We start from the raw sequence: 270,756 nt of genomic DNA, 5'->3' as shown, positions 1-270,756 counted from the left end.
CCCCCTTCCTTTCCCACTTCTCCCTTCCTCGACATCAGGGCTAGGTCAAAATGATGCACAGCAAGAGTCTCACAAGGGCCAGGGCGGGAGGCTGGAGCAGCCATGGAGAACGCGCAGACCGCCCTTACCGACAAGGGAGGAGCGTGCAGCTCACCGCCACCTTTGGAGGACCCCCGGGCCCCTCGCGCCAACAGGCTGGGGGCAGTCAGGGAGCCAGGATGCCCACCCCCCACTCTCAGCTGGAGGGCAGGGGGTGTGTGAGGGGATAATGGGCAAACCCCACCGCCCGCCTCAGCTTTGGATATCCTCTTGATTCTCTCACACTGCTCAGCTCTTAATATACCTTGGTATTTATTCCCTGAAAAGTAGGGGACTGTGGCTCTCTTGCCCCTTTAAGCTCTCCACTTCAGGCTTTGCTCCATCTGGGTTTATGGCTCGGCTAGTCAGCTAAAATGTGCATGCAGAAGATAATCTGAAAAATTGTTGTACGCCATCCAGAACCTCTGGATAGGGTGGCATAGAAATGTGATAAATAAAATCAAGAGGGTGACATGAATAGATTTCATCAAAATGATGTACTGCAAGAGTCTCAAAAGCACATTCTCGCTGCTCTTCATTTGTCCTACACTCTAGCAAATAGATATATTTGAAAAGGAATTATTGCTTGCAATGTGCATGTACTTAAATGGGAAGGAAGACTGCAAAATGCTTTCTTTAAGTATTTCACAATGGAAGTATGGGCTCCGTGAAAAATGAGAGGTAGAGGCTGATTCTTTTCCTTATATTCTTGTTTTCTCAAGATCTTGATTGTTAGGGTGCATGAGATACAGGTGATCTATGTCACAGGAGTAATTGAGAGCATACAAGAAAATTATTAATCGTGCTACTACATAATTGAGCTCTGGAGTGCACCTGAAATGAGTAGGAATATTCACACTCCTATTTTTATGAGTGTAAATGTATCTGGATTTATGTAGCTTAGTATGAAACATTGGGAATTATGAGTGTTTAAAAATCTTGCAGTATCTTATACTCTTAAGTATGCCCCTGATCAGCCATATTAATATGTTTGGTTTTTTAATTGTAAGCTTTGTCTCTTTTATAAATGGAGTAAAAAATAATTAAAATGTTCATCTTTATCAAGCCCCATGTGTAGTGTCACAAAACCCACCTGTGCTCAGTCAAGAAGCTCTCCTATTTGCTAAAACAAACATCTCCTATCAAGCAAGGCTGCTTCTCCCTCCTCTCATTTAATAGGACTACTTTTGGTTTCCTCAGGGTGATATTTAAGAAAGAGGAGCTCCCTCATGTTTCAGACCATGTACAACTAACCTCTGCATTTTCAAAAAGGAGTGATGTACATTGATTGTATTGCTATGGTTGTTACACAATGCAAAAACACATGATATGCTTTTATCATGCATGGGATTTGTGCAGTCTAATGTTTAATATGTCTGAGAGCAGGCTTCTACCTTGCTGAGAATCTCTTTGCCTTCCATACTCAAATCCTGAAAGGATATCCCTGTTTTTACTTGAAACATGGTAAGATTCTTGTACTCTGATTATATCTAGAAACTATCCAAGCTGTAGGCTGCTACCAGTGGTGTAATTCTGCAGGAATGGGCAGGGACACGGTCCCAGTTCTTTCCCCCCTACAGGGTCTCAGCAGGGGCACAAAGCCTTTGGCTCTCTACATGGAAATAATGTGCTGCTCTTGCTATTCCGCCCGTTTTATTACCATTCTTCCTATCTTAGAAACATGGGAAGCTGCATTATACTGAGTCAGACGCTTGATCCATCTAGCTCAGTCTAGCCTACAATGACTGGCAGCAGCTTTCTATGGTTTCAGGCAGGAGTCTTTACCAGCCCTTCCTGGAGATACTCACTCCCTTCCCCCTCCTCTTCTCTCCTCATGGGCATTGCAACTGAAGTGAGCATGGGCCAACTCGATGTTATGATACCATCTATTTTCTTAACCTGTAGAAATTCAAAAGAAATTTTCTTTGACAAACCCATCAAAGAGCATCGTACGAAAGGCAGACCATCTAAAGAGATCTTTCCTGAAGAAACTGAGTCAGACAGGGCCTCACTCTTTCGATGTAGAAGATCCTATTATTATGGGCGTAGGGGGCAAACCAACTGTTGTGAGGTTTCATGCCTTCTTTTTAACTTCTTTTTCTAGTAACTTTTCCACAGATTGGGTAGGGGAGTTGATCAGGTGATTCTGAGCATAAAAATGCCCCTTCCAGCACAAAGAGTGCAAAGAGAAAGCTTTGGGAAACTACAGAAGGCTGGGGGGCAGGGATTGAATGAAAAAAACCTGAGAGTACTGCTTTACCTCTCCACCCATAATACACAAGCACTCCAATGTATAATAGATATAATAAATTGAAGAATTTTGAAGAATATGCAGTATTAGCTGACCTGGTGTAGAGCATCTGCGCACCTAATCTTCCCCCGGTGGCCGACCATTCACTGGGCCACTGCTTCTCCCCACCTGGCAGCGAGCCACTGCTTCTCTCTCCCCCAGCAGCTGGCCATTTGCCGGGCCGCCGCTTCTCTCTCCCTCCCCCCGGTGGCCGGCCATTTGCCAGGCTGCCATGTCTCTTCCCCCGGCAGCCAGCCGTTTGCCGGGCCACCACTTCTCTCCCTTCCCTGGCGGCCGGCTGTTTGCTGAGCCACCACTTCTCTGCCCCCGCCCCCATGGATGGCCATTCATTGGGCAGCTGCTTCTCCTCCCTTGGCTGGCCGTCCCCGTCGCTAATCATCAGCTCGCTTGCAAACTCTCACGAGAGCTGCCATGCGTGGGATTAGCGACGGGTATGTCTAGGAGAATTAAATCTATAGAAGATTCTCACTCTGATCCTCTCAATCCAGGAATTGACTGTTTTCTTCCTTTTTCTCAGTCCAGTGCTTTCCTCAGAAAAACTCTACCCTCAGATCCATACTACGGTAGCCCCCAAAGGTTTTTAAAAAAACAAACCCACCCCTGTCTGTCCTTGTGCTCCAACAGGGGGCTACACTCATTAGATTACACATAGATATACCAAAATTTTTTTGAACCTTTCCCAAGCATATTCTGATGTAAAAGGCAGTGCATTCAGCTAATTTCAGTGGTGGGACTGTTCATGCAAGATTTGGTATCTGTAAGTAATCGGGAAGTATGATATTCAGAATTTCTTCTAAAAAATCCCCCCCCCCATTTATTATTTATTTATTTATTTGTTACATTTATATCCCGCTCTTCCTCCAAGGAGCCCAGAGCGGCATACTACATACTTGAGTTTCTTCTCACAAAAACCCTGTGAAGTAGGTTAGGCAGAGAGAGAAGTGACTGGCCCAGAGTCACCCAGCTAGTATCAAGGCTGAATGGGGATTTGAACTCGGGTTTCCCCGGTCCTAGTCCAGCACTAGGACTGGTGTAGTGGTGTGCTTCTCACCAAGCATATTCTGGTGTAAAAAGTGTAAATTCTGCATATTCTGGTGTAAAATGTAGTGCATTCAGCTAATTTTAATAGCTGGATTGTGTATGCAGAATTTGGTACCTCTAGGTCATCAGGAAGTATGAATATCCAACTAAATTGTTGGACTCTTAAGGGTTTTCACTGTGTATGGGCTAGGGATTTATTTTAAACTATGTATTTGTTCGAATCATTATCATTTCTTCCCCTGTCCCTTTTGTTGAATATGTCGGGGTTTTATGATTATTTCCCTTTTCCCTTTGGGGAAAGTACAAAGTATTGTAGCAGAGTGCCAAGGAAAGCTCCCACTCCAGTTACAGATTGGAGCTATAGAAGACCTTCCATGAGAACCCCAGCAACAAGAAGGTATGCAGCAGCAAGAAGGTACTCAGCCGCCCTGCGTCAGTGCTTTTAGCAGCAGCACGGGCAGGGGAAACACGCAACAAGGGGAGTATGGAGACCCTCCCCATGCCTTAAAGCAACCACCTCCCAGGAGCGCATGAAACTGGTTCCGTGTACATCCCTAGAGGACCGGCTCAACTCGGGAAATACCTGAGGAGTCAAGGCAGGGGTCATAGAGTAGAGCAAGAAGGGACAGGTAAGGAGACCCTCACTAACTACCTCTACTCCCAATGCCCCCAGTGGTCATTAGGATAGTCGGTGACGTGTGCTGCCTCAACAGCATCATGGGTTTATTATGCATGCAAGTAGCAAGCCAGGTTAATATTGTTAGATTTCTTTTTGGTCTATGTAACTCTAGAAGAATGACTTAGTCTACATTATTAGATGAACTAGAAGCCATGTTGATCATGTAAACAGAGAACAGCTAGTAAAGCCGATGTAGAATCAATGTATAGGGAACAGCTTAGCAGGGCTGTGTCAGTCTGAGAGCCAATGAAAGCACTGGCTCCTATTTTGCTTTTGTCTTTTGCCTTCTTGCTGATCCTCCTGGCAGTGGGCAAAATGCTCTCTCTGGGAAAGAGACCTTTAATCCTCACCTCAACCTGGCTGAAAACAATGGTCTTTTCATCTAATGGGTTTACTGTCCAAGCATCATCTACCTGAATGATCCCACCAACAAACTGAAGAAACAGCATCTATTATATGTGAGTTATCCTTTTGCATGTTAGACAATAAAAATCATTTAACCTCCTTTGGTTTTAATTATTTATTTATTCTATCATATTTTAATACTGCCTGATATGTACATCTTTAGGCAGTGTACAAAATTTAAAATATTTAAAAATCACAGATTAAAATACATGACACGATAAAAATAGAATAAAAGAGTTATTAAAATACATTATTAATTCTAATTAAAAGCCTGTGAAAATAGGAGAGTCTTGAGGGTCTTCCTGAAAACAAACAGAGAAGGAGATGCTCTTATTTCAGCAGGGAGCATATCCCAAAGCCCCCGGGGCAGCCACAGAGAAAGCCCATTTGAGTAATACTGCATACTATCTTATTTGAGCATGAAATTGTCTGATATTCAGAACAGTAAAAAGACCAATTAAGAGGCCATGAAAGTTAAAGTAGAAACTTTAGAAAAGTTTAAAGTAGCTAGTCTCTCTGCAACAAAGACAAATGCAGCCTCATGGAATCGGCTCAGACACAAAGAGCTCAGATTACATCAAATTTGTAGTCTCCATTGTTAAGCTTCCAGGCATTCTACAACTTCCATCTGCAAAGCCTGCCTATCTCTCTGATTTGCAGCATCTGTGTTCCTATGGTAACTAGGCTTCAATAAGATGAAGCTAGGGACTCATATGAATCAAATGTAGCCAAAAAAAACTGGAGTAGCAAGGATCTTGTACATGTTGAAAGTACAGGAAGACCCTCTGTTACTCCAAGAGCACAGGTGCTCCAGGCTACCTTTATTTTGGGGGAAAACCTGAGAAATCTTCCCAAAAAAGCCTTTGAGACTGACCCATTGTTCTGTGCTGACCACTAGCATTTAACTTACTAGCACATGGATAAGTTACTTGGGGTGACCAGAGCAAGTCTCAAGGGAAGTCAATCAAACCAGCTAACAATGCAGTGTCGCCCTGCATCACCCTCTAGTGGTTGACCCTGCATTACAATCAAAAGTTATCTTTTTCCTTGCATCCCAATGGCAGAATTGAACGCAAGTAGACTACAGCAGGCTGAAAAAACCTGTAGAGACGGAGACTCCGCAAATGATAACATTAACTGGAAAAGGAGCAGAGTCTTTCGAAGCAGAAAAAGCCAAGTGGCTTAAGGGGAGTCTGGACAAGGCAGAAAAGGAGATGGAATGAGAACTGCTTGAGCTTGATGCCTACACCTCCAATGAAGAGAAGCGGCTTGCTCAAGAGCAATTGTGCCTCTGTGCCCAGAAGTATGAAAGAATATATCAAGCCTATTACAACTTTCTAAACCATCACTGCTCACATAAAGCTGTAAGCACAATGGATGACCTGGATGAAAGGAAATGCCTCTTGGAGGGTAGGCTGGAAGCATTGCCTGATGAGGCCAAAGCAGCAGGCTGGTCACCGTTTTGAGACAAGGTGCAAGCAACCACAATGGATGAACTGCCACTCAACGCGATGGGGCATGAAGACTACCCAATGCGAGAAGTATTCAGCTTACGTAGAACAAGATAACCAAGGCCTAAGAAGATCCCTGGGCTCACTGACCTTACAGTCTCCTGCTTCAGCTCAAGCAGCTCCACAGGCTGCCACTCCAGCACCCTTGCAGCTTGCCTCTCCAACCACAGTGCCCATGCAACTCACCACTCCTGCCGCAGCACCCTCGCTTTCTGCTGCTCCAGTCACAGTGCCCTCACAGATCCAGCCACAGAACCTTCGTGGCTCACTGCTCCAGCTGTAGCACCCTCACAGTCTGCTACGCCAGCCGCATGGCCCTCGCACCTCGCCGCACCAACCGCATGGCCCTCGCACCACGCTGCTTTAGCACCATGGTAGCTTCCTGCCATTCCAGCCACAGTGCCCTCACAGCTCACCACTCCAGCCACAGTGCGCTCGCCGCTCCATCCATTGTGAAGGGACTGAAGGGAAAGGCATAGGAACATAGGAAACTGCCATATACTGAGACAGACCATTGGTCTATCTAGCTCAGTATTGTCTTCACAGACTGGCAGTGGCTTCACCAAGGTTGCAGGCAGGAATCTCTCTCAGCCCTATCTTGGAGAAGCCAGGGAGGGAACTTGGAACCTTCTGCTCTTCCCAGAGCGGCTTCATCCCCTGAGGGGAAGATCTTGCAGTGCTCACACATCAAGTCTCTCATTCATATGCAGCCAGGGCAGGCCCTGCTTAGCTATGGGGACAAGTCATGCTTGCTACCACAAGACCAGCTCTCCTCCCTCAAGGCCTGTTGGGTTTGATTGAAATTCTACCAGGCTCATCAACTAGCAGTCTGCCCACCTCATTTTAGGGGGTAGCCCACAAAAACTGTGGCACACGAGAGAGTGCCTCCGGTTGGCCACCCGGAGTTCCTTCTTGTTCCATGTCTGTAGCTAGTGCCATAATGAGCTGGGGCCTGAATCTGTGGGAATATCCACATAAGCCCCATCCAGGGTACAACAGATAGCAGGCCTAAGTTTGCACTACAGGTCTTTTCCCAAAAGATTTACAAAGGAGGTGTCACTTTTTTAAAAAGCATGATCACATGTTAAAGGCCTCACCTGTACTGAAGTAGGTTGTGAGACAGGGTGAGGTTTGATATTTTCCCCCACACCCATAGCATGTACAATTTGCCCTGTTGGAGGCAGGAAGGTGGACCTGGTTAGGGTGGACCTGGAAGCACCTGTGTCCACCAGGAGAGGTACCTCTTGACCAGCAATTTCACAGGATACAAAAGGACCAGATTGGTCAACAGAAAGCAGCTCTGCAGAAAGAATAGGAAGAGAGTTAGAAACAAGTTGAGTCTCACAAACAGTAGAGGCAGGGCCCATGCACCATCATTGTTCAAACATCCCTGGCTCATAATAACATACAGGATCATAGAACTCTGATCCCTGACAGCCACGGCCACTGCTTGTTGCTCCCATGATAGGGAGGAGTAGGCGCTGGGGACCTGTAGCTTTGGCGCTGGGGATGGCATAGGCGCTGGGGACCTGCAGCTTTGCTGTTGGCGGGGCAGGACGGTTGGTGTACTCTGCTGTCCAATGTCCCAATTGATTATAATGATGGCAGGCTCCGATGCCCCCTAGTGGTCGGGAAGGACCCTGTTGGTAATTGCCTTGCGGATAAGCACCATGTCCTCTTCTGCGGCCATGCCCCATGGGCTGGCAGAGTTGTTGCACTTGCAATACCATGAGTTTAGTCTTTGTGTTTTTAGACTTCTCCTTTTCTGCTTCTCTCTCTGCTAAAACTCTGTCCCATATCTGAGTGCATGCTTCGAGGATCTCATGCATCTCCTTTACTTTCCAGCCAAGTATAGCATTCTCCAAGTGAGTTTTTATAACCGGGAGGAGACCCTTTACAAGGGCTCCCACCACCAGCCATCGAGTAGCCACTGCCATTGGGTCAATGCCAGAGTGCTTGCACAAAGCTGTAAAAAAAAGGAGCCTGATAATTGGCTGGATGCTTCTCCTCCCTCTGTCGGGTCTGCAGCACTTCATTTCAATCATGTTGTGGCTGTGCCATTTCAAGAATGGCTACTAACAGAGAGATGGTTAGCAGCCATTCTTGAAATGGCACAGCCTCAACATGATTGGAATTCAGGACATACAATTCAGTTTGGACATACAATTCAGTTCGTTGTGCAGGAGTCACATGTCCCAGGTCAGCCCAAGGCCCTGCTGTCTGAGCCGTGCCTGGGGCTATAGCAGTTTGAGCTGTAAGGGCATTCTTTTGCTCTGGAGACAGAACACCATTTAAAGGCATTTCCACATCCCCTCAAGTAGGCTAATAAACTGCAAGTTCATATTATTTATGGTAAACCATTTTCGCTCCCCTGCCTGGTAATATCTTGCGAGAGCTTGCTGTCTGGATATTGTCGAGTCTAGTTTTAGAACTGCCAGATCTCTTTGAGATGAAACACAGTCTGCAAATTTGCTCAATAGTTAGAATCTTCTACCATTTCCTCTTTGCTAGCACTGGAACTATCAGACGTGTCCTATTACTGCAGCAAGTTAGACGCAGGGGGAGAGTCAAGGGGCCGTGGGTTAACCCCGTGATTCTGTCCCGGCGGCACTTGATGTGTGTGGGGGGGGAGGACTGAGGAGGCGGCGGCAACAGCAGGTGCCATCCATCCAGAAGATGTCCAGGAGTCAGGGGTAAACTTTAGTAGCTTGCTCCCAAACTGGCAATGAACCCAGAACAGAAGGAAATAAAGATTCTGGCATGTAAGGAGAGGCCGAGGGAGGGAGAAACACTGCTCAGGATGATTAAAATGGTTAACCTCTAGATTCTGCCTGAGGTGCGATAGCCCCACAATATCAAAGCTTTCTGTAACTGGGAACTGAAGACCTGACTGATTATTCCTGAGATCTCATGTGGATTCCACTTATCCACATACCTGGTAGACCGAGGGCCATATTTCTGGCACATAAACCTGGTCAGAGTGTCCTTCCCTGGACACTTTAACTGACCTGAGCCACCCATTATTTCTGTCACTCACCTGACTTACCTGAGACAGACAAAAAAGAAAGGGGAACAGCTACTGCCAGTAGCCTAGGCTTTGGTGAGGAGTCCCTCACCCCCAAGAGACAAGGAAAGGGTAGGCAACCGGGGATGGCTTACTGACCTGATCTGATTCCTGGAGTCCGGATTCTACCAGGCTTGATTTGGATCCTCCATGGATGGTGCTACAGCGCTTACCGCTCGCGCTGTCTCACGAGAGTTCCATTATCCTACTTCTGACACCAAACTGACGTGGAAATCCCACTCTGGAAGCCATTTTAGTAAGTGGAGGTGACACCATCCAGCAGGTTCAAAGATTTATTAATTAATGACCAGACTGGTGAATTCTTAGTAATAGAAGGCACACACTGGCTTATGGTCAGCCAGTTTTATATTAACATGACGTTATACATGACATTTCTATAACTCACCTTATTGCAGTAGTTTTAGAGCAAATCACAAAGCATTACCCTTTTATGGCTTGTTTTTGGCTTTCTGTCTCTTTTGCAAACATTCAGCTCTGCAAACAGTGCAAATATCAGTGCAAACATCCCTTCCACATTCCTTTCTATGTTCAGTCAAACTGAACTACAACTTGCCTGATCTGTTTTCTCCTTCACCTCGCTGTGCAGCGGCACTTTAAAAATGTTTTTTAGAAAAAGATTTGACTTGCCTGGTGGGCGTGGGGCAGTGGCAGGGCTCTGGAGAGCTCCCTGCCCAACATTTGGAGGCCCCCCAGAAGACAGGAGGCCACGGATCAAATCCCCATGGTCCATGGTTAAGTGTGCCTCTGAGAATCAGAGATAGAGTGAGATTATAGATGGCATCCAAACTGACCAGGAGTTCCCTCTGATTGAATCTGTGCTAGATAGCCTGTAGATATTAGGGACTGTTGAAGTCAGGAGTTCATTTAAACAGATTCCAGCATGTATGATTACTGCTTTAGTGGAATGTAGTGTGGATGTTACAGCAGCAAAACTACCTCCTAAAATTGAAGAGCCTTCTAATGGACAGAATTGAATGGGCTGTAATTTACCTCAGGCAACCAAACGGTTCCTCAGAGCAAGTAAGCACAGTCTCCTCTTTTGAAGGTTTTTCTAGCAATCTTTATGCTTTCCAAACACAGGAAGGCAAGAATGTTCAAGATGTTATGTATGTGATGAATATTCCCCTACACCCCCCTCACCCCCACCCCCGAAGATGACTGATAACAGAGTTAGAGGCCTCCAAATTTAAGTTGAACATTTCGGCTTATGCCTTCATCAGCAACAGATAAAATTTTAAAATAAATGAACACACATGCAGTTTGCAAGGTAGCAGTTGAGAATGCTGTGTTAGCAGAGTTCCAAGACAGGTGACAAGAAAATAAAGATCAACAGTGCATATGGATTTTATGTGTTATCCTCCAAGTTCAGTCCATGAGGTGTGAGGGTCTTGAGTCTATATACACAATTTTTTTTTCTTTGTCCAGCATCTCATGATATGAATGTTGCTCAGTAGGAAATATTTCCATACCTGTGAGGCTATGGTTTCCTGAGTTGAATTGTCTCGGCACAAGTTAATCCAATTTCTTTAAGATGGCAGATTTGTGGTTCCTGAAATGTGTCCTCAGGTCTGTGGATGTTTTGCCTAAATATTGCATGTGGCAGTCTGGACATTTGCATTGTATAACATAAACCTCATTGGTGGAAGTACAGGTGAGGCTATGATTGATGTGATAGACTCTCTTGGTAATGATACTGCTAAAAGCGATGGTATCCCTTGGAAAAGTACAAGTAATGCAGTGGTTGGATTGACAGCGGTGTGATCCAGGATTGGTGATCAGTGGTTTTAGGACAGCTCTCACTAATAGCCTGAATCAATTAGGTGGTTGACAGAAAGCAGTACATGGAGGCTTGCTGATAGCTTTTCTCTGTAGAGAAGAGAGTCTCTTGATATGGCTGATGTCCTATTGATATTGGAATCTATAGCATGAGGCGGGTATCCATGTTTTAAAGGGTGTTCTTTCAGTTCCCTAATTCTTGAGGAAATTTTGATCATGATTGCAGATGCATTTAATTTAGACTATCTATGATATTTCTCTTGATATACTTAGGGTGGCAGGATTTATAGTTCAAGTATAGATGAGTGATGGTTGGTTCGCTGTATAGATCTGTTGCTTTCTTATGCTTTATCATAAGGAGAACATCAAGAAAGTGGATTTCTGGGATTTTCAGTTGTGGTGTTGTTGGTAAATTTGATTGGGGGTCAATACTGTTGATATAGTTAGTAAGGTAAGATAATATAATCAGTGTAATGCCACCATACCAGAGGTTTATGTAAAGCATGATTAAGGACAGTTTGTTCAAGTTTGCCCATAAATAGATCAGCATAGGATGGAGCTATACAGGTACCAGTAGCCATACCTTATATTTGTGATTAGTGTTTCTCATTAAAGGTGAAGTTGGACCTTTGTATGTATGGACCGTCCCATGTAAGGACTAGTAATGCAAGTGTGGTCAGCATCTTTGTAGATGAATCCTTAGAGACTCTGTTGTCTAGAAATTCTGTTAGAGCATTAACACCATTTTTATGTGGTATATTGGTGTACAGAGAGTTTATATCAAATGCAGCTAGAATGGTATAATTGTCAAACTTGTGCTGTTTGTTAAGGGATTCTCTCTTAATTAAAAAATCATTTGTGTCTTTTAATATATGATGGGAGTTTGTGTACTAGATGTTGTAAATGTGAATCTGTGTAAAGAGATATTCTTTCTGTAACTGTGTTGTTTGATGACACTATGGGACATCCAGGGTTGTTGCCTTTTTGGATTTTTGGTAGCATGTAGAACCTGCCAACAGTGGACTAGGGTTAGGGATGTGCCCGAACCGTGGTTTGAGCACTTTGAGGGAAATTTAAAAGGGAACTTTAAGAAAATGGAGAGCAGGTGCATACCTGCTCTCCACTCCCATTCCAGCTTCCAGCTTGTCCCAGAAAGCCCTGTGCGCTGCCATTTTCAGTGTCAGCATGGTGTTGCTGACCACGCAAATAGCACCCACACATGCACGAACACCATGTCCATGCTGGCGTCATGCAAGGGGTTATTGAAATGCCCACCACCCCAGCAGAAAGCTGTCCTTTTTCTTAAAGTTCCCTGTACAATTTCCCTAAAAGTGCTTGAACAGTGCTTTGAACCACGGTTTGGGCACATTCCTAATTAAAGTCAGCAATTTCACTGTTTACATTGGTATTTTTTAATCCTACCGTTTTCTGATCTGACAGTTAAGGTCACACGTGATTAAGTCCTTCTCTTAGAGGCTTGTAAGTTTTACCATCATTAAGTTGTTCAGACCTTCAGTGATGTTATCTTCCACATTAAGTACCACAACTGAGCTGCCTTTGTCTGCTGGTTTGTGACAGTGTCTTTTCTCATTTGAAGATTTTTCAGGGATGTTCTCTCATTGATTGATAGGTTGTCAAAGGTAGGTGGTGGTGTATGACAATTTATAATTTTGTTGATCAAGAGTAAGGAAGTTTCTAAGACTGGAATCTTGTTTGGTTTGGAAGTCCAAATTTTCTTGGGGGCAAGAACTGAGAAAGTGGATTTTCATAGAGTGGCTCGGTGTTTTCATCAGAGTTACTATAGGTACCCATATGTGTATATATTTAGTGACTGAGCGTATCCTTTAGGGATGTGCCCAAACACATCCATTTGAAGTGCGGTTCAAGCACTTTTAGGGAAATTAGAAAGGGAACTTTAAGAGAAAGGAGAGCAGGTGTTTACCTGCTCTCTTCCACCCTGCCAGTTCCTTCTAGGGAGGTGTGCATCCCCAAAAGCTCACCATTTGTGTGGTCAGCAACACCATGCTGACCATGCAAATGGTGCCTGCACATGCATCCCTTCCTAATTTCCTTAAAAGTGCTTGAACTGTGCACGGTTCGGGCAAAAGTGCTTGAACCACGGTTTGGGCACATCCATCGTATCATTCCAGGATCCAGAGTCTTCTGACAAGCCTGGATCAACTTTATCTTGTGTATATATACATGTGTGTGTAGATATAGTTGATTAACAAACAGAAATATAATGTGCAAGACATTTTAGTTTCCACCTTCTTCAGTTGCTCTGATGTTATATGACAGTACAGCAGCTGCAGTAGCATTTATAGAATGTCCATTATAGAGTGTTCAGCTGCTGCAGACATGTCATGTGCTGCCTTTGAGGTGGGGACCTCCTGGGGCTAGTAGTCTACGCGCATGGATCCAAAAGTTCTCTCTTGATCCCAATTTCACTACGTCAGATGGCATCTCTATTGCAGTGATAAAATCAGATAGTGTGTGTTCACCAGCAGTCTTCTCTCTAATTCTTTTCATCTGTGTGTGGAATAAGTTTTGTTCTGGGCGGCAGTATCAAGGCAGTGTGTGCGCACCTGCATTCAGAGTGAGGCCTTCCTGATTCCATCTGAGTGGGATCTAAAATTAACTGGACATAAAAAATGTGTGAGTGCGCGCACATGCACATGCCCTAGAGGGAACACTGCTCACCAGTGTTAAAATGTTTTGCTACTGGTTGGTCTAATTTTTTTGTTATAACTGTCTTTATGGAAGCATGTACGTATTTGTTGTCTTACCCTCATAGTTGTTGGAAATTCTCTGTGGTGAGAGAATCCCTTTCTCAATATAACAGAGTGCACAGAGGCACAACACAGCAGTAGATTAGTTAGGCATGCGTGTGTGCTGAGAGTAAAGTAACTTGGAGTCAATTCATGGGAAGAGAGCTGGTCTTGTGGTAGCAAGCATGACTTGTCCCCTTAAGCTAAGCAGGATCTGCCCTGGTTGCATATGAAAGGGAGACTCAAAGTGTGAGCACTGTAAGATATGCCGCTCTGGGAAGAGCATCTAGGCTCCAAGTTCCCTCCCTGGCATCTCCAAGATAGGGCTGAGAGAGATTCCTGCCTGCAACCTTGGAGAAGCCTCTGCCAGTCTGTGTAGACAATACTGAGCGAGATGGACCTATGGTCTGACTCAGTATATGGGCAGCTTCCTATGTTCCTATGTTCATAGTTTCAAATCAATATAAAAGGCATTTATTAAGGAACTCCATTCTAGATAGGAAAGTGAGGATTTAGGATCTCTAATCTATCTATCTATCTGGATGCAGATGGATTCTGCATCCTCTCTGCACATTTGGTGCAAGGAGAGGAACTTGCCATGTTGCAAGGTAGGCGGGCAGGTAGCGAGAGAGAGAGAGAGAAGGAGGAAGGAAGTTTGAATCCCCTGAGATTAGCAATCTACACATCAAAGGGATAGCATAAGAGCAGTGGAGAAGGGATGACAAATCTCTTGACCCTCTGGCCCTCTGACTCACTAGTCTGTCCTCCACTGTCTGAGGCAAAGAGACAGCGCAAAGTCCTTTAACTTTCCAACAATAGTGAATACGGCATCCTGGTTGTTTGCACTCAGTCAGATTGATCACATTACAGGATCCACAGTTGATGTTCAGTTTGGTTTCATATGTTCTTCTAGTCCTAGTACTCTTGAAAATAGATGTGTCTCATAGACAGATACAGGCGACACATCATTTTGAATCACTATGGTGTGATCCTGGATTCCTGACTGGTGGCTTAAATACAGCTCTCACTAGCAATCTATGCAGATTTTGTGGCTGATGAAATGCTACAATAGGTGGTTTGATGATTGCTCTAGAAAGATGTTCAATGATACTGTTAAATGTGAATTTGATTGTTGGATGGGTAGAGTTCATGTAATATTAGGAACCAAATAACTTAAGACATCTTTTAAAAGACGCCTTTTAACTAGACAACAAGAGAGAACCTTTGGACCCATGCACGGGGACACTAGCCCCAGAAGGTCTTAGCCTCAAAGGCAGCACATGATGTGTCCAATCCTAGGCTGCTGAACGCTCCATCACGGACATTCGATAACTGCAACTGCTCTACTTTTTATATAACATCAGAGCAACTGAAAAAGACTGAAGCCAAAACATCTTGCACATTATATTCGTTTGTTAATCAACAATAAATTTATAACATTCTTTTTTATTAACAGTATCCTTCTGGAATCCAGAAAATGCTTGTATAGAGTTTTGTTTGCAGCTTTAAAAATACACACACACATCCATGTATATGTTTGTGTTGTTATTTGAGGACATTTCTTATGTGATAGAAACAGGAAGACAGGTCTAAACCATTTCATTGACTTTTCTAATTGATTCTGTAATTTTGATTTTGGTTGAAAATGTAAGCAACAGACATATGTTACATTAGAGTCATGTACTAACATTAATTGTGTTCAACAGTGTTAATGGTATTGATGCTCTTCATTTTGTGTGTGTGTGTGTGTGTGTGTGTGTGTAAACCACTTTGGGAACTTTTGTTGGAAAATGGTATATAAATATTCATTGTTGTTGTTTTACCTTGGGATAATGAACAATTATTAAATTTAAGAAGTGAATCAAAAGCTGAATGTTTGGAAGTGGGGGGGGGGGCTAAACCCGGCCTCTGTGTGTCATTCCTGGTGCTGTTTTCAGAGAGGGACTTGGAGAGAATATTGCTATGTACTTGTGGTCTAACTCAGGGATGGGTGGTCTGTAGGTTGCATCTTATCCTATTTGTCCAGTCTAGTCGATAAGAACTGGAGGTTCTGGGCAGCAACATGTGGGCTCAATAATGGGAAAGCATCTATTGTGGACAACCTCTTTTCCAGGTTTCTGTACTAATAACCTCCATTTCTCACCTGGGTCCTCAGCTGTCTGCAAGGGCACAGTCCAGATCCTCCTCATCATCATCATCATCTGCAAAAAATACAAGCTACCTGTGGCCAAAGATTGGTGGGACCATAAAATTGAAAAAGTTGTAGAACATGAAGATGCAAAAATATTATGGGACTTCTGACTACAAACAGACAAACATCTGCCACACAATACACCAGATATAACTGTAGTCGAGAAGAAAGAAAAACAAGTCAAAATCATCGACATAGCAATACCAGGGGATAGCAGAATAGAAGAAAAAGAAATAGAAAAAAATCACAAAATACAAAGATCTACAAATCGAAATTGAAAGGCTGTGGCAGAAGAAGACCAAAATAATCCCAGTGGTAATTGGCGCCCTAGGTGCAATTCCAAAAGACCTTGAAGAGCACCTCAACACAGAAATCACCATCAGCCAATTACAAAAAGCAACTTTACTGGGAACAGCCTATATTCTGCGACAATATCTATAATAACAGCAGCAACATTGATAATAAAATTCAGCTATCCCAGGTCCTTGGGAAGGACTCGATGTCTGGATAAAACAGACCAGTCAATAACAACTGTCTGGCTGTGTAAACAAGAAATAATAATAAGTAATTATTAATAAAACTAAACTTTATTTGATAGCTGCCCCATTACAAATGGTTCTCGTAGTACTGTACAACAGTTTTCCTGTGGTGTGTGCAAATACCTTTCCTGTCTTTGGAGCAGCAAAGGTGTAGACAGCTTTTTCAGGCTTTAGAATTTAGATTTCTCTGAGCTATTCACTCACTGTGTTGGGCTGAGCAGAAGTTTCCCAGCAGGTCAGACTAAATAGTAGTTGTGGGGTAGGAGGTGGGGGAAAGGTTGCCTCATTTGCTTGACCTCTCTGGAGTTAGCAAGGCTCTTGGGGTGTGTGGTTTGTTTCCTCCTGTTATCTGCTTGTAGCTCTGTGGCCTGGATTATGTGGTTTAAGTGGGCTGAGAGGAACTATTGATGTTCCACTTTGAGGCAAGAACTAGACTTCATGGCGTTTTGGCCAAATTTGAAACCAAGCAACCAATGACTAATTTATTGAAGACTTGATTGGTAAGAACAGTAGCGTTTGCTTTATAAGACAGCAAACTGTAAACCTCAAGCAGCTTTGCATTCTACTGATGGCACAAGAACCCTCGTTTCCATGGGAACCAAGGAGCTTCAGTTCTGAACAGTCTGGCTTTTGACAGCATTTAGTTAAAGGCTGAACTTGAAAAATATGGAACACTTGCAATTCTCCAAAGCCTTCAAGAAGAGGCTTCAGGTCTGCAGCACTTTTGAACTCCTAAGGCATACTTTTACAACACGATGTTTTCCACGGATGGTTGTATTATTTGCTTTCCCTAGATTTTTTGCCTGTGTCATTTTCTGTAGGTAGGGTCCAGGTGGGTGGAGGGAGACAATGACCACAATTTGCTGTCTGTGGGGCAACTGTTCTTGCAGTCTGGGAAAATCTACAGACAGTTTTCTTTCTCTTGAAATAGCATGCCCACAAAGAGATTGCCCTTTTGATTTCTACTCGCAATAGGAGCTTTTCAAGGCATTGGCTCACAATAATCGGTCTAGTTATGATTTACATCTAAGCCGAACAGCACCTCTGTTGTCTTCATATTATCAGTTCCATCCATGTAAATCACCTCAAATAGTCAAAATAGGCCCTGTGAACATTCTGGAGGCACCTATAACTTTTGGCAGTAGTAAAGTTGTGGAGACATGAATCTCATTAGTTTCTGCATAGAGGACCATTAGGAGCCTGCATAAGTTGTTCTGAGCTTTTTAAAGAAAAAGTGAGAGCCAAATGATCATATAATTTTCAGCTTCTATGTACTTACACATATATCTCAGAGTTCAGTTTATTTCATTTACCCCTTTTGCATTGTAGTTAAATTTTAGGTGAAGCATGAAAAATTGATACAAGGAACAAAGACCTGAAGACAGACATAGTAGAATCTACCTTGAACATCACACCAGGGGCATAGCAAGGTTGGACTGGGCCCAGAGACAAGATTTTAAAATGGGCACCCCCCTCACTGATGTAATTTAATGGTACTAGAGAAAGACATGCTGTTCGGGTAGCTGCAGGTCTTAACACTCACATCAGTTTCGGAGGATCAATATAACTGAAGGAAGCCCAGGCGGGTGCGTGGCTGGGGGAGTCAGTCATGTGACTTGCCTCTGGAGGGCCCCCTCCCCATGCCCTATTATAATTACGCCCCTGCATCACACACACTGAAGACTTCCTAGTCCATATGAATGCATGCAAAGCTCATTGAGTTAGTCTATTCCTTCTGCAAAAATCACAAGATGAAACCTTGGTCTTTAAGTCATTTCCAATACTGGGCCACCATACCATCTGCTTAGCATGCTCATGGCATTTGGTTAAGCCCTGATGGCCTTGATGAATAAGGCCTGGGATTTCGTTCCTTATTGTTCACGGCACAACAATATGATTTCCTTTTGTTATTAGTCAAGTGTCATTTATATATTCAGGCCACCCATTTCTGATATACTGTAAGACCTCTTGAAGTTCTGGAGCCTGATGAGTAGCTGTTCTGATCTGAAGAAGCCGCTTGTCAGATATTTCTGTGAAGATGTGTACTGCATTAACATAAGTTTGTACTTCCTCCTCTAGGTCATAGGGATTTTCCTGCTTTATAGAACTATGTGATAAGGTGTTCTCAAGTACCAGCTTTTTCCCTGGAACATATTCAGCAATTGGGTTGAACCTCATCATTCTTATCAAAAAGACGTTAGCATCATAGTGGTGCTTGATCCAAATCTTTCCCCTTGATTAGGGTCCCCAAGGGTTTGTGGTCAGTGAGAAGTCTGAAGGGTGGTAGACCACACAAATAACTGTAGAAGGCTTCGCATGCCCAAACAGTGGCTAGGCATTCTTTCTCTATCTGTGCACAATGTTCTGTTTCTGTAAGAGTCCTAGAGCAGAATGTGACTGGCATCCACTCTGACTGGTGTAATTGGAGTAGAACACCACCCGCTTGTATCAGCACTAACTGCTTGCATCAGCACTAACCATTGTAGGCTTGTTAGGATCATAGAGGTGAAAAACTGGGGCATTTGAGATCATGTCCTTTATTTTCATAAAGGACACCTCTTTATCCGACCCCCAGCTCCAGGATGTATCAGATTGCAGTAGCAGGTTTAGTGGCTGTGCTGCTGTAGAGAGGTCATGTAGGTATTAACTGAGATAAGTCACTATTCCTAGGAAGCGTCTCAGTTCAGTGACATTTGTAGGTGCCTTTAAGTTTCTAAAGGCCTTTGCTTTCTCGGGGCATGGTTTCACACCCTGTTCTGTAATCACTTGTCCTAAGAACTCTATTTCAGTTTGGCGGAAAATGCATTTTTTTTTTTGTTTAGTTTAAGCCCAGACTCCTGGATCAGATTTAGGACAATGGTTAGAGTTCTATCATGCTCTTCTAGTGATGTACCATTTACTAAAATGTCGTCTGTGAAAACAATGACCCCTTTTATGCCCCTAAGGAGTTAGGTTACCTTTTTCTGGAAGTTCTTGGGAGTGCTGGTGATCCTGAAGGGCAAGCGCTGGAAACAGAATCTTCCAAAGGGTGTTATAAATGTTGTTAGTTTGGCACTCTGAGCTGTCAGAGGTATTTGCCAGAAGCCACTTGAAGCATACAATTTGGAAAATACTTTGGCTCCAGTCACTCTTGAAAGTAGATCTTCCAGTGATGGGAGTACGTATTTTTATCTAACAACTGCTTCATTGAGCCTTTTCAGATCTACACATATACAGATTTTCCCATTTTTCTTTGTGACCGAGACCATTGGAGCACACCATGGTGTAGGCTCTGTGATTTATTTAATTATGCCACGTACCTTCATCCTTTCCAGCTCTATTCCCACTTTGTGGAGTAAGGGAATGGGAATCCTGTGGGGAGCATGGACGCTATATGGCTTAGCATCCTGGCTTAAGACAATGTCCATAGTAGGCAAATTTCCTTAGTGCAGTGAAAGAAACCATGAGCATGATGAATTGCTTCAGGGAAGTGTTTAACTTACTGCACAGATTCTTTTCTGCTGTGTTTTACAAACCTAATTTTCTTCAGTGCATGTAAGAGCAAAATAAATTTTCAAATTTGTCTATGAGCAGAAGACTGCTCTGTTTTGAAGTAATAGAATATTAACACTTCTGCTTTGATCTTAATTGTGCACACTTTATTTGGATTTCTGTACACTTAAATAAGTGAATGGTTCATAGCGTTCATTTCAAGTGTGCAGATTAATCCTGGCAGCTCCTGTGGGATGTGGGGAGGATATATAATGATGCATAGATCTTGTGTAAGAGCTGTATATTCTATATAGACATAACTAGAGTGTTTATTTAGAGCAATTTCTAACGGGTTTCGAGATACTAGCAAATGGAATATCCAAGTCCAGGCTCCTTTTCTGTAACCTAGACCTTCTGACTAAAAGGGTGTTATATAACTCACTTCTCACATGACTGAGCTGAATGTCCTGGACAGAACTGATATGTGGGGCAGGAATCAAACATCCATAAAATCCCTATTGCTATTTGATGATGTTTAGATTTTTGGAAGATCATTCTAATCTGTGTGCTGCATCAGTCAATAGTACAGTGTTGTCTTGGGACAGTGATCTCACACAGGTAAAACTGAAAACCCCCAACTGAAACTGAAGTTGATCTCTAGGAATGAAAATACGTCCCCAGTCCTGCAAACTTTAAGTGTCAAGCCAGTCTCATCTCTAGATTATGTTGATAAAATTAGAAGTTTATTCAAGCATTGCTCAAGTCTCTCATTGTACTGCATAGTGTTAAACTTCTAGTGGGTGGGTTACTGAAGACATAAGGGGAATGTAATGAATTGTAGAGTTTGGATGTGGGAAATACTAAAACACTCCTTGCTCTCTTGCAGCCCACAGCACAATTATGTATGAAGTTGCAACATACAAAAATGTCCATTTCTGTACATACTTTCTCCTTGTCTGGCAATGCACCAACGATGCAGAAATTATCATCATTAATAATTCTGTTCCAGCAAAATTAGTGGATCCCTAGGTGAATATTATTTTGCAATATTCTCTTGAGGTGTTTTGTGGTGGCATTGGGAAAAGTCTTAAAAGATTTTACCATACAATGCAGCAATTGATAGAGTTTATTATTCTTTCCTTAGCAATGCTGTCAGAGATTTATTAGCTTCATTTTGCCCTAAGGATTTAGCATTCATACATATCTCGAGGGTGTGATTTTCCATTAGTATAAGAACTGTAGGCAACAGACGTGAGATGCAAGATTTTTCATGTGAACATTTCTTACTACCTAATTAACTGATTATTTAGCTGTTTGTTGCTGCTGCTATTCAAATGCCTGCACTGCATTATGGTCATAAAAGGAAAGGGATTTTGCAGAATAGTACTGAATTTCTGGTTTTAGCAAAACTGGCCAAACTTATGATGATGTAATCATTCAGACTGTGGTTTTGCCTTTTAAAGATAATAGGGGTTGATTTCTCAAAAGCTGGTGATACCTTGATGCAGCTCCTCAAAAGAAGTAAATGTAATACTCAACAAGAGACAGTATTTTGTCATTTGTAATTGCCCTACTCTGGATTAGTTTTTAGCATACTTTCCTTGAGGAAAGTAAGCTTATGAGATCGCCCAGCATTCTCTGTGTGTGTCCATGTGTGTGTCCACGCCCCCCATCAACTTTGCAATGCCTAGACCATTATGAACCAAATCCAGGTACAGTTGTAGGGACACATAGGGGCCGCCTCAATGGTGTAGTCTGTGATGATGTCATCCACCAGTGGTGTACATTGTGATGATTCAAGATAGCATACATGTAAACATTAGAACATAAGAACAGCCCTGCTGGATCAGGCCCAAGGCCTATCTAGTCCAGCATACTGTTTTACACAGTGGCCCACCAGATGCTGCTGGAAGCCTACAGACAGGAGTTGAGGGCATGCCCTCTCTCCAGCTGTCACTCCCCTGCAACTGGTATTCAGAAGCATCCTGCCTCTGAGGCTAGAGGTGGTCTATAGCCTTCAGACTAGTAGCCGTTGATAGACCTCTTCATCATGAAGTTATGCAAATCCCTCCTAAAGCCATCCAGGTTGTTGGCTGTCACCACATCTTGTGGCAGAGAATTCCACAAGGTAATTATGAACCCCTGCTAACTGGGCAAAGAGGCACCTTTTACCATGGTGATTCTCTTTATTTAGTAGGGGGAGAGTAACTGGCCCTATCCACCCCCAGCACAGTACTTCCAGTGACCATTGCTGGTGTCTATCTTTATGTTTCTTTTTAGAATGTGAGCCCTTTGGGGACAGGGATCCATCTTATTTGTTTGTTATTTCTCTGTGTAAACCGCCCTGAGCCATTTTTGGAAGGGCGGTATAGAAATTGAATTATTATTATTATTATTATTATTATTATTATTAATCAGCTGTTGTGAAAAGATCGCACAGACTGACTACAAACAAAGGCATGACAAGGTAGCAGGGATGATACACTGGAACATCTGCAAAAAATACAAGCTACCTGTAGCCAAAAATTGGTGGGGCCATAAAATTGAAAAAGTGGTAGAAAATGAAGATGCAAAAACATTATGGGACTTCCAACTACAAACAGACAAACATCTGCCACACAATACACCAGATATAACTGTAGTCAAGAAAAAAGAAAAACAAGTCAAAATAATCGACATAGCAATACCAGGGGATAGCAGAATAGAAGAAAAAGAAATAGAAAAAACCACAAAATACAAAGATCTACAAATTGAAATTGAAAGGCTGTGGCAGAAAAAGACCAAAATAATCCCAGTGGTAACTGGCGCCCTAGGTGCAATTCCAAAACAACTTGATCAGCACCTCTGCACCATAGGGGCCACAAAAATCACCATCAGCCAATTACAAAAAGCAACTTTACTGGGAACAGCCTATACTCTACGACAATATCTAAAATAACAACAAGAACAATATTGATAACAGAATTCTGACATCCCAGGTCCTTGGAAAGGACTCGATGTCTGAATAAAACAAACCAGTCAATAACACCTGCCTGACTGTGTAAACAAGAAATAATAATAAATAATAATATAATATAATAAGTGTTGTGTGAAAAAGTACTTCAGTTTGCTGGTCCTAAATTTCCTGGCAATCAGTTTCATGGGATGACCCCTGGTTCTAGTGTTATGTGAGAGGGAAAATAACTTCTCTCTATCCACTTCCTGCACACCATGCATGATTTTATAAACCTCTATTATATCACCCTGCAGTCATCTTTTTTTCTAAACTAAATAGCCCCAGGTGTTGTATCCTTGCCTTATAAGAAAGGTGTTCTATGCCCCTGATCATCTTGGTTGCCCTCTTCTGCACCTTTTCCAGTTCTACAATGTCCTTCTTTAGATGTGGTATCCTGGAATTGTACACAGTACTCCAGGTGTGCCTGCATCATAGTTTTGTATAAGGGCATTATAATATTAGCAGTTTTATTTCCAACACCCTTCCTAATGATCCCTAGCATGGAATTGACCATTTTCACAGCTGCCACACATTGAGTCAACATTTTCAATGAGCTGTCCACCACGACCCCAAGATCTCCCTCCTGGTCAGTCACCGACAGCTCAGATCCCATCAGCGTATACTTGAAGTTGGTGTTTTTCATCCCAATATGCATCATTGTATATTTGCCAACATTGAATGGTATTTGCCATTTTATCGCCCACCCACCCAGTTTGGAGAGATCCTTTTGGAGCTCCTCACAATCTGTTTTGGATTTCACTACCGTAAATAGTTTGGTGTCATCTGCAAAGTTGGCCACCTCGCTGCTTACCCCAATGTCTAGATCATTTATGAATAAATTAGAAAGCACCGGTCCCAGTACAGATCACTGGGGTACCTCACTTCTTACTTACTTACATTGTGAAAACTCTCCATTTATACCTACCCTCTGTTTCCTGTCCTTCAACCAGTTACCAATCTACATATGTACTTGTCCTCTTATCCCACAACTACCAAGGTCCTCAAGAGTCTTTGATGAGGAACTTTGTTGAAAGCTTTTTGGAAGTCCAGGCATACTATATCAACTGGATCACCTTTATCCATACACCTGTTGGCTCCCGCCAAGAGCTCTAAAAGGTTAGTGAGGCAAGATTTACCTTTGCAGAACCCATGTTGGTTTCCCCCCAGCAGGGCTTAACAATTTTATCCTTGAGAATGCTTTCCATCAATTTGCCTGGAACAGACATTAAGCTAACCAGCCTGTAATTACCTGGATCACCCCTGGATCCCTTTTTGAAAATTGGTATTACATTGGCTACTTTCCAGTCCTCCGGTACAGAGCCTGATTGTAAAGATGTTGTATATTTTTGCAAGGAGGTCAGCAATTTCACATTTGAGTTCTTTAAGGACTCTTGGATGGATGCCATTTGGCCCTGGTGATTTGTTAGTTTTTATCCCCCCCCCCCCCCCGCCGACAGTTTAGAACATAATCTCTTGTCAGTTCTATTTGACTCAGTTATTTAGCCTCTGCTCAGGAAATGCCTGGTTCAGGAAAAGGTATATGCTCAGTATCCTCTGCTGTCAGGAAAGATGCAAAGAAGAGGGCCCCATTAGAATGGTCTGCCCAAGAAGGTTATTGGATCCAGTAGGGTTCCAAGAAGCTTTGGAGGGATTTAGTGTTGGCTCTGCAGGTGATCCTGTTGATGCCCTGGTGGAGAATTGGAACAGCAAACCCACCATGGCAGTAGACACGATCGCTCCTAAGCTTCCTGTCAGACCTGCTTCAAAATTGGCCCCTTGGTATACAGGAGAACTATGGGGGCTGAAGCGGCGAGGAAGATGACTGGAGTGGCAAGGTAGACGACTGGAGCGCAAGTGGAGGAAGACTTGACTCGAATCCGAAATATTACAACATAGAGCACGTTTGAAGATCTATGCTCTGGCAATATGGGCGGCAAAGAAGAGATTTTTTTCAGCCTGTATTTGTCTGCAAGTTTACATCCAGCAGAGTTGTTCAGTGTTGTGAGAGGGCTGATAAATGCCCCTTCTCCCTTGAATCAGAACTTGGAACAATCTATTACCCATTGTGACATGTTTAATGAGTTTTTTGTGGATAAAATCTCTCGTATTCGGACCAACTTGGATTTAGACCATGCAATTACTGCAGTATCGTAATCAGAGGTGGTCCAGCGACTCCTCTTATGTGGTCAGGCTAGATCAGTTCCAGTTTGTGACTCATGAGGATGTGGACAAGCTGCTTGGAGCAGTGCAGCCTACCACCTGTATTCTTGACCCTTGCCCGACATGGCTTATACTATCTGGCAGGGAACTTGTTGTAGAGGGCCTATTAGAGATCATAAATGCTTCTCTGAGGAGGGCAGGATGCCTTCTTGTCTTAAGGAGGCAATCATTAGACCTCTTTTGAAGAAGCCTGCGTCAGATACCTCAGAGTTAAGCAGCTATAGGCCTGTCTCCAACTTTGCATGGTTGAGCAAGGTAATTGGGAGGGTGGTGGCCTCCCAGGTCCAGGCAGTCTTGGATGACACTGATTATCTAGACCTGCTTCAGACTGGCTTTCAGGTGGGCTATGGGGTGGAGACTGCCTTGGTCCGCCTGATGGATGATATCCAATTGGGAATTGACAGAGGAAGTGTGACTCTGTTGGTCCTTTTGGACCTCTTGGTGGCTTTCAATACTATTGATCATAGTATTCTCCTGGAGCATCTGAGGAGGTTGGGGGTGGGAAGCACTGCTTTGCAGTAGTTCCACTCCTACCTCACGGGCAAATTCCAGATGGTGTCCCTCAGGACTCTGTATTGTCTCCAATGTTGTTTAACATCTACATGAAACCGCTGGGAGAGATCATCAGGAGATTTGGTGCAGGATGTTATCATTATGCTGATGATACCCAGAGCTTTTTATTCATGTCAACATCATCAGGAGAAGGCATAACTTCCCTAAATACCTGCCTGGAGGCAGTGATGGGCTGGATGAGAAAGAACAAACTGAGACTGAATCCAAATAAGATGGAGGTACTTATTGTGAGGGGTTGGAACTCAGGAGATGATTTTGATCTGCCAGTTCTGGAAGGGGTCACACTTCCCCAGAAGGAAAAGGTACACAGTCTGGAGGTGCTTCTGGCCACAAACCTCTCCAGAGGTGTCCCAGGTTGAGGCAGTGTCCAGAGGTGCCTTTTATCAGCTTCAGCTGATACTCTAGCTGCATCTGTTTCTTGAGATAAATGACCTCAGAGCAGTAGTGCATCTGCTGGTCACCTCCATTCTTGATTACTGCAATGCACTCTATATTGGGTTGCCTTTGTACATAGTCCAGAAACTGCATTTGGTCCAGAATGCAGCAGCCAGGTTGGTCTCTGGGTCATCTCGGAGAGACCATTTCACTCCCATCTTAAAAGATCTACACTGGTTCCCAATCAGTTTCCAGGCAAAATGCAAGTTCTTGGTTATAAGCTATAAATCCCTAAACAGCTTGGGCCCTGGGTATTTAAGAGAATGTCTTCTTCGCTATGAACCACACCACCCATTTAGATTATCAGGAGAGTTTCATCTGCAGTTGCCACCGGCTCTTCTGGTGGCTACTCAGGGATGGGCCTTCTCCGTTGCTGCCCCTGGGCTTTGGGACATGCTCCCTGCTGAAATAAGAGCTTCCCCATCTCTTACAACTTTTAAAAAGGCAGTCAAGACACGTTTGTTCACCCAGGCTTTTAATTAGATGCTGTTTTAATAGTTTGATGGTTTTTAATCATTTTAACGTTTTAAATTTTAAATTGTTGTAATGTATTAATCTTTTTATTTGTTGTTTTTATTGAATTGTAAACTGCCCAGAGACTTGCGTTTTGGCTAGTATATAAATATGTTAAATGAAAAATAAATAAATACATACATACATAAATAATAATAATTAATAATAGAATTCATTTAGCTACTCTGCAACCTCCATATCCTCCTCAATAATCCCTTTTGTCCCCTCATTGTCTAACGGTCCAACCACCTCCCTGGCAGGTTTCCTGCTTCTCATGTATTTAAATAATTTTTTTGTTATTCCCCTTGATGCTTTTAGCTAAATGTTTCTCAAACTCTCTTTCCTCCCACCCCCTTATTGTCACCTTGCATTTCTTTTGCCAGAGTTTGTGTTCCTTTCTGTTCTCTTCATTTGGACAGGCCTTCCAATTTCGGAAGGAATTCTTCTTCCCTTTTATGGCTTCTTTGACGGTACCTGTTAGCCATGCTGGCATCCTCCCGGTCTTGGTGGTACCTTTCCTCCTTTTGGTATACATTCTAACTGGGCTTCTAGTATTGTGGTTTTAAGTAAACTCCATGCATTCTGTAGCAAAGTGACTCTCTTGATTTTCCCTTTAGTTTTCTTTTCACCAAAGTCCTCATTTTGGAGAAGTTTGCTCTTCTGAAATTCAAAGTGTCTGTGTTAGACTTCCTTGGTGATTCTCTCCCTGCATGTATGCTGAATTTAATCGCATTGTGGTCACTGTTCCGTAAAGGTTCAAAGACACTGACATCACACACCAGGTCCTGGATGCCACTCAGAATTAAGTCCAAGGTCATCTTCTCTCTGGTTGGTTCCATGACCTACTGTTCTAGGGCACAGTCATTCAGCGTATCTAGAAATTTCACCTCTTTGTCATTACCTGACTGTGAATTTACCCAGTCTATGTGTGGGTTATTAAAGCCACCCATTATTACTGCCCTGCCTCTCTTTGATGCCTCCCTGATTTCCTTCTGTAACTCCCAGTCACTGGCAGCATTTTGATCCAGCTGGCAATAGTGCATCCCCAGTAGCACCTTTCCTTTCAGGCCTTGTATTGTCACCCACAGGGTTTCTGTGGAGGACTCTGGTCCTCCTAGGTTTTCTAGCTTGTTAGATTCTATCCCTTTTTTAACATATAGTGCTACACCGCCTCCAAGGTGCCCCTCCCTGTCCTTTCTATAGAGTTTATATCCAGGGATAACAGTGTCCCACTGGTTCTCACTGTTCCACCATGTTTCTTTTATGCCCATTATATCTATTTCTGCATTAGCAACCAAGCACTCCAGCTCGCCTATCTTGGCTTGGAAGCTTCTGGCATTGGCATATAAGCATCTATATGCTTAATCTCTTACCTGGTTATGCTATTTTTCTTCTGGCTCTTTGATCTCTTTGAGCAGCTAGCACAGCCTTCTGTCTGCTCTTTATGTGGTTCTACTCTGTCCCTTTCTGTTTTATCTGAGTCTTTTACACTCTTGCACCTTAAGGGATGTCATTTGCCGAACCAGATTCTGCCTAGCTCCTGCCGGCTTGTATTAAACTTTTGAGGAACAAGTGGGCTAATTTGTGATCCACCTAACCAATCTGAACCAAACTTCCTACAGCTGTAGGGACACATAGGGACATTTCAATGGTATAGTTTGTGATGATATCATCCACCCCAATTCAAGATGGTAGACACGTTAATGTTTGAAGCACAAGTGGGTTTACTTGTGGACTGTCTAACTGATTTGAACCAAATTTGCTACAGTTGTGACATATAGGGAGGGATACCTCAATGGCATAGTTTGTGATTATATCATCCACCTCAATTCAAGATGGCGGATGTGTCAACATTTGAGGTACAGGTAGAATAACTATATAATAACTATACAGGTAGAATAACCTAACTGATTGGAAACATTTGCTTTGGCTGTAGGGACACATAGGAACACCTCAATGGCATTGTTTGTGATGATGTCATCCACCCCGATTCAAGATGGTGAACAAGCGAATGTTTGAGGTGCAAGCGGACTAACCTGTGGACTGTCTAACTGATTTGAAACAAATTTGTTGAGTATGGATCATATAGCCGTTTGTATCTTCAGTTCTTAATTCTTGTCTATAGGACATTAGGCTGGGTCTAAGCATGTTCAAAGCTGCCTGTTCACCAGAACAGCTATTTATTAATACAAGCTATTTATTAATACAAGTTGTCAAAGGAACACAGACCTAGTCAGACCATTGGTCTTTCTAGCTTGGCATTGTCTACACCAGGGTTTCTTAACCTTGGGCCCCCAGATGTTGTTGGATTACAACTCCCATCATCCCCAGACATGACCTTTGTGGCTGAGGATGTTGGGAGTTGTAGTCCAACAACATCTGGGGGCCAAAGGTTAAGAAACCCTGGTCTACACTGACTACCAGCAGCTCTCCAGGGTTTTAGATGGCCTTTCTCAGTTCTATTTAGATTGAATCTGGGACCATCTGCATGCAAAGCAGGTGTTCTACCAAGTTTTTATTCAACATAGGAAGCTTTCAAAATAATGAGCATTGCTTAAGGTCCAGAATCTGATAAATGATATTATGCTTAATTATCTGCCATTAAAATGAATGGGACTTACAATTTTGGTAGAATACCATTTTGGTAGAATCATGCTCAGTCATTGTAATTGCTTATAACAGCCTTTGTGAAATCTCGAAGACCAATGACTAAAAGTAATGATAAAAGCAGTGCAGCCTATGAATATTCTGTGATATAAAAACAATTAGTGCTGAAGAGTGAATTTCATTAACTTCCTAAAAATTATCATTCTAATACTCTGCAGCAGTAAAAAAAACCCTGAGAACCTGAGATAATTAGCATTCATCTATATTGGTTCTTTTAATGAAGTTTTTGTTTTATTAGCCAACTTTTCATTTTTAGGATTGTCAGAAAAGAGAAATATCAGTGTCATCTTGCTGCTGCTGCAGACCTGGAAGCAGTGGCAGCACTGTAATGTTCTAGTGGTAGCACTACCAGTGTCACCTTATTCATTCTGATTGTTGTGAAAGGGGGAAAGTGCAGTAATGCAAATAGTGCTACTTCTGGTTTTCTACAGCTGTTCCACCTGATTTCGAGTCTGCAGCAGTGGTGCCACAAGTTCTAATGTCTCCATTAGAATCGTGCATCATGTTGGCCACAGGCAAAAGGGCCAGTCTTGAGAGAAGGAGAGGGATGCTGCCCATACTTGTTGGGAGGCTATTTGGACACAGACATCCCCTATAAAAAGTTCATTTGAAAAATCCAGAGGGCAGGAAGGGAAACCTTTTGAGCCTGGTGGGAAACCCTGGCACGTGAATTGTTTTAAGCATGACCATACAGTTCCTGGGCCTGTTTCCAATATATGTGCCACAACAGTAGTGCCACTGCTTGTTTCTTAAAAGGGGGAAAGATGGACAGCTTATTTGGGGGAAGAGAGAGATTCTGAGCTGCCATCCTTCTCTGTTTGCTTGTGCCTGAACTGCCTGGCCTTAGTGCTGCTGTTTGGCTCAAGCCACACTCCAATCCTGCCAGCTTGTTCTGGAAAGGAGGGAATTTGGGAGCTGCCATCCCTATCTCCATTGTATCTGCACTTCAAATCCAGGCCTTGGTACCACTGCAAGTGATCTCCTGCGGTTCAGTGGTGCCTTTGGTCTCATTCCACAAGCCAACCCTGTGCCTCATAAGGAGAAGGGGGGACTTGCTTGCTCAGGAGTTGGCAAGGAGACTGGAGGCACCACTCCTCTCTGTTGCTTGTCCCTGAATTGCTAGGTCCCAGGACTGATGTGTGAATCGTACAACCCTCCATCTCATAACTGGAAAGGGGAGCTGCTTGCTTAGAAGAGCAGGGAGAATAAAAGCTGCCATCTTCCTCCAAAGTGTCTGCCTCTGCAAAACACTGAGGGGGGAAATCAGATGAGAGCCACCATACTGCTAGTAACAGAGTGGAGAGATTTAAATAGTGTAAAACAAGAAGCGGTATCATGGAACCCTTTTGGAATATTACGTACACCACCTTGTGGCTGCTGAAGAGAAGCAGAAGTGGATGAATCAGGAGCCATGTTCCCTCTAACAGGGAATCCCAGATGTTGTGGACAACAACTCCCATAATTCCCAGCCAAAGGCCATTGTAGCTGGGAGTCCTGGGAGTTGTAGTCAACATCTGGAATTCCCTGTTAGAGGGAATGCTGATCAGGAGTGGAGTGCAGTGCTGTTCCCTGAATTGTGATTGAGACACACAATTGCCATTATTCATTACATTCAACATGGCACCCACTTGTGGTAACATGCTACGGGATGTCCCAGACTGTTGCCTTTCTGCAGGTGTTAGCCTACCCCTCTCGTTGAGACCCCTGCCTTACAGTCTGATTAAGCGATGCAAAGGACAGTTTTGCTGTGGCCAAGCAGCTGCTAAGATGATGTGGGGCAAAGAGGAGTAGCCTTGTGATCTTTCATCCTGCACAATGATGAATTTCAACTTTTCAACCTCCTGTTTTTTATTCCTATCCTCTCTAGTAATTCTCAAACCAATACTGAATGGCTGCAAGTTCAGAAAATCAATACTTTCCCCCTGCACTATTTTCTCACTATTATTTAAATTTGGTTTTATTTGAAATATATTGAATCAATTAACTTTTTACCTTTATATCATTGGTTGAGGATCTTTTGGTTGAGGTGGCGGGGGGAAGGGGGGAGTCCAATTGCTATTGTCTTGTTTCCATATTCCATATTACATTTCTGTAATATGGAATTGCATTATCTTTAATTATACGTATCTTGTGTTTTTCCTGAACGTTCAAGAGTTGAAAAGGAAACCTAAGGTCACATGTGTCCACATCCAAACAAACATTTCCTGTGTTGCCACCTCAGAACTGCAGTGAAGGACAATTGGATAGGTTGGGAGGCATTCAGAGGGCAGAAAATCCTTGAGAAATCTCTCATTATGGTAATGTGGGGCAGATTTACTATGTGAGAGCCAAACCTTTCCCACAAGACAAACATAACTATGTGTGAGAATCTCAAAATCTAAAATGACTCTTTTAAACATCCAAGAGTATACTTACACACTGAGCTGATGTAGGATCTATACAAAATCAGTATAGCGGAGACTATGTGGGGAAAGTATTTTTTAGGGACACAAAGCAAAGGTTTTTTGCACGTTGCTTATTTTGTCATTTCAGTACAACTAAAACAGTTCTGACCAAAAATAGCACACTGGTTCAAAGTAGTTAGGAAGGCAAAATAGAAGCCATTGTCTTGATAGGTTTTTTTAAAACAGTTTTATTAATTTGTTTTGTCAGGCAGATAATTGAATCTGAAACTGATTCAATAAAAATTTGAGAAGTGAATGCCACCCCCATTTGACACACAAAAATGTCATGGAGACAGCATGTACCATTGGGTTATGGCAACGTTTCAAAACAACATTTTTTTTATGCAACAATGTAAACTTCAAAAATAGTAAACTATAACCTTTATCTATTTTTGTACATATCACATGGTCTATCACAGATAGAAATTTAATGGCAAACCTAAATTGTAGAAGTAAACAACTTGGTGTTTACAAGTTTTGTAAGAAGTGTTAAATTTGATGTAAATATCTTGCATGTTCTTTAAAAAAACACACACCTCACAGCAATGGAATAAAAGCAAGTGGCAATTCACCTCAGTCCTCTATATTTTCCGTAGTCTACACATCATAAATTGTGTTCCTCTGTAAGTGGCTCTTAGCTTCAAAGTTAGTTTTGAAGCAAGGTTCTGTGTACAAGGCTCAATTCTCTCCTCCCTCGCACAAACACAGATCAGGAGAGTCCACACCTCAAGTCCTGTGTGAATGAGAAGTGAATCTGGCTATAGTACAAGACCTGGTAGCCCTCTGGTGTTCAGGACTCCCAATAATCAGTGGCTTGAAGCAGGCACTCATTGATTTCTTTGGGAGTTTCAAGATTACTGTATCTGCAGAACAAACTCTTCATGTTGTAAGACCAACACAAGCAACTTGCAGTGTGACCTACTTCTACACAAAGGACTAGAATTCTGTAGAAGGCACTGTATTTTCCTTTGCATGAGATTAAGTGTGGATTGCAGTCATGCACAGTAAAGACAATTTGGTGCACAATCTCCTGAGAACCTTTCTTGTTTGCTCTCTACTGAAATGAATGAGAGGTGTGCAAAGGCACCATGCTGGAAGACGCCTCCCAGGCTCTTGTACAGCGGTCATTCATTTCAATTGGGCTTTCACAAGAGAAAGTCCTAGCCGATGGTGCCCTGGTACTCTTGACTGCGTCCCCCCTCATACTTTAGTGCAAAACATAACATTTTATCTCTCCTCCTGCTCTGGCACAAAGTGCACTTATCTCCACAAAGCAATCTCCCTCCCTCCCTCCCTCCCTCCCCTTTTTCTATCCCCATGATTTTGGTTTATTTTAAAATGCTTAGAATACAGTTCTGGTAAAAAATAAGCTTATGACATAGCTCTCTCTCTATATATTTATATATATTTATATATCACAGTGTGCGATGTGTCATTCAGTACCTAATATTCAAAACATATGCCCTGCTTCTCATGATGATTGGTCATTAAAACAATATATGTAAAGATAATTTATCTATACATTACATTCATTTAAAAAGAGTTCTGTTTTTGTCTTTTCAAAGAAGTTCTCCCAAGTGAAAGGTCTGCTGTGAAACAGTGCAAGCAATTTAGACATGCTGAAACATGATGCCTCGAATTCTATTATATCAAAACTGTACATCTATGTACACTGTATTGAACAGATGTGCTTTGCAAGAAAAGACTTGTGAATTATAGCACACAATGTTAACAGTTTCCATAAAAATAACAGCATTAATGTGTGAATGACGACATGGATGGGCGCGTTCTCCTGGTTTTATATTGTAGTCCTGAAACAATGTCTCCATTCCCCTCTGGAATCTCTTCCTTCTTCCGTACTTTGAGGCGAGTGAGGAGCTTTATTAACCATTCATCCCACTCCTCTGGTAAAAGCAACAGGAGGAAGCCCAGGCCAATGATGACAATGGCAATTACACGGACACTGTTGAAGACAATGTCACTCGAGTAGTGATCAACAACTGCATGAAACATTGAACTGAGATCATTAAGCAGTAGGAAGCATAAGTGAAGCACCACATAGACAGTATAGAATATCACATGCCCACCAGTTAAAAGTCTATATTTCAGTTCATTCTCAGAACCCAAGGCCCTAGATCTCTCATTGCTGAGAATTAGCTGGAATTAGGTTTTTCCTGATGAGCAGTTTTCTATAATACAAAACATGCTTATACTAAAATCTATTTGTATCTGATAAATAGTTACGAATAAAAGATTTTACTACTTTAAAGCACCGCTTTCACTCCCTGCACAGGGCCTAATCCACTGAGAAATACTCTTGTGCAGACTGCATTGAAATAAATACTGGTTTGTAAGAATCCAATACTGTGCCCATAGACAATAAGGGGGCAGTGCTTGCAACCACTTAAAAAAACCCAACCCAAAAACTTTCATTTTATGTTGTATTAGTTTAAGGACTAAGGCCATAAAATGAAATTAATCATATACAGGCAGAGAACATGGATGAATATATTCCTACAACAAAACTCTCTTTGTAATTTGGAATACAAACATGTTTTCAATCATTTATTATTATGTGGCATTTTGAATATAAATCATGTATGTTTTGATGTCAGATTATGTGTTCTTCAGGTTGTACATACAGTCTATGCAAAAAATAATGTGAATAAAAAAATTAAAATAATTCTTACCGGCATTTACAGGTACACTTAGTACAATTCCAAGAGATATCAAGGTAGGATATGTAATAGCAATCCCAAAATTTAATAAAATATTGAATGCTGAAATAATAAATAAAACTGTTTCATTTTAGAGTTTAGCACTGTTGGAAAACTAATCCTGTTTACTCATGCAGGTTTAACCACCTCACTGTAAGTAATCCTATTTAAATGTGTTTGAATACTAGCTAGCTAGGGAGAAGCATCAAGTACCTAGGGGTGCATTACCTTGGTCCCACTGGAAGTCCCATTAAAATTCTCTATTGCACCCATGTCCCCTTATGTAGAGGCTCCTTATGTGCCTTTGTGGTGTGCATCGAGAACGCTTGCGTATGTAAGAGGCACCCCATTCTCTTCAATTAATGATACAGCTCCACACATGCACTGTTCTGCAGGAAGACCTGCCCCCTTCCTTTGAGTGAATGGGAAAGTAGCTCATGTGGCAGCTCTCATACAGCTCTGAATTCACCACTTAGAATATAAGTCATCATTATTCCACCCTGAGCCTTGTGGAAGGGTGGTATAATTTTTATAAATAAATAAATAAATAAGGTTTATAAAGATCTTCAACCTTCATTGTGGCTGGATTGCTGCATCCAGATAGGACTCGGTGGATATGAATGACAAAGATATTAACCCACCCACCCACCCCTGCCGCCCTTCCCATTTAATAGTCCTTACCTACATAGAATAACACCTCAGAACATTCCTTGAGGCTATTCACATGGTAGTAGAAAATCAGGCTAGCCTCCAGTGGTTCTTAAAATCAAGCTAGCTGCGAGCCCAGTGGTTCTTAAGTGGGTCACCCACTTAAGTAGCCCGGTGCTTAAACTGGGTTTGCAGAGCGCGGCAACTCACATGTAGACCCCCAACCAGGAGTCTCAAAAGCAGCCTCCTGGCTCAGGGTACTCTCCAGCATGCCCTGCACGCTCGTGCAGGGCATGCTGAAGCTTCCGGGGGCCATGTGGCCCCTGAACTCCCCAGCTCCTGCCGGCTTCGTGACAGAGCTGGAGGTCATGTGGGCAGCCACTGCGGCTGCCCGGAGCAGACTGACTACTTGTCTGTGGGGAGAGCGGGCTAAGCCTGCTCTCCCCACAAACCCTCCCCAGGCGGTTCCCACTGATTGTGGGACTGCCTCCTTGTTTGTTACTGCTTTCCCTTTTATGGACTTTCACCCAGATAAACATCGCTTCAGTTATCTAGACAGTGGCTGACGTTGCCTAAAATGTCCTTTTAATTCCAGTGGGACAACTTTGAGTAATTTTCCTTTTGTCAGCTAGGCATGTGCACAGAACCAGTTCTGTGCACTCCCGGGAGGATGTGAGGGTTTACTGTAAGGGAAGGTGCCTCCTACCTGCCCATCCCTGACCCACTGTCTCCCCCCACTGCCCGCCGCCGGTCCACTCCACCAAAGCGTGGGCATGGGGCTGCAGCATTCCTCCTTGCAGCCTCGTTCAGTGCTGCCACACAAATGGCCGACATGCGTGCCAAGTATGGGTCCCAGAGCATGGTCTAGGGGCACAAATCCATCACCTTGCTGAAGCTAAGCAGCAGGTCTTGGTGTGCTCAGTGCCTGGATGGGAGACCCCACCTATGGGGCCATAGCTCTGTGGCAGTGCATCTGTGTTGCATTACAGAAGGCTCCAGATTCAACCCCTGGCATCCCCAGACAGGGCTAGGAAAGACTCCTGCCTGCAACCTTGGAGAAGCCACTGCCAGCCCATGTAGCCAATACTGAGCTGGATGGGCCAATGGTCAGGCAGTTTCCTATGTAAGGTTATGTATAGACAGTGCTGTGTTCAGTTCTGTGCTGGGCTACAGGTTTTGCTTGATTCCTGCTATACCTGATGTGGCACCGGTGACCCTTATTGGCACAGAAGCAACAATACACACAGCTGTACCAGTGTAACGCTCTGAGATGCCTGGAAATGCTAGCTCAGTGGCAGAGATTTTGGCATCGTAGAGGATTCAGCTGTGGTTGTGTCCAGTCCTACATGCTTATTTGCTGGACAAACTTATAAAGCATCTCCAAATAAACATTTGGCACAAGCAGTAATATTTTTGGGCAAATTTGATGTTTTGAGCTCCCTTGATAAAGGGATTACTTTATCAAGGATGATCAAGATGACTAGCTGTATAAGTATAAGAGAGGAATGACTAGCTGCCCATGGAAAGAAAGCTATAGCAAATCTGTTAGTTGAATAGGCACAAACTCCAAAAACCTTGAAGTTTCTCTTACATTACAAAGACGAAGTGTTTGGTGTCAGACAGGACCAAAGCCTTTGACTGAATTATATTTCTAAAAAAGAAATTACTGCACAGAGATATGCCCTGGAGGCACCTTGCTATATCACGCCCGCGAGCCCAGTGGCTCCCACGATCGACGGAAAGTGGGCTAAGCTCCCTTAGCCCGCTTTCCAGTGATTGTGGGAATAGCCCCATAGTGTGTGAATGGCATCCATTCTACAGAGTGACACTTTCTACTGAACTAAATTCCTTTTATAATGTCTCTGATGGTAAATACTAGATCCTGTTAAGGTTGCTGTACATTTTACTGATTTCTTAGGGATTAATTAGGACATACCATATAGAATAAACTGTATTATGATTTTTAGTCTTGAAAAAGATTATCCAACATAGTTGTCTAGGACAGCTGGAGGAACTTTGACTATTGCTGGGAGGTGCTTGAAATGGGTAGCATTTACTTACTCAATAATAGGACTGAAAATCCACAAATGCTTCCCCAAGGAATGGCATCAAAAGAACTCCAGTATTCAACTTTGGTAAAGTAAAGGATGACAGGAATAAAGGTAACAAAAAGGATATTGAAGACAGCTAACACTGACAAAAATAAGGCAGCTTCTCCAAATTTAGCACTGCCCAGAAGAAGCTTAAACAAAGCCTGTAACACAAAAAGAGAAACAGATTGAAAAACCAGGTGTTTCCATTTATAAGACTCGCATACAGTGCAGCGCGCTGCTCATGGAAAGGCTGGGTGGGCACATGCACTATCTCTGTACATCCCCAAATTGTGTCCTCACATCTAGTGAACTTGCAGACCCTCCATGGCTCCTAAGAATTCTGCAGTTGCTACAGTGCAAATGAGCCTCCCATTATTCCCAACAAGAAGCTTGTCACTGCAGTGATTCCACAATTCTTAGGAGCCCTGGAGGGCCTGCAAGTTTGCTAGATGTTGGGGGAGGAGAGCTGGTCTTGTGGTGGCAAGCATTACTTGTCCCCATAGCTAAGCAGGGTCTACCCTGGTTGCATATGAATGAGACAATGTGTGAGCACTGTAAGATATTCCCCTTAGGGGATGGAGCCGCTCTGGGAAGAGCAGAAGGTTAGAACATAAGAACACCCCTGCTAGATCAGGCCTAAGGCCCATCTAGCCCAGCACCCTGTTTCACAAAGTGGCCCACCAGATAGCAATAGCAATAGCACTTACATTTATATACCACTCTATAGCCAGAGCTCTCTAAGCGGTTTACAATGATTTAGCATATTGCCCCCAACATTCTGGGTACTCATTTTACCGACCTCGGAAGGATGGAAGGCTGAGTCAACCTTGAGCCCCTGGTCAGGATTGAACTTGTAACCTTCTGGTTACAGGGTGGCAGTTTTACCACTGCACCACCAGGGGCTCTGGGGATGCCTCTGGGGAGCTCACAGACAAGAGGTATGTACATGCCCTCTCTCCTACTGTTGCTACCCTGCAACTGGTATTGAGAGGCATTGTGCCTCTGAGGCTGGAGATGGCCCACAGCCATCAGAATAGTAGCCATTGATAGACCTGTCCTTCATAAATCTGTCTAAGCCCCTTTTAAAGTCATCCAGGCTGGTGGCCATCACCACATCCCATGGCAAAGAATTCCATAGATTAATTATGTGCCATGTGAAAAAGAACTTCCACGTGTCGGTCCTAAATTTCCCAACCTTCAGTTTCATGGGGTGACCCCTGGTTCTATTTTTGTGAGAGAGGGAGAAAAATGGTTCCAATTTCCCTCCCTGGCATCTCCAAGATAGGGCTGAGAGAGATTCCTGCCTGCAACCTTGGAGAAACCACTGCCAGTCTGTGTAGACAATACTGAGCTAGATGGACCTATGATCTAACTCAGTATATGGCTGCTTCCTATGTTCTTATGAGGACACAATTTGGGGATGATCTGAGACTGCATGTGCCCAGCCCTTCCATCGGCAGCATGCTGCACTGTATGTGAGTCTACATGCTTTAAAAAAAACAAAAAACCTTTAAAACAAATTTCAGGCATCTAATTTCCAATTAGTTATCTATGTTATACAAAGGTCCCAATGCAAAGAGTAAATCTGGCTTGTGCTATTACAGAGGCAGATTAGCACCTCCTTTATGCTGCACAACAGCATGACATGACCAAAGAAATACTCACTGGGAAATGGCATGATTAAGTCAGGCCTTTTATGCTTTAAAAATATTTCTTTACAATCATACAAATGAACAAAAATAACCTGAGAGTAGAAGAAATGCACTGTGTTGAACTCCTTCATCTGGGTATCTTGTTGCACGAAGAGGCACAATTCTGCATTCCCATTTTGAACCTCAAAGATTATTTCAATTACATCTTTAAGCAACACAGAACTTATTTGGAAACATTAATTATTCAAGCTCTAAGGCCATTTTAACAGGGTTTCTGGCAAGCAATTTAACCTTTTACATTACATAGACAGTATATCCCCTGCCATGTTATTCCATTTGAGTTTCTTATTCAAACGTGCAAAACATGAAGGTTACAAGCTGTAGCATAATTACTTTGAAGTAACTCCTTTTTTAATGGTATTTACTTCAGAGTCGATGTGGGAATGGAGCCACAGATCAATGGGAGAGCATGCAGAAGGGCCTAGGAATCTGCTTTGCATGCAGAAGCTCCCAGGTTCAATCCCTGGCAGCCACTCTAGGGAGTGCTGGAAAAAACTCCTGCCTGAAACCTTGGAGAGCGGTTGCTAGTCTGTGTAGACAATACGGAGCTAATGATCAATAATTGGTCAATGCGGTCCAAAGATCTGACTCAGTTGCTATGGAAGGGAGCAGAAGAGAATAGATAAAATGTAGTGTACAGGTATGTGTATGGAGGGGAGCTAGTCTTGTGGTAGCAAGTATGACTTGTCCCCTTAGCTAAGCAGGATCAACCCTAGTTGCATATGAAAGGGAGACTAGAAGTCTGAGCACTGCAAGATATTCCCCTCAGGGGATGGAGCCACCCTGGGAAGAGCAGAAGGTTCCAAGTTCCCTCCCTGGCATCTCCAATATAGGGCTGAGAGAGATTCCTGCCTGCAACCTTGGAGAAGCAGTCTGTGAAGACTACACTCAGCTAGATAGACCAATGGTCTGACTCAGTGTATGGCAGCTTCCTATGTTCCTATGTACTTATCTATAAAGCATTGCTTATCTCCTCTCTGAGGGTGGGACCATAGCTCAGTGGGAAAGTATCTGCATACTTGCATGCAGAAGTTCCCAAGTTCATTCCCTGACATCTCCAGGTAGGGCTGGGAAAGACCACTGCCTGAAAATGTTGAGAGCTTTTGCCAGTCTGTATAGACCATACTGAGCTAGATGGACCAATGGTCTGACTTGGTATAAGGCAATTTCCTATGTGATTTAAGACGGGTATATACCCACATTTAGGGTTATACATGACAGTACTAAATCTGGAAACTAATGTCACATTTAGTACTGTAATGCATAACCTTAAATGCAGGCCTAGGTTTTTCAAGGAAATCGCACCAATGAACACAAGGGATATTGTGCTACTGTCCCTGTTCCAGAGTGTGCCACTCATACTGATCCTTACCATCCCAGGTCTGCGGTTGGAACTAGCAGGGATCAGCACAAATCTTGTGTGGTTGTGAGTGACAGATGTGCTGAATCAGTGCTTGACACTTGAGAAACCCTCCATCAGGAAACTGCTGAGCTAGCACTGATGGGCAGTCCATAGCATTATACTAGTGCAGCTGTGTGTACAATGCTGCTTGCGCTGCCCTTGTGAGACATACAGTGATGTAGTGGCAAATTCAGAAGTGCAGGCACTCTCCACGACAGCCCCCATGGGCTGGCATGCCCACCCCAGCAGCCAGAGAAGCTGCGAAGTACCAGCGATCTATCCCTGCGTGCCCCGCCCCCACTACACCGCGTGAAGACACATGCTTCCAGTGTCACACAAAATGGCACAGGACACTGTATAGCTGAGGGTTATGCCTGAGCACCTTCCACCAGGATGTTACTGAAACCATTCCGATCTAAATGACATGTTTTGATAACAGCCAGAGATTGCTTCCCTCCACATCCACAACTGTTGGTGCTTCTCATTTAATTCTATACTCCTGCTGACTTCTCAGATGATTTGTTCCAGGGTGTGATAGAAGGCCTGTAGAATTCCTATGAATGTACTGCTCCCTTGCTATGAAGCATGGTGTGTGTGGCTGCTTGCAGAGGTGCTCTTACCCCTGGACTTTGGGGCTGAAGTCCAGGGCCTCCATAGCCCCTGCCCCCCCCATCCTCTTCATTCTGTCCTGGGTGGTGTGGTTGCCCAGTGGAGCATAATGATGCTTAATTTTCAGGTGAGCGGGGGCACCCTCCAAAAGCCTTTAGGTCCAGGCTCCAAAGTTAGCTAAATGCACTTCTGGCTGCTTAGTCTCGGAGAGGCTGTTGATGGGCTTGTCCCTGTCCAGTCTGTTGACTCTTATCATACTATGTTGCTAGTTTTATCCAATCAATATCAGTTGGACTTCCCTCCCTCTCTCATTTGATTCTCCTAACAGATTTCTGGTTTAACACAAAGGAATGTCACAGGCAGAACCACCACCACCACAGAGGCCTCTTTGCAGACATAACTGGCCATTACATTTTTATTTTATGCTCATAGTGTTGACTGTTATGAGCCAGAAGGTTTTTAATTACTCTGAATTTCAGTTGCACTTTTCCTAACACCCACAGGCAACCTGTCTGGTTGTTGTTTCACTGATAGAAGATAGGCAAGGGAAACAAGCGTAATAGAAAGAAAGCATGTCTGTAAAATGCAGAAGGGGCTAAAGCAAATAATTCAAAGCACCAGTTGGTGGCAGACATTTCTTTCCCCTGACACAGATGTAAAGGCCTGGTGTACATGATATATTTAAGTCTGCCTTTGACCATCTAATGGCACAGTGGAGAAGTAACTTGCCTGGAGCAAGAGGTTGCTGGTTCAAATCTCCGCTGGTAGGATTCCCAAACCTATATCGGGCAGCAGTGATAGAGGAAGATGCTGAAAGGCATCTTCTCATACTGTGCGGGAGATGGCAAAGGTAAACCCTGCAGGACAAAGACAAACCACAGGGCTCTGTGGTCTCCAGGAGTCGACACCAACTTGATGGCACAACTTTACCTTTTTACCTTTGACTATAAACAAAGTGGGAAAATATTGTCCAAACCAGGACTGAGTAGATTTTCAGTTGTGACTATACCTGCTATTTCAATATTATTAATCATTTTGAATATGACTTGCATAATGCACTCTGTTCTGAGAGAAGCTAATTAAATTATTTGAAGCATAAGCAAATATAGCCCAGCAAATTAGTGTTATCATCGTATTACAGATGTCATAAACACTCTTGTGTCAGGGAGGTGTAAAATCGGAAGGGAATCAATTAATTGACTTCCCTCCATTACAAGGCTATGAGGTAGAAACAATATCATTTTAAATGTCTCCTATTGTCTTTTCAGTTTTTAAAACTTAGTATATCTACTCTTTATGGTTGAGAAGTGTTTAAAAAGATGATTGCAGCAAGTGTCCCAGAAGGTAACAAGAGTCCCAAACACTGACTGACATCCTGACTACTGAAGCATGTGCATAAATAGCACCTCCGACCATTCAGTGGGACCTTCCCCACAGCTCTGGCCATCCCCTTCCACGTGCATTTCTGCACAAAGAAGCCAGTGGGTACTTCTTTTGGCGCACCTTCCTGTGCTCCCAAAGCTCTCTGTCGTAGCAGAAACATGTCGCTGAGTTTGTGCTGCAACAAGGGCTTCGAGAGAGCTCCAGGAGAAGTGTCCGCCGGCTCCTTTGTGCAAAAATCACACAAGCTGCAGGGGCAGCCCTGCTGCATGTTTGGAAGCGCTCTTTACATGCACTCTTCGGTAAACAGCATGTCAGCGACTAATACTTTTTGATAAACCCTACATAGTGGATGGGCTGATTTTTGAACAGTACTAATGTCCAGTCATCCTAGCTGAATCGAAATTAAGAAGCAAAACCCTTCTTATCCATCCCTTATTACCGCACTCCTACCTCAGAGGAGACAGGGCAATAAGACTTTCGGGATCCTCAGCAATGAGCCTGCAAAGTCCCTTCTTTACTCACCTTTCATCTTCTCCATCACCAAACAGGGTAGGGGATTTATCTGTTCCCAACACTGATCATGAGCTGGTGAAGAGGGAGCTTTCCCTAGCTTTATTTTAGGGTCCCTGCTTAGGCAAAATGGTAAACTGTGTTCTCTCAAAGAGCAAAAAGCACCATACTGATACAAGATCAGCCCCCCAGAACTGTGCACCTCCATCAGCTCTTCCCCTTGTAGTAACTCCACTGCAGTGATATGTGGGGTATGAACAGCTTTGCACTGAAGACTTTCTTTAGGGGCAGAATATCAGATGTAATTACTCCGGCATGAAAGAGTGGTCTTCCTGTGTAAACCAGGTCAAAGCAAACAGCTTTGGAATTTGTGCTGGTGGAATGGGTTTGAAGGTGGGACTTGAACACTCTGTAGTCCAGTACCATGGGAAGAACAATTATGTCAGCATACAAGGCTGGCACCTAAAGCCTGAGGAAACTTGAGTACAGTTACCTTGTAGAGAGCTGACATTGAGGCAGATCCCACAACAAGTGCTATTCCAATAACTGAATGACTGTGGAATCCATCAGCATAAGTCATCATGACTATCCCTGCAATAGCAAGTATAGCAGCCACAATCTGTTTGGATAAATGGAAGGAAAGTGTTAGTGTGGTCTGAAGCTCAAGAGAAAGGCTTTAACACAGAATGGACCATCCCACTTGTGCCTCCTGTAAGACTGTAACTGGTCTTAAGAAACTTTATACAGTATAACTGGAGTTAAGAACCATGTTCAGAGCTACTTTTTTTAAAAAAAGAAAAACCTGCCAATGAAGATCCGTAAGAATAAAAGGAAGGCCTTGCAGAATCAAGTCCAACATTCTTTTTCCTACAGTGGCCTACCAGGTGAATCTGGGAAGCACAGAAGTGGGATATGTAGGCAAATAGCCATCTCCCATTGTTGTTTCCCAGCAACGGGTATTCAGAGGAGGCAGCATCTGTAACAACTGTCATAAAAAGTAACTGCATCAAATCCCAGTATAGCACACTACAATATTATCTTTCCATACATGCCTGTGGGAAATTTTATGGTGACTAGCAATATTGTAGCGGAAGTTCCATGCTACATGATAAAGAAACTATAGGGAACTGCAGCCATTGGTACTGCTGCAGGTATAAACATCTAAATTATGTGATTAATTACTGCAGAAATCATATTGAAAGATTACACTCTGAATTTTTGTGTTTGCAGCATTGCTCTCTCAGAGAGGCATCCCTCAGTTTGTCTAAGAAAGAAAAGTGAAAATGTGGAAGATTTGCTATAGGATTGTTATAAATTTAAATCTATGCTCTGTATGTATACTATGGTATGCATGAATTGGATAGCCTTGAAATTAATGGTTCTTTTAAACAAAATACAGTCAGAAAAATAAGAAAACACCTTTGTACATACTTGCTTGTTGCTGTGTTGGAAAACAGTGAAACATATACTTCTGGAGGGATATTCTTATTTTAATAACTCAAATATATTGGGGGGCAGGAACTGAAAAATGTTGCGTTTGAAATAAGATCTGGATTAGACAGAAGATATGTTATTCCAGATGATCATTGTTGCTACACCCATACCTGAAAATGTGTGTCATCCCTGGTTAACTGTAACTAGGAAATGTGAATCAAGTTTTTTGAGATGATGATGGTGATGATGATGATGATGATGAATTCGATTTCTATACCGCCCTTCCAAAAATGGCTCAGGGAGGTTTACACAGAGAAATAATAAATAAATAAGATGGCTCCCTGTCCCCAAAGGGCTCACATTCTAAAAAAAACCACAAGATAGACACCAGCAACAGTCACTGGTGGTACTGTGCTGGGGGTGGATAGAGCCAGTTACTCTCCCCTGCTAAATAAAGAGAATCACCACGCTAAAAGGTGCCTCTTATAGTTCACCATCTTTTGCAGTGGTATTTTATATTGTGGCTCAATCCCAATGCATATTTGTTCAACAATAATTTCAGGAAGAATAATGAAAAACAATATTCTTGTAACATCTGTTTTATCCTTGAACTGTTATATTGGAGAGAAGGATGTAGCTCAGTAGCAGAGCCCATTCTTAGCATGCAGAATATCCCAGGTTCAAACCCTAGTATGTCCTGTTAAAATTTTATTTGTAAACTACCTTGACATTTTTATTAGGTTGTATATAAATGTGATAAATGAAATAAATAAAAATAAATTAGGTATCAGGATTGGGATAAATACTCAACCTGAGAACCTGCAAAGCTGGTGCCGGTGAACTGCAAAGCTGGTGAACAAAAAATGCTGGGCTTGCTAGACCAATGGTCCATTGGCTGTCTTCCTGACTAATGAAGCACTGGTGCAAGTGTTTCACCAGTGTAAGTGCTCTTACAAATAAGAGAAGCACTGGTGCTTCTGAAAAGTTCAACTAACTCTGCTCTACTGCTGGGTCAGTGGTAGGGACCAATTTTGACAATCTCCCCTTCCCCAGGAAGTGCTCTGCCACCCAAAAATATGTCTCTGAGGGACATATTTTCACAGAAGGTTTCTAGGTTAAGAGGAGGTATTTGAAATCCCCATCACACATGCACACGCATACTAGCACCGAAGCTGGGTTAGTCTGGAACTCTTCAGAAGTACGGGCGCTACACCAGGTTTTTTAGGATATCAGCAGTTGAGTATAAGGTAGCTTTGTATCCTCATATGTCAAAATGCCACTTTATTTTATTTTATTTTATTATTTATTTATTTATTTATTACATCCATATACCTCCCAAAACTTGTGTTTCTGGGCGGTTTACAATTAAAATAATTTAAATATTAAAATCATTATCATTAAAATCATTTAAAACCCAACATTAAACATATTAAAATTATAATCTAATTAAAAGCCCGGGTGAATAAATATGTCTTCAGTACCTTTTAAAAAGTTACTAGAGATAGGGAGACTCTTATCTCAACAGGTAATTATCTCAATTGTAATGTAATTACTAATTGTCAGTTATATTACCCAAAATATTATCTGTGTGTTGCTTGAATTTTGAGAGTGCATTTTAATCTGAGGAGAAAAGTCTTACCTCTGTACTCACTAACATTAGTGCAAGTTTTACCAATGACTCAGGGAAGGCTAAACCAAGACTTGTTTTGCAGGAGAAGGAAGTAAAATGAATAAAGTTTGACAATGAAGTTTATAGCTCTCAATCAATTGCCTTTGGCACCATGATCCCTGCTGAAGTGTGTGAATCACAGCTAAAATATCCCTGAAAGAAGCGGTGCTTCCTTTTACCCAAGCATTTTGCCAGCTAAGGAAAAGAGAAAGTGCCTCTCTGCTTTCATTCAGCACGTAAAGACAGACAGTTCCTCAGGAGACAGCTTGACCTAAGTCTGTGGTTGGTGTCCATCATGATTATGTATGACTGAACTCTCAATAGAGCAGAGAGCATCCCCATGAAATGTGACCTTATTTGCCAACCTGCTTCTTTCCTCTGGAACCATAAGCTGTCAATGGCAGACAGACAAGACTTGACACTCATTGATTTTTAAGGTATAGTGTTGAGCTGTTTTTTCCTTACAGAGGACTATTTGAGAACTGTTTGCACCACTGATTTTTGACAAGTCAGTTTCTGCCTTGTGAGCATTAGTAGAACTTAAGTAGGAAAAGTACAGACTAAAATTCCTGGATTCATCCACATCTTAACTTCCTCAGACCACTGGCTGAACAGGAAAAATATGCTCAAAGTGGCCCATAACTCAGCATTACATGGACATTCTTGGTTGGCCTGCCTGCATCTAAGTAAACATTGGCAGTCTTGTACAAGAGTACAAATGTGCAAATAATTAAAGCAGAGGGCACACCACTTCAGGAGTACTACTTACCTTTTCCCCAATGTATGTAGTGCTCAATGTATGTGTGAAAGCCTAAAAAAATAAGTCCCCCCACAAAATAATTTAAAAAGGGAGGGAGACCTGTTTTCCCCCAGTCTTCACATCTCTAAGTGCTCCTGAAGGGCAGACAAATAGCTCTAAGTATTTGTGCACTTGCACAAGAGTGCCAACACTTTCTTCAATGCCCATAACAGCACGGGCCAATTGGAAATATCTGCCTAATGCTGTGTAGTATGTGGACCAGAGTTTTTGGTACCATGGTTTGAGAACTACTTTCACACAGGGGGTATAGGAAGTCAATAACTGTACTAACCTTAGGCTCTCTGCAATTCCTGCAGTTAATTTTCAAGATATATTCTAAAGTTCAGACCTGAACTGAATTTTCACATCTTGCCAGTTTAAGGGTTTTATAACTTTCACCCTTCTCCTCTAATTTGGGTCTGAGGACTTTCAATGACTGGAAGAGATATTGAAATTGTGGATTTTGTTTTTGTTTTAACAAATGTTTTACTTTCTGTTTTTATTTTGTTGTAAACCACCCAGACACGTACATTTTGGGCGGTATAAAAATATGTTAGATAGATAGATAGATAGATGGCATCATGGAAAAAATGTAGTCTCGACAGTGCAAAGCAGCATATAAGATGTTGTGGGGAGGGGAGATTGTCTCTCAGATTTTGATTTTGCTTATCGTTGCATATTTGGCCCATCTACTGGACATTATACATCCCTATTTCACCTGCTATTAGGTACTGTGCAGTGATCAGTCATATTTCTACTGGCATAATGTTTCTTGGGCAAACTGACTGACTAACCAAAGCTAAAACCTACTCCTTAAAACTATTAGATGTCACATTCCTCACTGATTTACTGCCCCCAACCCCCGGCACCACTCCAGAAACAGAAAAGGCATTTTTCCAGAGTGTGGGTCACATCTACAGAACCTACTTGCAAAGGCCCATGTGTCAAAAGATCCCCTAAAGTGTGGCCCTCAGACATAGTGAGGGGATGGCCTGACCCTGACCATGTACATTTGCAATGCAAAGACCATCAACACGGGGCTTTCATGCAGGCCGGGGCAGAAATGTACACTTAACAGGAAGTATATAACCATGGAGTCTATTAAAATATGCACACTGATAGCAAGGCCTGACAGTCTGAAAGCTTAAACTTTGGCTCTAGCAGGCTTCACCTTATGAGAAACAGCTGTATTTTTGTGTTGAATATAAACATAAATAGACTGTCAGTTAGCATAAACAGTTATCTCCCCTCCCAAGGCTGGCCCAAGGGTTTTTGACATCCTAGGTGAAGCATGACTTTGGTGACTCTCACCGCCCTGCTCCCCACCCCGGGGTTGGGGAAGGCAGAAAACCCTTTTTGTTATGGTTTGGAGTTGGGTGTCATTTTCCTTCCCACCTGTCTTCCTCATCCCCAGTCGGGAAAGTGCGCGCACCTTCTCCTGCTCCTCCTCCAGCCCAGCACTCCAGGTTAGTTGTGACACTGAGAATGGCCACTTACAGGCTGGTGAGGGGCTTCATCCTCCTCTTTGCCATGGCTGTGGAGAAACAGCAACAGAAAGTGGGCCAGGCCAGCAGAGATGCCTCTGAGCCCCTACTGGTGGGACCAAACTCATCGGTGCCTCTGGCAGGCCCATCTTTGCTGGGGCTGCTGCTGTCTTTGCAGGCTGCTTTGACCTGAGGGGCTGAGGCACTAAACTGAGGAGGGCGGGCAGGCACACGGCCATCTGGAAGAAGGAATCTATGGAATTATGCCCTCTCACGGCATTACTCAGCCTGATAGGCAGGGAAGCCAGCGCCCTCCTTGGTCTGCATGAAGCATGGACCAAGATTTCTCCACATGCTGAAGGCAAGTAGGAGGGACAGTTCTGAGGCAACTGGGATAGGGTGTGTGCAAGAACCCCCATCCTAGAGGAGCAAGCCAATGATCCTCAGTTGGGAAGGAAGGGCTATTCACTTTGGTGTGGTGACCCTTCAAGCTTGGTACTGTGTCACTTACAGCTTAGCTCTCTAGGTGACTACCTAGTTCGGCTCTTTGGCCCTGTATAAATGAGGAGATTGGCATCTTTTAGGCAATGATAAATTAACTAATTTTCAAAGAAAGAATGGTTAGGAAAAACCACGATGACAGTATCCAGGAGTAATTTTGTTTTGGAATGGGCATTCAATATCCTTGGAAAGAAGACTGGAAGAGATACTTTGATACATAAAAGCCTGCCACAGTGACATGTTTCCAATAGGGAAACTGATTAAACTATTAAAACAAAAGATGGAGGGTAGAGAAAAAAAGATCATTAATCACTTACCCTCACGCCCATGAACCTGTCCCTGAGAACGATCCACGAAAGCAAGAACACAAAAGCTTTGTTGCAGCAGAACAACACGGAGACATCCGTAGTGTTTATTTTCTTTATTGCATGTAAGTACAGGTAGTTTGTGAGTGTCCAAAGAACACCAAAGGGTGCTGCCTTGGTAAAAAATGCCTTCAAAGTTAAGCCATTGTCTCCAAAAAACTGACAGCACTCCCTAAAACAAGAGAATACAATAATCAAAACCCATCACAAACATATTGTTACAGGCTGCTGCTCAGTGACCATTTCTTAGCACACAAAGGCTGGCTTGGGGAGGAAAGGTCGGGCTTGGGGGTGGGGGGAGGGGGAACTGGGAAAGATGTTTGTAAAATACATAATGTCAAAAATCATTAAGAGAGAGAGAGAGAGATGGTTGCTGTTTCCTTGTAGTACCAGCTAGTGGTTGCTTTCCCACTTGCAGTCTGACGTGGAATTGCAGAGATACTTCTGCTCACTGGGCACCCAGCAGTAGCTACAGCGTGTATCTGACCCTCCTGTTCCTCCTGTTTCTGTTGTGGTCTCTTGTATCTGAGCATACAGTTCTCAAAAAAAAAAAAAAAAAAAGAGAGAGAGAGAGAGAGAGAGAGAACAGGACTGCACTAACAGTCCACAAATGGGGTCATTGAGCTGCTGCCCCATTGTTCTTAAAAAGTTAGGTGTTCTGTATTAATAAAAGGGATGATTTTGTTGGGAGTAGTTTGTCCAATTGGGAGCTGACCCCAAAACCCCTCAATCAAGGCCCGTGTCAATTCCAAGCTTATTGGGAAGAGATAAACCACTCCTGTATTTTACCAAGAATACAGTCGGGTGCAAACCACATGGCTCTGGGGTTGCCAGGAGTTAACACTGACTCAACCGCACCTTTTCTTTCCTACTTTGATCAGAAAAATGTTGTTAGCAAGGTGAACCAGTATGTAGGATAAAGGGAGCAGCTAAGCTCTTCTTTAGCTAACTGCTAAGTGGCCTTGAATGTTGTTTTTGCACTTTCTGGCCAAAGTTTTGTTATTCAAGTGTACTGCTGAGAGCACTAATTGTTATTTGCCTGTCTGGGAGCAGTCTGAATTATACAATGCTTGAAGGAAATTTGCCAAGATAATATGTAATCCAAAATAGAGAAAATGTACTGATTTTTTAGACTAATTGTGACCATGAATCCTTCTATGCTCCTCACCTATCCCGACTTTGTCTGTGATATCCCTCCTATTCTGACCCAGACTGAAGTTGCTTACACATGTTATATGTTTTCTGAGAGACTGATATGAGTCCTATATACGTAAAGATCAAGTTGACTGAAGAGTGCATGCATTGGGTCTAGAGAAGATGTTTACTTTGCAGGGATGAACAGGCGTGGATAATTCCACCAGAGAGGGCAAATCCATGAATCAAACCCTATAAGAAGTGGGCCACAGGCGTGGAAAAAGCAAGCAAGTTCTGTTCCACCTGATAGACTGCTTTGCTCCTGAGCCTTGTGCAGAGATCGGTTACATGGGAGATGCTTGCTAATGAATGCTACTGCATAGTCTAGCATACAAAATAAGATATCTATGGCACCTTGATCGGAATGGGATCCAAAATGACTGTTTGCTAGCCAGCTTCATAGGCCTGCCAACAAGGAGGTTTCGTGCTTGGAAGTTTATGTGTTTGTTTTTTCTATGTAAACCGCTTGGAGAACTTTGGTTGAAGAGCAGTATATAAATATCCGTAGCATTAGTGCCTGCCTCCATGCACCTAGACAGGGTAATTATGCATTCTTTTGTCTTCTGGAGTCCCGCTCTGGCCTTGCTGACTTCTTCCCCTACCCCCATTCCTCCCACTTCCATTCCTTCAGATTTTGGTTTGTCCATTTTAATTAGCTGTTGACTTAAGGATTTAAAGGTTTGTTAGGCTAGAAAACAACTCACAGACATGCAACACTAGATTAGAATGATTTTGCCTAGTATTGCTATTACCCAGACACTCCTGTTTCAATTGTGTTTTCCTTTTAATAAAGCATATAGTTATCTACAGCCTTGAAGGCTGACTCTTTTTTACTCTGGTCTGTTCATGGCCCATGGTTCAGAGCTCATGCAGAGAATGTGTTATAACCCAGATTGTCTTCTCCATTCTGGTGCATAGACTTTGAGCCTACCTAGAGAGGGTCGAGCCCCCAGGGGTGTCTAACAACAATTTGAGTGCAGGGGAAATACAAGTGGACAAGGGATGGATGATAACATTGTAGTGATCCCCATAAAGACTGAGTGAACAAAATGTGACCATTCTAAACTAAACATCCTGTCTGGAAATTTGTGCTTCAAATGAGAAAACCATCAGAGCTTGGTGAGGATGATGACACACCCCGCCCTCAGTTAAGGAAAGGGGGATGATGAAAAGTATGTGGGGCAGCCTGGAACAGAGGCAGGGAGAGTGAGCAGGAGGTTTTACAGACACGGCTCCCCCCCCACTCCAGAATCCAATCCTGATTGGAGTGTGCCAGTCCACATATTCGCTGGATTTAATCTGACCTCCCTGCAGGCTATCAGGGACCAGGACAGACAGGACATTGATTCTCCTCAAATGGTGACTGCAAATTCTGGCTTAACTTGAGTTATGTCCAGGGTAAAAAAAATCCTCTATTTCCAGCAGCTTTTGGAATAAAGTCTGGGGCTTCTGCTTTCTCCAAAGGTGTTGATGGAGGTGCTGATGGCTATGCGAATGGTCCATTTAATCCCTCAAATTAAAATGTCTTGTATCTGCTGTGAACCAGATTCACTCTTCAGATACCCCAGCAAAAAGCCATGTATGAAAAACGTCCAGGAGTTGGTTGAAGATATTTTGTGGTGGAGGGCCTTTCTCTGGGGATCGGATGCAAAGTAGCTGCCTGGTAGGGGCCCATAAGAACATCCCTGCTGGATCAGGAACAAGGCCCATCTAGTCCAGCATCCTGTTTCACACAGTGGCCCACAAGATGCCTCTGGGGAACCCACAGGCATGAGGTATGTACATGCCTTCTCTCCTGCTGTTGCTCCCCTACAACTGGTATTGAGAGGCATCGTGCCTCTGAGGCTGGAGATGGCTCACAGCCATCAGAATAGTAGCCAGTGATAGACCTGTCCTCCATGAATCTGTCTAAGCCCCTTTTAAAGCCACCCAAGCTGGTGGCCATCACCACATCCCATGGCAAAGAATTCCATAGATTAATTATGCACTGTGTGAAAAAGTACTTCTGCTTGTTGGTCCTAAATTTCCCAACCTTCAGTTTCATGGGGTGACCCCTGGTTCTAGTGTTGTGAGAGAGGGAGAAATTATTATTATTGTTGTTGTTATTATTATTAAAACTTTTATACCGCCCTTCCAAAAGGCTCAGGGCGGTTTACATTAAAACACCTTAAAATCAGTTAATAATTAAAATAAAAATTATAAAACATAACAATGATTAACAATTAAAAACATCATAAAACTACAATTAAACAATCAAAACAATTTAAAAACAAATTTTAAAAAGCTGAGAAAGCCTGGCTGAAGAGATGTGTTTTCAGGTGTTTTCTGAAAATTGCCATGTTTCTCTCTGTCTACCCTCTCCACTCCAGGCATAATTTTATACACTTCGATCATGTCTCCCCTTAGTCACCTCGTTTCCAAGGTAAAGAGCCCCAGATGCTGTAGCCTAGCCTCATAGGGAAGGTGCTCCAGGCCTGTGATCATTTTGGTTGCCCTCTTCTGTACTAGGGTTGTGCACGGAACCGTGGTCCGGCGGTCCGGCACTTGTGTGTGGGGCTCTTTAAGGGCGGGGGAGGGTGTACTTATCCCCCTCGCCACGTTTCCCCCGCTGGCGCGTTCGTTTAGTAAAGCTTTGGGGGCAGCAGGATACCTCCCTGCCGCCCCTTCCCTCAGTCGTCGGCAAAAGGCTTCACAAAGCCTTTTGCGACGCACGTCACGTCTCCGTGTCACGTGCGCACGCGCAAAAGGCTTTGTGAAGCCTTTTGCCGACGACTGGGGGAAGGGGCATCAGGGAGGTATCCTGCTGCCCCCAAAGCTTTACTAAACGAACGCGCTGGTGGGGGAAACGCGGCGGGGGGGGGGTAAGTACACCCTCCCCTGCCCTTAACGAGCCCCCCACACAAGTGCCGGACCTCTGGACTCCCCTCATGTCTGGACCAGTTTGGAGGCCTTCAAAATGGCCTCCGGACCGGTCCGGGCTCATCCCTATTCTGCACCTTTTCCAGTTCAACAATATCCTTCTTAAGATACCCAGTACTCCAGATGTGGCCACACCACAGATTTGTATAAGAGCATTATAATATTAGCCATTTTATTTTCAACCCCCTTTCTAGTGATCCCTAGCATTGAACTGGCCTTTTTCATAGCTGCCGTGCATGAGACAACACTTTCAATGAGCTGTCCACCACGACCCCAAGATCTCTCTCCTGGTCAGTCACCGACAGCTCAGATCCCATCAGCGTATATGCGATGTTGGTGTTTTTTGCTCCAATGTGCATCACTTTACACTTGCTTACATTGTACCACATTTGCCATTTTGTCACCTAGTCCCCCAGTTTGGAGAGATCTTTGTGGAGTCCCTCACAATCCATTGTGGATTTCATTACCCTGTCGTCTGCAGATTTGGCCACTTCTCTGGTCACCCCAACTTCTAGATTGTTTATGAACAAGTTAAAGAGCACTGGTCCCAGTGCCGATCCCTAGGAGACCTCACTTCCTACCTACCTCCATTGTGAAAACTGTCAATTTATTCCTACTCTCTGTTTCCTGTCCTTCAATCAGTTACCAATCCACACATGAACCTGTCCCCTTATATTATGTCAACTGGATCACCATTATCCACATGCCTGTTGACACTCTCAAAGAACTCCAAAAGGTTAGTGAGGCAAGACTTAACCTTGCAGAAGCCATGCTGGTTCTCCTTCAACAAGGCCTATTCTTCTATATTCTTAATATGCCCATGCTGATATAAGCTATATCCTTATATGCCCATGCTGATTGCCTTTATTTATGTTCTGCTTACAAATACAGCACAGATTACCAAAGCGGTATAAGTCTCAGTGCTCTCTCCTCTAAAGAAAACCAAGTAGAGCTCACACTGCCACTGCCACCTCTCACCACTTGGGGGACTGGGGAGCAATGGTCTTATTTATATTCCATATCAGCTGCACTGCTTTTCAAACAGGAACTCCAAGACTGCTCCAAGCCATGATTGTTTCTCAAATCTACAGAGAATTCACATTTTTATTTGTAAGTTTTTGCAGAAGCTAAATTGGAACTGAACAATAAAACATTTAGGTTACTGGATCAGAAGGCAGGAATTAAAGCTGATATTATGTCCTTCCAAATACCCAATTCTGCCAGCTTCATAGCAGAAACATCAGAAATGCATTGAATATATCTGGGAAATTATAGGATTTTTGGGATATAAAGCAGCAATTTAAAAAATGTTAAAACCCCAAGATGCAAAAAGAATTTAAATAAATGAAAAAGAGACTTAACTTTCCTTTACCCACCCCTGTGTAGGCTGTAAATGTCATTAGGTGTCTTCATTTGAATTCAATCAAATTAGATTTGTGTGCTTAAGACAAAGGAAGACTCCTTGGAATGTAAATTACACTTACTATCATGCTTCATTGCAAAGTGGGTTCAAAAGAAATGCAGGATAATTAATTCTATAACTGAACAGAACAAGTAAAATCACTGCTTAAATTCTTGCATGAACAGATGACCCCAGAGTTCCAACACTACATAGCACATGTCAGATACGGTTAGTGATGAAGTTCTTAAATATATATCTAAATCACCAAACATAGGAGGCCTACTCATTTCTACACTTTTATTACACCATATTTCATGTATTCTCTGAAACATATGTTTAGTGTTTTGAAACAGTGCCAAATAATGTTGCATTAGTATTAAAATATAGCTGCAAACAAAAACAAAAAGTGAACTCAATGCTCAGATGCAGTATAAACTCCTGACAAAGTTGCATAGCTGGAGCGAAACACAAGGGGTCTCATTACTCAGTAATGAGGGCTTTGTACTGTAAGGTCCAAGTGCAAAGCTTGATATAAGACAAAAGTGATGGAGAACACTCTGATGCTAGCATTGTGTGAGATGGGATTCCTTATATAACAAATAAATAATTATCCATATCAGAATGCCAGTGTGTGCCTCAGGGGATCACGAGGAAAGCTGTCAAAGAGTTCCAAAGGGAAAGAGAAAAAGCAAAGTCCTTAACTGAGAAGTATGAGGAATTTACTGCAGTGCAGGCATGATGCCAACACCATAGTAAGATGCAGTAACAGTTCCAGTCATTCAGAGAGCAGAACATCCACCCACTAAGTATCTTTTCAAAGAGCACCTTTCCTTTGAAAGACCTTAAGATCTTCCCAGAAAAGGTGTTTTTTTTTAAATAAAAAAACAAACCACCTAGATTTTCCCCTTGCCATACTTGCCAACTCAAATGACAGCATCTGGGGATGAAGTGGGGAGATTACCATGCTGCAGGGAGAATAGCCTTGCTACAAGTACACCCCTACTTGCTATATTTCTTTTCCTTTTTACATCAAGGGAAAGACATACTGAATGTCTGGAGAGGGTTACAGAAAACAAGAAAGCCAAAGACATCATGAAATGGCGAAAAACCCATGCATGAGGAAGGGGCAGCCTTGCTAGTGTTGAGAATTACTGTAGTTCCCTGAACCCAGTTCTAGGGGTTTTTTCCCCAGGTTATTTGATGTTGGAAATCAGGAGGTTGTCTTAAATTCAGAGTCCTCTTCCTTTCAGGTAAATACAGGTATAATCTGTATTTAACATCTATTTCTTAAGAGGCTTGTCTAAAATTTGGGGTCATCTACTATTCAGGTAAATAACCAATTTCACGTAACATTCCCTATTACAACTGCTGCACTAGGGCACTTTCCTGATTAACCCCTACAACTACAGTGTCACAAGGTATCTGCTAAGTGTGCTTCCGTACTCCCTAGACTGTCAGCAGGGTGCCATTCATACTTTGGATGCCTTGTTTTGGATTTAATCGCTGTGATTAAGTGCTATAACATTGCATGTATGTTGCAAAAAAGTAGCTGTATTTCCTCGTTGTAGGGAAATTTCCCTGTTGTAGATTCTGGGGATTGTTTTCAATTCAATCCTGCCAAGTCAAAGCATTTCACCACAGTTGTAGCGGGTAATCTGGAAAGCACCTAGCAGTGGGAGGAGGAACTGCATTTTCCAAGCAACACAATATGGTCTGAATACCACAACGGAAGCATGATCTGAAAGATTTATGGTCCCACAGAACAACTCAGTGACAACTGTGCAATTACTGGACAAAAAATATTGTCTTAAATGCTGAAAATCACCCACAAATGAATATACCCTAATAAAAAATGAGCTTCCTAGTTTTTCAAGCCTTTCCTGACTTGTATTGCAATTATATAGCGTGAGAAAGTCAACTTGACTACTACACAGCAGCCAGAGAACCTAAAATTAAACAATTATATTTCCCTGTTGCTTTGACTGAGAATAATGCAAGGACCAAATCTGTGACCAGCTGTGTTCTGGCCGAGGTATTACCGGCTCACCCCATAACCTACTCCAATTCAAATCTAAGATTGCCAACCATGTACTGACCCTGCCTCTGCTCCTTTAGCAGCAGCCTCACACACAGGAAATAAGTAAGGGAAACATTCTCTATGCTTTATCAGAATGCCAGGAAAAGCTTCACTGGCTTTATTGGTGTGTATCGGGCTGTTGTCACAGGCACAGTAGCAGGGTTAGAGAAAGCTGGCTACCGTATACATACACAAAATCCCATGACTGATCAGGGATTGCTACAGTCGCAACAAGAAGGTAGTTCAGAAACAATCTGTCCACCATCACACGTGCCTTTGGTTGTATCTCAGTTAGGCCATTGCAATGTGCTCTACATAGGGCAGGCTTTGAGGAGTGCTCGGAAACTGCAGCTGATGCCATATACGTTTGCCAGGCTGATATTGGGCTAGTTATTCAGAGCATGATACAACTCCACTGCTGCTCTCTCTACACTGGTTCCCAACACCCCTGCCACCATCACCACTCCCGAGACTAATTCAAAGTGTCACTACCTTTAAAGCCCTAAATGGTTTGGGGGAAAGGTATCTATAGGACTGTCTCCTTCTGATATTGTCCATCCTCTGACCAGCTGGGGAGGTCCTGCTCTGTGTTGCTCCCCTATTTGACATCTGACTGGTGGTATGCAGGGCAGGGCTTTCTCAGCTGTGGCACCTCAGCTTTAGAACTCCCTCCTTCAGGAGTCTCCTCCTTTGTGTTATATCTAGACCTAACATCATCTGCATATTCGTACGGCACCAAGCTATGATGTGCCACATAAATTTAAGGATACAGAGAATGTGAATACAGCCCTGGAGGACCATGCAAGGCATTCTGGCCATCGCAGACATATGTATGTAGGCATGGGTGTAGCAAGGTTGGAGTGGGCCCTGGGACAAGAGGTGAAGTTGAGCCCTAGCCCCCCTTCTCCCCCACCCTGTGTCTTTGCGGCAGAACAAGTGTAAGGATATAGTTAAAAATCCAAAATTTTCTTGACCTGTCCTCTCCCTCCCACTCCTATGCAAATAATATCACACACTCCCCAAACACTTGCACATCTGCATTCCCTTGGCTCAGAATTTATATATTTTATATATATATATACACACACAAACACACACACCTACTACCTGCTGTACATATACTAGAGAGTGCTCCTCTGATCAGGTGCCAACACTGTGGAGTCAGAGAGGTGGGAAGGGGGGAGCAAGTTGTCACCAAGCCAGTGGGGCCCTCGCCTCAGGCACCTGGGGCAGTTGTCCCCCCTTGTTCAATTGTAGATACACCCCTGTATGTAGGCAGATAACTATATAGCAGCAGGGATTTGGAATTGACACACAGCACAGTAGATAGGCTTGTTACTTTGTGATAGTATGAAAATGCTGACTCACTATACTCAGGGCTTCAGTGAGAAAAAGAATAAAGTATACTAAGCTGCATACTTTGCACAAATCTTGGGAAAATTAAACTAAAATGCTCCAAGATTTCCTTTCTATATATCATTATTAATCCAAGGCTATTAGCATACATTGAAAGAAGTCATAGTTGTAGGGCTAAACTACACAGATCTCCCAATGTATTTTTCATCTTGTGCCTGTATGTTTTAAATTCCATAGCTAATAGCAGTGTTGTGAGTGCCAGATAGTTTGATTTGGAGCTGTAGCATGAGGGAGTTAACCTCCCCTCCCCTCCCTAATCTAAATCTGCAGGAGGTTTTTCACAACTGGCTTTTAGTTTGCATCTCCACTGGAATGGAGGGGATGCATGAACATATTGGCAAAATTTACCCCCAAATCCTTATGAGCCATCAGGGAGCACTTCACACACAATTCGGGTTTTTTAAATTGTGCATTAGAGTGTAGCCCAATCTATATCTGGGGTAAAAAAATCAACTTTTTGCATCATTGGGGGGGGGGGGGAACGGGGACTTCGAACTCACAGTAAAGCCTCTCAGTAAACCCTGTTGTCTGGGAAAGCTCCTGCTGTTTTTAAGAACAGAAAAATATATTGCCAGATACAATAAGCAGTCTCGCATGTAGTAGTGTATGATTTGGCCATTAAACTGGCAGGACAGATTCCCTGGAGTGCCTTATGTTATCATTCCACTGAAGAAAAACTGCTGCTGGGCAAAGGATAAAAACATTGCACAAACACACATCTAATTACCCGGGACTCTTTGAAAATAGTCTCTTCTTCCCCTGAGCAACATTTAATCCCTTTGCCACTATAGTCACCTTTTCAATATCCTATCACCTGAGCCACAGCAGAAGCTGCTTATTTCCCTTTCCACTCAGATAATTCAAGAGATGATGCTGAATAGTTCCCTAGAAAGTTCAACAGAGATGGTGACAGTCAGCCTTAGAGCATGGCACCCTAATGCTATTGGCTGTCCCATATTCTGTGCCTTGCAGCATTCCACAGTGGCAAAGCAATGCTTCACCTTACTCTCCAGGAGAAATTATTTATATTTTCATGAGAAGCAGCCATAGCCCTGTGGTAGAGCACATGCTTTGCATGCAGAAGGTCCCAGGTTCAGTCCTTGGCATCTCGGGTTAGGCCTGGGAAAGACTCATGCCTGAAACCCTGGAGAGCCACTGCCCATCACTGAGCACACTAGATTGACTAATGATATGATTCAGTATAAACTTAGCTTTGTTCAAGCTGCAAGAGCAACTTTGGGCAGGTGACAAACAATTGCCAATTTCTCAAGTGTCCCCAATATTTTTTTCAACATCGTAACAGCAGATATTAAGAAGACAGTCCATGTATTCAAATGTCTTAACCTGCAAGATGATAGGGTTTGTTAGCAAGGAAGTGATCATTTTAATAGCATCTTTAAAATAATACTGACATTTCAGTCTAGGTATGGCCATCACCATGGGTGATCTCAACACAAAGTTCCACACGCAGTGCATATGCTGCAAATGCATGCATGGGGCATATATCAGAATCACAAGCAAACTCACAGAAAGAAAACAGAGGGAAGGTTCACTTCCTAATCTGGAATAAAGCAGATTATTTCATCTCCATGTGCAGAGACTTTTACACACATGGCTTTTAGCTCACATCCCCTCCGGAATGGAGGGTGAGAGTCCACATATTAGCTGGATTTACCCCGGTGTTCTGCGAGCTTTCAGAGACAGGTAGCTGATTCTGCTTTCCCCTGAATTACTGCTGCACATTCTAGTTAAACTTGTGAACCGCTTAACCGATTTGAACCAAATTTGTTACAGCTGCAGGGACACATAGGGATGCCCAAATGGCCTGGTGTGTGTTGATGTCATCAACTCCAAGTCAAGATGGCGGCCGCGTGAACATCTGAGGTGCAAGCAGGATAATTTGTGGACTGTCTAACCGATTTAAACCAAATTAGGTACAGTTGCAGTGAGTGACACAGGGACATCTCAATGGTGTAGTTATCCACCCCGACCCAAGAAGGTGGATGCATGAACATTTGAGGCACAAGTGGAGTAACTTGTGAACCACTTAAATGATTTGAATCAAATTTGCTACAGCTATAGGGACACATAGGGACACCTCAATGGCGCAGATTGTGACAATGTCATCCAACCCAATTCAAGATGGTGGACAGTTAACCCTTTAAGGCACAAGTGTACTAACAGGCATTTGCCCTTTAACCAAACTCTCTCTCTCTCTCTCTCTCTCTCTCTCACATCTCGGATGGTGTTCTTGCCTTGCACACTGCCTTGAGTCTGTGGATTGGGCGGTATATTAAATCTTTCAATAAATAAATAAATAAATAAATACTTGTGGACAGTCTAACTGATTTGCTACAGCTATATGGACACATAAAGATGTCCCAATGGTTTCTGTGATAATGTCATCCACCACGATCCAAGAAGGAGGACATGTGAGCTTTTGAGGTGCAAGTGCACTAACTTGAGGATTGTCTAACTGATTTGAACCAAATTTGATACAGTTGTAGTGATACACAGGGACACCTCAGTGGTGTAGTTTGTAATAATGCTATCCACCCCAATCCAAGATGATGGATGCATGAACATTTGAGGTGCAAGAGATATAACTTGTGAACCTCTACTTGAACCAAATTTAGTCCAGTTGTAGAGACAGTGGATGGAAAGTAGGCTGATTAGTTCTTACTAGAACAGCGTATTCATTTTGGAACTGTAGACCCATGTAGCAATTCTATATGTATGTGTATTTTTTATTTTGAGTATTTGTATTTATATTAACACTTCCACAAGTTTGATAAAGTATTGAAACAAGTTATCTGGAAAGCTTGTCATATATATATATATTTGGTGTGTATCTATATATGTAATTCTCTTAGGTGTACCTGTTGCTAATCCCATGTGTGGCCGCTCTCGCGAGAGAGCTACCAATTAGCAACAGGGACCGTCCGGGTGGTGGTGGGAAGCAGCAGCCCGAGAAGCGGTGGTGAACGGCCAATCACAGGGTGGGGGGTGGGAAGAAGCAATTGTTTTGTTTTAATGTAAACCACCTTGAGCAATTTTGGAAGGGCCATGTAGACATTGAATAAATAAATAAATAAAATAAAATAATAAATAAATAAATAGCTGTAGAGCACCCTTCCCCAAGTGGTTAGTACCTCTAAGTTGAGATACTTCCCTTCCATATTAGGAAAACTAGAATATAGCACTACACTTGCAAAAGGAAACTGCCACCTTGAGTATTTTTCTATCTTTAGTTTGTGGACTGATGTTAATAAGCAGCAATTAAAACCAAAGATAGCATACTGTAGTATAGTAAGACGTCTGTCCTATAAACTTTGAAAAATTAAGCCAGCATCTATTTTAAGCAACAAAAGGCTCATTCTAAAGTTGGCACTTAAGTCCAAAATATGTAGTGTGCCTATTATTAACTTATTTCCTAGTAAGCGTGCTCAGGATCACAGCCCTAATGTGTTTATAGATCACTATAAATCTCTTTGGTGACTTTGGACCACATTGATTCTGTTTTGTGCCTCATCCATGCAGCAGAATTACCAGGCTTTTTTTTTTTTTAAGAATCAGTTACACCTTCTCCCTCCCTCTCTCTCTCTTTAATTTTTAATTTTTTAATTTTGAATGTCATTGTAAGAAACACATGGATGCCAGCAGGACTTGACATACAGGTTGTGACATCACATCATATTTCATATAGTTCAACCCCATAGGTTATCAGATTGTGATAATTTTAGTGTGATCCGATTGTATAACTGAAAGCAAAAATACACAGTCAAGATATGGGTTTATCATAAAAAGGATTGTTTTATCCAATACCCTTCTCATTTTTTGATGTTGACTCTTTTAAAAAAATATTGTTTTTCAGTAAACATTTGTGTAATGTGCTGCTAGGAAAAATAATTTTAGAGAGCTCGCTGACAGACAGATCAGCTTAATTTTGTAAAATTATTGCTTGCTGCACATTCTTAGTTCACTTTGACGTCTAAAACAGTATAGAGAATAAAGCAACACTGAAATTACTTGCTTACTTGCTGGGCTAGGTGCCTCCAGTTTGTCGCCTGTTGCCGCAGCCCCTCCGTCGCCATTTTCTTGCCCGCCTACCCATTGCCGCCTCCTTCTTCCCCCTGCCCCCCATTGCCACCTTCTTCCTTCCCCCACCTGCTCATTGCTGCCTCCTTCCCCCTGCCCCCCGTTGCCATCTTATTCCACCCCCCACCTGCCCGTTGCTGCCTCCTTCCACCCATCGCCCATCTGTCCCCGTTGCCACTTCCACCTATTGCTGCCACCATTGCCGTTTTGGGTGCCATTCCCCTCCCTCCTCCACCGGCAAGCTGGCCAGCTGCTGCTGTAGCCACCACCATTTTCTTTCCTCCCACCCGTGGCTATCCAGTAGCTCTCTCAACTCTCATGGGAGTTGCCACATGTGGGATTAACCACGGGTATGTCTTAGATAAATATCTATAAAGAAGATTGTCTTGAAGAGATCTATCACATTGCTACCTAATGGATAAGAACAGCCCTGCTGGATCAGGCCCAAGGCCCATCTAGTCCAGCATCCTGTTTCACACAGTGGCCCACCAGATGCCGCTGGAAGCCTACAGGCAGGAGTTGAGGGCATGCCCTCTCTCCTGCTGTTACTCCTGGTACTCAGAGGCATCCTGCCTTTGAGGCTGGAGATGGTCTATAGCCCTCTGACTAATAGCTGTTTATCAACAGCTACAGTACTAGTCAGCTCTCCTCCATGAAGTTATCCAAACCCCTCTTAAAGCCATCCAGGGAGTTGGCTGTCACCACATCTTGTGGCAGAGAATTCCAGAAGTTGATTATGTGTTGTGTAAAAACTACTTCATTTGTTGGTCCTAAATTTCTTGGCAATCAATTTCAAGAGATGACCCCTGGTTCTAGTGTTATGTGAGAGGAAGAAAAATTTCTCTTTTTCCACTTTCTCCACACAATGCATGAATTTATAGACCACTATCATGTCTCCCCACAGTCATATTAGCAGTTTTATTTTCAATCCCCTTCCTAATGATCCATAGCATGGAATTGGCCAGTTTCACAGCTGCTGCACATAGAGTCGCCACTTTCAACACGCTGTCCAGTGTCCACCACAACCCCAAGATCCTCTCCTGGTCAGTCACCAACAGCTCAGATCTCATCAATGTATACGTGAAGTTGGGCTTTTTCGTCAACACTTGCCAGCATTGAACCACATTTGCCATTTTGTCGCCAACTCAACCAGTTTGGAGAGATCCTTTTGGATCTCCTCACAGTCTGTTTTGGATTTCATTACCCGAAAGAGTTTGGTGTCATCTGCAAATTTGGCCACCTCGCTGCTTACCCCAACGTCTAGATCATTTAAGAATAAATTAGAAAGCACCAGACCCAGTACAGATCACTGGGGGACCCCCACTTCTTAATTACATTGTGAAAACTCTCCATTTATACCTACCCTCTGTTTCCTGTCCTTCAACCTGTTACCAATTCACATATGTACTTGTCCCCTTATCCCACAACTACCAAGGTCCTCAAGAGTCTTTGTTGAGGAACTTTGTTGAAAGCTTTTTGGAAGTCCAGGCATACTGTATCAACTGGATCACCTTTATCCACACACCTGTTGACTCTCTCAAAGATCTCCAAAAGGTTAGTGAGGCAAAATTTACCTTTGCAGAAGCCATGTTGGTTCTCCACCAGCAGGGCCTATTCTTTTATGTGCTTAACAATTTTATCCTTGAGAATGCTTTCCATCAATTTGCCTGGAACAGACATTAAGCTAACTGGCCTGTAATTTCCCTTTTTGGGAATCCCTTTTTGGATCCCTTTTTGAAAATCTGTGTTACATTTGCTATTTTCCAGTCCTCCGGCACAGAGCCTGATTGTAGAGATAAATTATATATTCTTGCAAGGAGGGCGGCAATTTCACATTTGAGTTTTTTAAGGACTCTTTGATGGATGCCCTCTGGCCCTGGCGATTTGCTAGTTGTTTTTTCCCTCCAGACAGTTTAGAAGAACATAATCTCTTACCACTTCTATCTGACTCAGTTCTTTAGCCTCCATCCCCGAAAAGCCTAGATCAGGAAAACATATATGCTCGGTATCCTCTGCTGTGAAGACAGATGCAAAGAACTCATTCAGCTTATCTGCAACCTCCATATCCTCCTTAATAATCCCTTTCACTTCTTCATTGTCTTAACATTCCAGCCACCTCCCTGGCAGGTTTCCTGCTTCTGATGTATTTAAATAAGTTTTTTGTTATTCCGCTTGATACTTTTAGCTAATTGTTCCGCAAACTGACTGTTCGCCTCCCTTATTGTCACCTTGCATTTCTTTTGCCAGAGTTTGTGTTCCTTTCTGTTTTCTTCATTTGGGCGGTCCTTCCAAATTCTGAAGGATGTCTTCTTCCCCTTTTATAGTTTGACTTTACCTGTTAGCCATGCTGGAATCCTTCTGTACTTAGTGATACCTTTCCTCCTTTTTTGGTATACATTCTAACTGGGCTTCTAGTATTCTGATTTTGAGTAAACTCCATGCATTCTGGAGTGAAGTGACCCTCCTGATTTTCCCTTTCAGTTTTCTTTTCACCATACTCCTCATTTTGGGGAAGTTTCCTCTTCTGAAATTCAAAGTGTCTGTGTTAGACTTCCTTGGTGATTCTCCCCCCGCATGTATGCTGAATTTGATTGCACTCTCATCACTGTTCCCTAAAGGGTCGATGACACTGACATCATGCACCAGGTCCTGGGTGCCACTCAGGATTAAGTCCAAGGTTGCCTTCTCTCTGGTTGGTTCCATGACCAACTACTCTAGGGCAATTCATTTTCTCAATATGTATTGGAAGACAGGCTAAATTGTATATATTGAAATCAATTTTCTAAACAGAACACCCCATCAATGGCGGTAACATTATCAGTAGAAATCCCAGTGAACCATGCCCCAAGAAAGGGTAATGATGATGTTTGAAAATGAATGGCAGAGGAGGGGTTTGTTTTTTTAAAGAGCAATCACTGTATTTGATCAAAAAAACTATGAAAGGAAAATATGTGCTAGCACCATTCTTCCAGGCCTGACCCAAATCCTTCCAGTGCCTGAGGTGACATGGTGAGCCACCACACAGCAATTCTTCCCACATCCATGCTCAGTCTCCCAGTCCTTCCTGTAATGTGCAAAGCTCACTACACACTGATTTCCCCTGACCTTCTTAGAAATGCACAATAACATAAACAGAAACTAGTAGTTAATTCCCAATTCACATCAGTGAAGTCCCTAGAACTGGAGAGGTTTGAAGGATGGGAAGCCTAAAAAGTATCCCAGCAGCCTGTGTCTTAAAGATACATGAAAAGTTAAAAATTTCAGATCCTTTTCAGAATGCAGGATATAGTTTTTCATTTGTCACATCGCCACTCTAAAGGTTGCTTCAGATATTAACATCTATCTTTGTAATGGGTCTTCTCTGTCCTGAGAAACGTATTCTGATGGAGAACTTAACTGTGATTCACCCTTCCATAGATACAGTGGTGGCCTCCCAGAAAGGCTATTGGACAAAATAGTTAAACTTCTGATCCAGCTCTGGCCAATTTCTAAAATATCTTTCATGGTCACTCATCTATGTCCCCATGACTCATCACAAGTCATTTTAAGATGTCACTGAACTTCTCTCTCTCTGAAAAATTCAATAGTAAATATATCATGCCTACCCTACAACTTGCCTTCTGTCTCTATATTTCAATGTATCTCTGCTGAACTGCAGAACGTCCTTCTGCTGACTTCTAGGTGTAATACCACTGCAAGATCACAGTGGGATATAACAAAGAAGCCACATTAGCTATAATGTATAAAATAAACCTAATTTAGTTCTTATGCATTTAAATTCAATAAATATAAGCCAAAAAATGAAAAGCAGGTATGCACTGGACTGTTCCATGTCATTCCAAATTATGGCAGCAGGGATTTTAGTCATCTGGCTAAGCTCCTTTCTGGGTAAGATGGAGATGATGCTGGTAGACAAGATAAAAACTAAAACTTGGCAAGTTGCATGCCTCTAACACTGAAAGGACAGCATATATGGTTGGGCTGGGATTTAGACAAATCAGGTAAAAAAATACATTAATTGATTAAGTGCCATCAAGTCAGTCTAACCAGATAACGTTTCAATACATTTGCTCCCTTTGCAGATCTTGTTCCCTCCATATTGCACTGGTCTTCTTTCTTATTAGTTCAATTTTATTCCACTTCACAATGGACCATTCTTGACTGTGGAAGTCTGGCACTGGGGACTCTGGCAGAGACAATGTTTTAGAAAGGTTTTCTGAAAGCTCAGGTTTTAAAAAGTAAATGACTGACTGTGACAAATATTAGTTTTGGGGAAACAAGACTATGGTTACCTTTTAGCACTTTGTCAGCCAATGGGCTCTGAGTGCAATAGTGAATGACTGAGCTGTTATGATATCACAGAGGGCTTGAGGAGACAGAGGTGTCATGGTTTCTCTGGCTGCCATTGGTTTAGCTGCTCTGAAGTAATAGAGGGGCTGGGAAGCCTTGAGCCAGGCAGTGAGTACTAACAAAGGTTTGGGAGACCTTAATACAATATTTGAATTCTAATGTAGCAATTAATTTCATTACATTAAGCCATAGGCTTTGAATAACATCTTCTGAATGCAAATCAATTGAATGGTTTCAAGATTTTAAATTAACACACACACAAGAATTGCTGATAACATACATGATAAGAACATAAGAACAGCCCTGCTGGATCAGGCCCAAGGTCCATCTAGTCCAGCATCCTGTTTCACACAGTGGCCCACCAGATGCCACCGGAAGCCACAGGCAGAAGTTGAGGGCGTGCCCTCTCTCCTGCTGTTACTCCCCCACAACTGGTACTCAGAGGCATCCTGCCTTTGAGGCTGGAGGTGGCCTGTAGCCCTCCGACTAGTAGCCATTGATAGACCTCTCCTCCATGAAGTTATCCAAACCCCTCTTAAAGCCATCCAGGTTGTTGGCTGTCACCACATCCTGTGGCAGAGAGTTCCACAAGTGGCTCATGCGTTGTGTGAAACAATACTTCCGTTTGTTGGTCCTAGACCTCCTGGCAATCAATTTCATGGAGTGACCCCTGGTTCTAGTGTTGTGTGAGAGGGAAAAGAATTTCTCTCTCTCCACTTTCTCCACACCATGCATGATTTTATAGACCTCTATCATGTCTCCCCGCAGTCATCTTTTTTCTAAACTAAAAAGCCCCAGGTATTGTAGTCTTGCCGCATAAGAAAGGTGCTCTAGGCCAGTGTTTCTCAAACTTTTTGGAGTCAAGGACCGCTAAATTCTTTGTGCAGAGTTTCAAGGACCGCTACATTCTTCATGCGCAGTTTCCCGGACCAGCAGTTAGTAAAGGGGTTTCAAGTCTGTCTATCTATCTGTCTGTCTGTCTATCTATCAGACTTCTATACTGCCCAAAACTTGCATCTCTGGGCAGTTTAGAATGAAAATAATATAAGCATTAAAATAATTAAATTTGGAATCTTTTGCAAACATTGAATATTAGGGGTTCTTAACCTTGGGTCCCTCAGTTAAACTCCCATAACCCCCAACAACAATGGCATTTGGCCATTATGGCTGGGGATTATGGGAGTAGAAGTCCACCAACGTCTGGGTACCCAAGGTTGAGAACCCCTGAATCTAAAAGCCTGGGTGAACAAATTTGTCTCCAGTATGTCTGGAGTAGAGGTGCTTGTGATTACTCAATGGAGAGGGGATGTTGGGCCATTAGAAAAATTCAAAAGCTACACGGGGCCAATGAAAACAACATACAAGCAAGCCCCACTGATGCAAGAGGGAAACAGTGTTCCCTCTCAAGGCGCCTCGACCACAACAGGCAGCTGGGTTTCAATCAACCAACCTTTGGCTGCAAACAATGAGCATGCAAGAACCAGCAGCCCTTCAAGTGGCGCCCACTGCCATACTTTTTCCTCCATGCCCCCGCATCGCATACAGTTTGAAGCTGTAAAGATAGGGAATAAGATAGCTGTAGGAAGATCTCAGCAGCACGTGGAGGCAAGGCACAAGAAGGGTCCCATGCCTCCGTGATACTCTTCCTCTTCTGTGCCATGTGCAAAATTGAGGAAGTGAGTGCCTTGATTTCAGTTGGGGGGGGGTTGACTCCCAGTCAGGGACCGGCACTCAACCCTTCGGGGACCGGCAGCGGTCCAGGGACCGGTGGTTGAGAAACACTGCTCTAGGCCCCCTGATCATCTTGGTTGCCCTCTTCTGTACCTTTTCCAGTTCTACAATGTCTTTTTAAGATATGGTGACCAGAATTATACATAGTACTCCAAGTATGGCCGCACCATAGTTTTGTATAAGGGCATTATAATATTAGCCGTTTTATTTTCTATCCCCTTCCTAATGATCCCTAGCATGGAATTGGCCTTTTTCACAGCTGCCGCACATCGAGTCGACACTTTGAACGAGCTGTCCACCACGACCCCAAGATCCCTCTCCTGGTTAGTCACCAACAGCTCAGATCCCATCAGCATATACTTGAAGTTGGGGTTTTTTGTCCCAATGTGTATCACTTTACACTTGCTAACATTGAACCGCATTTGCCATTTTGTCGCCCACTCCCCCAGTCTGGAGATCCTTTTGGAGCTCCTCACAATCCGTTTTGGATTTCACTACCCAGAAGAATTTGGTGTCATCTGCAAATTTGGCCACCTCGCTGCTTACCTCTGCTTCTAGATCATTTATGAATAAATTAAAAAGCACGGGTCCCAGTACGGATCCCTGGGCGACCCCACTTCTTACTTCCCTCCATTGTGAAAACTCTCCATTTATACCTACCCTCTGTTTCCTGTCTTCCAAACAGTTAGCAATCCACACATGTACTTGTCCGCTTATCCCATGACCGCTAAGTTTCTTCAGGAGTCTTTGATGAGGAACTTTGACAAAAGCTTGACATGATAATTAGCAAAACATCACCCTTCCAAAATGCCCATTTTCTTCATGACACAGTATCAAAGTTTTGGTCAGCAAAGATGCAATTAACTCTGAATGAATTATCTAATGAATTCAGCATTTCAGGACCATTTGATCTCTTTTTAAAATTTTTATTATATTACACACACATACTCATGCAGAAGTGTATTATTTACACACACACACACACACACACACACACACACACACACACACACACACACACTCCAGCTGAGGCTATCGCTACCTTATGCTATCTCAGAGTAAATATTAATGTTACAATCCCTTTTGTTAAACAGAAGGGATCTGGGACCAAGGAGAGCTCCCTGTCCACATGCCAACTATAATGACATCTCAGCTTGTAACATAGATCATTGACTGTCGGCAACATATAAAGAGATAGTTTGAAATACAGAGCAGCATAAAGGGGCATTGAACAACAGACTACCAAGCTTGGGGGTAGGAACCTTATGCAATTCTGCATAAATGCAATTCTGCCTTTATGGGGTCACCCACTCTTACTCCTCAAGGAGGAGTGAGAGATGTAGCTGCTGTCTGCCTGCTCACTGGTGGTCTTCCTCTACTACAGAGTGCGTGCTATGGGTGAGTGAGTAAGCAGGCGGCAGCAACTGCTCCTTGCAATTTTTGCTCTCTCATGAGACTGTGCACAGTTAAAAGAGGGACAACAATAGCACACGCCAACTATGACTACATCCCAGAAGAGGATGGTGACTAACCACCACAAGTATTTTATATACTGCTTTTCAACTGAAGTTCTCAAAGCAGTTTATATAGAAAAATGTATAATCAAGATGGTTCCCCGTCCCCAAAGGGCTTACAAGCTCAAAAGAAACACTAGCTTGCTCACCTGCCCTCTCCAGAGCCAGTGAGTAGGCAGGATGGCAATGGCTGCTGCTCCTCTCCCTCCTCACCCATGTTGCCCTCACTTGCTCACCTGCAGCTCTCCCTTTAGGCGGGGGGGGGGGGGCAAGCCAGCAGAGATAGCAAGGAGAAAGGGCAGGATCCAGAGAGTTTAGACGGTTGGCTTTCTGCTGGGTGGTGGGTCTCAGCATTAGCCGGTGGTAGGGAATGGTGACAGGAAACATGTTTGCTGACCTGATCAACAGAAAATACTGCAATACAACAAATACTTTCTGGTGGTATGCTGGCTCTGGACCGCTTGCAGCAGATTGGTAGCAGTTCATTCTGTTTAGCTATTTCATATTAGCATGAATCTATGGATTTAAAAATTGAATCTTAAAACCACAGAATTGAATCTTTAAAACGGCAAGAAAGCAAGATGAAACAACAGAATGAATAATCTCCTTTAAACAGGTGACATCATTTGTCATCTTGTACAAAGTGCAGTATTGACCCACAAAGGTACAACATGGTGTGGAGCTGCTTAGATGGGTGATGAAACACTTAAGAGAAGACATTCATTAGCTTAATTTAAACTATGCAAGGAAAAAGTACTACAGGCTATTTGGAGAACTGAGTCATTGTGGGAGCAAAAAACAAGACACAGGGATATTTTAACGAGATATAACACCTGCTATGCATCATATATTAACTTTATATGGTAAAATGAAGATTTCTGTGGCTGAGCTGAGTAGACACCCATTGTGCTTTATGCTCTATAATGTCTGAATTTTAAAAAAGATTGATTTTTGATGCTAACTCCCCAACTTCTCCTTCCTCCAAGACCTTTGAAAACAGTCATTAAAATGTTTACAAAATTAATGTTTAAGAAAAATTCCATGAGATCTAGGAGGTAGGGATGTGCACAAAGCGCTTTGTGTACGCCGGGAGTGGGGTGAGTGGGCACTTTAAATGGAGGAAGCAGGTCTTACCTGCCCCTCCGTCACACGCCACCACCGCAGCACAGCACTATCCAATGTTACCATCCCCGCCACCCCATTCTTAGCAGAGGCGCCATGTGGGAGCTTCCTGTCTGGTTCCCTGCATCCCACCAGCAGCATCATCATGTGAACGGCACATGCACAGACACCATCTTGAGTGTTCAGAAATGCTCAGCTCAGAAAAAACAAGAAGTTCCCACATAGCGTCGCTGCTAAGAACAAGGCGGTGGGGATGGTTGGCATTGGACAGCACTGCAAAGCGGCGGTGCAACAGAGGGGCAGATAAGATTGGCTTCCTCCTTTTAAAGTGCCAGCTCCCTCCCCCCACCCAAACATTTCAGCCAGGGGAATTTGGATTATTTTGGCACCTCAAATTAGAGGAGCTGAAATGATTCATGCACATCTCTACTAGGAGGGTTATTCTTAGGTTTAAGCTGTGGCAGACATTAAAAGCCTTTAGATTGTTAGTCTCACTTGACTGAAGTCAAAGTTCATTATTAACAATGAACAGCAGCTCATGCTGGGTCTCAGAAGTAAGAATTTTGTGCTCCATATAAATTTTGTGATTTTTTTGCACTGATACAGAACACATAAAATTTTCCGAAAATAATTGGGGCATAACTATAATTGGACAGATGTGTTCCAAGAATACATGCTCCTCAGGGAACCTCAAAAACTGGAGCTGCCAAGCCCCTTGGCAGCCCCCCACCACTCCCCAAGGGAGGCTGGCACTAATTCCCCAAGGGGGCGGCGGCAGGGGCCCTTGCCTTGCCACCTCCTTTTCCTAACAATGCTGCCTCTCCACGGCTACCCCTTTAATTTCCTTGTGGCACTCATGGAGGGGAGTGGGTAGATGGGCTGTTTTCTCTCCTACGCAGGAGAAGAAACAGCTCATCCTCTCTCCCGCTGTGGGCACATGCATGGCCATTGCTATTTCTCTGCCACCAGTACCTGTAGTGGGAGACAGTCGATGGGCGGTTTCCTCTCCTTCTACACAGGAGAGCCCATCAACCACTCCTTCCTCCCAACAGGGGCTGTTGTAAGGCTAGCTACACCACTGTGAAACTTACCTTTAAAACCATAGCAACTGAAGTGTTTCATAAATTCATATATCTTGAAGATATGGATGCCCTTAGAGTGTAATTTTAAAGCTTGGAAAAGAAAGACAAATTGTGTTTCTTGACTATTTACTGTGCAATTCTAATCTCAGTCTGGAAAATACCAACTGTATACATACAGTTATCGTACTTCTAGTACAAGCACAGTAAGTATAGAGTTACTTCATAAAGCACTTGATCTGAGGTGTAGTTCTTATCTGAAATCAGTAATAATGGATTTTTTTTTTAAATGTACAGTTTAAATCAACTCTAGTTTAAATCAACTCTGGAAAGCAGGGGTGTAGCTGGGGAAAGGGGGCCTGTGTTCACCCTCTCCCTGGCAGCCCCTTGGAGCGAGGGAGATCATGAAGAAAATAGGGAGGGGTGGAGTTGGGGCCCCCCGAGGAGCTTGGGGACCGAGGTTCTTTGAACCCATCCACTCAGTTATAGCTACACCCCTGCTGGAAAGCACATTTCTCTGGGGAATGTAAGTAGGCTGGTGAGACAACACATGTTTGCGTACAGAAGTTCCCAAGTTCAATTCCTAATATCTCCAAGCAGGGCTTGCTGAATCCCTGGAGAGTCATTGTCAGACAGTGCAGAAAATCCTGAGCTAGATGGACCAATGATATGATAAAACAAACCGGTATATATTAAAACTCCCCAACCATTTAAATTATAATCTAATTAAAAGATAAGTTTTTTTGGGGGGGAGGCATATTCTGAGGATAGGCGTATAGCTGTACAATCTATATACAGCGAGGGAGCCAGGGAACGGAGACCTGGGTTCTGCCCTGTCCCTGGCAGCCCTTCCATGTGCATGTCGAGCGTGCGAGTGGTAACCTTTGCACATGCCATCATATGCACATAGGAGTGGCTCGATCTAGGGTTGTGCGTTCTGTTTGTTTTTCTGTTTTGTTTTTGGCCCGAATCTGAAACACCCCCATTTTGTTCTTTGTTCGAAATCAGCCAATCCGAAACACCCCAATTTTGTTCTTTGTTCGAAATTGCAAAATCTGAATCTGAAACGTTTTGGATTTTGAAAAATGGCCCCGGGGGAAAACTAGTGGGTGGGGGTGGTAGTGCCCAATGGGTGGAAACTAACACCCATATTTCAGAGGAATTGGGCAAAGGGCTGATTTTTGGTGAATTTTTGAAGTATAGGATTTTTCCCATAGGGAAGAGTGGAGGTTTCAGCAAAAGTATAGCTTCATGTTGGGGGGGGGAAAGGGGTGTAAAGGGGTGTAGGGTGGGTGGTAGTGCCCAGTGGGGGCAAGGAAGCTGCCAGAATTATTTAAAAGGAATTGGGCAGAGGGCTGATTTTTAAAGATGTAATGGAGTTTGCACATCTGTAAAGTTCTTCCCCATAGGGAATGATGGACCTCCATAATTCCTGCCCCATAACTGCACGTGGGGGGCACCAGGGTGGCCCAGAGCGAGTGGTGGTGTAGAGCACATAGGGTGCCAACCACCCCCATGGGTTGCTAACCCATGGGGTACTGGGTTCTGTTGTTTCTGAGATGTTTGAGTGTAGATTCAGATTCTCTGGTAGCATATGAGAGTGGATTCATGGTTTGTCATTGAAAATCTCATATGCTACCAGAGAATCTATACTCAGAACACCTCAGAAACAACATAACCCAGCACCCCATGGGTTAGCACCCTGTGTGCACTACACCACCACTCGCTCCCAGCTACCCTAGTGCCCCCCAGGTGGAGTTATGGGTCTTCTGAAACCTCCTTTATTCCCTGGGGGGGGACCTTAAAGAAGCGTAAACTTCAACAATTCCTAAGAAATCAGCCCTTTGCCCTATTCCTTTGGAATAGGGCAAGTGGCAGGCACCCCTTGGAACACTGCCACCCAACCCACTGTTTTGCCCCTCAGGCCCCCTTTCTGCCCCGAATCTGCCCCAAAGACATGTCAACTTCAGAAATTCTTTAAAACTCAGCCCTTTTCTCAATTCCTTTGGAATTTGGGTGGCAGCAGGCACCCATTGGGGCACTACCACCTGAACCACTCTTCTGCCCCCATAGCCCCCTTTCTGCCCCAAATCCACCCCAAATAACATCAACATCACACATTAACAACAGCAGAGCTTTGGAAAAAATCAGGCAGATTTCCAAAGGTCATACACATCCACATCCCTCCTGCCCAAAATGCAATTGATCTATACACAACAGTGTGAAACAACAACAATGAAATGCACACTGCCCCACTGGGCAATGAGGGTAAATGCACACTGCCCCACTAGCCAATGAGGGTAAAATTTACCCTTAAATTTGCTTAAAAGGAATAAGGAGGCAACTGCCAGCAGATCAGCCCATGCTTTCGCAGGCCAGTCTGTGGGCTGGAAATTCAAAGAGATGTCAAAACTCAAAATGGAGACTGAAAGACTTTTTGCGATTGCAAAATGGAGTTCCCAAACAGCCGAAACAACAAAACATTTTGTATCCAAAACAGGGACGTTTTGTTTTGGCTACAAAATTGTCTGTTTTGAGCACTGGGTGTTTTGTTTTGGCTACAAAACAGCCGAAACGGCCTGTTTTGTGCACAAAACGTTTTGTATCCGAAACGAAACGCACATCCCTAGCTCGATCACCAGAGGGCCTGAACCAGTGAGAGGAAGGGAAATAAAGGCACCCAGCCAGCAAACACTGGCTGGGGATGAACTCCAGAGGGCACATGTGGCCCTTCTGTAGCTAGCGCCGGCTTCTTTGAATCCATCCGCTCAATGGTGGCTTAGGATAAATAACAATAGGACCTTCATACTTGTGAGTACCAGAACAATAATTTCAGGATGAAGAGAGTGGGATGCAAATATTTTAACAACCTGTAGCCCTTTCACATAGGCTCTAGACCATTTTGTTTTTACATGCTTACATAGCTACTTTAGATAGATTTCTAAGTGAAAAACAATAGCACACAGAATGCTGCCTCTGGGTGTGTGGGTGTGCATAAGGATTACATAAGATTTCCTAGCAGACCTACTGCTTTGCTTTCCAAGCCCTGAGTTTTCCAGAAGGGTAAGGGAAGACAATGGATGCCCTCTACAAAATATTGTTCTGTCTGAAATTCTGGACTTTTTCTATGTGAGAAGAACAGATGCAAAATATGATGGTTCTAGTATTTCATAACAAGACGTGGCATATATCTGTTCAGCTTTATTGAAAAAATACATGGGAAAGCACGAGTGGATTATTTATCTGAGAGCAAATGAGGCTGTAGCTCAGTGGGAGGGTATCTGTTTACACGCAGAAGGTCCCAGATTCAGTCCCTGGCATCTCCGGGAAGGTCTCCTGCCTGAGACCTTGGAAAGCCACTGCCAGTCAGTGTAGACAATACCAAGTTAGTTGCATCAATGGTTTGACTTGGCATATAAAGCAATTTCCTATGTTGTACTAGAGCTACACTTCAAGTGTCTATTTTTCTTAGAAATGTGGAACAAAATAATGAAGGCTTAAGAATGGCAAGAACAATTTCAACAGGATTCGTTTTTCTGAATGTTAATTCTGTTTCAGAACATCTGTTTAAAATGCTGGTGATCGATATGGCTCTGTGACCTCTGAAATTTATCAGCCATGAAGTATAAAATGAGAGACATTTTCTGCAGATACTTTGTATCCATTCACTGTGCTGCAAACTGCTTTGCTGCACTGCAGCTTGAGTCAGATTGTAGGCATAACACAAACAACATCTCTGCTATAAGATAGGACTAGTAAAAGTTGATTCATAGTTCAAGTGCTTCATAGGGTGGCCAAGATGATCTTGCCTCATACTGAGCTATACTACCATAAAGCATGATTTTATTCTGGAAGCGGGGGGATATATACCAAGTATGTAAATGTACAATAGATGGTATCTGTTAGAAGCTGAGGTGTTATTTTATTAGTAGTAGTATATTAGAAATAATTTAGAAATATTAATAGAAATAATTATTGATTGAGGAAGGGAGAAGCTTTAGCTTAACCGAACTTTCAGACTGCAGAAGAGAATATAGGCCTAACTCTTGTCCTTTTCTAAGATTGTCATATGCAGGAGAGATCTTTAGAAATCCTTTGGGATGCCATTAACAAGCTTTCAGATGTAGGATGATTACTGTATAGGATATTTTATTAGCTTATTCTTTATTTTCTTTTTGCCAATAGATTTTGAAATCATCTTTACTGACTACATAATTGCAAAATTGTTTTTAAGCTCCCTCTCAGATCTAAAGGCCTATTTCATAATTTGAAGTGGATACATTTTAACTGCAAATGTAAGTTTTTGGCTCTATAACAGAAAATACTCAGTATGGAGCTGTTTCAACTTGGAAATGCTGATAAAGGAAAATTTAACATTGCAGATTTATTATCAATCTGTGCAGAAAGGTATAGGCTAGTATAGACCTAAGTAACACTCAGGGCTCTGTGGGCCCCAGGAGTCAAAATCAACTTGACAGCATACTATACCTTTACCTAACACTCATGGAAGCCACCCAATGACACAGTGGGGAAATGCTTGACTAACAAGCAGAAGGTTGCCGGTTCGAATCCCTGCTGGTACTATATCAGGCAGCAGTGATATAGGAAGATGGTGAAAGGCATATTCTCATACTGCATGGGAGGAGGCAATGGTAAACCCCTCCTGTATTCTACCGAAAGAAAACCACAGGGCTCTGTGGGCGCAAGGAGTCGAAATTGACTTGACAGCAGACTTTACCTTAACACTCATGGACTTCCTAGTAGGAAGTCCCTACTTCCAGGCATTCCCCTCTCAAGCAGTGGGGTGAGTGGATGAATACATATATTTAGATATGCTTAAGAGATTACATTTGCTCCACTGCTATTTGTGTGTACATGCATGTATAAACTCCAAAACTGTATGTCTAGCTTTGAAGAGTTAAATATTTTGAAGCTTCAAAATGCTTTTTGTAGCTTCAAAATACTAAAAAAAAACCACACCCCATCATTTTATTGTGCTGGTGATATTCATTATATTGCTCTCTAATTTGCATTTCTAGAACTGTTTTGAGACTGGCCTTGCTTCCCTCTTAAGTATCTCAAATGTAGTCTAAAATTGAAGAGAACACAAACCTGAGGTTATGAAGGAAATGACATCCAACATCTAGACTAATGAAGCAAACCTCCCTTTCCCTCTGAAGCAGACTGTGACTCCCAAAAATATGCCTTAGGCAGCTGTGCGACCCCCAGTGACATATTATCAGGAGTTACAGTTGGTTTCAGCAGGAAAGGTTGATCAATGAAAATCACCTTCCCCCATAGCACCAGCACATCATTAGCATTCATTAGCCTGGCTATAGGTCAACAGTTCTTATCCCACCCCAATTTGACAACAAGTCTCATTGGTTTCCCTTGGTGGAGAAGCAGGGTTAAATATAATTTTTTTAATTAAAAAAAACCAAAGTTCTTTAATGTTCTGGTTCATAAACTTAATTTGGCGAATTTGTAGTGCTTGGGTATATCTGTATTGAGCACCATTCCCCACACCCTGAAGTTCTTGCTCAGATCAGAATGGTAAATAAATTGTGGGTAGGATGCAGTTTTCAGTCAGCTACTTTGTAGACAGATGTACAGAAGTTGTATAGTGTTGTTAACCTCTTGCTTGCTGTGAAAATGAATAGTTTGCCTTAGATACATATTATTCAGAATCTTTTTGCCTAAACAGATAAGAATTCTGCACCCTTCCCTGCTCAAAAATCACAGGTGTGAAACAATTGTTAATGTTACTGATCTCACACAATTGCAATAATTTAATTGATCTTTCATAACCCAGTGAGTTTACAAATTTGCAACTTTGTGATTCACATGCACTACATTTTTATGGAACTGGACTCTGGCAGGATGATCAATTCAGGCCAGGGATAGTTACAGCCAAGGATCTATCGCTGGATCTTCTCCAAGCAACTTGTCCATCTTGTCTCTGACCTATCAGCCAATTTGGTGAGCATTTTCTCTTCATGTGTGGGTGGGTGGAGAGGATTTCCTAAGTAACTTTCTGCCATAGTACTGTGATAGTGGAGCTGTTATCATGTGATAGGATGAATGGCTTGCAAAATAAATTAATTTAATACTCAACTTCTAAGGCCTCCATTCGTTTGATCAGGGACTAGATGGGGGGATTCTCCCAAGCAGCCGGCTACCAGGTAGAGTCTTCGTTTCGCCTTTTATCTCTGTGTGTATTTTGGGTCCCAAACCTTCCTAATCTATCTCCCAATCCTACTTTCCCTCTCCTGTCCAGCTTGGAGGAGGGTATTTTCCAAGTGGCTGGCTGTCATGGCACTGGTACTTGGGGTGGATTCTTAGTTTCCTCCCCTTATTTTTGTGTACAATTTGCATCCCATCCATATGTACTCTGCAGGTTCCCTCCTGCAGGTTATAGCCAATTCCAGAAGTTTGTAGCATCTTCATAAGAGCAACAGATTTGTTGCAGTATACACTTCCATGAACTAGAGTCCATATCATCAAATACATCTAACAAAATTGGCTCTAACACATGGAAGTAAAAATGTAACAAAATAAATAATATATAAATAAGTATATGCCACAAATCGGAAAACAAACAAGAGTCTTCTGGAACTTTAAAGAGATAGCAAGACATTTTTCCTTCAAATATTTATTCCTTCCCTGCTTGTTGCATAGTTTTATTTTTATTCATTAAATTGTTTTGCAGCACAAGACAATAAAATACTGTTATTCATACTCTCCTTTCACTGTTTCTTAGATGCTTATATTTATAGCAGTATCAAACATATGATGATATCTTAATATGAAGCATTGGTAATCTGAATGGAGAAGACACAGCTAAACCTAATGCTCTTCTATACTCATTTGACTTTCATTATCATACTATATTACAGTACTTGATTTCAATACTCTGCATAGTCTGTTTGAAATTAGTTATTTATACATTAAGAGGAAGCTGGAATATATTTTTTTAATTTTATTTTTACCATAAGCAACATGTGGAAGCATCTTTCCAACAGAAGGGCTTTTATTCTACCACTATTTATTTTAAGCTTTTATTACTTACTGCTGCTATTGGAGCTTTGATCTATCTTCCTAAGCTTATTTAGGCTTAGCAAAACACTGCAGAGATGGGTACAGTGCCCAAAATAGTCAAGCAAGGAGAGTGTGCCCTAAAATTAAATGAACACTTCAGAATACTATGATAATCGGCTTGCATGAAATGGCAGGCACTCTTTAAAAACTAGAGATCTGATTAGCTCTGCTTACAGTTTATCCATTAGGCAAGATTGCCTTCTCAGGCAAACCTGCATAATCTCCAGGAATAGCACTAAACTCAGAATTACTTCAGGTTCACACTAATTTAAAATATATAATAATGTACCTTTTAGGGGGGGGGGGCTCCAGCCCTGCTCCCCACCAGCCCTATTCATGTACTTACACAGCAAAGAGGTTGCTGAGCATCTCTTTCGTGTTGCTGCTGTTCCCAATGAATCACTGTTATGCCAGCATAAACTGATGCAGTCAAAAATTTACCTCAAGAAGAGGAAAATCCAGCAGCCTGCTTTTCCCCCATCCCCAAACACTGCCCAAGTTCTGCTTATTAATTCCAGTGTGAAGGTACTCAGCAACTTGGGTAGGGGAAAACAGGACTGGTAGCTTTGACTTCAGCTGAACACAAATACATTCTAAAGTTTATACTCACATTACTGAGTAACTTAAAGTTAGATGCATAAACTGCAAACCCAGCGCCTAATTAAGATATTGTGATTAATAATAAACAAGCTCCTAGTTTACTAACTTTGTGGCAGATCATTAAATTAGAATATCACAGAAGAGCAAGACTGTGGAAATTAAGTTGCACAGGTTTAATGCAAACACTGATGAACCGTATAACAAGGAAAAACAAGATGCAAGACATACAAGAAGGTGCAGACATACAACAATGACGATTCTAATCAGTAGCAGAATTTACAGTATAAAATAGCAGGAAGAACATTACAATAGGACATCTGGAAGCAACCACTGTACAAACGGCTAACAAATGACTAACCACTTTACTGCTCACTAATTATATCCTCAGCTCAAAATGAAATTGCAGGATATTCTGTCTAGGATGAATTTCTAAGGCCTGTTAGAGAAAAATGCAGTGTGGATCTAGGTAAGTACAGGTGGGTGCTACAAAGAACCCTCTTCAGAGACCTGCAATTGGGGCAATTGCAGAACTAGTCATGTTATCACCCAAACAAGTTATTACTCATGCAAGTTATGGCAAATACAAGTTATGAGTGAGGTCATTACTAACTTTGAAGATACCAATAAAGGCAACATCTTGATAAAATATACCAATTAATGTATCTTGGCAAAGCTTATGAGGGAAAAATGCAAGATTATGTATTGTAAGCTTCAAGTTACTTTCAGCAGGGCCATCATTGCCACAAAAGAGGTGAAGCTTCCGGGCAGTGGATTGAGGCAACTGCCCTACTTGTTTATTTATTCACTTTTAAATGAACATATAAGTATACACACTATAATTGTATCTAGAGAGAGAAAGAAAAAAAAATGTCAAGAAACAGAGGCAGTGTTTGATGCTGTAATTCAGGCAGTAACATGTACTGGGGTGGAGATGAGTTTCAGTAACTTTTTACGTAGCCCCCTTCAAATAATCCTTCAGATACCAGACCTATCACCAAAACAGAATCACCATGGTTTACAAAACTGGCATGTTTTTTAAAAGAAAAAAAATGACAATGGTGTAAGAGAGTGTTGAAAATCTTTGCTCAAGTTGCTCAAATGTATAGGAAATTAATGTTTTTGTGCCTTATGAGTCAACTTGGCTACACATGGTTCTTTTACAGCAAGAGAGAATCAAAAGCAGCAATATCAATCAGTAGAATGGCAATGGAAAATGAGGCTGGAGAGCAACATAATGCTAGCACTGACTCATGCACTTAGAACATTAAAAATCAATAAGAAGAAACTGCTCCGAAGCCATATCTTCCCAGCTATGCCCTCAGTAGATCCCCAATGTACCATTAATCATAGTTAGGTGATAGATGACAGTAGATGGATCTGAAGTTTCCTGACAGGTAGAAAAAACTGGTGAATCATGTAATTTTGTGTACCTAATCCCGAGTCTGTATTCCAGCAGGTTCTAGCACAGAGTTGAGGTTCCCTGCAATGGCTGTGTCATGATCCTATCATTACAAACCTATTTATGAATTTAACACACTTTCTTCTGGAGATATAACTGAATGGCTTTATGACTGAAGTGAGATTTAAACCAGGGACTTCCCATACAGTAATATGATTTTTGCACTAATAACTATTAAATGCTAAATTAATTAATGTTTAGAACATACTCTTTGTGGAATGTTTAAATAAAATCAGATTGGCAAAAGCATACTGACAACTGTAGCTGCTATTATATCAATGATTAAGACTTGGACAATTTGTTCAAACCATATCAGAGGCCTGCAATGAGAGCAATTCAACTAACTGACATATCCTATTTATTTGAGAATTGTGCAACTAGTATCAAATGCAAATAGATCAATATATTTCACTTTCCTCCAATTTATCATTTTTATTTGTCTAGTAGGATTTTTACTGTGAAACCTAAATACCACGGTTCTCAAAATGTTAAGAGATGTATAACTAAAATAATATTCTCATATTTATTAACAATGAACATGTGAAAATGGCTGAAAGAGAATGCTATTTATTTCTGCACTAACTATTTTAGTTTCTCTAAGGAGTCTTTATGTGCCATGCACATTAATTAACACTACCTGTGAAACAGCATCAGCAGACCACACAATAATTTATGGATGGATGGATAGATAGATAGATAGATAGATAGATAGGAGAGCTGGTCTTGTGGTAGCAAGCATGACTTATCCCCTTAGCTAAGCAGGGTCCACCCTGGTTGCTTATTCAATCATTTATTTTTTTATTATAACTTTCAAAAGGCCCTTTCAAAAGGCTCAGGGCGGTTTACATTAAAACACCATTAAAATCAGTTAATAATTAAAACAAAAATTATAAAAGCATAGAACAATGATTAACAATTAAAAACATTGTAAAACAACAATTAAATAGTCAGAACAATTTAAAAACAAGTTTTAAAAAGCTGAGAAAGCCTGGTTGAAGAGATGTGTTTTCAGAAGTTTTTAAAAATGGTACATCATCATCATCATCATCATCATCATCATCATCATCATTATTATTAAATTTATATCCCGCTCTTCCTCCAAGGAGCCCAGAGGGGTGTACTACATACTTGAATTTCTCTTTCACAACAACCCTGTGAAGTAGGTTAGGCTGAGAGAGAAGTGACTGGCCCAGAGTCACCCAGCTAGTTTTATACACTAGAAGTGTGAATACTGTAAGATATTCCCCTCAGAGGATGGAGCTGCTCTGGGAAGAGCAAAAGGTTCCAAGTTCCCTCCCTGGCTTCTCCAAGATAGGGCTGAGAGAGATTCCTGCCTGCAAACTTGGAGAATGCAATCAAACTAATATGGAATATGGAATAAAGATCGCCTTGAGAGTGTTGAGAGTATGTCCTTCATTTTTTGTTTATGGGGGTTTTTTTTGCTTTATTTTTCTTTATTCTGTGAACTCCGTTTTCTCTCTGCAACCTTGGAGAAACTGCTGCCAGTCTGTGAAGACAATACTGAGCTTGATAGACCAATGGTCTGACTTAGTATATGGCAGCTTCCTATGTTCCTATAGAGAGATATAGCTATAGTTATTGTTTAGCCCAGAATTGGTATATTATAAAAACACTCCAACTGATTCCTAGGCTTTATCATTATAATATATGCACTATTATAAGACATGAAACTTTTTCCATTGAATTGTTATTTGAAGTCTAATCATGATATTGGACAAAGCTATTTTTAAAAAAATCATACACCCACCCCCAACCTCCGGTCTTAATGTATACAATAAAAGGATCAGAACACAGCATAATTGGCTACATTTTGTATAAACTTTAAGACAACTCCTCCTTCAAAATGGCACAAGCCATTTCTCCAAATTTTGCCTTAGACTTCTATACCTTAAGTGAAGAGCATAAACTCTATACCTTGTTTAAACCCAGACAGCTATTTTAGGAAACCAGAAGAGACAAATGCTCTAACAAATACCTTCCAAAATAAATCTTAGTAAATTTTCAGACAATGCATTATATTGGCTTTCAGAATTCTAAAAACCTGATTGTGAATATCTTCCTATTTTCCTTAACCACCACAAAGGTAAAGCATGCTTTAAGACATATGAAAGCTAGCCAGTCAGTGCTGACGAGCTTAGCTTTTCATTCAAAAAAAGCAGCCTTAGAAGCAGCTGATCTGGATCAGGGCTCTGGTGAGGGAAAGGGGGCCTTAGTCCTTGCCCCTTCCACAGTCGTCCTGAGCAGGATCTGTACCATACCTGCTACTTGACAAGAAGGTGGTGGTAGAAAGAGCTCCCTCTGGTGCCACTGGGAGCTTACATGCCTATCAAACAGCAACCAGGGAGTGAGTGATCTAGATTAGGACCATGGTGGCGGCAAAGGGTTAAGGCCTATCTGTTCCTGTGCCCACCATTTCCCGTTTGCAGATGCTCTCCCCAACCATTTTAATTGCATTCTGGAGCTTGGCTGGGGAAACAAAAGATTAAAATGGACTGTGGTAGCATTTCTAGGGGATAATTTTTAGAATGTGAGCCCTTTGGGGACAGGGAGCCATCTTATTTGTTTTATTTCTCTTTGTAAACCGCCCTGAGCCATTTTTGGAAGGGCGGGATAGAAATTGGATTTATTAATTATTATTATTATTAGTAGTAGTAGTAGTAGGTGAAAGAAGAAACAAATACTCATTCCTCCTCCCAGTTTTCCCCTGCAGCTGTTGCCCCACCGCCTGGCTCTGATCCACATTATCTTGGAAGATGCATGTTCCCACAGTTCCATTTTTTTTTTAAGACAATGTGTAGTTCTGCTCTAAAGTTGCCAGGCTCAATGAGAAAGATGTCTTTTGGATTTTAGTAAAGTAAAAGGGAGACAATGTTGGCAGTCATAGTTTCTCCTGCAACTGAGGTTACCTGTCAAAAGATTTACTATATGAACACATTAAAAACACACCAGGGCTCAGTATGAAATCTGAAACCATTATCAGGGGTCATGATAGATGCAAAGTGTACAGTGGATAAAGACCAACATGAGCTGTAAGGCATGTTTTAGAGAAGAACCAGCAGGCAGTAACAAAGCCAGACCAGTAGTGGCCCATGTCCAGCCGCCGCTGTGACCCTGCCCGCCCCGCCCCCTACATCTGATGTCAGATGCGGGGGGCGTGGTCTGGCTCCCGAATGAGCTGTGCAGCCCCATTCGGGAGTTAGATTCAGGCCAGCACTATGAATGCAGCGATGGCCATTTAACTCCTGATCTGGGCCGCATGGCCCCCCTCAGGAGCTAAACCAGCCCCCCTGCATCTGAGGTGTGGCCCCTGAGGGGCGGTGGCCTTTGAAGCCAGTTGCTCAATGGTGGCTATGCCCCTGCCAGCAGGCTGTCTAGAATAGGTGAAGTATAGCTGGTTGGGGTCTTGGTTGCCATTCAATGACAACACAAGTCTAGGAATGGAAATCTGGCCACTGAAATTGCTCCAAGAAGAGGGATGAACTGTGCTTGAATGACCACCTCTCCCTATATTAATCTGCATGCCAGCTCTGGACAAGCCCTGCTTCATATTCCCTAACTGTGAGACGTTAGAGCTATGGGGGGAAAGCAGGGCTTTTACTAGGCTTTGGAATGACTGTCCTTTAGGTGCAAGGAAAAAGGAAAGGAAAGGAAAGGAAAGGAAAGGAAAGGTTGTGCCGTTGAGTCAGTGTCAACTCATAGCAACCACAGAGCCATGTGGTTTTCTTGACAGAATACAGGAGGAGTTTACCATTGCCATCCCCCATGCAGTATGAGATGATGCCTTTCAGCACCGTCCTATATCACTGATGCCTGATATAGGAGTTTCCCATATTCTGGGAAACACACCAGTGGGGATTCAAACCAACAGCCTCCTGCTCTCTAGGCAGGTTGCTTCCCCACTGCGCCATTAGGTGGAAGGAACAGCCTATATCTGACTATTTTCCATAAGGGTTGCAACACTCTTTTTTTGGCCAGTGCTTGGCTGATTTAGGAACTTCTTTGTGCTGTTTTTATAATTTGTTGTTGTAGTATTTTTTTATCTTACTGTGTTATTTTTAATATGTTATGCTGCTTTCAGTGTCAGAAAAGTTGCCAATAGATATTCCAAATGTTTTAAAAAGTATTCAGGCCTGGAAATAACAGATTTAAACTTAACTCTGACTAGAGGCCAACATACAACTCCCACCCAGCCCTAAACATGGACAATCTTGGAAATACCACAACATCTCAAAACCATTTTTTAAAAGCCTGAACACTGAAGGTCTTAAAAGGGCTGATTTTGCCCTTACAAAATATTTCCATGAGGGACAATAATTCAAAAGGCATTTTGCATTTCTTTTTATATTTCATTTATTTTTGTTGGGGACTGTCTATTCCTTAGTGACTTGAACCTCCAGTCTGTAACAAGCCAATAAGCAAGCAATGCAAAGCAAAGGTACACTTATAAATCATACATGTTTGTAAGGTTTCAAAGCTATAGAGAGAATCTTCATCATGAATTCATTGTGACCACCCAGAGTTGGTCAAAGGAAAGACATTGCTTTTAGTAACCCTGTCACCATGACTTCTGTTCTGTAGGATCCATATGACACTGGCACCCTGATCACTTCAACAAGCATTCACAGACCTGAAAGACATTCCATTCAGTTAAAGTAACCTTCATCCAGGAGTTAGGTTTCAAATAATGAAATCATAAAATCTGGGTAGGCTTAGAATGAAATAAGAATGGGGAAAAGCAAAGCCACTGAATTTTTCATAGCAGGCTCCATAACGTCTACAATGCATCAACCCCCTCAAACCCACAAACATTCCAGCAACATGACTAACACACTGGGGCTATTCAGAAGTTCAGGCAAAACCGGGCTAAGGAAGCCCAGCCCGGTTTTGTCAGCATATGTGAATTGCTGGGAGACATGCAGCCCCCAGCAGTGGGGCAGCGGCAAACCCGCTTAGGGAGCCCGCCGCTTTGCCTGGGTTTGGGGCATGAGGGCACCCTTAAACCAGGCTTAGTGATCATGTGTTGGTGCCACGCAGCTCCGCACAGCACCTACATTTACATGTAGCCTCCTGGCCAGTGCTGGGAGCAGCCCTGTAATTCACCTCTCTCTCACATGGTTCATTATAGGAGTTCTGGGGGCTGGGAAGATGCATCCCAGCTCCTGTCCCTCCACGCTGCCAGCCACAGCTGGCAGTCATCTGGGAGGGTGATCCGCCCACCCAGGAAGGAACCCTCAATTGTCTGCCAGGGAGGTAAGCATTTTAAGGCTTCCTCCCCTGCAGGGCTGATCGTGAGAAAGGGCTCATTGTGTTGTATCCCATGTAGGTTTGTGCAAATGGAACCCACATATGGTGCAGGAGTTCTGCCAACTCCATCAGCAGCTCCCTGCACCATATACCTCACATTATTCCTGGAGGTCTCTCAATCCTTAACATTTTGGAGAATTCTGGGGCTATAAAATGGAGGGGGCAGGGAAGCTCCATTCTGCAAGCACTGTTGTGGTCATCGTTCTCTAGATCCTGTCTACTAAATCCTAGGACTACATCACTGGAACTAGGAACAATTCCATGGTTCCTCCAGCATGACATAAAGAGTCATACTGTTAAAAGGTATAATATGCATTCCTCTTAAGGTATTGCAGGCAGTTTTAAAAGGAGACAAAGTCTACCCAGGACTGATTCCCATCCCAGTTATGCATTGATTCAGAAGTTAGAGTGTGCTCACTTAATAGCATCTTTCTCAGTAGCACAGAGAGGGCATATTCTCATGGGCAGGCCTTCTGTGGAGGCAGCAGGATGACCCCACGCCAGTTGCGGCCAACCACAACAGCAGCAGAGGCATGCTCCTACTGCCTCTTGCCAGCTCTGACCCCAAGGGAGCTGGGATGGAACAGCACATGTGCACTTTTGTTCCCAGTGGACCCAAGTGGCTGGGAAGCCGCAGTGGGCTGCAGTAGTGCCATGTGCTGCTGGGGGTGGGCAGCAAGCCATGGGGAGGAGTACAGCAGCGGGCAGCAGCAAGAGTGGCTGGTGAGCTGGCCAGCAGGGGAGGGGAGGCAAGTGAGGCACCCCCTGTGTTAGGGTGAGGCGCTCCAGAGGCAGGACAGCATGTGTTCTTTGGACACATCTGCCCAACTGTAGTTTCACCTCTGGTCTTTCTAATGAACCTCAGTAGCTTTGAGGCCCTTATGGTACTGACTGTCATGTTACTTGGCTGCATAGGGGACATATAAAGAGTACTGACAATAGATACTAGATCACTGAGGTTCTAGACAATATTTCCCACATGTTTCTGAACTTCCCTACTATAAGGACACCACCATTTAATATATTCAAAATATTTTCATTGCTTTGTTCCATTGACTGAACATCTCATTTCTTACAGTGGCGTGTGTCAAAAGCATTTTTGCAAACTAATTATGAATTAATTTAATAACTTCCACTTCCACTGAGGAACCTTGTGCAGCGTGCATGGCTTTGTTCATTTTCACAACAACCTTGTGAGGTAGGTTCAGCTGAGAAGAAAGTGTCTGGTCCAGAATCACTCAGTGAGTTTAGTGGCTGAATATGAATACGACAAATACAACCAATATTTATATACCGCTTTTGGTTTAATAATTCAAATGGTATTTATATATTTAATTATCTTAAATGTACCCGTCACTAATCCCATGTGTGGCAGCTCTCACAAGAGTTCGGAGAGTTGCTGGATAGCAACGGGGATGGGCAGGGGGAAGAAAATGGCAACAGCCAGCTGGCAGGCCCAGGCGTTAACGGTGGCGTCTGACTGATGGCCAGCTGGGAAAACGTCAATGGCACTGGCAGGCAGAGAAGGCAGGGGCGGGTGGCCAGCTGAGAGGGCGGCTGGCTGGAAAGCGGAAAGCCTGGTTGGCTGGCTGGCCTGCCAACCAGAAGCGGCGGGGGAGAGAGAAGTGGGCAGGGGAAAGAAGAAGCGGGATGGCTGGAAAGTGGTGGTGGTGGTGGTGAGAAGAAGCCAGAAAGTGGCAGGGGTGGAGAGAAAAAGGCAGTGTCGGGTGGGTGGGCCAGCCGGCCGGAGGCACAGATGCTCTGTGGCTGGCCCAGCTAGTTTAAATTAATAGTCCTGTTTTGTTTTGTTTTTAAACTAATATGAGAATTAGTTTAGTTGAAGGGCATCCTTGTAATTTAATAAATAATTAGGTATAAGTTAATCCAATATCATTATTTCAGTGAACAATCCAATCCTAAACATATTTACAATAAATCTCATTTCAAATGGACTTACTTTCAAGTAAGTATAGCACTGCTGGATTTTGCCACCTAGTGGTAGCCAAAGAGAGTGGCTTGCCTGATTCTGCTTCTTCCTTTCTACCTGATCTGCACAGCTCTGCATTCATAGGTACTGTATACCTTTTGAGATCTGCAGTGCATGTCTGGCATGGCCTTCTTGATGTAGGCACTGAAAGTACACATCAGGCTAGATTCTTGGGCCTAAAAGCAAACCTAGTGTCTGGACTCCCAAGACAACAGAGGAGAGCTGGTCTTATGGTAGCAAGCATGACTTGTCCCCATAGCTAAGCAGGGTCTGCCTTGGTTGCATATGAATGGGAGACTTGATGTGTGAGCACTGCAATATATTCCCCTCAGGGGATGAAGCCGCTCTGGGAAGAGCAGAAGGTTTCAAGTTCCCTCCCTGGCTTCTCCAAGACAGGGCTGAGAGAGATTCCTGCCTGCAACCTTGGAGAAGCCACTGCCAGTCTGTGAAGACAATACTGAGCTAGATAGACCAATGGTCTGACTCAGTATATGGCAGTTTCCTATGTTCCTATGTTCCTAACAGGCACCCCCAAGGACTTCTACTTTCAGCAACATGGGCAATCAACTTGTTCCACCTATCCAAAGTAAGGAATTTAAACTTTGGGAAGGGTAAACTATACTTGGTAATCCTTTTTGCTTTTGTCCTAATTGCTTAAGACTCCTCTTTGCTTCTCATGCTATACTTTTAAACAGCAATAATTATGAATGCATCACAGTTAGAGAAGTCAAAGGGTAGCTGTAATTTGGTTTCCCCTTATCACTTTCCTATTTTCCCTTCTATTTCTCTCCTTTGAGTCTTCCCTTATCACCCTCTCCTTTCCCTCTTCAAGTTATTGTCAAGCAATCTCATGGTCATATTGCTGAGCAACATAAACATCAATGAAGATAACTTAAGATTGCACAAGATGAATCTCTCTTACCTGTATCTTTGCTGTGGAGACTGTTTTTCAGCTGACTTTAAAACGTGTCCAATGTAATACAAAGGAAAGAATAAAAAGTTCCAGTTTGTTGCAAACCATGTCAAAGTGAAAGGTGCATCAAATTTCTTAAAGGTCAGTTTTGCTAGCTGGGTTGAACCTGACCAAGAGAAGCAAACACCAAGTACCACCACGACTCCCCAGAAAAATTTCTTGAGTTGCGTCACAGAACATGTCCAGCAACATTGACTTCCTCTTCCACCAGCTTCCATCCCAGCTTGTGCCTGAGAGTCTGCTGGGGCTGGGGAATCATTGGAACGCTCATCCCCTGAAAAAGAAGAAGTAGATATTAATATTTATGGACAATATTCTGCACCATTATACTTTCCAAGTGGTATGTCCTGAGCTACATAGCAGGGGCGTAATTATAATTGAAGGAGGGATAGGTGTCCCTGGGCCCTGAGGGAGGAGGGGCCCACTGTCTGGGTGACAGGTTACTTTTCACTTCCCCCATCCTGCTTTCCTGACATCTTATTGGCTCCTGATCACAAGACTAATCTCAGCTTCAAGAAAGACAAGTCCACTTTTTGCGGGGGGATGGGTATCAGGAAGCATCCCTCCTTCCTCCTCTCCTCCTGACTGGCTGGCTAGTGCTCAGGTTCAGCCCATCCCTCTCTTTGCCTAACAGGCTCAACAGCAATTAAAATGTTGCTGAGCATCAGCCAGCCAGCCACAAGGAAAGGAAACAGGGGATGCTGCCTGACACTCTCCTTGCCTATTTGAGACAGAGCTGAAAAGATCTTCAGTTAATGGAACTGAGGAGCCCTTCTCATTAAGAACAGGGTAAACCCTGCTTCTCCATCACCCTTTGCTCTGCTCCCCGCCTGCACATTGCTTCGCAACTGGGTTCAGTTTACCTCCAAACCCTGGGAGGAAATCTGGGTTCAATAATGCATGAAACACTTGGGTGTGTGCGCATGCGTGCATGCATGCGCAAATAAGACAGACAGAAATGTTGTTGTTGATCTATGAATATATGAGATAATTGTGGGAGGTGTGTATATTAAAAAACATTTGTGAGCCAAGGGAATGCATGCACACAAGTGCAAAGCTAGGAGACAGAGAAAGGACGTGCCAATACAGTTTCATTTTTCTCCATGTCCCTACAGTTCTTCTGTAACAAATATTGGGGGGTGGGGTCTCTGGTTGGGCCATCTTTACTTTTTGTCCCAGGGCCCACTTCAGCTTTGCTACACTCCTGTTACATGGTTATTGAAGATGTTGTATATTAACCCACCATAATTATTTCTTAAAGCCTAATTATGACATGATTTGCATTGGTCTAAGTCAGGAGTAACAACTGAAATCAATGAAATCAAAAGATAGTGTCTCAGTTTGATAGCATACAGGTTGTACAGTGTGTAACAAACAAGAACTGATTTTTCATGAGAGCTTTGAAGCTTAAGCACTTCTTTGTGGTCTGGAATGTGCATTGACAACATAGTTCTTTCTGAACCAGATCACTCTTTTTTCTGGTCCTACACAATTAATGAACTCCTCTGAGAATCTGGCTCTGAAGATATAGAAAAAGATGAAAATAACCGCAGGTGAGGGACATATGAGGGATTTCATTATAAAACCAGCAGATGGTTATAATAATACAAAAGTATCAAAGGAGACAAAGCCAGTTGGACAATGATATATATTGTCCAATTGTCACTTGATGATCCTACCATTGGGATACAAAATGAAAAGGAGAGAATAACCATGAAATGCAAATATCACCATAAATATAATATTTTAGGGAAGAATAATCTGAGGATACTTGTGCCTACTAGCAATAGAATTTACTGAACCTTGCCTATAACTCAGTTTATGCTCCATTAGATATAGCTGGTAGCATGTTTATATTTCAAAAGCCCATATATACTACCTTAGTCAGCCTGATGGATGATCTCCAATTGGGAATTGACAGAGGGAGTGTGACTCTGTTGGTCCTTTTGAACCTCTCGGTGGCTTTCGATACTATTTATTTTATTTTATTTATTTATTTATTTATTCATTCATTCATTCATTCATTCATTCATTCATTTATTACACTTTTATACCACCCCACACACGTGTCTCTGGGCAGTTCACAATGATAAAACAGTTAAAACACATCTAAAACCACATAAAAACAATTAAAAACTAACAATTTAAAACTAACAATCAATCACAGAATTAAAAATTGTCAGAGATGGGGAGGATCGCATCTCAATAGGGAGTGCATTCCACAGTCCCGGGGCAGCAACCGAGAAGGCCCATCTCCGTGTGGCCACCAGACGAACTGGCAGCAACTGGAGATGAACCTCCAAAGATGACTGCAGTGGAAGGTGGGGCTCATAATGAAGAAGATGTTCTCTCAAATACCCAGGGCCTAAGCTGCTTATTAAACACAGTATCCTTCTGGAACATCTGAGGTTGTTGGGGGTTGGAGGCATTGCTTTGCAGTGGTTCCGCTCATACCTCACGGGCAGATTCCAGATGGTGTATCTTGGAGACTGTTGTTCTTCAAAACCTGAACTTTTGTATGGTGTCCCTCAGGGCTCCTTATTATCCCCGATGCTGTTTAACACCTACATGAAACTGCTAGGAGAGATCATCAGGGGATTTGGTGAAGGGTGTTATCAATATGCTGATGATACCCAAATCTATTTTTCCATGTCAACATCATCAGGAGAAGGCATAACCTCCCTAAATGCCTGCCTGGAGGCAGTAATGGGCTGGATGAAGGATAACAAACTGAGGCTGAATCCAGATAAGACAGCGGTCCCCTGCTAACTGAGCAAAGAGGCACCTTTTAAAGTGGTGATTCTCTAAGATTTAGCTGGGGGAGAACAACTGCCCCTATCCAGCCCCAGTACAGCATCCCTCCTATAATACAAGGTGCTGGTCATTACCTATAAAGCCCTAAACATCTTAGGCCCTGGGTATTTAAGAGAACATCTTCTTTGCCATGAGCCCCACCGCCTGCTAAGATCATCTGGAAAGGTTTGCCTGCAGCTGCCACCAACTCATCTGGCAGCTACTTGGGAATGGGCCTTCTCCGTTGCTGCCCCTGGACTTTGAAATGCTTTCCCTGTTGAAATAAGAGCCTCCCCATCTCTGGCAACTTTTAAAAAGGCACTGAAGAAACATTTATTCACCCAGGTTTTTAATTAGATTTATAGTTTTAAATAATTTTAATACAGGGTTTTAAATGTTTTTAATTTTTTAATGATTTTAATTATTAATAGATTTAATGTTTTAAATTATTTTAATTGTAAACCACCCAGAGATGAAAGTTTTGGGCAGTATAGAAATATTTAAAATAAAATAAAATAATAAATAATATACAAACATAGGAAATATCACCATTCTATAAATCTGCTGTACACCAGTAATGAATGGGCAAGTAAAATTTGCATGCATGCATATGAGACATATAACTCTTACACGTGCATTCCCAAGCCGAATGTTAAATACACTAACAAAGGTGTTCACACTGCAGAAATACTGTGACACACAATACTGCAAGTATCACCTTACTATGAAAATGATCTCACACATCAGGGGTTGAATTTCAAAGAATGTTCTTCTGCTGTCTCAGTGAAAGGAGTAAAGCATGTGCCAGTCAAAACTAGCTATGCCATTTTGGGAAGTAGAATGTGACTTCTTCAGAATGCCTTTCCTTATTTGCCACTTAATGTGTCTTCTTCACCCTACAATATAAACAAGTGTTGTCCATTTCTAATGAAATTATTGGAGCCCATGGCATACATCCGCTCCAGAGCTGTTTAATTTAATTTAATTCAAAGGTGCCCATGGAACTACAGAATCAAAGGATTCTCCATCATCCTGCTGTAGACCCTCTGATACAGCAGGGGCTGTGACTTCAGGGGTCGCCATCAGCCCAAAAAGCTCACGTCCACTGTGATACCAGACTAGGTCAGTCGCTATCATCAAGAGAGATGAGCAAGTAAAGGTGGTAGAGGCAGAGAAGAAAGCAAAAGTCAAGACTCTGGGGGGAGCAGAACCACATGGAGGGAGGTTAAACAGTACTCACTGCTCATTGTACTAATAGATGGAGGACAGTGTTCTCTCTAAGGTGTGCACATGTGCATGCGCTCACAAGTTCTTTGATGTCTGCTCAGTTAATTTTAGATCCCACTCAGGTTGGATCAGGAAGGCGCCACTCTGAATGCACATGTGCACACACTGCCTTGATACTGCCGCCCAGAACAAAAGTCATTCTGCACAGAGAAGAAAGAAATTAGAGGGGCCACTGATGGAGGGACACAGATCAGTAGAAGAGGGCATGCTTTGCTTGCATAAAGTCCCAGGTTCAATCCCTGGAAACTTCAGGTAGGGCTGAAAGAGTCCTCATGTGAAACCCTGAAGAGCCATTGCCAGTCAATTCACAATACTGAGCTTGAGCTTGAAGGACTAAAGGTGTGACTCAGTATAAGTCAGCTTCAATCCTCATTTATGTCCTTGGCTAGTATTTGGTTGCGGTACTGACTGAGGGGTAGCCTAAACCTGATACAATAAGTTAAAACTGGAACTAGACCACAACTATGTTCCCCTGGAAGCCATACCTACCACTACCCTTTCTGAGGCTGTACTTCCACTGTGGATCATTCTTCAGTATCTCCCTCTGACTATGGATGTCATCCCCACAGTACAAGACAGTTTTTCTCGCTCATGTCTCAAATCTCACCCTTTCCCACATAGGTCTGTATGTTCTGCTCGAGGACACTATAGTAAAAATATTTCCTAGGATTTCCCACTGCAGGGGTATAGTACAAGCTGAACAGGTCTTTTCACATGTTGAGTGCTTCAGAATTTGAGATATTATCTAGAACTAAATCAAATTAGATGGATTCTATTCCCCTCCACGTTTTTGTTATCCCACCCCCAAATTTCATATTCTTCATGAAATTCATAAGAATTTCATATTCTTATGTCTTATTAAGCACCTGTCAAGTGGCCAGACATCTGTGGCATGTTGTTTGTTCTATTTCCCCCCATTGCAATACCAAGTGGTAATGAGATGCCTGGATTCAAGGTTCCATGTACCCTCCAAACAGAGATATGCACGGAACCGGCGGGGGCTGGTTCTCAGGCAGGGGAATAACTTTAAGGGCAGGGGAGGGTGCACTTAACCCTCCCATGTTTTCCCCACTGATGCTTGTTAAAAAAACGGTTCAGCAGGGCAGCAGCATACCTCGCTGCTGCCCTGTTCTTGGACCAGAAGAAGCCCATGCATGTGTGCATGTCAGTGCGTCCAACATGCACATGGGCTACTTCTGCTTACTTCCGGTCAGAGGAGAGGACGGGGCGGCAGGGGAGTACGCTGCTGCCCCATGTGACCAATATTTTAGTGAGCGCCGGTGGGGTAAGTGCACCCAGCCCCGCTCTTAAAGTTATCCCCCCTCGCCTTCGAATCGCCTGGTGTTTGAACCTGTTTGGAGGCCCTTAAAAGGTCGTCCAGACAGGTTCGTGCACATCCCTACCTCCAAACAGAAGACCAGCTCTCTCAGTTCTGATAATGCCAAACATTTCATTAATCATGCACACATCTTGGGAGCACTAAGCACACTCACCCAAGACTGCAAAAAAAGCGACACCCTCCTTCCTCACTCTGTGTAGCACATTTTGCAACTATAAATTGCAAAAATCACCATCAGAAAAATGTATTTTAGCACTAGTAAGACAGGCATATTATCCCATAATATATTTTGGGACTCTCCCCCAGTGCAGATCCTGTGCCTTTTAATCACAGAGTCTAAGAACATCACTTGAGCAGTTTCAACAAAGTCTGTGGAATTAACATTGGATGAACATGAAGTAAACAGATTGAAAAGGATCACCATGAAAGGCTGAGATCCTGTGCAGATGTATGCAAGAACAAATCCCATTAAACCAACCAGATTTAATAGAAGCATAACTACTTTGTTGTGTAATAATATGAAGGAAAACGTTGATTCTAAGACAGGATTATGCATGCAGAAAGAAGTCTGAATGAAAGAGGAATATATCTGTATATTTTGAAAGATATCCCAGTATTAAGAGTTTGGCTGGAATTCTCAAATCATTCTGGTATATTTAGTTTACGTGGGGAGGGATATAACCAAGTCTAGAATCTGTATTTTTTTAAAAAGATATGGAGGGGATGAATTTCTAGCAACAACAAGAACACCAAACACCCCTCTTATTTGAGCATGAGCCTTTTTTCAGTAAATGGAATCTCTGATGATGTTTTATCTGTTCACCCAGGCATTTCTAATGAACATTTCACAGTGGTGTTTGAGATAATGCCAGAAGGCTAAAATGTGCTGGTTGCAAGATTTCCAAGTAGCAAACTGTGTACCAAATGTGGTTCTCCGCCAGGAAACTAGTGTGACCAAGATGGAGATGGGGTTATGGTTAAATATCTTTGTTTATTGTTAAGCTTATCTTTTTATCGTGTTGGATTAGTCCCATTGACGGTAGTTGATAATTCTAAGAAGTGGAAAAGATACAGAAGTATTATTATGACTTCTCTCAAGATGTTCTTATGGTGATGGGCTTTGAGCAGGCTGAGTTAGCACTTTTAAAAAGGGTGATGGCTATGGAAGGGCGATTAAAGCACTCTTGCCTTCCAAGAGATGTATTTTTGAGTAATGAACTTTTTTATTTCAAGATCAGCAAGATATCTAAATAAAGGTCTCAAAATTCAGAAGAACTTTAACTCTAGCATGTTTCATGTGTATCCTACAGCCTTATTAGAAGGAAAATACAAAAAAATTTAAAAAATTCTATAGGCGGCCCGGTTCTGCCCTTATGGTGTAGGTGTCATTGAATCTATGACTCGTGTCATCCTTTACTGTCATTTTAATAAGCATATTAATTCTTATTTATTTATCCCTTTTTAGTTAATTTTCCAAGCCACTCAGATTTATTTTACCTTCAGTATTTACCATTTGAATGGTAAATGATTTAATCTCCAGAATGATTTAATTTCCTTAAATTGTGCAACATTTTTAATATAGTGGCTGGATTCCAACATAACACAAAACTGGCGGTTTTGCTAGCCGTGTGTCTGAATGAGGGCAACCGGGGTTTAGCGGGAAAATGGACCCACAGTTTGATGGAAAAGAAATTCAACATAAAAACCAGCAGAGAGGGAAAAAGAATCACCAAAGCAGCCCCAATGCACACTAGAGGTCAGGCTCAGCTTGGCTTGGAATCGAAATATATTCAGTATCAGGGCATTCCTAGGAAGGGTATTCCATATGATTGGCACCATAATGGAAGAAAACATTCCTCTCATGGGTTCTTGACTATGACGGATAGCAGAGCACTCTGGAATAGGGTCTCAGATGCTGAACAAAGATTCCAATGAAGAACACACAGGAAAAGGCAGTCCTTCAGGCAGTCCAATTACATTTAGGGCTAAAGCATGAATCAATACTTTAGAAGGGCCCAGAAACTAATAGGTAATCAATGCAGATCAAATAGCATGGGAGTGGTATGTTCAAGCCTCCCTATTCCAATGAAAAGCCTAGCAGTGGCACTCTGTACACTATCCAGTTAACATTTCTGGACACTTTAAGGGTAGCCCCACATAAAGCCCAAGGGAAGGGGTCAGAGCCTAGGGGCAGAGCACCTACTATGCATTCAGAAAGTTCAAGATTCAATGTCTGCCAAAAGTGGCCCTGCGGGTGGTGGGGAGCTCTCAAAAGTAGTTGCCCTCCCAGCTGCCCCCCATTTCCGTTTCAGAAAGTTAACATATGGGACACAGCTTGCCCACCTGGAAGTTTGCATTTGTATATTTTTTCAAGGGTTCAAAGCATTTTGCATGCACTATCTTGTTATAAACATTACAACAAGCTGTAAGGTAAGTAAGTACTATCTCCATGCTGCAGCTGGGTATAGATATGGGCAAAGTAGCTGAAACTGAGAGGCAATGTCATATTTAAAACCACCTAGTGAGTTCATGGAAGCAGTGAGATTTAAATCCGGAAAGTCCAGATATTTAGCTCAATCTGTTAGACCGGGGTGTCAAACTGTGGCCCCTCCAACTGTTGTTGGCCTACAACTTCCATCATCCCTGATTATTGGCCACTGTGAATGGGGATGATAGGAGTTGTAGGTCAACAACACCTGGGGGGCCATAGTTTGACACCCCTGCTGCCTTAAACACTACACCACACAAATTCTAGCCTCCAGCTCTGATGGGTTGTTTCCTCCTGACTGAACTGAGCTAGATAGGCCAATGGTCTGATTCAGTATATGGCAGTTTCTTATGTTTTCCTGACTTGTTACCGCATAGGATGAAGCTCCCCAGAGAATTCTGACATGAGAATAACCCCAGCTCAAGTCCTCATAGTTATCTGCTTGAGTAAAAGAAGCAAATTTTCACCTCAGGTCTTACATATAACTTGAATGAAGGTGCACTTCTGAACAATACTAATGTCAATTGCTTTTTATCAATTTGCCAGCAAAAGTGAATGATTCATTATTATTAACTAACTAGCAGACCCACATAGAGCATCTGTGTGCTAGTTAGTGCTAGCTGTCCGTCCCCCCACAAATGCTGGCTTTGCCCACAGAACACTATTATTTCTCCCTGCTGCCAGCTCCTCCGCCTCCCGCCTTCTGCTCCAGTAGTTTCTCTCCCTGCCGCTTCCCCCTCCCTTCCACCCCAGTCCTTTCCCATTCCTCCCCCCCACCACGATTTCTTGCCAGCTTTAAAGCCAGCCCATCCCTCCTGGGCCGTTTCCTCTTCCTGACTGCCCAGCCGCATCCTCACCCCACCGCCGCCTCACTATGGTGGCTGGGCCCGAAACTGCTGCCTCTTCTCTGCAGCCAGGCCCACCGCCACCACTGCAGCCTCGCCCAGTCCTCCCCCCCGCCTGCGGTTTCTTGCTGGCTTTAAAGCAGGGCCAGCAAGCCCTTTAAAGACGGCTTATTTTCTGGCCACTATCCTTGGTTAAAATTGTGGGCTCGTGTGGGGAGGGGAGGACCCACAACTATCTAGTAATTACTTTAATATTTATTTTTATAATTAATTTTACTGCAATGATCAATGCACTGAAAATTGACTTTGGCCCCCCACATACATCGTCATGGTTCTTTCTGGCCCTCTGGGACGTTTGAATTGTGTACCCCTGGTCTACACAGACTGGCAGCGGCTTCTCCAAGGTTGTAGACAGGAGTCTCTCTCGGCCCTATCTTGGAGATGCCAGGGAGGGAACTTGGAACCTTTTGCATGCAAGTGTGCAGATGCTCTTCCCAGAGTGGCCCCATCTCCTAAGAGGAATATCTTACAATGCTCACATGCAGTCTCCTATTCAAATGCAAACCAGAGTGGTCTAGCAAAGAGGACAATGCATGATTGCTACCACAAGACCAGTTACACACAAAACCACTTCTCTGCTCTAAATTATTCTTTCTCAAAGCAGCTTCTTATATTAAAACCTGGTATCTGTGATCTCTGATATTCATTTGCATACAAGTTATGCTTAGTCCCAGGGAAACTAATTTCACAAGACAGGGTGCTCTAATGATTTTCAGACCCAGAGGTTCCTCAGAAACTTACCAAAATTCCTCAGTGAAAAGATAAAAAATGGAGGACAACTTCCCATTACTCCTTTTCCTCTGCAACACAGAGCCAGAGGGGAATGCTGGTCGTGTTCTCGGGAATTTTCAGTCTAGAATATGCTTCAGAACTTTCTAGAATGCATGGAAGTTCGATGGTAGACAACTGATGAGGAGGTCTTCTCAAGGTAGAAAATTTGAAAAGCATTAGATATGCTACTTGCCCTGATGGGTTGCCCTGATCTATTTACACACATCCAATCTATGCTCCATAAGATGAAAGAGCACTCAATCTTCAATAGCCTTTTCATTCTATTTCCAATGCAAAATATGAAAGGACCTACAAAGAGTAATAGTATGCTGTATAGTAGAGTTGTAGACATATACACAAAGGCTGCATTTGCTGCCTTGCAGAATGATGCACACAAGTGTGACGAGATGGCCATACCAGCTCAGTGCATACTGATGAATTTTCTATATAATAATTTGAAATGACGTTTACATACTAGAAAGAGCATGAAGTTCTTATCTCTTTTTTAAAAGGAAAAAGTAGCTACTATACAAGCAGAGAGAGGCAATGCTGGAAGGCATTAAGGTAATGCAAATCAGACTCCTCTAGGCTGCCTATCTGTAGGTGGCACATTCCCTCAAGCTCCAACAAGCTGCAATTCCTCCACACTGGATTGAATTTATTTTGGTTCTGGGAGGAGTAACCAGTGAAGCAGATATTAACTTTCTGTTACATCCCTACTGCAGAACACTGAGTACAGGAATACCATTCTAGCACTTTTCAAAACTGCAGCAGTCTGGTACAAAAGGGGTGGTGGTGGCGAAACAAGGTCAAGGAAAGTAACTAGTGAGATAATAGTGCATCAAGCTTTTGCAATGGTGACAGAGTACATAGAAGTTTACCTACAAGTCTTTTTATGTGTTGAATTATGCTTTAACATAAGTAATCTCTTCAGAACACATTAGATTATTCAAGATGAAAAAATGTTGCCTATGAAATCTCTACATTATATAAAAGCCAAAGAAGAAACTGAGAAATTGTGAAAGGGCTGATAGGCATATCAGTGCCTGATCTCCACAAAAGACAGAGTTATCTACCACTGTTTTTCATAGAATTCAGGGGCATAACTACCATTAGGCAAGGGGAGGCGGCTGCCTGGGGCCCCCCACGCCTCGAGGGGCCCCCCAGAGGCAAGTCACATGACTCCCCAACACCCGCAGAGCTTCGGTGCCGTGGAAAAGCCAACCCCAAGTTCGGAGCAAAGGCTGCATGCATGCAGCAAAGTCCTTGTCTGCAGAAGCAACTCTGAGCCGGGAGGGCTGTTCCCCATGGGAGGGTGGAGGGACGGGGTTAAAGCGAGAGAGTGGAGTTTTCTAGAGAAGCTGGCATAATGGGGATGTGAGTGTGAGTGCACTATATATTGTGAAGTGAGTGTGTGTGTGCGCACGCATCAGCGAGGGGCCCATTAAAAAATTTTGTCTCTGGGCCCACTCCAGCCTTGTTACGCCCCTGATAGAATTTCTATCCTTTGCAGTACAAAAAAACTTGTTATGCCTGCAAAAGCAGCAGAATTATAGGAACAAAAGGTGTCAGGTACTTACTAGGTCAGTTCAGCGCTTGGAAACTGTGATATAATATCTGAAAGCCTCTAAGAAGTAATGTTGGCACCAAAAAAGCCACAATAGGATACCACTTAATTTACAGCACACACAGAAAGACCACATATCTCTGGCACAGGTTCTAAAGTTGGCTGTTAAAAAAGGGGACAATATAGCATCCTCAATTTTTCTATAGACCATTATCTGTAAGATAGTGATAGTATTATTAAAATTATGCTAGACGAAAAGACGAGGATTGAAGCTTAAAGATTTGAGTGCCCAGACGAAGTTACAGTGAATGAGAACCCCAAACCCAGGCTCTAACTCTAACAGATATAATTTATTAATTTTCAACACAAACATTGTAAGCCCCAGCCTAAAGTGCTTTCCCATTAAGCACTCAGAGTAATTTTGCCTCTTTCCTACCCTGCAGCTTTGCAACAGAAGTATGTCTTAAGTTTCAGCTACCCCTGCTGCTTTGCATTCTTGCCTTTCCCGCTTTGTCTCTTTTGCTTAATTCTCTCAGCCTGTCCTTGTCTTCTTCACTATCTCACATTTTCTCTCCTGCCTCTTTCCTTTGCCTTTAAATGTGTCACCAGTGTCACCCTTCCAACCTCACAACTTGTTTCCCCTCTAGAACTCACCACCTTGCTGCTGCCCTGGCCTTTTAATAATTGAGATACATTTCTTCAACAGAGAAGTAGTTCATGAACTAAATCAATTGTCTAGGATGGCTGCAAAATCCTTTGAGATTTTGAAGAAGAAGAAGAAGAAGAAGAAGAAGAAGAAGAAGAAGAAGAAGAAGAAGAAGAAGAAAGGGAAAACCTGTTCTGGGGTTGCCCTACCTATAAGCCGATGAGCCACCTAATGGCACAGTGGGGAAATGACTTGACTAGCAAGCCAGAGGTCGCTGGTTCAAATCCCCGCTGGTATGTTTCCCAGACTATGGGGAAACACGTATATTGTGTTTCCAGACTATGGGAAACAGGTATATAATCGGGCAGCCGTGATATAGGAAGAAGCTGAAAGACATAATCTCATAATGCAAGCAGGAGGAGGCAATGGTAACCCCCTCCTGTATTCTATCAGACAACCACAGGGCTCTGTGGTCGCCAGGAGTCCGCACCGACTCGACGGCACACTTCACCTTACCTATAAGCGACTTCTTTTCAAAAACACTGTGCTCAGCTGTCTAATGGGTCCCGCCCTTGCAATACCACGATCACAGCTGCTGCAATCTAAATCTAATGCACACTTATTTGGGCGAATGTTTCACGGAGCTTACTTAGACCCTTTCCTGCCAATTGCCCCCCCCCCCCCACACACACAGGCACTCTCTGCTGCTCCCTTTCTCCGCTCTCCCTCTTTCTGGTTTTCCCAGTTTTTATCTCCTCTGCATACTTTCAGTGACACAAGTTGCACTATCACAGTTACTTCTCCTATGTGTTCTCCGTAGTCTTTCAACGACTCTCTTTCCCTCTCCCTCACTCCACCACTGCTCGGCCCCCCACTCCCAGCCCCATCTCGCTTCCTCTCCCCTTTCCTTCACACAGTCACCGCACCCTTCAGCTGCCAAACACACACAGTCTTGTTGTTCTTCTGAGCAGCCGGCTTACTCTCGGGGGCTGCTTCTGCTCTACACCCCACCTCCTCCTTTCTCGTTGCACACACGGTATTAATGGCACAGCCGTCTTTCCTTGCGCAGACAGACTCCGAACGCCAACTTCCACGAACCGTGTTGTTGTCTCTGCTCAGGAGAACATCTCCCCGAACTGCTGCAGCCCCAACTTGATGCGATGGCAAAGCTCCCTCTGGGCAACTGCCAAGTGCCAGCTCACCCACACACCATCAATATCTACCTGCCTGCTGCCAGCACAGCTCAGACCATCATACATACGTCGGTTTAATCTGGCACAGCGACAACTTCCCCAAGGGCCAGTGAGTCTGGCGAGCCTCACAGAAATCCCCCCTTCCCAGCTGCAGCGTGGGCTTCCTGGGCTTCACCGGCGGCATCAAGCCATCCCTAAAGTAGTGTTTCCAGAGGTCTCTCCATCCATCCTCACCTCCAAAGGGCCAGAACACGGTCATAAATGGAAGACACGGAGCAGTCCGGGCGGGCGTGTGTGTGTCGCGGGGGCGCGCAACCCAGATGCGGAATGCCCTCCTCCCGCCAAATTACCTCACACACCCGCACCCCAACCCCGAAGCAGAGGAGCGCTATGCATTCCACCTGCGTGTGGGGTGGGATGTGAGCTACGCGAGTGGGGCTGTCCCTCCAATGCAGCAAGTTCAGACACTCTCTTCTTGCCGCTTAGGAAACCCCTTCTGCAGCAAAAGAGACAACTTATCCAGGGGGCAAGCGTGGGAGGGGGCTCCTTTCCCACTCACTTCTTCGGAAAGCTCCACGGGAGGAGGGAGGGAGGAGGAAGACGCGGGGGGGGGGAAGCTGGAAAGGTGACATTCAGCCCACGGGACGGCAATGCCCGCATTGGCGAAAGCTTCCCTTAAAGGGAGTCAAGTCAGGCTTGCCATAATTACCCCTCCCCCTCCCATGTCCTTCGCCAGGAGGAGGCGGAGGCGGGGGAGACTGCAGCAGGCAAGCCAGCCCCCCATCCTTCGCACCACCGTGGAGAAGCCCCCCCCACCCTAAAAAACACCCCCGTGCCCGTCCCACACGCCGCAGTGTGGAGCAGATGCTGGAGATGCCAGCGCAGTCCTCCGGGTTGGGCGGCTGGGCTTGCTCCGGGGGAGTGCGAAGCGAGCTAGCCCCCCTCACGCCCGGCAGCCGACTGGCAAGAGACAGCGGAGACTTTCCTGGGCTGGCTTAAGGGGGGGCTAATGCGCAGCCCGCGCTGGGAGGGCAGCGATGGTTGGCGTGCATCATTACCTTCCACTTTGGTGAGAGTCAGCACCGGGCTGTTGCAAGCGCTGAGAGGGGCTACCCTGGCCGAGTGTTTCTTCATGATGAGCCCTTCTGCCAGTAAGAGCCCTTCCGCTGATCGCCTACATCCTGAAGCCGGTTGCAGCCGAGCGCTCAGCTCCCTTTCCAGTTAACAGCACACTTCGGCTGCTGCCAGCCAGCCAGCCTGCCTCGCTTTCCCAGCCTCCCGTACCTTCTGCTGCTGCTGCAGCTTTTCACCACCTCCTCTCTCGCAAGCTCTCCTCTACTTGCTGCAAACAAAACGTCACAAGCAAATCCACTCCCCTTCGCTCTGTCGCCACCGTCGGCTCGTGCTCTGGACTTTGCCACACGATCGAGGAAAGCGTGCTCCCAAAACCCAGGTATATCCCAGGATATTCCCGCCAGTGCCTAGATCTTAATTTCCTTCCAGGCCCAACAGAGCAGGATGAGATCTGAAAGGCGGCTAGCTAGAAGTTTGCCTCCTCACGAAGCTTTCCTTTCCCAAACCTCTGCAATATGGATCATTGTGATGAGACTTATTGAGAGGGGTGGTGGTGGAGAGAGCCTCTTTCCAATCTATTTGGCAAGCTGTTTTATGATGTTGGCCATTCATTTTTGTTTTTAAACTGCATTTGAAGCTATTTTGAGATCCTTCAGTTTACCTTTCCTGACCCATGCTGTTCATATTATAGAATTTTAGTGTTAGATATTGGAGGTCTTCTAATCCAACTCAGCACAGGAATCTGCTACAGCATCCCTTACAGCCTCTGTTGTAAAGTCTCTGTAGAAAGTGAGCCACCACTCCAGAGGCAGACTGTACCACTACTGGATACAGTATAAGACGTATCCTCTTATGTTTAGGATATTCCGTCTAGCCTTAATCTGCTTCCTTGCAATTTCGATGCACTGATTAGAGTCCTATCCTCAGGAGCAACAGAGAACAAAACTTCTCCATCTTTGGAATGTTACCGCTCAAAAAAGATGAGCATATACTTTCACTTGTTTCCAATTTAACTCTCGGCCATCCACAAGATGATGAATGACTGGTGAATTTCATTACTCTCTTAATACCTAAATTGCAAGTATGTTGAATCTGACCCTATTTAGTTGCTTCTTTCCGTCTACCAATGAAAACCGATCATGCCATTAAAGGATAAACTCTCATGGATATTAAAATAAAATAACTCCATCTTCCCTTATTTAATTTTATTCTGCTTGGCCTAGAAACCATGACCTAGCTGCAACCTTACCTACAAACTTTGCTCCTGAAACAAACATGTGCTTCAGGATGTGTTTTGAAGAACAAATGAGAGTCTGCTGTTTCTCAAAGATAAGGATTAGGGTGTTGAAACCTACATGGAAGGTTTGAGACTTATAAACGTGTGTGTGTGTATACACACACATACACACACAAACTGGGTTATAAATGTTTTGAAATTTTTAATGTTTTAAATAATTTTAATTAAGTGATTTGATGTTTTAAATTTTAATTGTAAACTGCCCAGAGATGCAAGTTTTGGGCAGTATAGAAATGTAATAAATAAATAAATAAATAAATAAATAAATATTATAAATTATAAATTAATAATTTTGTAAATTTTAACTTGCGCATTTGAATTTAGGAAACAATAAATGAAAGAAGTAGAAGCAAACAAAAGTGTAAGTGACAAGTAGGGGTGTGCAAATTCAAACCATCCCCGGTTTGGCTTGACCCCAAACGGAACACCATCCCACCCCCCAGTTCAGGGGTACGATGAACTTTTCTTTTGTCATGACCCAGGCCACGCAGGGTCCCACTGTGCAGGTGCGGCGGCCTCCAAAATGGCCGCCACACCAGGGGTAGGCCCAGAAAGGGCTGAAGATGCCCGAACCAGGTGATTTCTAACAGAAGGCAGGCCAGCAGAGGGGGAACCTTTGCAGACCCCCCCCCAGCCACCTTGGAGAAGCCCCCGGAAGGGGTTAAGTTAAAAAAGAATTGTTTCAAAAGTTACTTGTACCCCTCCCCCGAACCCGGGGGTGGGATTCGAAGGGGGCCAAACCAAACTGTCCCAGTGCGGTTTGAGTTTGGTTCAAACGCGAACCAAGCCAGGCCAGGCGGTTTTGTACACATCCCTAGTGACAAGTCTTGTATTAGGAGAGAAATTGAATGCTGACATGTTTCACTAATTTAGGCTTTTGTATAGGCATGAGAAATTTTAAGATTAAAAAAAAATCCATATCTGAATTTCTCATCCTGATACAAAAATTTCACATGCCTATACAAATTCAGGATGCCATTAGACTTGCCCACTTCACTTTCCCCCCACTTCATAGTTTGTAAATAAGTATAATGCTCCTTGAACCAATGATCCCCTAAAATGCTTTTCATGAAATGCCCTTTATAATCAATGTCTTAAGCTTTGTTTATGTTTGTGCCTATGTATGCTTTACAAGAAGCTATGTAAGTTAATTAGTATTTGTATATAAGTTTTTCCTTTTCTTATATGTTGTACGTGTAATACCCACATGTGGTGTAATCTTTGTATTGGAGCCTTGCACACTATTGTTTCCTGATATAGTTTACCACTAATCCAAATACTGGGATGTGAGAGGGCATCTAACCAGAAGCAACCCACAACAAAACCTCTCAGTCTCAAAATTGTGTCAATATCGCTTCCCTGAACTCTGAATACTGTGTCATCTCCACTTGCCCTTGTTAGGCTGAAGACAGCTGGGTGAAATTCAAAGTAGGCATGTGGACGAACACCATGCTGAGAATGAACATGGCCTCCACACATGCATGGAGACCAGGTTCATGCTGGCGCCGCGCCACCGCCACACACAGGCTGCTGGGGGGAGTGCTGCCACAGCAGGAAGCTGCCTGGAGCAGCGGTCATGCAGTTAAGTACCTGCTAACTTACTTTTAAAGGTGCCGCTTGCCTCCCCGCCCCCCAAATGCCGCCCTTGAACTGCCAAACCAATTTGTGGGTGGGCTGAAACAGAACGAACCAGTTCACAGAACCATGCACCGGTCCAAATTTGGACCAGTGCACAGGCCTAGATCAAGGCTTAAGCTGCACACTTTTGGGGTGGTGGTGGAAATGGACACAATACTCAGCTTGTAATTTCCTTCTCAGATGAGTTTGATGAAGTCAGTTATAGGTCCAAGATTAAGCACTACATTATTTGAATTTCTACTACACTAACAGGAGTTTAAAGTAATTTTCAAATGTGAATGAACTGTCTGAAATGGATGGAATTTAAAGGGCTGAATTCCTCATAGTATAGTGAAATTTTCAACAGTCTCACTTTGGCACAAATACTACAGAGGAAGAGCAGGATGTAATGGTGCATTATGGCCATATTTGGGTTTTTTTGGACATTATTAGGAACATAGGAACATAGGAAGCTGCCATATACTGAGTCAGACCATTAGTCTATCTAGCTCAGTATTGTCTTCACGGACTCGCAGAGGCTTCTCCAAAGTTGCAAGCAGGAATTTATCTCAGCCCTATCTTGGAGAAGCCAGGGAAGGAAATTGAAACCTTCTGCTCTTCCCAGAGTGGCTCCATCCCCTGAGGGGAATATCTTACAGTGCTCACACATCAAATCTCCCATTCATATGCAACCTGCTTAGCAAAGGGGACAAGTCATGCTTGCTACCACAAGACCAGCTCTCCTCTAATTTAATAATCATGAAATTAATGATTATTAAATGTATAAAAGCAACACATTTAATGACTTAACTTAAAAATTATTCATAAGTACCTAAGAAACAAGACAGTGTACAGTAAAATAAGAACAATTTTTCTGCTCACACAAGCACACCATCTTAGTAAAGAAGAGGAAAAAGAAACTGGGAATAGAAGATAAAGAAGGAAAGAAAAAACACGCTGGACAAAATTACCACAGGTAACTAATTTATTTTCACATACTTGAAGACATTTTTTGAAGGGCAGATGACTGAATCATTCAGATATCTAAGGAGAAATGAATTCCAAGAATAAGATTACCACCAATGAAAACAGATGGAAGCCTGAAACAACTTATTTAACTAAGGGGCAAACAAATGTTCTATTCATACGGGCACAGCTCCAAGAAGTAAAAGGAAATGATGGTAACACTATCATAGGTAATGTGCATACTTGGTATTCTTCCAGTTTAGATATCTTCATATATATTTTTCTTTTTTGGAAGGCATAGTCATTACTAAGATATGTGCTAGTTTCTTAAGTGTCTGACTTATCTCTGAAAGCAATAAAAGGAGTCACTTTCATTTGCACAACCAGTTTCTTAGTGGGCTACTTTCATTCCAAAATGCGCTAATCTTCAAGCAGTTAAATAGATGAATCTATTCCAGAGGCAAGGGACTTTTTTTTAATTTGCAATTTGTTTACAAGATCAGGTTTCCTAAAATGAGCTTTCTAGTTGAGCCAATATGCTTATCACATTCAGACCCAAGTCTAAGGTGACAACGCTTAAGAGAAGCAATAAGTTTCATACAGTTGCTGCCACTCTACCATGTATTTACTTACATCAAGGAAGTAATGTGTGGTTAACAGAGATCCTATGACACACACCTGTTGCCATATGGATGCTCTTCCTTACAGAGACACCATGTGTCCTTACAGACAACATGTGTGTTGGGTGTGTCCAAATACAATTAGTATACCACAACCATGGATATGTGTCCAATTGTGTAGGTCTTTCCCACTGGGAGGGAGATAGGGCAGAGCCATCATTGTGTGGATGTGTTCAAAGAACACAAGCCGATGTTGATGCAGTGGGGATGGCCAGATTAAAAAACGGGGTCACTCAAACCTGTCTGTGTGACTCTTCAGCCAATGCTGTGTTTCCAAGCCTGACTGGGAGCACCCCTGTCTGCATCAACGTCAGATGCAAGGGGCATAGTTAAGGCACATATGTTTATTTAAAACAGAACTAGCATAACCCACGCAGAACATCTGTGTACTAGTACTTGATTGCTCCCCACACCCACTACCACAGCACCTTTCACCTCAGATATCTCTCCACTACCCTCACTCCTCACTCCTGCTGCTGCTGCTGCTCCATCTGGTTGCTTCCATCCTGCTCACCCCTCTTGGTTGAGGCTGCAGCACTGCGGGTGCCTATTGGCCAAGCTGCAGCCCCCTATCCCCAGAGACTTCCCCACCCTCACCCGAGCCCTGCTTCTCCCCTCAGGAACAGCAGCGGCTGACCGGGCCCTTCCTCACTGCTGCTGCCATGGCCACTCATTCCCCTCAGGCCGCTGACAGGCTTGGGCTCATCCCTTGTCTGCCTGCCTCCCTCCGCCAATATCCTCAGTAGCCCCAAACAGTAGCAGTGATTGACTGGGCCCTTCCTTGCTGCCAATAGGTGCCGCCATGGCTGCTTGTTCCCCTCAGGCTCCTGACAGGCTCAGACCCATCCTGTGTCCTCCTTTCTTTCTCTTTCCCCCTCCCTTCTTTTTCTCTCTTTCTTTCTCCTCCACTTGCTCTCCCCTTCTGTCTTTCTTCCCCTCCCCCCTCTCTTTCTGAGTTAACAGATCATCTTGTTTCCTCATCTAATCCACACAAAGGCAGCGAAGGGGCTCTTTCCTCCCTCATGACCCCTCTCTTCGCAGACCCCAGCTCACTATCATTCATAGATAGATAGATAGACAGATACCTCTCCTCTACAATCAAGAACATCTTCTGACCAGTAACAGTTGCATTCCAACTGTCCTTAAACATCACAGGCTCCTCCTCCCTATCTGCATTTGGAATCCCCACTACCCAATCACCATGGTGCCATAGGCCCCTCCTCCCTATCTGCATATGGAATCCCCACTGCCCAATCACCACAGTGCTTCTACTCGCAAACTCTCACGAGAGCTACCACACACGGGATTATCCACAGGTATGCTTTAGAGAATTTTATACACACACACACACACACACACACACACACACACACACACACACTAGCTGATCCTGCACAGAGCATCTGTGCAGCAGTACACTCCTCTTCCCACCAAGCCCTCCCCCCAGCTTCTACCCCAGTCTCCATTCCTCGATGCCCGCCCGCTTCTCCCCCCCATTCCCTGCCAGGCCGCTTCTCTCCCCCCACTCCCCGCCAGGTCGCTTTCCCACCCACTCCCCGGCTGCGGTTCATGGTTTCTGCTACTGCTCCCTCACTGCAGCTGCCTGCCACCATCTCACTGTGGTTGAGCCAGCCACGGCCGCCTCGCTGCAGCCGGGCCTGCCTCCCCCTCCGCGCCTCCTCTGGGCCCACCACCGCCTCGCCATGGCCGGCCTCTGCCGGGCCTGTTGCTGCCACCTCGCCACAGGCAGGCCCACTGGCCCCTCCTTGCCGTGGCTGGGCTAGGTCTGCTGCTGCCACCCCCGCCCCCTCCTCACAGCGGCCATGGGCCCACCACTGCCTCACCTCCGCAGCCTCCTCGCGACGACCAGGCTAGGCCTGCTACCACCACTGCCACCCTACCCCCTCCTCACAGTGACCATGGGCCCACCGCCAACTCACCACGGCTGGACCCGCCGCCCCCTCCACAGCCCCCTCGCCATTTCCAGAGGCCAACTGGCGCCCAGCCAATCAGGCACCTCCTCCGCTGGCACTTATAGCCCTTGCCACACCCCCATGCATAGCTGTTGCTGCTGAACCCACACAGAGCATCTGTACACTCCTCCACCTTCTGCCCACCTCCCCCTCCCCTTTCTGCCCCAGTCCCCTCTCCCCCCGCCCCTTCTGCCCCAGTCTCCTCTCCCCCCGTCCCCTTCTGCCCCAGTCTCCTCTCTCCCCTGCCCCTTCTGCCCCAGTCACCTCTCCCCCCACCCCCTTTTGCCCCAGTCTCCTTGGCCCCCCACCTTCTGGCCCATTCTCCACCTTCTGGCCCATTGGTGCACGTCGGCACCAATGATGTTGAGAAATGTAGTTGGGAGATCCTGGAAGCCAAATATAGTCATCCCTCACCAATCACGGGATTCCCAACCGTGGTTTTGAGTATCTGCAACCGGGAAATTGGGCAGGTCTCACCAACCACGACCTAAGTATCCACAGTTTGGTGAGATCCCCCCCCTCCATGTTTTTTTGGGGTGTCATGGTTTTTGGAGGTCATGGGTCATGGGGGGGGGGGGCGAGGTTAAGGTAGCATATTGAAGTCCAGGACCATCCAAAGTAGCATTCTCAGAATTGCTGCCTGTTCCGTGCACAGGGCCAGCTAGACAAGCGAAGCTGAGGGGTCTCAATGTGTGAATGAGACAGTGCTGCAGGGAGGAGTGGTTTATATTTGTTAGGCACTGGGATACATTTTGGGAGAAGAAGAGCCTGTACAAAACCACTTGAACCAAGATGGAACCAGACTGCTGGAGCTCAAAATCAAAAAGGTCACAGAGCAACTTTCAAAACTATGCCTAGGGATAGCCAACAGGAGATGGGCAAATACCATCCTTTAAGGTATAAATGTTTTAGATAAACCAGAAGGGGAATAGAACCAGATAAAGAGCAGACAGGCGGATGTGCTAGCCGGTCAAAGATATAAGATGGCCAAAAGAAAGATAGCACACACCAGGTAAGAGATTCAGCATACAGTTGCTTATATACCAGTGCCAGAAGCCTCTGAGCCAAGATGGACCAGCTGGAGTGCTTGGTTGCTAATGAAAACATAGATATAGTGGGCGTAATGGAAACATGGTGGAACAGTGAGAACCAGTGGGGCACGGTTATTCCTTGATATAAACTCTATAGAAAGGATAGGGAGGGGCGAATTGGGGGTGGAGTAGCACTGTGCATTAAAGAAGGGATAGAATCTAACAAGCTAGAAAACCTAGGAAGTCCGGAGTCCTCCACAGAAACTCTGTGGGTGACAGTACAAGCCTGAAAGGAAATGTGCTACTAGGAATGTGCTCTCGCCTGCCTCTGACTGGGAGCTGCAGAAGGAAATCAGGGAGATGTCAAAGAGAGACAGAGCTGTAATAATGGGTGACTTCAATTATTTACACATAGGCTGGGTAAATTCACATTCAGGTAATGACAAAGGCCTCTAGATGCGCTTAATAACTGTGCCCTAGAACAGTTGGTTATGGAACCAACTAGAGAGAAGGTAACCTTGGACTTAATCCTGAGTGGTGCCAGTGACCTGGTGTGAGACGACAGGGTGGTGGAACCTTTAGGGAACAATGACAGACTCACTTTGCTCCTCTTGTTTTTAGCCTGTTTTCCTTAAGGATAGTAAGCTTATGAGATCACCTAGCATTCTGTGTTTGTGTCCATGTGTGTCCCCGCCACCATCAACTTCACAATGCCTGGACCAATATGAACCAAATTGGGTACAATAGTAGGGACACACAGGGATGTCTCAATGGCATAGTTTGTAATGATGTCATCTACCCCAATTCAAGATGGTGGGCACAGGAATGTTTGAGGCACAAGTAGTCTAACTTGTGGACGGTCTTACTGATTTGAACCAAATTTGATGCAGTTGTAATGAGTGACAGACAGGGACACTTCAATGGTGTCGTTTGTGATGATGTCATCCACCCCAATTCAAGATGGTGAACGCATAAACATTTGAGGTGTAAGTGAGCTGACTTGTGTACTTCCTAACCGATTTGAACCAAATATGTGAGAGATGTAGGGACACATACGGACACCTTAATGGTATAATGTGTGATGATGTCATCCACCCCAATAAAAGATGGCAGAATCATAAACATTTGAAGCATAACTGGACTAATTTATGAAGTGCCTAACAGATTTGAACCAAATTTACTACAGCTGTAGGGCTACATAGGGACGGCTCATGCACATAGTTTGTAATGATGTCATCCACCCTGATTCAAGATGGCGGACATATGAACGGTTGAGGCACAAGTGGGCTAACTGGTGGACTGCCTAATCAATCTGAACCAAATTTGGTGCAGTTGTAGTGAGTTACAGAAAGGGACACCTCAACGGTGTAGTTTGTGAAGGTGTCATCCAAAGGCTGAAGTGGGCTAACCTGAAGATGGCAATTATCAATTAAGGATATAGTGAAAGGGAATTAGGCAGATTAGTTCTTACCAGAAGAACTCATTTGTTTTTGAATGCCTGAACAGGGCTTTTGAGGTGCTTCACTGAAGTGATGCTCTTCAGGATGAAGAGTCTATCCAGATGCCTTATCTTTTGGCCTTTTATATCTTTTTCCTTGACTGGGGAGAAAACTCAAAATTCTGTGTTTTCTCTTTTTCTTCAGAGGTTACATCATCACTGAATTCCTTAAAGTTCCTTTGGTAAGGAAGTTACATCTGTTTGAAATCAGTTTTATGTCTGCCAATCCCGCATCTTTGCTCTGTTATGACTTTGACAAGTACATTATCATCAATGTTCTTGAGACCACAAAACACCCAGCTATATCAGGTGCATTGCAGTTCAGCATTCTTTGTTGTATTTTGGACAAAAATCATACAGACGGATGCAGGCTTTTCTCACTTTCCAGCAAAGTTCAGAGTTCCAACTTTGGTTCATTACTGCTGAACTCAACCATTGAACCATTCAGTTCCTTGCCTGGGGGGAGTGTGTGTGTTTGTGTGTGAGATGGAGTTTTAAGTAGTATTTCCATTATGTTTTTGCATTTTAAATTAATTTTTATTGGTTTGTTTTATCATGTTAATGTTTTAATATGTTGTAAGCCAGCTTAAGGTTATTTTCAATGAAAGGCAGTATATAACTATAAAATAAAAAATAAAGTCATTGATATCAGATTTGTACTTCAGAATTCTTGACATGTCAGATATGAAGAACAGCTGATGGTAAAGAAAGGCCTATTCCTTGGTCCGAATCCAGAGGGCAGTGAATTAATCTGAATCTGCTCTGTCCAAAACCAGTTCCCTCTCTGGAACCAACCAACAAGCCACCTCTGAAACTCAGGGGGAATGCAAATTCAGTATTGCATCAGCAGCCTCTGATGCAACACTGGTTACTACTTTTGGTCTTGTGCATATGAAAAGGCACTTATCCAATCACAACCTATTTCCTCAAATTTGAAAAACAAGACATTCATGTGAAGAGGGAGAAAGTTTTTGTTTGGCTAGAGTGCTGGACTAGGACTCCAGAACCTAGCACACAAGTGAAAATATTGAATAGCAGTAAAGAGAGAGCCAGTGTGGTGTAGTGGTTAGAGTGCTGGACTAGGACCGCGGAGACCCGAGTTCAAATCCCCATTCAGCCATGATACTTGCTGGGTGGCTCTGGGCCAGTCACTTCTCTCTCAGCCTAACCTACTTCACAGGGTTGTTGTGAGGAGAAACTTAAGTACGTAGTACACTGCTCTGGGCTCCTTGGAGGAAGAGCGGGATATAAAATGTTTTTTTAAAAAAATTTTTTTTATAAGACCATAAGAATACTAACACTATAACTCAGTGTATAGGTGTTTATATACTAATGCCAGAAGCCTCCGAGCCAAGATGGGCAAGCTGGAGTGCTTGGTTGCTAATAAAAACATAGATATAGTGGGCATAACAGAAATATGGTGGAACAGTGAGAGCCAGTGGTACACTGTTATTCCTGGATACAAACTCTACAGAAAGGATAGGGAGGAGTGGATTGGGGGTGAAATAGCACTGTATATTACAGAAGGGATAGAATCCAACAAACTAGAACAGTGTTTCTCAACCACCGGTCCCTGGACCGCTGCCGGTCCCCGAAGGGTTGAGTGCTGGTCCCTGACTGGGAGTCAACCCACCCCCAACTGAAATCAAGGCACTCACTTCCTCAATTTTGCACATGGCACGGAAGAGGAAGAGTATCACGGAGGCATGGGACCCTTCTTGTGCCTTGCCTCCACGTGCTGCTGAGATCTTCCTACAGCTATCTTATTCCCTATCTTTACAGCTTCAAACTGTATGCGATGCGGGGGCATGGAGGAAAAAGTATGGCAGTGGGCACCACTTGAAGGGCTGCTGGTTCTTGCATGCTCATTGTTTGCAGCCAAAGGTTGGTTGATTGAAACCCAGCTGCCTGTTGTGGTCGAGGCGCCTTGAGAGGGAACACTGTTTCCCTCTTGCATCAGTGGGGCTTGCTTGTATGTTGTTTTCATTGGCCCCATGTAGCTTTTGAATTTTTCTAATGGCCCAACATCCACTCTCCATTGAGTAATCACAAGCACCTCCACTCCAGACATACTGGAGACAAATTTGTTCACCCAGGCTTTTAGATTCAGGGGTTCTCAACCTTGGGTACCCAGACGTTGGTGGACTTCTACTCCCATAATCCCCAGCCATAATGGCCAAATGCCATTGTTGTTGGGGGTTATGGGAGTTTAACTGAGGGACCCAAGGTTAAGAACCCCTAATATTCAATGTTTGCAAAAGATTCCAAATTTTATTATTTTAATGCTTATATTATTTTCATTCTAAACTGCCCAGAGATGCAAGTTTTGGGCAGTATAGAAGTCTGATAGATAGACAGACAGACAGACTTGAAACCCCTTTACTAACTCCTGGTCGGGAAACTGCACATGAAGAATGTAGCGGTCCTTGAAACACTGCACAAACAATTTAGCGGTCCTTGACTCCAAAAAGTTTGAGAAACACTGAACTAGAACACCTAGGAGGACCAGAGTACTCCAAAGAATCATTATGAGTGACAATATGAGGACTGAAAGGAAATGGGTTACTAGGGATGTGCTATCACCCTCTGGATCAAAACACTGAGAGTGACCTGGTGCTGGAGAAGCAAATCAGAGAGGCGTCAAAGAGAGACAGAGTAGTAATAATGGGTGACTTCAATTACCCTCACATAGACTGGTGAATTCATGTTTGGATACTGACAGAGAGGCCAAATTAATAGACATACTAAATGACTGTGCCTTAGTACAGTTGGTCGCAGAACCAACCAGAGAGAAGAGGACCTTAGAATTAATCCTGAGTACAGCATAGGAAACATAGGAAACTGCCATATACTGAGTCAAACCATTAGTCTATCTAGCTCAGTATTGTCTTCACAGACTGGCAGCGGCTTCTCCAAGGTTGTAGGCAGGAATCTCTCTCAGCCCTATCTTGGCAGCTTGTTGGTTCAATAAAAAAATCTTGTCCTAAAAAATATCAAAAAAATCTTGTCCTATCTTGGAGAAGCCAGGGAGGGAACTTGAAACCTTCTGCTCTTCCCAGAGCGGCTTCATCCCCTGAGGGGAATATCTTGCAGTGCTCACACATCAAGTCTATAGTAGTGCCCATGACTTGTTGTGAGATGTCAGAGTTGTAGATCCATTGAGGAATAGTGACCATGGTATGATCCAGTTCAGCTTATATGCGAGTGGAGTACTGCCAAAGAAGTACAACACAGATGCACTGGACTTCAGAAGAGGAAACGTCTCAAAAATGAAGGGATTGGTAAAAAGGAAGCAGAAAGGGCAAGTCAGGAGCGCTGATACGATAAGGGGGTGGCTGATTGGTGGCTGATCTCCCCCTTATCCTACCACATGCAGCCAACAAGCTACCTCAATGTTTGTTTTCTGAGATTCATGGGTGATTCTGGAGAAGGAAAGACACACACACACTCACAACTGTGAGTTTTAATGGGCTTTATTAAGGCTAACGATTACAAGTGTAGGTGATTAGGCATATAGGCAAGTAGTTATCAATTTCATTTTTCTATTATTGTAGTGCAGTATTCAGTAACAGCTAAAAGCATTCCTAAAATCATTTTCCCCTTTGCCAAAATGCAGAGTTGCTGAATAGGAATTCAGCTTCTGTGTGTAAAGTGTGTGCGACCTTGGGTTGCTTAGTTGCAAGCCAAAAACAATTTTCTCTAGCTTGGTCCTGACTGCAGGCACGCAGTTCAATCAGTGTTTCTCCTAACTCGGCCCACTAATTTTCATAGTAGTTAAATCATATCCGTAATATAATGCAAGACTATTTTGATTTTTACCAGAAGAAAACATTTCTTCTGACTTAAGCAGGCAATCCATTAAATGCTGAGCAGTTTTGAATTCAGTTCCTTCTCACTAAGAGTAGCTAAAACGGAGGACTATCTCTAGAATGCTTATCTACAAGTTTGTTCCCAAACAATTTTCAAGGCTGTTTTGGCAAAGAGCAGAAAATGTTAATCCAGAACTAACAATTTCAGCAAGGTAGGGGGAGAGGTGAGAGGAATGCTCATTAGAGCAGCTTAGGATGGTGGGGGGGGGGAGAGAGAAAAGGAGGGGCCAGAAAAGGAGAGAGAGAGAGAAAGGGAGATGCCGGTTCAGGTCAGCTGACATACGATGGCCACAGCAGAGGACTTCGCTGGAAAAGAGAGACTGAGAGGAAGTCAAGGTTTGAGCCGAGGGCAAGAGACAGAGACTCCCTTGGAAGCAGGACAGGACAAAGCAGGACAGTATGTTAGTTAGAAAACACTGTCAGACAGATTTGTCTGTATAATTACTGAAGGTCTGACTAGCGGCTGCTGCGGGGAGTGAAGGCCTTGAGCAGGCAGAGGCTCTCCCCCGTCCAGGTGGCTTGGAAGGGAGGCACCTATGGGAATCCCTCCAATCCCAAGGGACCGGAACGACCCCACCCAGTGATCAGTTAGCACCAATTGCCTTCACTGAATAAGGTTTGCGTTGAGGAATGGATAGCTAGCACCATGCCCCTTATTTGAGTGGCATGGTCCTTTTATAACTTCTGTCCAGCCTCTGTCATACCTCAACTCAAGATAGCACACACACACACACACACCCCGATTATCTTTAGCATCTCCATCCTTGACGTAAAACAGTACAGCTCCTCCTGGTTCTCTTCATCCCCTCCCAGGGTAAGGAGCCAAACAGAGTAAGCCTGATGCTGATTTGGATAGAGAACATTCCTATTTGGGACAACTTTACCTGGCCTAAGGTCAGCTACAGACAATGTTGGCACCTGCCAGTCCAGTATGAATGGTTAATTAGCAGAAAATGCCCTTCAGAGAGATAGCACATTATAGAAGGGTCAGCATTTAATTGTGTGGACGTATCTTTTCCAAGCTATGCTAGCACTGTTATCAAGATGTGCTGTTCTCCTAGATATGATGCTCAGCATTTAATGCAAGGATTCTTAGTAGTCAAGCTCATTTCTTAAGCTTTATCCTTGACAAGCACAGCTCAGAACAAGTTTCAAACCATGAGCAGAAATAAGCAATTACTTCTGTAGTTCAGCAAAATCCACAGGCTTACATCTGAGTTTCTACAACTGTTTCTTGCAACAAGGCACCCCCAGATATAGGCCTCAATTGGTTTTTAGGTTCAGAAAGCAGACCCAAATATTAAAGAGGGGTTTGCCAGCTTGTTCATATCAGGGTCAAGTTCCTTCACAAGATAATAGGACTTTTATGATTGCAAGATTTTTGTTCTTGAAAAAGATGTTAAATCAAAATGGACATCACTGGGTCATTGTTGTGAACTGAAGTTATAGTAACTAAAGGACTGTATTGGTGTATTTTATACTTTGTGCTCATGATAAGGTTTATTTATGGATTGTTTGTTTATATATATTTGCATGGTATTTTGTATATTAAGTGCCTATTATATTAAAAACTCATTGAATTGTATATATCAGATTGAATTTGTTTGACAGTAAGCATGACTATGACATACAAAATATTCTGGGATTTATGTATATGATTTATATTACATTAATATGTTTGTGCTTATGACTTCGGGATCATAATGTTTGTTTTTTGGGGGAAAACAGTGTATATTTTATTCAGCAGCTCTTCCCATTACTAGAGCAGGTGTATTATGACTTCAAATATTACCCCACCCACTGAGGAATTCTTTCCCTCAGGTTTAGAATATTAATTCATTGCACAAGCAATGACTGGACTACTACAGCAATTTTCCAAATGGTTAGGGTTTAGGGTAATAAACATATCAGCCTACTTTCCTTTCATTGTTTCTACAACTGGACTAAATTTGGTTCAGATCATGGTTCACAAGTTAGATCTCTTGCACAAATGTCCATGCATCCGCCATCTTTTATCAAGGTGGATGACATCATTAGAAACTACACCACCGAGGTGTCCCTGTGTATCACTCACTAAAACTGTACCAAATTTGGTTCAAATCAGTTAGACAGTCCTCAAGTTAGTGCACTTGCGCCTCAAAAGTTCACATGTCCACCATCTCAGATCGGGGTAGATGACATCATCACAAACTACACCGTTGGGGCATCCCTATGTGTCCATACAGCTGTAGCAAATTTGGTTCAAATTGTGGTTAGACTGTCCACAAGTTAGTGTACTTGTGCCTCAAAGGTTTATGTGTCTGCCATCTTGAAAAGGGTTGGATGACATCGTCACAATTTATGCCCTACATCTCTAGCAAATTTGGTTCAAATTGGTTAAGTGGTTCACAAGTTAGCCCACTTGCACCTCCAGAGTTTATGTGTCCGCCATCTTGAGTCGATGTGGATGACATCATCACAAACTATGCCATTGAGGTGTCCCTGTGTGTCACTCACTGCAATTGTACCCAATTTGGTTCAAATGGGTTCGACAGTCCACAAATTAGCTGGCTTGCGCCTCAGACATTCACATGACCACCATCTTGGATTGGGGTGGATGACATCTTCATAAATAAGGCCATTGAGGTGTCCCAATGTGTACCTACAGCTGTACCAAATTTGGTTCAACTTTGTTAAGTGGTTTACAAGTAAGTCTACTTGTGCCTCAAAATTTTATGTGTCCACCATCTTGAATTGGGGTGGATGACATCATAATAAACTATGTAATTGAGACTGGTGGGCCACTGTGCAAAACAGGATGCTGGACTAGATGGGCCTTGGGCCTGATCCAGCAGGGCTGTTCTTATGGTCTTATGTCCCTATGTGTCTCTACAGCTGTACCAAATATTGTTCAAATCGGTTAAGCGGTTCACAAGTTAGCTCACTTGAGCCTCAAAAGTTTACACATCTGCCATCTTGGATCAGGGTGGATGACATCATCACAAACTACGCCATTAAGGTGTCCCTATGTGTCCCTACAACTGTACCTGATTTGGTTCATATTGGTCCAGGTGTTACGAAGTTGATGGGGGTGGGTGGGAAATGGACACACACACACAATGCCAGGTGATCTCATAAGCCTACTGGAAAGTAGGCTAAAAAGCTCCTATGAGCCCAAAATACCTACCCCAAAATGAGGCTGTAAACTGCATCTCTATATACTTCACTACCTTGACGTCACCTCCTTCCAAACAGCCTTTGCCAGGGGTAAGATACACTACTTTATCTCTGTATCAGGTGTGACTAACACTCAATCACTACTTATGCAGACAGGTAGAAGTATTACCCACATTCAAAATAGGTTGAATTCATCAGTCACTATTCTAAATGTGTCATTTTCTTCTCATGAGGCATGCCCAGATCAGTGACTTGAGAAGAAAAGCTCTTCTCTGAGGATGTGTCATTTTTACTCTTACAAACTCTAAGAGATAATCTTGTTGGGACGCAAGGGTGAAGGGTACTTCTAATTTTAATCCAGAAAGCAATTGTGCCTCAGCGGTACCTGAAATCTGGGAAACATTATTCTGTGCCGTTCAGACCTCAGTTGCAATACTGTGTACATACAACTCTCAGCCCCACATTTTAAGCAAGACATTGATAAACTGGAACAGGTTAAGGGGAGGGAAACACAGATGGTGAGGAGTCTGCAAACCACAGTCCTATAAGGAACAGTTGAAGGAACTGGGTATGTTTAGCCTGGAGGAGAGAAGACTAAGGGGAGATATGACAGCTGTCATCAAATATCTGAAGGGCTGTTGTGTAAGAGGAGCAAACTTGTTCCCTTTTACTCCTGATGGTAGATCTAGAACCAATGGGTTGAAATTTCAAGGAAGTAGATTTAGGCTAGACATTAAGAGGAATTTTGAAACTGAAGAGCTGTTTAATAGCAGAACAGACTGCCTTGTGCAATGATAGGCCCTCCTTTGCTGGAGGTTTTAAAACAGAAGTTGGATAGGCGTCTGTGTCAAGGATGCTGAAGCAGTTTCCTCCAATGAGCAAGGGGATGGATGGAGACCTCCAAAATGCTATGGTTCTATGATTCACTTATCTATAAGAAGAGTGGGCATAGTATCTGCAAAGAGGTTTCCCCCCCTCATTTCATCCATTTCCATTTGCCTTTATTCCATTATTCTTTCCAAAGTAATACTATAGTATCACAGTCAGGGCTGTCTCTAGTGGGGCGCGGGGCTGGGGGCAAATCAGCATGTGTGGGGCCTTCTTAACTTTTTTATCTGATATGCATCATTCGTAAAACACACACACAAACATATACATTTTAACACTCCACACTTTTGTATGTAGGCAGAATTAAAACAGTCTTCCCTCCCTCATTAAAGGACATGGAGAAACAAACTGTTTTTTAAAGGGTGGAAGAAAACAACTCTGCACCAAATTGTTCAGTGCATGACATTCCCAGAGGCACACCTAGGTGATTTGGAGCCTGGACCTAAAGGCCCTTGGAGCCCCACCCTCCGCTGCAAGTTAAGCATCATCCCCCTACACACACATACCATACACACCTCATTTTATCTTCACAACAATCCTGTAGATTAGACTAAGTGAGTGAGAAAGAGACCATTGGGCCCATGACTTCACACACAGACACAACGTTCTTCAGCACAAAAACACAAAAATGACACAGATAAGCAGCACCGGCCTAATTTCCATCTGGAGAACTGATACTAAAAAGTTATTCTTTATATACAGAATATGCATTGCATGTTACTTAATAAGAGAACTGCAGTTATTGTTTTAACATCAGTGTGGTTATTCTCTCTTCTTATTCATCAACAAAAGGGAAACTGTTAAATAAAATATTATTTCATGAGCAGAGTACTGACATTAAAAAAAAAATCCTTAAGAGCTTTTCATACTAAAATTATTACATATTTATTGCACACATCTTCCTCAATTTGAAGATGTACAATTGCAATATCAGTCTCACAAGCTGGACAGATGTACCCTCAAACTTTAAATTTTTGTCTATGGTATTCAGCTTATTTGCAGTGTCAATCAGGTCAATAGCAAGCCCCTTTGATGCCACTAATTGTATACCAATTGCAGTATTTCTTTCAACACAAACATTTGTATACAGAATCAGCATCAAAATTGTGTTATGTACAGGCTACAAAACTGCCATGTATACTGGGATGATGATATAAAGCTGTGGAGAAATATTAAATCATACAGACAGCATGACTGTTGCTTCGTCTGCTGGAACATGATTCAGCAAGAAACGTATGCATGCATTAGCAACTGTACTAGTTCTTCCTGAATGCTTCCTGAATACCTTAGACAACACTGTTTTAAAATACGAACTTAAAAATGTATACATGACCCTCCTTAAAATGTTGCATCAGCAAAACAGCCAACATAATACAATTAATATTAAGGGCCAGAATGTAGAACCAATTATCTGCAATGCATTTATATGAATTATCATGCAAGGAAAATGCACAGATTTAGACATCAGTCTGCAAGGTAGGACCGTGCAGTCTGAATTGGTTTCTTCAGCTATAAAATTAAGCACCTCAGCCAACCAAAAGTCAGTTCAGCTTCTCCCCAGCACAGAAGCTGGTCTTACATATAAATCATATGGTAATTTACACTATTCTCAGCATTAACAGTTACAATTGATAAGGTTTTATACCATCAACTAAATATTTAAAAGGATAAGAGAACCAGGCCAGAAGATAGCTTCTACAGGAAGATCATGTAAAAGCTGAATACTAAGGTAAATTCTACTACTTTTAAAAGTATTTCTGCCATATAATAGATTATTTTGTAGTCAAGAAATGGCTTTCTAGTAATATTAAAAATGTCTCTGATATCTTACTCTTAGACCCACTTTAAAAATAAACTATTGCCTAGGTAACTCTAATATACCTGTGCCTCTTTACTTATCCATCTGTGATAGGAACATTCATTTGTGGGTTGAAATAAAAAGAAAACCAACAATGACTAGGGACTGAATTGTCTTCTCCTTGTGAGCAGCCCTGACTTTCTACACAATTGTGGCTACACAATTATATTGGTTAAAGTCACATGAACAATTTAGCTAGTCTTGCAAGTCAGTCGTGATTGGTGACTGTAATACTTTCCTTGAGTCTTCTGGCATCTGCAGAGAACGCAAGGGAGGCTCATCATTTCCCTTGGTGCTGGGTTGAAGACTCTCAGAAAGCAATGTGATGCCCCCTCCACCTCTATGTTCTCTGTGATAGATGAAGAATTTGAGTATTGGGGGGCAGTGTTCCCTTTAAAGTGTGCATGCTCACAAGTTTTTTAAAGTCTGCTCAGTTAATTTTAGATCCCGCTCAGGTTGAATCTGGAAGGTCCCACTCTGAATGCATGTGCACACACACTGCCTTGATACTGCCGCCCAGAAGAAAACTCAGTCTGCACACACATGAAAAAATTAGAGAGAACACTGTTGGGAGGACATGCATCTCACAGTTTGGTCAGGCAGTCACTGAGATAGGGCCAACTCTAGAGGGATGCATGGCTGGGGGTGAATCAGCATGTGTGGGGCCTCCTTAACAATTAATTTGATTACCAAATCATACTGACTGATAATATACTGTGTAAATAGTGTATGTGAGTTTATTTTAAGACTGTAAGCTCCTTTGGAGCAGAGAATCATTTTCTTATACCTTTTGCTATGTATACCATTTTGACACTTTTATAGGACCATTTGCACAAGCGCATACAAACTGCTAAAAGCCATCTGAAACCTAACCGAACAATTCTAGTAAACCTCTAATTTGTAGTAAGCCTACAAATAAATATGTAAGTTGGAACAGTCATGCCATGCTACCTTTTAAATTTTTTTAAAGAAGTTTAATGATGATTTCCCCCTGAAATTAAATAATGAGGCAGAATATTTCAAAAGGCTCTGGAATTGAAGATGTCAAAAAAATGTAAAGGTAAAGTGTGCTGTCAAGTCAGTGTCAGCTCCTGGTGACCAGCCCTGTGATTGTCTTTGGTAGAATACAGGAGGGGTTTACCACTGCCATTTCCCACGCAGTATGAGACAGTGCCTTTCAGCATCTTCCTATATTGCTGCTGCCCGATATAGGTGTTTTATACCAGCGGGGATTTGAACCAGCAACCTCTGGCTTGCTAGTCAAGTCACTTCCCCACTGCGCCATGTGGGCAGTGTTAAGTTGGCAACTTAAAAAGCCAGTGTGATGTAATGGTTAGAATACTAGAGTAGAGTTGGGGAGGTCCAAGTTCAAATCCCCATTCAGATATGAAACTCACTGGGTGACTCTGGACCAGCCACTTATCTCTCAGTGTTACCTATCTCACAGGGTTGTTGTGATAATAAAGATAACCATATATCTGTTCTGGGTTCCTTGGAGAAAAAGCAGGATATAAATGAATGGCTATAGGGCTTTCTTCCAAGTACATAGGAACATAAGAAGCTGCTGTATGCTGAGTCAGACCTAGCTCAGTCTATCTAGCTCAGTCTTGTCTACACAGACTGGCAGCAGCTTCTCCAAAGTTGCGGGCAGGAATCTCTCTCAGCCCTATCTTGGAGATGCCAGGGAGGGAACTTGGAACATTCTGCTCTTCCCAGAGTGGCTCTGTGCCGAGGGGAATATTTTACAGTGCTCACATGTGGTCTCCTATTCAAATGCAACCAGGGCAGACCCTACTTAGCTAGGGGGAGTCTGAGGACAAGTCATGCTTGCTACCACAAGACCAGCTCTCCTCCCAAGTAAACATGGCATTCTTTCCCAGACCTGCTCTCCTTTGAATTCAGGAGCATCCAATTGAGAGGCAGCATAGTCTATAAATCTATAAATTAGATTTATCTATAAATTAGATTTATAGTTTTAAAAAATCAATACTGGGTTTTAAATGATTTTAAAATCATTTAATGATCTAGAGATGGAAAAAGCACAGGAACTATGTTCTGGTGCGTTGCGGCTCCACTACACTACTGTTTGGGAGAGACGGGAAAGAGAGCGCACGGGGCCTGTGGGAGTGCAGGGCTGGGGGAGATTGCCCTGGTTGCCCTGCCCTAAGGATGGCCCTGCACCAAGAAAAGATTCATAGATGCTACCAGTGATCTGGCACCTGCTTTTCCAGAACCTTGTCCATAAACCAAGCAATCATGGATACAGCTGGCAGTAATACCCAAGACTGACAGAGACAGGTTTTCACAGCTCATAGGACTCGCTGCCACCTACAATATCTTGTTCATACATTACACTTGCCTATCTGACTGTGTGCCCCCCAAAGGTTGAGAATGTTCACATGCACAAAGACTACAATATAAAGTAGCATTAGGTTTGGGCATTAGGGATCTGCCGAAACAAAATGCAGCATCCGAAGCAGGCACATCCCTTTAAAAATGAGGGCTTACACAGCCCCTTTAAAGAGGAGGAGGAGAGCAGGTCTATACCTGCTCCTCCTCCAGTCATTGCCATTGCCATAATCCTGGCACTCCCGCCAGCTATGCCTGCATGCCGGCGAGGCGTCTTCCAGTTGCCCTTGCGTGGCGCTGGCACGCACACAGCCTCTGAGCCAAGATGAGCGCCTAGGTTTGCTTAGTGGATGGGCCTGCCCTGAGAATTGTCAGTCAGAAAAATACCAGGCTTGGACTAACCTCCAGAATGAGTTATATTCTTAATACATTAATTCCCTAAATGGTTTAAGTCAAGAATTTACGCCCATCATAATTAAAAAAACACAATGGACTGCAGAAATACAAAAATATCAGGGGCTGATTAAGTAAAATGAAGTGCAACCAGCTATGACATCACGTGAACTTTCCCCATGATTTTAAATATCAAGCATGGTCAAATCACATTACAAAACACCTGGCACCAGGTTTTTCAAGACCCTAAGCTTTTTCTACAATTATTAGTTTTCAGCTTGAGGGCAAGCATTAGCAGTGCGCTTCCATTATTTTTGCCTGTCACTCTTGGACTGTGGGAAAACCCTGCAGTGTAAACGAAGAACACTCTTTTTACTGTGGAGCCTTCTGCTGCTATATTATTTGTCAGAACCGCTGCTGAGAATACAATCTGTGTAGAGCAGCTTTTGAGAAAATACTGCCCACATCTAAGTTTAATACTGAATGTTTGAAGTCTGGCCTGATTAGAAAAGGACAAAGCACCATTTTTAGTTTGCAACTTCTCATTACACAGGGAGGAAGTCACAGTGGAGGGTGGGGGTGGAGGAATTAAGACTCCTTCCTGGCAAAAGACACGAAATCTGCAGAATTCAGTCTATTGCAGGATTGCAATTCTTATCCAGTTTACAAAGCAGATTTTTGCCCAACATGTGGCAAAATAGTACATCACACTCCAGTTGTATCTAGTTTAAGGACACATGCAACAATTATATATACATTCTCTTCCAAAGAGAAATATCTCAATTGTCATAAATAATTGATTTAGGCTACATGCATACATTTCCCACTCTGGTACTTCATCTTAATAATGGGTTTCTATACATTTTAGGGAAATGATACTAGACATTGGCAAAAACAATTAAGAATGGCAAAAATGAAATGAAATAAAGAATCGAGGGCAGAATCAGAAGCCAAGGGGACTGCTGGAGACCTATACAAGTCACTGGAATTTTGACTGTTGAAAGCCGTGGCCTAGAAAATGGGTAGTCAGGATCTCTAGGATCTACTGGTAAATCTCTAGTTGATTTGCAGTAGATTGGCAAGAGGGTTTCTAACTCCCACTTGTTTAGTAACAACAAAAGGCTTCTTTCCCTTTTCTAAATTAGGGTACTGAAAGAAATAAAGCCTGGGGAGAAGCTAGGCGGGTTTGTGTTCGAAAGGATTGTGTGTGCTCAGTTCTGGCACTAAAAACAGATTCCTGGGCTTAGCAGGGTTTAGCATATGCAGAGACACACCCTGGCTGACATCCAGACCAACATGCACTAGTGCAAGGATGTCGCACTATCTAGTTCAGCTAAGTCGGGAACTTGTATTCCAGACTAGAGTTACACTGGTACACTGGTACAACATGTCTTCTGCTGTGACACCTCTTCCCAAATCCATATATGTTGCAGAGAATTATGCAAAGCTTATTCATTCTCCTTGTTGTGTAAGCACAATGCTTGAGCAAGTGAACTAAGAGTGCAAGAGACTGAGCAATTTAGAGCATCCACTGTGCTAGTGATTCTCCTGCATTTGTGCAACTTTGTTGCACTAATGCATTGTTAGTTTAGATGTCGGCACATTTCTTCATTCTAAATGTATGACTGCTCCCCTGAGCAACTATTTTGTTACCCCTGCTAACTTGGCAAAGAGGCACCTTTTAATGTGGTGATTATCTTTATTTAGCACAGGGAGAGTAACTGGCCCTATCTACCTCCAGCATAGTACCTCCAGTGACTGTTGCTGGTGTCTATCTTATGTTTCTTTTAGATTGTGAGCCCTCTGGGGACAGGGATCCATCTTATTTATTTATTATTTCTCTGTGTAAACCTCCCTGAGCCATTTTTGGAAGGGCAGTATAGAAATCTAATAATAATAATAATAATAATAATAATAATAATAATAATAATAATAATAATAATTCAGCCATCCTAGGTCCTTGGGAAGGACTCGATGTCTGGATAAAACAAACCAGTCAATAACACCTGTCTGACTGTGTAAACAAGAAATAATAATACTGGGAAAACTCATCTCATAATGAAAGACCCAGCAAAAGGTGCAGTTCCAAGTAATTATAGACCGATCACCTGCCTGCCAACCATGTTCAAATTATTAACTGGAATAATAGCAGATGAAGTGATGCAACACTTATTAACTAACAAACAGCTTCCAGTTGAACAGAAAGGAAATTGCCCGAACACCAGAGGCACAAAAGACCAGCTGCTGATTGACAAAATGATTTTAGAAAATTGCAAGAGAAGAAAAACCAATCTAAGTGTTGCATGGATTGACTACAAGAAAGCCTTCGATTCACTGCCTCACACATGGATACTAAAATGTTTAAAAACAACTGGTGTCAGCAAAAATATTCCGATATCTATTAAAAAAAGCAATGAGCATGTGGAGTACACAGTTAATCAATGGTGAGACACTTGGACAGGTTAGCATTAGAAGAGGCATTTTCCAAGGAGACTCACTATCCCCTCTGTTGTTTGTAATCTCCATGACCCCACTTTCACAAATACTAAACAAAACAGGCCTCGGATACCAAACATCTAAAACATCAAGTAAAATCAACCATCAGCTGTACATGGACGATCTGAAGTTGTATGGAAAGTCCCAGTCAGAAATCAAATCACTGCTAAACACCGTCCGTATATACAGTAGCGATATAGCAATGGAGTTTGGACCAGAGTGGATTTGATTTAAATCAAACTGATTTAATTCACAATTTAAATCACGATTTAAATCACTAGTCAGTAAGGCTTGATTTAAATCATAGTTTTCTACATAAAGACTAATTCTTGCTGGTATAACTTTAATATGCAAGTAGATGAAGATTTTTAGAATAACAACTTTTCATATTAGTTTTTTTATCCCCAGTTTAATAGGTTAATCATTCATATTTGGACAACTTTTCTGTTGTACTTAGGAAGGAGAAAAATAATCATTACCTTAATAATAACAATTTAAATAGATTTATTCAACTGAAACAATAACATTACAGCATATGTTATTTGCTTAAACAAACATCCATGTTTGTTAACTAATTTGGCTAAACAAAATATATATATTTTAAGAAACTTAGACTGTCAGCCCAGCCTACACATGAAAAACTTAAATACTGTCCTCTGTAGCTCACTCGTCATCTTCATCTTCTTTGTTCATAATCTGGAAAAGAAAAACAAGCTTTCCTGCTTTATCGGGTCCCAGACGATTTCTCAATTTACAATGAATGAGTCCAAAGGAAGAGAATATTCTTTCAACGCCTGCAGAAGAAGCTACTGCTGTTAAAAGTGAAATCATTACTTGAACAGTCTCTAAATCCAAGTGCTTAAGTGACTTCCACCAGTTCACTGGTGTGACTTTCTTTAAAATATCTTCAGCAAACATATATTTCTTGAATGGTTCCCCCTTAGCTTTGAAGTTTATTATAGTTGGCATTACAGATGGATGATTGCTGGATACCCATGTCATAGCTAACTCCTCTTCCTCAGCACTTAAGTTTTGACCCTGGTACTGGATATTGACAATATTTGCCAAAAAATGAGCTGGAGACAGTACTTGTCCCATTCGTTTTTTTAATGCTTGTAATTTAATTCTGTCCATGTGTAGTTCTGTTTTTAAGTGTTCACTCAGTTCCTTCCAAATTTCAACAGCATCAGCAATAAAACAGCTATTTTTCTGTATTTTGTTTAAAGATTCAGAGATGGGTTTCAGGATGCTCAGCATATGTTCAACATTTCTCTTAAGCCCAATGTTGAGGATTTTGGCCGTGACAGTGCCATCTATTTTATCTCGATTTTGTTCACAAACTGTCATCAGAATAGGCCAGTTCTTGATATACTGCTCAAAACAGTCCACCACAGAGTTCCATCTAACATCTTGTGGGAGCGTTAGCTTGGTTCCACCCATCCTTTTCAGAGCTGCTGCAGCAAAGTGATTGTTGCGGAAGTATTTAGCAATTTCAACAACATTAGTCTTTATTTCTGGAACACTTAAGTCTTTGGCTAAGAGGTGCAGCAAATGAGCACTGCAACCATATGTTATTAGCTTTGTATTCCCTTCCTGCTCTTCTAAATTTCTTCTCATCTTGGATATATTTGCAGCATTGTCTGTGACCAAACTGAGTACTAGACATTTGAATTTTTGTTCACATGTTATTATAGCTTTTACTGCCACTTCTTGTAAGTATTCTGCTGTGTGTGCATTTCCTGACGTATCAATTGTTTGTGCAAGGAAGACTTTCCCTTCTTCTGTTGTTATACAAACACATACAATAGGATCACTGTGGACATTACTCCACCCATCAATACTTAGGTTAACAATTCTACCCTCCAGAGCTGTTGCACATTGCTCCATTTCTCTGTCATACACTTTATCCAGCAGTTTCCCTGCAACATCTGCTCTGCTGGGTGGACTGTATCCTGGTCTCAGTGACTGAACCATATTAATGAAATGTGGGTTCTCAGTCAGACGGAAAGAAGAGTTCGTTGCATAAACAAACTGGGCAATTTTTTCATCAATTAACTCTTTTTCTAATCTGCTAGTTTTTATCACAAACTTATCTATGGTGGTTCCAGGAGGGAAGGATTTTTTCTTTCTTTTATGTGATAGTGATATGTGGCTGTGGGTGTCTGATGATGATGCTAATGAAGCACTATCCTGGATGGATAACTCTGAAACTGTAGAACAGGAGGATGGTGATCTTGAAGGTGGATAGTTTCCAGAATCCATGAATTCCCCTAAACAAAAAAGTCAATGCTGTTATTTTATTGTTTATACAATTTCTGCTTATTGTACACAGCACTGCCCCAAAAGGAATATTTGCTTTTCTTCATAACTGTACCAAATGACAGTAACATGCAGTAATAATAAGAAATATAATTTTGCTCAAACATGACAGTTCAAGGCAGTCTTTAGCAATATTATATGATTCAATAAAAATGTTTACCAACCTGAAGATCCTGCCTGTTCAAATGTGTTTCTTTGGTCATCTTCATCACAGCACTTCTCATGATGTTGCCTCATTCGGGCCACCAGGCCTTGCATTTCTTTGTTGCAGTGTTTGCATTTTGCACGCATGCCTGCCTTACCGATAGGTAAAGGAACTTCATTAAAATATTGCCAAACTGGGTCTCTTTTACGGCCTGCTGCCATTATAGGTTTTTTCCTCCAAGGAAAGAATGTGATAAACCTCAGGTCATACACACAAAAAGATCCAAAGACTTGTCTGTCTGTGGCTATGCAGTATTGTGCTCAGAAAGTTTCACTTTCATTTTGTACTGCTTGTCTGCTTGCCCCTCCCTCCTCAGACTTAGTTTCACTTTCTTCTTGTGCAGATCTATTCCACTCCAAACAATCAGAAAAATATTGTTTCTATTCTATTTCACTGAACTTCTTGAAACTTAGCACTGAAGGGGTTGATTCTGTATTCATAGGTTTGTAGAACAATAGGATTAAGGTCTTTTTCTCAACTGTGTTCATGTCATAACATTTTTGCTGTGAAGAAGAGGCATGTGATCTCTGCTGAGTCAAATTCAGTTTTGAGAACTGCAAAAGTAAACCAAGCATCTGTGATAATATCTTGTAGGCAGAGAAACTGCCCAATAATCTTACAAAAACCTCTGGAAGAGCATGACATTGTGAATGGATTAATGGAATTTATTTACCAAAAAAATTAAACATATACAGCCTTATTCTACATAATTAAAAAACTAATCTTTATTTCATGATGGAATAATCTTTGGATGGTAATATATTTTCCTCAAAAAGCATTTTATTTAAAAAAATCCGATTTAAATAAAAAAAATCCGATTTAAATTAAAAAAAATCCGATTTTTTTGATTTTTTTAAAAAAATCGTTGATTTTTATTTGGACTAGACAAGTGTGCTGCATTAATAATGAACAGAGGGAAAATAACAAAAACAGAAGGAATAGAACTACCCAATGGAAGCAACATCAAGAACCTGGAAGAGAAAGAACATTACAAATACTTGGGCATTCTCCAGGCTGATAACATTGCACACAATGAAGTTAAAAGAAAAATTGGAAATGAATACATCAGGAGAGTTAGAAAAATCCTCAAGTCCAAACTCAATGGCAGGAACACTATACACGCCATAAACACCTGGGCTATACCTGTTATCAGATACACTGCAGGAATAATAGACTGGACCCAGGCAGAGCTAGAGACGCTAGATCGTAAGACCAGGAAAATCATGACCATCAATCATGCTCTGCACCCCTGCAGTGATGTCGATAGGCTATACCTCCCTCGCGGCTCAGGTGGAAAAGGAATGCTGCAAGTCCATCAAACAGTAGAGGAGGAAAAAAGAGGCCTTGAAGAATATATCAAGGACAGTGAAGAAGATGCACTTAAAATGGTCAATAACGAGAAACTATTCAACACCAATGAAAGAAAGCAGGCCTACAAGAAAGAACAAGTCAAGAACCGAGCAGAAAAATGGAGAAATAAGCCCCTGCATGGTCAATATTTACACAATATAAGTGGAAAATCAGACATCACCAAGACCTGGCAATGGCTTAAGAATGGCAACCTGAAGAAAGAAACAGAGGGTTTAATACTGGCTGCACAAGAACAGGCACTAAGAACAAATGCAATAAGAGCAAAAGTCGAAAACTCCACAACAAACAGCAAGTGTTGCCTTTGTAAAGAAGCAGATGAAACAGTGGACCACCTAATCAGCTGTTGTAAAAAGATCACACAGACTGACTACAAACAAAGGCATGACAAGGTATCAGGGATGATACACTGGAACATCTGCAAAAAATACAAGTTACCTGTAGCCAAGAATTGGTGGGACCATAAAATTGAAAAGTTGAAGAAAATGAAGATGTAAAAATATTATGGGACTTCCGACTACAAACAGACAAACATCTGCCACAAAATACACCAGATATAACTGTAGTTGAGAAGAAAGAAAAACAAGTTAAAATAATTGACATAGTAATACCAGGGGATAGCAGAATAGAAGAAAAAGACATAGAAAAAATCACCAAATACAAAGATCTACAAATTGAAATTGAAAGGCTGTGGCAGAAAAAGACCAAAATAATCCCAGTGGTAATTGGCGCTCTGGGTGCAGTTCCAAAAGACCTTGAGGAGCACCTCAACACCATAGGGGTCACAGAAATCACCATCAGCCAATTACAAAAAGCAGCTTTACTGGGAGCAGCCTATATTCTGCGATGATATCTATAACAACAACAACAACATTGACAATAAAATTCAGCCATCCTAGGTCCTTGGGAAGGACTCGATGTCTGGATAAATCAAACCAGTCAATAACACCTGTCTGACTGTGTAAACAAGAAATAATTTAATAATTAATAATAATTAATAATAATTGTGGCCATAGGGGCCACAGAAATCACCATCTGTTCACCTCTACCCTAGAGTGCCTTGAGTGTATTTGCACTATCGTAACCTCTTCCAGCAGAAGGAGTGAAATCTATCCTACTTTGTCTCATTCGTGTCCCAGAACTCTCTGCTACTTTTTCTGGATGTGTACAATGATGATTCCACATGACAGACTGGGGCACTTACTCATCATTTATAGATTATATAAGAGCTCCAACCTACTGTTAGAAACAAAGCTCTTCCCAGACAAGCTGATCATCATCATAAAGAACTGCAGTGGGATGGACTGTCTGGGAAAGGCTGTAATTCAAGCAGTAGAGTGGAATCAAAATGCTGTTCCCTAGCATTGGTCTACTAATTATTAAGCACCTTAACTTGCAGCAGGCTCAAGTACTTACTCTCAAGTAGACTGAGAGGGAGGTCTGCTGCTTGAAATCAAGCCCTTCAAGTTAGCAGAACTGCTGAATCTCTTCATGGGAAACAGATCCAATTATACTAATAATGTCTCTTTGACATCACATTAAATATCATGAGGGCACCTCTTTTAATAAGGAACTTGATTTCACATAACAAAATGTAGAAGTAGAATACTAACTAGTGACTCTACCTGGGATATGATGTGAACTGTACTAGCAGTTCCTAAAATACATCTGAGAGAAAAGACTGATGCAGGCACAGTTTGGATTTAAAACAAAAACAAAACAAAACAAAAACTAAGCCCAGAGGCATGTGTCATTGTGACTCCTTGATTGTGTGTTTTTAAAAGTTGGATGTAAATGAGACATTTGTGTGATTTCAAGATTTTATCTTTAATTAAGAACCTACTATAGTTTTAGCATACTAACATGACTGCAAAGCACTGGAATAATTTGGGAGTTATTCCAAAAATAGCCCTTGCTTAACTGATGACTGTGCAATATAGCCTTGCTGTATTTTATTTCAGTGTGTTAGATAAAAAATAATCTTCATTGCAAGATAAGTAAGATCAGGCCTCACCCAAACAAAAGTAAACAATGGGACAGTGTCCTTCGTATATGAAAAGTAGAATTCTATCTACTCTATGAGTGTAGTTCTTCTTCTATCCATTAAGATTACTTGTCAGCAATTCTTTGTGTGAGTTTGGCTGTATTATTCACTACCAAACAAAAATGAGAGATTAGGAAGACAAAGGTACATTTGACAGTTCCATTTGTCATAAATTATCATAAAACATCCAAACCAATAAAAACTATATAAAAGTGATAAAAAGTAAGGAGTCAATCTGAAGGAAAGTTCATTGCTATACTCAGAGAATGACAAGTTACGTTTGAAATGATGTCCTTTTCAAGTTCAGATGTTAAAGCAAGAAAGCTAGAGTAAAACAAATTTGTAAAAATCCTTTAAAATTATTTTTCGTTAGGACAGTAGCAAACGCTACCTGAAGACATTTATACTTGGTAGCGTATAATATGGAAAAGTTAATGGGGGCAAAAGATCACCATTTGGATCAATTATGAAAAGAGCTACACAAGAAGAGAACTAAATACAAATGAACGGAGCAAAAGCACTAAACATAAGAGTTTCTCAGTTGACACCAAGCCACTACAAAATAACTCTCTGAACTAGAAATAAAAGCTACTTTTAAGTATCTGTTTGAAAACTAGATTAAAGCACACACATAATATTTGTTTAACATACTGTCACTGCAACACCAACCTGGCATGAGTATTGTCATTTCAAGGTACCTTGCCTTAATTCCACTTGAATCTTTCATTATCATGCCACTGTAGTGTTTTTGGATAACCCATTCATTGTTCCAAGCCAGCTTTTGAATGGGGCTTTATTACTTGTATTTCAGGCCTTGGGTAGAGGAGGGGCTAACAAACAAACAGCAGCAAGAGCACTGAAAAGCAGTTTGCACTTGTCTCTCTGTACTTACCCTGTATTTCATTAAACTATTAATATTCCTGATTCTACTCCACTGGTTTGTCCTTGCATACCACAACTCTTTCACTTGGATTCTACAGCCACCTCCTTCTATGGACACACAATTTGGCTGGGTCCTCCATGCTCTAAAGCAGTGTTTCTCAATGTTTTTGGAGTCATAGACCGGTACATTATTCATGTGCAGGTTCCTGGACCAGCAGTTAGTAAGGTGGTCATCCCCTTTGCCCCCACCCCCCTCCCAAAGAATTTTGGGCAGCTCTCCGGAGCTCATTTTCAGGCAGCCCTTGCTGCTGGATAATGTTCATTTCGAGAAAGTGAAATGAACATTATCCAGCAGCAAGGGCTGTCTGGAAATGAGCTCCAGAGAACTCCCGGTTGTCCCACTGGGCCAAAATAGTTTTTTGGTGGGTGTTTTTTTATTAGTGATGCCTCATGGACCGGTACACAATGCCTCACGGACCAGTGGTTGAGAAACACTGCACTAAAGCACTACCTGCATAAGCTTGTGGCAACAGCAGGCAACAACTACAATCAGCACAATCAGTAAAAGAGAACCAAAGAAGGGATGTAATATGTTTACCATAGGAATGGATACCATAGAGATTAATATGCTAATGTACGAATAGAATTGTGCTAGTCTTATTTTTAAAATTTGGAAAGACTATTTGCTGTCCTTTAACTTCCAGGAGGAGAAAGGTAGCCTCCTTTATCATACTTCTGTAACCATTTGTGTGTGTGGGGGGGGGGCGGTTGCTGCCCTTCTGCTGCTTCCAGTCATTTCTTCCTTCAAGTGCTGTTTGCATGTGTTCTTTCACGCCCAGGTGAGGCAAAGAAAGAAGCACTCAGCTAGCATTTGAAAGACGAGCTGGCTGAGAGCTGCGAAAGGAACGTGTGGCCCATTTTGGCGTGGCTATGGGTGGGGGAACAAGCATCTGATGCCTGGCAGCCACCCCCAAACTGTATATGTCACACATCATAATGCAAGATTATTGTTAATATGTTTCAAAATAACACACCCTCCCCGAAGAGCTTTGCTATGATCCCTCCCCTCAGTGTTTTAAAAAAACAAAACACATCTTTTAAAAGAGGTTTTAAAATGTTTTATCTGCTGCTAAATATCTCATAGGGTTTTTAGCTTTTTATTAATAACTTTAATTAATTATTATAACTAATCTTTATTTGTTAGCTGCCCCATAACAAATTGTCCCTTTAATCTGAAACTTTTAAAATTTGCAGTTTTAAATGTAGTTTTAGCCTCGTCTTTCAAGTTGTTTAGCTTTATTAATCTTTTATTTTACATTGTATCTGTTTTGTTGATGTTGTGAGCCACACCAAGTGGTAGTGTACTGGAGGGGCAGAATATAAATACTTTACATACATACTTACATACCAACATTTTAGCATTATAATTATAACATCACTATAAAACGTATTTCCCCCTAAGGGATATATAAATAGTAAAAACAAATACCATTTCAATCCCACTAATATGAAGATTCTAGATTATTGTATCTATTTGCAAAATACCTTGCAAAGTACATACCTTTGCAGCATAAGCAAAAAAAATCACTCTGCAGAAATGAGCATACAATATAATCTTTGACAAGTTAGGGAGAGATGAGAGAAGAAAAGGCAATAGTGGATTAATGTGAGCAAACCAATATAACACTTTTGCACAATTGTTTTTGGACAATAATAAAAATATTTGTAAACCAATCCAAAAGTGAAAGCAATCACTTCACATTTAACTTTCCTAGTATTGAGGACCTTCGGGAAGTTAATTAGAAGTGTGTCATTGATCCTCTTAAATGAACTTCAGAGTAATTAATGAATCCATTATTTGACTTATAGTCCAATTATATAGACTAATTGACTAACTACAGCACACATTTGTAAAGGTCATTTCTTAGGGAGAGGAAGTTAACAAAACTGCTGCCTGGGGCTGTTTGCAAAAATAAATTGTCATCTGAAACACCTGATGTTCACTTCATATTATTTATTGCATTAGTTAATGGGAGAATTATTAGATGCGACTTGACATTCTAATTTTACTTTAAGACTGAACTTTTAGAGCAGTTTTCAACCCAATCCAACAGTCAGCTGTGCGGCAGGATTGCACACAACAGTGTAAATTAATGGCACTACATCAATGCAGCAAGAAACCAAATAATTTGCACCTGTTCAATAACTCACAAAATTGTGATTGTCCTGTGGTAACTACCCCAGTCACACCTGGGCACAGAGTCTATCCACCTTGAAAGGACCATCTCCCCTGTCCAATCCAGGTGTAATGGTCTTTATCCTAATAAGACTAAAGCACACTCAAAACTACTACATCAGGGTTTGTTGAATTAGACATGAAATGGGAGATCCAGGAATGGGTCCCCTAATTTTGGGCCAGGAATGGGGAGATCCAGGAATGAGCCCCCTCTTTTTCTGCCCCACAGAAGGCAGAATTTGTACTGAGGCTGTGGCACAGGACTACATTTTTGACAATCCTTCCCCCGCACATGTGCGTGCGCACACACACACACAATGGCTTTGTTCCAAACCATGGTGGGGAAAGCATATAGCCACTTTTTGTTTCTATATATTTTCCCTTCAGTGGCTAATAGTCGCTTTTGAAGAGCAATGTAAATTGGGGTCATGATGCAGGGGGGAAGGGTTTCACTGTACCCAGATGCCCCTACAACAGTTGGGGGCATGAATAGACATGATGGTGTATCACTTTTTTAGATTTTTTAGAGATCAACTGCATGAACCAGTCCCCAGTTTAATTATGGTGGTTGGTTATTCCCTTATAGCTACTGCTGGATAAATTATTATTGCTGAGACATGTTTTGATGAGTCTCAAGGCCATGACATTCAGATGGATTTTTGAAAATTATAATTAAACCTATGACTCAACTCTTCTTATTGCCTAAATACCAAGTCTCATTGTAAAGCAGACAGTGTAGCCGTGCACTGCAGTAGACGTCATTTGGAATATTTAGATAAGTGCTATACAGGATAATTTCTCTGAATTGTAGCAAACCACAGTAGTGGCAGTTATGTATGATAGGGCAAATTACCTTTATTGTTACCATGACCAACCCTAAAAAGTTATATAAATGCACTCTGGTAATATCAGACAAGGAGTTAAGGAAAACGTCTACTTTGCCTAGCCAATTAGAAACAAAATTATCACAAATCAATATAGGTTTTTCACTTCTCAAAGAGATTCTTTCACCTCAGGATACCATCAGAAGCAAGATCATTCATCTCACTGTGGATTTCCTGGTGAAGTATATGAATAAATAAACATAAATTCCTTTAGGCTCAATTGATACTTGTCTTCAAAGAGCATAATTTCAATACAGTATAGCAAGTAAATCCCATATTGGTATTTATTTATAGATTTGCATATTTTAGACATAAAAAGACAGAAAAATCTGACTTGTTCATATTTAAATCTATTCCTGTTTCTGAACAAAAGATCTCTCCCTTCTCCCATAATATGTCATTGACCTGTAAAATGTACGCAGTGGTAAATCACAGCTGTAGTACTCACTCACTCAGCCAAAAAAGCTGAGAAGTATTGTTACTCCATTCCTGCATGTTCCCTCTCCACTACACTAGGGATGTGCAAAGCGTTTCAGTGTTAAAATATTTTGACTCTAAATGGGCCATTTTGAGTGTTTCAAGCTCAAAACAAAATGTTCTTTAAAGGGCCTGTTTTGAGCTCAGAACTAAGCAACCACATTTTGATCAAAATGTTTTGACATTTCGAGCTCCATTTTGGAGGCCTGTTTCCCCCTTGCTTATTGGTTTTCTGGCACTGGCTTCTGATTGGCTTGAGATCTTCTTGCTTCTTGATTGGCTCAATGTCATACAAATCAAGTATTGTCATGGGCAACTGTGCCCCCATTGGCTGGGGGGAAGGAGGGGAGAAACAAAAGGAGGGAATTTCAAAATGTATTCAAAGAGACTTGGAGGCAGAGACATATAGTGTGTCTGTCTTGCAGAGGATACATCAGGAGAGGAGGAAGGAAGGTTTGATTTTGTGGTTTTCTTTTCTCAGCACTGAGTACAATATCCTGTGCTACTGCTGCTATAACTATCTGGTTTTGCTGGATCTTAGATTGACAAAGAGAGAACTTGGGTTCCTTCCTTCCTTGAGTTGTGGTTTGTTTGTGAGATAGTGCTGTGGTGAGAAATGAATAGTGGCAGCTCTCTGTGCATGTGTGTAATATATCTTGGTGATTGTTGTGATGAACTCCATGTCTTGCCTTGAGACTAATTTGTGCTTCACTCACTCTGCAATCTGCATTGCAAAGTGTACGTAATCAAAATGTGGCTGAAGTTGCTCTAGTTGAGCTTATGGCTATGCTTGCTGTTAAGGGTGCTGCAGCTGTTGCAGTGCTAGGAATGTAACGATTCATCATAATTGTGTGTGAGAGAGAGCAACTTGTGCAAATGATGTTCCTGCAGCACACTGTGGCTGGCAGTGGATTCTGGGTCAGTGATTCTTTTTTGGCCATTTTTGGACTGTGTTTGAAATGTGTATTCTGTGTTGGGAGGGACAGGTTCCCTTTTACTGTGTGCTTCTGCAGTGTTTTTCAAGGCAGGGTTGCAAAATTTATTGAAATTGCAATTCAAAACCTGGTCTGTATACTCGGTAAGTGCAGCTTGTTCTGGCCATATGGAACAATGGGGAAACTAGAAACACCCCATTGTTCCCAACCCATACCAAAGTGGGCTGTGTGGTAGGGCATGATGGGAGCTGCCTATCACCCAACCCACAAAAGAAATGTGCAAGCTGGGAATTTTAAACAAATTTTTAACCTATGGGATTAAAAAGGATCCTATGGGGGTTTGAGGGAAAGTTTAAAAAAAAGTTAAAAATTGCCCGCTTGTCCATTTCTTTTGTGGGTTGTGTGGTAAGTAGCACCCATCATGCCCTACCACCCAACTGTCTTTGGTGTCCCTAGGAGCTACCCATGGGGAACAATGGGGTGTTTTGAGTTTCCCCATTGTTCCCTATGCCCAAAACACTCAAAACATTTCGAGTTTGTTCCACTGAAACAGCTGGTTTGACCGCTGTCTTGATTAAATGTTTTGGCCATCTGTGTTTTGAGCTCAAAACAAAGCGCAAAATCCATTTTGTGCACATCCCTACACTACACCCCTGCATGAATGAATCACACGAACAGTAGATTACTCAGGATTGATTTTTGTCAGAATATTGTTTTGCTGCTCTACAGAAAGAGAAAGGTAGACATTTAGTGTTCTCAGGTTGGTCAACTTTCAGCTTCTGTGAAGAGTTTTGGGGAAGATATGATAAACAAGAAATAAAAGTATTTGTTTTGGTGGTTATAGTGTGACCAATTATTAAGGGGGTCACCTTTAATTAGGAGTACCACTTCAGATAGGCTAATACAAGTCCCAAAAAGAAAACAGATCCCGGACACCAGCTGGATTTAGTTCATCAGTTTATTATTACACCCTAAGTATTAACTAAACTATAGTTCATTCATTCACACATGCATACTTATCAGCCCCACTTAAAGGTGATCAGTCTTTAATGGGGAGTTGGGAGAAGCTGGAGGCCCCATGATGTTCTGTGCTTCTCAGAGAAAACCTCTGTTGATGCCTGACTTAAAAAGGGTTGCCTTCTTTTGAGGCTGTTTGCTGTTCCATGTTTGCATCCGTCCTGGTCGGCCATAGTCCTTGTTTTCCGAGCAACTCCTTTTCTGCTGTGTTCGGCATTTTATCCAGTTTTCTCTGGTCCTTTTGGGTCATCTGCATTTCTCTCCCAACATTTATTATGTTTTGGGGGGCTGGTATATCCTTTGCTTACTCATGCACTCTTTCAGACACACACAGAGTTCCTTTTATTATTTGTTTAACCAGAAATAAATCATTCTATTAGGTTTGCTAACAATCCTTGAAGTAGGAGCAATACCTCTTATCAACATCAATACTTCATTCAGTTATACACGTAGGCTATAGAACTATGATATAAACAATCACTTTTAATCAAACAATTATACTAGCTGTATATAGGAACATTTGTATTAGTAATAGGAACATTTTATTATTCCTAATAAGGAATTTGTATTAGTAATAGGAATTTGTAATAGGAATTTGTAATAGGAATTTGTATTAGTAATAGAAACATTTTATTATTCCTAATAAGGTTCAGTTGCTAAGTGGGCATGGCTATACACTGAATAGGTTGCTGTGGGGGAGAGAGCATTTGGCAGTTAGGAACTACAGCTGTGATTCAGTTGGGTGAAGGCGAGCTAACCGACAAGAAAAAGTCCTAAGAAGAGGCCAGTCTAAATAAATTCCATTAATATGGCTAAGCAAGTAAATGGAAGAGAGGACTGTAGTCAAGAGAGAAGTAAGGAGAGGGGGGAAGAGAGGAAGTCTCGTACACATCCTTCAGATGTGTACTTCTAGAGCAGGGGTAGGCAATCTTTGATCGCCAGCTGTTGCTGAACTACAATTCCCATCATCCCCAGCTGAAAGGTATTACAGTTGAGGATGATGGGAGTTGTAGTTCAGCAACAGCTGGAGAACCAAGGTTGCCTACCCTAGAGAGAGGCACAAGCCCTATTCACACAGTATATTCAACACGTGTACAACTAATGTAGTGTACATAGGTACAGATCTGTACAAAGTTATAGTTATTCACATCTTATATTGAACACCAGTACAGCGGTACACTTCCTATCTGTACATGCATTTGAGGGGCCTCTACACAGGTTTACTATTAAAATGAATGCAGGTACAGTCATACACACAAACATATGTATGAGTGTACAGACTTCTACAATAATGTCTGAATAGGGCTATAGTCAGTTAAGAATGCCTGAGCCTGCTTCAAAGATACCTACTAGCATGCACTACAAAGTAAGAGTTTAAAGCGGAGTCTGTTTCACAGCTGAAGCTATAGCTACCAGTGGGGAAAGATTACAGGAAAAAATGCTTAGATACTTGGGGCTGGTTCAAATGATACAGCCAGCAGCAGATGTGAAGAAGAAGAGGGCATCTCCTCCATAGATGTCCCAATGCCCTCCCACCACGTTCCTTGATCACATGTGTGGTCTGTTCATCTGAATGGCCCTTTAATGGTTCCTAAACATGCACTCCATATTCTTATGTGTTGCTGGCCGTTTGATGAAAGGATGAATGGAACCTCAGTGAGACAAGCATTCTTCACAGTCCCTCATGATCCCCATTTTATGATATGTCAGTCAGTCAGGAAGTCTTTAGATATGACACATACATAGGCAAAGACTTCAAGTGGTTCAAAGAAAAGCTTAGGTAGCTTCAAGAATGTGATTCACTGCTGGAAAGGGGAAGCAAATTAATAATTTTACACATTCTTGGCACCATCTTATATACTGGTTTGGCACATTCAAACTGCTTATACAAATTACATGCATCATCTTGGAGGAAGCAAAAGATTAGCTCAGAGAACATAAATTAGCAAGATTCTATTATTAACATTTTAACACACAGTTAAGTTGAGAAACATCTTTTCCAATAGTCTTCAGTAATCAACAGCAACTTCTGAATTCAGGACTTTCAAGGGGATTTCTCAGTTCCTCAATCAGTTCCTTCATCACCAATAAAAAAAGGAAAATAAAGATTCTAGAAATAATTTTCCTTTCACTTCATTTAAAAACGTCATTCTCATGACAAAAATGTAAGGGGTGCGGAGGGCTGATGGAGACGCAGGCTCCTCCCTGCCTCCCTGCACACATTCAAAGTTGTACAGGCAGCTCTGCCACTCACGTGGCACATGAGCCACACCATGCAGAGTGGTAGAGCCAGAAGCCAGAGGAGGAAGTCTTCCAGCATCCCATAACCCACTATGCCAGGACCACAGTGCATTGAGGGATCCCCCTCAGCCAGGTGATCTTGCAGGTAGCCTGAGCATTCACATGATGGGGAGTGGGATAGAAGGGCTTACTTGCACCCTTCTATTCCATTATTAGCTTGGATAAAAAACCTGGGCTACCCTGTTGTGGAGGGCTGAGATTGGGAGTAATCCCAGTGCTTCTCACAACTGTGCTATAACCAGGAAGGGCTTCCCTACCTGGGTATAGCCAGTCATGAGAACTACCTTATTGAGGTATTTCCCCATTATGTATATAGACAAAGATCTCATGCTGTCCCATTTTCCAGGTGATTGACCTTTACCTCCTCACTTATCACTCAGAAGAGGAGCCAGGCCAGCGGTGGCCTGTGTCTGGCCGCCATGGCAGCTCCACTCACCCTGCCCCCTACGTCTATTAGACATGGGGGTTAGCCACACCCCTGCGTCTGATGTCAGACGTGGGGGTGTGGTTTGGCTCACAAACAGGGATGCATGGCCCCATTCGGGAGTCAGATCCAGGCTAGTGCTGCATTTGCAGCATGGCCAGGAGTTGCTCTCCCTGCCTTAAAGGCAGGAAGTGCCTCTTCTGGCTGTGCTGCAAACAAAGCGCTGGCCCCGATCTAACTCCAGAGTGGGGCCGCACAGCCCCACTAGGGAGTTAAACCAGCCCCCCCCCATCTGACATCAGATGCAGGGTGTGTGTCAGGGCCGCAAGGCGTGGCCCCTGAGAGGCGGCGGCCCAGGTTCTTTGAACCTGGTCACCCAATGGTGGCTACACCCGTTATCACTAGAACTTCAATCATTTTTAAAAGGTATGCTGACTTTGCACCATTGTACTCATATATTTATTCAGCACAAATTCTGTATTTACCTGAATCCAAGAGCAGTTTTTTTTTTTTTGCGTGCGAGTTTTTTGAGCTTAGAATTTTGTGGGATGGTCATCTTCAATTCAGAATCCTCTTCCTTTGGGGTAAATAGTCATATAACCAGTATTTAAAAATTCAGGCACATAACTGCACTATATTACAGGTTATACCTGTAAATACAGGTTAGGGATGTGAAGAACAATTCACAGACGGAACGTTCTAATTGCAAACACGGCTGTTCTGAGTGTCTTGGACCCTTGAGTGTTTCAAATGAAGGGCTTGTTCTGAGCTCAGAATGGAACAACCCCGTTCCAAATCGGAGCACTTGGAATGTTTTAAGCACCCTTTTGGACTCTAAAATGATGCTCTTCTGGCCTCTGTACATGTTCAGCAGCCACCTGCAAATACTGCACAGAGGCCAGAAGAGCACTATGTTGGAGTCTTAAATGGTGCTCAGAATGTCCCGAGTTGGAACAACAGTCTGTTGGTTGTTCTGATGGAACGATCCAGGCATTAGCATTGCATTCCAAGCCCAAAATGGAATGCAAATGCCGGTTCATGCACACGCCTAATACAGGTATAACCTGTATTTAACCAGTATAGGGTCTTATGTCTTACATTCAGGGTCACCTTCTACACAGGTAAATACAGTATCTATTTAATTTGTTCTGTTGATTTGTTTAGCAAAGGCTAAACATGCAGCTACTTTACAGTCGTACCTCAAAATTGCCCCCATTTTGACCCATTAATCTAGCACACTGGAGCAATAAGAAAAAGTAGTACATATGAATGGGAACAAGGAATAAAAGCAAAATGAAATTCAGTGAAAGTGTGGCCTGGATGTACTCCAAACTCATATCAATTAGAACCAGGTAGGACCCGATGGATGTTCAGTGACATGAAATTGTACAATATTCTTAATTCTTAACTGCCATAATTGCTACTTTTACTAGAAATCATGTGATTGAAAGAGCACTGGGAATAATTAAAATACTATCATGAGTCATGTAGTCCTGTTCTGCAAAGCTCCTTGTGGGCATGCTACACTAGGAAGAGCTAATGAACCATTAGGCAGTTGCAAACACCTAACGTACAAGTAACTCCCACCTGCGTACAAGTAACTCCCACCAAGAAGACAAGGATTGTAGAATAGAACAATATCGGACCTCTGAAAAGTATACAGTGTACTGTGCTTGTTTGGCCAGCAAACTCGCCTGACCTGACCCCATAGAGAATCTATGGGGCATTGCCAAGAGAAGGATGAGAGACATAAGACCAAACAATGGAGAAGAGCTAAAGGCCGCTAATGAAGCATCCTGGTCTTCCATAACACCTCATCAGTGCCACAGGCTGATAGCATCCATGCCACGCCGCATTGAGGCAGTAATTGCTGCAAAAGGGGCCCAAACCAAGTACTGAATACATATGCATGCTTATACTTTTCAGAAGTCCGATATTGTTCTATTCTACAATCCTTGTCTTCTTGGTTCCATGTAATATTCTAATTTTCTGGGATTGTGGATTTGGGGTTTTAATGAGCTGTACGCCATGATCATCACAATTATAACAAATTAAGGCTTGATTTATCTCGCTTTGCATGTAATGCGTCTGTCTCATATATCAGTTTCACCTTTTAATTTGCATTACTGAAATTAATGGACTTTTGCACGATATTCTAATTTTCCAAGTTTCACCTGTATAAATACTTGGTATGATAATATGAACAGTAAATAGTCATAATGCTAATATTTTTTATTTCTCTTCAGTCTGACAGTGATCTCTCCCATCTCAAAATTTTCTCTCAAAACTTACCTTTACCATTTTGATTTCTGCCCTCTTATGATTTCCAGTGGTCCACATCTTCCACAAAAATACAAGGGCGGAAGAAGGGCAGTGCAAGCACATATTCCTGGCAGTGAAAAAGGCTTTGGAGGGAGGGGAGAGAAGCGCAAATTGCTTCTCCCTCCCACTCTGTCTGGGCTGGAGTGCAGAACAAGGCTTCAGCACCACTAGGCTCCTGCCACTCTGTGATGGTGGAGCCCTTCTTCTGCCCTTGTAGCACTGCAAAAGATATGGGCCATTGTCTCTAGGAAATCCTATCATGATAACAATATGGAGTCATGTTTGTTTCTGCTCATTTGCTATTTAAGGCTGCAGAACCTAGCACACAAGAGAAACTCTTGAATAGCGGTAAAGAGAGAGCCAGTGTGGTGTAGTGGTTAGAGTGCTGGACTAGGACCGGGGAGACCCGAGTTCAAATCCCCATTCAGCCATGAGACTTGCTGGGTGGCTCTGGGCCAGTCACTTCTCTCTCAGCCTAACCTACTTCACAGGGTTGTTGTGAGGAGAAACTTAAGTATGTAGTACACCACTCTGGGCTCCTTGGAGGAAGAGCGGGATATAATATGTAAAAAGAAAGAAAGAAAGAAAGAAAGAAAGAAAGTGTGCCATCGAGTTGGTGTTGACTCCTGTGACCACAGAGCCCTGTGGTTGTCTTTGGTAGAATATAGGAGGGGCTTACCATGACCATCTCCCATGCCGTATGAGATGATGCCTTTCAGCATCTTCCTATATTGCTGCTGCCCGATATAGGTGTTTCCCATAGTGGGAAACATGCCAGCGGGGAGAACTGGGAGGAAAGGTGGAATTTGAAAATAGAGTAGCTATAGCTTATCTATTTTCAAATTCTACCTTTTCTCCCAGTTACATGCCTTTTGTCCCCCACTCCCCTGCCATGTGTAATGCTTGCTGCCTAATACAATATTGTATACCTTTGGCACAAGTATTCTTATTCTTTACTTTCACCCATAACATACATGCAATATGATGAGTTAAAAATCGAACATGCTGATACTAAATATTTTCACCTATGAAACAGGCATAATAGCAATGTAATGCTACTAGAATGTTCTGGTTTATAATATTTCTTACACTTGGTGTGTGTTAAAATAATGTAAATGGCTGGAAGTTTCTTTTAAGATATTCACAGTTGTACATTGGTCCTTGTTTAAAAACGACGTATAACCATGTGCCTAGATTCTGAATAGTGATCTTAAAAGATTCAATATTGATACTGCTGCTTTCTGTTACTGTTAGAACATGTGTGTAACTATCTATATCTATATATTTATTTCTCCTAGGCATACCAGTCGCTAATCCCATGTGTGGCAACTCTCGCGAGAGCAGATTCCCAAGGGATAGCAACGGGGACAGGGAGACAATGATCGATGGTGGCAGGCCAGGCCGGGCTGGCTGCCGGAAACAGGAGGTGGCGGTGGGCAGGCCCCGCCGGGAAAAGCAGGCAGTGGCAGCGGGCTTGCCTGGCCTCTGGGAATTGGCGGGCAGGTGGGAGAAGGTGGTGGCCCAGCTGACCCGCCGGCCAGAAACTGCTGGGCGAAAGAAGAAGCGGGCCGGGTGTGTGGGGGCGGGGGGGGGGGTCGGAGAAGCGGCCGGCGGAGGCATAGATGCTCTGCACCCAGCCCAGCTAGTATTTATTTTATCTATTTAACGTATTTCTATACTGTCCAAAACTTGTATCTCTGGGTGGTTTACAATTAAAATCATTTAAACATGAAAATAATTTTAAATCCAACATGAAAAGTATTAAAAACTATAAATCTAATCAAAAGCCTGGGTGAACAAATATGTCTTCCGTGCCTTTTTTAAGATTGCCAGAGATGGAGAGAATCTTATTTCAGCAGGGAGCACATTCCAAAGCTCAGGGGAAGCAACGGAGAAGGCCCATCTCTGAGTAGCCACCAGATGAGCTGGTGGCAACCACAGACGAACCTCTCTAGATTATCTCAATGGGTGATGGAGTTCATGGCGAAGAAGACATTCTCTTAACTACCTACGGCCTAAGCTGTTTAGGGCTTTATAGGTAATAACCAGCACCTTGAATTTTGCTTGGAAACGTATTGGCCGCCTGTGTAACTCTTTCAACACAGGAGTAATATGGTGTCTGAGGTGACCCAGAGACCAACCTGGATGCTGCATACTGTGCCAACTGCAGTTTCTGGACTATGTACAAAGGCAGCCCCACATACAGTGCATTGCAGTAGTCTAGCCTAGAGGTTATCAGCATATGTACCACCGATCTGCGGTCGTTCATCTTAAGAAATTGATGCAGCTGGCGTATCAACTGAAGCTGATAGAAGGCACCTCTGGCCACCACCTCAACCTGGGACACCAGAGAGAGGTTCGGATCCAGAACCACCCCCAGACAGCGTACCTATTCCTTCCAGGGAACCCTAGAACCCATGACCCAATCCAGAAATGGCAGATCAAAATCATCTCCTGAGTTCTGACCCTGCACAATAAGTACCTCTGTCTTATCTTGATTCAGTCTCAGTTTGTTATCCCTCATCCAGCTCATCACCGCCTCCAGGCAGGCATTTAGGGAGGTTATGAAGAGGGAAAAATAGATTTGAGTGTCATCAGTCATCAGCATATTGATAACACCCAGCACCAAATCTCCTGAAGGTCTCTCCCAGCGGTTTCATATAGATGTTAAAGAACATCAGAGACAATATGGAGCCCTTAGGGACACCATACGGAAGTTCAGATTTTGAAGAACAACAGTCTCCAAGAGACACCATCTGGAATCTGCCCGAAAGGTAGGAGCAGAATCACTGCAAGGCAGTGCCTCCCACCCCCAATCCCCTCAGATGTTTCAGAAGGATACTATGGTCAATAGTATCGAAGGCCACTAAGAGATCCAAAAGGACCAACACATTTCCTCTGTTAATTCCCAGTTGGAGATAATCCATCAGGCCGACCAATACAGTCTGCACCCCACAGCCCACCCAAAAGCCAGTTTGAAATGGGTCTAGATAACCAGTTTCTTCTAAGACCACCTGAAGCTGGGAGGCTACCACCCTCTCAATCACCTTGCCCAGTCATGGAAGGTTGGAGACAAGCCTGTATTTGCTTAAGTCTGAGGGATCAAAGACAGGCTTCTTTAGAAGTGGTCTAATGATTGCGTCCTTATTTATTTATTTGTTTGTTTGTTTGTTTGTTAAAAATATTTATACCCAGCCCCTCCAGTACATTACTGCTTGGGGCGGTTCACAACATGTATAAAACAGTTACAATATAAAACCAGACTAATAAAATTAACCAAATTAAACAAGCTAAAACCACAACCAGAATTAGCTTTTAAAAATTCAAATTAAATTTTTTAAAAGCTAAAAACTAAGAAGTATAAAAACACTAAAGACTAAAGAACCTACCAGATATAAGCAACAGGTGAAACATTTAAAAGCCTCTTTAAAAAGATGTGTTTTTATTTGATGTTTTTAAAACACTGAGGGAGGCAGCATGGCAAAACTCTTCAGGGAGGGCATTCCAAAGCCGAGGGGCCGCAATCGAAAAGGCCCTGTCTCTAGTCCCTGCCAACTGGATCTCTGTTAGTGACTGCGAACCAGAGATCTGCCAACTAGATCTCTGTTAGGCCATGAGCAGGGCCTGAGATGATGAGTTCTCAGTCAAGTTCATATGGGCGAATGCGGTCTGACAAGTACTGAGGCCCCAAGCCATGTAGGGCTTTAAAGGTCAAGACCTGCACCTTGAATCTAGCCCAGAAGCGGACTGGTAAACAATGACGCTGTTGCAGAATGGGCGTGATACCCGTGAAGTGACTTGTACCCATGAACATCCTTGTGGCAGCATTCTGAACCAGCTGAAGCTTCCAAACCATCTTCAAGGGCAGCCCCACATAGAGCGCATTCCAGTAGTCCAATCTGGATGTTACCAATGCATGAGTGACTGAGATGAGGTCCGACTTCTCCAAGTAGGGTCGCAGATGGCACCACAGCCAGAGCTGGTAAAAGGCACTTCACCACCTGCACAGCCAAGGACAGCGTTGGGTCCAGAAGCAACCCCAAGCTGCGAACTTTATCTTTCAGAGGGAGTGTGACCCTGTCCAAGACCAGATTTACCTCACTACTCGGATAATTCCTTGAGACAAGGAGGTATCCTGCCCTCCCTCAGAGAAGCATTTATAATCTCTACCAGGCCCTCTTCAACAGCCTCCCTGCCAGACAATATAAGCTATGTTTGGCAAGGATCATGAGTGCAGGTGGTAAACTGAACCATTCCAAGCAACTTGTCTACATCCTCTGGAGTTACAAACTGAAACTGATCCAAGGTCACCACATAAGATGAGCAGCTGGACACCTTGGCATCAGACACTGTAACAATTGTGGAGTTTGAATCTAAGTCAGCCCGAATACACGAAATTTTGTCAAAAAGCTCATTAAAGCACATTAAAAAGGCCATAGCGAGTAATTGTTGGTTCCAAGTACTGATTCTAGGAGGAAGGGGCACACACTAGCCTCCTCACAAGCCTAGATAACTCTGCCGGATGTGAACTTACAAACATGATATGGGCAGAAAAGAATCTCTTCTCTGCCCACATGTTTTGCCTGAGCATAGATCTTCAAATGCGCTCTATGTAATACTCTGTCTGATTTGAGTCTCTAGTCATCTACTTCTCCGTTTCAGTACCCATAGTTCTTCCATATACGAAGGGGCAGTTTGGAAGCGGGTCAGAGAAGATGTTTAGGAGCTATCGCGTCCACTGCTCTGGTGAGTTGGCTGCTCCAATTCTCTCCACCAGGGCGTCAACAGGATCACCGGCAGAACCAACACTAAATCCACCTAAGGCTTATCGGAATCCTATTGGATCCAATAACCTTCTCAGGCCAACCACCCTAATAGGCCCCTCACCCCTGTGGAGGTGGGACATGATTGTGAGTCCAACTTTAACCAGATGGTTGTCCATCCATGACAATGGGGAAATCACAGGAGTCCCCATCCATAGAACACCAACCTGTTCAGAATGAAAGACCAGATCAAGTGTGTTACCAGCAACATGTGTCAGCCCCAAGACCACTTGGGATAGGCCCATAGTTGAGATAGGCCTATAATACTCCTGAGCCGCCCTGGACAAATTGGTCCAAAAGTGAAGTCTCACAACACCGTACACCTGGAGACGCCAATGCCAAGCTTGAGACCAAGTCCGTCAGCTCAGTTAGGGACTCTCTTGGGCAGCAAAGTGATTGGTACACCAACAAAAGTCTCAATCTATCCCTGGTCCCCAAACTTAAGTACACACATTCAATATGGTCAGACACTTCAACAGGGATCCTGGGAAGGAAGATGTTGTTCTTATAGACCACAGCCACTCCACCTCCCTGTCCATGTCCCCCCACCTGCTACTCAACAGAGTGCCCTGGAGGGAGAAGCTGGGACCAGACTGGGCCACCAGCCTCCCTCAACCAAGTATCTGTAATACATACCAGGTTGGCCCCTTCACCCAGAATCAGATCATGAATGATTTCAGGTTTATTCTGGACTGACCTGTTATTACAAAGGAGCAAGGTGAGGCTCTGTGAGTTGTTGGCACTGCTCCCCAAGGTTAAAGCGCTTGCAGGATAGTCAGAAGGGGAAACAACAATTAAGTTTCTGATTTCCCTTCCCCTGCAACAGTCTGCTGACCTGCCAATGTTACTTCTTCTATTCCCCACCACCACTGAAATACCTGCCCCATAACCTGTAGATATGTCACCTGACTCCCCATCTCCAGACAAACCCAGGCACATTAAAACTAAGCTCCCCCAGGATTTAAAACAGAAGCTGAACTAAAAATATCCACCCACCTCTTTCACACCCATGAAAAATCTCGAGCCAGGCAACCTTGCCCCTTCGCCCTCGCTATCCCCCAAATGGGCGGTCCACTTCAGTGTCGCCCCTTTGGTGGTGACCCCACCAATGGCAGGCCTGCCGCCACAGACAGTTTCCCTATAAATGGCCCAGAGCTGGGCAGATGGTATCAAGAACTGCTGAGTCACTCACCCCTGGTCCCAGGCCTCCACACACTCCCCACAGATATTCAGCAGAGGCAGCAGGCCGCAGGCCCATTGGGGGAAATAAGGAGCAAATAATATCAGAAGGAGAAAACAGCATGCACACACACACACATGAAAATGGGAAGCAGATGGTACCTTCCTCTCTTATGCTAGGCTTCTATATTCCACAAAAAATTCCTGCACATAGCCCAAAGTTCTGGTTTCTAATTCAACCAGGGTCTTCAAGAAAGAGTAAGCACTTGAGACCTAGCCCCCAAAAGGATGGCCTTCAAAAGTTTTTTGAAGGCGCAAAACAAACTGCTTCATCTCAAACACACACTGGGAAGAAGAAGAAGGGGAAGGGGGGAAAAAGAGTACGTATTTAGAAAGCATATTCCTGTGGTGCCATCTTGTGTTCAAAAGTAATGTGCCAATTTATGAGCATATTCCTCAAGCTCTCTTTCTGGCAGCAATGACATCCAGGTTTTGAGAAAGAGGTGTGCATTGCATTTTTGTCACTTATGGATTTTCCAAGCAAAGAACTGTTTTCAGATGTTGCACAAGTTGTCCATACATCCAGTGTCTGCTTCAAATCATGTATTTTGTACTGGTTAAAGATACCCAGGTACAAAACGCATAACCTATGTGTGAGTTGTAATAGTACATATCTATTAAAATTGCTGTGTTGGGGTTAGTCCTTTCCTGATAGCCACTGATGTGTTTTGCATTTATGCAATTACAACTGATGCAAGGTTATTCAAGTATCTGTACTTGTGTGGACAAATGTCTTGGTCCATTTATACTGCAAACGTAGACCAGTTTAAGAAAGGGCATTCCCTCTCCTCAGGGAATGGGAACTAGTTGAGTGAGTGGTACTAGGGATTTCTTATAGATAATTCTTAGCATACTTACCAAACTACAATTTCAAAGATTCCCTGGGGAAAACTCTGGCTGTTTATAAAAGTGTGTACTGTGGAATTACGAGTTTGCTTAGAGCCATCTAGAAGAGGCATAAGGCCCACTGGGGTCTGTGCAGATTCCTTCTAGTCCAAATTATTAATTAATTAATTAGTTAATTAATTAATTAATTATTACATTTATATCCCGCTCTTCCTCCAAGGAGCCCAGAGCGGTGTACTACATACTTCTCTTTCACAACAACCCTGTGAAGTAGGTTAGGCTGAGAGAGAAGTGACTGGCCCAGAGTCACCCAGCTAGTTTCATGGCTGAATGGGGATTTGAACTCAGTATTAATTCATTGAATGGCCCAGGAGGCAGTGGCAACTACCATCAACCATAAGTGCAGTTCCCTTATTAGGTCTGTGCAAAATTTTGGCTAAAGCTGAATATTCCACACAGCCCTTTGCCACCATGTGGAGATAGCTGGCCATCCTTGGTGCACAGTGCTGTGCTGTGCACAGCACCAGGAGGATTCCTCTATGGGAAATGAAGCTCTTTTTAGTCTCAGTGCCATCTAAGTTGGCAGTCACATATGGAATGCTGGTAAATGCAGTCCATCCCAAGGGTTTTCCCCATAGAGCTCTACAGAGAAAGCACTGTGAAGGGCCAAGGTGGTGCTGGGGCTCAACACAATTCCGTTTTTCTTAAAGGGCCCCCCTGGCACTGGGAAATGTGCTGCAGTGCGAGAAATGGCTCTCATATTGAAGAGTTTTTGCCAAAGGGGACTTTGCTTGAAAAATAGTGAAGATTGCACTACATTATCAGGATCAGCATGGGTGATGCAGTTTAAGGGATCCCTTAGAGACAGTTTTGTAAAATGCACGCTAACTTGTACCTTTTTTAGGTTTTTTTGGCAAATACCTTTGGTTCAGCCCAGAATGGTAGTGGGAAACATGCTTCTTGTGACATTCTGTATCCGTATAAGAACACAATATACATACAACTGTTTCCAGTTTGAAATCTGAAGTTTTGAAGTCTACATCTATTAGTACTATACTAACAAATATGGGCTTCTCTAGATTTGTTCACAGTATTCATCACTTAATGACTAGCTGTATAATGGTAAAACTAGCTTCAAAAAATTGCAATTAACGGTCTTTGTTTAAAACAAATCAATTTGGTCTTAACATTCCTGCAACAAACTCTTCTTTTACTTCAATATGTATTTCAACCGCAGTATCCATTAGTAAGATCCTCTTTATGGTAAATTGATTCATTCAGGACTCACAGTGAGCACAGAAGAGGGGCTGCAAACAGAATGGCTTTTGGCCATTTTTATTAGAAAGCTAGATGCTAATGAAATGTCAATGGAGCAGCACTGGTAGGCCTAGTGGTTTATATTTGTGCCTTACATTTTTGATAGGAATGACCCCAGCAGTGAAATGGATTACACATTTTGACAACACTCTCACAACATTAAACCAGCACTAGGACTCTCCTGGCTAGCCCCCAGCCCGGCAGTAATCCCTTCCTCCCCGCCTCACAAGATTGCACAGAGCACACCACTTACCCTCTTCTCCACCACCAGGTGGCACACAGAGCACGCCACTTGCTACTTCCCCTCCTCCAGCCTAGATTGAAAGGAAGCACAGCAGCAGCAATGGCTGCTGCACTGCCAGATCAAAGGGTCAGAAAAGAGACCATACCACCAGTGGGCAGGATTTCAGGGGGAGAGAGAGCTAGCAGCAGGAGATGGGGGGAGGAGAGGAGGGGCAAGCAGGTGGGATGATACCCACAGCAGCAGGGGGTGGGGCAGTAGTGCTTGCCACTTCTCCTGTACCAACTGCTTGAGGCAAACACCTCATCCTGCCTCACAGAAAGGTCAGTACCAGGCGTGTAGCTATAACTGAGTGGATGAGTTCAAAGAACATGGGTCCCACAGCTCCTGAGGACCCCCTAGCTTCACCCGTCCCTATTGCCTTCATTATTTCCCTCACTCCAAGGGGCCGCTGGGGAGAGGGGTGAACATGGGTCCCCTCTCCCCTAGCTACGCCCCCAGTCAGTACTGACCAGCACTATTACTCTCAGTGACCTGTTTTGCCAAGGTGCCTACTTTCTCATGAAGACCAAAACAGATTACACATAAGAAGGCTTGTCTCTGTGTGAAAGACTCTTTGTAAAAAGCAAAGGGTTAGATGTGGACAGCAAGGCCTCCTCTGAGATAAGGAGATAAAGGCTCTGGAGAACAGGCAGGAGGCAGAGTTGAAGAATGAATGTGTAGGCACAGACAAACCCAAGCATAATAAAAATCTGATTTTATTTAAACTAATCTCTCACACTTGATAAGCATATGGTGGTATTTTAATCATAATACCGCAAGCCATTTGTATCACTTTAGCAAAATCAGGCTGATCATCTGCAATATGCAGTGTTTACAACAGTGGCACCAGCTTTTCAGAACAATGTAGAATCACTAAGTTCATTGAAATTTGAGTTCCACTGAAGTGGGATTTAGTTCAGAGACAGATGCTTATGATTGTTCTGCATGGCATTAAACTGCTTGAACAGTATTAATATAAAACTAGCACCCTAATGTCCAAAAAAATCTAGTTCAAAACAATCACCCTATACAACATCTACTCCAACCATAGCAAATAACTTGTTCATCTGATTGATGCTGTTATATTACACCAGAAAGCAAAACTTGTTTGCAAATGAAAAAAAAAAATGGATCTGGCATTGCAATGGACACTCAAGTGACTAATTCCTGTAAAAGGAAATTTCAGTTATAAGAACTGCAGAAATCTGAATCAGAACATAACTGATAAATGTGACATTGCAGTTCTCTGGGTAATCCGACTGAGACCTAACATGCTGTGTATTTATGGTTCCAGTTATTCAAGAAGAGAGACTACAGCATGCAGAAGTATTTTGAAAATATATCAATATGTTTTAATACGTGTATGAAATTTGATGCTGGAGATCTGGATACAAACTGCAGCCATTAGTTTGAAAGAAAACACTGCGTGATGCCACTGCAGCGAAGGTTTGACTAGTCACTAACAAAAACATAGCAGAATCTTGCACAAAAACTCTAGTAGTTTCCAGTAGCTTCTTATGCAGCCATAAGTGTCAGCAAAGATTAAAGGAAGACCATGCCCTTTTTAACCTGGCCAGCTTTTATAGCAGTAAGCAGTATCCTTACACTTGTTTTAACCTGTTAGCATCACAAATGCATGCGGTTTGTGAAGAACCTTCAGGGCTAGTTCACTGAAGTTAGAGCAATTACCCAGGGAACCACAGATGTGACCTCATTTTATCTCAAAAACACAGAGAATTGGTTTTTGTGCAATTTTTTCTTATTGTAGCACAAAATGCAGAATATCAGGATTACAGAGAGATAACCCTAGGAAAACATAGCCTTAGGACCACCACCCCGACACACCCCAAATGTTGTCAGTACTTAACAATAGTAATAGTATTTTGGGGGCCCTCAGCCTTGTAGAACCCCTAGTTGCCATATTCTGGCTCTCCAAATCTGGGTGCCAATTTTGCATATTATGTAAATTGGCTTGCAAATAATTTGGAGATGCAAATTAGCTGCTGCACTTTACAGTTGATTTGTATTTACTCTGGATATCTACCAACAATAGTTGGGGAAGATATATTTGCCTGACCATTTCCCTTGACATATTAACAGCAGCAATAGAACAAAATTTTTTTTTAAAGCGCAGCTTTTTAATTAAGGCTGCAATTCTGTACACACTTATCTGAGAGAGGATCTGATCGAAACCAATGGTGCTTACCTCTAACTAGGCATGCATTGAATGTAAAACCTAGAAAGCCCTTAAATATTACAATACACACCCTGTTAGGCAGGTAGTGATTCACATTAAAAGCAAGCTATCCTCTAAACCAGGGATTCTCAATGCTGGGTCCCCAGATGTTATTGGACTTCAACTCCCATAATTCCCAACCAAAGGCCACTGGGGCTGGGGATTATGGGAATCGAAGTCCAATAACATCTTGGGACCCAGCGTTGAGAATCCCTGCTCTAAACTGCCCAAAAGAGATCCCCAGGAGGCTTAACAAACATGGCGGGCTTCTGCCCAGCATAATTGTTAGAACAGGGTGAGTCAACGGCAAGATGCCTAGTTAAACAAAGGCTTAGGGACATAAATTTCCAGGAGGAAAGGGCCTCTATAAATAGGCCGCTACAACTCCTAAGCACCAAGAAAGATTGGGGCACAGCCTCTTATTTCTATACAATCTATTCACCAAAGCTGCGCTGGGCGTTTACAAGAGCTCGCTTGAATGCTCTACCCTCAGCGATGCTAGCAGGGAAATTTGAGAGAAAACCCTATGAGGAGAGACTATGCCCCTGCGGAGCTGCCCCCGAAACTTTGATGCATTCACTGTTACATTGTCCACTTTATACTGATGAAAGAGATTTATTTTTATCTCAGTATCTGAAAGATCTCAAAAGCTACTCAGTGGAGACAATTCTTATATGTTTATTAGAAGACAGGGACCCAACAATATCCCTGGCGGTTGCTAAATTCTGTTACACATTGACCAAACTAAGAGAAGCTAGAGCACAGCAATCGGTTACTGTCAAAGGTTCCTGATTTTATATATTTGATGACATTTAAACTTTGTTTCCGTTATTGTTTTCTCTTTTTACTGTGTATACTGATGTTTGATCTAAGATCGTAAATAAACAACAACAACAAAAAGCATGGCTTTTGGTCCGAATCTCCCTCAGGATGGAGAGTGTTGCTCACTTTGGCAGCCCAAGGTTGCTCCCAGCGATTCCTACTTTTCCCTAAGATATGATAAGATGTACCAGTCACACTGTGACTGGTACAAATATGTATCTATGGTCATGTAGCTCTAAGGAACAGTATGCTGCAGAGCACATTTGGGGGAAGAAGTGATAAGGGGACTGAATGTTGCATACTGCTCCATCTCCCAGATGTGTTCTGCAACACAAGGAAGTATGTCTCTGAGAGTTGCGTAGTTCTCAGGGACATATTTATATCAGTTACCGGACAATCTGATGGGAAGGTAGGAACACTGAAATTCACCCTGCCCACTATGAACTAGTTGTGGCACAATCAGTTTCAGTCCTCTACCTGCCTACTTTGGTAGCCTGGATCTCAGCCATTAAGTCTGCATAAAACCTCCTGCACTCCATCTGAAGACTTACAGATTGCCTTGAGACTCTTCTATCATGCAACACAAAAGAACAGTTGCTGGGCCTGGAATGCCTCTTTTACTGATTTTATTATTGGATACTGGAGATATAAAGTAGCTAATATAACTCTGATTTTCCAGAAGTGATCCGGGGGGATCAGGAAAGCATTCTCAAGGACAAAATTGTTAAACATATAGAAGAACAGGCCTTGCTGAAGGAGAACCAGCATGGTTCTGCAAGAGCAAGTCTTGCCTCACTAACCTTTTAGAATTTTCTTAGAGTGTCAGCAGCATGTGGATAAAGGTGATCCGGTTGACGTAGTATACTTGGACTTTCAAAAAGCTTTTGACAAAGTTCCCCACTACAGGCTCTTGAGTAAACTTAGCTGCCATGGGATAAGGGGACAGGTTTGTGTGTGGATTGCTAGCTAGTCGCAGGACAGGAAACAGAGGGTAGGAATAAATTGACAGTTTTCACAATGGAGAAGTAAGAAGTGGGTTCCCCTAAGGATCTGTACTAGGATCTGTACTGGCAGCAAATGAGAGTGGACTCATGGTTTGTCACTGAAAATCTCATTTGCTACCAGAGAGTCCACACTCAGAACACATCAGAAACAACAAAACCCAGTACCCCATGGTTATCAACCCATGGGGGTGGCTGTCACCCTCTGTACACTACACCACCACTCACTCTGGGCACCCCCCAAGTGCAGTTATGGGGCTGCTGAAACCTCCATTCTTCCCTATGGAGAAAAACCTTAAAGACGCGTAAACTTCAAAAATCACTTAAAAACCAGCCCTTTGCCCAATTTCTTTGAAATAATTCTGGTAGCTTCCTTGCCCCCCTTGGACACTACCACCCACCACACTCCGCTCTAGGCCACCCCTCCCCCCCCCCCGACGTGAAGCTATACATTTGCTGGAATCCTCAATATTCCCTATGGGGAATGTAAAAATACTTTAAAAATTCAACAATAATTGGAGTGTCCGATTGCCTTGGGGTTTGGTGGGTGGTAGGCACCCTGGGTCCCATTATACCCTATGAGAAAAATAATAATAAATATTTCAAAAATTCATAAAAAATCGTAGGAGTGTCTGATTGCTTCGGGGTTTGGTTGGTAGTTGGCACTCATGGGTGCTCCACAATAAGGAATAATGGGCTGGTTCGAATCCCATTATACCCTATGAGAAAAAAATAAATAAAATCCAAAAATTCATTTAAAATCATACAAGTGTCCGATTGCTTTGGGGGTTGGGTGGTAGGCACCCATGAGTGCCAACTACCATGCCACCCACTTTGGGAGATTTGAACCAGTTTGAATTCTAACCGAAGGGTTCAAGCAAAACCAAAACTGAACCTCCCCCTCCCAGTTCAAACCTGGTTTGAATTCGAACGGAACTGGGCAAACCAGTTTTGTGCACATCCCTAAAGGCAATAGCACACCCCTAACACATTTCCTTCCAGTCCTTGTATTGTTACCCATAATGACAATATGGGTCATTATGTCTTCCTAGCACTCCAGTCTCTCTTGATTTAGCAGGGCTGGTCTCGTGTCCTTTAGGAGTGTGCATTCTAGAGGCCTCTGGACCGGTCGGGAATGCCGGCGGTTCGGCGGGGGGGGGGGGGAGTGTGTCTTTAAGGGGCGGATAGTACTTACCCCCCCTTGCCACTCTTCCCCCTCCGGCGCTGGACTTTCTTAAAATGTTCTTGGGGCGGCAGAGTTCCTCCCTGCCGCCCCTGCACCCGTCGTTGTCTTCCAAGTTAGAAAGCCGAAAAAGCTAGAGCCACGCATGCGCCCTTCTTGGCGTGCGCGTGCTCGTCGCCGCTGCCGGCACACACGCCGCATACATCACAATGACGTATGTGGTGCGCACACGCGCGCCAGCAACAAGCGCACATGCCCCGTGAAGGGCACATGCATGGCTCTAGCTTTTTCAGCTTTCTAACTTGGAAGACAATGACGGGGGCAGGGGCGGCAGGGAGGAACTCTGCCACCCAAAGAATGTTTTAAGAAAGTCCAGCGCCAGAGGGGGAAGAGCGGCGGGGGGGGGAAAGTACTATCCCCCCCTTAAAGACACACTTCCCCCAGTGCCGGACCACGCCTCCATGGTTCCGTGCACATCCCTAATGTCCTTGTTCCTGAATCAAACTCAAAGCAGATATGCAAAAGCTGTATTTACTGCATTCTGTTCTAAGTAAGCAATGAGAAATGCAAATAGCCTGTATCCTGCAGTCTGTTGTATTTTAAGATTAGGTTTTTAGATTAGCTTTTTCAAAAGCAAATGAGCTGAGTCCAAGCCCTCCAATATTTCTCAGATGAAAATAAGGACACACCGCTAACAATCAATTCTCATACCAAGGATTAATTAATTAATTAATTAATTAATTAATTTCTTACATTTATATACTGCTTTTCCTCCAAGGAGCTCAGTGCGATGTACATGGTTATTTTTATTCTCACAACAACCCTGTGAGGTAGGTTAGGCTGAGAGATACAAAACTGGTCCAGAGTCACCCAGTGAGTTTCATGGTTGAATTACTGCCCAAGCTCCACCTCCTGCCACTTTTTCACACTGCTGATATCTGGGCAAGTCCAACTGAGCTTCTATTATTGTGGTTTTAAATTGGTCCCATGCTTTCTGGAGTGATTTGACCCTCGAATCTTTCTGGGGTGATTTACCCACTGATTGATGACTCTGTGGGTAAATGTTACTTATTTGTTGAATCTGATAGGATGACAGCCAATTTTCCCAATATGACCTCTTGTATGCCTTATTGTCTTCCACTGAACCCTGTATGACCTGCTCTGTTGTTTGAACCTTGTAGGTACTTTTTTCCTAACATGCCCCATCTGCTTGTATCAGACTATGGTCCACAGAAACACCAATTTCTACTATCTAGTAAGAATGGGGGGTGGGGGAGCCAGAATTTGTAAAAAGGGTAACAAAATTAAAATGGCACTGTTTCACTCTTATAGGAAAAAATTGCCATTGCAAGTTTGAACAATTATTTAATTTCAGCAAGAAGTTATTCAAGTGAGAATGTGGATATGTGATCTTTATTTTCAGATTTTTCCTGTACTTAAGCTCCACAATGTGTAATATGCTGATATCAGTCATGCTGCTGTTGTCTATCGTTTATGGTTTGATTGTGAAGAATTGCTGAATATCACTTCTTAGAAAAGGCATCTGAATGCCTTAACAAAAGAGTACAGTCCTTTGTAAATATACTTCCTCTTTCCTTCCCGCTGCTACAGAAATCATAAAGAAGATTCTGAGTTTTAAGAACTCTCCCTTAGAAACAAAGACAACTTAATATTTATATGAGCACTTATCTAGGGGCTCAGCGCATTGCTGTCTTCCTAGTTCTGTAATGTAGAAGCAGGGGCATTAGTACTTAAAACCATCTGGTCCCTGGGCCGCAGATCCCCTATCATTTTTAGAATTAAAATTTTCCATGCTCTCTAAAGTAATCAACAGGCTATCTTGTGATTTTTGAAACCAACAATACATCCTTGTCATATATGGTATGTTTTGGATTAAGCATCTGGGCGCACCCAGGCCTCTAATGTAGTATTGCTTCTTTCATAAGAACATAAGAACAGCCCTGCTGGATCAGGCCTAAGGCCCATCTAGTCCAGCATCCTGTTTGGCACAGTGGCCCACCAGATGCCACTGGAAGCCACAGGCAGAAGTTGAGGGCATGCCCGCTCTCCTGCTGTTATTCCCCTGCAACTAGTACTCAGAGGCATCCTGCCCTTGAGGCTGGAGATGGCCTCTAGCCCTCTAACTAGTAGCCGAGGATAGACCACTCTTCCATGAAGTCATCCAAACCGCTCTTAAAGCCATCCAGGTTGTTGGCTGTCACCAAATCTTGTGGCAGAGATTCCACAAGCTGATTATGCGTTGTGAGAAAAAGTACTTCCATTTGTTCGTCCTAGATTTCCTGGCAATCAATTTCATGGGATGACCCCTGGTTCTAGTGTTATGTGAGAGGGAGAAGAATTTCTCTCTATCCACTTTCTCTACACCATGCATGGTTTTATAGACCACTATCATGTCTCCCCACAGTCGTCTTTTTTCTAAACTAAAAAGCCCCAGGTGTTGTAGTCTTGCCTCAAAAGAAAGGTGCTCTAGGCCCCTGATCATCTTGGTTGCCCTCTTCTGCACCTTTTCCAGTTCTACAATGTCCTTTTTAAGATGCGGTGACCAGAATTCTACGCAGTACTCCACGAGTGGCCGCACCATTGTTTTGTATAAGGGCATTATGGAATCAGAATCAATTTTATTACAGTCTTAAGCCAACCAGAAAGAAAACAGTAGGAAAACATATAGCAGTACAATAAATATCAATAAGAATATCAAAAATATAGAAACAAACTTGCAGATAAAACTAGAAATACATTATAAAGAACCATGGCGGGATGTCTGTCTCATAGCCTCATAAATAAACCTAGCCACTATCCTGGTGACTTCGTCATTAGTGTCAACCAGGCAGTAATTAAGGTAAAAGGAATCAGGCCTACTAGGGAACTGCTGTAAAATAGGAGCCAACAATTCTCTCCTAGAATCACAATATAAGGGGCAATATAGCAAGATGTGAGTGACAGTTTCAAGGCTACCCTCTCCACATGAGCACAACCCCAAAGCAGTAGGATCTTTAGTAAACCTGCTTAGGAGTATAGCAGAAGGTAATACATTCAACCTGGCCCTAGCAAAAGCTGACCTGAATTTGACAAAGTGGAGGGAAGATAAATATCTGGCAGCCTGGTTTCTAGCTGGGAGGGAGACGCAAAGATATAAGGGGGAGCAGCGTCTATTTCCAAGGGCAACCAGACGTTGATTCTCAATATCCTTTAGGCGCTGGATGACAATGGCCTTCGCCTTTACATAACCCAAGGAGAGGATGTGGAAGGGATAAAGCCCCATACTCAGCATTTTGTTGGTAACTGCAGACAACCATGGATTAGAAAAAGAATCCCTCCACATATATTGAACATAAAGAGATCCCTGGGAGTTCAAGCAAAGTTTGAAGCCTCCCAGGCTGGACAGGAGATCGAGCAGGAACCGGTCTCGAGGCAAAGTATAGCATAAAACACACATTTAGGGGCTCGGAAGATAGCTCTAAGGAATCTGGACTGGATCGATTCAATATCCGAACAGATCCCCTGTGTCCATATGGAGACACCAAAGAGCAATTGAGCTGCAATTTTAGCGCAAAACACACGCAAGGCCATGGGTATAAATTGAGCACCTCTTCTAAAGAAGAAGCACAAGAAGGCAAATAATGTATTGCATGCCAGAGAGATAGCATAAAGGCGCTGAGATTTCCAGTTTAGATTGGCCTGAAAATAAATCCTAAAATATTTGAACTTGGTGACCTGTTCTATACAGATCTGATTAATCCTCCAGTTATAAACTTTCCTAGAGTTCAAAAATACCAAAACCTCAGATTTATCGAAATTAATGGAAAGTTTATTTGAGTTACAATAGTGGGCAAACGCTTTGAGAAGTCTCGTTAAACCAAGCCGAGACTGGGATAGGAACACTGTGTCATCAGCATATAGTAATGCCGGTACTCGTACGTCTGCCAATTTGGGGGAGTGGGCATCCACCTTCATTTATAAATAGCTTAAACAATGCGGGCACCAGCAAGCAACCTTGCCTGACTCCACAAGTGGTAGCAATATGGCCAGTTAGGGCCCCTGAGGGATCGTATCTAACGCGAATGGAGGAATTAGCATAGAGACATCTGATTAGAAATAAAAGCCTTTTATCAATAGATGTTTCGCTAAGTTTGGCCCATAACAACTCTCTTGGTATAGAATTGAAGGCCGCTCACAAGTCCATAAATGCAACATAGAGTTTACCATTAGGGGCAGCTGTATATTTGCATGCCAGATGGTATATTACCATACAATGATCCAACGTCGAGTGACTGGCCCTAAATCCCGCCTGCTCAGGGCCCAAAATATGGTGCTCCAACATCCAACTCTCCAGCTTATACAAAAAATAGTGGGCATAAAGTTTGACTATCACAGATAGCAAACTAATAGGTTGATAGTTGGAGGGAGCAGAGTGGGAGCCACATTCGTAGACTGAGACCACAGTGGCGGGCATTATAATATTAGCAGTTTTATTTTCAATCCCCTTTCTAATGATCCATAGCATGGAATTGGCCTTTTTCACAGCCGCTGCACATTGAGTCAACACTTTCAACGAGCTGTCCACCACAACCTCAAGATCCCTCTCCTGATCAGTCACCAACAGCTCAGATCCCATCAGCGTATACTGGAAGTTGGGGTTTTTTGTCCCAATGTGCATCACATTACACTTGCCAACACTGAAACGCATTTGCCACTTCGTCGCCCACTCACCCAGTTTGGAGAGATCCTTTTGGAGCTCTTCACAATCTGTTTGGGATTTTACTACCCAAAAGAGTTTGGTATTGTCTCCAAATCTGGCCACCTCACAGCTTACCCCTGCTTCCAGATCACTTATGAATAAAATTTAAAAGCACCGGTCCCAGTAGAGATCCCTGGGGGACCCCACTTCTTACTTCCCTCCATTGTGAAAACTCTCCATTTATACCTACCCTCTGTTTCCTGTCTTTCAACCAGTTAGCAATCCACACATGTACTTGTCCCCTTATCCCATGACTGCTAAGTTTCCTCAGGAGTCTTTGATGAGGAACTTTGTCAGAAGCTTTTTGGAAGTCCAGATATACTATGTCAACTGGATCACCTTGATCCACACACTTGTTGACACTCTCAAAGAGCTCCAAAAGGTTAGTGTGGCAAGATTTACCTTTGCGGAATCAATGCTGGTTCACTCCCAGCAGGACCTGTTCTTCTATGTGCTTTACAATTTCATCCTTGAGGATGCTTTCCATCAATTTGCCTGGAACGGACGTTAAGCTAACCGGCCTGTAATTTACCGGATCACCCCTGGATCCCTTTTTGAAAATCAGTGTTACATTTGCTACTCTTCAGTCCTCTGGTACAGAGCCTGATTGCAGGGATAAGTTATATATTTTAGAAAGGAGGATGGCAATTTCACATTTCAGTTCTTTGAGCACTCTTGGATGGATGCCATTCGGCCCAAGCGATTTGTTAGTTTTCAGTTTTTCCAGACAATTAGAACATCATCTCTTGCCACTTCTATCTGACTCAGTTCTTTAGCCTCCATCCCCCAAAAGCCTGGTTCAGGAACAGGTATATGCTCAGTATTTTCTGCTGTGAAGTCGGACACAAAGAACTCATTTAGCTTTTCTGCAACCTCCATATCCTCCTTAACAATCCCTTTCACTCCCTCATTGTCTAATGGTCCAACTGCCTCCCTGGCAGATTTCCTGCATCCGATGTATTTAAAGAAGTTTTTGTTATTCCCCTTCATACTTTTGGCTAAATGTTCCTCAAACTCTCTTTTTGCCTCCTTTATTTTCACCTTGCATTTCTTTTGCTAGAGTTTGTGTTCCTTTCTGTTCTCTTCATTTGGACAGGCCTTCCAATTTCAGAAGGAAGTCTTCTTCCCTTTTATGGCTTCCTTGACAGTACCCATTAGCCATGCTGGCATCCTCCTGGACTTAGTGGCACCTTTCCTCCTTTTGGGTATACAATCTAATTGGGCTTCTAGCATTGTGGTTTTGAGTAAACTCCATGCACTCTGGAGTGAAGTGACTCTCCTGATTTTCCCTTTCAGCTTTCTTTTCACCATACTCCTCATTTTGGAGAAGTTTCCTCTTCTGAAATTCAAAGTGTCTGTGTTAGACTTCTTTGGTGATTCTCTCTCTGCATGTATGCTGAATTTGATGGCACTATGGTCACTGTTCCCTAAAGGGTCAATGACACTGACATCACGCACCAGGTCCTGGGTGTCACTCAGAATTAAGTCCAAAGTCGCCTTCTCTCTGGTTGGTTCCAAGATCAACCGTTCTAGGGCACAGTCATTCAGTGTATCTAGAAATCTGAACTGTCTGTCATTACCTGACTGTGAATTTACCCAGTCTATGTGTGGGTAATTGAAGTCACCCATTATTACTGCCCTGCCTCTCCTTGATGCCTCCCTGATTTCCTCCTGCAACTCCTAGTCACTATCAGCGTTTTGATCCGGAAAGAGATAGCACGTCCCCAGTAGCAGATTCCCTTTCAGGTCTTGTATTGTCACCCAGAGCGTTTCTGTGAATGACTCCGGTCCTCCTAGGTTTTCTGCCTTGTTAGATTCTATCCCTTTGTTAACATACAGTGCTACTCCACCTCCTAGGCGCCTCTCCCTGTCCTTTCTATAGAGTTCCCATCCAGGGATAACAGTGTCCCACTGGTTTTCACAGCTCCACCATGTTTCTGTTATGCCCACTATATCTATTTCTGCGTTAGCAACCAAGCACTCCAGCTCACCCATCTTGGCTCGGAGGCTTCTGGCACTGGCATATAAGCACCTATATGCTGAATCTCTCCCCTGATGTATGCTATCTTTCTTTTGACTCCTTGACCAGCTGGCACAGGCTCCTGTCTCATCTTTATGCGGTACTGCTCTGTCCTTTTTTGTTTAATCTGAATCCTTTGCACTCTCGCACTTTAAAGGATGGCTTTTGCCGAATGGGATACTGCCCAGCTCGCATCAGCTATTCCCCAGGCATCATTTTAAAAACTGCTGTGCAACCTTTTTGATTTTAAACACCAGCAGTCTGGTTCAGTGCAGCCCGTCCCTTTTGTACAGGCCTTCCTTTCTGTAAAATGTATCCCAGTGCCTACAAATCTAAACCCTTCCTCCCAGCAACAACGTCTCATCCACACATTGAAACCCCTCAGCTCTGCCTGTCTCACTGAACCTGCACATGGAACACGTAGCATTTCTGAGAATTCTGCCTTGGTGGTCCTGGACTTCAATACGCTACCTATCAGCGTAAATTTGGCTTCCGGGACCTCCCGACTACATTTCCCCACATCATTGGTGCCGATGTGCACCATGACAGTTGTCTCCTCCGCAGCACTGCCTAAGAGCCTATCTAGACGCTGCGTTATGTCCTCAACCTTCACACCAAGCAGGCAAGTCACTGTGCGGTCAACACGCAGGCTACAAACTCATCTCTCTACAGGTGAAACTCAGAAAATTAGAATATCGTGCAAAAGTCCATTAATTTCAGTAATGCAAATTAAAAGGTGAAACTGATATATGAGACAGGCGCATTACATGCAAAGCGAGATAAGTCAAGCCTTAATTTGTTATAATTGTGATGATCATGGCGTACAGCTCATGAAAACCCTAAATCCACAATCTCAGAAAATTAGAATATTACATGGAACCAAGAAGACAAGGATTGAAGAACAGAACAATATCGGACCTCTGAAAAGTATAAGCATGCATATGTATTCAGTACTTGGTTTGGGCCCCTTTTGCAGCAATTACTGCCTCAATGAGGCGTGGCATGGATGCTATCAGCCTGTGGCACTGATGAGGTATTATGGAAGACCAGGATGCTTCATTAGCGGCCTTCAGCAATTCTGCATTGTTTGGTCTCATGTCTCTCATCCTTCTCTTGGCAATGCCCCATAGATTCTCTATGGGGTCAGGTCAGGCGAGTTTGCTGGCCAGTCAAGCACAGTACACTGTATACTTTTCAGATATACTGTATACTTCAATCCTTGAGCCATTCTTGGTATAACCCAAGTCAAAAGCAATTTCAGGGCCAGTACCCTGAAACCCACTGGCCTGACACTGGATGCCTCTGCTCCATCTTCACAAGGAACATCTTCAGCAAGGAATGCTCCATCATTGCAGCAAGGAACAGAAATAGATTCTAAAGCAAACTGCAGATATACTTATACTGTCTTTTAAAGCAGTCAGGGCTTCACTCCATCATCCTCCCTCCTCTGTCAGTAAGCAGCGGCAAGCTCAGGATGCTTTATCCATGATACGCTTGCCTTGTAGTGATGGGAGGAGAGACAGAAGGAGAAAGGTACCACTGCCTGCCAGTTCAGCATCACATGCAAGTACTGCAGGAATTTCTTACTTGAGATGGTAGTGCATGTACTGTACAGTAGGGAGGATGCTGCTCACTGCCATCAGGCCATGGATGAGGGGTGCCTGCAGAGAATCCAGAAGCCATGGGGTGCACATGGCAAAGGACAAGTAACACTACAAAGCTGTTAAAGTAACAACACAACTGTCAGAGGCAGTGTGGAGGACATTTGAGGCACTAAAGAACTGATCTGGAACACATTCCCAGGCAGTAAATTGCTTTCAATGCCCTTGTGTTATTGTCCCCAATTATAAACAGGAGGCTGCTGTTGAGAAACAATGGCTTGCTCAAGGCCACTCAATGACTGCACAGGTGAATTGAGGTTTGAACTAAGGACTGTCTAAATTCCAGCTCAAGGATTACAGGAAGCATTTGCAGGGTGTGGGGTGGGGTAATTTCACCAGTGTGTAGCAGACTACATTGAGGACTGGGCTACAGATGCTGGCTGTTTCAGACAAAAAAAGATAATCTTAAAAAAATAATATTGAAAATGAGAACACTTGGATAAACTTAACCATAGGTGTCAGCAGTACTCTATGTGTCTTATATAAAGTCCTGGATCGTCCTTTGTTTCTCAAAGAACTTCACATAGAGAGTAATAGAATCAATTGGTAAAAATGGATTTGTGGCATGCAGATTTTTAAATATTAATAGTCTTTCCCTGTGTGGGTTCACTCCCCCTGCCACGTTTTATGTTTATTCTCAGAACAACATTCATTTCTTTTTCGGTGAAAATGAATCTTGAAGGTATTTTCATCTATGATATTATACCATACAAAAAACTTAAGTTTTATCAGAGCTTTTGCTTATATTAAATTATTCATTTTCTGAGCAACATTTAGATGGAGTAGTCATTAGCATGCATTGGCATGTTATGTAAAGCAAATTGACATAGGCGGAAAAATAAACAGATTTATTCAGCACCAGTTATTGTTAAAATATCATTAAACAAATTTAAATGTACTTTAGAAGAGAAATCTGTCAGGAATTTTATTTGTCAGCACAATTATTACTAAAATAATGCATAGCATTTGCATATTGATTTTGGAGTGTGCAATGTGCTTCGCATCTATTATCTGGATACAGTCTTTACAACAATTCTTTAAGGCAAGTATACTTATTCTAATACTGCAGCTGGGAAGCTGAGGTTGAGAAGGAAAGAATGGCCTGTTTACCTAGTGAGGTAATGGTAGAGGCAAGATTCAAACCAGGGAAGTCCTGATTTGCAGCTTAGCCACTATGCTACACCAGTTCTCTATTGCACTATTATTACTGTACATCAATGTAAGTCAGGCTCAGCCTTTGGGTGGGACGACTGGGGCACTGTCCACAGCCCCATGATGCTCTAAGCCTTGCACACACACTCTCCCACCTGTCCCAACCACCCCCTGCAGTCTAGCAGTAGTGCATCTGCAGCTTGGAGGAGGTGCATGGTTGGCAGAACCCATGTGGGCTGCATGTGCATTCTCTCCCCCCCCCACTTGCAGCTGTGTGTGTTTTCTCCCTTCCCCAAGCATCCGTCACTCAGAGGAGATGTATGTGAGCTAGACCCAAGACTCAGAGGAACTCTGGGCACTCGGAGGGTTCAGAAAGTTCCTCCAAGTCCTAGCTGTGTCTGCATGTCTCCTCTGAGTGCATGCACTGGGCCTGGGGGAGCCCCCTGGACCCTGTCCCCCGAGCAGCTGCATCTTGGAGGAGGTGTGCAAGCCAGATTGAGACTTGGAGGGTCTCTGGGCAACAGGCTAAAGACTGCCTGTAGAGGTGGTGGTGAGGAGGACAGGCACATACTCCTTGGTGCCACTGTTCCTTCTAAGGCGTGCGCATGTGCGCACACTCACAAGGTTTCTGATGTTCGCTCAGTTAATTTTAGATCCTGCTGAGGTTGAATCAGGAAGGCCCCACTCTGAATGCATGTGCACGCACACTGCCTTGATACTGCCACCCAGAACAAAACTCATTCCGCACAGAGATGAAAAAAATTTAGAGGGACCACTGCTTGGTGCCCACCCACCACTAGGGATAATCACGAACCAGTTCGGAGGCCCTTTTATGGGGCCTCCAAACATGTTTGAACACTGGGTGGGTTCGAAGTTCGAAGTGTCTCACTTTAAGGGTGAGGGAGGGTGCACTTACCCCCCCCCCAACTTCCCCCACCCTGGTGCCTGGTATTTTAAATGTCCTACAGGGTGGCAGCATACTTCCATGTCACCCTGTTTGCTCTTTGGCTGGAAGTGGCTGGAAGTAGCTGGCGCAAGCGTCTGTAGCAAGTGTGTGCCTGCCTGATGTGTGCGAGCGCTCATGCCCAGCAGGCGCACAAGCGTCAGCTACTTCCAGCCACTTCAGGCCAAAGAGCAAATGAATATAACCTGTATAATAATTACCACCAACACCAAAATAAAAAAACCAAGGGGACAAAGTTCCAAATAAATAGAAGAATAACTGAACCCTGGAGGACACCCAAAAGTTGAGAAAACTAATAAGAAAAGACACCACTGACAGAGAAACAATGGTCAAATTACAGGAACATAACGGGGGGGGAGGCAGGGGTGGATAATGCAGTATCAAATCTAAAGAAAAAGGAGAAGAGAATGCTCAACAGTATTAAATGCAGAAAAAATATTTTAAAAACCCATAGAAGTGACATTATCTAGGAGATAAAAGGTTAATAAAGGAAAGTAAAACAGTTTCAGTTGAATAAAAAGAACAAAAACAAATTGAAAATTATCAATAAGGGAGATAGCAGAAAGATAATCAAAACATTTGGGGATGGGGGAAGAGTGTCAGCCAGTATGTTCCAAAAGCTTACAAACGTAAGAGAAACTAGATGGATTACTAGATGGACAAGGGAAAATCTAAAAGAGATTCTCTTTTCTGTAAAGAGGTTCTCTTTTCGTGTGTACCAAGTACTTCCCGGTACTTCCGGGCAAAGATGGGACGGGGTGGCAGGTAGGTATGCTGCAATCCCAAAGGAGCCTTGAATAACAGAGCACTGGCCGGGGGGGTGGGGTGGAGGGAGGGGATAAGTGCACCCTCCCCTATCCGTAAAGTCCAACCCCCCCATCTTCGAACCAACCAAACAGCTGGTTGTTCAAACCGGCTCGGAGACCCTTAAAAGGTCCTCGGAGATCCTTAAAAGGTTCGTGAACATCCTTACACTGGGCTACCCCAAAATTTGGCTCTCTGGCAACAGTGCTTGTCCCTAGCCCTATGGCCGTGTCTCTGCTTCAGCTTTTTATCCCTATGTTTTTTAATGGGTGAGTTTTTTAAATGGGACTCTTGGGGCCAAGGTCCCAACCAGGTGGGCAGCCCTAGATTCTCTGGCCACCAAATCCTTAACCCATTGGATGAATTGGGGATAGACATTTGCGCCACTCAGATCAGGAAAAAGAATGGAAGGGGGATAATCGGAGTCTCACTCACCCTAACTGTAAGTGGTGGCTGATTCGGTGGCAAGGCACCAGAGGAGGTCTAGGTGACACTTTCATCCGAAGAGTCTCTGGACCTTTTAGAGCATTGCCAATTGAGCCTATAACCTACCCTGCAAAAGGGGAGGGAGTTGGGTAGCAATGTGGCAGGAGCAGCTGCTGGAGTCCGGTGAGTCCCATGCATCTCACAGGCCCACGTGAGAGCTCTGCGAGCAGCAGTGAGAGTTGAGTTGGTGGACAGGCTGCGCTCCCTTGCCATTGCAGGAGAATGTGCTCCAGCAGGATGACCAATGGAAAAACACAATAGTCCCCGGAGGGAGGCCCAGAGCAGGCTCAGAGGGGTGTGATGGCTGGATGGCCCCCTAAAAATAAAAAAATTGCACCAAAATCCAAGTTGCCGATGTGGCCCGCGAGATGCTCCCCTGTCCTGAGTGACCTGGTCCTGTCTCAGAATAATCAGAGGAGTGGGGTGGGGGGAGAAGCCACAACAAAGAAAGGAAAAAGGAAAGAACCTAACCAGAATGTGGGGCCCATGAAGAGCTCTGCAAGACCCTACCAGCCTGCTTGCTAGGCAGGGCTGGTCTGGGAAGGTGGGGAGGAGTCTCTTGAGTTTTGGCCATGCCTGCTGATTCAGGGGAGTGGCCTTATCCAATGGTTGGAATGCCCTCTGGGAGACTCAGGAGAACAATCTGTTTAAACAAAATATGGAGGAATTCATCAAGCAAAAAAGTAGAAGACATGGTAGTTGTCAGAAAAAAAATTGGAAAGTAAAAAGAAGAAACTTAAGAAAAAGATAATGAAACTGTAACAGATAATGATAAAGAGACTGATCAGAAAGAATTTATGAGTGAATACATTTATACTATCAAAGAAATGTGGTGGACAAATGTAAGATAAAGATGGAGCACAAGAATGAAAATGTGGATTAAGCCATTGTAAACAACAGAGGGCAGACAACTTGAAGACAAGAAAAAAGAACTGAGAAAAATGATTGCATAGCCAAGGAAAGTGAAAGTGAAAAAGAACATCACAGGAAATTGCAAGGGGGAAAGAGCATAAAAGCAAAGTGCAAAGGAAAAAGAACATTATAAGCCTACATTTAAAATGAAAATGAATTCAAGAGGAGGATACAAGGAGCTAACAACTAGATAAAGATTATGACCCATCTGTTCATGACTGAAACCCACAGAAAAATTACTGAGGTAGCAGAGGCTTGCATTAAATAAGGCCATGGAAATGGAATGCAAAGCTTGTCAGGCAAGAGAGAAGAATTTGCAAGTTATCCCAGTGTCATAACCTAGGACATGGCACTGTGTCTGCTAGAGGCAAGACAAAGGATAAGCAGAAGAGTCAAACCAGCCAGCAGATAGTTTCAGCAAAGGGGGAGAAACCCTGCCTGTCTTTAAAAAAATGGGGGGTGACAAGAGGACACCTTGGCGGTGGTGCGGCTCCTCTGAATGCCAGACCCAGATTCCCCTTTACAAGCATGCTGCTCAAGCCGAATCGAACTGGTTCTGAACCGGATCAGCCTGGTTTGACCCTTGGACCATACAGGTCTGGTTTGAATATGGCTCAAATTTAAACCAAACTGCCAGAATCTGTTCCATGCACACCCCTATTCCCTACCTGGAAAAGACCGGCCTGCAGTTAAAAAGGACACTATCCTGAGGGGTGTACTCCAATGAAACTAGGTATGTCACTTGCTACTCTGAGGTTGACATGGTGGTAAAGGCCCAGAGTTGAGGGAGTTTCCAGAAAGCAGTAATTCATTTTTGTGGATTTTAAAAAGGAAACATTACTGAGAAAAGGGATGGCTTCAGGTTTCAAGGGGACCCTCCCCAAGAGAGTCACATATATTGAATATATCATTTAAGGTTATCCATCTGCAGGAAGCCCTGCAGCAGAGGGAGAGACCACCTGCTTCCTAGACAGTCCCCCATGTGTTGGCTGTCTGTAGCTGCTGCTGTTGAGTGCCTGCCTGAAGGAGAGGGAGAGACCATCTGCCAGCCCCTTGTTTGACCTGTGGGACTGTGGCCTCTGGCTGTGGCTGCTCTGCAGGGGTGTGTGTGTGTGTGCAGGATTGGGGCCAGGAGTGACTCAGCAGTCCCTGCATTATCATCTGACCATACTGGCTATATGGCCAGAGATAGGGACACTGCTTGTGGTGGTGGGGTAGCCCCTTTGGGGGAGCCACTTCGGGGAACGGCGAGGGCCAGGTTTTTTTACCCAATAAATGACATGTGGGTGGGTATTTAATAGTGTGGTTTCTGCTTTAATTAGACCCATTTATAATGTGTCTGAACTTATCTGGAGATGGGGACACAGGGGGTGTATCCACTGATTGTGGGGCAGCAATTCCAGTGGTGGTTGGGAACAAAAAAAGTAATGTTGGCAGGTCAGCAGGTCATTACAGAGGAAGGGGAATTGGAAATCTAATAGCTGTTTCCTCTTCTGGCTGTCCTGCCAGCTCTTTGACCTTGGGGAGCAGTGCCAACTACCCTTGGAACCTCAGCTTGCTCCTTTGTAATGGCAGGTTGGTCCAGAACGAATAAGAAACCATCCATGATTTGATTCTCGATGAAGGTACCAACCTGGTATGTATTACGAAGACATGGCTGAGGGAGGCTGGTGGCCCGGTCTGGTCCCAGCTTCCCCCTCCAGGGTACTCTGTTGAGGAGTGAGTGAGGGACCGTGGGCGGGGAGGTGGAGTGGCTGTGGTTTATAAGAGTAATATCTCTCTTTCCAGGATCCCTGTGGAAGTGTCAGATCATATTGAATGTGTGTACTTATGTTTGGTGACCAGGGACAGATTGGGACTTTTGTTGGTGAACCGATCACACCGCTGCTCAACGGAGTCCCTAACTGAGTTGACGGACTTGGTCTCAGAGTTGGTGTTGGAGTCCCCCAGGTTTGTGGTGGTAGAGGACTTCAATGTTCATTTTGGGACCAATCTGTCCGGTGTGGCTCAGGAGTTCATAGTGGCCATAACAACTATGGGCCTATCCCAAGTGGTCTTGGGATCAATGCACATTGCTGGTCACACACTTGATCTGGTCTTTCACTCTGATCAGGGTGGTGTTCCGCGTGTGTGGACGCCTGTGATTTCCCCATTGTCATGGACGGACCACCATCTTGGTAAGGTTGGACTCACGGTCACTCCCCACCTTTGCTGGGGCAAGGGACCTATTAGGATGGTCCACCGAAGAAGGTTATTGGATCCAATCTATGCTCAGGCAATATGTGCGGCAAAGAACAGATTCTTTTCTGCCAGTATTGCATCTGCAAGTTCACGTCCGACGGAGAGGTTCAGGGTTGTGAGAGGGCTAGTATGTGCCTCTCCTCCCTTGAATCAGAATCTGGAACCTTCAATTACCTGCTGTGACATGTTTAATGAATTCTTTGTGCGAAAAATCTCCCATATTCTGGCCGACTTAGACTCCACAATTACTTCAGTGTCTGATATGGAGGTGTCCAGTGACTCGTCTTGTGTGGTTTGGTTGGATCAGTTCCAGTTTGTGACTCCTGAGGATGTGGCTCCCCACAATGGATTACCTGCTGTTTAATGAATTCTTTGTGGGGGAAATATCTCTTATTCGGGCCAACTTAGACTCAATCTACACAATTACTTCATTGTCCAATGTGGAGGTGTCTAACGATTCCTCTTGTGTGGTTCGATTGGCTCAGTTTCAGTTTGTGACTCCTGAAGACGTGGACAAACTGCTTGAAAAGGTGCAGCCTATCACCCGTTCTCTTGACCCTTGTTCAACATGGCTTATACTATCTGGCAGGGGAGTTGTTGTAGAAGCCCTGGTAGATATCATAAATGCTTCTCTGATGGAGGGCAGGATGCCTCCTTGTCTTAAGGAGACAATTATTAGACCACTTCTGAAGAAGGCTGCCTTGGATCCCTCAAAGTTGAGTAACTACAGGCCTGTCTCCAAGCTTCCGTGTTTGGGCAAGGTAATTGAGAGAGTCATGGTGTCCCAGCTCCAGACAGTCTTGGAGGAAACTGATTATCTAGATCCATTTCAGACTGGCTTTCCGGTCGGCTATGGGGTGGAGACTGCCAGGGTCAGCCTGATGGATGATCTCCAGTTGCAAGTTGATGGAGGAAGTGTGACTCTGTCGGTCTTTTTGGACCATTTGGCAGCTTTCGATACTATCAACCTAATATCCTTTTGGAGCATCTGAGGGGGTTGTGAGTGGGGGGCACTGTTTTGCAGTAGTTCCACTCATACTTTTCGGGCAGGTTCCAGATGGTATCCCTTAGAGACTGTTGTTCTACAAAATCTGAACTTCTGTATGGTGCCCCTCAGGGCTCCGTATTGTCTCCGATGTTTTTTAATATCTACATGTTAAAAAACACTGGGAGAGATCATCTGGAGCTTTGGTGCAGGGTGCTATTAGTATGCTGATGACACCCAAATCTATTTCTCCATGTCAGTATCATCGGGAGAGGGCATAACCTCCCTAAATGCCTGCCTGGTGGCAGTGATGAGCTGAATGAGGGATAACAAACTGAGACTGAATCCAGAAAAGACGGAGGTACTCATTGTGCAGAGTCAAAACCCGGGAAATGAGTTTGATCTGCCTGTTCTGGATGGGGTCACACTTCCCTGGAAGGAACAGGTACGCAGTCTGGGGGTGCTTCTGGATCCGAGCCTCTCCCTGGTGTCTCAGGTTGTGTCATGCCCTTACCTTCAGATAGTGAAGAGGAGGAGACAGTTGGTAACCCTCCAACAGAGCAACAGGAGAAGAGTTCATCTGTCAGGCCACAGGTAGTAACTGAGGCAGGCCAAGTTAAGGCTGTATCTCCCGAGGGGCCGTCAGAAGCTGCACAGGAGAAGGGGGGTGCAGAGCCAAGCCCGGAGCCAGAGAGCGGGCAAACAATAACACCCCAACAGTGGAGATATGAGCATCACCAGCGACAGCTGGAAACATTCAGATGGAGCAAGCGGCTGCTTAACAAGCAAGATAAACGCTGAATCATTGGCAGCTGATCGGAGGAGGAACCCAATTGTCAAGTACTATAAATCAAGGCCAGCAGGCAGTGAATGCTGCTGGAAGCAACACATCTCTTTGAGCCTGCTTCAGCCAAGCCTCAGACTCAGAGGAACACCAGCTTCATGTTGGCCTCTAGAGACCCAGGCTTTTCCTGCTTCAACTCTGCTACCTGACTGAGTCCTGACAACTGCCTTAGCTGCAACGTCTCCCCTGGGAACGCACTGCACCCCTTTTGCTCTTGGACTATGCTATTTGGTGAGTGGACTGAATTTGAGGGGGAGGATGTCTGAACTTGATACTGTAGTAAATAGTTCTTTTGTGTTTTCCTTGCAGATCGAAGAGGATTCCAAGGACCTTCCAGCAACCTTGGCGGAGACTGTGACTTCGACACCAGACAGACAAGTGCCTGACAGGTTGAGGCAGTGGCCAAAAGTGCCTTCTATCAGCTTCGACTGATACATCAGCTGCATACATTTCTTGAGATAAATGGCCTCAGGACAGTGGTACATATGCCGGTAACCTCCAGACTGGATTACTGCAATACGCTCTACATGGGGCTGCCTTTGTATGTAGTCCAGAACCAACAGTTGGTCCAGAATGTGGCAGCCAGGCTGGTCTCTGGATCATCTTGGAGAGATCATGTCACTCCTGTATTGAAAGAGTCACACAGAGGCCTACTGCAGGTGCAGTGGCCTCCAAAATGGCCACTGCGCCTGAGGGGGAAGGGCCGAATGGGCTGAAGAGTGAGCCAAACAGCTGGTTAGGGCTGCAAGGAAGGCCAGCAGGGGGAGGGGGAACCTCATCGGACCCCTCTACTACCTCCCAACAACTCCCCTGGAGGGAATAAGTGACATTAAAAAAAAATTTAAGGTCCACGAACCCCCCCCCCCGGGACCAGACCGAACTGGGCGGGGTCAAGGGGGTGCCGGACCAAACTGGCCCAGTCTGGTTCAAGTCTGGTCCGGTCTCAAACCAAACCGGGCCAGCCAGTTCCGTGCACATCCCTAGTAATGTGTCAATCTTTTCTGTTATCGTTTATTTTGTTTTAATTAATGTTTTAACCTTTCTGTCATTTATTCTGTTTTAACTAATGTTTTAACCTTTCTGTTGTAAACTGCCCAGAGACGCAAGTTTGGACGGCACAGAAATATGTTAAATCGAATAATTTTTTAAAAAAATCTTAAGGGAAGAGCAGATGAATGCTTGCTTGCAGAAGGCCCCAAGTTTCCTCCCTGGAATCTCCAAGATAGAACAGGGAGACACTCCTGCCTGCGATAGGGATGTGCACAAGCCAGTTCAGCACCTCCTTTGGAAAGCGCAGAACAAGCTAGGGCGCCTGCAGCCAAACTGGTTTGGCGGGGAGGGCAAGGTTTCCTAAGCAGGAGGCAAACAAGTCCTTACCTGCTCTGCTGCAGCCCCACCACTTTTCTGGGTGCAGCGCTCACTCAAGCAATGACCGCATGTGGCTGAAGTGCTGTTCCTTGCAGCCTGCATGCGTAGCATCGACACACATACATAGCATGTCATACAAAGTAATCTAATTGTACTGACCTAGAAGTGGTAGTGTTTTTTTCAATACAAATTCAGTGCTTCTCCATAGTTAGTTAAGTGAAATGGTAGTAAAATAAGTTTGCATGCATCTCATCAGGAGCAAAAAATGAGTTAGTTATATGCCTTTATATAAGGTTTAGCATTTTTCTTACCTATAACCCAACCTATGGTGTTCATTGGAGGAAACTTCCCACCTCATGTTGAAAATAAATAGAAAGTATGGACATTATTTTGTATGTCATGGGATATAAGCAGAATGTCATTGCATTCAACTGAATTTTTGCCACAGGATGGTAATTGTTTAGGACTGCACCCAAAGACTAGAAGAATACCCTGCCAAACCTGCACAGAAGACACTGAAGAAATATCATCTAAAATACCATGTTAAAGCTCCAGTAACATCTCTGATGAAGAACTGAAATGACATTTTTCTTCTCAAAACTCTTTTCAGATTTGTAAGCTAGAGCATCACTCACAGCCTATTGAAAAGGGCATTCAATTTTTGACACACACAAAGCATGTCATGTAAAGCAGTCTAGCTGTACTCTAATCAGAAGTCTCTTTTTGCAGCCTCATGTGATGCTCCAATTTAAAAGAGCTGGCAATAGAGCGGGGGTAGGGGTGGGGTGGAGAAGATAAGAAGGGAACAGACTATTTAGAATTGCATTGCCATGCCTCAAGAAGAGACGCCTCTTGAACTTTGGACAAAAGACAGTATTCTGTTTTTAAAACTTAAAGAACATTAAATTAATATTAGAATTATGGCTAATTTAATTAAGTTGAAACAAAATTATTTTAAAAACTCACATTAACACTTTGCATGGAAGAAAAGCAAAACGTAAGGCAAAACTTCATTTCAGGAGACAGTAACCAAGAAACCCAAACTGTTGCCCAGTCAGCAATTAGCTGAACTTCAAGACATTTGTTCTGTTAATAAATTTCATGCTGACTTTCAGAGATCTCTGATTTGGACATTCAGTTATTACCACCTCAAATAAAAGGTGTCTGTCGCAGTTTCTATCCTAACAAAGTAATGACCAAATCACAAAGGGTGTAACCGGATGTGATGTGAAAGATTAGTATTACAGATTATGATCAATATCTTCAGTTTTGGGGGAGGAATTAGACTGGGACTGTAGCACTGGGAAAGGAAAGTTAACTCTTTCTTCCATGCTGTTTTCCTGATTAAAAGCTCCTCCTCCTGAAGCTCCTATTAGCACTGTGGGGGAAAACATGCATAGATCTCCTACATCATGTCATGTTTGGTGCTGACATAGGGACCTTACCAGTGCTTAGATCTGCACAGATTCATTCCAGGACCCAGGTCTTGCAATGCACAATGTCACAGTGAAACACGAATCTGAACACTACATCATTAGCAAGGAAACAAGGGATTATTATTATTATTACATCCATTTCTGGATTACTCGTTAGCTACTCGGCTTCCTCTATCTTTTCTCATTCCATGGCATAGGAGAATAGATTTTACATAGTAGTCAGGCTGGCATACGCAATGTGTTGGTTGGGGGGGGGGCATATTGTATATGCATATCAAGTATACTAAAAGGACTAGACACAGTCCTTATTACAAGACGTACACATAAATTGCAGTTGAAATTATGACCAGAATATTTTACATTATATAGTTCACTTTCTATTGCAATATGTAAATTGTACACATGAAAGTTGTATGTAAAGGGAAAAAAGAAATTTGGGGGAAGACTTGGCTAAGCAGTTGTTTTCCCCCCTGTCAAGGAGGAGGCATGGCTCAATCATACTTTGAGCACATACTTTGAAAGTGGAAAATCCTAAGTTCTGGCACTGCCAGTTAAAATGAGTTGGGTTGGAGAGCTGGTCTTGTGGTAGCAAGCATGACTTGTCTCCTTAGCTAAGCAGGGTCTGTCCTGGTTGCATTTGAATGGGAGACTAGAAGTGTGAGCACTGTAAGCTATTCCCCTCAGGGGATGGAGTCACTCTGGGAAGAGCAGAAGGTTTCAAGTTCCCTCCCTGGCATCTCCAAGATAGGACAAGATTTTTATTTTTTTTAAATAGGACAAGATTTTTTTATTGAACCAACAAACTACCAAAGCATACCGTACGTTGCCAAAGCACAATTATATACAAAGTGGTTGTTTGTACATGATATATCTACAAAGATTTACACACAAGGATTTGGAAACCCACAAGGTTATGAAGTATATGCAGGTAGTACTGTAACTCAGGGGTGGGGGATTTCAAGGCACATCAGGTAATCGGGAGGGTTACGTCCGACGTCCATTTCCACAATTTGTCCCATTGCTGTTTAGAAGAGATACTCTTGTCTTTTTGCACATAACCATATAAACTTTTCCAGAAGAGATTTACTGTCTCATCTGCGTGAAACTCTTGGTCGCGTCTTCCTTCCCTATTCCTATGCAGGAGCATTGCATAAATGACATACAGGTTTACTAACCTGATTACGAGAAGGGGAACGTTCCAATTCCCTAGCATGAGGGCACCCGTTCCGCCCCGTTTCCTTGAAGGTTTCTTTCTGGGAGCTCGAAAGGAGGTTCTATCGCTCAAACCCGAGGTTAGTTCTTCCCAAGTCTGTTTTTCCAAATCAGGCCACTCTAACGGCTTGCTTACTCCCTGCCACACTCTTTTGGCTACCACACACTCTTTTAAGAAATGTGAGTGGGTTTCCTTGAATGTTTTACCTAGCTTACTAGCTTTCTGTTTGCAAGTGATTTTAGGGCACTCTTGCTGGTCCTCTGGGAGCCATGGCTTAGCTGCATTAAGTGGCAGTACTTGATGGTATAGGCGCCACCTTGTTTCCCATAAATGGAAAGGGACTTTTTTCTCCCTAAAGAGAGCGATAGGGTGATGGGGTTGCAACAAGTACTGCAAAGTGTGGTGTTTGTAGCGTTTAAGAAACCCACTTCTAGAATCTCTCCATAAATTGTTTTCCTTAGCTGCTTAACTGAGGAGGATCCTTTAAATAGATCCGGTTCAACCTTCCATTTTTTAAGTGTGAATAACAAATCTCTCAAGTAGTCCAGGTGTTCTCTTTTTAATACTTGTGTGATATTACCATTGAAAGATCCTTTCCCCCACCATGCTATGCCCCATGCTGACTTGCGCCAACGCAGAGCGAAAAGCGAGACCCAGGTTTTTTGCAGGAGGTTGGACATATTATGGACATTCACGAAAATGTAGTTTCCAAAATGGTAGGACATGAATTCAGTTGCAAAATAGGGTTGCAGGGCAGGTAGGGCTAGGCCTCCCCGCTCAACCTCCTTAAATGCTACTGAACGGGCCAAAGGGAAGGACGCTGTGTGCCATACTAGACGGAAGATCTGGCTTTCATCTCTCTGAAGGAGATCGAGCAGGGGAGGACAGACTACCGCCAGGTTATGCACTGGGGGTATCAGGTTAAGTCCGGATGTAAACCGCTTTCTGGTACATGGCAAGGCTCCATTTTTTCCACATGGTGATTTTAAGCATTACTTTTTCTTCCCAATCTATCCAATTCCCCCACCCCACCCCAGACTTTTTCCTTAATCCCATATTCAATGCCCAAAATGTTTACTTTATCTACCCACTTCAGTTTGGACTCTGGGGCCCCTTCGCTTTTACACTCAGAGATGGGTAGGCACGAGAGTTACTGGCATCCGGGGTCCATTTTAACAAATACACTTTTGTCAGCATTTAATTCTGAGCCCGAGATCTTGCCATATTCCCAGAAGAGGTCTAGTATTACAGAGATTTCATTTTCATTCGATAACAGTAATGTAACATCATCGGCATGAGCTACAAATTTTACCCTAAACTCAGTATGCGGTTCTGAGTCGACAGGTGGTTCGGCTATCCCATCACTCTCCTTCCTCCTCCCTCCCGGGAAGATCTCATAGGGCGGAGGGATAGAGACTGAGAGTCCTTGCACATGGGGTTCTCTCTGAATCCTGATCAGGATCGGATCCAGGGCAAAAACATAAAGTAATGGGCTCAGTGAGCATCCTTGGCAGACACCCAAATGCAAAATGATCGGGTTGCCCCGCCATCCATTAATCTGTGGTGTCACCTTTGCATTCGTATAGAGCAGCTGTATCCAAGTAACGAATAGGGGTGGTGTACCTTTAGCTTTCAACAATGTCCACAGATAATTGTGGTTCACTTTGTCAAAGGCCTTAACTTGATCCAATAAGAGGTGGTGACCTTTCCAACTTTCATTCTGTATAGAGTAAAAAAGTTCTTTCAGCAGACACAATGAGTCTGTCATCTTTCTTCCCGAGATAGCGCTTGTCTGCAAGCTGTGGACCAATTTAGAGGCCACTTTCGCCAATCTATTATTTAGGATTTTGGCAAAGATTCTGTAATCGATATTTGTGAGGGTTATCGGTCTCCAGTTTTGTGGTAAAGTGGTGTCACCTTTCTTTGGGGGGAAAATTAAGAGGCCATCCCCAAAGGACCTATTTAAACGCCCATTATCTAGGACAAAATTAAATAATTTCACTAAAACTGGTAGTAGCTGGTCTGTGTAAATCTTATAAAAAGGCCATGTCAGACCATCAGGCCCCGGGGCCGATGTGTTCTTTCCCACTGAGATAACTGCTCTGACCTCTTCTATTGTAACAGGATGGGTCAAAGAGCTTTTTCCCCCCCTCAGTGAGGGAATAGCCGAGACCATATTCATTCAGACTGCACAACCTATCTAGATAGGATTGAATGTCCTTTACAGAAATATCCTTCAATGCATACAAGTTTGTATAAAACTGGGCCATGATCTTTAACATATCATGGGGGTCAGCCATTAGTGGGCTACTTCCATCCGATCGCAGGCCTTGGAATGTCAAACTAGATGTATGCATCTTGTCCTTTGCCCACTCCCCCTTTTCAACTACAGACCCTTTGAAGCGATACCGCTTATTTTCTAAACGCCTGTGCTGCAGCTCATTTTGAAATGTCCTGATTGTCTCTTTGTAGTGGCGGCATGATTCTGCGTCGAAGGCTTCTCCCCTGTTCATCTTATCAACAATCTTCAGATGTTGGGTAATCGCTTTCTGATAATTTTTGACCCCTATCTTATAAGTCCGGCTGGTCACTGCCCTAGTACGGCAGCCCACCCTCTTTTTAAGTGTCTCCCAGGCTCCCAAATGATAATCTTTTGCCTCTAATAGCCGAGGGGTCTGTCGCCTCAGTTCTGATAAAAGGACACCTGCCTGTAACCTTGGAGAAGCCGCTGTCAGTCTGTGAAGACAATATTGAGCTAGATAGATCAATGGTCTGACTCCATATATGGCAGTTTCCTATGTTCCTATTACCTCAGGCAGTAGGGCTGTGAAAGACTTCTCTGCCTGAGCTTTGGGGAACCACTACTAGTTGGAATAAAATAGTACTATCCTGGATAGATCAATAGTATGAGCAAGTATGAGTAATAGTATGAGTAAGGCAGCATCATATGTTCAAAGCTCATTCAGAGATAAAATAGCACACAAAGTATGCTTAACCAATTTAGAGATCATGTTTGGTCACTTTAACCAGGATAACTACACAAGGGTACCTAGGGGAATCCGTTAAAAAACAAAAATCACCATAGTAAATTGCTAGTAGAGTATTGCTTTGCCAATAGATTGGGTAAACAAGACAGTTCCTTCACACTGGAATATGGCAAGTTCCTTTTAGAGTACACTTTAACAGCAGCCATGCCCACATTAACCAAGCTGTGAAGCAGGGCTCCATCTTTTCCCATTTATTTTAATAACACAAAAATGGATATTTAATAATGTATTACATAAGCAGATTTATACACAGACAAGTATTATTCATAATTTTCACTTCCATCAATTTACTAACCTCAATGCACACAACCTGAACCTCAGCAGTTCCAAAGAATTACACAAATTAACATTAAATTACAGCCTGAAACCTTCATTGTTCTAGTAGACAGAAGCATTTAGGCCTAAAGTAAAACCTGTAAAGGCCAACACATAAATTGTGCCTGTTAGTAAGACTTTTGGGACCAGTATTGTCATTTTGTACATATTTATGCAGAATTATGTATAACGTAGCCTAAACTTTTTCAGCAAGTGGAACAATAGCAGCCATCCTTATTTAAATGACTAATCATAGAATGTGCTTTCTTTACATACTTAATTTCTACTGTAAAGTTAGTCCAGAAAGACCTATTTATACAAAACAGATTATAAAAGGAATATAAGAATAAAATACAATTAAATTGTTCGAACAACTGTTGCCACTGCCAACTTCCCGCCACTTGAAACATCTCTACTTCAAGTTTTTTTTAAAAAAATGGGAGAGTAGATAGATACCACATTATTCTGCTGGCTAAAATGAGGACACTCACTACTGTACTTTGTAGGTATATACAAGCGCAAATATCCCCCACAACTCTGAAGTATCATGAAAAATCATACAAGCCAAGCATGGTGGAAATGGGAACTTACAATTATACTTCTTTTGCTTTTTGTACTTCTTTATGACCTAGGACATTTGCAAGTAGGGATGTGTGAAACGTTTCGGATACAAAACATTTTGTATCCAAAACAGCCTGTTTCGGGTGTTTTGTAGACAAAACAAAACACCCATTTTCCAGATCCAAACGTTTTGTATACAAAACAAAATGTCCCTGTTTCAGCTACAAAATGTTTTGTTGTTTCGGACCTCCATTTTGTAGTGATCTCTGAGTCAGTCTCCATTTTGTGTTTGACATCTCTTTGAATTTCCCACCCTTCCAGCCTTCTGATCGGTGACCTAAATCATGGGCTGACCTGCTGAAAATTCCCTCCTTGTTCCCCATTGGCTCTTTTGCTTCTTGCCACTCTTTACTGACCCCACATTGGCCAGGGGAAGGGTTGATAACCCATGGGGTGCTGGGTTCTGTTGTTTCTGTGGTGTTCGGAGTGTAGATTCTCTGGTAGCATATGAGAGTGGATTCTTGTTTTTCACTGAAAATCTCATATGCTACCAGAGAATCTACAATGAACACCTCAGAAACACAAAACCCAGTACCCCAAGGGCTTATGGGTATGGAGGTGGTTGGCACCCTATATGCACTACACAACCCCTCACTCTGGGAAACCCCAGTGCTCCCCAAGTGGAATTATGGGGCTGCTGAAACCTCCATTATTCCCTATGGGAGAAATCTTAAAAGACACGTAAACATCAACAATTCACAAAAGATCAGCCCTTTGCCCAATGGAGAGGAGAACTGGTGTTGTGGCTGAGCATGACTTGTCTCCATAGCTAAGCAGGATCTGCCCTGGTTGCATATGAATGGGAGACTTGATGTGTGAGCACTGCAAGATATTTCCCTCAGGGGATGAAGTCGCTCTGGGAAAAGCATAAGGTTTCAAGTTCCCTCCCTGGCTTCTCCAAGATAGGGCTGAGAGAGATTCCTGCCTGCAACCTTGGAGAAGCCGCTGCCAGTCTGTGAAGACAATACTGAGCTAGATAGACCAATGGTCTGACTCAGTATATGGCAGTTTCCTATGTTCCTAATTCTTTTGAGATAATTCTGGAAGTTTCCTTGCCCCCATTGGGCACTACCACCCACCACACTCCGCTCTGGGTCATCCCTTTCCCCTTGATTTGAAGCGATACATTTGCTGGAATCCCCATTATTCCCTATGGGAAAATTCTTAAAGATGTGTAAACTTTAAAAAATCAGCCCTTTGCCTAATTCCTTTGAAATTTGGGTTGTAGGTTCCACCCATTGGACACTACCACCACCACCCACTCTTTTTGCCCTGGGACTCTTTTTAAAAATCCAAATCGATTCGGATTCAGAAAATTTGGGTACAAAACAAAACAGGGGTGTTTCTATTCGGATACAAATCGAAACAAGAAAATTCCAAAATGCACACCCCTATTTGCAAGCTACTAGTTTCCCTGGAGCATTCCCAGAGAGGCTTTTAGCTCACTTCTCCACAGGAATGAAAGGTGTGCGTTTGCACATTGGCCAGATTCACACCAAAGTTCGTGTGAGATACTGGGGAGCACTTCACACACAATTCAGGTTTTTCATTGCACATTAGAGCCTAGCCTGATTTATATATATATTTTTAAAAATCCACTTTTTTTGGGGGGGAGGGGCAAATTAAAACTTGCAGTAAAGCCTCACAGTAAACTTGAGGGTAAAGCCTGCTCGCTGGAAATGCTCCTGGAGAGACAGCTTAAGTAAAGCCCACCATCAGTCCTAGAACATGGCTACTGCTTACACCCATTGCCACAGCTACCATATTTACCCGAACAGAAGACAAGCCTGAATTTAAGATGACCCCCTTAAACACAGAGCTTAAATACTGGTTAAATACAGGTTTTATACTTATTCCCAAAAGGAACAGCACTCTGGATTTAAGAAGACCTCCCCCCCCCACACACACATACTCTTATTTCTAACATCAAAGTACTTGGAAAAATCCTAGTTTTGGATTCAGGTAAGTACAGTATCACCAACATACTCACACTTGGTTGGACCAACCTCTTTTAATTCAGAGTTTTGTGAATTCTTATTCAAAGGTTATCTTTGGGATTTAACAGAATTACTCTCCTGCCACCAGATCACTCTGGAAAATTTATACTACAAAGCAGAAATCCCCTTTGGAGAAAGTGCCTTGAAGGGTATACCTTCATCTCTGTGCAGGTCTGTGAACCTATTGTTTTTTGTGTTCAGGGTCAGCCCTTTTAAGGCCAGTATCGAGGTGGTACACAGGCTTATTATTAAGCATTCAAAACTAGTTTTAGAACATTTACATCTAAAAACATATTTGTATTGGCAAAATACAGCTATTAATTACATGCAATTTCTAAAAGAAAGGAAAAGATGAATAGATTAATTTTGACTCTGGCTCCACACCGTTGTAAGTTTGCTGATCTGACACACTATGATAAAAATAAGCACACTCATATTTAGATTAGAAGAACCATGATGGACAATAATTTTCCCAGGTAGGTGATCTCACTCACACACATCAATGACAAGCACATTTGGAGACAATGTTTTCCTACAGGACATAAGAAAGCCCTGCTGGATCAGGCCCAAGGCCCATCTAGTCCAGCATCCTGTTTCACATGGTGGCCCACCAGATGCAACTGGAAGCCTACAGGCAGGAGTTGAGGGCATGCCCTCTTCCTGCTGTCATTTCCCTGCAACTGGTACTCAGAGGCATCCTGCCATTGAGGCTGGAGGTGGCCTATAGCCCTCTAACTAGTAGCCAGTGATAGACCTCTCCTCCATGAAGTTATCCAAACACCTCTTAAAGCCATCCAGGTTGTTGGCTGTCACCAAATCTTGTGGCAGAGAATTCCACAAGTTGATTATGCGTTATGTGAAAAAGTATCTCCGTTTGTTGGTCCTAAATTTCCTGGCAATCAATTTCATGGGACGACCCCTAGTTCTAGTGTTATGGGAGAGGGAGAAGAATTTCTCTCTATCCACTTTCTCCATACCATGCATGATTGTATAGACCTCTATCATGTCATCCCGCAGTCATCTTTTTTCTAAACTTAAAAGCCCCAAGTGTTGTAGCTTTGCCTCACAAGAAAGGTGCTCTAGGCCCCTGGTCATCTTGGTTGCCCTCTTCTGCACCTTTTCCAGTTCTACAATGTCCTTTTTTAGATGTGGTGACCAGAATTGTATGCAGTACTCCAGGAGTGGCTGCACCATAGTTTTGTATAAGGGCATTATAATAGTAGCAGTTTTATTTTCAATCCCGTCTAATGATCCCTAGCATGGAATTGGCATTTTCCACAGCTGCCGCTCATTGAGTCGACACTTTCAATGAGCTGTCCACCATGACCCGAAGACCCCTCTCCTGGTCAGTCACCGAGACAGCTCAGATCCCAGTTGGGATTTTTTGTCCCAATGTGCATCACTTTACACTTGCCAAAATTGAACTGCATGTGCCACGTTGTCACCCACTCACACAGTTTGGAGAGATTCTTTTGGAGCTCCTCACAATCCGTTTTGGATTTCATTACCCAAAAGAGTTTGCTATCATCTGCAAATTTGGCCACCTTGCTGATTACCCCTACTTCTAGATCATTTATGAATAAATTAAAAAGCACTGGTCCCAGTACAGATCCCTGGGGAAGTGAAGCTGGCACTTCCAGGTATTTTGTTAATAACAAAAGTGCAAATGTGGGATAGAAAAAACTATCAAGAAAGAAATATTCATTAATTATCATTACACACTGGGCACATCTGCCTTGAAGGATATTGTGCTTGAGGGGGCAATGTTAAGATAACTCTCAGGCCCCTAATGTTTCTTGAAAGATGACTCCTCAACCTGCTTTCATGGAAATCTGAGGACCAGTTTGTTTAAGTAACAAGTAACTGAGCCTCAAATATAAACTCAAAGTGTTTTTCCATTACAGGAGCCACCACTCACTCCATGCTTTGTCTCTGGATTGGCAATCTTAGGGGGGGACTTAGTACTATTCAGAGGGCCAAACTTTGCTCTGGGGCCTACCAGGATATAATCTCAGTTGTATGACGGGGGGGGGGGGAGATGCCTGTCTACTAGAATCATTGAGATATTAGCATCCTAAACTGTTCTTCCCTGAAATTTCAGGAGAAACCAACCTTCCTTTATTTTATGCTTTAACAGACCACAAATTGTTTGATGGATGGTTCACTGAATTATTCTTTCTCTTGCTGACAAATCAATAAAAATGTTAATCTCCTTTGTCTTAGACTGGAGACAGATAACAGTTTAACAAAGTTGAAGATAAAGTGATAGAGGCATAATTGGTTATGATGTACTCTTTTCCCCAGCCCCCATCACTTCTGGTGAAACAAAATTTTCAAGAACTACAAAACCCCACAAAAACTGCCCTGAGCCATTTTGGAAGGTATTAAAATAAAATAAAATAAAATAAAATAAAATAAATAAATAAAAATAAATAAAAATAAATAAAATAAAATAAAATAATAAATAAATAAATAAAAACCCTGCTAAACCTGTTTACCAGACAAAATAGTGGAATGATTGCATATCCAGCAGAAACAATGTCTGCTTCATACCATCTTCATCGGTCTGGAAAAAAGTATATGTCTCGTCTCTATGAGAGATAAAGCCAGCTGTGCTGATCCAGGTCAAACTAGGGCCTCCATCAAGGCACGGATCTGGAAGGAAGACAGACCTCAGAAACATCCAAGGGAATCAGGATCTCAGATAGCTTCAATCAGGCAGCCAAGAGAACCAGATACAACCACTGTTCCCTCTAATGTGTGCGCATGTGCACACACTCACAAGTTTTCTGATGTCCGCTCAGTTAATGTTAGATCCCTCTCAGGTTGAATTAGGAAGCCCCCACTCGGAATGCAACTGCACACACAGTTCCTTGATACTGCTGCCCAGAACAAAACTCATTCTGCACAGAAATGAAAATAATTAGAAGGCCCACTGGATACAACTGATATGAGATGGATTGTTGCTTCAGAGGATGCTTGGAGCTGACCACTGGTTTTTATAGCTGCTTCCCAGGTAGAATGGATTGGCCTTGACAGCTAGATTAGATTGGCCCTGGGGAAGTTTCTCTTGTTTAAACAGGTCTGTGTTGAGGTTTGTTTGTTTTTTAAGTGCTGCACTGGAGGTTCTCTATCTGGGCTGGCAGGTCCTCAAGAGACTCTTGAGTCACAGGATGAAGGCAGGTCCATGTCCTCAGGTTGTGGTGGGGGTACTGGCTCTGGTTCCCCTTGTTCTTCTGTGATGGGAGGTCCTGATGGTGTGGGGTCACCAGGGTCTGTGCTATAGGGTCTCATGCCCTGGACCTATGTGGTGGGCAGTCCCAGATCCAGGTTCATGATGGACTCGTGAGATCACTCTGCTATCAAGGTTCTTAACTAGCTCTAGATTCCAAAGGGGTAAAGTCACTCCCATCCCTGCCCTGTAGCAGATTCCACCAATAAAAAGAGGCCCGAGTTTCTTGACAAAATATTTTTAGTCTGATCCTATGCATGTTTACTTACTCTGTTCAGTGATGATTACTCTCAGGTCACAGAATTGCAGCCTAAATTGTTTGAGGTCAGGTGGTATGCAGAGTCTATACTTGCTCTATAATAAAGTTCCTGATCCTGCCCATGTCCCTGCCATTCCTTCTCTATCTGAGAGTTCTCCAGTTTCTTGGGATGGGTAGGGGTGCTGTTTTTAAAAATGCTGAATATATGCAGTCATCATACATCTTTGCCACCAGACATCTCATTTTGTTTGTTGTTCACAATAAAATACACAATACACAATAAAAGACATAGGATTCATACTAAGTGAACTAAATACATTGCTATACAGGAGACCTTGGTTTTTTGTGGGTTCTGCTATCGTAGTTTCTGTTTTTCACAGGTGGGTCACAGAGACCCATTTTCTTTGTTCATGGGCCAATAATAGCCCTACTTTTGGCTATTCACAGTATGGAGACCCAGGGTTTTTTGTTTGCACCCTAAAACTAGGCTTATTTTCAGCTATTTGTGGTTAAATGCCACCCAGAAAACTTCCAGTGTCATTTCTGGTGGCCATTTTGTGACCTCCCCACCCCCAAGCCTGAAATTTGGAGATTTGGTGGTTGAGGGAGGCATTGCTAGAGAAACAGGTAATCTTATTTCTGCCCCCCTCACTTTTAAAATGAGATTTGAGAACACTTGTTTTGAGAACACTTGTCTCCCCATCCCCACAGGCTCAAAGTTTATTTTTTGCAGTTTCTCTGCTTGTGGCAATAGGTCAGAACTGAACCCCCGCAAAAAAGAGGATCTCCAGCACTCATTATCTGATGTAGCTGTATGTCTGTACAAAAATGTGTATCTTGAGAACATGAGTAGAAACTGAATCTGTGTTTTCTGAAAACTGTTTGTGTAGCTTAAATACTTGTATTTGAACAAGTTTTTCTTAAACAACTCCTTTATTATTATTTTATTTATTATTATTTAACATATTTTATACCATCCAAAACAACAACTTCTTCTTCTTCTTCTTCTTCTTATTATTATTATTACTATTATTATTATTTTACATTTATATCCCACTCTTCCTCCAAGAAGCCCAGAGTGGTGTACTACATACTTGAGTTTCTCTTTCACAACAACCCTGTGAAGTAGGTTAGGCTGAGAGAGAAGTGACTGGTCCAGAGTCACCCAGCTAGTTTTATGGCTGAATGGGGATTTGAACTCGGATCTCCCCAGTCCTAGTCCAGCACTCTAACAACTACACCACACTGGCTCTCCACACCACACTGGATCTCCTGTCTCTGGGCAGTTTACAACAAAACAAAATAAATGACAACAGAAAAATTTACAACATTAGTTAAAATAAATGACAGCAAAAAAGTTAACACATTACAACAATTTAAAAATTTAAAACAAAACAATGTTAAAACTATTAAAACAGTATTTAATTAAAAGCCTGGGTGAACAGATGGATCTTTAAATACTTTTTTTAAAAAAATTGTCAAAGATTGGGAGGCTCTTATTTAAGCAGAGAGCACATACCAAAGCTTTGGGGCAGCAGCTGAGAAGGCTCGTCCCTGAGTAGCCACCGGACAACCTGGTGGCAAATGCAGAGGGACCTCTCCTGATGATCACAATGGGCGATAGGGTTCATACCAAAGAAGATATTCTCTTAAATACCCAGGGCCCAAGCTGTTTAGGACTTTACAGGTTATAACCAGCACCTTGTATTTTGCCTGGAAACTTATCAGTAGCCAGTGTAGATTTTTCAGTACAGGAGTAATATGGGCTCTCCGAGATGACCCAGAGACCAACCTGGCTGCCCATTTAAAACCAGCTGTACTTTCTGGACTACATACAAAGGCAGCCCCACATAGAGCACATTGCAGTAATCTAGTGTGGAGGTTACCAGCGTATGTACCACTGTTCTGAGGTCGTTTAGCTCAAGAAATGGATGCAGTTCGCGTGTCAGCCGAAGACGATAGAATGCACTTCTGGCCAACGCCTCAACCGGGGACACCAGGGAGAGGCTTGGATCCAGAAACACTCCCAAACTGCATATCTGTTTCTTCCCGGGAAGTGTGACCCCCTTCCATCTTATCTAGATTCAGTCTCAGGTTATTATCCCTCATCCAGCTCATCACTGCCATCAGGCAGGCATTTAGGGAGGTTATGCCCTCTCCTGATGATACTGACATGGAGAAATAGATTTGGGTGTCATCAGCATACTGATAGCACCCTGCACCAAAGCTCCTGATGATCTCTCCCAGTGGTTTTTAACATGTAGATGTTAAAAAACATTGGAGACAATATGGAGCCCTGAGAAACACCATACAAAAGTTCAGATTTTGAAGAACAGTCTCCAAGGGACACCATCTGGAACCTGCCTGAAAAGTATGAGTGGAACTATTGCAAAACAGTGCCCCTCACTCACAACCCCCTCAGATGCTCCAAAAGGATACTAGGTTGATAGTATCGAATGCTGCCAAATGGTCCAAAAAGACCAACAGAGTCACACTTCCTCCATCAACTTGCAACTGGAGATCATCCATCAGGCTGACCCTGGCAGTCTCCACCCCGTAGCCCACCGGAAAGCCAGTCTGAAATGGATCTAGATAATCGGTTTCCTCCAAGACTGTCTGGAGCTGGGACACCATGACTCTCTCAATTACCGTGCCCAAACACGGAAGCTTGGAGACAGGCCTGTAGTTACTCAACTTTGAGGGATCCAAGGCAGGCTTCTTCAGAAGTGGTCTAATAATTGTCTCCTTAAGACTAGGAGGCATCCTGCCCTCCATCAGAGAAGCATTTATGATATCTACCAGGGCTTCTATAACAACTCCCCTGCCAGATAGTATAAGCCATGTTGTGCAAGGGTCAAGAGAACAGGTGATAGGCTGCACTTTTCAAGCAGTTTGTCCACATCCTCAGGAGTCACAAACTGAAACTGAGCCAATCGAACCACACAAGAGGAATTGTTAGACACCTCCACATTGGACAATGAAGTAATTGTGTAGATTGAGTCTAAGTTGGCCCGAATAAGAGATATTTCCCCCACAAAGAATTCATTAAACACATCACAGCAGGTAATCCATTGCGGGGAGCCACTTCGGGGGGCTACGAGGGCGAGGGCCAGGTTTCCTGGCCCAAGAATTCACATGTGGGTGGGTATTGTGGCTTCTTTTTTAATTAGTCCTGGATGAGATTGCTTTATAATATGTCAGGAGCAGCTACAGAGAAGGCCCGATTCCAAGTCGCCACCAGACATACCAGTGGTAACTGGAGATGGACCTCTCCAGATGACCTCCACATGCGATGGGGATTATACAGAAGGCGGTGCTCTCTAAAGTAGACTGAACCCAAGCCGTTCAGGGCTTTAAAGGTAATAACCAGCACTTTGTATTTTGCCCCAAAACATATTGGCAGACAGTGCAACTGTTTTAAAACAGGCATAATATGGTCTGGCGTCTTGTGATGTTTTGAAGAGCGTGAAGTATAGTTTCTACCTTCTTTTTGGTACAGCTGATTTTTAGTGTGAGTCTACAAATACGAACTTGAGGAAACCTGTGACTATATAACAGAGTGAACAAACAGATACACTTTGAGTAAAGAAGAACTCAAAAAAGTTAAAGGGTGAATTGGATTCAAAGTGGAAACTATTCCTCCCCCTTTGAAGTTACAGGAGGGGTATATTGGCTAAAGAGTTAACCTTGTTGTAAACATACAATCTGTTACTGTAGTCTTGTATATTAGAATGTCTAAGAACAAGAATACTCCAACTGGAACCCAAACCCATATGCCTAGAAAACTATCAGTGGGAACGATTCCCCAAGTGGGGAGTTGCTTCAAGCTATTAATAGTAAACTAGATACAAATAATGTAGTCGTACAGTCTATGGTTAATGATATGCAAACTCTTAAAGAGGATATACAACAGATAAAAGCAGATTCACAGGTTTTAAAGCAAGATATGTTGCAGTTGAATAAGGAGGTACAAGTGATGAAACAAGGGATTACAGACAATTTAAACAAATGTAACAACTTGAAAGAAATAAGCAAGAGAATGATGGAGGATACTAAGTTAACTTCTAAAAAAGTAGAAGCTGTAAGCCAGGAGATAAAAGAATTGGAAAAGGAAAATGAAGAGTTAGCCGACCAATTTGCAATGTTGCAAATGGTGCAGAGGGAAAGAATGCTTAGAATAAGGGGAATTCCAGAAAGTACTACTCAAAATTTACTAGATGTTCTGACAAATGAATTAGCTAAACTCTTGCAGGTGGATATATCTAATATAGAAGGACTGGTTGAAGATGCCTACAGAGTAAACAACACTTTCGCAGTCTCCCATAAAGTGTCCAGAGATTGCATAATCCAATTCAATTCCAAATCTACTCGAGATCGTATTATACAAGCCCATTTTCAAGATAAATGGAAAATTAACGGTCAAATTATAATGGCGATGTAAGGAATCCCAAGGAGATTTCTTATGAAACGAAAAGATTACAGAGATTTGACCGATATTTTAAAACAAAACAAAATCCCCTTTAGATGGGAGTTCCCTCAAGGGGTTGCCTTTACTTTTAAAGATAAGAAACATAGACTAACCGAAGACCTAAAAGTAAAACAATTTCTTCGTAGGTATAGGAATGATCTTCAGATCTCAGACGACGTCCAAAAAACATAAGGTGCTAAATAAGGGGGGAATTAGCAATATAAACAAATAGTCAGTATGGAATTAAAACTCTTTTTTAAAAAAATGTAAATGGCTTAAACATAAAAACAAAATGTCAAAAAATATTTCACAATTTGAGAAAAAGAAAACTGGATTTGATTTGCCTACAGGAAGTGCATATAAGAATGGAGAGATAGAAAGTATTTACAAAATAAAGCACTAGGTTAGCAATTTGAAACCTTAGACATTAAGAAAAAAAGGGGCGTAGTCTCTTATACAATAGACCTTTTAGAGCCAAAATTGTTATATAAAGATGATTATGGAAGAGTATTGGTGGTAGAAATATAGGTTGGAGATCCAAAGTGCATAGTAGTGGGCATATATGCCCCCAATGAGGCATAAGTAGAATTCTATAGAAAATTGGAAAAACAACTAACAGAGATAGATAGGCAACAGATTATATTAATGGGAGACTTTAATGGAATTGTCTCAACGCAGGCTGATAGAGATACAACAGATTTGAGGAAAAATGATGAGAAATCACCAAGAGTTTCTCTTCAATATGGTTGATATGACATATGGAGAATCAAAACTTAGATGCGAGGGAGTATACTTTCTTTTTAGATAGATATAAAACGCATATGAGAATAGATGATTTGGGCCAATGCAGACGTGTTGATAACAATTAAAGATATCGTTACATGAACTACTGGGAAGAGAATGTTTAACCTATAGGCAAGATCTTGGTTATTGTTAACAACACTTGTTCCAAGGATGAGATGGAAGTCCTTATTATTGTGTGTGTATGTGAGTGTTTGTACTATTTGTGTTTGTCTTCTGATGTTGTGAAAATTGAATAAAAAGTATATGCAACAAAACAGGCATAATATGGTCTCTATGCGCTATGCCAGAGATCATTCTGACTGCCGCATTTTGAACTAACTGAAGTTTCCGAACTATGTATGAAGTTCCATCTCCAGTTACCACTGGTATATCCTGGCCTATGGAATGCACTCCCAGCAGATATCCACAGTTTAGACTCACTGTCAGCCACGCTTGGTCTGGCCTTCCAAGTTTTTTAAATTGTTTTAAAGTATTTTAATTGGTTTTAAATGGTTCTGAATTGTTTTAAATTTATTTTTATATTGTTTTAAGCAGTGTGTTTTAAATGGTTTTTGTTTTTATGTTTCAAACTTCTGCACTGCCCAGAGCCTTTGGGTGGGTCGGTCTAGGAGTGAGAGAGACAAGCTGAGTAGTTATTTTAGTGAAAAAAATACACTTAAGATTTATTATATAAAAAAATAACTACAGCCAATGACATAAGGAAATTACCAGCTGAGGTTAAAGCATTGTTTTATAGGAAAATTATTTGTCAATAATATAGTTTTATAGGGCAAATTATTTGTCAATGATCCCTCTTGCCTCATCTTTTGTCTTGCAACTGATCTCAGAGACCTACATCCAAATGAAGAGTGGAATAGTTCTCTAATTTTTCCTTTTCTTCTCAGCATGGATATTTGGCTTATAGCTACTGCCAAGTCAACAGTGGCTTGAAATGTTTCACCCTTAGCATGTCTGAAATGCTAAGGGATTCAAGTATGCTCCTTTGTAAAAGACACATATGCTGCATACTAGGGATGTGCATGAATTGAGATTTATGCACTGATTTTAAGCTCAGCCTGGGCACCTTTAAAAGGGAGGAGAGCAGGTCTGTACCTGCTCCACCGCTCGCCAGAGCTGTGCACACAATGCAGTGTTCCCTCTATGGCGTGCGCTCAAATGTTTTTTGATGTCGGCTCAGTTAATTTTATATCCTGCTCAGGCTGAATCAGGAAGGCCTCACTCTGAAAGCATGTGCACACACACTGCCACCCAGAACAAAATTCATTCTGCACACCGATGAAAAAAGTTAGAGAGAACACTGCCCCTTGCTGGACAGTGACACACACATGGCCTCTGTGCGTGTGCAGAGGCCATGTGCATGCCGCCACTGCACAAGGGGTCGGTGGGGGGGGGAGCTTGCCACTGCAGCTTCCTGCTTCAGTGAGTGGTGGAGCAGGTATAGACCTGCTCTCTTCCCTCTTAAAGGTGCCTGGGCAGAGCTTCAAATCTTGATTTGTGCACATCCCCACTGCATACCCTCCCTTAAACAACCCTACGGCATCATATTTGTTCATTTTGAAAGCCTGGGAAGTTTGCAACATCATCTACCTTTTAAAAATCTGTAAGAATTGACAAAAATAGTGGGCTGGTTCAGATGAGCAAAACCCAGCACGTGATAACATTGTGGCCTCAATGAGAACCTGCCTGCCCTAATGTCACTGGCAGATGTGCTGGTGCACGCTTCACACACCCTTTATTCATGTGAGGGGTGTTCATCTGAATCACCCCTGGGTTTGGGAGCATATGTAGAGGTGGGATTCAGATGAACACCCCTCTCGTGTGATTAAAGGGTTGCCAAGAGTACACCAGCACATACGCCAATGACATCAGGGGAGCACACGCTCAGTGAAACCCGTTATCATGTGTGCTGGTTTATGCTTATCTGAACCAGCACACTATTTTCACACTGTTTTCACCCCTCTACATGTGCTCCCAAACCCAGGGGTGATTCAGATGAAAACCCCTCTCATGTAATTAAAGGGTTGCCAAGAGTATGGCAGCATATCTGCTGGTGATGTCAGGGTGGGCATGTTCCTGGCTTGGCCCCGACAACATCATTATCTAAATCAGCCCAAGAACAGCAGCACAGAGGAGAAAGATAACTTTCAGTGTTTCCTCCTGCAGCCACATGTGCCTCTGAAAATTATGTACCGAGGGTCCCCCGACCTCCAGGAACCTATTTTTGGGAGGCACAGGCAACTGCAGAGGGAAGGCGGGGGGGGGGTCACCAAAGAATTCTCCTCCCTTCCATGCACACACTCCACCTGCAACTTTGTTTTTAATTAGATGACACTTTAAAATATCTTCTAGAATGTTAAGCTGGAATGTAATATGTAGACAAGTAAACAAATATGCATTTATCATTAAGTACAGCAAATGCTCAGCTTATCCATATGAATGAACAGGAATATAATGTCACTATTCCAGTAAGTTCTGTCAGACTCTGAAAAAATAGGTGATGTTTCAAACTTCCCAAGCTTTCAAAATGAGCAAATATGATTCTGAGAAAATAGTATGCAGCAGCATACACATTTCTTTTACCAAGGAGCACACTTGAAGCCCTCAGCATTTCAAGCATGTTGACTTGACTGTGGCAGTAAGCCAGTTCTTCATGCTGAGAAGAAAAGGAATCGGGCTAGTCAACTATTGCAAAACCTCTAGGGCTTTTAAGCCAGCAATTTAATGATGAAATGTGTGCAGTTTTTGCTAATTTGTTGCAGAGTTTCCAAACATTTTAGGAAAGAAATACTTTATTGCTGGATGAATGTGATGTCAAGTCTGTTCATTGTTATCATCGGTTTGGAATGTGGTTAAGTTTTAGTGACATACTGCACTGGATGTCACCCATGATATCAAGTAGTGATTATACATCTTAATGTTTAAATAATTTCTTTCAATGAAACACTCTCTCACAGGACCACTCAAACATGATCCTGTTTTTCTGTTTCTGTTTTAGAAAGGGCATACAGCTACCCTGATTTATGAACATACTCTGCAAGATTTAAGACAGAATTTTCCCAGATTGGAACTGGGACCTTCCACAATGCAAAGAGTTCTACTACTGAGCTGCAGCCCCTCTTCCCAACGCACACACACCCTCCAAGATGTAGAGACTGGATATTGTGCTTCTGGTGTGTTTGATCAAGGCCAGTATGAAAGAAGGCAGACTGACCCAGTCAGGTGCTTCCTCATACCCAAAAGATAGTGCTATGAGTATACTGCCCCAAAGCAACGCTGTTATAGACTTCTGAATTTTCTCCCAGTGGGTTTCCATTCTCTGACTTCCTTGGTGGCCTTTTGCTCAGGCTTTTGCCCCTCAGGGGCTGCTGGTCCCTCTCTTGTCCTGATGCTTTGTCTCTGCATTTTACTAGAGGTTGTGACACATACTTCTTTGGTACTCCAGGTACAAAGCAGCCCTGCTGATTCCCATACCAACATTCAGCTTTCACTTTGCTTCCTTTCCCTTGGAATGGCTGAGGTTGGAATCTTGGTTCCCTAAAATGAAAATAAGCTACCCACAGGTGTTTATCAAAAAAAGCCTTTACTCCTATGGAAAGACACAGCACTGTCTATCAGCATGCAGGAGAATATTTAGAGGAACATAACTTCTGTGGAAATTTGAATGCCTTCTGGGAACTGACCAGTCCACTCAATTTCCTGCCTCAACACATTGTGACTAATTCGAAAATTGGTCAATCAATAAAAAATCAATAAAAAGAATACCAGCAGAAGTTAAATGGATGGGTAGGACGACATGGGACAAAATACATAAAAAGAAACCAAAATGAAAACACAGATTCTGGGCTGTTGCTAAATATGAGGTGCAAGGTGGCTTCCTGGCATACTAACCTCCTAGTAACTGACTCCAAGAAATAAGATATAAGAAATCAGTAGCAGAGGCATATCTAGAGAAAATAGCACCTAGGGCAAACACTGAAATTGCACCCCCTGTCCAAACATCTGACACCCATCTTTCAGATAACTTTACCATAATATCAATTCAAAAATACAAGTCAAGCTCGTTAATCTTTTAATATTTCAAAAACTATTTAGCAGTGCATGTAGCCAGACCAAAAAATGCTGGGAAACTACAAATTTCAGTATGCTGGGGCTCATGAAATACCCAAATACCATGTGGAGGTGTACTTGGAAAACTAAACAGAAGTGCCTGTCTAATTCTCTACTATGCATTGTAGCATCACTATTACATAAGTTTTAAAAATAAATGGAGAATTTGATTTTTCCCAGATACTCTGAAAATAATTAAAGGATATGCAGAGAAAACTGTGCCACTGCTTGGAATATATTCTAGTTAAAATGAGACAGTTAAAATGAGAGAAACGAGACAGTTAAAATGAGAGAAAGAGAGCAAGAAACTCCCAATGGGCCTTAATACCAAGGATTTCACACTGATTCAAAGGCAAACTCATCATTAACAGCCATATTATTAAGACATCACATTTAACTCACTTATCACAAGAAGCAAAGTAAGAGCAAATGAATACAATCCTAGCTCATAAGCTTCAGCTCAGTATTCACAAGCCCTGATTCTCTGTACATAGTGCCAAACGAAATATGTGTACACTGACTTAGTTTTTTTTAAAATTTACCTGTAGCCCCTTCAGGGGGTTCCTAAAGGCTGGTGGGGGGGGGGCTGCAAAGGTTCCTCCTCCCCACACTGGCCTCTAGGGGCTTGCACGGACCATTTGAGCATGTGCAGTGGCCTTTTTTTTTTTTTAAGGCCACTAAAAACAAAATGGCAACCGTGCATGCTCAAATGGCCTCTTTGCATGGCCATTTGAGCATGCACGGTGGCCATTTTGTTTTCGCTGGCCATTTAAAAAAAAACTTTAAAAAATGGCGCCTCCCTTAGAGTGGCGCCCAGGGCACATACCCTGCCTGCCCTACCCTAGATATGCCCCTGAGTATAAGATTTATACTGGTGCCAAGAAGAAATAAGACATTTACTTTATAACTTTTTAGCTTTATCTGTGTCCCAACCTTGTGATTCCTGCCCCCTTTGGGGGGAATAGTTTCTATGAAATCTTTCCCAAATAAATTCAATTTCTCTTTCTCCAAAGTTAAACATCTGCTCAGGTTAATTTGCCAGGCATGATTAACAGTTACTTGTCCCCCCCACCGCCTTATACTGATTTCTTGCACAATTTGGGAAAGAGGTACAAGGTAGACAAGTTTAACTCAACCTTTCAGAGCTCATGTGAATATGAGCTATTTGCTCATATTCTGACCTATTTGACCCATTTGCATTATAGGGAAAGTCATGGACAGCTTAACATGTAACAGTAGGGCAGAGCAGTAGGGATGTGCACAAAACCAGTTCGCCCGGTTTGGTTCGGATTCGAACCGGGTCCAAACCAAGAGGGGGTGGTTCGGTTTTGGTTTTGTTCGAACCACCCCCTGGTTCGGTTCGGATTCGAACCGGTTTGGACACCCACAAATTGGTAGGATGGTAGCTGGCACCCAGGGGTAACTGTCACCCAAACCCCAAAGCAATCGGACACTCGCACAATTTTTTATGAATTTTTGAAAGTTTTCGGGTGTCTGGTTCGAATCGAACCACCCCCGGTTTGGTTCGAATTCGAACCTGCAGCCCGAACCTGATGGCTGGTTTGGTCCGAATTCGAACCTACAAACCACCCTGGTTCGGATTCAAACCGGTTCGCACATCCCTACAGTGCAGGCTCTAATAATGCTTTGACGAGAGGAATGAAGGCCCACACTTCACTAGCTTATTAAAAGAATGTATAGGCGCCACATGCGCACATGCATATACACACACACTCACTACAAAATATGTAGCTTGCGAAGGAGTTCACGCAACTCTTCCAGCAATACACCTGAGTATACACTGTTGTAAGTCACATAGAGCACAGGAAAGATGATGTACATATATTTTAATGATTAAATAAATAACCTAGGTTGGCCTCAGTCTTCAAAATTCAGAGATTACATACGTTGTTTTGGATGAAAGAACTAGATGCTGAAAACTGTTGCTTTTTACTTCTTTGACACACTTTTCATGCTTTTGAAAGGACTTTAAGAATTAATCTCTTCTAAACCGTGGTTTTGCTTTTTTAAAAAAAAAAAAAAACATAAAATCCCTACTAGCAATTTTGCTGGCTTTTGGTTTTTATACCTAAATCTGATTTAAGTCTTATGTTTTGTTCTCTTACAATTTTAGACACAATATTAATGCCTTTGCATTAGTATCCACATCTGTTACATTAAAAAAAAAAATTGAACACCCCCCAGTGTTTGGTAAGACAACTTCTATCCAATCCAAAATATTCTAATCAGAGATTACTGCACTATAGCATACAAATCATTAACATTAATAACATCATTAATTTAAAAAATCTCTTACAAGTTGCAGGTAAGATGAAATGAATTACCATTCTGTTTAGTTAATATTTATAACACCAGCATCCATTATCCTCTACTGATGCTCAATTTTTCTCAAGTTAGGTTCACAAACAAGGTTTCCAAGTTAAATCAGAAGAAATCAAAAGATCTAGATCAACCCTCTATTTAAAAGGCAGGACCATTCACACTCTAAATCCTAACAGATTAACACATGAAATCCACACCATAAGCAGATGCATTGAAAGCAGAGTAGGCAGAGTGAACAGATCCAGATAGATCAAGAAAGTGAGACAAGCCAGCACTGCAAGAAATGCAAGAAACAGGTGATACTGATGTTCTGAGGCACATCAGATAAATAGGCTGACAATAAAGTCTATGTGTACTATATACTGATTAACCAGAAGATATTTGGAAGTACCTTTTAGGAACATTTTATACTGAAGGTCAAGTACAAATTCTAAGTTAACTTACCTAAAGATCAATTTGTGCACATTTATTTATTTAACATATTTTTATACAGCCCCAAACTCATGACTCTGGGCGGTTTACAACAAGCAAATGAACAGTAAAAGTTAAAACATTAGTTAAAATAAATGACAACAGAAAAATTAAAACATTAGTTAAAACAAAATAAATATAACAGTAAAAGTTAAAACATTACAACAATTTAAATTTTAAAACATTTTAAAACTATGTTAAAACTGTTAAAATAATATTTAATTAAAAGCCTCGGTGAACAAGTGAGTCTTTAAAGACTTTTAAATAATTGTCAGCAATGGGGAGGCTCTAATTTCAGCAGGGAGCACATTCCAAAGCTTTGTGGCAGCAGCAGAGAAGGCCTGTATCTGAACAGCCACCAGACAAGCCGGTGGCAACTGCAGACAGACCTCTCCTGATTATCACAATGGGCGGTAGGGTTCATAACAAAGAAGACATTCACTTAAATACCCAGGGCCCAAGCTGTTTAGGACTTTACAGGTTATAACGAGCACCTTGTATTTTGCCTGGAAACTTATCAGCAGCCAGTGTCGATCTTTCAATACACAAGTAATATGGTCTCTCTGAGATGACCCAGAGACCAACCTGGCTGCCGCATTCTGAACCAGCTGTAGTTTCTAGACTACACACAAGGGCAACCTCACACAGAGTGCATTGCAGTAATTCAGTCTGGAGGTTACCAGCATATGTACCACAGTTCTGAGGTCGTTTATCTCAAGAAACAGATGCAGCTGGCGTATCAGCCGAAGCTGACAGAATGTACTTCTGGCCACTGCCTCAACTTGGGACACCAGGGAGAGCCTTGGATCCAGAAGCACCCCCAGACTGTGTACCTGTCACTTCCGGGGAAGTGTGACCCCATCCAGAACAGACAGATCAAACTCATCTCCTGAGTTTCGACTCCGCACAATGAGTACCTCTGTCTTATCTTATCACATGCTTAAACAAAACTATATGAAGCCAAAATAACCAATTAATCTCCCTATTCTCAAACAGGGCTCCCATGTATAAATGCACTGGGTAGAAAAACAGGGGAGAATAAAGCCAGGAGCTTTTTTACACAGGGCTTTTAGCTCACATCTCCTCCAGAATGGAGAGTGTGCGTTCACATATCGGCCAGATTTACCCAAAAATCCTTGCAAACTATCAGTGAGCACTTCACACGATTCGAGTTTTTCATTGTACATTAGCATGTAGCCAGATTTATATCTGCGGTTTAAAAAAAATCCACTTTTTACATCAGGTTTTTTTTTTTGTGGGGGGCAACTTTGAACTCACAATAAAGCCTTGCAGTAAACTCACGGTAAAGCTTGCTGTCTGAAAACATTCCAGGAGGGATTTCTTACATTCTGGGAAACACCTTTATTATTTTGGAAACAGTGAGATTCACACACCACTTCTCCCCAAAAAGTACAGGGAATGAGAGTTGCATGTATGCACGTATGCAGCATGTGCATGTCACAAACTCAGGAAGGCTCACCTGGTACCTACTTTTATGTTCTTTTGGTGAAATGCAAATACCATTTTATTTTCCCAGGCTTCTTAATTGCTTTCTAACTTGTTTTATTGCTATTTTAGCCTGCTTTACTTGTTGAGGTTTTGTTTTTGTTCCTATCACCTTATAGTATTGATTTTATCTTTATCATTTAGGGCTTTGTAAGCTGCACTGAAAATGCCTTATTTTGAAGGATAGAATATATATTTATAAAGTAAATTTAAAGCACATAGCTAGTGTGATTGATATTTAGGCTGAAGTGAAGCAAGCAGTTTGCCACTTGTTATTCTTTAGCCTGTGGTTCAGGGAGTGAGGGAACATATGTCATCTGAGCCTATTTCCCCCCTCAATAGGATCCTTTAAGCTTTGAGGTGGACCATTTTGTTTGCTCTTTGAAGGATGAAGGACTAGGCGGGGCAGAGCCACCAGTGTGCAAACGGGTTCAAAGAACGCAAGCCATGCACTTCAGGGACTGTGCCATGCCCCAGCCACAGCCCCTGCATCTGAGGTCAGATGTGGGGGTGTAGTTTAGCTCGCAAATGGGGCCATGCGGCCCCGTTTGCAAAAACCCCCAAAACCAGCCATCGTCACATTCGCAGCATGGCCAGAGCAGCTCTCCCTGCCTTTAAACGTGGTGCTGACTGATTTAGCTTGCAAATGGGGCCTGCAGCCCCTGCTTACAAACTAAATCCAGCCAGTGCCACATTCACAGCATGGACAGTAGCAGCTCTCCCTGCCTTTTAAAGGTGTTGGCCGATCTTGCTCCCAAACGGGGCCGCGCAGCCCCGTTTATGAGCTGAACAACTCCCCCTGCATCTGATGACAGATGCAGGATGTGTGGCTAACCTTCACTCCCTGCATCTGACATCAGATGCAGGGGGTGGGGCTAGGGGGGCCTTGGTGGCAGGCTAAACCCAGGCCGCTGCTGGCCTCCCTCCACATCTGGGACTGGATGAATATCCATCACAGCTTAAAGGATGAAAGCAGGGGAAATTGGCCACAAGGATATATGCCCTTAGGAGTGCATTTTCCAAGTCCATCTTCCTTCTTCATACCATCAGGCAAATGGAATGCACATTAATGGGTGAAATGGGACTGTCTAGCTGCACTGCACTCTACTTAAAATGGAACATGCATCCAAATCTGCATTCAAGTGTACATTCCAATGAAAACAATGCAATGCAAATAGACTATCCATCCTGAGACACGATCTAAACTGCATTGCTTTTGGTGGTTTTGGATAACCGAACGTGTTTCTGAGACCACTCACACTGAGATGCACATTTGTACATACACTTCTATCATGGGCCTACATTTCTTAAAGCTCATTGAGAATAATATTCATAAGATATAACATACTTAGGCAATGCATTTCCTTGAAATAAAAGTGTATTTATATCCTCTGAAGCGTGCTGATTCTGAAAGAATTATTCTGATGCTAAGACAAATGTGTAGTAAAAAGGTTAAATCTCCTAAGTACCTTCCTTCTCAAACAGAAGCACTGTTGACATGGAAAGAGTATCTGTAGGACTGTATAATCTGTGGAAGAAATGGTAAATATGGTTTTGACAATATATGCATTGGAAATGTAAGAGAAGCTACAATGAAAGGCTAGTCTTGGTGGAGAAACTGAAAAGGTATCAGAAAGAAAGAACAAAAGAATGAAATATGAAAGATTGTAAATTAATTTTCTGACACAGTCAGCCCTAATGTCAATGTTTATGTTTTCCCCTTTAAGATGGTCTATACAAAGTTTTAACAACACAACACATAATAGCTATATAACATAATATTTGTATAGCACTTACAAGTGTTTCACATATAATCTTGTGAAACAAGAACAAACTTGTCAGGATGTATTTCTACATTTCAGATGAGGAGGAGTGCCTTGCTCATGGCCAGGTAGTGAGTTCAAAATAAATCCGAGGTCATCCATGATTTGATTATGGATGAAGGGGCTGACCTGGTGTGTATCACCGAGATTTGGTTGAGGGAGGCTGGTGGCTCAGTCTGGTCCCAGCTTCTTCCTTCAGGGTATTCTGTAGAGGAGCAGGTGAGGGAACGTAGGTGGGGAGGAGGAGTGGCTGTTGTATATAACGATAACTTCTCCCTTACCAGGGTCCCTGTCAAGGTATCTGACCATATTGAATGTGTGTACCTAAGTTTGGGGACCAGGGATAGATTGGGACTTCTGTTGGTGTACCGATCACCCCACTGCCCAACAGAATCCCTTACTGAGCTCATGGACTTGGTCGCGGAACTTGCGTTGGAGTCTCACAGACTGGTGCTGGGGGACTTCAATGTTCATTTCGGGACCAATTTGTCCAGGGCAGCTCAGGAGTTCATAGTGGCCATGACAACTATGGGCCTATCCCAAGTGGTCTCCGGAACGACACACATTGCAGGTCACACGCTTGATTTGGTCTTTTACTCTGATCAGGGTGGTGTTCCGTGGGTGGGGACTCCTGTGATTTCCCCATTGTCATGGACGGACCACCATCTGGTTAAGGTTAGGCTTACAACTACTTTTCATCTCTGCAGAGGCAAGGGGCCTATTAGAATGGTCCACCCAAAGAGGTTATTGGATCCAATAGGATTCCAAGAAGCCTTGGAAGGATTTAATGTTGGCTCTGCCAGCGATCCTGTTGATTCCCTGGTGCAAAACTGGAATAACATGCTCACCAGGGCAGTAGACACGACTGCTCCTAAGCGTCCCCTTTGACTTGCTTGAAAACATGCCCCTTGGTATTCAGAAGCTCTATAGGGGCAGAAGCGGCAAGGTAGGCGACTGGAGCGCAAGTGGAGAAACACTTGACTCGAATCTGACAGATTACGACATAGAGCACATTTAAAGATCTATGCTCAGGTGATACGTGCGGCAAAGAAGCGGTTCTTTTCTGCCCATATTGCCTCTGCGAGTTCACATCCGGCGGAGTTGTTCAGGGTTGTGAGGGGACTAGTATCTGCTCCCTCTCCCTTGAACCAGAATTTGGAATCATCAGTTACTCGCTGCAATGTGTTTAAAGAGTTTTTTGCAGATAAAATCTCTCGGATTCGGGCCGACTTAGATGGCGACTCCACAATTAATTTGATGTCTGAACTGGAGGTGTCCGGCAACTCTCTTATGTGATTCGACTGGATCGGTTTCAGTTTGTGACTCCTGAGGATGTGGACAAGCTGCTCGGAACAGTGAGGCCTACCACTTGTTCTCTTGACCCTTGTCCAACATGGCTTGTTTTATCTAGCAGCGAGGCTGTTGTGGGAGGCCTGGTAGAAATCATAAATGCTTCTCTGAGGGAGAGCAGGATGCCTCTTTGTCTTAAGGAGGCAATTATTATACCTCTTCTTAAGAAGCCTGCATTAGATCCCTCAGAGTTGAGCAACTATAGGCCTGTTTCCAACCACCCATGGCTGGGCAAGGTAATTGAGAAGGTGGCGGCCTCTCAGCTCCAGGCGATCTTGGAGGAAACTGATTATCCAGACCCATTTCAAACTGGTTTTTGGGTGGGCTATGGGGTGGAGATTGCCTTGGTCAACCTGATGGATAATCTCCAATTGGGAATTGACAGAGGAAGTGTGACTCTGTTGGTCCTTTTGGACCTCTCGGCAGCTTTCGATACTATAGACCATGGTATCCTTCTGGAATGTCTGAGGGTGTTGGGGGTGGGGGGGCACTGTTTTACAGTGGTTTGGCTCCTACCTCTCAGACAGATTCCAGATGGTGTCGATTGGAGACTGTTGCTCTTCCAAATCTGAGCTTAAGCATGGTGTCCCTCAAGGCTCCATACTTTTTCCAATGCTCTTTAACATCTACATGAAACCGCTGGGAGAGATCATCAGGGGATTTGGAGCGGGGTGTTATGCTGATGACACCCAAATCTACTTCTCCATGTCAACTTCTCCAGGAGATGGCATAACTTCCCTAAATGCTTGCCTGGAAGTAGTAATGGTCTGGATAAGGGAGAATAAACTGAAACTGAATCCAGATAAGACGGAGGTACTTATTGTGCGGGGTCAGAACTCTAGAGACGATTTTGATCTGCCTGTTCTAGATGGGGTCACACTTCCCTGGAAGGAATAGTTTCACAGTCTGGGAGTACTTCTGGATCCACACCTCTCCCTGGTTTCTCAGTTTGAGGTGGTGGCCAGGGGTGCTTTCTATCAGCTTCGGCTGATACCCTAGCTGCGTCCGTTTCTTTGAGATGAACAACCTCAAAACAGTGGTACATATGTTGGTAACTTCCAGACTTGACTTCTGCAATGCGCTCTATGTGGGGCTGCCTTTGTACGTAGTCCGGAAGCTTCAGTTGGTACAGAACACGGTGGCCAGGTTGGTCTCTGGGTCATCTCGGAGAGACCACATAACTCCTTTGTTGATAGAGTTATACTGGCTGCCAATAGGTTTCCGGGCAAAATACAAAGTGCTTGTCATAAAGCCCTAAATGGCTTAGGCCCTGGGTATCTGAGAACATCTTCTTCATTATGAGCCCCACCGCCCACTGAGGTCGTCCAGAGAGGTCCATCTCCAGTTGCTGCCAGCTCGGCTGGTGGCCACACGGGGATGGGCTTTCTTGGTTGCTGCTCCGAGACTGTGGAATCCGCTCCCTACTGAGATACGATCTTCCCCATCTCTGACAATTTTTAGAAAGCATTTGAAAACCCACCTCTTCACCCAAGCTTTTTCTGTTCTTTAAAATTTTAAGGTTTTAATTCGTGGTGATTTTTAAATTTTTAAATTGTTTTAAGTTTTTGTATATATTTTAACTTTTTTTATACTATTGATAACTGCCCAGAGACTAAAGTTTGGGGTGGTGTACAAATGTAATATATAATAAAGAATAAATAATGGTAGCAGTGAGCTTAGAAGCTAGAACTGGGAACTTCCTGTTTTTTAACCAAGTCTCTTAGCCACTAAGCTATACCAGCTCTCTCTTTAGATGAAAAGATAGAAAACCAAAACAAGAAAAATACACTTTTTTTGGAAGAAAAAAACCCTAGCACTTCTCAAGTCAGTCCATAAAAAGATGACGACAGCTTCAAGCAGAAATTACATAAAGGATCAAAGCATCTTGCTGATACCCAAGGCTGGCAAATAATCCTAACTCAAGTGCGATCAGGTGCAGCTGACATGAAAGAGCCTATTTTAGCCTACACTTTAAAACATCTAAATTATCCTTTCATGTAACTCTTTACTTTACTAGAAATCCAAACAGGTTAAAATCATTTAACCTATGTGAGGCTAATCACCTATTTTAAAATGTGACACAGATCAAATCACAGGTTTTAAATCAGATTTCATTTTTCAGATGAAAATATGCAGAACTTTTTTTTTTTTTTTGTGATAGGGCAACACTGAAAAGATGAATTGTACCTGAATAGACAGGTAGATTCATTCCTGAAAAAAGTCTGCAGACTCTAAACTAAACACAGCATGAGTAAACAAAAGGAGGTGGTACGGGGGGGGGGGGAACTAGGCACTGGTTGATAAAATTTAGAGGATTTTTCTCATACAAGAGGTATAAAAATATCAAACAATTCAGTTTATTTTGTAGATTAAGAACCCTACATTCCAACATATTCCTAAACAATTTTCCAACTATTAAAACTGCTAACTTGCCCCTGCTAACATGCCCCTGTTAACTTGTCAAAGAGGCACCTTTTAATGTGGTGATTCTCTTTATTTAGCAGGGGGAGAATAACTGGCCCTATCCATCCCCAGTACAGTACCTCCAGTGACTGCTGCTGGTGTCTATCTTATGTTTTTTTCTAGATTGTGAGCCCTTTGGGGACAGGGATCCATCTTATTTATTTATTATTTCTCTGTGTAAACCTCCCTGAGCCATTTTTGGAAGGGCTGTATAGAAATCAAATAAATAAATAAATAATAAAAACTAAAAACAAAGGAAGACATATAGCACAATCAACAAATAATTTAAAATAAAGTACTTAAGATCTTTAACATTGGAATTAATCCATTTTGTATCTATTCCACCCTAAAATCAAGAACCCTAATTTACCTGGTTGACAGATTTTCATCACTGTCTATAATATGATTCCAAGCCAAATGTGTTATCAAACTTGTACTTAAGGCAGAGGCTGACATCCTGACTAATGCTCCGTGTGCTTCTAAAAGTGCATACAGAGTTAGCCCCTGCACTTTCAAAACACTGCTGCCCTTGTGCCAGACCACAACAATTTCATTGTTCTCCTTGTGCTCTAGAAATGTGCTAGACTTAAACTTTTACAGCAAACAAACATTCCTGACTCTCAGGGACATGTTTCCATTGTAACAGAGCTCTAAAAATAGTCATGCTTTTCCACAAGAGCGTCTGCATTCTAGGGCTAGCACTACATGTGCTCTGCTATTATCACTCAGCTTCTTGGGGGGGGGGGTGAATCTACCACTGAAGAAATGCTCCTAATGGTACATACAAAATGCAAAGAAGCTGGCTTATGAATAATGACGACTGCAAAAAGCCATGAACCATGCATAACTCCTACCCAGCTTCTCTGCTGTTGCAGAGAATTTTATTTATCCAGTAATGTAAACAAAGTACATCTTAGTCAAAATCTGCCCTGTAAGTCAACAGAATCCCACTGCTTCCATTGCAGGGAGCTTGATGGTTCTGCATGCACCAGAAGAACACTACTTGCTTTCATGACTCAGTCAAATGCTCTTGTATTTCTATACAGCATCACTATAAATCTTCAGAAAGATGTATCTCACAAGAATAGCTCTTCTTCCAACATTATCAGGTGCAGACCCTGATCAAAGACAAACACCACAGAGATTTATTGGCCAATTCCGGGTTGCTGTGCTGACAAATAAGTATTCCGAGTCGAGTGCAGAACCAGCTGTTCCAACATATTAAGGTCTGTGGCAATACTCTGGTGTCATGAAATTCTTGCCGATTCTGTTAACTATAGGAAGCTGCCTTATGCTGAGTCAGATTAAAGATTCATCAAGTTCAGTGCTGTCTACACTGACTGGCAGTGGCTCCCCAAGGTTTTGGACAGAGGTCTTCCCTAGAGCTGGGTTCGTACCCACGACCAAGCATGTGCTCATCTACTGAGCTACAGAACCATCTTACTGTTATGCTACATTTGCCAGCACCATTTTAAAAAGTCATGAAACACAAAATTGGATGAAGGGGGGTTGTGAAGGCATCCGCACTGGCCATGTGTGTGCCAATGCAGTGCGGAGGCTGCAGGGAACAGCGCCACAGCCGTGTGCGGCATTTTAGGGAGTGGGCACCACCGCCAGAAGAGAGGCAGGGTGGGAATGAGTAGGTAAGGGGCTCCTTAACTGCTATTGAAGGGAATTGCTCCCCACCCCACCACTGGCTGCCCCAACCCATTTGTGCATATCCCTAGCTGGAAGGTAATCTGTCAGGCATGCTGTAGCAGTTTCCTACACTGAACAGAAAGTTGGACACGAAGACTTGTCCAATATCTCTTCCAACTCTAAAATTGTATGATTTCATCATATCTAGAATACTTCAATCCTTTACATACTGATAACTTTTTATAGAATGAGTGAGAAAGAGAGAGGAGACTACACACAGCTTATCAAAACAGACAAGACCCATCTGTCAAACCAAGATGCTGCTGCAGCTATATCAGTGTGCGGCAATGCCAACCATGCCACAGCTATAGGCACAAGGCATTGATTTATCATCTTTGGCTTCTGCTGTGATTTTCTCTCTTCGTTTGCATTAAGATCTTTCTGAAACAAATATTCTGGGTGAAAGAATCAAAATATCAAATAAAGCTTTAGTACGGAACTCTTAACATTTCTAAGTACCACTACCACAATTAAAAACCTTCCTGTACCTTAACTAAAAAGCAGAATTATGTTTGCATTTTCCACTGTAGTTGCCAGGCAACTATAGGTCTTTGAAACCTTTAAAGGTAGAAAACAATTTAGTTGGAGTCATTCCAATCTTCAACATGCTGAAGGTCTAATTCATCTGCACTTTTTCTTGAGATAAGTATAATGAAAGATTGCTGTAGCTGATGCAATTAATGTATTGTTGAAATTGGCATTAGACTGAAATCACTGTTGAGGATGTAACAGCTGCAAAACTATACTCTGAGTGACACCTGAAAGAGAAATCTGCCAGAAATAATGCAATACTTTCACTTGGACAGACATTTAGTGAAGATGTGCAGGGAGATCTATTTTAAAAATCCAACTCTTTAGAAACGTGAATTATAGAACAGTTTATAAATGTAATTACATGTGTCTAATTTACCAAATTTGAAGATATCAGGACTAGTATTTTCTGATGCTTTGATCCAGGGGAGTAAAATAGCCAATATGAGGCCTACTAGGAATACCACGGACGCCACTCCAAGCTATGTGGAGGAAGCATGGAATACAAATCTAACAAATGTATCTTTATGGTTTTTAAATTATTGTATTGTTTTAACTTTTATATATGTGCTATATGTTGCATTGTTTTAATTTTTATATATGTTTTAATTGTTAGCCGCCCAGAGACGTATGTTTGGGCGGGATATAAAATAAATAAATAAATAAATAAAATAAAATCTTGAGTAGAAAATATTTATGAGTGGGCAATAAATTACAGCAACATAATGTTTTACAATAAAGTTAAGAAGAAAATATGCAATAAAACTGTAAACACTGCAATCTTTTTGTTACTGTGAAAAAGAATCAGCTAAGCAAAAAGTCACACCAGGAGCAATTTCACCTTCCATTCTGAAGGAGAAGTGAGCTAAAAGCCCCGTCTGCAAATTCTTCTGGTGTACCTCACAAATTTACAACTCCCCTCAAAATCTCTACCATACTCTATATTGGCATGTGTTGACATTGGGAGCCTGACGTCTTATGATTCTGTGTATTTGGATATCTATTTAAATAAAAGGATTGTTGCAGTTTGCACTACAGCATGTGACAACATTATTATTAGCTAGTTACAGACCAGGATGTCACAGCCCTTGGAACTTTGACCACTGCACTAGAGAATGGCAAGAGCTGCCAATGTAATAATAAAAACAGTTATGCCAATTCCATGGCATTGCCTGTGTTGGGTACTACATCTTTGAGAAGTAAGCTCAGAACGCCTTAGAATGAGACAGGCTGAGAGTGAGACCTGAAATGAACAGTTTTCACTTTTATAGCAGAGGTTTATATGAATGGTTGAGCCTGACTGATCCTGCCTGATCTCCTCAAGGGTGCCTGAAGATGACCTAGGGCCAAACAGACCAGTAACCAGACAATTCTCAGATAAGCGATTCCACCAGTGTATGTTTTTCTGCCATGGGCCTTTCTAGTGAGTTGTAAGCAGAAATAGTTGTGTTAGTAGTAGGGTGTACTGATGTTGGCACATATCCAGTGGTTTGTACAGTATTTCTTGTACATTCTTGCTCCAGTGAAAAAGGAAAGCGACATGCAACACCTCTTGAAGCAGGTCAGGGTCTGTATCAGGAGTAGGCATGAGCACATCATTGTCAAGGACCTTAGAAGTAGCCCATCACTCATTCCTGGCCCCCAGCCCACTCCACAGCTGGACACAGCATTGGTGACTAGGACCAGCAGTGCTCACACACTCCCTCTCTCTCCATGTCACTTTTTGGATAGCATCAACAGAGGCTGCTTCTAACAGCAGCCATTGCTAGCTGTTCATCCATGGTGGCAAGCAATAGCCACCAATGCCACCTGTTCCTTGTCCTACAGAAGAGAAGGAGGAATGGGTCATGGTGCAGTTGAAAGTGGTAAAAGGATGAATTCATCCATCCAGGAGGGGAGGCACAGAAAGCAACATGCCTAGAAAGGGAGTCTACTAGATGGCATTTTGCCAAGGGTGTAGCAAGGCTGGAGTGGGCCTTGGGACAGAAAGTGAAGATGGGCCCCTGCCCCTCCCGTCATTTTCTTTAGAGAGGTGCAAGGTGGAGAGCAAAGTGCAAGCTGTCACATAGCTGGCAGGACCCCTTTCTCAGGAGCCCAGGGACACCCCCCCCCCATAAGTAGCTACATCCCTTTATCTTGCTGAGGACCTCGTATGACCTGAAGATGGACCTGGTACATAATGAACAACTTAGGTTTGCCTCTTCATGAGATCTTGTCCTTTGTGCCTACAAATCAACAAGTTTTTAAAAAGTGATTTTACTACAGCTTTAATTAGCTTCCCCCACCTCTCTCCTGCTTTCCCACTTCATTTTCTTCTCTCACAGTTGAGAGAACTCTTATAACCTTGGCAAGGCACAGCACAGAGTAACAAATCAGTAGGTCTCAACAGCAGGACAGAGAGAGAACAGAAGTAAGCCATCAGTCTTTATTAAGGGTGAAATATCATTATTCACCAAATTAAATGGGATGGAAACAAAACAAGCATTAGGTATTTGCAGCTCATGTTTGGGGATCCCAGTATCCACATTGCTTATATTAGGCTTGATTTCATTCATATATATATATATATATATATATATATATATATATATATATATATACACACATATATATATATATATATATATATATATATATATATATATATATATATACACATATACATATACATATATATACATACACACACACACACACACACACCCCTTACAAGATTCTGGCCCACAACTGCATAAGGAACTACCTACAAATGCACCTATACATATCTCCACAAGCAGTTCCAGGCTGTAATTTAAAGATGTAGATTTATACTTCAACAGTATGACAACTCAGAAACACAGTTAACTCAACAGTTGTGCTGCAGTAGCTCCAACAGCTGTGTTTAGCGCAAAGAGTGTATCAACTGATCAGAAGCTCATCAGAATGCTCCTGCTGCACTTTCAGGCTTACTTGCATGGACAGCTGCGCTGAAATCTTAATTCAGTTCAGTCTTTGCCCGGCTGCCTCATCTTCTAAGGGAAGGAGAGTGCAAGCACAATAATTTAGAATATGCATAATCAAGGGAAACTTTGACTTTGATCAAACTGCTGTGACCTGCCCAGAGATAGGCTATAGATACAATAAAATTGTTGTGAACAAGCATGAATTTAAAATGAGAAGCAATATCCTAACTATTAATTTCTAAAATGAACTGCACTCACGTTCAGAAACTGTCATACAGAAAACATTTTTAATTCATTCAAGAGTCGCCTTCCTTTTAATGACAGGAAATCATTATTGTTGCAGGAAACCAAGAGTTTCTCACAGCTTTAAATACCTGTGCACACATTTGGGAAATCTAACTGGGTCTGGGTTCCTAGATGCATATACATGTGATATCCACAGTTTAACATCAGTGGCCGACTTCCAGACTAAACAAGTGCTGCAAGGCTATACAACCCTCAGGGACATCTTTTCAGGAGTCACTGTCAGCTCAGAGGGAAGGGGAGATGGATAAAAATCACCCCTCACCTGCACTACACACATCACCACTTCTGCAGCACTTAGTCTGGATGTCAGCCAGAGTATCTCAAAATTCAGAGTTTCCCTACTTGTGAGCTATCTCAAATAAGTATAAGGAAAGAATAGTTGGGAGGTTAATACTATGGAAATAAACTGCTTTACCACAAAGTTGCAAATTTAAAGTTTATTTACGTTTATTTAAATTCATATAATCCGAGTGAGTGATTATATAATCTCAGTGAGTGAGTTACAGTACATTTGAAGACACAAAGAGTCAGATAAAATTTCACCTTAAAGTGAAGTAAAATGCCACAAATCCAGGGGTGTTCTCCCCTCTCCCCGGAGGCCTCTCAGAGTGAGGGAGATAATTAAGAATAAAGGGAGAAGTATTGCTGGGGGGCCCTCAGGAGCTAGGGCCCCCGGGTTCTTTGAACCCATCTGCTCAATTATAGCTATACCCCTGAACAAATCAATCACCTTTTGCTCCCTTTGATGGAAAGATGCCCCACCAGAGTGGCTGGACTCTCCCTTCCTATATCTGAAACTGGCTCCAAGTAGAATCAATTAGAGGAGCACATGGGCCTCCAGCAGAAACCAGGCTCATCAAGAACTTGCTAAATTAAACCCAAATTGTAATATTGTGAGTGTGCTACATCCAGATCTTCTCTGTCCCCCACGTTCATACTGTGGGTATACTATACCCAGATCTTCTTCCTCCCCTGCTTTCATCTTCGTAGTATACAGACTTTTATCATATCTCTGATTTGCAGTTTTTACCATTTGTCAATTCAAATAGTAATCACATCTGAAGAAGGGGGCGTAAATGCGCGCACACACACACCACACCACACCCCAAAAGAACAGCAGGCACAAACTCCACTGATATGGAGAAAGGTCAGGCGGGGTTAAGGGGCAATGGAAGGCATTCCCCAATCAAGACAAACATCATTGGGCAAAGCAAGAAGGCTGGAGGGGGGGGTGGGGAGAGTGCCAACATCCATTTGCATTTTGCAAAAGCACGTGCTTCTTCAAGATGCTGTATCATCATCATCCCTTTACTGTATCTTCTCCACTTATCTCCCTCTTCTCCACTTATCTTTCTTTATCTTTTTCATGTGCTGTTCACAGCTGCTTCATTCCCTGATATACAGCTTTGGCACCAGGTATTTTATTCCTGAGGTGCTTCCAGTCAATCAGGAATAATATTTAAGACTACAGTTCACAATGTAAAAATGCTGAGCTGCAATCTTGAATATCATCTAAGCAATAGCATGCCTTACTTTAAAACAAAGAAGATTGAGAAATACTGTATTAACTTTGGATTTCTCAGTGGAAGTTTATTTCTTCCAGAAGTAAATTCCTAATGGCAGGTCCAGTTTGGGAATAGAAAAATACAAGAAATCAGAAGACATGAATAAAATATGGCTTGTCTGCTCATACATAATATGATTTTAATGGAAGAATAATCCATGTTGGCTTGTTCCCTACAAAATTGTTAAGTTTTTGCTGTACTGAGGATAAAAACACAAAAGGATACAGAAGTAAGAAGTACCCAATAAACCTAGAATGAGTTTAACTGTAGTAACCAAGGAAACCAAAAGAAACCAAGTGAGTAGACATATAAGAGAAGTTATCGCTTTTTCAAATCCCTTTACTCTGCAGAGCCATTATGAGGACATGGCCAGTATGGGGCAGGCACCATATTTGCTTATAGGAAAAGATTTCCTAACAGAGTTCATTGTCATAGAAAAATACAGAGAATTCCCTCAGACCAAGGCTCATCATACCAGCATTATATGTTACCACCTTTATCCTATATAGCTCCTTATACAGGTAGGCTGAGAAAGCCCTTTTTAGTACATTTTATCACTCAGATATTCCTTGTTTGTGTTGCTTCCTAGTTTTATCACTCTACAATTTATTTATTTGTCACATTCCTATACCACTCAAATCAAGGATCTCATGATGATTAACAAATATAAACAGAGCAATTAAAAATGAACACAACTAAAAACAGTTAAATAAAAAGAACCGAGAGTCTGATTTAAAAGATGCATATTGAAGGCCAAGAACAAGGTCAGTCCAGACATCTCAGCAGCGAGTGCATTCCAAAGTGCAAAGGTGACTACAAAAGAGGTTCAACCGCAATTCAATACCAAACAAGTTGGTGGCAGCTAGAGGCAATAATTATAGCAATTAAATGTAAGTGCAATCACATAATATTATCATCATTTGGTATCTTGCTATTAATTAATGCAGCATGGATTGCATTCACAGTCATTTAAAAACACATGAAAAAGTTAGATCTGTTGGAATTTCTAGTGATGCAAGTTGCTATAGAAACTTGGAAGCTCTGTGGAAACCATCCAAATCTAACCTACTGAAGGCTTGATGAAAAACTGTAAAACCGTGCTTAAGTCTGGAGTACGTTGACATGTGTTGGTCCAACAAAGGTAAAGTGTGCCGTCAAGTCGGTGTCGACTCCTGGTGACCACAGAGCCATGTGGTCGTCTTTGGTAGAATATAGGAGGGGTTTACCACTGCCATCTCCCGTGCAGTATGAGATGACGACTTTCTGCATCTTCCTATATCGCTGCTGCCCAATATAGGTGTTTCCCATAGTCTGAGAAACATACCAGTGGGGATTCGAACTGGCAGCCCCTGGCTTGCTAATCAAGTCATTTCCCTGCTAGCAGTATCTAAATGGCTCAAGCCTTCCAACATATAGATATTACCTTTTCATTTATAGTCTATCATTGGTCCATGCCCCTGATCCAGAGATCAATTCACACAGCTAGGTTAACTGTTATTTTTCTGAGTTGCAGTCAGGGCCGGATTAACATAGTAGCAAATGTAGCATTTGCTACGGGCCCCGTGTTTTCTTGGGCCCCGCACGCCTGGCTTGAACGTCGGTCCCTTCTTTTGATCTCTAATTGGTGCTCTCTGCTGACTCTCATTGCCTGCTGCTGCCCATTCTCTCGCCTCGCTTGAGGGCATTTAAGCAAGGTCTTCCTGGCATCATGGTGTTGATTGGGTTATCTATTATGTTAAGCAGCACGGGAGGGAGCAGTAAGAACAACAATAGGAACAGATAGCTTGCAAAGGGGTCTCAAAGATAACTTAATCGCCAGGGAGTTGGTCTTTATTTGTTTAAACTGTAAAAGTTTTTAAAAACACACACAGAGAGAGTAAAAGAAATAAAAGCAGTTTAGATTAAAAAACAACTAACTATTAATGCCGGGCGGAAGAAAGGAAGCTAAAGAAGATGCTAGTTGAATGTTGCCAGCGTTTTCCGACTGACTGGGAGAGGGTAAAGATAAACAATGAGAATGTGTACCTTTAAGAGGAAAAAGAAAGCCGGAAGTAACTCAGATGCGCGGCAAGAGGAGTCTCAAAGTTTAGTGGATCAGTTGAGGGGAGCTTATATCACGGTCTTGTTGGGTAAGGTCACTTATATCCTCCTTTAGTATCTAGTGCTGTTGGGAGGGAATTTGTGATCATTGCTTTTCAAGGAACTGCCAAATTTAAGGTGAGCTCCTTTCCTCTCCTCTAGAACTGAAATAACTACTGCTGCCAACTTCATTAGCTTTACATTGGGATGCCCGTTGAAATTGTCCAAAGATAAACGGAGGCTGCAAACCTAAACGCACTTACTAGAGAGTAAGGCTCATTGAGTTCAGTGGGACTTACTTCTGAGTAAACATGCTTAGGGTTGACTGAATGATTTGTGCATTTCCTCCTTTTAATATTAAGCATGTTAGTGTAATTTAGATTGAAAGAGGCTGTGCCTCCTGCCAAAAGATTGTCTTTTGGGTACTTCTGTTTTCATGGAAGTTGCTAATGCACCTCATCATAATCACATTCATTTGCAAAGCATCAACTATAATATACATCTGCTTTCCTGTCAGGCTTGCACAAGAGGTTAAACATATATTCTTAATATTGTCAAATGGCCCTTTTAATGTGATGGCTGCTGGGATCCAATATGTTCTGCACACATTGGAATCAAACATCCACTGTTGTGTGCCAAAATTGCTAATAGGTTCAGATTTCTCGAAGTACAGAATTCCTGAGAACCTTTTAATTTAAACATTCAGAGTTTTGTTCCCCACCCCCTTTCTCTTTGTGAAAATAACTCCAAAGGAGAACCCATGGTCAGGAGTCACAAAAGTGTGTGTGTGTGTGTGTGTGTGTGTTGCAAAGTTTGTTGACTGGCTGGCTAAGCTGAGTGGAGGCATGGGGTGGTTGGTGGGGGGGGCACTAGGCAAATGGAAAAATTGAATTACTTTACTATGCAAGTAAATAATTTATGTTTTAATATTTATGTGCATTTTTTAAAAATTTGGGGCCCCTTCATAACATATGCTACAGGCCCCACACTAGCTTAATCCGGTCCTGGTTGCAGTCACTTTTATCACTACATCAGAATCTACTATTTAAGCTCCTCCATGTTTAAAAAGCAGGCAGTAATGCGGCAGAGGAGGCTGGAACTGTAAGAGTTCCACTGCATTCACATAATCATTTGTACACACAAGTAGGAGGCTCACTAGAATGTAGCCATTATCTGGCATTTGTCAGAGGGAGAGCTTGTGGGTGTGAGGGTTTGGGCAATGAACTACATATAGAGTAAATAGCTGTGTCTATATTTAGCAGTTCTTGTGCTAGCTCATCCAACTATTTTCTGTCCACACCAGGGAGAGAGAGAATTGGGGAACTTTGTAGGTTGGGATCTTTCTCCTATACCTTCCACTATTTTTATTTATCTTTTTTAAAAAAAGTTTTTTTTTTGTGCTGTGTGCACTTCTGGTTTTTCATACTTCTGGCTTACTCAACATTCTGCACCATTTCCCCCCTGCCACTTCTGCTGAGAGCTCTAGTGGAGAAAAAGTATCTGAATGTGGGTTTGGGTGTCTCCAGTTCCTGAAAATTCCACTTAATAAATCACTTCCTGAAATTGTGCTGAATTGTCCCCTTTCCTCCTGCCCGATCATCTGAAATGATTGGGCTGCAATCCTATACAAGAGACAAAGCGCGCACAAGGTATAGAACTGAAGGGGCATGGGGCATAGCCTTGGGAGCCAATCCACCCATACATTACCACCTACACAGATAACTAACTACTCCTGTTGCGCCACTGTCCATCTATGGTTTTCCCTCGTTGAACAAGGTTTTCCCCTTCCATGATCAAGTGAAAAGAAATGTAGTACTGAAAACACACTGGTGTGTTTCCTGGATTAGCAAGCAGATCACACAGTGAAGTTACCGGTTGTGCAAAATATCTGTAGGACCACCCACAAAGTTGCCTAGATGCTGTTGATATGAAGTGCTCCAAAGAGCACGTCTTCAAAATGGTTGGATGGAAAAAAATGACCAATGGTATTCCTGTAAAGCATAAAATGATGCATGTTGGGACAAACATTCTCAACTTTACATATAAACTGATGGATACTGAACTGCTTGCAACTCTCCAGGAAAGAGATATTTAGGGTGTGGTGGATAGTAGGCCTATGCAAGCCTTTGGCTGAAGCCAAAGTCTCTGCATGGCCCCCTGGCACTGCCCAGAGTGCCATCTCTGTGCAGTGTTGCCCTTTCCTTAGTGCCCTACTGAGCCCCAGCACCATCTTGGAAGATGCTGTCAGAATCCCCCAAGGCTGAGGTTCTGCTTACCACCACTTCCATGTGTGGCAATTTGCTGCCCTGCACCAGCTATTGAGGCTCCAGGTTCTATGCTGGTGCCATCCTATGAGGCCCATTATTGACCCCTACAGACAGGAGGAATATGAGAGGCTTCCTATCTGAAGCAGATCTTGCCTCAGTTTCAAGGTCCCCGTGCTTCTGGTGCATTTGTCCTTGATTGCTTCACTGACCTCCCTGCTCGGGTTGATCTCTGGTGTGTTCCTGACTGTTGGCTACTAGTATTTGTCCCTGAGCCCCAAATGGTTGTCTGACTCTCTTGGTCCCAGCTTCTAATCTTGCACCACCCAGCACTGCCGCCCAGGTACAACAGGTGTGTACCTGTTAGAACACAGCTTCCAACAGGTACACACAGAGCACTGAAAAGTGTAGTATTTTCATCTTATGTATGCATGTACAGTATGTATGTATGTATGTATTTATTTATTATTTCTCTATGTAAACTGCTTTGGAAATTTTTGTTGAAAAGTGGTATATAAATATTTGTTGTTGCTGTTGTTTAAGCAGAAAGCAAAAGTGATCAAGGAGTTGCAGCACCCTCCCATTCTGGAAATGCTTGCGGCTTTTTAGTTAAAAAAAAAAAGGTAAAATAATAAAACAGGTTTATAAAATTATGAAGGATGTGGAGAAAGTAGACAGAGATACTCATAAAATCTTTAACTCAACTCAGGGTCATCTAATGAAATTGGCAGTAGAATCTTGACAGGCAAAAAAAAGCGTTTCTTCAGTTCATGGCTTTAAAGAAGAGAAGAAAAATTACTGTAGGATAGGTCTATCAACAGCTATTGTCCATGATAGCTAAATGGAACCCTATTGTCAGATACAGAGTACCAGTTGCTGGAGAACGAACTACTGTATAGGGAAAGGCTATTATCATGGCGCAATTTCAACATGGTGGGTTTCCCAGAGGCATCTAGCAGGACACAATTCAAAAGAGGATGCAAGACTGGATGGACCCTCATATGGTTCTTGGGTTCTAATGTTCATTTAATTCTTTTTAATCCTGCTTTAACTTATTAAAAGCTAAGCCAAAGTGTTTAATTAATTAATACATTCATTAATTAATTACATTAAATAATTAATTACATTACATTACAAATTACATTACATTACAAATTACATTACAAATAATTACATTAAATAATTAATTAATACATTAATTAAGCATTTAAAAAGAGTTTATTTTTTGGTTGCATTATTGCTTTATGAGTATTGTCATTTTAGTAACACTAAAAATCTCCAAGAGCAGCAGCTCACAAAACAATAATGAGCAATACTGACAGCATTCAAAAACAGGGCAAGCCAAATAAGAGGAGAATAAAGATTGCTCAAAGGCTTTCTGAAGGAGACAGGTTTTAGTCTACTGCTTGAAAGCCTGGGGGTGGGCCTCTCCACAGAAAGCATTTCACAAAGTTGGAGTCACTAACTGAAAAAGCAACAAATATTATTATTATTAAATTCTTCAAATATCTCTTCCATCTACAAAAGGAAAATTAAATTACTTCAGGGAAAAGGTTATATAATTAATTAGGGATATGCACAACCGGATTTGAACTGAATTCAAACCAGCTTGGCTCAGCAGTTCAGTTTGGGTTCCAGTCGAACCAAATGGCTGAACTGGTCATGCAAACTGCCTCTGCGCATGTGTGGAGATAATTAAAATGGTCTCCAAACCGGGCCAGAGAAAGCCAGAACCAGGCTGCCGGCAGCCCTGGCTACTCTGTGGGAGGCCAGCGGGCGGGAGGTCCTGCCCCTTGCCCCACCCCAGCAGTCACCAAAGGGGCTTGCAAGTACTAAATGATTCCTCTCCCGCCTGTTTTACCCTTAGGGAAGCCCCCCTGCCCTTTTGCTTGTAAAGGGGAATCCTCACCAGATTCCCCTTTACCAGTAGAGCTCCAAATCAGCCCGGTTCTAACCAGTAGAGCTCCAAATCAGCCCGGTTCGAATTTGGACCAGCTGAGGCAGGTCCAGTTCAAATCCAAACCTGTCGAGCCAAGCCCAGCTCGAACCGAGTCAGCTTGCACACCCCTACAGATAATCATTAATACTTGAAATTAACTACCTCTACCCCATTCCCGGTTCCAAAGGAATGGAACAAGATACTTGAATTCACATAGAAAGCTTGGATGAAAGGCTGATATTCAACCACTGCTTCACTGGGAAGAGGCATTTTTATTTGACTACCTCTTGAAATTCAGGGTAAGTTAAGACAAAATGCTGTTACAGCCAACTAGGATAATAACCTGGCATATTCATATAGACCTCAGTGATCTAAAATAAACAGTTTCCCAAGCATGCATCTCTGCTACAACACGGAAAATAATTGCTGTTTATAGACACTGCCAAGACAGCTTGTGTTTGGCAGCATGGAGGATGGGATTCAAAATAGAAGCGGATAATCTTACATTTGCTCAATGAAAGAGACTCAGCAATTAGCAACATTCTGCCATAGGCTAACATTTATATCATCTAATTCCCTGGCTCAAGAGTAGATTCCTTTTGCATTTTTTTCAAGACAAGGATTGAATCCTCTGTCTCTGTAAACCAAGCATTCGGTTTAGGAATTAATGGAGCCCAAGATGGTTCATAAACAAAAGCTTGGTCTATATGGCACAACCCTAAACAACCAGCATCGGAATGTCCAATGCTGACCACTTGAAAATATACTGGAGATTTTAGCTTCTATCTTTGTCTGCCTGTGCTGAGTGCAAACATTGTTTAGCCGAGATGTCACAATGTGCCACAACCACTACCTTCAAGTTTACAACTGTTTCCAGATCACAGCTTCCTCTAGAGCAGCTTTAATGCTGCAGCACGAAATGAGAAGTGTGCACCTTAAAAATAGATACCAACCAGAAGGGGTATGTGAAGAACTGAACCTCAGAGATCTTCACCTTGCGCTTCCCATACTTGGAAGAGCCTGTATTTTGTAGGTTTACCACCTTCAACATGTCTCGCTGCCACCAAATCTCTGTTTAAGATATCCTTATCGCTTTCCCCTTAGTAGGTGGTTAAAGGCATCAAGCATAGTAGAACCAAGACTCAGAGACTTAAAGTTTAAAATAAATATAGTTATAATGAATTAAAGTATAAGGTGAATTTGTTCTCATGACCAAAATTGCTGGCACTAGGGAGGGCTGGGGGAAGGCAGGAGTCTACCTGGCTTCCCCCATGCAACCATTGTTCCTTTAAGTGTTCCAGGTCTCTGCTGCTCTAAGAGCAGCCTGGCTGTTGACAGCTGGAAAGGTATTTTGCTGCCTGGCGATTCTAGAGCGCAAATGAACCAGCTACTAATATTCTCCACACACTATGGACCAATTCAAAAAGCCCTCTGAATACAGGAAATTCAAAGCAGTATACAAAGAGCTGGCCTTTCCATGAGCCCAATGAGGCAGTTGCCTCAGGTGGCAAACTGGAGGCATCAGGTAGGGGGATCCGAACCACTGCTGCTGCTTCACCAGGTTGCCATTACTCATGGCCAGCTCAAACTCCTCTCTCTCACCAACTTCTAATTTCTCCACTGCCCCTGGTTGCCAGTGGAGGAGATTAATGGAAGAACAGGAAGTGAGAGTCTACACATCCTGTTGCTCCATCCCCACCCCACCCATGGTGGCAGAGACAGGAGGTAACTTAGAAGGCAGCAAGCGGAGGATGAGTCTAAGTAATGGCAGCAGCGGTTGCAGCTCCCTCACCAGGGCCATTCCCAGATGGTAAATTTACTTCGAAGTACACTGGGAGTGGTGGGTGTGTATTTGCACAATAGTAGGGGTGGGATACCTTGAAGTCCCTGTGAGATATTGAGGTGCACTCCATACATTATATGGGTTTTTCCTTGTGCATTGTTGCTTAGCTCGAATTATGCCCATGCTAAAAAGTTCTACTTTTCACATGCCTTTTTGGGATACTTTGAAGTACCCTGACATTTCTTCTGAGATGTATGGAGAGGCCACAGTGATAGTGTGACTGTTCCTAAAGCCTGTTGTTTTGCATTAAAAATAATTGCTGGGTGATCTTGTGGAGCACCCAGCAAGACCATCGACTTTGTTGGTCTTGCTGATGTCAAGTATGGGGGCAGGGGGGAGGATCCACTTGCCTGGCTCCCTGCTTCCCTGCCTGGCTTGGCTTGCTCTCCCTGCTTCCTCTGCAGTTGCTTTCTGGCCAGGAGGGTGGGCAGGGCAGGGAGGGAGGCTGCTTTCCTGGGTCAGAGGAGCCTGGACCAACATCGGGCCTTCCTCCAGGTCCACCTTTTTTGGCAGCAGGCACCAGCCAGGCCATGGAGGTGGAGCCCTCCCTCCGGGTCAGGCCACTAAGAGCGTCACGGCACTGGTGGGGAAACAGCGAGGTGCTGGCCAAGCGAGCACTGCCAAGCAAGCAAGCGGCCAGGCTGGCTCCCTCCCTGGAGCTGGGTGACCTTGCAGAATACCTGGTCTTGCAGAAGTCAAAACAAATAAATAAATAAATAAAATGGGGATGGGAGGGGGGAAGGATCTATTGACATCACAAAGAGTCAAAAGACCTAGGAGAAGAGTGCCACTTTAAACACAGGCTTTATGTAAAGGTGTATGTGTCCTATGTTGGCATTGCAAGTCCGCAGTCTTGCAAGACCCCCTAAAAATAATTTTTAAAAAATATTTTTTTATTTATTAAAATGAATGTTTTTAGAAGTGCACACCATGCATGCATGGGGGGAGGGGGAGGCACGGCATCTTGCCTATCCTAGAAAGCCACTGGCCAGAAGGGACCTGAGAAAGACACAGGAGCAAGTAGTATGAATGGTACATGGGGGGAAAATTGAAATGAACATTGCATCAAAGCAGCCCTATGTGAATGCCCCCAGAATTATTATTTTGGCCTCAGGCTGCACCTTCTATATAACAAATGATTAGTCACGTAATCCTCCAATTAATCCTGCCATCTAGGCAAGGCCCAGGTGAAGAAGGGAAGTTGAGGTTTAGGTTGGGAGGGAGAGTTGCTCCTCAGCACACGAAGCATGCCAAGGAAAAGAGACAGGGCAGCAGGGCTGGGGTGAATTACTGCCATGAGAATGGAGAGGGTGCCAACTGGGTCCGCTTCCTCAAGAGCTAGTTGGATTTGGGCCTGACCTGAGCGTATAGAGGCTGCAGTTGAGAAAACTATTTTACGTAAGTAAAATACATATATAGTGCAGTATGCTACAGACTATATAACATTCTACCGCAGGACACTGAAATATGGGACAAACTATATTTAACACTGTGCAACACTTAGGGTTTGCTGCCCTAGGTTTGTATTTTTGGCTGTGGTTCCCCAGAATTTCTCCTCTTCATGCACCCACTCACAGAACAACTTCTTGTCACTATGCCTTTTTATGTAGTCAAAAGCATCTTAGCACCCAAAACCTTCTTTGAAGTCTCATTGGCATTTTCAAGACAAGACAAACTTTATTGCTCATAGCCAAAGGCTACCACAACCCCAAAGAACCCCAACAGCAGTCAATCTAGCCCTGGTGGAGTTGCACAAAAGTGCAGTTGCATGAGGACTCAGCAATAACCCTAACCCCTGATAACTGAGCAAAGAGGCACTGAGCAAAGTGGCAATTCTCTTTATATTTATTTGGCCCGATCCAACTCCAGCACAGCATCCCTCCAGTGGCTGTTGTTGGTGTCAACCTTATGTTTCTTTCAAATTGAGAACCCTTTGGGGTCAGAGAACCATCTTATTTATTTACTATTCATTCTTCTATTTAAACTGCTTTGGAAACTTTTGTTTCAAAGCAGTATATAAATATAAGTATTAGTAAATGCACACCTGCATTTGTGCAATGGAGTTTCCATTGAAAACAGTGAAAGAGTGGAAGAATGACTGAGCAAGGTGGAAGAGTATGGAGACTGCGGGAGATCAGATGGAGGGGAAAATTGGTAGGGGATGGTGAGAAAATTGGCAAACGGCATATTCCACACAGTGTAGGTGAAGGGGTGGTAGCTCACATAGGAACATAGGAAGCTGCCATATACTGAGTCAGACTATAGGTCCATCTCGCTCAGTATTGTCTACACAGACTGGCAGCAGCTTCTCCAAGGTTGCAGGCAGGAATCTCTCTCAGCCCTATCTTGGAGATGCCAGGGAAGGAACTTGGAGCCTAGATGCTCTTCTCAGAGCGGCTCCATCCCCTAAGGGGAATATCTTACAGTGCTCACACTTCTAGTCTCCCTTTCATATGCAACCAGGGCGGATCCTGCTTAGCTTAAGGGGACAAGTCATGCTTGCTACCACAAGACCAGCTCACTTCCCACCATGCCTCAGGTGCTGGGGAGGCGTGGGTCAGACCTTCAATGCATAGACTTCTGCCATTCTGGATCATACCTCCTTATTCTTTTTACTCTTCTCTGAAAACTGCAGTAAAGAATGAGAGCCACATGTGTTTTGAAATAACTAGATGTCAAACTTCTCCACTGCTGAAACGACAGAAGATGGCTAATTTAAAACAACTAGATGGGGGAAGAAAACTAAGTATGCCATGTACAAGATAGCTGCTGTGCAGAGTTACTAGATTTTTTCTCTCCACCTTGGAAATAAAGTAGTAATTAGGATGGGAAAGAGAAATCAGTCAATCCTTCAGCAGGGGGCCACAATTACAAAATGTTCTCATAGATTTACGAAAACCTATCCAATCCATAAAGGGCCAACTGTGCACAATGCAGGAGATCTATGATTAGATCTCCCAATACTTTTTTATTTAACTCTAAAGCAGTCATATGGGACCTCCACTTTTAATGGAGCTGAAGGTTTGGGTGAGGGGATATTTACCCTTTTCTTCCTGTGCTGCTTTCCTGATTGAAATAATTTACCAAAGTTCCTAAATGGGGAAAAAATACAAATATAATGCATCTATTTGAGGGTGGGGCTGTGCATAAGAACAAAGCTTTGGTTCAAAGCTTCCTCAGAAGTTCAGAGGCGTGTGTACTTCAACTCAACTGCACATTCTGCTTCGATCTGACTCAATGAAGAGAGCCGTTTTGATTCAGCAAGATGAAAATAATGGCCATTGACTTCTTTTGAAGGGCTGCACTCTGGGAATTGGGGGCAGGGGGACAAAGATAACCACCCACATGGACCCTCAGAGTCCCTTGTGGATGGCTGCCCTCCTTTGCTACTTTTCCAAGGTGCAGTACTTCCAAACCTCCCTTGGACCCAAGGGTGCTTTTGAAGGAATGTACCCTGGAAATCAGGGGAGGCAAGGGCAACATATCTGCCCATTTTGTATCTGCAAATGGGCTTGATGCAGAGGCCTCTGAAAGCCCAGTCACAGATGAGAAGGGCAGGAGGAGAGGCTGGTGGCAAATCTCTTTGTTAGGTCCTCCCACCTTCACCAATTGCAAATGTCTAGATGGGGAGTACAGGGAGAAGAGCACCAAGTTCCTCCGCTCCTTTGTGCAGGGGGAGCAGGGTGGAGAGAAAGAAGCCATTGCTGCATTTTAAACTGTTTTAATTGTGTTGATGTTTTAACTGGTTTTATATTGTGAACCACTCAGGGGCCTTTTTGTATGGGGCAGTATATAAATGTACTAAAAATAATTTCTGCACCCCCTTTCATAGTAGGGAAGAAAAATCACTACTGTTGATTATTTCTCCCCCTTCTGCAGAGGAGGTATCACCTTTCCCACCTATTTCAGAAATGGGGCGCAAGGGAGGAGTCGCCACCAAGCTCCCCCAAGGTAACTCCCTGCCATAGAGAAGGGGACCTATAGCACTCATGTGTAGAGGGCCCCCTCAGATCTGGATTCAGACCTCCCTACTGCAATTTCCACACCATCAGCCCAGTATTCCAGTTACTGCTGAAGTCATTAAATTATTTTCTTCTGCAAAATCTCAGTACAAATTTTGCATCAATGGAAAGAGTAAAGTAAGAGCCCAACATTCATTAGCTCAATATGATTGCTAACTAATCTGAATTCTGCAGAGACCAATATCGCACTTCACATTATAGATAAGGGAATACAGAAGAATCTCATATACAACCCTATTTTCTGCCCTTGTTCCACTTCTGAATATATCCCACAATATCTGTCTTTCTCATTAACCTCTTCCATCCTCTGTGTTTACCCTTGAGCTTCTTATTCCCCCACGATCAGGCATGGACTTTTCACTGACTGATATTACTCTATTTAATGCTTGTACTAATTTATTCATTAATATCATATGCTTCTTTTACTTCATACACACGAAAGATTGTGAAAAGAATCCACCATTTGATCAGTGAAGTCAGATTATCAGTGTGAACATGACAATTAATAGATTTTAATGGTCATCTCAGAAATAGCAGAAGTGTTTGAATGAAAATTACCCCACCATATACTGACACAAATGAATGATGATCCAGAAAGGTATTTCCTTTTACTGAGGCAATGACCGAAGATAAGTCCAGAGTAGACCGTTTTATTAGGAATAAGAGACTAGCATTTTTCTTTCCTTTTGCAAAACTGTTGCATACTACACTTGAAAGTAAAACAGAAATGATTACTTGGTGAATGTAGCAAGATAAAAGGAAACTTATCTTGCACATCCATTAGAAGATGGAGGTTATTCTACATTCAGAAGAGAGATCTTCTGTGACAGAGTTCAAGATATTTTAAAGGTATATGGGATAGGAGTAATTGGTTGCAGTTGCCTTAGGAACAAGTAAATAGCACAGGCAGAGAGAGCTTATAAAACAAGAATGCTGGAAAACAACTCTAGAAATTCTAGTACACCTATATTTATTCATCATATTTCTTCTTGAATGCAAGTGATTTGAAAATAAACATTCTAAGTTAAATTCTGAACTGGAGCAGAGAATATGCAAATAAGGCAGCAAGAAGTTCTACTTAGACAAAAAGTTTGACATTAAAAAAAAATCCATTAAATTATTCAACACTCTGAATTTACAATATTTAGACACTTCAGTATCATTAATTAACCCAAAACTTCTGATATGAACTAGAGAGAATAATTTATGTATCCATTTAAAAAAGGAGCATTAATGCAGTGCAACTCCCTATCACATGTTGAAAATAAACAAAAGTTCAGTGTTCTAACACACAATTACTTGTGTGCATAGCTTAACTACATGAAAATGGAAATAGAAAAGCATCACACAAAAAGAAAGAGAAAATTCTACAAAAGCAAGCTCCACACATACAATTTCTGAATTATAGAAATTCTGCATCTTAAATTGGAAAACAAGCAGGATTGGAACAGATGGCAAAGCTAACCTGTGGAAGGATTATTAATCAAAGTGGAGAAATCTAACTATCCTTAATTCAGAACTTCAGAGGGCAAAACTATGCACTATATGCAATTCAGTGATTCTGGGGGTGGGGGTGGGGTTTAAATTCAATCCAATGTAAAGGCACTGAGGCTGCAGTCTGAATTGGGATGATGTCCTTCCCCACCAAAAAAACACCATACCAATTTTCTTCAAGGAGAAAATTGGCTGGGGTGGTCTACATGAGCTGGTGAGGTGGTCTCAGAAGTGGCACTGGGTTCCCCCAGACTTATTGTCTTGAGGGACTTCAATGTCCCTGCTGAGGCCCCACTAGTAGCGGCAGCTCATAACTTCATGGCCTCTGTAGCAACCGTGGGCCTATCTCCATTTGTATTGAGACCTACCAATGTGGCAGGACATACTTTGGATCTGGTTTTTGCTGACCAAGGAATAAATGATCTGGAAGTGGGGGAGTTTGAGATAACTCCCCTGTCATGCACAGATCATTATGTGGTGGGGTTTAGTTTGACTGGATCATCTACCCAATGCAGTGCTGGTGGACCAATCAGAATGGTTCGCCCCAGAGGCATATAGATCTGTTCTGTTTCCAGACAGCCCTCAGGGAGTTTTCAGTGTCTAGAGCTGACTCCTCTTTTGAGGCCCTGGTGAATCTCTCGAACGTGGAAACAGCCTGGGTTACTGACTGAACATGGGCTAGAACCCATTTTCGGGAGCAATGAATAACTATTTTTTCTCTACATCCATTGCGTCTGCTCAGTGCAGGCCAGTGGAGCTTTTTTGTAGCAAAGTTATTTCTTCACACACACCTGTGTAATGGGGGAGGAACCATCTATAGCCCGCTTGACCAGTTTGCATTCCACTTTGCAGATAAAGTCACTTGCATGCATGCTGACTTGGACACAAGGGTTGTGGCAGTTCCAGTAGACGTGACTTGGGTACCTCAATGGATTCTTCAGTGTCCCATTGGTCCTGTTGTGTTGGAATCTTTTCAGTTGGTACAGCCTGAGGATGTGGACAGGATCCTGTGCAGTGTGTGGGCAACATCATGCATTCTAGACCCTCACTCTTCATGGCAAAAAAAATCTGCCAGGGAAGGTATGGGCAGGTGGTTAGAGGCTATAATCAATGCTTAATTAAGGGACACACACCCCCAGGTTTATTTATTTAATTAATTTATATACTGCCTGACTCCAAAGGCTCTAGGAGGTTCGCAAAAATAAACACAAGAAAAACACAACACTGTTAAATACAGCAATTTAAAAATTTTAAACATTCAAAGATTACTAAAAGCCTGGCTGGGGGCGGGGGGGGGGAGTGTCTTAAGGGCTCTTCCGAAGACTGGCAAAGATGTTAAACCATGAATGTCCATGAATGCCCTCAAGTCTGTGTCAACTCCTGGTGACCACACAGCCATGTGGTTGTCTTTGGTAGAAAATAGGAGGGGTTTACCATTGCCATCACCCATGCAGTGTGAGATGATGATATTCCTATATCACTGCCACCTGATACAAGTGTTTCCCATAGTCTGGGAAACATACCAGCATGGATTCAAACCAGCAACCTCTTGCTCCCTAGGCACTTCATTTCTTCTCTGCGCCAGGGGCGTAGCTATAATTGGGCAAACGGGTTCAAAGAACCCGAGCCATGCCCAATCAGGAGCCGCCATTCGCAGTGACACGCCCCCCCCGCATCTGACATCAGACGCGGGGGCGGGAGTTTAGCTCCCGAGCGGGGGCCGCGCAGCCCCTTCGGGAGCTAAGACTGGTGCTGCGTTCGCAACGCAGCCCAGAAGCGGCTCTTCCCTGCAGGGAAGAGCCGCTCCTGGGCTGCGCTGTGAACGCAGCACCAGCCTTTGTCTAACTGCCGAAGGGGCCACGTGGCCCCTTCAGCAGTTAAGCTGCTTCTCCCGAATGGAGCCTCAAGGCTCCGTTCGGGAGCCAGACCATGCCCCAGACCACACAGGGGCATAGCTAGCCTGCCGGCGGCCCATGTGCGGCCACGGCAAGCGCCCCGATAGCCCCGTCCCCTGCGTCTGACAGACGCAGGGGGCGGGGCTATCGGGGCACCCGCCGCAGCCGCACACGGGCTGCCGGCAGGCTAACTACGCCCCTGCTGCCCCATTAAGTGACTTATTGCAAAATTTTAACTGCTCAATCACAGCCAAACCTTTCACAATACTTTGGCAACTTTTTTAATTAAGACAAATGTTATGATATATAAACTACAAGACCTTGCAAGAAGAAGACCTTGCAAACTCCTAACTCAGAGCTTGCAGAGACCTATCTTCACTCCAGCCTTAAAGCATGGCAGCATTAAACATCTTTTTTGATTCTGCTTTAAGACCAATTTAAGAACATAAATGAAGAAATGAAAATATTAATGTGTGTACTGCAGTTTTCTCAATTTTGGTTTCACCCTTGGCTGCTTAATGAGAACCCAGGATGCAGACTTAAGCATTGGGTGGCAGATCTTAAATCTCTCATATGGTTTTCCAAATGCTGGCAGGTGTGCCTATTACAAGGAAAGCTGGATGTAAGGTTAGGCTGTTTTTCTTTAATCTTAATGGTATTTCTTCTTTAACAATAGTTTGTTCACATCCCTGTCTCATCCTCACCAGTGCCACGCAATACCCCTTGCCCTACATCATCTTGAGACACAGCAGCCAGCACAGTAGCACCAATGGGACTTAATTACAGCCTCACACAACAGAGGTGCTCTTACTCCTGGACTTCTGGTCTGAGGTCCAGGGCCTCCACACCCACTGGGAGCCCCCAAATTCTCTTTAATCTGGTGTGGTCGCCATGCCCTGCCACGCCACTGGCCGAGTGTGACTGTGACCTGTGTCAGGTGGCTGAGCATGACCTCTGCTTTAGAGACAGCGGGGACTTGGGGGGGAAATATGTGGGATGGGAATATGTTAAATTGTATGTTGAAATGTTTCTGCTAATGCAAATTTGCATAAATATGGCTATTTTATATTCTTATATTCTTGTGAGTTCAGTTGCTGTTTGTGCCCTCAAGAACCCACATGTTAAAAATACTGCGTGTGTCACAGTGTGTGTGTGTCGGGGGGGGGTGGGGGAGATGGTGCTTAATTTGCAGTCAGGGTGGGGAGTGAGTGGGCTCCAAAGGCCTTTAGGTCCAGGTTCCAAAGTTACCTAGGAGCATGTCTGCACACCAACATTGTACAATTCACTCCATCCTATGAACTGCTGTTTTGGTCCAGCTGCTTGTAGACTTTAATCATTAGATTCATTATGCTGTTAAAAGAGAAGAGCCCCTGGTGGCGCAGTGGTAAAACTGCTGCCCTGTAACCAGAAGGTTACAAGTTCGATCCTGACCAGGGGCTCAAGGTTGACTCAGCCTTCCATCCTTCCAAGGTCGGTAAAATGAGTACCCAGAATGTTGGGGGCAATATGCTAAATCATTGTAAACTGCTTAGAGAGCTCCGGCTATAAAGCGGTATATAAATGTAAGTGCTATTGCTATTGCTAAGTGTAGAACTGAGCATCTTGCTAAAAGAACAGGCTTTCCAAAACACTGAAAGCTCTAATATTAATTAGTGGACTCAATATTTCATGTAAAAGCTTCAATCACATTAACTTCACCTTGGACATTTTAAGAGCCAGCATTTTTTAATTAATTACAATAAAGCAAAAAATATAAAAGAACATTTTCTATAACTAACTTCATTATCAAAAAAAGTGTTGCCAGACAGAAAAAGATGTTCCTCTAATTGAGAATAATTGTAGTAGTTACTGCAATGTCACACAAAAAGCCCAGTTCTGCAACAGCTTATCATTATTTCCAATTCCATTCCAGAATCATAAGAATCCAGTTATCTCAACATTTTCTATGACAGAGGACACATTCCTCAACCATTCCAATGTTTAACTGGCCATTAGATTTCCAGTGTTTTGCAGCAACAATCCTTGCAGCAACTAACAGCTTGTCTTTAAGACCTCTATGCCTAGACACACCAGAATCCTTCAAGCAATTCAACAAAATCATTAAGGTCTTCTACCTCAACTTAATTCTTGTTATTAGCTAATCAGGAGTTGCAAAAGATCAGAGCGAGAATCTAGATGTCTGGTGGTTGCAATTCACCACAAAGATAATTTTGATGGAACAATTGTATTTGTATGTTTTCCCTTCTGTAGTTAATAGCATCTAGGGCTGTGGTTTAAGAAGAAAGGGTTAACTCCACATACATGCACTATAGCCTTAACCCAAATCTGGCTCGAAAGCAGCTTACTACTGCTTCAAATATTAATACACCAGTTTTCAACCAAAGTTATCCAAGTGAATTGCATAGAAAAATAATAAATAAGATGGTTCCCTGTCCACAGTGGGCTCAACATCTAAAAGGAAATATGAAGTAGACACCAGCAACAACCACTGGAGGGATGCTGTGCTGGAAGGCTACTCTACATAAGAGATGAAGGCTCGAGAACATAGCGAACAGGGATAGCAAACAGGACGTAGGAGTTTTGAGTTTAGCGGGAAGTGTGCGGGGGAGCCTGGAACAAGCCTCTGCGATCACAAGGAGCCTGGTGGAGAAGAGAACGTAAGTATTTATCCCTCCCTCGTATCCCTCATATTCTTGGGAAAGGCTGTTTGGACAGTTAAAAAGCTGACCATTACAGCTAGGACTGATCCTTCTCATAAACTATCTAATAAATGGACAATAAACTCTCTAAATACTGTAAACAGCCAACAAAAACAGTATGAAGATAGAAGGTCAGCAGGGGAAGGGGCTCCTCCCAGTGTATTGCACAGAGTGCCACATGTATGACTATTTGACCCATGGGCAGAAGTCATGGGTGTGTGCTTGGTGCAAGGAGTTCCTGGCTCTCAGGAAAAAAATTGTTCCCTTGAGACCAAGGTGGCGGATCTGGAGAAGCTCAGAGAGACAGAGAGGCATGTGGACGAGACCTTCAGGGATGTGATAGAGGCATCCCACTCCAGGGCTGGTAGCTCCTCTGCTGTCAGGGAGAATGAAGGTCTTGGGCAAGGAGGCCATTGGTCTGAGGAAGAGAGAAATGCTCTTTTAGAAGGGACCCCTTCCGTGGATGATGAGCCCATATCCTCTCGCACAGGGGATACTCCTCTGGGGGGTGGGGACCTCCTTGCAGGGGGTGATTCGATCATTAGAGGGATAGAGAGATGGGTTTGTGACCCGCATGTTGACCGCATGGTGACTTGCCTGCCTGGTGTGAAGGTTGCAGACATCACGCAGCGTCTAGACAGGCTCCTAGACAGTGCTGGGGAGGAGACAGCTGTCGTGGTGCACGTTGGCACCAACGACGTGGGGAAATGCAGTCGGGAGGTCCTGGAAGCCAGTTAGATTGTATACCCAAAAGGAGGAAAGGTACCACTAAGTCCAGGAGGATGCCAGCATGGTTAACGGGTACCGTCAAGGAAGCCATAAAAGGGAAGAAGACTTCCTTCCGAAATTGGAAGGCCTGTCCAAATGAAGAGAACAGAAAGGAACACAAACTCTAGCAAAAGAAATGCAAGGTGACAATAAGGGAGGCAAAAAGAGAGTTTGAGGAACATTTAGCCAAAAGTATTGAGGGGAACAACAAAAACTTCTTTAAGTACATCAGAAGCAGGAAACCTGCCAGGGAGGCAGTTGGACCATTTGACAATGAGGGAGTGAAAGGGATTATTAAGGAGGATATGGAGATTGCAGAGAAGCTGAATGAGTTCTTTGCATCTGTCTTCACGGCAGAGGATACTGATCATATACCTGTTCCTGAACCAGGCTTTTTAGGGATGGAGGCTAGAGAGCTGAGTCAGATAGAAGTGACAAGGGATGATGTTCCAAACTGTCTGGAAAAACTGAAAGCTAACAAATCACCAGGCCCGGATGGCATCCATCCAAGAGTCCTCAAGGAACTCAAATGTGAAATTGCCGACCTCCTTGCTAAAATATTTAACTTATCCATGAAATCTGGCTCTGTACCAGAGGACTGGAGAGTAGCAAATGTAACACCAATTTTCAAAAAGGGTTCTAGGGGCGATCCAGTAAATTACAGGCCAGTTAGCCTAACGTCCGTTCCAGGCAAATTGATGGAAAGTATCCTCAAGGATAAAATTGTAAAGCACCTAGAACAGGCCCTGCTGGGAGTGAGCCAGCATGGATTCCGCAAAGGTAAGTCTTGCCTCACCAACCTTTTGGACTTCTTTGAGAGTGTCAACAAGTGTGTGGATCAAGGTGATCCAGTTGACATAGTCTACCTGGACTTCCAAAAAGCTTTTGTCAAAGTTCCTCATCAAAGACTCCTGAGGAAACTTAGCGGTCATGTGATAAGGGGACAAATACATGTGTGGATTGCTAACTGGTTGAAAGACAGGAAACAGAGGGTAGGTATAAATGGAGAGTTTTCACAATGGAGGGAAGTAAGAAGTGGGGTCCCCCAGGGATCTGTACTGGGACTGGTGCGTTTTAATTTACTCATAAATGATCTAGAAGCAGAGGTAATCAGCGATGTGGCCAAATTTGCAAATGATACCAAACTCTTCCGGGTAGTGAAATCCAAAACGGATTGTGAGCAGCTCCAAAAGGATCTCTCCAAACTGGGGGTGGGCGACAAAATGGCAAATGCGGATCAATGTTAGCAAGTGTAAAGTGATGCACATTGGGATGAAAAACCACAACTTCAAGTATACGCTGATGGGATCCGAGCTGTCGGTGATGGACCAGGAGAGGGATCTTGGGGTCGTGGTGGACAGACAGCTCATTGAAAGTGTTGACTCAATGTGCGGCAGCTGTTAAAAAGGCCAATTCCATGCTAGGGATCATTAGGAAGGGGATTGAAAATAAAACGGCTAATATTATAATGCCCTTATACAAAACTATGGTGCGACCACAACTGGAGTACTGCGTACAATTCTGGTCACCACATCTTAAAAAGGACATTGTGGAACTGGAGAAAGTACAGAAGAGGGCAACCAAGATGATCAGGGGGCCTAGAGTGCCTTTCTTATGAGGCAAGACTACAACACCTGGGGCTTTTTAGTTTAGAAAAAAGACGACTGCGGGGAGACATGATAGAGGTCTACAAAATCATGCATGGTGTGGAGAAAGTGGAGAGAGAGAAATTCTTTTCCCTCTCACACAACACTAGAACCAGGGGTCACTCCATGAAAGTGATTGTCAGGAGGTCTAGGACCAACAAACGGAAGTACTTTTTCACACAATGCGTGATCCACTTGTGGAACTCTCTGCCCCAGGATGTGGTGACAGCCAACAACCTGGATGGCTTTAAGAGGGGTTTGGATGACTTCATGGAGGAGAGGTCCATCAATGGCTACTAGTCAGAGGGCTGTGGGCCACCTCCAGCCTCAAAGGCAGGCTGCCTCTGAGTACCAGTTGCAGGGGAGTAACAGCAGGAGAGAGGGCATGCCCTCAATTTCTGCCTGTGGCTTCCGGCGGCATCTGGTGGGCCACTGTGCGAAACAGGGTGCTGGACTAGATGGGCCTTGGGCCTGATCCAGCAGGGCTGTTCTTATGTTCTTATGGCATTGGATAGGGCCAGTTTCTCTCCCCTTGCTAAATATATGAGAATCACCACTTTAAAAGATGCCTCTTTGCTCCGTTAGCAGGGTCTTCGCGCACACAAGCAGAGGTGGGGGGGAGATGCATTCACAACACATCTTCTGCACTGCATCTAGTTTGGCCCTACAGGACTCCTAATTGCTCTCATGCAGGCTTTGGTACACTGATGGGCTGCCACAAGCTTGATCTCTCTCTGTTTCTTCTTTTCTCATCCCAAGATTGTTTTGGCTCCTGGATGCAAATCACAATAAAAAGCAAACCAACCTGCATCAAATTGTACCAGTTGAACAAAGAAAATGTAATGGAACAGTAGGGATAGAAGAGCTACCTGCTCTTCTAGGAAGCATTAAGAAAGACATGCACCACTAAACCAACATTTGAGACCTCTCCCTACATCTTTTTAGTATTCTCTTACTGGGGGTTGGGGAATGAGGAAGTTTTAAAGAATTCATCTCAAGGGAAATTTGAAAAAGAGATGCAAGGACAACATATACTGGGGAAAAGGGATGCCAGAGGTTAGCACTTCTTCACAGAAGTTACTGCAATACCCCACTTGAGCTTTGGGTCAATACATTTTTCCATCCTCAGTGCTATATACTGCTCTACAGCCTTTATTACTATTATGACATATTTTGGTGTAATGAGGAATAAATGTATGATATAGAAAAAGTCCAAAGACACACAGTTTTATAAAGCTGGAATCTTGATTGAAAAGACATAAAAATTACCACATAAACTACAGAGATGGTTTATTTGGAAAACTGAATGTCCTTTTTTCAATTCCTGGTTTCAGAGAGTGAATTGGCTTTGAGCAGTTCTCTACCTCCAACAGACTATGTGATGTCTGTCACAAAATAATTTTTTATAGATTTAACAAATGCATTATTGATTGTTTTTACACATCCCACTTTTTGCAAGGGGAAAGAAAAGATGTGAACTGCAACTCATGCTATACTTCAGAAATTCTAGGAGGAGGGAATATTTAGACTGTAAAGAGAAACAAAATTAGTGCCCGTTATAACATCCATCCCACTTCTTGTCATGCCACTATAATATCTAAGGTCAAGATTAAGCCTTCTGTACATAAGAACTGCCTTGCTGGATCAGGCCCAAGGCCTATCTGGTCCAGCATCCTGGTATGTAGTATGCAGAGACTTTTCATATCATCCATCTATAATGCCGTCATGCAGCAGCTGTGCTAGCCATGCCAGGACACTCAAGACAATTGAATAGCAAATCCAGGCTCCTGCTTTTCCTTCCAGGGCATCAAGTGATCAGCATTCCTCCCCTTCCACCACAGACTAGTAACACCCAGGAGCAGGTATAAGCTTTGCATGTAGGCTCAGATGGCTCAATTCTTTGTGGGAAGCACTTGAACCCCATAGCCAAAGATGGTCCCTGTGTGGCTACTACCATTAAGTGGCAAGCAAGGGCATGGAAGAAGGAGTAGCTGGTCTAAACCTACAAACATCCCATTTTCCAGCCTCTGCACTCTTACTTTATGAGTAGAATTTGTGCTATAACAGTGGACCAGCAAGTGGTATGCCTCATGCTAATACTTATTTGCTTGCATAATATACATAACACAGGACCATTAATACAACTAAGTAATAAATATGTGCCACTTGAAGCGATACTGAAATTAAGGCCTTTTATATGTATATGTCAATATAGTGAGCACATTGCTACAAAAAGAAAAAAACCTCAAAACATTACTAGAAAAGGAGGTAACTGTGGTTTTTCCTGTGATCTGAAGGTGTCCTCGGTGACAGTGTAGTATATTTAAAAGCATACAGCAACATTCGCTTTTCAATTTCTACGTACCCTACAACTATCAGATTCCTTGATAGATCAGCAGTGGCTGGCCTGCAGGCTACTTTCCAACAGGTGGCAGATGGAGAAGCATGCTGTTTGGTTCCCAACCACAGCTGCTAAAGGAACCCTGCAGATTACTTCTCCTTCTTGCATGACCCATCTTTTAAAACAACTTAATAAATAATTACAGTACTAATCTGAATAAAACACTAAGCTTTATAGTTCAGTAAATACTGCAAGAATATTTTCATAAGCAAATATTTAACTGCCTGCAGGGTATGATTGTGTTATCACATTATGATGCCGGTCGTCATTTTCATGTGTACTTGCTTGGACAGCTTAACAAACATGTGTACCAATACATGCAAAATAGTATGCAAAGTGATAGAAGTGCAAAGTGACAGAAAATAGTTACATCATTTAATCATTATTAATTTTTTTAGCACCACAATTCTGAACATTTAAACTTGGAAGTCTAATTTATTTCAGTGATGGTCCTGCTTCCTTGTAAGTAAATACAAGATCAGTCATGATGTGCCAACTCTTTTACAAGTTTTACTGCATTTTTTTCAAACAAGACAAAATATCGCCTTTCATGTGTGCTACACTAACACACTGTATGAGTGTTCCATGTTTAGAATATTAAAGCAGTGTTCCATGTGTGTTACTTGGTACTGAGAGTAAAGACATTTTCACTCTTTGATCCTTACCCTGAGTGACTGCTAGGGTGATAAGACATTACTTAAAACTCTGCAAAAGTCTGACCAATGCTGAAAGCAGATGGCTTGGATCCAGATGAACAACAGTCACATACCGTGTTTCCCTGAAAATAAGACAGTGCCTTATATTAATTTTAGCCCCCCCAAATGCACTAGGGCAATTAGCGGTACATCAGAAATTACTGCTAGGTCTTACTTTCGGGGTAGGTCTTACTTTCGGGGAAACAGGGTATGTTGCCACTTATGGAGGCCAAGCTCACAATTTGAATTCATCAGAACCCCGAAGTCAATGTCAAAGGAAACTGAGTATGCCACATTTATACTCTTTCTAGTACACAGATGATTCCACCATTAACAGCTCAAACCAGACCACTCTATGATCACTTAAAACAGTCACTGCTCGATAATGTAAAGCTGCCCCCAAACCTTGTTTACTCTCAGCTCCCCTTTCTTGTACTCCATCACAACTACTTCTAACAGTGTGCCTTTATATTCTTAGAAAAGTAAACATCACTGCTTCTTCCACTGCTGATTTGTGCACCACAGTTCTGCTAGTGGCAATTAAATGTAGGTAACTTATTCTGTCGTTTTCAAAGGACATGAGACAGGTATCTGAAGTGTTCCTAGGTAGAGTTGTTTCTTTCATTAAAAATTTTTCCTATTAGTACCCAGAGCAATAGTCCCTGAGATTTTTCAAATAGTCTTAATGCAGCTCTCCAAACATTATCACAGTAAAGACATGAGTCAAAATGAAATGTAACACAGAGATAACTAGCCAAATAATATCAGTCATTTCTCTCAAAAATGACATTCAAACAAAAGCAAACTATTTTTCAGGTATAACACGCACACAAAATATATTTCAGCAATATGATTCAACATTTATGAAGCACTGAATTCCAATAAATTATTATATTTGGTAACTAATATAACTTGCTAGTTGTTCTTTGGGCTTTCATTATAGTAGACCTAACATATAAACTAAATTCCAGCTAAAACAGATTTTAAACACCAGATGTCCTTAAAATTTTGTTGTGAAGAGTTCATATTGCACATTAAGCTCTGGTTGCAATAAGCTTTCAAAGACAACATTTTAAATCCCAGCTAACAGGTTATAATTAAGCCACTGATATAACCTTCCCTGTTTCAGCCAGACTATCCACAAATGCTCAGCATGAGGTCAATTGGACTATTAGTCATCATGTCTGGAAGGAACATTAATACCAAGCTCAGAAGTTGGCCTTCCAATAAGGTCCAGTCCAGCAGAAATGCTAATATAAAAATATTCCTCTTAACAGGCAATAAGGCTCTTTTCAAGACAAGGTTCCACTAATTTTAAGGCAGACAGAACAAAACCTGCAAGAGAATAATTTCCACAGATGAACACAGCAAGCCAGCTTCTGCTAACAAAGCAAAGAGTATCAACACTTTGCAAAAAAAGAAAAGAAAAAGGTGAACTCTCTCCATTATCTTTCAATAAGAGGTTAATGAACTTGACATGCTTTATGAACTGCAAAACCTTGCACAGCATGCATTCAACACCTTTCTCATTTATTACTATAAAATGTTTTCTCTGTCAAATAACCACACAGGGGTCAGAATATCAGAACATTAATTAATGTGGTATCTTAGTAGTTCCATCTTTGCCCCAAGGTAGATCCATCTTTGTCTCAAGACAGGTCTGCATGTCGGGGGACGACCCCTGCTATACTTTAGAGTAAATATCCCCCCTCCCATGGGGGATGATTTTATATCATGCAAAATTTCAATATCATGAATGATATTAGGACCACCTAGAGTCAGAAATTAGATTTCAGCACAAAAGCAATTACCTTCTTGAACTGATGTCAAATTCACGGTTATTTGAAAAATAGTTATTAGTGAGTGTGTTGTAGACTTCTAATGGTACTTTTACTTGTGCCATTGAGAACACATTTCTCAATAATTGTGATGGCTGTTTTTGAACTTGCAGATACCATTTTTGTAAGATCTAATATAGAAAATGACCCTTTTAAACTCAAATAAAATATTTAGCCTGGGATTCTCAAATAAATAAATAATCTAACACACATTATGCCTCTCATTACCAGTTGCAGGGGAGCAACAGCAAGAGAGAGGGCATGCACATACCTCTTGCCTGTGGGCTCCCCAGAGGCATCTGGTGGGCCACTGTGTGAAAGAGGATGCTGAACTAGATGGGCCTTTTGCCTGATCCAGCAGGGCTGTTCTTATGTTCTTACATCAAATTATTAGGTTATTTATCTAATAAATAATCTAGATTAGATTTATTTATTTATATAAATAAATAATCTACTCTAATATTTATTTTATATTTATCAAAAAAATAATCTAACATCCTTTTGGCAGATGCCTCAGATAGCAACTATGGTTTCACTGCACAATGTCCCAGACCAATGCAATGTCTGGAGTACTGTGGGGGAAAAGACATGGCTGACACCCGAGGTGGTATCCAAAGTGAGTTCTGCCGCTCTCTTTCATTTTTAAATGCAGTGGGGAAATGCTTCACTAACAAGCAGAAGGTTGCTAGTTCGAATCCCCGCTGGTATGTTTCCCAGACTATGGGAAAACACCTATATTGGGCAGCAGCACTATAGGAAGATACTGAAAGGCATCATCTCATACTGTGTGGGAGGAGGCAATGGTAAACCCCTCCTGTAGTCTACCAAAAGAAAACCACAATTCCTCACAAGTCGATTTCAACTCCTATGGGTGCCAGGAGTTGAAATTGACTTGATGGCACACTTTACTTAGTTAAACCTAATGGCACAGCGGGGAAGTAACTTGCCTAGGGAGCAATGGGTTACTGGTTTGAACCCCTGCTGGGAAACACCTATATCAGGCAGCAGCGATTTGGAAGATGCTGAAAGGCATCATCTCATACTGTGCAAGAGATGGCAATGGTAAACCCCTCTTGTATTCTACCAAAGAAAATCACATGGCTCTGTGGTCACCAGGAGTTGACATCAACTACTTTACTTTACTTTATTCCATTCAGGGCCTCTCTGCATTCTTCTCAAAATGAATGAAAAAACTGACTTGATTTGGTTCATTATTCCATTTGTTCTGAAACGAATGCACGCCCATAGTTTCCAAATGCTTTTCAAAGGGCAGCTCCACATAGAGCATCGTATGATAGTCAATCTTTAGTGTTACAGAAGAATGAACGACTGCTGCCAATTTCCTATTCTTTCAGGAAAGGCCATAGCTACCTCATCAGGTGAAGAAGATAGAATTCATTCATGGTCACTGCTTCCAGCTACTAGAAACTAATACAGAACCCCAAAGACCCCATACCTGCTTATCTAAATGGAGGTAAATCCCAACAATGCTGGATTTTCCTCCATGGACCTTAACTATCATCATTTAGAAGTACAGGAAGTGACCTCATTATTGTCTACTTGCAGGCAGCAGCTCTCTGGGATTTCCAGCAGCATGTTTGGGTTATGTCAGGGATTGAACTTGGTGTTTTCTGCATGCAAAGCATGTGCTCTATCACTGAGCTATGACCCCTTTGATTTACACTTGGTCAATTTTCAATTGCAATCTATTAATTCTTATCCAGCCTGCTAGAAACTGCCCCAGGAGGAAACTTCTGTTCTTAGATCTTGACAGAAAAAACCGAGCTAGGTGACATCAGGATTTTAATGACACCTAACTCTAAGCTCTCCTGGTGACTTCATGCAGATATAATGGAGGACCAGAAGTCAGCTCCCAAGGGATTGAACAAATATGTATTCAAATATTTAATCTGAATGAAGCCCTAGATGAATATTCTGAGTCCGAAGAGCAGGCTCTCATACAAGCAAGTAGTGCCATTACTGAGTGCACCACATCTAGGTTCACCTGCTCAGGAAAGTATACAGCCTTTCCTGAACTTATAGGAAGAAATTATTTGCATAAGCATTCTGGCTTCTGGACAATCAGGACACACTTCATAATCATCACTATGCAGATGTAAAGGTAAAGTACGCCGTCAAGTCAGTTTCAACTCCTGGCGTCCACAGAGCCCTGTGCAAAACTCAAAACTTCGATTCTGGCTCTCCTGCAAGAATCCCGAGATTGAAAACCCTCTGTCTTGTATGCTATGCAAGAACAATGATCTATACATGTACTGTATTATCTGTGCACCACCTTGGGTTCCAACTTTTGGAAGAAAGGCAGTATATAAATCTAATAAATAAATACTGCAATGATCAAAGTTCTGAGATATCAGAGTAATATTCTTGTCAAACACGCATCATGATCACGGTAGTGTTGAGGGGCATAGAAACTGCTGCACACATTTAATCACTATTTTTAAAAAGAGCTCTCAAGACTCATTTATTTAAGCAAGCCTCCAGCATGTAAGTATGCTGTTTTTTTAAATTTTAACTGTTTTAATGTTTGGTTATTAACTGTGGTTTTGTTTTTGTAAACAGCCATGAGACATGTATGTGTGGCGGAACAGAAATGTAATGAATGCATAAACAAACAGAATCTACTGTAAGTAATGTATTATTTAAAAAACAAACAAACACTTTTAAAACTAGCCTGTGTGCATGATAATTTATTTCACAAATAAGCCAGATTTTATTTTACTCATTTCACAACAAATTGAATTGAAAAAAATTTCACTCATGATATTGAAACAGCTATATTTTGATACTAGAACATAAATTTGTTCTAAAGCACTGACTTTTAAAAAAATTATTTGTACACTGCCCCAAACTTCCAACTCTTAGAATTAATCTAATCGTAATTTAGACTAACTAAATGTGCTAATTCTGTTTAGCACAGATTAAGACAAATTAGTAAATCATCCAGTTGCAAGACATTTTCCTGAATGAAATTATTATCAAAGATCAATGTCTTGAATGAAAGATGGAAATTTCAGTCACCATTTAATGTAAGAGATTTTTTTAATTTAAAAAGAAAAAATCGCCTTATGCTAGTGTGACCTTTTGCAAAATTCACATCTGATCCAAGCTTGAGCACTAAGGTACAATTCTTTCCCCAATTATGAAAAATGTTTTATATAATAATCACCACTCCCCTCCCGCAAAGGATCAGAAAGTTCAGATGATTTAAGTCTTGTATGATTTTGTGTTTAATTCATCATGTTGTCACATCCTTCTGAAAACCCTCCCTAAGCCATACACACCCAGGAAAGGGACGTGTTTTTTCACCAATCAGCTATCAATCTCATCAGCTTAAAACATGAACACAGGCAGTATAGCACACAGAATAATGGGGCGGAAAGAATCCTGAGAAAGGCAAGGCAGCAAATCAGCCAAAGGATAAAGGTGATTTCTAACCTACTTTGATAACAGAAGATATATAATTCCATTGGCACAATAGACACGGAGAAGGGAATGCATAGGGTTAATTCCAGAGTACACCCAAAGCCCTTCTAGGCAGCTTGAGAGGAGAGGTTCCTGCTGCTGAGAGAAAGTTGGAGTGGGGGAGAATGGTGGCCACTGCTGTGAAGAAGAAAGAAATAAACAAGAAAGACTTACTTTTGTAGCTGGCAGCCCAGGGTTGATAGCCATAATACCCAGTAATCCGCAGAATCCTTTCCTCGATGGAAGTGAGCCCCACCGAAGTGAGGTCTTCCATGGATCGAGACCATTTCAAATCCTCTTTAATCGCTTCATCCACCACTAAGTATTTGAGCTGCCGGAGTTGAGGGCTGATGTCTGATAGCCTCCTGGGGCTGACATCCGGAGATCTCCTCATGCCACTAGGAAAGGCAAACAAGGATGTAATAGATGCAAACACTCCCAGGAATACCACAGGTATTAATAACGTATGAGAAGCACACACAGGAGGGGGTGGGGGGGGCTTGAGGAAGGCACTCAGCACCAAGGATATATGGCCTCATTCCCTTCCCTGCAACACACACAAGCCATCTACCTCCGAAAAGCCCGCCAACGGAATGCCTTAGTGCATTCTGAGAGAGGAGAGGGAGATGGTGCAAGGAGGGGGAGACCTTCAATTCACTGCTTTCCAAGCTAGCAAGAAATGCTCCAGCCTCCAGGCGAACTTTAGGTCCTTCCCCGCCAAAACGACTCCCCTCGCCCTTCTGCTTCTTGTCCCCCTGCCAACAGCCCAGAAAGAGACGAGCACCGAAGGAAGAAGGACCGAAAACTTTGCTCGCGGTGGCCCACACAGAGCAGTTGCCGTGGCAGCCCAGGGGCGGCGGGTCTATGTGCCGAGGAGGAGGCAGAGCAGCTCCGGCTTCCCCCGGAGGGAGGGAGGGAGGGACGTGTGTGGTACAAGCGCCGAGCAAGTAGCGCTGCTGCCCCTGCTGCAAGAAGCAGGTGTCTCCCCCCACCACCCCGCGCCCGCGCGCGCGCCCGCTCCCTCCCTATGCCAAGCCAGCCGCCCCAACACGTCCCCGGCGGCAGCACTCACATCGCAATAGCCTTGCCCCTAGTCGTGCCGTTGGGGAACTCTCGAATCCCCATAGGGAAGAGCAGCGGGGGAGTGGGGGCTCCCAGACTTCAGGAAAGGTGCAGCCGCCTTGGGCTGACTGGCAGTGCACGGAGCGGGAGGCTGCGAGGGACTAGCGGCGCCCGCGCGGGTCGCGAAGGCAGCAAGAGAAAGAGAGCAGAAGGACGGAGAGAGGGTGCCAGGGCTAGCGCTTGCCACAGCAGAAGCACACGGGGTCTGGAGTAGAGCAGCAGCTGCTGTTGCTGCTGCTCCTGCATGCGAGTCGTCGTCGGTCTCCTCCTCCTCCTCCGTCCTCAGGGCCGGCGAGGCGTCGGCTCCGAGCTGCAACCTGCTGTCGCTCCTGGATGCTGCTGCGTATGGAGTCAGAGTGATAAAGCGGAGGAGGAGAAAAGGTCTTGTCGCCCCCCGGTAGGCAGCCGCGTTTACTCGCCCATCATTCTCTACGGGGAAATGCCTTTCTCTTGCTTCCGGTAGGGGGAGCCCGCTCGTCCTCTCCGTAGTTTTCCACCTTGCCGTGGAACTGGCCGAACAGCCGACAGGGGGAGCCCGGGGGGCAGTTATGCCAAAGGGAGGCCTGCGTAGGGATCCTACCGCGGAAAGGCAAGGCGGAATGGGAGGTAGAGCAAAGCGGGTGTCTGTATTTTTCTAACAGAAAAGCGTGTTATACAAATTAGTTGTTATAATTATCATTATATCACACACTTTGTGAACTAACAACGACTATCAGCTCCTTTGCAACAAATAAATAATAAATAAAATATATCGCACACGATGAATTAACCAAATAACATTAAGCTGTTTTGCAATTTAGCTACTTTTTTATTTGTTTGTTTGTTTAACTGGCTTTAACTAACTGAAAGGCATTCAGCCAGGGGCATAACGAGGCTGGAGTGGGCCCAGAGACAATTCAACTCAGTACTTCATCATTCGTTGTTCCAAAGTATTTTTCGTTTTGCATATCATGTTGCTGTCCTCTGTTCAATCAACCTCTGGGCTCCAAAACAAATGAGAGGGAAAGTGATTCAAAATGAGAGTCAGTCGAAACAGGGCAGCCCAAAAACGCTTCCTTCAGCCAGCCAGTGTTCTGAAAATCTAAATAGGAGGTGAAAGCTCCTTCCCCTGCTCTGACCTTGGGATCTCTCCACCTCTGTTTCCAAGACACAAGATGCAAAGAAAACCATAAGGCAAAGCAAGGCATGGCAGCTGCCCAAGGAAGCAGATATTGTGAGTGCCACTGAGGGTGGCAGAAAGAATAGGAGGCCAAGGGATCTGTCCCATGAGACACAGTCCATTGGGAAGTTCTGTAGCACAAGGCCCAATGAAGCTTGCATAAGAAAAGTTCCCAACAGATTGTGCCCCATGTTTAATCAGTAGATTGTACCATTTGGGCTTTTTGCCTCAAGCATCCAAATATTCTGGCTATATAGCCGAGAAAAATGGCTGTGACCCCACTCCACACAGACCTTGAACCATTTCACACCTTATGCAGAGACAAAACCCAAGTTTGCTGCTGAATGTGTGCTCGGAACTGCTGCTGATCATGTCTACCTGACTAGCGTCACTTTATGAAACACATGCCTCCTCTTTCCGCTGTGCACTTAAAACTTCTTAGTTGTACACCTTAGCAACATCATGTGTGAACTGGGCCGCCTGCAAAACGAGCAGAATGAATCTGCTAGGACCTTCTAAGGTCGACTGTCTCATACGCATTCTACCTGCTTGATAGCAGCCCAGTCTCCAGGGTCTTGTGCTGATTTATGCCCCTTGTTGCCTTGGGGTCAATAGCTAAAGAAAGATTTGAAACTTAGCGAAGGCAAGGAAATTCACAGGAATCTCTTTATATCCTAGCAACAGAGAGAGAAAAGGGTGAGAATAACCCCTGTTGTTCTTCAGTGTCATTTTCCAGCCCCTTTTACACTTCAAGAACTGCAGCATCTGGAATTCTGTTCTAGCAGTATTCTGAAACTTAGGTTGAAGCAGAGGCAAGCATCTGACTGGAGAGGCTGTTGAAACAGGTTTGCACTTCTTCCTTCCTACTACTTTGATTGTCAAAACAATAGCTTTGTACTGGTGAGAGAAGCAGCACTCACAGAAATTCTCCCCTCTGCAAAATTACTAGACCTTGTCTGTTCTGTCAAGCATCACTGCTTTAAATACTCTCCTGGGTTTTTTTCATACAGCAAACTTTACCACGAGTTTACTGCGAGGCTTTACTGCGAGTTCAAAGTTGCCCTAAAAAACTGATACAAAAAGTGCAATTCTTTTACCCTGCATATAAATTGGGCTAAACTCTAACGTGCAATGAAAAACCAAAATCATGTGTGAGGTGCTCCCCGATAGCTCACAGAGACTTCAGGGTAAATCTGGCCGATATGTGAATGCACACCCTGCATCCTGGAGGAGATGCGAGCTAAAAGCCCTGTTTGAAAAACGCCCTGTCGTGAGTTTTGCTTTTGTTTTGTTTTGTTTGTTACTCATTAAGGTGCCATGTACATTGGTGCTATCTATAAACTAATAACAGGAAAAATTCCTCCTGCAGTGTTTGAAGTTAAGCCAATGTTTAACATATAGTCAAGGGGAGTGGGAGAAGGACAGACAAGATTCACAGATGCATCACATCTCAGGTGGGAGAAGGAAGCTAGATGACAAACAAAGCACCCATGTGTACCAAAGGAGCAGGTAGGAGTATATCTCTGATGCAGTGTATCCCTTCTTTCTCCCTGGTTATACAAGTCCTTTATCAAACATGTATTTCCATGAATGCCATCACAAGCTTAACCAGCAGGCCCTGCCTATGCCTCCATCTGGAGTCTCAGATGCAGGCAGGAGGCAGTTGCAACACGCTGGGTCCTCCTTCTCTTTGAGGCTGCGCCTTGAGAGGAAATATTATTATTATTATTTTACATTTATCTCCCGCTCTTCCTCCAAGGAGCCCAGAGCGGTGTACTACATACTTGAGTTTCTCTTTCACAACAACCCTGTGAAGTAGGTTAGGCTGAGAGAGAAGTGACTGGCCCAGAGTCACCCAGCAAGTTCCATGGCTGAATGGGGATTCGAACTCGGGTCTCCCCGGTCCTAGTCCAGCACTCTAACCACTACACCACGATAGAAAGACCTCCTCCCAGCTCTTGCATGGCTGGCTTTTAAATCCTTACCAGCACATTTGGCAGTAGCCTTACCCCCTCCTGCCTCTTGCAAGATTCCTCCCTGCTTCAGTTGAAAAAGGGGAAATATTTTCATTGCCCGAGCAAGCAATGGAGCTGCCTCACCCATCTAGCTCTGCTGCTGGATCATCTGGGCTGCTATACTCACATCGAGTCTGGGTGTGCCAGATGATAGACAAATGTTATACTCCTGACAGTATAAATAACTTCTTTTGCTTTAGCATAATTATAATCCAAAGCTGACACAACTATTTATTTATTTATTTATTTATTTATTTATTTATTTATTTTTAAAACTTTTTAAAAATTCCCTTCCAAAAGGCGCAGGGAGGTTTACTATTTGGCTCTAAGACACTAGTTTGACTCACATAGCTTTCATTTTTTGTTTGTAATTCATTATATAATCTGAACATGTGTGATTTACTAGTACGTAATGGCCAGATTACTTTAAATGTGCAGTTTGCCCTTGTATGTGTGTGCTTTTCTTTTTAAAGAATGGCTGTGGTGGGGCCTGATCAGAATTGGGACTGTAATACATGTGAATCTTTTGCCCCACCCCACCCTGTTGTATTGCAGTTCCAACAAAAAGCCACCTCAAGCTCCTATTTGCACCAGGAGATAAACTGCCATTGGCACTAGAGGGAAACTGTATATTGAATTTTTTAGCCTACTTTCCATAAGGAAAGTAAGCGTATGGTATCATCTGGCATTCTGTATGTGTGTCTGTGTGTCTGTGTCCCCCATCAACTTTGCAGTGCCTGGATCAATATGGACCAAACTGGGTACCGTTATAGGGACACATTGGGACACCACAATGGAGTAGTTTGTAATGATGTTATCCACCCCAGTTCAAGGTGGCGGACGCAGGAACATTTGAGGTGCAAGTGAGCTAACTTGTGAACTGCCTAACCAATTTGAACCAAATTTGCTATAGCTATAAGAACACATAGGGATGGCTCAAGGATGTAGTTTGTGATGATGTCATCCACCCCAATTCAAGATGTGTTAATGTTTGAAGCGCAAGTGGGCTAACTTGTGAACAGCCTAACCAATTTGAACCAAATTTGCTGCAGCTGTAGGGACACACAGGGACGGCTCAAGGGCATAGTTTGTAATGATGTCATCCACCCTGATTCAAGATGGCAGATGCATGAATGTTTGAGGTGGGCTTAATTATGAACCACCTAACTGATCTGAACCAAATTTGCTATTGGTGTAGGGACACATAGCAACACCTCAACAGTGTAGTTTGCGATGATGTCTCCACCCCAGTCCAAGATGGCAGATGTGTGAACATTTAAGGCTGAAGTGGGCTAACTTGTGAGGATGGTAATTATCAATTAAGATTGTAGTGAAAGGAAAGTAGGCAGGTTAGTTCTTACCAGAACCACTTGTTCTTTAGTGTATTGGGAAATATCTTGTTCATATTGAGGCTATTCCCACGATCAGGCAAAATCAGGCTAGGGGAGCCTAGCCCGATTTCGCCTGACTGTGAGAACCACCGGGCTCACAGGTCAGCCCAGTTGCCTCCAGGTGGTTAACCCGCCAAACTACTCCTCCCCTTAAACCCAATTTTTTTTAATCGTGAGTAGCTGTGGCGTGGTTCTGCGCTGCAGCTACTCATGAGGAGACCCCTGACCGGGAGGCTGAAAAGCAGCCTCCTGGCTTGGGGGTCTCTCCAGCATGCCCTGCGTGCTCGCGCAGGGCATGCTGGAGCTTCTGGGGGCCACGCGGACCCTGATCCTCCCATCCCCCACCGGCTCTGTAACGGAGCCGGCAGTCGTATGGGCAGCCAATCCAGCTGCCCAGGGCTGCCGCCCTGCTCGTGTTCAGGGAGAGCAGGCTAAGGAGAGAGCCCACTCTCCCCACTAACCCCCTAGAGGCTCTTCCTACGGATCATGAGAATGGCCTCATTGTCTATAAAAGTGCAGTGAATAAGAGTTTACTAAAAATGTGGTTATGAATCTGTTAATTATGATGTCTAGTAGAGGGAACATATCTAAGTAAGTGTGCTCTCGGCCCGGCCGCGCCGGCGGCGGCACTCTTGAGCCCAGCCGCGCCGGCGGCAGCGCTACTGGGGCGCAGATGCTATGCGCCCGGTCAGCTAGTTGTTTTTAAAGGACTAATTCACGGCTTTTATTTCTATTGCTGTGCTCCGCTCAGAGCCATTTGAATGGGATGGTATATAAATGTAATAAATAAACAAATAAGTGATAAATAAATAAGTCCCTGAATATTTTATTTTGATGGATTAAGATTATAAATTTATAAGTATTTTATAAGATTATAAGTATAAAAGATAGCAAAGATGGTTTACACATTGTATCATAGAACTATACAAATTCTCTTGGCAACTAGGTATAATCTGAAAATCTTTCTAGACTACTGGAAGTTATACTCACGCTTGACAGTTTGGTACAGTTGTAGTGAGTGGCACATAGGGACACCTCAATGGCATTGTTTGTGATGATGTCATTTACCCCAATTCAAGATGGTGGACATGTAAACGTTTGAGGCGCAAGTGGGCTAACTTGTGGGCCTTCTAACCGATTTGATTCAAATTTTAAAATGTTTTCCCAATATGTAGGCATCAATCCAACAAATAAATGAGTCAGCCTTAAGGTGGTTGGAATAACTGACATAACAAAAATGATAGTTTAGGGTGCTTAGACCAGTGGCAGCACATCCATTATGCCATCTTATCTATTGCTACAGGTATGTACCTAAGTGGTATATAAATATTCATAGTAGTAGCAGTACTGCTCAAAGACCCCTACTAATACACATGCATAGAGATGAAGGGCATTTTCACACAAAGAACTACTTCTAATCTGCAATGCATTGCTTGTGAATCCTCTTAAGGCAGGATAGAAATGAGTTTTTAAAATTGAATATACATTGTTCCCAGTGTAGGTTTTACTTCTGAAAGACAGATAAAGGAAATGTAAAAAGCCTAGGAATTTAATATTGGATATGCCTGATACTAAATGAACAGCACAATCTAAAGCATGCTTATGTGGAAGTCCCATTTAAAATGTTTAGAAATTGAGCCCAATCTTATGTATGTTTACTGAGAAATCCTATTGAGTGCAATGAGGATTATTCTATGCATGGATTGAGTTCAATGCAGCTGATGCTATAAGATTGAATCCTTCAGATGTAATTCCTTCAATTGTTAAGAAACATAGACCTTTTAACTGATAGTGGTGGTTTCTGAACCTGGGTCTTTATCCTTGCAAAGCATGCACACTGATCCCATCCATCCTCAGTAACTTTTATAATATGTGTATAGGCAACTTCTTTCCAAGGTCAGATTATATTTACTAATTTCACTGACAGTTTAACCCCATGCAATTTGCTGCAAATCAATTGAATTACTCATTTCATGGACAGTAGCTTTAAAGCAATAAATGAGACTGCTTGCCAGTGTATTTACTAGCAACAATCATTATTGGAACAACCTGACTCATAATATTTGAGGGTATGCGGCCAATGGTACTGAATACTTCAATAATCTATTTCTCTATTGCCTGTGGACATAATCTGAAGTGAACTATCTCTGGTTTTCAATTTCTATAAACAAATTCAAGATTTCAACTATAAAATAATTATGCTTGAACTTTCATGAACTCTTAGAGGAAGGGTCTTTCTAAGCTAGTGTCTACATTCCCTCTCTTTGTCCTCTCCACAACTCATTCCCTTGTCTTCTGGTTTGGTGAACTGTTCATGGGAGTAGTCCTAAAGTTGGAGAAGTGGTAATATTGCCTGTCCAGGATGGGGGCCACACAACAGGCTCATCACTTGGGAGTACTTGTCCATCCAGATCTACTCCTGGATTTCCAGAAGGAGACTGTAGAGACTGTGCTTTTTATCAGATTTGACAGATACATCTTTGCAAAGATCCTTGCAAAGTTTGCAAAGAGCACTTAGGAACATAGGAAGCTGCCATATACTGAGTCAGACCATTGGTCCATCTAGCTCAGTATTGTCTTCACTGACTAGCAGCAGCTTCTCCAAGGTTGCAGGCAGGAATCTCTCTCAACCCTATTTTGGAGAAGCCAGGGAGGGAACTTGAAACCTTCTGCTCTTCCCAGAGCGGCTTCATCCCCTGAGGGGAATATTTTGCAGTGCTCACACATCAAGTCTCCCATTCATATGCAACCAGGGCAGACCCTGCTTAGCTAAGGGGACAAGGCATGCTTGCTACCACAGGACCAGCTCTCCACTTCTCCTCACACTCCTTGCAAAGTCTGCAAAAAGGAAGAGGAGGCTGCTAGCAACCTTCCCTCCTCAGGGGCGTATCTAGGGTGGGGCAGGCAGGGAATGTGCCCCGGGCACCACTTGAAGGGGGGCGGCATTTTGTAAAATTATTTTTTTTAAAGGCTGCCGAATACAAAATGGCCACTGCGCATGCTCAGATGGCCTCTGTGAGACCCGAGGCCATGCCAGGCCTTGCAGAAGTCATTTGAGCACGCACGGTGGCCATTTTGTTTTCAGTGGCCATTTTTTAAAATTAAAAGATTATTTTTAAAAATGGCCACCGCACATGCTCAAATAATTCCTGCGAGGCCCTAGAGGCCAACGGGGGAGTGGGAGCCTTTGAAGACCCCCCCCCCACGACCTTTAGGAAGCCCCCTGAAGGGGCTACAGGTAAAAATTAATATTATATAAGACACTGTACACATATTCAGATTGGCACTATGTACAGAGAATCAGGGCTTGTGAATACTGAGCTGAAGTTTATGAGCTAGGATTGTATTCATTTGCTCGTACTTTGCTTCTTGTGATAAGTGAATTAAATGTGATGTCTTAATAATATGGCTATTAATGGTGAGTTTGTCTTTGAATCTGTGTGAAATCCGTAGTATTAAGGCACACTGGGAGATTCTTGCTCTCTTTCTCTTATTTTAACTGTCTTTCTGAAATACTAGAATATATTCCAAGCAGTGACACAGTTTATTCTGCATATCCTTTAATTATTTTCAGAGTATCTGGGAAAAGTCAAATTCTCCATTGATTTTTAAAACTTATGTCATAGTGATGCTACAATACATAGTAGAGAATTAGACAGGCACTTCTGTTTAGTTTTTCAAGTACACCTCGACATAGTATTTGGGTATTTCATGAGCCCTAGCATACTGAAATTTGTAGTTCTCCAACATTTTTTGGTCTGGCTACGTCCACTGTTAAATAGTTCTTGAAATATTAAAAGGTTAACGAGCTTGACTTGTATTTTTCAGTTGATATTATGGTGAAGTTATCTGAAAGATGAGTGTCAGATGTTTGGACAGGGGACGCAATTTCAGTGTTTGCCCTAGGCACTATTTTCCCTAGATACGCCTCTGTCCCTCCTCCCTGCCACTCCCAACTTTCAAAGCTTGCAAGAATTGGTTTTGAAAGAGTTATGGGGCAAGGCAGCATTTTGCACCTTGCCTCAGGTGCTGCAGCACCTTGGACCGCTGCTGCCTAGGAACCCCTGACTGACTACTCTAAGATGCTATATATGGACCTGCCCATGAAGGCAGTTTGGAAATTGCACTGGTGCAGCAGCTAGACTAGTATTGGGGTTTAGCTGCTAAAAGCATATCACAGCAATGCCACAGGATCTTTAGTGAGGCTATTCTCACGATGGAGAGAAACCAGGCTAAGGGAGCCCAGCCCAGTTTCTCTGCATTGTGAGAACCACTGGACTTGTGGGCCAGCCCGGTGGTTCAACCGTGGCTAGCCCACCTAAGAACTCCTCCCCTAAAATGGGGATAGCAGAGTGATCGCTCCACTAACCCCAATTTACTGATTGTGTGCTGACGCGGCATGGCTCTGCGCCGCAGTGACACATGAGTAGACCCCCAACAACCTCAGGGGTCTACCCAGAATGCCCGACACACTCATGCAGGGCGTCCTGGGACTTTCAGGGACAGGGCAGCCTCCAACCTCCACCGCCCCTACCGGCTCCATGACGGAGCTGATAGTCATGTTAGCGGCCAATCTGGCCGCCCAGGGACGGCTCCCTGCTCGTCTGTGGGGAGAGCAGGCTAAGCCTGCTCTCCCCACAGAGCCCAGTAATGCTCTACACACCAATCATGTGTAGAGCCTCATTATCTGTTTAGTTCTGTTTCTTTCATATCGTCTCTTTTTCTGACACTTTTCCACTACAGGCATAACTGATATTTATCTTCCAAGGTATCCATATCAAGGAACTGTGGGAAATGAATTAAGCAGAGATCTTTGTTGACTTTTTGTAACAAGGCAGAAATTTTCATGCAAAACTAATAATCCTGGCACCATCATGAAGCAAGCACTTGTTTCATTGTGAAGTTCCTAATTCTAACTTTCCAGGAGCATCATGTACTGGAGTTCTCAGAAGAGGCACTTTAGTCACATAGAATCTGCTTCTTGCTAAACCTTGCCTTTTGTAAATCGTTGCCTTTTGTAAATCTTCCCTACATTCTCTGATGCAGCAAAATGGAGGGGTGGCTGCCCCCCCATCACCAAAACAGAGTGAGCCCTTTCTCACGAGCAGTGAGAAAGGGCTACCCAGTTTGCAGGGAGGAAGCCCAAAAGCTCTTACCTCCCCACAGATGATCGTTCCACCATCCCTGGGTGGGCAGATCACCCGCCCACATGAGCACCAGCTGCTGCCAGTAGCTCCAAGGGTCAGCGTGCCAGGACGTGCACCCCTGCATCGCCCCACCCCCTGGAGCTCCAATAATGTACTCCATGAGTGTGCTGTGCATTATGGGGACCCCTTCTCCTCACCTCCCCTCCCCTCCCTGAGTCTGCCAGCTGCAGTTGCTTGCAGCCGCAGCTGATACGCGATTTTTAAAAAATGGGGTTAGGAGAGCACTCACTCTCCTAACCCCTTTTTGAAAGGTGGCTCCGTTGGTGGGTTTCTTATGGCTTCTTCATAGGATTGCCACCTTTCTTTCTGATAGGGCTCATGTTCCAACAGCTAAAAATTCCACAGAGCCTCTGAACCGATCCATGCACATCCCTACTAGCCAGCTAACTCATAATTGCATCTGCATGCAGGGCAGGCTACACCAGGAGGAGGTCTGCGTTTCATACAGCATGACAAAGCCTCTGTCAGGAAAGAAAAGTAGCAACCTCCCTCAACATCCCTGTGGGATTCTTCCACAATACGATATCATCCCACCATGGTATCACGCTCTTGGCGCGGTGCAGTGAGGGATGCCGGAGGACTTCCTCCTCCGGCTCCCTGCTCTGCAGCACACTGTGGCGCTGCTCATGCGCTGTGGCGAGTGGTAGAGCAAACTAGGGAGGGAGATCATGTGCAGGGAGGCAGGCTGAGGCCGGAGCTCTCCCTGCCCATCAGCCCGTATGGTCATGTGCATGATCTTAGTTTCTTCTTTGAGAGGCCCCAAGTATGCTTGTTCTGGAAAATGGCAATGATATGGAGCTGGCGTAATAAATCAGAACAATTTGTCTTGTAGAAAAATTATATAATTCTCCACTTAGTTGTCCCTTGGAAGAATTAAGTATGCTTAAGATTGTATTTCTTTTTAGAGTAATGAGACTATTGCATTTCCAGCTGTCATTATTTTACTATGCTTTTTTACTATGTTTTAACGAGCTAATCAGGTGCCTGATTAGATTTAGGGAGAGTATCTGGGATATAAGAGTGTGGATTCCTAACAGTGAGACATGGAACACTGAAGTTGGCGTCTGTACGTCGAAAGGTCTGTTCTTTAATTGTAGTTTTTAATTTTCTTTTAATCTATGCAATAAAAAGGTCTGGAGAGAAGAATATGTTGTAACTTCCAGTTTGTTGTGGTGAGCATTCACATACCCTTCAACATTTCACAGATGAAAATAGGGACACGTGTATTTTTCCCACATCAAGAACCAATGCCCAAGGCACATTGCTTGATACAGGCTGTTCTCTGCTTGCTATATGCTGTACTGGCTTCAGAGGATAGTATATTGACTATACACTACAATCAACTTTATTATGGCCAAAGACCAGCATAGGTAATATACAGTAAATAATAGAGCCACATTGAAAGTTGCTACAGCATACAACTATCAATGAGTATAAAAATATCTAAAAATATAAAGTAAGTAAAATAAGCTATAAGGTATACTAAAGGGTAAAAGCGGGATAGCTAAAAAGGGGGGGGGGGAGACAGCTGGCTGATAAAACTAATAAAACTGGTAAGACAACTAACTAATGTTGAGGTCATTCACACAATCAAAAACCTGGGTTTGGGAGCTGTGTGTACTCCCAATTTTTGATTGTGTGGAAGCAAGGTTAGACAAAACCCTGGCTGGAAGTGATTGTGTGGAAGCAAGGTTAGAGGAAAAGCTACCCAGGTTTTCCTCTAACCTTGCTTCCACACAATCACTTCTAGCCAGGGTTTCATCTAACCTTGCTTCCACACAATCAAATATTAGGAGTACACACAGCTCCCAAACCCGGGTTTTTGATTGTGTGAATGACCTCGTAATCTCTGTAGGGCAAGCTATATAAAAATTGGCCTATAGGGAAATACAACTCTAATGGGGTGACTAGTAAAATGGAGGTAAAACATGGTTAAATATATGAGTATCTAAGGAAGTAAAAGTATTTAAAAAGACATGCTAAGATGTACTATAAAGTAGATTGGTAAAATAACAGGTTATGAGCTGACAGTCAGAGAAGCTCTTCTCACGATCAGTGAGAAGAGCTTCTTCCAGGTCCGTGGGGAGAGCGGGCTTAGCCCGCTCTCCCTGCAGACAATCAGAAGGCAGCCCTGGGCGGCTGGATCAGCCACCCACACGACTGCCGGCTCCATTACGGACCCGGCAGGGGCTGCAGGTAACATGGGCCATGCGGCCCCCAGAAGTTCCAGGACGCCCCGTGCGAATGTGTGGGGCATCCTGGAGAGACCCCCGAGCCCAAGAGGCTGCTTGCAAACTCCCGGTTGGAGGTCTACTCATGTGTCACTGAGCGCCGTGGCAACACACAATCAAATAGATGAGGTTAATGGAGCATTTACTCCTTTATCCTCATCTAAGGGGAGGGGTACTTTGGGAGATTTGTTGCCAGGAGCTGCGTGGCTCCCGTTGCAGCACACGATCAGCCAAAAGCGGGCTAGGCTCCCTTAGCCCACTTTTGGCCGATCGTGAGAATAGCCTCACTGTCTGCTGGATCTTGCACGCCGCCACACAGAACCTAGCAACATTGTATGTGAAGGTTCGCTTTTCATCCGAAAGCAACATCTGAGTGTAGACTTGACTGGGGCAGCCGGGGTAGCTGAGAAGTAAAGGAAAAAGTCAACACTTTTTTCTGGTTAACTTAAGCTTGCCAAATTGAATGAATGAGGCTATTCCCACAATCAGCCGAAATCGGGCTAGGGGAGCCTAGCCCGGTTTCGGCTAATCGTGGGAGCCACCAGGCTCGCAGGTGAGCCCAGTTGCCTCCTGGCAGTTAACCCACCAAACAACCCCTCCCCTTAAACTGGGTTTGCGGACCGAGTGCTCCACAAACCCGGTTTTTAAATGGTGAGTAGCCACGGCATGGCTCCGTGGCATGGCTACTCATGAGTAGACCCCCGGAGGCGAGGCAAAAAGCTGCCTCCATGCTCCCGGGGTCTCTCCAGTATTCCCTGTGCACTCACACAGGGCATACTGGAGCTTCTGGGGGCCGCGCGGCCCCTGAACTCCCCAGCCCCCGCTGGCTCCGTCATGGAGCCAGCAGTTGTGTGGGCGGCCAATCCGGCCACCCAGGGCTCCTGCCCTGCTCATCTGCGGGAAGAGCAGGTTAGCCCGCTCTCCCTGCTTAGCTTCACAAACAGGGTCTCTCTGATTGTGAGACCCAGCTCAATGTCTGCAGCCTGATTGTATGCATGTTTGGAAAAAGTAAGCATGTGTAGGATGGCATTCTTTGATAAAACCAAGACATTGGCCTTGTTCACACAAGCATTTGGATCTAGGTTTAATGTGGGTTACCAACATTGAAGTGATTGTAAAAACCTGTGCCAAGGATGGAATCTTGGGCCATAGCACAATCACTTCAATGTTGGTAACCCACATTAAACCTAGATCCAAATGCTTGTGTAAACAAGCCTGTTATTTTGCCTCTCTTCTCTCCCAGGATAAGTAACAATGGCCAAATTCTTATGCAGTAAGTCGTATGGAGTAATTCCCATTGAACTAACAGACCTACTTTTCTCCAAAAGGCAAAACAGAGACAGTGGCTGATATCCAGACTAACCTTCCATCAGTGTGCCAGGGTTTCCACTGCACAGGATGGAGCATGATGTTTGGCAATTCCTCCTTCTTTCTGTAGCTTTCTGTGCCTCATGAAACTCTCAGGGAGATAGTTATGGGGGGCACATGGGACTGCAGATGGAAGGGCAGATAACCAATAACTGCCCCACTCTCCTCATACAACAGAAAATCCTGGTGCATTGGCAGAGGGTTAGTCTGATCATTCTTTTACTAGTGACAGTTACTAAAGCAAAAAGGAAAATCCCTGATAAATAGGAGCATATGCATTCACAACCCAAAGAAACTGTATCAGATCCCATGACATTGAGGAGATTAGCCTATTCTTCACTGCCTGAGCCTCAAAGGGGTGTTCTACCTTCCTACATGTATCTCAGTATGAGTGATTAGGCTGCAACTTTGGCACATTTATTTGGAAGTACTGTAAGTCCCACTGAACACACTTCTAAATAACAGTCATGGTTGGTTTCGCAATGTGCACAACTTATGCAGATTGAGCAAATGCAGAGTTCTTAGGCTGATGTACTCTTGCACAGTAGGTCAGCCATTGGTACTATAGTCCAATTTATTTATTTATTACATTTCTTATCTGTGATAATAAATCTTGTTAGTGGCTGAGTCACCAAGCAGGATTGTGAAGCGACTATTTGCATCATTCATTTCAAGTCAATTTTGCTTACTTGATTAAACTTCCTTACAAAAGCTAGTGCTGAATAGATTCTCTTGCCTATCAACCAAATAAAAATGCCAAGATGCTTCATTAACATGCTTGGCACTGAGCTGGATTGGCAGCAGCATACTCCTGTTCTGCCAAAGGGCACAGGCCGTGCAAATTCAGGAAGATTTGAATCATATTTGTTAAAGTTGCATCAGGAGCAGATGACCTTCTGAGAAGACCTTAATTCAAAGTATCTGGAAGTCAGTCTCTCTCTCTCTCTCTCTCTCTCTCTCTCTCTCTCTCTCTCTCTCTCTCTCTCTCTTTTCCATGCCTATTTATCCTGGAGATTCTTAACAGGAGGCTTTGCACACAGGGCTTCTGCCTGAATCTCCTTCAGAAGAGAGTGTGTGTGTTCACACACCAGCCAAACTTACCTCAAACTCCCTTTGAGATTTTTGGACCCACTCCACACACAAGCTGGCTTTGTGATGCGAATTCTAGCTTATCTCAACATATGTCCAAGTTTTTAAAATGCTGGTTTTAAGCTACTTTTTCTGAAAATGCCGGAGCAAATGGGAGAGGCACTGATGTAGAATCATTAGCATGATAAGAGGCATGCTTTCTTCAGGAACGCAGATCTATCTTTGTAGGAGCTCTCCCCCACCACTACCATTGGCTAGAAGGAAAACACGGAGCATGCCATGTGGACTAGTTTCAAAAGAAAACTGAGAGCAGAGGAGCTGCTTCCCTTAATGCCACGAGTATACTTCGAAGTGGCTTCGCTCAACGTTTACCCTGAATCCAAGTGCTAATAACTCCCATGCAGAACAAAAGATGCAGGAGAGCAACACCATTTATTTGGGTTACTACTTAGAGCATCTTGCTAAAACTCATCTTTGGTGCATTTTCTTCCCATTAAAATTAAAAAGCAAATGATAAAATTAAAAACAACAATCACTGACTTATATGTACTAAGGCATTTGGCATGCACTGAAGCTGTCATGTTTTCAAATGCTATATGTGGTAACACCAATTTCTATACTTAAAAATATAAAACAAGATTATATGAAAATTAAGCTGATCTTCTGGTTTTGATGGCCATATATGTTTGAAAGGTATTTGCTCCTGGAAGCCACTCAAGGTTGATTTGCACATGAACACATCACTTAATGTCCCATTACTTAATAGTTCAGCACTTGGGCTTGGTTCACACATTCTAAAAATGGTTCCCCATGGACACAGTGGCATGGAGTTTGGTTTAGTGCAGCCATTCTAATAAGTGCCATGTCTTGAGGCTGATTTGCATTAATACAGTGGATAAAAGGCCACTTGGAAGCAGCACCTGTGAGTGTGGCTGGACCAGGTCAGATATTACTTCCTCCAGGTGGGTGCATCCATTAAGATGCTCTCTATAGATGACTTTTGGCATCTGAACCAAACCTTGATGACTTGCCAAAGAATACATAAACTGCTGCTATTGTAAGCATTGTGTTTGAAGTTAACTGAAATGTAGGTCATCACTTTTTGCTGCACTTATCAAGTGATGATAACTGATCAAGAGATGCACATAAATATCTGAACCAGCCATTAGACACTGCTTGCCCTTGGGGTACCCTCCCCTGCCATCGTATCCTTTCCCAGTTAGTGATTGGTATGAGCTCCTTAGTGTGGAACTTATTTTCAGATACTTCTCTTCCTCCCACCTAAGCAGAAAGGAAATTGCTTAGATGATATACATAGTCCCTTCTAAGGCTGTGATTCCACGGTTATACTAGGAAACTGTGGTGGCTCACAAATGTATTATGGAGTAAATATTCTCAGGCACATCTTTACTGATCTCAGCAATTCTGTTAAAGTCCAGAATGAGTTTTGGAATTGGGCCTCTTGAGATTGTACAAGCAAAGCCTTCAATCAACATAGCACACATAATAAATGGTACATTGAAGGTTTCCCAGAGTCAGATTATCTCTACTGTGAATTCTTAAACTGTGGGGGGAGAGGAGAGGAAGAATAAAGCCCTGGCTCCCAGCAGGCCAAAAAGGGAAGAATGACCTGTAGCTAGAATGTCTTGCCTGGTTTTGGTATAGCTTGTAAGCAGGTCACCTTCCAATAACATCCATTTATCAGATGCACAGAACTGATTCACATTTTATGGTATAAATATATTCATTGCATTTGCATTACATATGCAAAGGTGGACATTTTAAAATATGCTGGGGAGATGCAAATGGCTGTTTGCTTATTCTCATGTGTTTACAAATATACATCTAGCTATCATATTCATGCAGTGTACAGGTGCAAAAAATTGTGTTCAGACAGCAAATGTGGTTTCTATGTAATTTATGAATCAGCCCAAAGATGCTAGTTGTAGGGAGCTACTGTAGTGTTCTGTCAAGACTGTTAGATCTAGATGTGGGAATCCCACGTTTGGAACCCTAATACTTCCAATGATGGCTGTGAGGCTAAAATAGGTCTGTTACAATTGGAAGGAGGGACTTACAATTGGACTTCCTTCCAAATTGGAAGAAGGGTGGGATACAAATATAAATATAAACCAAAAAAGTTAGTTTTTCAACCCATCAACTCAAGTAATGTAACTTTTTAGTATCTCTAGCTTCAACCCCCCCTGCCTCCCTTTTCATTTTGCAGGCACAGAGGCATTTAAATCCCACATGTTGATTTCCCTTTGAAGTTTTGCACTTCAGATCTTGAATGTTCACAAAGCTCAGGCTTCTGTCATTGCTCAAACAATGACATTATGCCATTGCAAGATGTGCTAAAACCACAAGTGTCTGGTGGCTTGTTTAATCTGCAGGTCTTTTTTATGCTGAGCATCTGCAAATCTGATTTTTGAGGAAAGCTCTAAGTACTTGGCACCTGAGTGAACCAATTTCTCCATTCCTATAGCCTTATTCACATATCACTCATACAATTAGTGTACAGTGTGCACAGGTATAGATCTGTACACAGGTACAGTTATTCACCTGGTATGTGGAACACAGGTGCAGCAGTACACTTAGTATCTGTACCATGAATCTGAGGGGTCTGTACCCAAGTTCATTTAAAAAATGAATGCAAGTACATTCACACAAAAACATGTATGAGTGTACAAACACATCTGTACACTCCTATAACATATTGGCCACATTTACACATAAAATGAAAATTGAGGTTGCTGAACCCATGGTTAATTTTTCAGACCATGAATCACATCACAGACTTTGTCCAACCATTGTCTGGCAACCTCCGTTTTCAGGGCAGGAAAACCCCTCCTTCTTCCTGGTCCGCCGAGGCTGCATTGCAACAAGCTCCGTAGTGCTCACGTCTCCAGACTGTGGGCAAAGCATCAGCAGATCTTTAGGGTGGCAGCCATTGGCCATGATCTTCAAGGGGGCATGCTGAGTGTGATTGTGCCATTTCAGAATGGTCTTTCCACCCTCAGCAGGGAAAGGGCATTTAAATCCCTTTAAATGCCATGCCTTTCAAGCCCTTCTTCTGACAGCAACTGCACTGCTTCCCTCGTAAGAGCCCTGCACCAAAACAGTCTCACACAAGCACAATTTCTGGTGGGGCGAATATTGGGGGGCACAACTTTCCTGTTAGGAAAGGGAAGGGAATATGATGACTTCCTAGGAGGGGATATGTATTTGAGGGAGGGTGTGTCGGGGAGACGTGAAGCTTGCGCGCAACATACGCGTGTGCAAAAGGCTTGCCGGAGCCTCTTGCATTGCAGAGGGACAAGGGGCGGCAGGGAGGTATCCTGCCGCTACAATTATTATAAGAAATACGAGCGCTGGAGGGGGACAAGCGGCGGGAGGGGTAAGTAAACCCTCCCCGCCCTTAAAGGAACCCCCTCCACAGTGCCGGACCACAGCTGTGCGGTTCCGTGCACACCCCTACCCCGCACAGCTCATCCTCTAATAGTCTGTCCGCCGCTATCTCTGCTGCCCCAGACCGCTGTGCCTGCTCTGAAACACCAGCCGGACCCCTCCTCAGCCGTCTCTTGGGAGCTGACAGCTGGGCTCTGCCCCTCAGGCAGCCCTGCATCGGCTGAAAGGCTGTCAGCTTCCCCTTCCTCCTCGCTATCTGAGACCGAGGGCATGACAGGCCCCCTTCCCCAACAACTTTGTACAAAGAATAGACCTTAGCCATTCAAGAATTCCTGATTAGGGTTGTCTTTTAAACCTGACTCTGGATATCACTGCCCTGAGTTATGCTACCATCCCAGCACTCAAATGAGGTAATGGGGCTGGCCTGCTTATGTTGCAACCTCGAGTGCATGTGCTTGTGAACATACATCTTTGCAGCTTCATTTTCAGAGAGTAAAGCATGTAGTGCCCATCTTGCCATCCTGTCCTCTTTCTCTCCTGATTGCCAGGAGGTGGAAGCAAGGGACAGGGTGGGAAGAGGGCATGCCCCCATGTGCCTTTTCCATTTGACAGGCTTACAAGCTTGGGATGGGACATCACAGTGTCCCTGTTGCCCAAGACTGCTTTGTTGCATCAGAGATGGGCGGCAGGACAAGTGCCTGAGAGAAAGCAAGCGAGAAGCATCGCAGGCATGGAGCGGGTGCAATTCTGGGTGTGTCTGAGCTGCCATCTCTATTATTACGGTTCCAGAAACTGAACAAAACTGCAGTTTGTAATGTAATGCTAACACTAAACCCCTCAGGTTATGGCAGCGAAACTCACTACAAACTGAAGGTTCAAACTGGAGTTTGGTGAGGCAAACCACAGGTCACATTTGCCACAAAACCATAGCTGCATACATTTGGATGTAATGGAATTCTAACCTCTTCCATGTTTAACTGTGGTTTCACAGTATGTCGAATGTGGCCAATGTCTGAATAGGGCCAGGGGTGCAGCAAGGTTGGAGTGGGCCTAGAGACAAGACTGGCTGAATAGCTGTAACAAAAAGCATAGTGAGGGGGAAATATATAGATATATCTCCTATGTGCCACAATAGAACACCATCCTATTTGTTTGTTATCTCTCTTTGTAAACCGCCCTGAGCCATTTTTGGAAGGGCGGTATAGAAATCAAATTAATAATAATAATAATAATAATAATAATAATAATAATAATAGCAATAGCACTTACATTTATATACCACTTTATAGCCGGAGCTCTCTAAGCGGTTTACAGTGATTTAGCATATTGCCCCCAACATTCTGGGTACTCATTTTACCGACCTTGGAAGGATGGAAGGCTGAGTCAACCTTGAGCCCCTGGTCAGGATCAAACTTGTAACCTTCTGGTTACAGGGCAGCAGTTTTACCACTGTGCCACCAGGGATTATAATAATAATCCTAAATTATTTTTTTTAAGGTTTTGTAAATTGTGGACGATGCAAGTCATGTAATGGTACTAGAGAAAGACATGCTATTCTGGTAGCTACAGGTCTTAACACTCACATCAATTTCGGAGGATGAATACAACTGAAGGAAGCCCGGGCGGGTGCGTGGCTGGGGGAGTCAGTCATGTGACTTGCCTCTGGGGGGCCCCCCAAGCAGTGGGCCCCCAGACAACTGTTTCCCCTTGCCCTATTATAGTTACGCCCCAAATAGGGCTTATATGTCATAAGATAAATGTGGACAACATGGTTCAAACAGAACTAAACTATATGGTTTAGCATTATGTAATTGAGCCCAAAGGATCTTCAGGCTAGTTTGCTCCCACTCCCCTCTCTTCCTCTCTTGTATGCCGGAGAAGGAGAGTAAAAGCTTTTGCTTTACTTTAAAGACAATCCACAGTTCTATGTTATATATGAACTCAAGGCACTATAATTTGTTAACTAACTATAGTTAGAACAAGCCCAGGCCAAACTATCCTTAGATTTGATAGTTTAGATTTCATATCCAAAATGAATGCAAGAACTCCTGTCCACAGCCACTATCTAGCCATCCCAGAGCAAGACCGGCTCCAAGCTGAGAGTCTAGTCTTCAGACCCATAAATAACCTCATTAAAAAACAGTGCAACAACCTCATAAAAAACAGGTGATACATTTAACTTCAGCTTTCCAAATAATGACAAAAACATTAACATGGATTAATTTTCATCTCCTTTGCTTCCATCCAGTCCATCAGTGATTCCAGATACCAGTTCAGAATCTCCACTACCTCCCCAGAATCAGATGAAAAGCAAGCAAGCTGGGTATCCCAGAATATTGACAACGACTCACCCAAATTTTGGGCTGACCTCTCTCAGCATGGAGACAGAACCCTGTGGGACCCTGTGAGTTAATTATCATGGGGCCAAAATGGGCTTACTTCCTAGTAAACTTGCATCAGATTGGGCTGAACGTTTTACCAGTATTTTAATAGCCACTTTCTACTTTATTCTGATTATAACCAGACATGGAGCACAGTAAAGCAATTTCAATATAGGTCATTTCTGAATTAACTAGACTTTTACAGCATGTTTTATGTATGGTGGAAATACCCAAAACATCTCTCTCATAGCTAGAACATACTACATCTGCCATCACCATCTTTTTGTAGCTGGAAATAAGTATTATGTTTTCACAGATGATTCCCCATCTGACAATAAACATGATGTAAATAAGAGAAAGGCATTGAATAGTCAGAATCTAGGGATATATTTTGCAAGTGGTAGAGAAAAGGAAGGGGTAAAATGCTACTTGTCTGGCAACTAGGGATCTGCACGAAACCAGAGAAGGCCAGTTTGATGGCGGGGGAGGGGATGGCTTTAAGGGTGTGGGGGGTGCACTTCCCCCCCGCCATGTTTACCCCACTGGTGCGCGAGTATGTAAGAGCCTGTCGGGGCGGCGGCATACCTCCCTGCCGCCCTGTGCTGCTGTTTACCGGATGTCACTGGAAGTAGCAATGGCAGCTGTGTGCATTGCGCATGTCGGGTGATGTGCCTGTACATGACACACGCAGCCGCTGTTGCTACTTCTGGTGACATCTGGTAAATGGGGGCACAGGGAGGTACGCTGTCGCCCCGATGAGCTCTTACATACTTGCGTGCCAGCAGGGGAAACATGGAGGGGGGGTGTAAGTGCACCACCACCCTTAAAGCCATCCCCCCTGCCGTTGAACTTCGAACTGGCTCTCTCTGGTTTCGTGCACATCCCTAGTTGCCAGACAAGTAGCATTTGCCCCGTGTTCGAACCTGTTCAGAGGCCTGAAAAGGGGCCTCTGAGCAGCTTCGTGCACATCCCTACTGGCAACTGCAATAGTCACATATTGAGTTTCTATATTAGTTAGTTTAATGGCAATGAACTAGATACATATTTCAAAAGGAATCCTGAACATTTTGGTAGGGAATTAATCAGAAATATGAATTATTCAAATTATCATGGATCTGACATTAGAATGAGAGTCAGTGCAGTGTAATGGTTAGAGTGTCAGACCAGGGAAACTTTGGTTCAAATTTCTTCTCAGCCATGAATCTCCATGGATATCCTGGCCAAACCAGGGTTTCCAATAGAGGTGTTCACAAATCAAATTTTGTGATTCGATTTGACCTCGAATCGGATCACAACAACTCAAATTTATTCATTGAAAACATGAATCAATCTCGAATCATGAATTAATTTGAGTGACATTTTGAGGCCCATTTTTTCTGGGGAGAGCTGGAAAAGCAGGACTCAAAATAGCACCATTTTTGGGGGGAGAGCTGATCTACCAGTTGGGGTTGGTGGGTAAGCAGGCTGACATGCTAGGTCTGGAGCAGAGGGCTGGTGTGCCTGCTGACTCCAATTGGTAGACCACCTAAATCGATTCAGGTTGAATCGGGGATGATTCTCTTTGACCCCAAATCAGGCCCTTTATTTTGAAGGCAATTTGATTTGAGGTCAAATGCCTGAATTGCCCCCAGTTTGTCCCTAATTGATTCGAGATAGGATCAAATTCCACATCTCTAGTCTCCACCAAGGGAGGGACCGAGAACAGACACAGGAATTGGATAGTTCCAAGGGGAAAGAAGTCAGAAAAGGGAGGCTGCTCCCAACAGCTGCTTGAAGCAGATTGCTGTTGGTGTTGTTGTTTTTTAATGACTGCTGCTTAGGTAGGGAGGATCGGTCCCACTTCTTCTCTGAGGAAGGCTCTGTTGTTTAAAGGGGATTTGCCAAATCCCTGAGTGCTGGTTCTGGCAGCACAGGAAGACCTCTGCCTGGCCTGTGGGTCCTTGATGGACTCCTCCAAGTCAGAGGATAAAGGCTGGGTTGTGCCTTCATAACACATGGTGGTGGTGCTGGTAGCCTGATTCTCTGGTGTGGGGAGATCCAGCATCCTAAGGTCATCTAGAGTCTGGATTATAGGGTTTCCCCATCCAGTCTCATCGCTTGAACTGTCCACTATGTCCCAATGTGGAGGGTTCTGGATCCAGGGACATTTCACTAGATGACTTTGATGATTCTCCCTTACTCCCTCAGCCTAGCCTACTTCACAAGGTTGTTGTGGGGATAAAATGGGGAGGCCGAGAGAATCACATATGCTGCCCTGAGCTTCTTGGAGAAAGGGCAGGATAAAAATGTAATAGAACAGAACTAACAGCAGTTCTTCCTGGTTTCCCCATATTCTTCCTATTATTGTTAACTTATTTGGGCACATTATTGTAGAGCATTTGTACTTATGGCCATAATCCAGAGTTTCTGAAACCTCTTTGACACAGGACTTCTTCAAAATGTACCTTACTTTCTAGAGGCCCTGTAGCCCAGCACCAGCCTTCTATTCCAGCCAACCAATCCAATAATTTTCTGTTTAGTTGATGAATACACAGAGATCCGGTGTGATCTCTGTGCAGGGAACTGATTCCTATGCGTGAGGATCTGGGCAAAGGAATATTAAAGATCTGATTATGTTGCTTATCCCACCATCTCCACTCTAATATCTGGTTCAAGTCACATTCAATCTGCCTGGGAATTGATCACTTAAAGGAGCAGCTGTGGATTGCTCTCAGCAGCTCCAAGTATCACCCAACCACCCTGCCCTTCAAGGACCACCCTACAGTTTAAGAACCCAGGCTATAATCACAAGCTTGTTTAAGCAAAATGATTGCTTTAAAGTGAAAGGAAAATAATCTACCAAAGCAGCCACACTGCTGAATATCAAGACAAAGCTCTAAAAAAGGTTAAAATTCTAATGGAAATGAAAGGGTTGAACAAACCTTCTTCTAAAAGATTCAGCAAGAGCAAAAACCTTAGATAGCTAGCCTGAGCCCCAGAGCAACTTCCTGTCATGTCCTTTCGCTGCAGACAATGCAAGTGCTAGAGATGTGCTCTTCCCAAGGCTTCTAAATTAGTGCTTAACTCACAAGAAAAGAAACTGGGTGAGCTCTACAGTGGGAAGAAGGCAGCTAGGTATATGGTCTCATTAAAGGTAAAGTGTGCCGTCGAGTCGGTGTTGACTTCTGGCAACCACAGAGCCATGTAGTTTTCTTTGGTAGAATATAGGAGGGGTTTGCCATTGCCATCTCCTGCACAGTATGAGATGATGCCTTTCAGCACCTTCCTATATTGCTGCTGCCCGGTATAGGTGTTTCCCATAGTCTGGGAAACATATCAGTGGGGATTCGAACCTGCAACCTCTGGCTTGCTAGTCAAGTCATTTCCTGCTTTAGCCCTTCACAAATTTGAGAGATGGGCATTTGTTCTAAGAAGCACAACAAGAAGTCCTACGACTGCAAGGTAATGGCATCAAAATTGACTCCAGTTGACTATCTGCCAACATGAGCTTTCAAAACTAACTTATTATCTACTCTAATGCCCATTATATCTTGCATGAAACCAGAACACTACTGGAGTCAAATACCTGCCTTACAGATAGTTATTAATATTTCCAAAGGCCACATGTATTTCTCATTTACTCCTTGGTCCCTGGTGGATCTTGCTGAAACCAGGCGCAGCAAGTCATGTGTGTTACTTAGCTGCAAAATGCCATTTTGCCATTTTAAAATAAATTTTAAAAATGAGATAGGGCAATCAAGGGTCAATTTATCATGCATGCTCTGGCTGAATTGACAGGGAGGTGGAAAATACGAGGAGGAAGCTTCTAATTAACCCTGCAAAGGTCTTTGAATATGACTGACTGACTGACTGACTTACTTACTTACTTACTTACTTATTTATTTAGATTTCTATGTCGCCCTAATCCCATAGGACTCAGGGCGGCTTACAAGCAATAACATACAAAACAACACAGTTCTATAATATACAACATACATAACATCATAACCACAACCCCATACAGTACTCATTACAAGACATAACAACTATGGATTACCAAATCACTCTACGATCAGCTATCTCAGCGACCAAACTTCTGAGTAAATATTTCCAAAAAAGCAACAACTATATCTTGAACATAGGATGGGTATTGCTGAATAAGATAGTGCTGTGGTACATGCCATATCAAAACTCTCTTCTAATGCTGACCAAACTTAACTTGGTCCCAGGGCATATTCTGAAGACACCTGATGATACATCCACCTTGCTGAAGCTAAGCAAGTATAACTCTGGTCTGTGTCTGAAAATCACCTCCTGGGAACCTATATATTCCACCTTGATGTAAGAAAGGTGAAATATAAATGTAATAAATAGAAGAAGAATAAATACATAATTATGCTTTCAGCTAACTGCTGAAAAGCACTGCCTCAGCAGCAGTAAAAGATCCTAGTGTGAAAGCAACCTGGGTCAGGGTTTTACTGGTTGCAAAGATGTTCTTGTTCTTCAGCTGTGCCACAGTTTGAGACCTTCAAGCACCACCAGGCCCAGCCACAAGAAAATGACTCTGATAGATGAGTTATTATCCGATTTAGGGAATAAAAGACAAAACTCAACGAAGAGTCAGATTTTAATCCTCTTTTAGAGGATCTTAATTTGCCAGAGTGCAAATCTCACTAACTCAGATATGAAAAAAGCCAGAGGCAGAGTCTATTCAGAACTTTTATTAAACGACATGTCTTCAGGTTCCAGATCTTAAACTGAAGGTTGGTTTAAAATTGCACCGCTCCATCATTTCCAAAATGTGCTGCTGAGCATGGTAATTTATCCCCATTCATTGTTTATTTAAGATTCTATTATCTATACTGTCTAGGTATAGAAATGCAGAATGACTGTTACAATACCTATGTGATTTCCTTGGTTTGTGAATTGTATATTAGACATACTGTGACTAGATTATTCTTTGATGCATGAATATTT

At 43.0% G+C, this 270,756-nt stretch overlaps 1 protein-coding gene across 10 annotated transcripts; it reads right to left on the bottom strand.

Annotated features, from left to right (window-relative positions):
- Positions 1 to 31,870: 31,870 nt before the first annotated feature.
- Positions 31,871 to 245,639, bottom strand: SLC35F3 (solute carrier family 35 member F3). Of its 10 annotated transcripts, none has more exons than XM_053299293.1 (9): positions 245,502 to 245,639; positions 244,604 to 244,827; positions 89,322 to 89,646; positions 48,981 to 49,200; positions 43,270 to 43,395; positions 38,905 to 38,994; positions 37,129 to 37,321; positions 34,393 to 34,482; positions 31,871 to 33,702 (listed from the first exon to the last, which is right to left on the bottom strand). In XM_053299293.1, exons 1-9 carry the CDS (start codon positions 245,552 to 245,554, stop codon positions 33,458 to 33,460), a joined length of 1,566 nt encoding a protein of 521 aa, XP_053155268.1. In that variant the 5' UTR covers positions 245,555 to 245,639; the 3' UTR covers positions 31,871 to 33,457. The 10 variants fall into 10 exon arrangements, with proteins under 10 accessions (XP_053155268.1, XP_053155278.1, XP_053155287.1 ...); XM_053299303.1 differs by lacking the exon at positions 245,502 to 245,639 and adding an exon at positions 245,001 to 245,376; XM_053299312.1 differs by lacking the exon at positions 245,502 to 245,639 and adding an exon at positions 245,077 to 245,376.
- Positions 245,640 to 270,756: the final 25,117 nt, after the last annotated feature.

This window comes from Hemicordylus capensis, chromosome 1 (assembly GCF_027244095.1).
Source record: "Hemicordylus capensis ecotype Gifberg chromosome 1, rHemCap1.1.pri, whole genome shotgun sequence".
Classification (NCBI taxonomy): Eukaryota; Metazoa; Chordata; class Lepidosauria; order Squamata; family Cordylidae; genus Hemicordylus; species Hemicordylus capensis.
Note: the sequence above shows the minus strand (reverse complement) of the source record. Positions and strands in the feature narration are given on the sequence as shown.

Bases quoted from the DNA above. Each gene is read 5' to 3' on its own strand.
- SLC35F3 (XM_053299293.1), bottom strand. From the start codon at position 245,554: ATGGGGATTCGAGAGTTCCCCAACGGCACGACTAGGGGCAAGGCTATT. The intron at 34,483-37,128 runs GTAAGTAAATGC...TTATTATTTCAG, and splicing joins ATTTTCAGTCCTATTATTGA to CATTCAATATTTTATTAAAT. The intron at 33,703-34,392 runs GTAAGAATTATT...TGTTTCATGCAG, and splicing joins AAGTGTACCTGTAAATGCCG to TTGTTGATCACTACTCGAGT.